Below are 281,516 nucleotides of genomic sequence, written 5' to 3'. Positions count from 1 at the left end.
GAATCTCTGAGGCAAGAAAATCCGCCAATAAGCACAGGACCCACCAAGATAGAGGAGGAACTTTGTCACACAACATATTTTTTCCTTTCACCTGCTGCTGTGTTAGCACAGAGGAGATTGATCATACAAGGGGAATGAAGACTACTGTCAAATTCACCAAGTAAACAAACTGAAACATAGGGAAGTATTTTTTCTCTAATCTTTTAGTTGTAGAAGACTTTGGAAATACTTGTAAATGTAGTAGGGGGAAATATTGCAGATGAAGCAAGATTTTTTTTAAAAAAAGTTGTCAATGTTCCTTTGGACAAGGCTGGAATACTTATTTTTGAAAAAAAGTGGTAATTTCTTGACGTTTGCCCTGAAACAAGTGGTAATGAAAATTGTTATCGCGGTGTGCAATTTTAATGTAATTCAAAATAAAAAGCTTAGATGTATTTTTCAGTTTTAAAAAGCTGAATTAATTTGATTGTATTTCTTTCCATAGTTAACTTGGGATAGATAGCTTGTGACCTTATGTTATGTCGCTGTGCAGGGAAGTAACACCTCCTCTAATCCTCTGCATGGCTGTGTAAAACCTATGTAGATCATAGGCTAGGGCGTGGCATGGACCACAATCCCAGCGTTCAAGATTCTGCCCCCTTGCTCCCATTTATGAGCAATTTGTTAGGGTGGGGATGGGAGTCTTGTCTCAGTCTCTCTCAGCAGATTAACTAACAGAGGTGGGCTGGTATAATGAGGGAAATAAACCGCACCCTATCAAGTATTGTTGCAACTTTCCTTCAGGAGCAGGGGAAGAATTTTGACTGAGCAACAATTTATTTTTGAGGCTCCTGTGGGGGTGGCACAGCTAAGTACCATTGTTTACTCAAGGCTGAGTTTTAAAAGCCTCTGAGCCTCAATCTAGCTCTGAATGAGACCAATGCATCCGAGGTGAAATCCTGGCCTTTCTGAAGTTAGTGGGGGTTCTGCCATTGACTTCACTGGAGCCAGGATTTCACCTCAGATGTTTTAGATGTGTATGGCAAAAGTTCTAATTTGAAAACTTTGTTCATTAGATCATCTGCATGTGGGGCAGGGAGGGATAGCTCAGTGGTTTGAGCATTGGCCTGCTAAACCCAGGGTTGAGAGTTCAATCCTTAAGGAGGCCATTTAGGGATCTGGGGCAAAAATCTGTCTGGGGATTGGTCCTGCTTTGAGCAGGGGGTTGGACTAGATGACCTACTGATGTCCCTTCCAACCCTGATATTCTATGATTCTATGTTGTTTTTTCCATTCATATTTACCACTCATATATCATTTTAATTTTTCAAGCAAAATAAAAAAAACCTTTAAAAATATTGATTTTTTGTTTTTTTTTCACCAACAATATTCTCTTTACAGCAAAGATTAAAAAATGAAGAGCTAATTCGATTAACTGAAGAAAGACGAAAAGAGGCTGAAAAACAGAGGAAAGAGGAGGAAGAAAAACAGAATGAACAACTTAGACAATATTATGAGCGAGAAAAAATAGCAAAGATGGAAGAAGAAAAAAAGGTGGTACACTTTAAGGACTTTCTAAAGTCTAAACATATTTTCCTATTTTATTTTTAGTAAGACAATTGCTAGAAAAATTGAATCATGGTAATAAACTGCAACTGTTTTCTAGCAGCTGCTGAAGGCCCTGTCTTCACTAGTCCTCCCTTTATATCTACCAACACCAGCAATGGTGGGAAATTTTGACAAAAAAGTCTAGTATATGCACAGAGAGACACGGTGGGTGAGGTAATGTGTTTTATTAGACCAACTTTTGTTGGTGAAAGAGACAAGCTTTCAAGCTTACACAGAGATCTTCACATCTGGGAAAGGTGCTTAGAGTCTCACAGCTAAATACAAGATGTAACAGATTGGTTATCATAAGAAATTAACACGTTGCAAGAGACGATTCCAGGTGAAGTGGGCAGTTAACACCTCTGCAGTCATAGGACAAAGGAGAGTTAGTGGGTTACAGATTATTGTAATGAGCCATAAATCCAGTGTTTTTACTGAGTCCATGATTTTTAGTGTCGAGCATAGTTATGAATTTAAGCTCTTCTGCACAATGTTTTCAAAAGATGAGCCTATTTCCTTTGAGTTTGAGAACTGACAGGTTAGATGTAGAATGATCATTTTGTGAAAAGTGTTTGCTCACAGGTAATATGGTGTTTTTGTCTTTTGTCATTTTTCTGCATGAGTTCATTTACGAGCATAGTGATTGTCTCGTTTCAGTCACATGGTTGTTATTGGGGCATTTTAGTGCACTGGATGAGGTACCCCACTGTGACAGGATCCCCAGGGTACAACCTGGAACTGGGGTACTGCTGTGCTCCCTTAACTCCCCAATCTGGGCTGTCTCTCACAATGCTTTGCTAGTGACAAGCAGCAAACCCTTCCGGGAGCTTTAATCACTCATCACAACAGCAGGTGGAGCCCCACACCCAGCTAAATTGCATGAAGGGATCCAAAGCCTCTCATGAATCACACAGAGAAAGGCACCAGCCACCTCCCCCCGCAGGTCCCCAGCCTAGGACCCCAGAGCTGTACCATCTTGCGTTGGTCAGAAGCCTGACCAGTATAAATTTATTACCCAGTCCGCCCCTCCCTCAATGTGAAGAGGACATGCACCAGCTTTTGTACAATAAGCAGAGGTTCCCCAGCACTTAAAGCAAAATATACGGTTTTTGGTAAAATATAAAACAGGTTTATTAGCTACAGAAAGATAGATTTTAAGTGATTGTAAGTGGTAGGCATAATATGATGTTACCAAAAAGAAAATAAAAATAAGTGCACAATCTAAACCTTAAACTTTATCACACTAGACAATATTTAGATCAAGCAATGTTCTCACCCCACTGGATGTTAAAGGCCTTAATGCACAGACTTCCCTCCTGAAGCCTGGACCAGTCTCCTCTGATATCTTCATGTTATCAGCATCCTAGTTGTTTCCAGCATAGGTGGGGGAGGAGAAAGACTCCCTCATGCTGCAACTGTTCCTTATTTTATACCCTTGGCCCATGTGCCTGGCAGACACTAGCCAGGCATGTCCTGGTTGGCTTTGCTAAGTCACAGTGAACAAGCAGCCCCTAAGTCATAGTGATCAAGCAGTTCCCATTGTGTGGTGCTTGGATAGTTGAGTCACACAGTTGATTAACGGGTGGTCAACACCAACGTGGGCAGGGATCTTCTGCATGCCACTAGCAAACTTACAGCATATTTCAGTAACAACCATAGAGCACAATCTCATAACTTTATATACACTAATGACATACATATTTGGACAGAACCACAGGTTTCAGCAGATCATCACCTTTTGTATGATACCTTACATGGCACGCTTTATATGAAATATTCCAACCAAATATGAATGATGAATATGGGGTTTACAGGGTGTCATTCTGAGGTACAGGTATTTTTGTCTTCTTATTTTTTTGCATGAGTTCATTTGAGAGCATAGTGATTATCTCGTTTTACCCACATAGTGGTTGTTGGGGCATTTATTGCACTGGATGAGGTACACTATGTGTGATAGGCATGTGTAGGATCCATGGATAATGAAAGGTGTGTTGTGGGGGTTGTTGATCTTTGTGGCAGTGAAGATAGATCTGTAGGTTTTTCATATGTTGTTCTGGCAGGGACTGCTATTGCTTTGAGTTGATGTGTCCTGGTCTGTGCGGAGCTTGTTTCTGAGGATGAGTTTGGAGATGTTAGGGGGGATTGTTTGAAGACCAGGAGAGGTAGGTTTTGAGAGAGATTTCTTTCAGGATGTGGTCCCCATTGAGTATGGGTTGTGTTACCCTATATGGATTCCAGTGTGGGATGGTAGGTAACAACTAAGGATGTGTGGTCAGAAGCTGGCGTTTTTTGTTTTGTTTTTGTTTTAATAATATATGGAAGCAGGTTCTTTTGGGGAATTTTGGTGGCCCATTCTATAATCAGAGCCGGCTCTAACTTTTTTGCCGCCCCAAGCAAAAAAAAAAAAAAAAAGCGCCGCTCCGCCGTAACAACCCCCCCAGCCCTGCCCCCCAAAACAACCCCTCGAGCGCCACGCCACTGTAACAACCCCCCCCGAGCGCCCCGCCGAAACAACCCCCCCTGAGCGCCCTGCCGCCCCGCCGAAACAACCCCCCCGAGCGCCGCACCGCCCCGCTGTAACAAACCCCCCCCGGAGCGCCACGCCGCCGAAACAAACAACCCCCGAGCGCTGCCCAGCCGAAACAAACAAACAAAAAAACCCGAGCGCCACCCGAAAATTGGCCAACCCTTACAAGATGCCGCCCCAAGCACGTGCTTGGTCGGCTGGTGCCTGGAGCCGGCCCTGTCTATAATGTAATCTATGTCTCTGGTGAAGTGTCCTTGTTTGGTGAAGGTGGTTTTAAGTGTGTTAAGGTGTATATCTCAGAACATATTCTGTGGCTGTAGATAAGATTTCTTGGTGTTTGGGGTGGTTACTGGACCTGTGAAGGTAGGTGTGGTGATCTGTGGGTTTCTTGTATATAGTTGTCGGTAGGGTTCCACTGTTGAAGCTGATCATGGTTTCCAGGAAGTTGATGCTAGTGTGGAAGTGAGCTAGACAGCGTTTGATGGATGGTTGGTGGTTGCTGAAGTGGTGGAAATCTATGAGTGAGTTTAGGTTGCCTGTTCAAGGGATGAAAATATCATCGATCTATCCCAGGCATATCATTGGTTTCGTGGTGCATATGTCCACATTTTTTCCTTCAATGTGACCCATGAAGAGTTGGTAAATTGGGGAGCTGTCCAAATACCCATGGCTGTTCCCATGGTTTGGACAAAATGTTTGTTGAATGTAAAATTATTATGGGTGAGGATGAAATGGATAAATTTGGTGATGTGTTTGGGGTGGATATCTGAGTGTTATCTATTCTCTTGTAGATATTTGAGGCAGGCAGCGATGCCATCATTGTGAGGGATGTTGACATATGGGGACTGACATCCATGGTGACAGGGATGGTGTTCTGAGGGAGACTGTTAGTATTGTGGAATTTCTGGAGGAAGTTGATTGTGTCTTTGAAGCAACTGGCAGTTTGCGTGCTGAGTGGTTAGAGGATGGTTTCTCTGAGTTCCAGTATTCCTTCAGCCAGAGTGTCATGACCAGATATGATGGGTTTGCCTGGGTTCCCTGGTTTGTGTGTCTTGGGAAGTGTGTAGAAGGTCCCTCAGGTGGGTTTGTGGGGGATGAAGTTGTAGAGTCTCTCTGAGTTTTTGGGGAAGGATTTGATGCTATTCTTAAATTCCTGGATGAATTGTGGTATTGGTTCTTCTTTGAGTTCTTTTTGGAAGGTTGAGTCAGAGAGTTGTCAGTTGGCCTTGTTGATATAGTCATCATGGTAACGGACTACTATACACATAGTATAACTGGTCAGAAAATGTCTCTCCTTATGAAAAATTTTGATTTTTTTTTTTTTTAGCAAAACAGTTGAAAACCAGAATAGCTTGATTCAGAAATATCTCCGTGGTACCTCCTGGCAGTTATAGATTGGATGTCTTGTGTCTCCAGTCTACTGTGTAGGCTAGGCTCCCTGGTTGGACTAAGTCTTTCATGGTGTACGTGGTCTACCCTTTTGGTGAGATACAGATGCAAGTAAGAACACAGTAGGATAAATTATGGGCCTAGGAACATCCTCTCAAATTTGAGATTTGATTGATTAGGGTCTAAAATTCTTACCCAGTTCCTTTCCTCTGCCCTGAATGATGTAAGAAATCCTCCACATTTAATAATAGTGGACGTTATCTAAGTGAAAGACAGTTGGCTTATGTCACAGATCCAGTCGGGTGCCTCCTGCCGGCCTCCCACCACATGCTGTGATGAGAATCCAAGCCTCTGGATTCCCAGGTGCTTTAAGCCTTCTGGAGTTTGAATGGAAATCCAGCCACTGCCCCAATCTTGGAGTCCATAGGGACGCTCTGAGGCACAGGCCTGCTATCTAGCAACATCTCCTGAGAGGCAGAACCCACTGTCTAATTGCCTAGCCCCTTTCGTGTGTATTGCTGCCCTTTCAGACTTCCTTGACTCACACCCTACCACAGAATCCCTCCCCAAAGTGTGAGCATTCTGGTTCATAGTTTAATTCTCTCTGAAAGCATGTGATTGTGTGTGTGATCTGCTTCACAACAGATGCTTTTCCCCAAATGTAGCACATTATTGCTCTTTTAATTAACAAAGAACAAGAGAGTACAGATCATATATAACACGACAAACATCCTAAACCCAATATCCCTTTCGAGCCATCTGTGTTCAGGAGGGTCTCATGCAGGCCCTGTGTACTGGATTGGTTCTCCCTTATCTTGAGCTGGAAAAAAATGGCCAAAGACTGCAAATAAATTAGCTCCTCGCTTTTTAAAAGCTTCCAGTCTTCTCTGTCAGGTAACTCCCTTGCCAGTCTTGCCAACTTCCCCAGGTGACTCCAAGGCATCCTCTCCTGTGACAAACCAGGTCTCCTGGTTAGGAGCTATCTTATTGTCTAAAGCAATCACATTTCAGTGGTTCAACATTTTAAGTCAATGACCCTCTTTTGTTGTTTGTTTGCCACCAGTCTTTGGAATGTCATCTGAACAGGGAGGCAAACAGAGGAGGCAGAAGCCTGTACATTCAAAATTGAGTTTGGATCTTGATAAAGATACATACAGAGAGTTCATGATCTCACACAGAATTCATAGATTACACAGACAGATTCTCAATTTGTCATAGATTAATTTCATTGTATGTGTGTGTGTTGGAGAAATATTTTACAAAAATGTGGTATTTGAATAGAGGGGAAAAAAGAGGATATGTGACTTAGTTAATTATAAGATTTAAAAATGATGACTAAATAATTATAACGCATAAATTTTATAAAGGTAATTTCTATAAGTACAACACAAAATGCATCTAAGAACTAATTACAAAAGGCTGAAATCTTTATCATGATTGTATGTAAACAAAAAAAGGCAACTATCTGTATAATATTTTTGTTAAAACAAATAGTTAAACATTGAAAGCAAAATATGTAAATGCTAAAAATAAAATAAAAGAAAGTCCAAGCAAATGAAATGATATTAAAATACAGCTGATGAATATATTAGAAGCATTTTATGAAGGGTTAAAAGCTTCAATAAGCTTTTATTTTAGCCAGCTCCTCCTTTTAATATAATTCATTAAGCATTAATAGGAAATTTGTTACAATTTTGTACATTTTCCTGATTTTCAGTTTTCAAGGCAACCTTCTCCTGTCATTCCTGCTCTTCAGAACAAGTCCTTACAGAAGGACGAGAGGCCTCCTTCTGTTGAAAGCCATATGTCTTATTACACGCAAGTATGATTCTTCTATTTCAAACTTAATAATTAGTGTACAAGTGGTAGAGTGTGAAAATATCAGTGACCAGTTGCAGTTTTGACAGAACAGTGCAAATAATTTGTGATGCACTTGCCATAGCCAGTGCTGTACCTTTGGTGTGCAAACTTTTTGAATATTAAAATATTTTTTTTAAATCATCTGCTCTGTCTAAATTCTTAAATGTATTCTGGATATATTCTTTCTGAAGGGGTCAATACCACCTTTCTATTTTATGTAAGATATATAGACAATAACTGAGATGATGGAATGCCTTTATTGCTAAGATAGTGCAGCCTACTTCTGAACTGACATTTGTTGTAAGTTCTCAAGTTCTCCCTTGCATCATAGAATCACAGAAATATAGGACTGGAAAGGACCTTGGGAGGTCATCTAGTCCCTGCACTGAGGCATGACCAAATAATCCTAGATCATCCCTGACAGGTGTTTGTCTAACCTGTTCTTAAAAACCTCCAATGATGAGGATTTCACAACCTCTGTCCCCCAATCTTCTTTTCTCAAGACTAACTATGCCGTTTTTTTTAACCTTTTCTCATAGGTCAGGTTTTTTTAAACCTTTTATCATTTTTGTTGCTCCCCTCTGGACTCTCTCCAATTTGTCCACATCTTTCTTAACGCCTGTGCCCAGAACTGCACTCAGTGCCCCAGCTGAGGCCTCTCCACTTCATTATCCAAATCATTAATGAAAATATTGAATAGTATTGGACCTAGGACAGATCCCTGCAACCCCACCTATGTCCTCTCCAGTTTTACAGCAAACCATTGATAGCTACTCTTTTTAAGTATGGTCTTTCAATCAGTTTTGCAGCCACCTTATAGTGATTTCATCTAGACCACATTTCTCTAGTGTGCTTATGGGACTGTCATGTGGAACTGTATAAAAAATCTTACTAAAATAAAAATATATCACATCTGCAGCTTTCCCCTCCCCCATCCAAGACCAATAACCGTGTCAAAGAAGGAAATTTAGGTTGGCTGGGCATGCTTTGTTCCTGACAAACCCATGTTGACTATTTCTTGTCATCCCACAATCCTCTAGATGCTTACAAATTGATTGTTTAATAATTTGTTCCAGTATCTTTCCAGGTATTGAAGTTAGGGTAACTGGTGCATAATCCCCTGGGTCCTCTTTGCTCCCATTCTTAAAGATAAGTTCTATGTTTGCCCTTCTCCAGTCTTTTGGGATCTTACCCGTCTTCCGTGCGTTCTCAAAGATAATCACTAATTGTTCTGAGATTGCTTCTGCTAGTTCCTTAAGTACCCTCGAGTGAAATTTCATCAGGTCCTGCTGACTTCAAGACATTTAATTTATCTAAATATTCTTCAACCTATAATTTCACTATTTTGGCTTGTGTTCATTATCCCTTGTTGTCAATATTAATTTATCTTTTTAGTCAAGACTGAAGCATAATAGGCATCACTCAGTCTTCTTGATGTTGTCTGTTGTTTTCTCTTCTTTCCTGCTAAATAGAGGTCCTACACTTTTCTTCATCTTTCTCTTGCTTTTATTTCTAGAACTTCTTCATATTGCTTTTTATAATCCTTGCTAGGTATAACTCATTTTGTACCTTAGGCATTCTGATTTTGTTCATGTTTGCTCATGCTGTTCTTTTGTACTCATCCTTAGCAATTTGTCGATGTTTCCTCTTTTTTGTAGGATTCTTTTTTGATTTTCAGGTCATTAAAGAGCTCCTGATGGAGTTATATTATCTGCTCTCTCAAAGAAGAACTTGACATTAGTTTTCATGGTTGAGGTAACACTTATCCATGGAGCGATGGTTGCTTTTGTACCCATGTGTCTCAAGGTATAAAGAGAATTGAAAGTCTTAAACTAATTCAGTGTTCAATAGAATATATTTTACATCAAGAGCTTGGATGCATATTTTCCTGTACAGATAAGTTATTTCTTAACAGGTAATATCACAGTTTCCTCCTTCACATCTGTCACGGATGCTCTTGCACAGATCTGGAACAGTCCCTGGGAGGACTCTTCCAATGTGCCAACCCCGTTAGGGTCACATTCTCACTAGGGCAATCCACTTGGCTTCACTGCCTCCTGGCACCAAACCTCAGAGCCTTCAGCATCACTACTTCACGCCATGAGTTCCCTTCAGTGAGTCCACCTGAGTGGGGCACCTGAGGGAGTTACACACCCAACGGGGTGCGGAGTGACTCTCAGCCAATGTTGTAAAAGCAGGAGGGTTTATTAGATGTCTGGAACACAGTGTAGAAAATCCTTAGTTAACATGGAGAACAGAAAGTTACAGCATAGTCCATGTGGGTCAGTTCCAGAGCCCTCAGCGCCTCTTGAGTCCCAATCCAGAAGCTTCTCTAACAAGCTCTCTGGGACAGGGTCTGATTTTATTCATAGGTTTGTGCAGCATCTAGCACAGTTGGGCCTTGGTAGTCCTTGACAGGGACTTCTAGATATTACCACAGTACAAATAACTGATGATGGTGATTTTAGTATGTATTTAAATAGCAGATTTTTTAAGTAATAGAGATGACTAGAGACTGTCAGATTCTCATTCTCTCTCCCTCATTCTGCCAGTAGTTTCAGTATGATCAGGCATCAGATATTTTTAGGTTCAGTACTTTTTAATTTCTCATCTGTCTGAAGTGCTTACTTACTGTTAAGTATGAAAATGACATATTTGTTATATTTGTTAGGATATTCCACAATCCAGAGTTCTGTCTCCTCCAGTCCCAGCTAGAAGAAACCAGATGCGTGCATATGGTTGGTATTCTCTTTATTCCATGATAGCATAACTAATATACACCTTTATATATGTTAATCTCCTCTTTCTCTGTTGTCTACTTTTCTGATATTGACTGTAATTATCTTGTGGAGAGAGAAACTCCGACACTTTTAGATCCCAAAGATACCAGCAAATACTTTTATTTGAATTTTTTCTAACAAACATTTTTTTCATATACCCTAGTGGAAAAATTATTGATCTTTTGTTTTCAGATATTGGCAATTTATTTTGAAAATCATCCTTAATTTAAAGAAGTCTCATGTAAGAAAATGCATTTGTTTGCATGGTATTAGCACATTAATATTAATCACGCTTCTGCTTTAGGGTAGAACATGATATGAGTATAACTAGGGCTACTGTTATGAAATAAAGAAAATAAATTTGTGCTGGTTATAAGGAAATTTTCTTGGTAGTGAGATTGGTTAGACCAGTGGTTCTCAACCTTTCCAGACGACTGTACCCCTTTCAGGAGTCTGATTTGTCTTGAGTACCCCCAGTTTCACCTCACTTAAAAACTACTTGCTTACAAAATCAGACCTAAAAATACAAAAGTGTCACAGCACATATTACTGAAAAACAGCTTACTTTCTCATTTTTACCATATAATTATAAAATAAATCAATTGGAATATAAACATTGTACTTACATTTCAGTGTGATACTTGGGCCTGTTTTTACTTGTGAGCCTTGTCTCACAAGTCCTGCCGCCCAGGGCTGAAGCATGTAACTTAGTTTTGTTGGGGGGGCCCTATGGTGTGGGGCCCTGGTCAGTTGCCCTACTTGCCACCTCCTGATGCCAGCCCTGCATTTGCAACCCCCCTAAACCCATCCCATGACCATTCCCGGGGCTGCAAGCCCCTAGTCGAGAAACACTGATCTAGATGAGTTGAGTACCCCCTGGAAGACCTTTGAGTACTCCCAGGGGTACATGTACCCCTGGTTGAGAACCACTGGGTTAGACAGTGGGATTGTCTTCCAGTAGAAGGTGCTAGAATCCTTATTTGGGACAGTTGTGACTACAGTGAGCATAGCACTCCAGAATTACTGTAGGGAACAGTCCTCCACTGGCAGAAGTAGACTAGACTATCTAATAGCGAGTAGGGCTTTTCATTTGTGATTTCTGTCGTTCTTGTTCCCAATACATTTTTCCATTTATAAACTGTATATTTTCTCTTCTTCTGAGTTCTATAGAATTTGGAGTCCCTGAGACAGAGTCTCTTGCCCTGCACCTTGTGCAATCATTTACACCAGCACAAAGTGGGTGTGAATTGATACTATTTAATTTGTTACTATTTTACAACTAATTTGCCCTGGTGTAAATGACTTACACAGATGTAACCCAGTAGAGAATTTGGCCCATTATATGTAAGATCACATAACTCTGCAGTTGGAAGGATTAAAAATAGTTTAAGGGCATGTCTAAAATCTCTCTCGAATCTGGTTTTCTATAAAATCTGAGGCATATGTAGAGTACAAGGTGGTCTGATAAGGTTCTTGTTTGAGATGAGCTGTGTAACTCACTGTGGTTTCACCACTTGAGTAATGTGGCTGTGCCAAACTCAAGCCAATAATCACTTTATAATCACATCATTCTTTGTACGTATGTACTGGGGGAATGTCTACACTACAAGTGCTACAGTGGCACAGCTGCAGCTACATTGCTGTAGTGTAGAGACTTAGTACAGTGACAGAAGGGTTTTTTCCATTGCTGTAGTAAATCCACCCCCTCAAGAGACGGTAGCTAGGTTGACATAAGAATTCTACTATTGACCTCACTGCATCTGTAGTGGGAGTTACGTCGACTTAATTATATCATACAGGGCATGAAATTTTTCATAGCCTTGAGTGATATAGCTAGACCAGGCCTCATTCAAGAGCTAGCTCTGAAGAGCTGTGTTTTTCTCTCCCTTTGTTTTGTCACTCCACCGTTCTCCTTTACAATTAGCTGTCCTTACTCATGTTATGTATATACATTCCGTTATAAGCTACTCGCTGCAAAGACACTTTTTCTTACTTTATATTAAGAACACAGGGCTGCATTTTAAAAGATATGTAGGTGCCTAGAGATGCAGATAGGTGCTTAGTGGGCTTTTCAGACACATGTGGGTGTAATGGGGATTAGGTGCCTCTCTGTATTTCTAGGTGCCTGAATGCCTTTAAAAATCTGATCCATAGTCTTTTAGAGCCTGCTGAAATTTTTACTTTGATCAGGTCGGATCAGGTAGGCAAATAAGACACAACATAAAGAGGAAGGCTTTAAGTACTGGTTTGCAACTTTTAGTAGCTAACCATAGTAACAGGGGTTTGACTGGGTACAGTGTAGAGGAACACCAAATGAGAGAGAATGCTATCCTTATCCTAGCCCTAACCAGAAGGTTCAGCCCAGCCCTCATGTGAGAAATGAGGATACATAGGAGCTAATGCTTGTGCTTGAGACCTCATGCTAATGCTTGAGACTTAATGACCATGCATCTTTGCTGCAAGCAATGTATGGTCTAGTTTTGCAGGCTTCTGGGCTCCATTCTCAGATCTATCCCAAGAGTTGGGCCCTGACACCTAGCATGCCATGAACTGAACACCTCTGCATGTGGCAAAATTCCTTCCTGACCAGAAAAAAAGAGTTTGGCCAGATCCACAGCAGACCAGTGTAATCACTAGACATTTGGGGGGAGGGGGGAATATGCTAATAATTGGGTGATGAAGACAGTGACCTTAGCTCTGAAGGAGTCTCATAAATCCCAGGGGGAGGCAGAATGAACAAAAATCTAATTTTGCCTGTTACCTGTCCAGTGGCAGTCCAAAAGATAGAGACGCAAGGTCCCAGCCCTCCTGGCACAGCTTCCAGGCCCTACCTTTCACTAACCAGACTCCACATGGAGCAGGGAGGGCATGTCACGGTTAAGAAAATAGTAGCTGTCCTTTCTCCTAACCCCAAAGTCAATCAGGATGCTGGGGGAGGAACTATTGCTTGCTGGTCTAATCAAATTGTATCTTCTCTCGCCCTTCCCCCCCCTTGCTTATACAAGATGGGACATTTCTGATTGTTAATCTTGGATGCCTCTTACAACTCTGTAATCGGTTCCTTGGGATGTCTCTAAATATAAAATCTATACTAATTTAAAATGTATAAAAGGCTGCATCTTGATCATGTTGATATAATCACTAGTACTGTAGCTGAAAGCCTGTGCTGTTGCATGGGGTTAATCATAAAGTCATATTTGTAAAAAAGCCAATAATGGCTGAGAACTTAAAAATTAGACCATGATAGACTGTGAATCCCAGTGATGGGATTGAATCTGGTGATATTCTAAATACAAAGAGCTCTCAGCAATGCTTGTAGCTGTTTCCCTCTCTTCACATGGACTCAACAGACATTCTAGTCTTCAGAGTGATGTTTGGGGTTATTGTATGTGCTGGTTATGTTGTGAGGGTGGTTGTGTTGATTTATGTTTTGGGGGGATTGTACTGGGACTTTTGTGTTGGCTTGTGTGCATGACAAATAAGGGGTGTGCTGCTTGAGGGTCTGTGTTTTGGGGTTATTGTGTGTGCTTGTTGTGTTGGCGGTTTTGAAGAACTGTGGCAATTGGGCCAGGCAATCCACCATCTGTGCAGTCTCCATCATATAACCAATGAAATTGTTGCATGCAAATTAGCTGTAGAGTAAGGGTGGTTGGTTGAATTACTTCTGGTATCACAGTGGTCTAGGACTCTTGGCATGGCATAGATACATGCCTTGCTGTGGCATGTGTGTAATTTGTACAGTCAGAATGACTGGGTACTTAAAAATTGGACAGTAACAGACTTCAAAACCCAGTGGTGATTGAACCTGGTAGTATTCTGAACAAGAAGGGCTCTTGACCATGCTTGTAGCTATTCCCATAGCTTTGCACTGACTCTACAGACATTTTAGGCTTCAAAGTGACACACAAACTGACATTCCTGCATTTTTATTATATATATTATCTTAGTATTAACAACAATCAACGTATTTTTACACTTTAGATTTCTGAAGTGGCCAAAACAAATAGTGTTCCTCTATCACTTTTTTTTTTTTTAATTATCTATGTTAAATTCCAGAGGAAAGAAAGAATGTGATAAATGAGCTGTCAGAGATGAGGAAACAGCTCCGAAGTGAAGAGCGGCGACTTCAGGAACAATTGCTCAGTGTAGCCAGTGATGATGATGTAGCCACTACAAGGTGAGATTTTTTAAATACACACTTCTAAAGCCAGTTCTTGCACTATGCCTAAAGCTATATTAACCTGCCAGAACACACTTGAGCAAAAGCAAAAATATGAAAACAGTTACGGGATTAAACTTGCATACAAAATGTTCAAACTCTTTTATAATACAGCATTACATTGTTGAGCATGACACCCTGCAAAATGCGTAATTTAGGGTGTTCTGTGGTCCATGCTTACAGGATAGGGAACTCTATCCTGGGAAGCAGTGAATCTAAAAGTCTCGTGGGTCAGAGTGAATAATCAGCTGAACATGAGTTCCCAGTGTGTTGTGGCCAAAAGGGCTAATGCAATCCTTGGACGTATAAATGGCAATATCTGGCAGGATAACAAGAGGTTCTATTACCCCTGTATTTGGCACTGGTGTGACCACTGGTGGAATACTGTGTCCAGTTCTGGTGACCAAAATTCAAGAAAGATGTTGTAAATTTCAGAGGGTTCAGAGAAGTGCCACAACAATTAAACAGTTGGAAAACATGAGCTATAGTGAAAGACTCAAGGAGCTTAATCAGTTGAGCTTGTCAAAGAGAAGGTTAAAGACTGACAGGATTGTAGTCTCTAAATACTTATGCGGGGAAAAGGAAGTTTGATAATGAAGAGCTTTTCAGTCTAGAAGGCAAAAGTATAAGAAGATACCATGGCTGGAAGGTGAAACAAGACAAATTCAGATTAGAAATAAGGAGCAAATTTTTAACAATAAGGGTAATTAACCATTGGAACAGTTCACCTAAGGTGGTTGTGGATTCTCCTTCACTGGAAATGTTCAAATATTACATGTTTTCTAAAAAGATATATGCTCTTGTTCAAACAGGAATTAATTCAGTGAAGTCCAATGGTCTGTATAATGCAGGAGATCAGACTAGATGATCATAGTGGTCCCTTTTGGCCTTATCTATGAATTTCATGTATATATGTTTTTTCAGAGGAATTATCCAGTTGGTTATTATGTATATCCATTGCTTTCTAAACCTAAGATTTTAAGGGGAAAATATAAGTCTCTGATGCCAGCTGGGCTCCAGTTTCCATTTCTTTCAGTAAAGCACGTGTTTGCACCTGGAAAATACAACTCCAACATTAGTTCTTACGTCTACTGTTGTACATTGCTGTTGCTAGTTATCATTTCATCTGAATTTAAATTGAAATAATAGATTTCTCCTTTTGTATGTCTTAAATATAGAAAATACTTGACCCAACAAATAGCTTCTTGTATTTTTTTTTTTATTTTTTTTGGTTTGAGTGTTTACATTCCTTCAGACATACACTAGAATCTTGGTAATTCACATTTCACTAGTCCTTTTTCCTCAGGCCATAATGTGTGTACAAAGCCAGCAGTGTCTGTATAATAGCCTACTGCTGTAGAGAGGTATGTTGTTATGAATACTTCATTACAAAAATATACCACAGAACATTTACTAGTGTACTATATAACTATACTAACACAAATGATTAGAACTGCACTGGTTAAATAAATGAATTTTGCATTATCCTTCTTTTATGTTTTGATTATTTGCAAATCTCATCACATAGTAATCATAGGACCATCCAGCTCATTTCCATGTCATCAGTGTGAACTTAGATACCACATTGCCTCCATTTGTAATGCACAAAGAAATTTAATTATTTTTAAAACTGTGTTCAAATTTCAAATAGTTTTATTCTTTGAGTGGCAGGATACAATATCCAAGTAATAGTCTTCACTTGGAGTAATACTGAGTGACATGTTCAAATAAGTTATGAATGAGGAACTGTTAGTGACACTGAATGTTTGGTTTACAAACTTTTCAAGCAGGAAAAGAGATAAAAATGTAATGGATGTATTTGAGATGGCCAGGCTTCGGATGCAAGCTCCAGTCAGGCGACCTTCATCAAAGGGTGCAGCTGACCCTGTCAATGTTCAGAATATCAGGGAGTTCAATGAACTTAAATACACAGGCAAGTGGATTTTATCCTTTCTAATTGGAGGTTTATTTGCATCTCTTAATCATTTCCTAGCATTTAAAAGAAAATTCAGTAATCCTTCTCACAGTTGCCCTTAACACAAACACTATGGACAGGGTCCTGGCCCTCACTGTATCTTCTTTTCTACTGGCATTCTGGTTTAACTAGTGAGCTGAGGAGTCCACTGCCTGCTACACCATGGCATAAGTAGTATGGCCAGGGAACCACTATATCCAGCTCATTCCTGGCTGCTAAAACAGCCCCTTGGAATGTTTTTAGTGGCATTGTATAACACATTCTGTGGTGGTTTTGTGGAGCATGTATATCAATTTGCAGTGCAAAATATTTTGGTTCCCCAAAATGATGATATACTTAATTTCCATTAAACAGGAAAGCATACGAATGTTTCAGCAGCTTTTTAATGCACTTGTGTGTGCAATGATCCATTCACATAAAGGTGCTGAGAGGTGTTTTTGAAAATCCCAAAGTGGCTTTGGAGCACAAGTCCCAGTGAAAGTCTACAGGATTTGTGCTCTTAAATAATTTAGGCACTTTTGAAATCCCACCCTCAGTGTCTGACAGCAGTTTACACCTGACATATCTGTGCTTTCTTATTAACCAAAAGAAGTATCACCACAATCAAAATTCACTGTGTCAACCCTTTAATTTAGTTGTTGTCATTACCATAGAATCATTGAAACTCCTAATCCAACCACTACTAACCATCCCAGGTATTTATACATTGTTACGGTCTTTGGGTTTGTTTGTTTTCTGGCAAATTGAAGTTGCTTAGTTATTTTTTTCATTTGATACACTTTACCGCCATCTATGAATATTTTTATGAAGTGGTATTTTAACATATTATTACAAGCCATCCACTTTTTTTGCCATTATTAGTTTTGATAGTCCTAGTGCTTTTAAATGCATGTAGTTCACATTTTTAAGGTAAATGTTTCTGAAATAGTGTTGTGATGAAATTTAAAATTCACAATCTATGCAACAGATTCAGAAACACGAGCAGACTTGAGATATATGTACCCCGATCCCCCAAAAGATGATCAAACCTTAGAGATTCAACAGCAAGCATTGCTAAGAGCGCAGCGGAAGAAACTCAACAGAATGAAAATGAGGAGGGATGCAGAAGGTAAGAAAAGAGTGACTTGAGAGAATATAATGTATTTTTATTGGCTTTGTTTTTGATATAATTGTAATAATCCTCAATTATAGTTTTAAATTTCCTTTAACTCATTGGCTTGCTCTGAAGAATGCATGCAGGTTCACAATAATTTGTTGGAAAACAGAAAGGTAAAACTACTGTTGAAGTTCTATATATTTTAATACTACATAATAAAGAAAAAGCCAGTCTATCTGTCTGCACTTCCATTGCTAGAGTGGATGCTTCCCCTTGGTTCTTTGGGAGTAATTTTATTGTGATTTCATGATTATTTTAAAAAATATAGCAGAAGTTTAGGGCAGTTCTTGTTTCTTAAAATCTAAAGAGTCGTAAATAGCTTCCCTTTCTGGAAGATGAGTTTGACAGAAGTGACTGAAGATGGTCTTCAGTCATTAGCAGATTAGTTCTGCAAGGCAACAATACTTCCACACTCATCACAGATAGTTTTGGAAACCAAGAATTATTTAGACTGAAGTTAGTATAGCTAATAATGTGTCTCTGACTTTTGAACAAGAAATATGCTGAGGATTAGTGAAGACAAAGTTCTGCTGTTTTCAGTCTCAAAACCAGCCATTGTCATAGAAGCCCCATGTCAGATGTAGCAACTAAGATAGCCTTACACTGCAGGTCCCCTTTTGGAGTATTGAAGACAGTGGGGCAGGTCCTTAGCTGGTGTTAATTGTCATAACTCCATTGAAATTCAATGGAGGATTTGTCTCTGTTTCTTGTTAGGTAAATTAACTTTTTCACCTTCATTCATTTTCTGTATGCAATAATACAAAACGTCTTTGAACCAATCGTCTGCCATTTCAGTACCTTGGGTCTTATCTTCAAAGCCATCAGTGGGTTAGGATGCAGCTTTACAAGTGACCACTTCTCCATTCCATGATGCCCTAAAACAGTTGACCTTCTCTGTAAAAATGCAGTTGACAAAGCACATGAGAATTGAAGTCAAATTGTACTCTGAGAAATTTTAGCTGTGGAATGAGCTTTCAGAGTCTGACCACTTTCAGGCAATGTTGCAAAATCCTCCTCAGCATAACTTGGTTAATTGGGAAAAAGAAAGAACGAGAGAAACAGATAAAAACAAAAGAGATCCCGATCAGACCTTCCTCTAACAGAGAAGGGAGAAGAGCAAAAGACCTATGAAGTACACCAGAAGCTTTGCTATACAGATCTAATTGACTTGGGAAGCAATTAAATATTACACTGAGGGGCACTATAGAATGCCCTAAGATCGCTAGATACATACAGCTAGAAAGACTAAATTAGTATAGACTTTATTTCCTGCATGGTGGTAGTTTTGAGGCTACAGCCTTCATGAAAGAGGGAAGAAGACCCTACCTGAAAAACAAGTAGTAATCTCACAAATTCTGCATCTACACCAAATCTCCACTCACTTGAAATGCCAGAATGAGTGCTGCCTGCAGTAGATTGGATACAGGTCGTCATAAAATAATCACTCTTTGTTTCATACTGTGGATTCAGTGACATCATCTAAATGTCATCTTTCTTTCTTACATATTTTAGTTAGTTAACATTATTGACATTCATTTCTGTCAGTAATGTTCAGAGAAAATGTCCATTCAGGTGAATGGAGCAGTTCTCACCTCTGCCAGAGCTGTCGTTTCAGGATCTCTGAAGACTCAAGTAGACATAATGGCATTTGCTTCACAATTTTGGAGGTTATTTTGCCACCATAAAAACTAGAGACTTTTTGTTGTAAAGAATGCTCAGATTCTGGAATGCAAGGCGCATTATCACAGGCAAGCTGTTACTTATCTGTCTGCCCAAACTTGTCCAGCTTAGCTCCTGGGGAGAAGCCCTTCTCCTAAAAATTGCAATTTGGAGTTTCTTGCTGACCTACAGTTCCAGTTGCTAAAAGTTTGGAATAAATGCTTGTAAAGGCTTTAGTATTCCTGCCACTTGTAGCTTTTGTTGGGGAAAATAGTTCTTTTGCAACTGTCCTAGGAGACCTGGATAGTATCTTACTCTACAAGTCATCCCAATATGACTAAGGGTGACCGAATTGATCCTGAAGGACAAAAGTTGTGTGTTTATTGCGTGATGAGCTAAAAATATGTTATGCATTAATGAGGAAGATGATGAATATTTCTTGGGTTTGTTCTTTCTGTGACAGGCTTTTCTGGTGTTCATGTACACTATAACTTTTATATACAGTATATAAAAAACAAATGTATATAAAAATACACTTCTTGTCTTAAATTGTGACCTTCTTGGGGCAGGGATCTTTTGAACTGTAATATTTTCCCAATCAGATTGTTTCTGATTAACAGGCCACATTGCCTTTGAGAAGGCTCTGATTTATCTGGAGGAGTGTGCTTTGCCAGCTATGAAAGACAATTTTGACTCATTCCATTAATTTGAGTACAGATTGTCAATTTCATCTCTTGCCAATTCGGAATGGATAATGTAGTTTTAAATAACATTAATCTGAAAAAAGCCAGATGTTCCCTTTTCCAGGGCAGTTTAGATTGGCAGACAAGTAACTGAACCCTGAGCACAATTCTGGGAAATCTCTTTATTTTTAAGCTGCTTCATGGTCCTTGTAGGGGACATTCTCCCCAGCCCACCAATTCTTTGTCCTCCTTTGTCTTGTGACTTTCATTGTCCATCTTCTATTTTACACTTACTTATAGTCTGTTACTGTCACTTCCTACTCTGTAGTTCTGGACAAGAGAAATATGTGTTCTTTGCCTTTTCTCTGTTAATTTTCCAATTAACCTTCCTCAGAGTCAAATTCAGCTCCTTTTTCTCCAGTGAAAATGGATCAGACGCTTTTCTTGTTGTCTCATTCAAGGGAAAAAGAAATGAGTGGGAAAAAGAAATATATATATATATATAGTATGAAAATTACACTGCTGTTGGCTCTAGAGGCAAAGACAGTAATTTTAGAGATTCTGCTAACAGTGTTGGGGGAGCAACAGATAAAAAAAAAATATGTGGCTGATGCAACTTTGCTTGAGCTATATGATTAGCATATTTTAATTTAATTTTTATATTTTATTTGCACTTGTTAATGGGAATGCTGCAGACACTGATTTTAATGAAAAGATTTGTGTAAGATGTAGTTTTAAGGCTTTAAACATCATTCTTCTTCTTATGTATATTATAGTAGTGCCCAGAGGAGCCCGGGTCAAGATCAGAGCCTTGTTGTGGTAGGTGGTATACAGACCCAGAGTTAGACAAGGTTCCTGCCCCAGAAACTTGTCTGTGAGAAGACAAACAATACAGCAAGAGCAGGGTAGAGGAAGAATATTAAATATTTACAATTTCTGTATACCTAAATACACTGTTCTTCTTTGAGTACCATTTCCTATGTGCATTCCACACATGGGGGTACTCATGCGCAATGTCTTTTGGCCTGCACATGTTCTGTAGCTCTTCTCGTGCTCCCGATTAAGAGTGTAAGAGACAGTGAGATTGTCTCTGAGTTCCATATCAATCAAACAAAATACCTGTATTTTTCCAAAACCTTGCTCTTCCTCTGAAGATAAGAGACTTCACTCCATCAATATTCAGCATGCCCTGGCATTCTACCTGCAAAGAACCAAACCCATTAGGAAATCACCAAGACTTTTTATTGCTACAGCAGAGAGATATCATGGGCAAGCCATATCCTCCCACTGCTTGCCAATCACCCACATGTGGAATACACATAGCGATCAGCACTCGAAGAAGTGGAGGTTACTTACTGTAACTGGAGATTCTTCAAGATGTGTGGTCCCTAGCTGTATTCCACTACCTGCCCTCTGTCACCTCTTCTTCTATTGGATTTGCGGTAAGAAGGGGAACTGGAGAGGCATCCACCCACACTGCCTCTTATACCCTCAGTTGGGACCACGAGAAGAGCTACTGCACATATGTGGACTAACAGACACTGCTTTGAAGAATTTCCAGCCTTGGTGTGCATGCATACCCATGTGTGGAATACAGATAGGGACCACACATCTGAAAGAGCCTTCAGTTACAGTTAAGTAACCTCTGTTATATGAAGGTTTGGGTTTTCTTTTCTTTTTTTTTTTAATTTTATAAATATCAACTTTTCCAACTGTCCTCAGCTTAGCCATCATGTTTCCTGAATAATTGTAGGCATCATGGTTACAAGTGATGTTTGAGAAGAGATTTGTAGGAGGAAGGGGTGAGTAGCCTTACAGATAAGTTCAGGGATGGTGTGCCATGTATTGTAATTAGAAAATAGTTAATAGCTTAATTGAATTGTTTTTGAACACCTGATATTGTCACAAGTTTCCATATGAAATTTAAAGCCACCAAACATCTCTTTATAGAGAAGAACTTGGCAGGGAGATGAGTTACTCCATGGCACCCAGGCAGCAAATAATACAGTTTTAAACAATGTTCTGCAGCAGGTTCTGTACTTATGGGCCTGTACAAAATTCCAAATTTTTGAGCTTAAAACCAAAAATATACCATATTATCTAAAACAAGCTGGCTAAGTAAAAAGTTAATTTATTATTTTATGAAAATTATATTAAATGGTGTATTCTCTCAATAACACTACTGTAATTGCATTAAATGAAGACAGTATGCAGTTCTTGTGGTAAAAAAACAGTACTTCTTACCAGCTACGTGATTAGTTGTTGTTTATTAAATGTATTACACTAATACCAAGAAGTCCCAACAAAGATCACTGCCCCTCTGTCAGGCGATGGACAAACATAGTGAAAGCCATTCCCTACTCTAAAGAACTTACTGTTTAAATAGACAAGTCAGGCAAAGGTTGGGAGGGATAACAGAGACATAAGGTATGTCTACACTACGGGATTAATCCGAATTTATATAATTCGAATTTAGGAAACCGATTTTATAAATTCGAATGTATTCGGCCACACTAGGCACATTAATTCGGTGGTGTGCGTCCAAGCTACCGTACTAGCATCGATTTCCAGAGCGTTGCATTATGGGTAGCTTTCCCATAGCTATCCCATAGTTCCCGCAGTCTCCACCCCCCTTGGAATTCTGGGTTGAGACCCCAGTGCATGATGGGGCAAAAAAACATTGTCGCAGGTGGTTCTGGGTACAGCCTCCCCCTCCCTCCCTGAAAGCAACGGCAGACAACCATTTCGCGCCTTTTTTCCTGAGTGAACTCTGCAGACTCCATACCGCAGCAAGCATGGATCCCGCTCAGCTCCAGAACGCAGTCATGAACATTGTAATCATGAATCTTGTCTTAAATTGTGACCTTCTTGGGGCAGGGATCTTTTGAACTGTAATATTTTCCCAATCAGATTGTTTCTGATTAACAGGCCACATTGCCTTTGAGAAGGCTCTGATTTATCTGGAGGAGTGTGCTTTGCCAGCTATGAAAGACAATTTTGACTCATTCCATTAATTTGAGTACAGATTGTCAATTTCATCTCTTGCCAATTCGGAATGGATAATGTAGTTTTAAATAACATTAATCTGAAAAAAGCCAGATGTTCCCTTTTCCAGGGCAGTTTAGATTGGCAGACAAGTAACTGAACCCTGAGCACAATTCTGGGAAATCTCTTTATTTTTAAGCTGCTTCATGGTCCTTGTAGGGGACATTCTCCCCAGCCCACCAATTCTTTGTCCTCCTTTGTCTTGTGACTTTCATTGTCCATCTTCTATTTTACACTTACTTATAGTCTGTTACTGTCACTTCCTACTCTGTAGTTCTGGACAAGAGAAATATGTGTTCTTTGCCTTTTCTCTGTTAATTTTCCAATTAACCTTCCTCAGAGTCAAATTCAGCTCCTTTTTCTCCAGTGAAAATGGATCAGACGCTTTTCTTGTTGTCTCATTCAAGGGAAAAAGAAATGAGTGGGAAAAAGAAATATATATATATATAGTATGAAAATTACACTGCTGTTGGCTCTAGAGGCAAAGACAGTAATTTTAGAGATTCTGCTAACAGTGTTGGGGGAGCAACAGATAAAAAAAAAATATGTGGCTGATGCAACTTTGCTTGAGCTATATGATTAGCATATTTTAATTTAATTTTTATATTTTATTTGCACTTGTTAATGGGAATGCTGCAGACACTGATTTTAATGAAAAGATTTGTGTAAGATGTAGTTTTAAGGCTTTAAACATCATTCTTCTTCTTATGTATATTATAGTAGTGCCCAGAGGAGCCCGGGTCAAGATCAGAGCCTTGTTGTGGTAGGTGGTATACAGACCCAGAGTTAGACAAGGTTCCTGCCCCAGAAACTTGTCTGTGAGAAGACAAACAATACAGCAAGAGCAGGGTAGAGGAAGAATATTAAATATTTACAATTTCTGTATACCTAAATACACTGTTCTTCTTTGAGTACCATTTCCTATGTGCATTCCACACATGGGGGTACTCATGCGCAATGTCTTTTGGCCTGCACATGTTCTGTAGCTCTTCTCGTGCTCCCGATTAAGAGTGTAAGAGACAGTGAGATTGTCTCTGAGTTCCATATCAATCAAACAAAATACCTGTATTTTTCCAAAACCTTGCTCTTCCTCTGAAGATAAGAGACTTCACTCCATCAATATTCAGCATGCCCTGGCATTCTACCTGCAAAGAACCAAACCCATTAGGAAATCACCAAGACTTTTTATTGCTACAGCAGAGAGATATCATGGGCAAGCCATATCCTCCCACTGCTTGCCAATCACCCACATGTGGAATACACATAGCGATCAGCACTCGAAGAAGTGGAGGTTACTTACTGTAACTGGAGATTCTTCAAGATGTGTGGTCCCTAGCTGTATTCCACTACCTGCCCTCTGTCACCTCTTCTTCTATTGGATTTGCGGTAAGAAGGGGAACTGGAGAGGCATCCACCCACACTGCCTCTTATACCCTCAGTTGGGACCACGAGAAGAGCTACTGCACATATGTGGACTAACAGACACTGCTTTGAAGAATTTCCAGCCTTGGTGTGCATGCATACCCATGTGTGGAATACAGATAGGGACCACACATCTGAAAGAGCCTTCAGTTACAGTTAAGTAACCTCTGTTATATGAAGGTTTGGGTTTTCTTTTCTTTTTTTTTTTAATTTTATAAATATCAACTTTTCCAACTGTCCTCAGCTTAGCCATCATGTTTCCTGAATAATTGTAGGCATCATGGTTACAAGTGATGTTTGAGAAGAGATTTGTAGGAGGAAGGGGTGAGTAGCCTTACAGATAAGTTCAGGGATGGTGTGCCATGTATTGTAATTAGAAAATAGTTAATAGCTTAATTGAATTGTTTTTGAACACCTGATATTGTCACAAGTTTCCATATGAAATTTAAAGCCACCAAACATCTCTTTATAGAGAAGAACTTGGCAGGGAGATGAGTTACTCCATGGCACCCAGGCAGCAAATAATACAGTTTTAAACAATGTTCTGCAGCAGGTTCTGTACTTATGGGCCTGTACAAAATTCCAAATTTTTGAGCTTAAAACCAAAAATATACCATATTATCTAAAACAAGCTGGCTAAGTAAAAAGTTAATTTATTATTTTATGAAAATTATATTAAATGGTGTATTCTCTCAATAACACTACTGTAATTGCATTAAATGAAGACAGTATGCAGTTCTTGTGGTAAAAAAACAGTACTTCTTACCAGCTACGTGATTAGTTGTTGTTTATTAAATGTATTACACTAATACCAAGAAGTCCCAACAAAGATCACTGCCCCTCTGTCAGGCGATGGACAAACATAGTGAAAGCCATTCCCTACTCTAAAGAACTTACTGTTTAAATAGACAAGTCAGGCAAAGGTTGGGAGGGATAACAGAGACATAAGGTATGTCTACACTACGGGATTAATCCGAATTTATATAATTCGAATTTAGGAAACCGATTTTATAAATTCGAATGTATTCGGCCACACTAGGCACATTAATTCGGTGGTGTGCGTCCAAGCTACCGTACTAGCATCGATTTCCAGAGCGTTGCATTATGGGTAGCTTTCCCATAGCTATCCCATAGTTCCCGCAGTCTCCACCCCCCTTGGAATTCTGGGTTGAGACCCCAGTGCATGATGGGGCAAAAAAACATTGTCGCAGGTGGTTCTGGGTACAGCCTCCCCCTCCCTCCCTGAAAGCAACGGCAGACAACCATTTCGCGCCTTTTTTCCTGAGTGAACTCTGCAGACTCCATACCGCAGCAAGCATGGATCCCGCTCAGCTCCAGAACGCAGTCATGAACATTGTAAACACCTCGCGCGTTCTCGTGGAGTTTATGCTTACCCAGGACCAGAAAAAAGAGGCGAGGAGGAGGAGGCGGCGACTGCAGCGCAGTGACAAGCGTGATGAGGACATGGACATGGACCGTGAACGCCGATTCTGGGCCCGGGAAACAAGCACAGACTGGTGGGACCGCATAGTGTTGCAGGTGTGGGACGATTCCCAGTGGCTGAGAAACTTTCGCATGCGTAAGGGCACTTTCATGGAACTTTGTGACTTGCTTTCCCCTGCCCTGAAGCGCCAGAATACCAAGATGAGAGCAGCCCTCACAGTTGAGAAGCGAGTGGCGATAGCCCTGTGGAAGCTTGCAACGCCAGACAGCTACCGGTCAGTCGGTAATCAGTTTGGAGTGGGCAAATCTACTGTGGGGGCTGCTGTGATGCAAGTAGCCAAAGCAATCACGGAGGTGCTGCTACGAAAGGTAGTGACTCTGGGAAATGTGCAGGTCATAGTGGATGGCTTTGCTGCAATGGGATTCCCTAACTGTGGTGGGGCGATAGATGGAACCCATATTCCTATCTTGACACCGGAGCACCAGGGTACCCACTACATAAACCGCAAGGGGTACTTTTCAATGGTGCTGCAAGCACTTGTGGATCACAAGGAACGTTTCACCAACATCCATGTGGGCTGGCCGGGAAGGGTTCATGACGCTCGCGTCTTCAGGAACACTAATCTGTTTAAACGGCTGCAGCAAGGGACTTACTTTCCGGACCAGAAAATAACCGTTGGGGATGTTGAAATGCCAATTGTTATTCTTGGGGACCCAGCCTACCCCTTAATGCCATGGCTCATGAAGCCATACACAGGCAGCCTGGACAGGAGTCAGGAGTTGTTCAACTACAGGCTGAGCAAGTGCAGAATGGTGGTAGAATGTGCATTTGGCCATTTAAAAGGTCGCTGGCGATCCTTACTGACTCGCTCAGACCTCAGCCAAACCAATATCCCCATTGTTATTACTGCTTGCTGTGTGCTCCACAATCTCTGTGAGAGCAAGGGGGAGACCTTTATGGCAGGGTGGGAGGCTGAGGCAAATCGCCTGGCTGCTGATTACGCGCAGCCAGACACCAGGGCGATTAGAAGAGCACACCAGGAAGCGCTGCGCATTAGGGAAGCTTTGAAAACCAGTTTCATGACTGGCCAGGCTACAGTGTGAAATTTGTTTGTTTATCCTTCATGAAAACCCGCCCCCTTTATTGACTCATTCTCTGTAAGGAACCCACCCTCCCCCTTCCCCCAGCTTGCTTTCAAAGGAAATAAAGTCACTATTGTTTAAAAATCATTTATTCTTTATTAATTGATTATAAAAAGAGGGAGAGAACCTGAGTGGGGTTTGGGAGGAGGATCAGCAGGAAGGAAAAGCCCACTAAAAAAAGGTTAAAAAAATGGCAGCCTTTTGCTTGGGCTGTCCACTGGGGTGGAATGGGAGGGTGTACGGAGCCTCCCCCCCCGTGTTCTTACACGTCTGGGTGAGGAGGCTATGGAACATGGTGAGGAGGTAGGGGGGTTATACAGGGGCTGTAGCGGCACTCTGTTCTCCAGCAGCCATTCCTGAAGCTCCACCAGACGCCGGAGCATGTCTGTTTGCTCACGCAGCAGCCCCAGCGTTGCATCCTGCCTCCTCTGATCTTCCTGACGCCACCTCTCATCTCGAGCATCTCTCCTCTCCTCACGTTGGTCCCTCATGTCCTCACGTTGGTCCCTCATGTCCTCACATTGGTCCCTCCTGTCCTCACGTTCACTGGCTTCTTTCCTATACTTGCAAACCGTGTCCTTCCACTCATTCAGATGAGCTCTTTCACTCCTGGTGGATTGCATGATTTCTGCAAACATCTCGTCTCGCGTCTTCTTTTTCCGACGCCTTATCTGGGATAGCCTTCGGGAAGGAGGAGGGAGGCTTGAAACATTTGCAGCTGCTGGAGGGAGTGAAAAAAGGAGAGAATTTTTTTAAAAGATACATTTTTCAGAACAATGCTTATACTCTTTCACGGTGACAAATACTATTCACATTACATAGCACATGTGATTTCTGTGCAAGGTCGCATTTTGCCTCTTAATATTGAGTGCCTGTGGCCTTGCTGCTAGAGATCACAGTCGCAGGTCCGGGCAACAGAATTCAGCTTGCATGCTGCCATGGTAAGCCACTGTCTTTAGGCTTCTGCGCCCTGCTTTCCCACATACCAAGCAAAGCCCGTTGTGCTGCAGTTTTCCTGTTAACCTTCAGCAGCAGAAAACAAGCTAACACCCCCCCACCATCCAATTCTCTGGGATGAGTGCTTTATCCCTCCCCCCACCGCGTGGCTGGTATCAGGGAAGATCCCTGCAGGAACCAAACTAACACCCCCCCCAACCCGCCATGAATTCTCTGGGATGAGTGCTTTATCCCTCCCCCCACTGCGTGGCTGGTATCAGGGAAGATCCCTGCAGGAACCAAACTAACACCCCCCCCTCCCAACCCGCCATGAATTCTCTGGGATGAGTGCTTTATCCCTCCCCCCACCGCGTGGCTGGTATCAGGGAAGATCCCTGCTAGCAAAACGCGAAAAGCTCTGGGCCAATCCTCCCCCCCCTTTGCACTTGGCTAAATGCAGGGAAGGATTTCTTTTCAGCCACAGGCAAACAGCCCAGTAGGAACGGCCACCTCTGTCCCCTTAATTAAATTCCCGTATTTCAACCAGGTTACCCTAAGCAATATCACTCTCCTGAGGATTACACAGCAAGATAAAGAACGGATGTTGCTTGAATGCCAGCAAACACCGGGACCATACGCTGCCAGGCTTTGTCATGCAATGATACCAGATTACTTGCTACTAGCATGGCGTGGTCAAGTGTCCTACCATGGAGGACGGAATAAGGCTGCACTGCCCAGAAACCTTGTGGCAAGGCTTTTGGAGTACCTCCAGGACAGCTTCATGGAGATGTCCCTGGAGGATTTCCGCTCCATCCCCAGACATGTTAACAGACTTTTCCAGTAGCTGTACTGGCTGCGAATGCATCCCAAGTGCTCAGGGCAAATTAATCATTAAAAATGCTTGCTTTTAAACCATGTTTTATATTTTAAAAGGTAAACTCACCTGAGGTCCCTTCCATGGGGTCATGGTCTTGGGTACTGGCTTGGGAGGGTACTTCAGTCAGGGTGAGAAACAGATCCTGGCTGTTGGGGAGAACGGAGAGCTGGGTGCTCTCTGCCAGCTCGTCCTCCTCCTCCTCCTCTTCCCCTTCCACGGAATCATCAGGTGTACCTGATGAGATTATCCCCATCTCGGAATCCACAGTCAGAGGTGGGGTAGTGGTGGCGGCCCCCCCTAGAAATGCATTTAGCTCGGCGTAGAAGCGGCATGTCCGCGGCTCTGACCCGGAGCGACCGTTTGCCTCCTTTGCTTTTTGATAGGCTTGTCTGAGCTCCTTGACTTTCACGCGGCACTGATCTGAGTCCCTATTGTGGCCTCTCTCCATCATGCCCTTGGAAATTTTTTCAAAAGTTTTGGCATTTCGTCTTTTCGAACGAAGTTCTGCTAGCACTGAATCCTCTCCCCATATAGCGATCAAATCCAGTACTTCCTGTACGGTCCATGCTGGTGCTCTTTTTCGATTATCAGCCTGCATGGTTACCTGTGCTGATGAGCTCTCTGTGGTCACCTGTGCTCTCCACGCTGTGCAAACAGGAAATGAAATTCAAATGTTCCCGGGGCTTTTCCTGTCCACCTGGCCAGCGCATCCGAGTTCAGATTGCTGTCCAGAGCGGTCACAATGGTGCACTGTGGGATAGCTCCTGGAGGCCAATAACATCGAATTGCGGCCACACTAACCTTAATTCGGATTGACAATACCGATTTTGACGCTACTCCGCTCGTCGAGGAGGAGTACAGAAATCGAATTAAAGGGCTCTTTAATTCGAATTAAATGGCTTCGTTGTGTGGACGGGTCCAGCGTTAATTCGATTTAAAGCAGCTAAATCCGAATTAAAGTCGTAGTGTAGACCAGGCCATAGAGAGGTGAAGTGACTTGTCTAAGACCAGAGAGCAGGTTTCTTGGTCCTGGTTCAGTTGCGCTATCCTCTAAACCAAGCTGCCTCCCCAAAGGTTAGTTACTTTCCATATTGTCCATTTTGATGCTCTATAATAGGAAGGTCACATTGATTGTTACTACCAGGGTTGTCAGAATCTGCTCTGAGGAACCCAGTGTAAATTTGCTCTTTAGTTACCAAATAAAGATTTCTGCAGCAGAAAGTAGGTGTGTTTCCAGAAGTTGATACAATATAACTTCTAATGCTAATATCATCAGATTAACCTTGAATACATTTAAAAATCTTGTTAGTAAGTACAAAAACTGGTTAGTCTGGACATTCCTATAATAATCCATAAGTGTATTTAAATTCAACAGATGTCTTGCACAAAGCCAAGAAATAAACAAGTTGGTATTAATTTGTTTTGCCACTTAGAAATATAGTTTTGATATGCAAATATATTACATTTTGTTCTTCATTGGGAGAGACTTGTGAATACACATTTGGGGGGAATGTTGTGTATTTGTAACAATATCAGATTTCCTTCAATAGCAGTTTGAATATTTACATTAGGTCCATCTAGTGACACTTAAATTTGCTTTAGCTGTCTTAATATTAATTTTGCATCAAAATATTCCCAGTTTATTTATTAATACAGTGAATATGACTGTAAACATAAGACTTTAATAAGGAGTGATTCATTGTGGTGTCCATATTTGTGTAACAATATTTTGCTAAAATGTTTAAATATGTTCTTGTATAATCAGTGTTTATGTCCATTACTTTTTTTTCCTCCCTGGGCTGTGATGGCTACTATAGACCATGATGATTCTGTTCCTGACTTTAACCCACGAAACATGGGACTGGTAAGAAGAAACTGAGCTCCCCTTCCCTCCTCTCCCCAATATGCTGTTTTCATTTTGTTCAAATGTGCAGAGTGTTGTGGCTTGTAGTTATGTTAATTTTGGACGGAGTGTACATTAGAGTACCATTGAAATAGAAAACTAAATTTAACTAAGCTTGCAATCTGTCTGGATAACTGGCAAGCTAGAGGAATAACAAATAGGATACTTTATTCAGGTCTCTTTGCTGAGGCAGGAAATAAGCTCCATGGCTGTATATCTTAATATATAAATATGGCTGGATTCTTCACTGCCTTTTACTCGGTATAGTCACGTACATCTGTGCAAAGTTAGTAGAATACTGTACCTAGTGTGAGTTAGTGGAGAATGCTAGTTTGGTAGAACTTTACACAGTTATATATGACTAAACAAGGTGCAAGGCAGTAAAAAATCAGGCACGGTTTCCAACGAGATATACAAGAACCGTAGAGCTTATTTCCTGGTTCAGTGAAAAGAACTGAATAAAGTGCTATCAAATTCCAATTCTCCACTAATTCACACTGGCCACAAGAAGTGCAATGAAGAATCAGGCACTTAGAATGTCACTTAAACTATTATCCTTGCATTGCCTCATGATGCATAGCTAATAGAGCAGTTATGTGTTCAGCATAATGTTAGTAAACTTTGGATGTAAATAGCTACCTGAAATTCTCCTTTGGAGGGTTGATTTGCAGTAAATTTTCAGTTTCCATTGTCTCTTTCCTCTTTTTGAACTCAAAATTGATAGACATTATAGTGATTCTCAACACAGAGAAATCCCTTTACAAAACCAATTCTGTAATAAATTGTTGCAGTTGCCGCCATGTTGTTTATTACAAGTTAAACCTTTAAAGTATGTAATAAGGATAGCATAATAACAAATACTAAGCTATGTTACAGTTGCATAGAAGTACATTTTTTGAACTCAGTACTATCAAGGACTTGATGTCACAGGGGATTAGTAAAGGATTTTGAATCTTTCTTGTCTAGATCATTACTTTGAATACAATCCAAAAGTCACGAAGGATATTCAGTATCTTACGTGAAGTAAATTGCCAGTCTGGGTTTAATTCCTAACGAACATGGGTTCATGTTACACAAAGAACAGTCACAACTGACACCCATGTAGACAGTTTTAGTAGAGAGGATTGTTGTGGAAAGTGTCCAAAGTATGAATTGTTAGGGAAAGTCTCAAATATCTTTAATCCTATTATTTTTGCCAATAGAACAGGACTGAAGCACATTTGAGAGCACTGCACTGTTTTGTAGGTATAAAGAAGACTGTAAATTTCCAGTACTGTGCAGTGTTGTTCTAGCCATGTCAGTCCCAGGATATTAGAGAGACAAGGTGAGTGAGGTAATATCTTTTATTGGACCAACTTTTGTTGGTGAGAGAGACAAGCTTTCAAGCTACACAGAGCTCTTCTTCACATCTGGGAAAGGTACTGAGAGTGTCACAGCTAAATACAAGATCAAACAGATAGTTTAGCATAAGTAGTTAGCATATATTCTAAGGGACCATTCAAGATGAAGTGGCCCGTTAACAATCCTGTACTGATAGGACAAAAAGGGGTGTTAGTAGGGTACAGATTGTTGTAATAAGCTGTAAATCCAATGTCTTTATTAAGACAATGATTTGTAGTGTCTAACAAAGTTAAGAATTTAAGCTCCCAGGCTCATCTTTTGAAAGTGTTGTGCAGGTTTCCAATGCACTAACAACTATGAGGGTGAAACCAGGAAATCACTATGCTCTCGAATGAACAGGAAAATGATAAAAGACAAAAACACCTGTGGGTGAACACTTTTCACAAAGCGATCCCTTTATATCTGACTAGTCCTCATCTTCAAAAGAAACCTGGACAACGCTTTCAAAAGTCGAGCCTGGGAGCTTAAATTCATAACTTTGCTAGATGCTACAAATCTTGGTCTTAGGCCAGGTCTATTCTACAGGCTTATATCGGTATAATTACTTCGCTCAGGGGGGTGATAAATCCACACCCCGGAGCGGCGACGTTATACCGACCTAAACCCTGTTGTAGATAGAGCTTCTGCAGTCAACATAGCTACTGCCTCTCAGGGAGGTGCATTAATTATTCCAACAGGTGTAGGATCTCTCCCATTGGTGTAGGAACGTCTTCATTTAAGTGCTATAATGGCACAGCTGCACCGATACAGTGTTTTAAGTGTAGACCTGCCCTTAATAAAGACACTGGATTTATTGCTTATTACAACAATCTGTAACTCACAAACCCCCCTTTTTGTCCTATGACTACAGCTATGTTAAGGGGCCACTTCACCGTGAGTGGTCCCTTAGAATATGTGCGTTAATAACTACTTAAGGTTTCTCAAATGGGGTCGTGACCCCTCAGGGGATCTTGAGGTTATTACATGGGGGTCGTGAGCTGTCAACCTCCACCCTCAAGCCCCGCTTTGCCTCCAGCATTTATAATAGTGTTTAATATAAAAAAATGTGTTTTTAATTTATAAGGTGAGGTTGTACTGAAAGGCTTGCTGTGAAAGGGGTCACCAGTACAAAAGTTTGAGAACCAAGCTATTTGTTCCATCTTGTATTTAGCTGTGACACTCTGAGTACCTTTCCCAGACCAGAAGAAGAGCTATAAGAGCATAAGAACGGCCATACTGGGTCAGCCCAGTATCCTGTCTTCTGACAGTGGCCAGTGCCAGGTGCCCCAGAGGGAATGAACAGAACAGGTAATCATCAAGTGATCCATCCCCCTGTCACCCATTCCCAGCTTCTGGAAAACTGAGGCTAGGGATGCCATCCCTGCCCATCCAGGCTAATAGCCATTGATGGACCTATCCTCCATGAATGTATCTAGTTCTTTTTTGAACCCTCTTATAGTCTTGGCCTTCATAACATCCTGTGTCAAGGAGTTCGACAGGTTGACTGTGCATTGTGTGAAAAAATACTTCCTTTTGTTTGTTTTAAACCTGCAGCCTATTAATTTCATTTGGTGACCCCTAGTTCTTCCTTATTTACTTTCTCCACACCAGTCATGATTTATAGATCTCTATCATATCCCCCCTTAGTCATCTTTTTTCCAAGATGAAAAGTCCCAGTCGTCTTAATCTCTCCTGATATGGCAGCCATTCCATACCTCTAGTCATTTTTGTTACCCTTTTCTGAACTTTTTCCAATTCCAAAATATCTTTTTTGAAATAGGGCGACCATATCTGCATGCAGTATTCAAATGTGGGCGTTCTATGGATTTATATAGAGGCAATATAATATTTTCTGTCTTATCATCTATCCCTTTCTTGATGATTCCCAACATTCTGTTCGCTTTTTTGACTGCCCCTGCACATTGAGTGAATGTTTTCAGAGAACTATCCACAATGACTCGAAGAGCTTTTTCTTGAGTGGTAACAGCTAATTTAGACCCCATCATTATATTTTCCAATGTGCATTACTTTGCATTTATCAACATTTAATTTCATGTGCCATTTTGTTGCCCAGTCTCCCAGTTTTGAGAGATCCTTTTGTAGCTCTTCGCAGTCTGCCTGGGACTTAACTACCTTGATTAATTTTGTATCATCTGCAAATTTTGCCACCTCACTATTTACCCCTTTTTCCAGATCATTTATGAATATGTCGAATGGGACTGGGCCCAGTACAGACCCCTGGGGGACAATACTATTTACCTCTCTTCATTCTGAAAACTGACCATTTATTCCTATTCTTTTAACCAGTTACTGATCCATGCGATGACCTTCACTCTTATCCCAGGACTGCTTCCTTTGCTTAATAGCCTTTGGTGAGAGGGACACTGTCAAAGGCTTTCTGAAAATCTAAGTACACTATATCCACTGGATCACTCTTATCCACATGCTTGTTGACCCCCTGAAAGAATTCTAGTAGATTGATGAGCGATGATTTCCCTTTACGAAAAACATGTTGACTATTCCCCAACAAATTATGTTAGTCTATGTCTCTGACCATTTTGTTCTTTACTATAGTTTCAACCAATTTGCCCGGTACTGAAGTCAGGCTTACCGGCCTGTAATTGCCAGGATCATCTCTGGAGCCCTTTTTAAAAATTGGTGTCACATTAGCTATCTTCCAGTCATCTGGTACAGAAGCTGATTTAAATGATAGATTACAGACGACAGTTAGTAGTCCTGCAATTTCAGATTTGAGTTCCTTCAGAATTCTTGGATGAATACCATCAGGTCCTGGTGACTTATTACTGTTTTGTTTATCAGTTTGTTTCAAAACCTCTAATGCCACCTCAATCTGGGACAGTTCCTCAGATTTGTCACCTAAAAGGAATGGCTTGAGTTTGGGAATCTCCCTCACATCCTCAACCTTGAAGACCGATGCAAAGAATTCATTCAGTTTCTCCTCAATGGCCTTATTGTCCTTGAGTGCTCCTTTAGCATCTTGATCATCCAGTGGCTCCACTGGTTGTTTAGCAGGCTTTCTGCTACTGATGTACTTAAAAAAATGTTGCTATTACTTTTTGAGTCTTTGGCTAGCTGTTCTTCAAATTCGTTTTTGGCCTTCCTAATTGTATTTTTACACTTCATTTGCCAGAGTTTATGCTCCTTTCTATTTTCCTCACTAGGATTTAACTTCCACTTTTTAAAGGATGCCTTTTTGCCTCTCACTGCTTCTTTTACTTTGTTGTTTAGCCACGGTGGCTCTTTTTTGGTTCTCTCACTATGTTTTTTTAATTTGGGGTATACATTTAAGTTGAGCCTCTATTATGGTGTCTTTTTAAAGTTACCATGCAGCTTGCAGGGATTTTACTTTTGGTGCTGTACCTTTTAATTTCTGTTTAACTTACCTACTCATTTCTGTGTAGTTCCCCTTTCTGAAATTAAATGCTACCATGTTGGGCCGCTGTGGTGTTTTCCCTGCCACGGGGATGTTAAATTTAATTATATTGTGGTCACTATTACCAAGTGGTCCAGCTATATTCAACTCTTGGACTTGATCCTGTGCTCCACTTAGGACTAAATCAAGAATCGCCTCTCCTCTTGTGGGTTCAAGGACTAGCTGCTTCAAGAAGCAGTCATTTAAGGCGTCAAGAAACTTTATCTCTCCATTCCGTCTTGAGGTGATATGTACCCAGGCAATATGGGGATAGTTCAAATCCCCCACTATTATTGATTTTTTTATTTTAATAGCCTGTCTAATCTCCCTGAGCATTTCACAGTCACTATCCCCATCCTGGTCAGGTGATCGGTAATATGTCCTACTGCTATATTATTATTCGAGAATGGAATTACTATCCATAGAGATTCTATGGTATAGTTTGGTTCATTTAAGATTTTTACTTCATTTGATTCTATGGTTTCTTTCACATATAGGGCCACTCCCCAACCAGCACGACCTGTTCTATCCTTCCGATATATTTTGTACACTGGTATTACTGTGTCCCATTGATTATCCTCATTCCATCAAGTTTCTGTGTTGCCTATTATATCTATATCCTCACATAATATGAGGCACTCTAGTTCACCCATCTTATTATTTAGACTTCTAGCATTGGTATAGAAGCACTTGAAAAGCTTGTCACTTTTTAGCTGTCTCCCATTACATGATGTCATTGAATGAGACTTTTTTTCATTTGACTGTTTCTCATCAGATCCTACCAGTATTTTATCATCTTCCATCCTCTTCTCCTTATTAGGACATAGGGAATCTCCATTAATAGATCCTCCTGTAAGGAATGTCTCTGTCCGAACCATGTCCTCCTCTGCATCTGTCGGCTTTCCCCCAGCCCTTAGTTTAAAAACTGCTCTACAGTCTTTTAAATTTTAAGTGCTAGAAATCTGGTTCCATTTTGGTTTGGGTGGAGCCCATCCTTCCTGTATAGGCTCCCCCTTTCCCAAAAGTTTCCCCAGTTCCTAATAAATCGAAACCCCTCCTCCCTACGCCATCGTCTCATCCACACATTGAGACCCTGCAGTTCTGCCTGTTTAACTGTCCCTGCGCATGGAACTGGGAGCATTTCAGAGAATGCTACCATGTAGGTCCTGGACTTCAATCTCTTACCTAGCAGCCTAAATTTGGCCTCCAGGACTTCTCTCCTATCCCTCCCTATGTCATTGGTACCTACATGTACCATGGCCACCGGCTCCTCTCCAGCACTACACATAAGTCTGTCTAGATGTCTCGAGAGATCCACAACCTTCTTATCAGGCAGGCAAGTCACCATGCGGTTCTTCCGAACATTGCAAACCCAGCTATCTATATTTCTAATGATCGAATTGCCCATTACTAATACTTGTCTTTTCCTAATAACTGGAGTTCCCTCCCCCGGAGAGGTATCCTCAGTGCGAGAGGATACCACAACATCGTCTGGAAGGAGGGTCCCAATTATGGGATCGTTTCCCTCTGCTCCAGTTGGATGCTCTCCTTCCCTGAGGTTTTCATCCTCCTCAACAGCACAGAGGCTGTCAGACGGGGTGGGACCATTCTACTGTGTCCCGGAAAGTCTCATCTATGTACCTCTCTGTCTCCCTTAGCTCCTCCAGCTCAGACACCCTGGCCTTCAAAGCCTTTACACGGTCTTTGAGGGCCAGGAGCTCCTTGCACTGAATGCACACATACGCCACCTGCCTATTGGGCAGGTAATCAGACATGCTGCATTGGGTGCAATAAACTGGGTAGCCCCCACTCTGTTGCTGGACTTCTGCCTACATTATCTTTTTACTCCTGAAGTTGCTTCCTTTGTTGAGGTTTTGTTTTTATCAGGGTTTTTTTGTGTGTGGATTACGTTTAAAGAAGTTTAAGGAAGGTTACGTGTATCTAGCCCCCCACTCTCCCACTCCCCTTCTCAACTCCCTCACAAAAGTCCCGTTAGCCGCTCCTGTTCTCTAGCTCCTCTGGTTGCTTAGGAGCGGGCTTTTTAAAGCCCTGGTCTTCCTGAGTAGCCCCGCCCCCTGGTTAAGGGCTGATGGATGCTGAAGGGCGTAGGGATCAAAGCCCTGTTAATAAGCTCTCAGCCTTGCCTATCAGGCTGCTTGGCTCAGCACCCACACGTTCAGCACACCGTCCCCAAACAAACAGACCACATGGTATATTTTAGTCCAGCAGCAAGCACACCACAACAAACCCACACACAACAGACATCAAACTTACCCCAAGGGTCACGTAATTGCTCCTCCCTCACCAGGAGAAGTCCGTTGCAAAACTCCCGTTAGCCGCTCTGTGTCGCTCAAAAGCTTGTATCTCTTACCAACAAAAGTTGGTCCAATAAAAGATATTACCTCACCCATTTTGTTTCTCTAATTTCCAGTACCGTCAATCTGGCACTTTTCAGAACCACTAGAATACTAATAAACAAACCAGCAAGCAAAAAGCAAAAAAAAAAAAAAAAAATCCCAACCAAACAAAACAAATAAAAAAACCTAGTACAGCTGAACTGAGTGTCTTCTGTTTTACTTTTTTAGTTCAGAAATGAATCCAGTGAATTCTTGAAAAATTCACTATTGGAATCTGAGAGTGCGTTCATTGGTGAGTTTACTCCTCTATATTTAGCAGTATTTATGTTTATGTTCAACATGACATTTGATATGGTGGTATTGTTGTTCTCAAACAAAGTGATTATGCTGCTATTTTAAAAGTCTCGAACCAGTAGACTTTTCCAGTGGAGTTGGTAATTGTCAGCACTAATTATATGTGTTGGGAAAGTCCTCTCTAACTTAAAAAGCGGATGTTAATGTAATCACCTACTCCTTTTTGTCCTCCTTTCTGTGCTTTGCTTTTCATCAGTGCTGTACTATATAGCTCTATTTTTACTGTAATGATTTTCAGACCTTACTGTGCCATAATAGTTTGCAGTTTTATTTTAGACATCGTATAAGAATTCTTACTTGTCCTTCAATCAAACAAGACTTTGGTAGTTGAAGTTGGAAATGGAAATGAAATGGAAACAGAACAAATAGCCTAAATCCATTCTCTGTTATATGTACTACTAATTAAGATTAACAAGGCATTCAGACTAAATGGATTCCCCCGACTGAAAGTTAGCATTGTCTTTTATAAGAGCCACATCTCTAGCTGGACCTAAATTCCATTACATTGTCTCCAGATTCTGCAGCATTGTGATGCCACTGAATGAGAATTCTCCATAAGCTTCATTTTTATAAAGAATTGAAGTTTTAAAATGAGTTAAATATTACGGCTTATTTTGTTATCAAATTCCATTTATTTTATGCTCTCCCCACATTTTAAACTTTCAATACATCAGATATTTGTATTGAAATTGTCCAGGTGAACCTGGATGTTTTGGCAAGTTGATAGTGGACAATGGGACTTTTGGCACCTGGGGAGCGATGGCAGGCAATTTGAGATTGTGGGATAAGCAAGTTATCTGGATGTTTCTGCTAAAATGATCAGCAGTGAAATACATAACAATATTGATAGATAAATATTCTTTTGTTAGATTTCATAGGGCTTGGTCTGCACTTAAAAAAAAATCAGGCCCTGCAGCTGTGCACCACTATAGTGCTTAAGTGAAGAACCTACCTACACTGTTAGGAGGGGCTCTTGAAGGTAATCTGCTTCCCCATCAAGCTAGTGCTATCTACCGGGGGTTAGGTTGGTTTAACTGCGTCGCTCACTGGGGTGAATTTTTCACACTCCTGAGCAACGTAGTTATAGTGACCTAATTTTTTAGGTAGACTAGACCATAGTAACCTCTTGAGGTGAATGAGGCTGTTCTGAGCTATTGTTTCATGAAGCTCCATTGGCTTGTGCTTGATTTATATTTGGAAGTTTGATCTTCAAAACTAGGATGATTAAAATGTGTATACACATATAAAATGTGTATATGTGTATATTGTAAATGAGCTTAGATTCTGTAGCACAGTTCTTTGGCAAGGGTAGGGCAAGATGACAATCCTTCAGCAAATGCTTTATAATCATAGATAGATAGAGGTCTCCACCATTATGCAAGATACAGAACAATTCATTCAGCAGATTCTGTTTAGAACTACAGGTCTTCCATTCTGAACTGATGTAGTACTCTGGGCCGCCCAGAGGATTCAGGGGGCCTGGGGCAAAGCGGGGGAGCGGACCGAAAAAAAGGCGCCACCCGCTGCGGCGCTTGTACTTACCAGGCGGCGCTCCGAGTCGGTGGCGGGTCCTTCAGTCACTCCGCGTCTTCGGTAGCACTGAAGGGCCCCCCGCCGACAAAATGCCGCTGATGACCCGGAGTGACTGAAGGGCCCCCTGCCGCTGAAGTCCCGGACCGCCACCGGGTGAAGCGCCTCTAGCCAGGAAAGGGATTCTCAGCCAGGGCTCGCGGGGCCCGGAGCCTGGGGCAAATTGCCCCGCTTCCCCCGCGACACACACCCCCCCGGGCGGCCCTGGTAGTACTTAAAAAGTCACAATCTTGAAATCAGCAGGTCAAGAGCTCCTTCCATCAGTGTTAATGTATTTTGCATAAATGCGAAACTTGGGGATTCTTGATTTCTGGCTCAAAAGGGTTAAATAATGATGCACATGCAATCACAATTTTAAGCTGCCTAGATTAGATACAAGCTTTTTCTACTCTTCATGCATCACTTATTACGGCAGATGACTTTCAGCGTTGTTCTTTAAAATGACATGCCTCCACTTGATATCTTAGAGGATTCTATATAGAGGAATATTTGTGAGGCACATTAGGGTTACAGTCTAGTATGTGCTTCTTTAAACTCTTGATATCTATGTGAAAAGTGAAATTATATTTTTCCTCTCTGTTTGTCATGTTCATTTATCACATCTTGTTTCAAATTAGACTGTAAGTGCTCAGGACAAAGGCCATGTCTTCCTGGAATTTGTATACAGAACTCAGTATAACAGAGGCCGTGATCTGTTTGGGCCTTTGGGTGCTGGCCAGTATAGCTGTCAGCAGGAATACTTTCTTGGGCATAAGGGTGCCACAAATTACCCTTTCCTATCACCAAAAGGTCAAAAAGCCTGCAACATTTATTCTTTATGACATAGAGGAAATATAGAAGTTTTATGCCTGTAGATTGTTTTATGAAGCTAAGAAACCCTATTTATTCTGTATTTCCCCCCACACCCAACCTATGGGTAATCACTGCCTTTGGCTCCAGGTAAGGGGGAAGAAGGGTGTCAAGTTTTTTGTCAAATGTGAATTTCACATTAGGAAACAGTCAAACTCATTGTGTTAATATATAAATATTGGAGAGCATGATATAATCTGACATGAGCAGGGGCATGCACAGGATCTAATCAGTCTTTTCCATCTCTTTGATTCTATGAGTAGCCTGCACCAATCTCTCTTCACTCTAGGAGATGTTATTTATTATTTACTTATTAAGTGATGAAAGCATGCTCAGTGCTGTACCAAATGTAAATATTGAGAGTACTTGTATAGAAGACAGACACAGAAAGACAGAGAACCCAGAAAATTCTGGAACAGCCATCCAAGAGGAGCAATGGGGGCAAAACCTTTAGCTGGCTTCAAGACTGAGCTTGGTAAATTTACAGAGGGGATGGTATGATGAGATTGCCTACAATGGCATGTAACCTGTCTGCGACAGCTAGCAGCAAATATCTCCAATGGCTGGTGATGGGACACTGGATGGGGAAGGCTCTGAGTTACTCCAGAAAATTGTTTCCCGAGTGTCTGGCTGGTGGGTCTTGTCCACATGCTCATGGTCTAACTGATTACCGTATTTGGGATCAGGAAGGAATTTCCCCCCGCGTCAGATTGGCAGAGACCATGGGGCATGGATCAATTGCAGGTTTAAACTATCATCACTGGTGAATTCTCTGTAAGTTGAAATCTTTAAATCATGATTTGAGGACTTCAGTAACTCAGCCAGCAGTTAGGGATCTATTACAAAACTGGATGGATGACGTGTTGTGGCCTGCGATGCGCGGGTGGTCAGACTAGATGATCACGATGGTCCCTTCTGACCTTAAAGTCTATGAGGATGCCCTGGGAAACTCAGAGGAAGTGGTCACACTTTTTAAAATCTAATAATGCTGATATGGAGATACTCCATCTAGAGACAAAAAACCAGAGTATGTTCCCAAGAAGAACTTGCAATCAATCTAAAAGTCCAGCTAAGAGCAGGGAATGTGTTTAACAGGAACAGTACACTAGATTTTTAGTTGTGGTGATATAGTTTCAAATATTAATCAATATGTGATATCTAGGCAGATGACTAGTGAGAGTGAATTTTGTGGTTTTGTTATAATCCCCATTTGTGCACATCCCAAAACCACTGTACAACAAGCAAAGGTCAGAACTAGTATGGAGGGCATGCAAGTCTTTTCTCCCATTCATCTGCACTTACCATGTCCTTATAATATTGGAGAACAAATGCCTGTCTTCTGCGTCAACAAGCAAGAGAGAGGAAGATCTGCCTCCCTGTGTGCAGAAGTGGTAAGCCTCAGGAAGCGGTGTATCAGCAATCACATCACCGTATCAGCAGCCTGCCTTCTGGGGAAGCAGAATATGCTCACAGACTTCAGCAGACACTTGCACTCACCCACGAATGGAAACGTCACAACATGGCGCTGCACACCCCAACCAGAGATCTATTCACTTCTCAAACAAACAGCAAATGCACCACGTATTGCTCCAGAGGAGCCCCCGGTCACCGCTGCCAGAGCGATGCGCTGCTTCTTACCTGGTCAGACCAGTTCAACTGTGCCTTTCTCCGATGCTGATCCTGCCACAAATTCTACACAAGATCTGACAAAACATAGCAAGGCCCCCTTCTGGCCCAGACAGTTCTGGTTCCCCAACCTCCTGTGTATATCATTTTGCCCATCTGTTATCCTCCCAATATTCCCTGGGTTCCTGACCCAATGCAATGGCAAGATCAAACACCCCAATCCATGACCACTCCACCTCAGGGCGTGATATTTGGGTGGGCGGGATCCCTAGAACATTCATGTTCCTCATCTGCATGAGACATCCTCTCTAATAGCAGAAAAGACTCAGCTAGGAAATGTTACCTATCTAAATGGAAATGCTTCTCATCTTGGACACAACAAAGAGGCGTCCTACCAGAGATTACAGATATTCCTCTCATCTCAGACTATATCCTATCTTCGAAGACCTCGGGTCTATCCATCAGCTCCTTATCAGTCCACTTAGCAGCGATTAGTGCATACCATTCACCTGCTCGAGGCTACTCTATTTTCACATACCTACTAAACTATGAATTCTGGAAAGACTTTCCTGCCTACTCAGAAGAATCCACCCCAATAGGACCTGAATCTCGTTCTCTCAGTGCTAACAAGACCCCCCCCCCTTTGATCCTTTAGCTACTTGCTCCATGTCCCTCCTGTCCATAAAGTTCACCTTTCTCGTAGCTATTACACCAGCAAGAAGGGTTGGTGAACTGGGAGCAATGATGGCAGACTCTCCATAAACTGTATTCTGTAAAGATAAAGTTTCTTTGCATCATATCCCAAATTTATCTCCAAAGTAATTTTGGAATTTCATCTTAACCAATACATTAACTCACTTGTGTTCTTCCCAAAACTGCATGCTTCCTCAGAAGAACAAAGACTCCATTCCCTTGGTGTTTAACAAGCCTTGGCCTTTTACCTGTACAGAACAATACCAATCAGGAAATCTTGGAGACTGATTGTCGCCATAGCAGAGAGCATCAGAAGGCTATTCTCCACCAGGAGAATCTCTACATGGGTGACTGGATGCATTCTACTCTTCTATCAGCTCTCAAACCTCCCTCAACCAAAGGCTTCTCTTCAAGATGTACCCCTCCTGGACATCTGCATAGTGGCCATGTGGAGTTCATAGATTCTAGGACTGGAAGGGACCTCGAGAGGTCATCGAGTCCAGTCCCCTGCCCTCATGGCAGGACCAAATACTGTCTAGACCATTCCTGATAGACATTTATCTAACCTACTCTTAAATATCTCCAGAGATGGAGATTTTACAACCTCCCTAGGCAATTTATTCCAGTGTTTAACCACCCTGACAGTTAGGAACTTTTTCCTAATGTCCAACCTAAACCTCCCTTGCTGCAGCTTAAGCCCATTGCTTCTTGTTCTATCCTTAGAGGCTAAGATGAACAAGTTGTCTCCCTCCTCCTTATGACACCCTTTTAGATACCTGAAAACTGCTATCATGTCCCCTCTGTCTTCTCTTTTCCAAACTAAACAAACCAAATTCTTTCAGCCTTCCTTCATAGGTCATGTTCTCTAGACCTTTAATCAATCATGTTGCTCTTCTCTGGACCCTCTCCAATTTCTCCACATCTTTCTTGAAATGCGGTGCCCAGAACTGGACACACTACTCCAGTTGAGGCCTAACCAGCGCAGAGTAGAGCAGAAGAATGACTTCTCGTGTCTTGCTCACAACACACCTGTTAATGCATCCCAGAATCATGTTTGCTTTTTTTGCAACAGCATCACACTGTTGACTTATATTTAGCATGTGGTCCACTATAACCCCTAGATCCCTTTCTGTTGTACTCCTTCCTAGACAGTCTCTTCCCATTCTGTATGTGTGAAACTGATTGTTCCTTCCTAAGTGGAGCACTTTGCATTTGTCTTTATTAAACTTCATCCTGTTTACCTCAGACTATTTCTCCAATTTGCCCAGATCATTTTGAATTATAACCCTATCCTCTAAAGCAGTTTCAATCCCTCCCAGTTTGGTATCATCCGCAAACTTAATAAGCGTACTTTCTATGCCAATATCTAAGTCGTTAATGAAGATATTGAACAGAGCTGGTCCCAAAACAGACCCCTGCGGAACCCCACTTGTTATGCCTTTCCATCAGGATTGGGAACCATTAATAACTACTCTCTGAGTACGGTTATCTAGCCAGTTATGCACCCACCTTATAGTAGCCCCATCCAAGTTATATTTGCCTAGTTTATTGATAAGAATATCATGCGAGACCATATCAAATGCCTTACTAAAGTCTAGGTATACCACATCCACCGCTTCTCCCTTATCCACAAGACTCATTATCCTATCAAAGAAAGCTATCAGATTGGTTTGACACGATTTGTTCTTTACAAATCCATGCTGGCTATTCCCTATCACCTTACCACCTTCCAAGTGTTTGCAGATGATTTCCTTAATTACTTGCTCCATTATCTTCCCTGGCACAGAAGTTAAATTAACTGGTCTGTAGTTTCCTGGGTTGTTTTTATTTCCCTTTTTATAGATGGGCACTATATTTGCCCTTTTCCAGTCTTCTGGAATCTCTCCGATCTCCCATGATTTTCCAAAAATAATAGCTGGAGGCTCAGATACCTCCTCTATTAGCTCCTTGAGTATTCTAGGATGCATTTCATCAGGCCCTGGTGACTTGCAGGCATCTAACTTTTCTAAGTGATTTTTAACTTGTTCTTTTTTTATTTTATCTTCTAAACCTACCCCCTTCCCATTAGCATTCACTATGTTAGGCATTCCTTCAGACTTCTCAGTGAAGACTGAAACAAAGAAGTCATTAAGCATCTCTGCCATTTCCAAGTTTCCTGTTACTGTTTCTCCCTCCTCCTGAGCAGTGGGCCTACCCTGTCCTTGGTCTTCCTCTTGCTTCTAATGTATTGATAAAAAGTCGTCTTGTTTCCCTTTATCCCTGTAGCTAGTTTGAGCTCATTTTGTGCCTTTGCCTTTCTAATCTTACCACTGCATTCCTGTGTTGTTGTTTGCCTATATTCATCCTTTGTAATTTTGTCCTAGTTTCCATTTTTTATATGACCTCTTTTTATTTTTTAGATCATGCAAGATCTCGTGGTTAAGCCAAGGTGGTCTTTTGCCACATTTTCTATCTTTCCTACCCAGCGGAATAGCTTGCTTTTGGGCCCTTTAATAGTGTCCCTTTGAAAAACTGCCAACTCTCCTCAGTCTTGATTCCAATGGGACCTTACCTATCAGCTCTCTGAGCTTACCAAAATCCGCCTTCCTGAAATCCATTGTCTCTATTTTGCTGTACTCCCTTCTACCCTTCCTTAGAATTGTGAACTCTGATTTCATGATCACTTTCACCCAAGCTGCCTTCTACTTTCAAATTCTCAACGCGTTCCTCCCTATTTGTTAAAATCAAATCTAGAACAGCTTCCCCCCAGTAGCTTTTTCAACCTTCTGAAATAAAAAGTTGTCTGCAATGCAGTCCAAGAACTTATTGGATAGTCTGTGCCCCGCTGTGTTACTCTCCCAACATATATCTGGATATGTTCTATTCACACGTTTGCGAGGCATTATGCCCTGAGACATGACTCTGCTGCTGATGCCTCCTTCAGGACAGCGGTTCTCTGCTCAACCCTATCGTCCATATCCTTGTACCCTCCTCCGACTTAGGTACTGCTTGTCAATCACCCATAGTGCAATACAATAGGGACCATCACTCGAAGAAGAAAAGGAGGTTGCTTACCTGTAACTGAAGGTTCTTCGAAATGTGTGGTCCCTATCTGTATTACACTAACTGCCCTCCTTCCCCTCTGCTTCGGATCTTCTCTGATTCCCGGTGGACAAGGAACTGGAGAGGCAGTCGATCTGCCCCACCCTTTATCACCTTGCTCAGAGGCACAAGGTGAGCCAGGGCGCACGCACAGACCAAAGGACACTACTTTCCATTTCTCTGGCTCCAGGCGTATGGTGTGCATGCATAATCTCACTGTGGAATACAGATAAGGACCATGCAGGTTAGTAACCTCCTCTTTCAGAGCCAAAGATGTTTAAAGTAACAGGTTGTGATAAGTAGCAGAGGTGAAATAAATGCTTCTATTCTCGGTTCTTCTGTTAAGCATGTGATTTTATCAATATACTGTGGAAATAGTTCAGAAACTAAGAACAATGGTATTGTTATGTATAGTCACCAAGAATACTGGTGTTTTTAAGGTTGACTTTTAAATGATATTTTTAGGTAGAGAGACAAGGTGTATGAGGTAATATCTTCTATTGGACTAACTTTTGTTGGTGAAAGAGACAAACATCAATCTTACACAGAGCTCTTGTGGCTTTTATTTAAGACTTAAGTTAGCTGGCTAAGTATTATGAAATCAAAAAGTAATGCAAAACATTCATAACTTATTTGTTCCAATTCTTCTTTCCATGTTGTTTGAAACTATGTTACAAAATGCTAAAAAAGGTTGTGAGAACTTCAGTTATGCCTGCAACAAGGTAGTGTCTCCCTTGACGTAGTGTCATCTCCTAGGCCAGGACAAAGATGCCCCTCCTATGACTTCTCCTTTTATACATTGTTACTGTCATAAACAGACAGTTAAGGGTTAATTCCTCTTTTACCTGTAAAGGGTTAAGAAGTTCACAATACCTAGCTAACACCTGACCAGAAGGACCAATAAGGGAACAAGATACTTTCAAAGTTGGGAGGGGGGAACACAGTCCTTTTGTCAGTTCTGTGGGTGCTTTTGCCAGATGGGGAGAAGGAACCATCCCACTCCTAACAGGGTAGTGAGTAATTAGAGAAGGAATGTATTAAATTACTTTTATTTCTATTTGTGATTTCTTTTTGCAAAATGGAGAATCAAATTAGGTTTTTGTGTAACTTCAAGGTTTTGCCCAGAGGGAAATCCTCTGTGTTTTGAATCTGTTGTCTGTGAGATCATCTTGCTTTCTAATCTCACAGAGGTATTCCTTTCACCCTTTTTCTTTAATTAAAAGTCTTCTTTTAATAACCTAATTGATTTTTCCTTGTTTTAAGATCCAAGGATTTTGGATCTGGGCTCACCAGGAATTGGTGGGGGGAATTTTCTTGAGTCTACCCAGGAAAAAGGGTATAGAGACTTGGGGGAGGGAAATTAGTCAAATCCTGCCAGGAAAGGGGGGATAAGGACTGGGGAAATATTTGGGGGAAGGCAGAGTTTCCAAATGGCTCTCCCTCAAACGTTTTTTTAAAACATTTGGTGGTGGCAGCGACTGTTTTGCCTAAGCTGGTAAAAATAAGCTTAGGGGTTATTCATGCAGGTCCCCACATCTGTACCCTAAAGTTCAGAGTGGGGGGGGGGAGAGACACCTTGACCGTTACAAACCAGTTGCATATTACATTCCAGATGTTGTTACCACCTTGTACCCTATAGTTTGAACAAAACATTTTCATCCTTATCTTTATGAGGAGTCTGTGTTCTTGTACCATCCTGTCTGGTCAGGAATGTGCTTACTTGGTTAGGTGATACTTAGATGTTACAGTTCTGACAAGGCCTATTTTGGTTCACCGCCTTTGGTTCGTACTGTTAGCCATGCGTAGCGCTCTAGCAAGGCCTACACCAGATACCAAACTTATGTTGTTGGGCATAAAAGGCGCAAACCAGGCAGTGGAGACAAGTTTCATACACTTTGTGTGTTTCACAGCAAAGGAGGGATTGAAAACTGTTGTTAAAGGAAGACAGGACCATCATGAGAAAGACATGAAGGACATAAACACCACTTGAGGGTACATCTATACTAGTCAGAGGATACACATTTGTAACTTGATCCTGTTAGAATAGTTTTGGGGGGCTTGTTAACGTAAGTGGGACTTAACATATTATTATGTAATCAGGCTAATAATTCAGATATGATCAAGAAGCCTGATTACAGAATGTTGTTAAGGAACACAATCACCCATAGATCTCCCTTATAAACAGAAATACCAAAAGCGCCAACTGGCAGAGGGCATAAGAGGTGTACAGGGGTTTACAGGGATCCCCTGGGTCTGATGTCTGCATAATAACATCCTCTGGCTCACTATGTGAAGTCTCTACTAACAGCCAGTAACACATTGGTCATCTTAATCATTGCAAGATGTCTGTATGGATGATATTTAAATAGTTATCTGTTGTGACAGACCCAGAACCAGTGGGGTACAGGAGTCTGGTAGAGGGCAAATATACTGGTCACTGGATGAGTAGTTTTCTGTTCCCTGAGTGACCAGAGCAGGGGCTGCACTAGTGTAATCAGGAACCTGCTAGAACCAGTTAAGACAGGCAGGATAATTAAGACACCTGGAGCCAATTAAGAAACTGCTAGAATCAATTAGGACAGGCTAGCTAATCAGGGCACCTGAGTTTAAAAAGGACCTCACTTCAGTTTGTGGTGTGCATGCGAGGAGCTGGGAGCAAGAGGCACAAGGAGCTGAGAGTGAGAAGACACATTGCTGGAAGACTGAGGAGCACAAGCATTATCAAACACCAGGAGAAAGGTCCTGTGGTGAGGATAAAGAAGGTGTTGGGAGGAGGCCCTGGGGAAGCCCAGGGAGTTTAGCTGTCATGCAGCTGTACCAGGAGGCACTCTAGACAGCTGCAGTCCACAGGGCCCTGGGCTGGAACCCGGAGTAGAGGGTGGGCCCGGGTTCCCCCCAAACCTCCCAACTCCTGATTAGACACAGGAGGAATTGACCTGGACTGTGGCTTCTACCAGAGGGGAAGGTTCTCTGAGCTGTTACCCGACCCACATGGTGAATCTGTGAGGCGAGCAAATCCGCCAATAAGCGCAGGACCCACCAAGGTAGAGGAGGAACTTTGTCACACTGTCTCTATTGAAAACTGTGTTCTTCAGGTATGTGAGTTAAGACAGGGCACCAGAAGATGATTTAAACAGGTTCTGTTTAGGCAGGGGGTAGTAGATGCTTATCTCTCTGGTTAGTCAAAGTGTATTTTGTGGCTTACAGTTTAAGACTTTTTACATTACTGAGCCTGATGCTAATGAGGAGATTGTGAATTCACATAAGAGAAGATCTGCAGGAAAAAACAAACACAGCAGGGGGCATCGTGTTTGATTAAAGACCATGGATTTTTGGGGTATAACTTGTGGGTACTGAGGTACACCCAGAATCCTTCACTGAGGAGAGGAACTGTCAGTGTGTTCTGTCTTGCAAAAGGAGGATCACAGCCAACCTGGCTGGAAAACACTGCTAAGACTTTAGGTGAGCTAAACTTCATTAGACAAGACAGCATGTTGTTAATTAAGTCTAGGCCCTAGAAGGCATGTTATGATTTTATTTTATGTGTAACCATTTGTTTCCAGTATTTCCACTTGCTATTATTTTAATGTCTAGTCTTTGTTAAATAAACATTTGCTTGATTTCAATGTAAATGTAAGTGTTGTGGGTTAAATGGAGCGGTGATCTGAAGGGAAACTGGTAAGCAGGTGTGTATTGTTCCTTTGGAAGCAACTCATTGCTCCAGGAGGATACTTGGAGAGCTCGAGGGTTGGAGTGTGCCTATCACTGACCTGTAGAGAGAGCGGAGGGCCTGCTTAAGCCTGGAAGGGAGTGCTTGTGTTGCCCGTGGCCAGCAGAATGGGGGAGCTTACCTCTGACAGGTACAGCAAGGCTTCCTCATGCTAAGGGCAGCTGGTAGCGAGGCACCTTGCTGGGTACTCTGAGAAGCATCACACATACCCATTACATACAAGTCATTGTTATGCAGTATCACTAAGCTTAGTGGTTCCCCATGGGATGTCCTAATGAAAGGTATTTCTTTGTTTAGTGTATCTGTGTCAAGTTGTGTGTGCTATATTAGCACTGCTTGTTTAACAACTAAATGTAATCAGACTTATCACAGTGGTGATTTGATTTTCTTGAGGGATTTGTTCACTTTCCCTTTTCCAGGCACTAATGGGGAAACCTTTCCAGCTTTCGAAGAAGTTAATTTATCTTCACAGCCACCACCATCTGCAAGGGAGAGGAGACGAATAAAGAAGAAAGCAATGGAATTTACTGTATGTATGAAATGTTTCTCTCCCCACCCCTGCACCTCTCTTCTGCATTTGATGAAGAAACCTCAGGGGTTTCTGAGAAGAGAGACTAATATGAGTAGTGGTATGGAAAAACTGTTGTATAGAGAGATTGAGAAGATTGGGGTAGTTTACTTTACAAAGGAGACTAATAAGAGGGGACATGATAAAAGTATATAAAATAATGATTAGTACAGGATAGAGAAGATAGATTGGGAGCTTCTGTTCTCTCTGTTCCTTTTTTTTTGTGTTATAAAAATCAATGAAATCAAAAGGTGACAACTGAAATTTGATGAAAGGAAATCCTTTTTTTTCTTTTTTCTTTTTTACATGATATGTAGTTAAACTGTGGAACTCATTACCACAGGATGTCATTGAGACCAAAAACTTAGCAAGATTCAAAAAGGAATTAGACATTTATATCTACAGTTACAGTAGCTAATGCTTGGAAGAGATATTTTCAGGGCAAATTAATTTCTAACTATTAGGAATTGGAAGGAGATTTGCCTATTGTGGAGTTTCTTGCATCTTACTCTGAAACATTGGTATTGGCCACAGTCAGAGAGAATACAGTAGACTAGATGACAATTACTGTGTTTCTTATTTCAATAGGTGACATATTATATGGCTGTAGATTATGTGTATATACATAATATAAATGGGTTGTATACCTAGTGGCCCTTCAGCAGGAGTGTCATATTTACTGCAATCTTCCCATGTTTTCTAAATCTGCAGGATGATGTCCCTTTTAGCAAGTCACCACCACCACAGCCTGACAGCTTCTCTTTGCACTCAAGCTCCAGTCTCAATGTTGATCTGCTGAAAGCCAGGAATGAAGAACGATTGCGAAGATTGAATGAGTTGCAGAAGAAATCTGTTAACCTAGGTATGACTTTGTTGGATGTTAAAGGTAAAGAAACAGATATTAACAGACAAACTACTTGTAGACTAAACAAGAAGAAATTGGCTAAAACAGTCAAATTAGATTATTTTGACATAATTTAATACTCTACATCATTGGTTTGCTGGAAAATCAGTTGATAAAAAAGGTTTGAATTGAAGTTTGTTGCAAGTTTTGAGAGGTCAGGGATATAATAAGGAAAATGAAAGGATATGTGATACCAACTCAAGACGTGTGTTGTGACTAGGATAGTGGTATACAACCTAATATCTGATGCGTCTGTGAAAAGAACTAAAACTCTTCAATAAAACCCATAATGCAGCTGGCCAATTGATCCATGAATATGGAAGCTGTATTCTTTTTTACCTCCTGTGGAGCTCAGCGCATGCTATGAAGCATAATGTTTCATTACTCCAGTCTTGGCACAAGTAGCTACAGATTATGTTGGTGATAAAATTCTCAAATTGCAGTATTGAACTCGGAGCTGCTGTCACAAAGAATTCCACAGGCTGACTTTATGGAGAAGCATTTCCTTTTTGTTCTGAAAGTGTCTGGTTTTAATTACATGTACTGATTTGTCCCCCAGTCAGTATGTTGGGACATACTCAGTTGCGCTGAAAATACTCTTTGGCATAAGTCTCAAATCCCATCTTCGAGTATAAACTAATCAACATCCTGTCTAAGCAGTTTTAAAACCAGTATTTTTTTTTATTTGACAGCCATTATTCAGAAGGCATCACAAAATGCTTTACAAACTGTATGTATTTGATTTTGTAGCAAATGGTACTCTTACAACCAGAGTTGTTCTTGTCATCACTGGCTCACTGTAATTTTCATCCAATAGAGCAACAGTGGTGAAAAACCCAGCATGCTTGACTTTCTTTGTGCTTTTACTCTGCCTTCTATTCATTTCTGTCTTCTTTGCAGCTAAACTCTTTCCAAACCCTCCTTACGCCATACAATTCAAATACATCTTCACCATATTCAATCCTCTCCTGTCTGTCTACCCAACTTCTTTTCTTGTTCAATCACACCCCTCATGGTTTCACTTAATATTGTGTGAACAAAGTTGCTATTAATTATATATAACTTGGTTGGTCTTTTTTTTTGAGCCAGTCTCCACCTTTTCTTCCTTTGCTACTTTGACTGCCGTGTCTCTGAATGAGGGTCTTGCTTCTTCTTATCCATTTATGTTAACTAGTAGTATTTTACTAGATTTAAAAAGTTGGATTTTACAATGGTATTTAGTGTAATCTAAGCACAGCCTGTCTGTCTTTTAGTGATTGTCCACGTGGATTCCATTCTTGGTGCCCATGAGACTTATGCATGCGAGATCAGATTCTTTTGGCCAGCATTGTCTTTGTGACCCCTCCCCACTCCAGGTCATAAAGGATGGAGACGGTCCAGCCATCCCTTGGCTCCTTCTTTCCCCCTATGGCAGCAAGATGGAATCCTTGCAGTGTCCACCTGCTTTCCTAGCGATAAACACTGTCCTGTTACTGAATTGTTAGTTACGAGTAAACTGGTGTTAGTTGATAATGTAGATAAGGGATTCCGAAATTGCAATATGCATACCCCTGAGGGTACGTGAGACATCTCTGGGGACTATGGGGGAGAAATTGCGTAATGGTGTTTTTTATTTATTTATTTATTTTATTGATTGTATTTTCATAATAGGCTACTCAAATGAAGCTTTAAAACTCTGTGGGAATTAGTTATCTAAAATACAGTAGTTAATTTACTTCAAGATGTACCAGTGAGAACAGATACCTAGAGACTCTCACATACAGAGCCCTCACCTCTAGTCACTGTACAGTGCTTGTTCAGTTGCCCAGCAACTGTCCAGTCTAGCTGAGCTCAGAATTAGTCCCTTCTAATGGATTTGAGTATTTCTGCTCTCACCCAGTGCCAGGATCTCTGGTTGTAGATGCTGTCCAGGAGAAGTCCAAACAACAAGGACATCTCAAGCCAACAACTAGTGAGAAGGACCCTGAAAAGTTGGTCTTATTTGGATGTAAAATCTACTTATCACCCAGCCTCCAAATGAGAGTAGCTAATAATGAGGTACTTCTCACAAAGTACAGTTACTTCCACTGGGACAAGCTGTTTCAATTTACAAGCAGGTTTCCTATGGAATATAAGGAAGAGTTAGAATCTATAATGAACAAAAGGCAGCTGGTAGTTTGCATGTCCCTACATGCAGCTCTAGATGCATCCGATACAGTGGCACACATTGTGGCCACATCTGTGGTGATGAGAAGATAGTCCTGACTACGAGCATTTGGGATACCCAGAGTGGTTTCAACCACTTGAAGCTCAGCCAAAGATATCAGTAAGAGCATGCCTCCGACTTCTGGGACACGTGGCCTCATGCACCTACTTAATGTGGTTTGCCAGACTTCACCTACTCTCCATTCCAGGGTGGTTGAAATCAGCGTATCTAGTCACGAGGCACCAAATGAACATGGTGGTCATGGTCCCTTAAAGCAGCCTCTCCTTGTTAAACTGGTGGAAAGACCCTCGTCATGTGTGCAATACAGTACCCTTTTCTGCATCTCAACCTACCAAAACTGGTGACAGATGCCTCCAAACAGGTTGGGAGAGCTCATTGACATAATCTTTAAACTCGGTATGTGTTTCCTTCAGGAATCTCACCTATACATAAATGTCTAGAGTGGAGAGCCATCCATCTGGAGATATAAAACATTTCTGCTTTTACTCCATGGTCCACAGTCCGGGTGCAGACAGACACACACCACAGTTACGCATTTTATCAGTAGACAGAGAGGAGCCAGGTCATCTCTGCTCTGTCAGGAAGCTGTTTGACTTTGGAATTGGTATATTCATCTGCAGATCATACAACTGGCCCTGCATCTGCCAGTCATTCAGAACTCTCTAGCCATTTACTTCAGTAGACAGTTCAGATAGCGATGAGGAGTTGATCAAGGATGCAGTGTTGCAGAACTTTTTTCTCAGGTGGGGTTATCCATCAGTAGAGCTTCTTGCCACAGACCAGAACAAGAAATGTCAAGTGTTCTGCTCCAGAGGGGGCTCCAGTCCTGGCTCCCTGTCAGATGCCTTTCTCATCCCCTGGATACCAGGACTGATACATGCCTTTCCCCTGATTCCCATGCTACTGAGGAAACTGAAAGATTTGCAGCATTGGCCAGACAGTTTGGAATTCAGATCTGGTGACCCTCTCAACGTAAGCCCCAAACACTGTGGCTGCTCTGTCTGACATAGTCTTGCAGACCAATGGTCAGATCCTGCACCTGGACCCCAATCTGTTACATCTGGCAGCCTGGATGCCAGCTGGGTGACATCCACCAAAAGCTGTGCCAAAATTCTACTCCAAAGCAGGAAAGCCTTAAACTAGACTTAAAAAAGCTAAGGAGAAGTTTTTTGTTTGGGCATCTCAGAATCAGCTCTCTCCTTTGACATCACCCATTTCAACATCTACTAGCCCTTAAGCAATCTGGAGTTTGTCAGCTCCATAAGGGTACATCTACCAGCAATATATGCATATTACCCTCTGTAGCGAGGCGGTGGGATACCCCACAGCCCCGCTGAGGGCCGAACCTCCCCTAACACCAACGTGGGCGGAGCCACCGGGTCCAGCGCCCGCCCCTCAGAGGTCACGGCGCCGACCCGGAAGTATAAAAGCCCGCCTGCAGAGCTCAGTGGAGAACAAGCTGGCGGAGAGAGCAGACGTCTGTGGCCGAGCTCCCACTTGGGAGACAGCAGTAGGCCGCGACCTGCCTGCTGACTCACCAGGCCAGCCGAGCCTATCCCTCGCCCGTTACCCTGAGGAGGACTGGCCGAGCCTGCCCCTTTCCCGCTATCCCGAGGAGGAGCCGAGCCTGCCCCTTTCCCGCTATCCCGAGGAGGAGCCGAACCTACCCTTCGCTACCTACCCGGAGGAACTGATGCTCGTGGAGACCACCGAGGACACTAGTATGGCCCAGGTACCCTACGAGGGGGAGTGTGGAAGTAGCCCGGGGGCAGCCGACCCCAGTCTGGCTGCAACACTGCCAGAGCCTATGTCAGTGTGTTGCGGCCAGGATCCTCACTGACAGCAGCGAGTTTCTGCTGCTGCTAGGGCCCCGGGCTGGGACGCAGTGGAGTGGGAGGGCCTGCGTCCCCCCTGCCACCCACCCCTTGGGTGGCAGACTCCCCCTTTTTCCTGGCCTAGCGAGGCTGGGACCTCTCACTCATAGACTCAGCCCCTGCTTAAGGGCCTGAGTTCCTGACTATTTGATTGCTGCCGCGCCCTGACCTAGGGCCTGGGCCGCTACAAACACTGACTCAGCCCCTGCCTAAGGGCCTGGGTTCTTGACTATTTGATTGCTGCCCCGCCCTGACCTAGGGCTGGGGCTGCTACAACCACTGACTCAGCCCCTGCTTGAGGGCCTGAGCTCCAGACTGTGTGGTTGCTGCCCCACCCTAATTGAGGGCCCGGGGCTTTTTCTGACCTATTGGCTCAGCCCCTGCTTAAGGGCCTGAGCCCCTAACCGTGTGTTTGCTATCCCACACTACCGCTGGACCAGGACTGACGGCGGACCAGAGCGAGGTGGTGGGATACTCCACAGCCCCGCTGAGGGCCGAACCTCGGCCGAGACTTCTACATCCTCCTATACAGGGTCATTCTGTATTTTCCAACCCTATAGTGACAGGGTTCCCTAGGGTACATAATAGGTTTTTCCCTCTGTTTAGGAGCCCCTTTCCTCTTGAGACCTCAATATAATATTAGCAAGGTTGATTGGCCCCCTCCCTGTTTTGAGCCGTTAGTATCCTGTTCCCTATATCACTTTCCATTAAGATTGCTGTTTTAGTAGTTATTACATCAGCTCAGAGGGTAGAGGATATTCGCACATTCACGATGGGTACCCCTTATACAGTGTCTCATAAGGATAGGGTTACTCTCATGTCTCATCCCAAGTTCTGGAGTTGTTTGAGTTCCAAATTAACCAATGTATTCATCATCTGGTTTTCTTCCTCAAGTCTCACTCAACCCTGGGGAAAGGAAAATTTCATACACTTGAGGTAATAACTATCTTAACAAGATTAAATTGTTCAGGAACACACCTAGACTGTTTATTGCCTTTGCTGAAAGGATTAAGGGTGAGGTATTTTCCTCAGAGCGATTATGAAAAAGGATCTCCAACTGTGTAAGAGCAGGATATGAGTTACCGGTATTTGTTAGAACCACCTGCCCACTTTAGAGCTCATACCACTAGAGAGCTAAGACAGCTTCTGCCACCTGTTTTGAAGAATGTCTCTATTTCTGAAATCTGTAGGGCAGCTGCGTGGAGCTTGGTCCACACCTTTTCAAGATACAACTTTTTGGTAGAGGCTTCCAGCTTGGATGCCCACTTTGGTAGAGATGTCCTGCAGTCATTGTTTAAGTAGGACTCCTACTACCCACTTCCAAGCAAACAGGTAACCACACTTACAGTAAGGTAAGTTTATCATTCCTTTTGCAGTTAGCACATCAGTTCTTCCCTTGTTAGGGAGATATAATGGATCACTTCATTTCCCCGGAGATGCAGCCAAGTCTAGGGTGGGTAGTAACAATGTTTTCTTCAAAGTAAAACTTTTTGATTCCATGTAACAGTTAGAAATAACAGCTACAAGAAGAAAATTTGCTAAAGAAGGGCTATCAATTGCTATTTGTTATTAATTAACAAAAATGAGTAACTGTATAAGCTTTACTGCTGGAGTGTTTTTCCTGGGAATTTAATATAGAGTAATCAGATATCAAAATCCTTTTTCCAAACTTCTGTATTTTTTCTTAATAGGTTAGTTTTTTCATCACCAGTTTCTGGACTCAATTATTTTGACCATCACTTTTATAAAGTGATGGTCAGGGTGAGTAAGTGACCAGACTTGGTCTTTTTTCCCCCCAAAATATATTTATCTATAGAAACAGATATCTGTGGAGCCTCCAGGGAGCCCTGATTTTTTTTTAAGTGAGAAACTTTGTTTCCCCTCCTGAGATTTTCTTAGATCCTCAGTACAGGATGGCCACTCTGAAAGAGAGGCGCAACGCCTGTGCTGCCTCTCCCACTCGATGCCATCATCACTTCCTCTGGCTTTGGATTAGGTGGAGCCTGTGTGACGTACCAAGAGGGTCCTTTCTGAGAAGTCTAGGCCTGATGAGTCAGAGGTCTGTGCTCTCCCCTCCTTTCAGAAGTAGGAGGGAGTTTCAAGATCAAAGGTGGAAGGCTTAATTGTAGCCAGATTACTGAGGTGCCCTGCAGCACACAACCCCTCTCTCTCTCTCTCTTTGTAGGCCTGGATATAAGTAACTTGCCTCATTTCTTAGTGGGCATGACTGAGAAGATAAATGGATCAGTAGGCTAGAGACAGGATGTCTTTACTGGCTAAGATACAGGGGAACACTCTGGTACCATTTAGAACAGACAAGATATGCCTGTAATGTAAGATGAGGTAAAGAGTACGTGTGCCTGCGCAGTGTGTGGTCGGAGCATGCTGTACAGGGATTGGTTCCTGCAAAGCAACCAAGCCAATCCAGAAGCATATGATGCGCAGTGTATAGTTAAGGATGTATATGTTGTTAGTCTTGGTAAAGATGTTATATAAGGTAAAGTGCTTCTGTGTAACTTTATAGTGTGGTATGCTCTATACCCACCCCGTACACTTGAGTCTGATCAACTCAATGTAGCTTTGCTCTATACCAAATAAAGGAACCTGAGTGATAAGACTGGAGTCGAAATGAGTTCTTTGGGAACCGAGTGGAAAAGGTCTCGGGGAAACCCCAACACTGTTCACTGTCACTTAGGGGCATGGGGAAATCTGTTTTTCCCTACATGATTCTTTGGAGTTGTCCCTTACTTATGGTGGTCCTATTTCCTACTCTTGCCGGGTGAACCTGAAGCAGGGAGAGAGACTAAAAGAGGTGAGTGACTTAATAGATTCTTGTTAAACATGACAAGAATTGAACAGAATCTTTGGTTTAGAGCCTGTTTTGCTTCAGGGATTTTAGTGAGAAACGAACCCTAATAATCTATAAATGTTAGATTGTATGGTGTCTTTCCTGCTCCCCTTGCCCCTTTGTTTTATGCAGTGTTGTTGTAGCCATGTTGGTCCTAGTATATTAGAGAGACAAGGTGGGTGAGGTAATATCTTTCATTGGACCACCCTCTGTTGGTAAGTGAGACAAGCTTTCAAGCTTCACAGAGATTTTCTTCAGGTCTGGGAAATGTATGCAGAGTGTTAAAGCTAAATACAAGATGGAACAGATTGCTTCGCATTAGTAGTTAAGACATATTTCAAGGGACCATTCAAGGTGAAGTGGCCCCTCCAGTCATAGGGAGGACAGGAAGGGAGGGGGAGGGAATAAGAGCAGATGGAGGGGGGGATTGTTAGTGTGCTATAGATTATTGTAATAAACCATAAATCAGTATCTCTATTCAGTCCATGATTTTTACTGTCTAGCAAAGTTATGAATTTAATCTCCCAGGCTCATCTTTTGAAAGTGTTGTGTAGGTTTCCTTTGAGGAAGAGAACTGATAGGTCAGATATAGAATGATAGCTTTGTGAAAAGTGTTCACCTACAGGTGATGTGGTGTTTTTCGTCTGTTATCATTTTCCTGTGTGAGTTCCAGAACTTCACTCCTCTGATGGTTAGAAACCTTCGCCTAATTTCAAGCCTGAACTTGTTGATGGCCAGTTTATATCCATTTGTTCTTGTGTTCACATTGGCGCTTAACTTAAATAACCTCTCTCTCTCCCTGGTATTTATCCCTCTACTGTATTTATAGAGGGCAATCATATTTCCCATCTGTCTTCTTTTGGTTAGGCTAAACAAGCCAAGATCTTTGAGTCTCCTCTCAGAAGGTAGGTTTTCCATTCATCGGATCACCTAGTAGCCCTTCTCTGCACCTGTTCCAGTTCGATTCATCTTTTTTAAACATGGGAGACCTCATTTGGAATACCATGTGCAATTCTGGTCTCACCAGTGCCTTGTTTAGTGGTACTAACACTTCCCTGTCTCTACTGGAAATACTTTGCCTGATGCATCCTAGGACTGCATTAGTTTTTTTTCATGGCCATATCATATTGATGGCTCATACTCATCCTGTGATCAACCAATATACCCAGGTCTTTCTCCTCTGTCACTTCCAACTGATAAATCCCCATCTTACAGCAAAAATACTGTAGTCCCTAAATGCATGACTTTGCACTATTAAATTTCATCCCATTTCTATTACTTCAGTTTACAAACTCATCCAGATCTTCTTGTATGGTATTCCAATCCCCTCCCAACTTTGTGTCATCCACAAATATTAGGACACTTGTGCCAAGGTCAGTAATAAATATGTTAAATAAAATTGGTCCCAACACTGATTCCTGAGGAACTCCACTAGTAACTTCCCTCCAGCCTGACAATTCACCTTTCAGTATGACCTGTTGTAATCTCCCCTTTAACCAGTTCCTTATCCACCTTTCAGTTCTTATATTAATCCCCATCTTCTCCAATTTAACTAATTATTTCCCATGTGGAACTGTATCAGATGCCTAACTGAAATCCAGGTAGATTAGATCTACTGCATTTCCTTTGTCTTAAAAAATCCATTATTTGATCAAAAAAGGAGATCAGGTTGGTCTGGCACAATCTACCTTTTTTAAAACCATGTTGTATTTTATCCCAATTACTGTTCAACTCTATGTCCGTAACTGCTTTCTCTTTCAAAATTTGTTCCAAGACCTTGCATATAATTAAGGTCAAACTAACAGGCCTGTAGTTTCCCGGATCGCTTTTCCCTTTCTTAAAAATAGGAACTATATTAGCAGTTCTCCAGTCATAGAGTACCACCCTCGAGTTTACAGATTCATTAAAAATTCTTGCTATTGGACTTGCAATTTCATGTGCCAGTTCCTTTAATATTCTTGAATGGAGATTATCTGGGCCCCCCAATTTAGTCCAAAGAAGCTGTTTGAGTATGACTTCCACCTCAGATGTGGAAATTTCTACCTCTATATCCTTGTTGCCATTAGTCACCCTGCCACTACCCCTAAACTCTTCAATAACTTCATTAAAAACTAAGGCAAAGTGTTTAGGTGTTGGGCTATGCCTAGATAATCTTTAATCTCCACCCCATCATCAGTGCTTAGCGGTCCCACTTCTTTCCTTGTTTTCTTCTTATTTATATGGCTATAGAACCTTTTACTATTGGTTTTAATTTCCTTTGCAAGGTGCAACTCTGCTTGGCTTTTGGTAGTTCTCACGTTATCCCTACACTTTCTGACCTCCAAGAGGTAGCTTTCCTTGCTGATCCCTCCCATCTTCCATTAATTGTAGGCTTTCCGCTTTCTCTTAATCACCTGTTTGAGGATGCTTGCTCATCCAGCTTGTGCTGCAACCCTTCCCTACAAATTTTTTCTCCTTGCTTGGAATGCAGGCTTCAGATAGCTTCTGCAACTTTGACTGAAAGTAATTCCAACCTTCCTCCACATTTGGATACTTGAAATCTTCAGTCCAGTCCACTTCCCTGAATAATTCTCTTAATTTTTTTAAGTTCGTTCTTTTGAAATCAAGGATCCTTGTTGCAGAGCTATTTTTGTTTATCCTTCCACTTAGTTTAAATTGAATTAGCTCATGATCACTCAAACCAAGATAGCCCTCTACAACCAATTCTTTTATGAGGCCCTCCATGATAGACACGCAGCCTTAGTCTTAACTAGTTATGCCAAACAATCTGTTCCATCTTGTATTTAGCTGTGACACTCTGAGTAAGTTTCAAAGACCTGTGTAAGCTTGAAAGCTTCTCTCTCACCAACAGAAGTTGGTCCAATAAAAGATATTACCTTACCCACCTTCTTTCCCTCTCCCTTTTGTCATTCATTATCCACTTTACAAGAAAAGCTATTGACTAGTTATTTCTATAACACCTGAAGGGTGGTAAGAACTTCCTAGAACTTAGATGTAATATCCTCACAAGTGAATTGGGAGGAACAAGGAGTAATGGAAGAATTGGAGTGGGAATAGAGGAGAGAAGACAATTTGAATAAGGAGCTAGTAATCAGTTGAAAGTCCCTTCCTATAACTGCCTCTTCTTCTTTGATGGTTCCTATTGTATTCCACCGAGGGCTATACACGTGTGCCATGCATCTGGAGCTGGAACTTTTGAAAGTAGTAGTGTGTGTTGGTCCATGCATGCACTCTTGATCTGTCTCATGGTTACATCCAAGGTGATAAAGGGTGGGGTCAACTGACTGTGCCCTCGGTTCCTTCTCATCACAGCATTGTCCAAGTTGGAGCCTCTTCTGAGGAGAGGTCTCCACGCCCTTGTATTATGTCGTCTCCTCAGAGGGTGTTTCTCCCCACGCTAGACTTGCCTGCTTTGGGCCATGTTCCCGCCCGGTCCCCTGAGGCTCCTGTTGTTCCAACATTCCGACAGCATTGCATTTGAACCAACCTCTGATTTCTCAGGGTCGGAGGACTCGGACGGCGCTCAGGATCCGCCCTTCCTGTACTGCTGGTATGACTACTCCAAGGCCCCGCCAGCTCAATGGCAATATCTTCTCTTTACACAGCACTAGGGTCATTGGTACCCTACTCGTGGGGCCCATATCAGCATCCGTTGGAACTGCTGGGATGGCTGTACTGGGGATCGTGGCTGCAGTATCCACCATTGGCACCTTCCCGCTCTGCTCATGAAGAGTCTCCCGTCTCCCCCCTTCAGCCATCATTGAGCAGGCATTCCAAACTGCTGTTAGAAGATGTGTTGCTTTAGTCTGACTCTGACGGTACCACCGGAACCTGAGTGCTTCCCTTTGTCTTCCCTGGATACTACGGTGTCCTTGACTCCCTCCTCGCCCCTGGATGACTATCAACAATTCCAGGATCTGCTCCATAGGGTGGCTAGTGCCCTCAACATCCCACTGGAGGAGGTGCAAGATAAGCAGCATCAACTAGTTGATATCTTGCATACCTCGGTACTGGCCCAAGTGGCCCTACCAATCAACGAGACCATCCTTCAACTGGCCCAGACTGTCCGGCACACTCCAGCCACTTGCACACCCACCCCCAAAGGGCCAGAGAAGAGGTACTACATGCCTCCAAAGGTGTGTGTTTCTTTTTCACCCACTACCCAACTCCCTCATCATTCAGGCAGGGATGGAATGGGCCCGTCAGCAGCACCTGCATTCCACCCCAGCAGATAAAGAGGGCAAACGCCTGGACCTTCTGGGCTGCAATGTTTTTTTCCTCTGCCAGTCTCCAGTTTCGTATTTCAAATTAGTTGGCTCTGTTTGTGAAATATGACTTCCTTACCTACAGCAAGCTAATGGATTTCACAGACAAACTGCCCCAGCAGGATCAAACCCGATTCCAGACTACCCTAGAGGAAGGGAAGCTGGTTGCGAGGACAATGCTGCAGGCTACAGTGGATGCAGCAGACACTTCTTCGCGCACAATGGCTATGGGGATTGTCATCTGAAGAGAGTCCTGGATACATTTGTCCAGTTTCCTGAGGGAGTTCCAGATCACCATTGAGGGCCTTCCTTTGGATGAGTCTCATCTCTTCAATCAAGAAGACTGTTGACTCCCTTCACTCCCCCAAAGACTCTAGAGCCACTCTCTGATTGCTGGGGATTGACACACTGGTGCCCAAGTGCAAGTTCTACTGACTACCCCCGACTCAGCGATTCAGAACTCCCAAATTCTTCCAACAGCAGTCCTGTGAGCCTCCTTGCAAATGGTAGAGGACCCAGTGACCCCATCCCTCAGGTTCATCATCGTCACAACCTTCTGCATCTCGTGACCAATCTTCACAGAATTGTTATTTCTGAGTACACTTTGAGAGCCGCTAACCATCATGCTTTATACCATGCACCTGAACCACCCCCTTTGGAGGGTGCCTAGCGCTCTTCTTAGCAACTTGGAGTGTGATAACAACAGACAAGTAGGTCCTGGATGTTATACGACATGGTTATGTGATCGAGTTCAAAACACTACCTCACCCACATCCCCGCCCCGACCCCACTTCGGGGATCACTCTCACGACAGTATCCTTGCCCTAGAAGTGTACTCCTTGGTGCAAAGGGGGGCGATAGAACCTGTTCCCTCAACCTGTCAGGGAGCGAGGTTCTGTTCCACCTACTTCCTAGTCCCCAAGGAGAAGGGTGGGTGGCGACAGATCCTCTACCTCTGCTGTCTCAACTGCTTTATACGAAAGCCAACATTTTTTGTATGGTCACCCTGGCAGCTGTCATTCCTTCCTTAGAAAGAGGCATGTGGTTTACAGCTCTCGATATGCAGGGTGCTTACTTTCATGTGGATATCCATCCTATCCACAGATACTTCCTGAGATTCATGGCAGTTTGTCGTCACTTCCAGTACAGACTCACCACTGCTCCACGAGTCTTCCCTAAAGTCGTCTCGGTAGTGGCAGCCCACCTCTGGTGTCAAGGTGTCCTTATATTCCCTTATCTTGACGACTGGCTGCTGGTGGCCCGATCAAGAAAGGAAGCTCGAGCATCAACCTCTATGCTGCTCACACTCCTCTCCTCACTGGGGGTCAGCATAAATGTCGAAAAATTTACTTTGGATCCCACTAAATCCCTAGAATTCATTGGGGGCACGCATCAACACGATCTCAGCTCATGCCTACCTCCAGAGGACAGGTTCCAGACCCTGCAGGAGCTAATTTACAGGGTGCTATCCAGTCCTTCTGTCCCAGTCAGGACCTGCTTTTCTCTTCTTGACCACGTGGCGGCTTGCATTTACATGACTGCCTTCGCTTTTTGCTGCCTACAACTGTGGCTCCATAGGGTCTGCTTTCCCACGCAACACTCTATGGACTTTCTACTCACTGTTTCCCATGAGGTTCTTTCCTCTCCTCCCTCCACTGGTGTATGGATCTGAGTCAGGTTTGTATTGGGATACCATTCCTTCTGTCTTCCCCTCCCACCACAATTATCACAGACGCATCATCTGCTACAGATGCCTTGTTCGGAGTGGCCCACATGGATGAGCATATGACTCAGGAGACATGGACTGCTCGAGAGGCTCTGATGCACATCAACATCCTGGAACTTCATGGTTTTCCAGAGAGAGAGAGTGTTTCTCCCAGCCATTCCTGTCACATCCTCAACATGTCAGACAACACCACCATCTGCTACATCAACAAGCAAGGGGGCTTGGGATTGGTGCATTGCCCACAAGATCCTGTTGTCGGCAGCATACCTTCCCAGCACTCAAAACATGATTGTGGACTCTCTCAGCAGGAAATTTGTGACCGACCATGAGTGGGAGCTTCATGGTGCTGTGGTCACCAGCATTTTCAACTGCTGGGTGACTCCTACCAGGGACCTCTTCGCCTCCCAAACCAACAGCAAACGCACCCAGTACTGCTTCAGGGGAGGGCTTGGTGCCCTTTTCCAGGGTGATACCCTAGTCCTCTGCTGGTTGGATCAGTTCAATTACTCCTTTCCCCCTCTGTCGCTTCTGCTATGAGTCCTGCACGAGGTCAAGTGGGAGAGTGAGATGTTCTTTTCCGATAGCCCCATTCTGGCCTCGCCAGTTCTGGTTTTCCCCTTCTCTGAATGTCAGCGCACTCCCCACTTTCACTGCCACCTCTCCCAGATGATGGAACCATGGAACAGAGAACAGCCACACTGAACAAGGCATCCGTAGCAGTCTTGCACAAAGGCGTAATGGGAAGAGAAGGTATGTACTGAGCTCCATGTGACTGCCTTACATATGTCTGTAAGAGCACGTCGTGAAGCACAGCTGTAGTTGGTTTGTGCTCTCATGGAGCAGGCCCATATCCCACAGGGCAGAGACATCCCTGATAACTGGTAGCAGAGCATAATGCACCCTGACACCTACTTCGAAATCCTCTGAGTGGAAATCACTTGCCCCTTAATGTGTTCAGCGACAGTTTGGGGGACTTCCTGAAGGGTTTCATCCACTGCAGGTAGAAGGCCAGGGCCCTGCGGATGTCAAGGGAGTAAAGGCGCCTTTCCTCCACTGAGGTGTGAGGCTTTTGAAAGAAAGAAGCTAAGTGTATAGGTTGGTTGAGATGAAAACTAGAGAACCTTAGGAAGACACTTGGGGTGCAAGTGTAGGGAAACTTTGTCTTTATGAAATGTACTAAATGGGTGGGGTGTCAGCCATCATGGCCCCCAGTTCGCTAAGCCATCTCACGAATGTGATACCAACCAGGAAGGCGACCTTCATGGAGAGGAGAGAAAGGAGCACAAGGCCACAGGTTCAAAGGGTGACTTCGTCAGCGTCTTCAGGACAAGGCTGAAGTCTGCTTGGGGAGCGATGGGCTGAATAGGAGGGAAGCTTCAAAGGAGGCCCTTCCAAAACCTGGAAGTCAATGGGTGAGTAAAGAAAAAATGCCCCTCCAGCAGAGGGTGGAAGGCACTGAGAGCAGCCATGTGGACCTTGACGGAGTTGAGAGGCGAGGCCAGACATCTTTAGGGAGAGGAGGAAGTCTAGAAGAGGAATGTCCACTTCCTCAGGGACAAGACCCTTCTGCTGGACCCAAGAGATGAAATGCTTCCATTTAGTCTCATAGGATCGCTTTGTGGACTCCTTTCTGCTACTCGAGAGGATGTTCTGCACTGCTAACAAACATTCCCACTCTAATGAAGATGCCCATCCAAAATCCAAGCCCAGAGGTGAAGAGTCTGGGGATCAGGGATGCCGAATCGTTCCACCTTATTGTGTGAGTAGCTCTGGGAGAGGTGGCATTGAAAGTGGGGAGCGCGCTGACATGCAGAGAAGAAGGGGAAACCAGAACTGGCGAGGCCAGAATGGGGCTATCAGAAATGACCGTTGCTCTCTCCCACTTGACCTCGTGCAGGACTCATAGCAGAAGTGACAGAGGGGGAAACCTATGAACTGATCCAACCAGCGGAGGACTAGGGTATCACCCTGGAAAAGGGCACCAAGCCCTCCCCTGAAGCAGTACTAGGTGCATTTGCTGTTGGTTTGGGAGGTGAAGAGGTCCCTGGTAGGAGTCCCCCAGCCGACAACAGGATCTTGTGAGCAATGCACCAATCCCAGTGGTGAATTGCTTCTGTGCAGAGTGCAGGAGACCTCATGCCCCCTTGCTTGTTGATGTAGCAGATGGTGGTGATTTTAACATTTTGAATTATTTTTAGCCAATGTCCTTTAGAATGCTGGATTTTCCATAAGTTAACTTAGCAGTTATAATAAACTGTTAAGACTGACTATATAGAAAGCGTCTCTGTAGATTGTTTGTTTGTTTGTTTGTTTTAGAACATTGTGGATTTTCAGTTTGGGATATTTCAGTTTATTAAAATAAAGCTTCTTCACATTAATACCACCTGTTGTAATTCCTTATACTTACATGAAGTATGCTTTTTTTTTTTTTTTTTTTTTCCCCCATGTACCAATAGCAATGAGTTCCTTGTACCAGATTGTAAGAGCAAATCTTTGTGGGAGAGGGGAGCATGTGATTTAAACTAATAAAATGTTGTGAGACCAGTTTAAAATATATAAAACATTGGGGTAGCCAGTTAGGAAGGTGACGTATAGACATATCTTCTGCATGCAGGGAAGTTAAACCCACTCTGCATCAGGCCTGAAGTATTTTATTCACCCTCGGGCTGAAAAGAGATATGTGTATATAGGCAAAAGAAGATAGTGTTTGGCAACACGTTTGGTTTTTTTATAACCTTGGAATGCTCCTTTTTTATATCAGACTCATTGACTGACTTTTCAGTGGGGTGTTTGACCCCAGTCCACAAAAGCAGGCTCACTATCCGAGAGCAAGAACAGTCCTCAAGGTCAACCATCAGGTATGGAGGAGGGCTTGTGTATTTGCAACCCAGTTCTGTCCAGTGACAGTGAGCATTTTATGAGGCAGCAACTGTTCAAAAAATCCATGGGACATTGGAGAGCATTATGACCAAAAAAAGACTTTCAGTATCTTCATATCTACTGAACCTTTAATTTAATACAGATATGGCCTGTTCCTATACAGACTTGCTGCATTTGAGGCATGTCATTGATAAGTATTTGGGTGATAACAGGTCTCTCATCCTTTATATCATTAAATAAGTAGAAGGAATAAACATTAAATGTAACAAGAAGGTTGCATTGTGGTGATGGGATTATTTTAAAGAGGAAACTATAAGCCTGTTTCTCCTCCTCCACAGGTGATGATATTTCCCTGGGAGATGCTGATGACATTTTGAAGCAGTTTCCATATAAAGGTGGCAGAAGGCCCACCTCTGTTGACACAGTAGCAACAGACCCCTGGCTGCGACCTGGAACATCAGAGACCCTGAAAAGATTTATGGCTGGGCAGTCAAACCAGGCTAAACTTTCTTCTGAAAACACATTACCCTTTGGTTGGCAGGGACTGTCAACTGCACATGGTTAAATAAATCTATATTGAAACCAGCTGTGCCTTTAATCATAGAAGGAATGTTAATCACAACTGCACTTTTAACATGTTCATTTTATGTTCTCTTGTAAGAATAGTTTTGTATGTAAATATTGTGAGCTATATGTATAGGTTTTTTTTAATGAAATGTTAAAGAAGCAGAAGCTGTAATGTAAATGATTTCTTTAAAAGGGAAAACAGACTGTGTACAGGATGTTTATTATACCAAGGTAGGGAAGTGGAGGTTTTTTGCACTCTTTCTATAAGTTACACTGGTCAGTATGGTACTGATATTTCCAGTCTTAGGTTTGAAGCTTGTGTGAATGTAGTATTAGATAAAAGAGAACTTTTAACATAAAAACTAAGAATCTAGAATGATTCTGCCAACATCATAGCATAAACGACAAAGCTTATATTCCTTTTACTCAAGTACTTCATGTGATTTTTTTTTTTTTACCTCAATGCAGCAGTAGCTATTTAAAAACAGTGATAAGGGGTTGTTGTTATAGCCTGTATTTGTCCAGTATTCAAGAGTTACTGAATCACTATTATGGGATCTACATGGACAAAAGATTTATGTAAACAATTGGCCATTGCTGTTTCACTTACTAACATTTTGCTTTCTTTTCCCAATCAATTGTGTGCTAAAATTCTAATTATACATTTCTGCTTCTTACTGTTTGTGTTGATAATGCAGATATTGTTGAGTGAGAATTGTTAATATTTAATTTATGGTCATGATTTAAAACAATTGATGAAAATAAATTATATTTTATTACCAAAATTTAAAGTTTTCTCCACCTTTTTTAGAAATGAGGGTGAGAAGTCTTAAAGAAAGGCTTAGCTTCTATAGGTACACTAGCTTCTGCCTATGGCATAAAGGGGGGTCCAAGGACTAGAAAAAAGGTTACTAACCTTTTTGTAACTGTTGTTCTTCAAGATGTGTTGCTCATGTCCATTCCACATTAAGTGTGCGTGCATTGCATACACATCCGCCGCAGATTTTTCCCTGAGCAGTATCCGTCGGGCTGGCTCTAGCACCCTCTGGAGATACGCAGTCATGCACTGAGGGGCCCAGCCAGTTCCATACCCTCTCGGTTCCTTCTTTCTGGCTAACTCCAACAGAGGGGCAGAAGGGTGGGTCATGGAATGGACATGAGCAGCACATCTCGAAGAACATCAGTTACAGAAGCTTTTTCTTCTTTGAGTGCTTGTCCATTCCACATTAGGTGATGCACAAGCAATACCTTAGGAGGCGGGCTCAGTTCATGGACATGCGGATTGCAACACTGCTCTACCAACCCCCTCATCGTCTCTAGCCTGCTGAGCGATGGTGTAGTGGGATGAAAAAGTATATACTGACAACCAGGTTGCTGCTCTGCAAATATCCTGGATTGGGACTTGGGCCAGAAATGCTGCTGAGAAAATTTGAGCTCTTGTCAAGTGGGCGGTCAAGAGGGCAGGAGGTGGGGCAGCTGCCTGCTCATAGCACATGCGAATGTAGGAAGTGATCCAGCATGAAATCCTTTGGGCTGAAACTGGCACACCTTTTATTCTGTCTGCTATTACCACAAAGCGCTGCATGGACTTGCGGAACAGTTTGGCCCTTTCTATATAGACGGGGCATGCCTAACGTACAACATGTGGAGACGCTGCTCCTCCATATTCTTGTGTTGTTTCAGAAAGAATATTAGCAGGAAGATGGCCTGATTACTATGAAACTGTAAAATCACCTTCAGGAGGATCATGGGGCAGGCGCGAAGTTGAACCTTATCCTTCAAGAACATGGTATACTGGATTTCTGACATAAGGGACCTGATATGAGATCCTCCTGGCTGAGGTAATCGCTACCAGGAAAGCAACCTTCCAGGAGAAGTACGACAAGGGGCACAATGCCAGCGGCTCAAAGGGAGGGCCTGTAAGTCTTGAAAGGACCAGGTTTAGATTTCACAAGGGAATTGGTTCACAAATCTGTGGGTATAGTCTCTCTAAGCCCCTGAGGAAGCGAATGGACATTGCGTGAGGGGAAAAAACTACCTACCATCCACTGGAGGGTGGAATGCTGAGATGGCCACTAGGTGTACCTTAATAGACAAATTGGGTACACCCCAATGTTTCAGATGAAGCAGATACTCCAGCACAGACTGGAGAGGTGTCCTAGCAGGTGAGAGGCCTCGTTGGGATGACCACACAGAGAAACACTTCGACTTTGCAAGGTAAGTCACTCTAGTAGATGGTTTCCTACTACCTGTAATACCTGGAGGACTTGCTCCGAATAGGCCAGCTCTGCTGGGTTTAACAATGAAACTTCCACGCGGTCAGGTGGAGGGCCTTGAGGTTTGGGTGGAGCAGTTGGCCGTGATCTTGTGAGATCAGGTCTGGGAGAGGTGGGGAGGGAGTGGCATCGGGGTCATTACTGACAGGTCCCCATAATGTGTTGAACCAGTGCTGGCATGGCTATGTTGGGGCTATAAGAATAACCTTTGCTCTGTTCCGCTTGACTTGGAGTAAGATTTTGTGCATGAAAGGAATGGAGGGAAATGCATAGAACAGGTGCTTTGTCCAAGGGAGCAGGACAGCATGTGTGAGCGAGCCTGAGCTGTGCCCACATTGAGAGCAAAACTACTGATGCTTTCTATTTTGCTTGGTTGCAAACAGGTCTACAAGGGGAGTCCCCCACCACTGGAAGATGGCCTTGGCTATATCGGGGTGAAGGGACCACTCGTGGTGAGAGGAGAAAGATCTGCTGAGGTGATCTGCCAGATTGTTCTGGGCTCCCAGAAGGTGAGAAGTTTCAAGGTGGATCAAGTGCTTCACACAGAATTCCCACAAGCAAATGGCCTCTTGACATGTGGAAAGAGCGTGCCCCTCTCTGCCTGTTGATGTAAAACATGGCTGCCATGTTGTCCATTAGGACTCTCATAACCTTGCCTGCAATCTGGGGTAAAACACCTGGCATGCTGGGCAGACCACTCTGAGCTCTCTGACATTTATATGTAAGGAGAGTTCCTCCTGGGAACACAGACCTTGGGTCCTGAGGTGCTCAAAGTGAGCCCCGCAACCTACTTGGATGCATCGAAGATTAGTCATACTGAGGGTTCTGGAATGAAGGGAACGCCAAAGCCTACCAACTGGGAGTCCCTCTACCAATCTAGAGAGATGAGGACCTGGGTGGGAACTGTAAGCCCAGAGTCCAAATGGTGACCTATTGATGAGTATGCTGAGGCCAGTCATGCTTGAAGGGCTCTGAGGCATAGTCTCGTGTGCTGTACTGCTTATGTGCACATGGCCATACGACCCAATCGTCTGAGGCAGAAACGGGCTGTCATGATGGGGCGGGCCTTGACCTGTGATATCAGGGATGACATTGTCTGGAAGTGGGCCGCTGGGAGGAAGGCTCTGGCCTGGGTGGAATTGAGCACTGCACCAATAAACTATCCTCTGAATGGGGATGAGCGTTGACTTATGCTCGTTTATCAGCAGGCCCAGTGCTCGGAGGGTAGCTTGAACCAGGTGGATTCTGGCTCTCACATGGGCCTCGGACCAACCCTTGATCAGCCAGTCGGTCAAGGTAAGGGTAGACTTGCACCCCTCGCCTCCTGAGGTAGGCCGGCATTACCATCATGCATTTCATGAAAACTGAGGGGCTGCTGACAGGCCAAAGGGGAGGATGGTGAACTGGTAGTGGGTCTGGTTCGCGATGAACCTGAGAAACCTTCTGTGGCTCCAAAATATGGAGGTGTGAAAATAGGCATCTTTTAAGTCGAGGGAGATGTACCAGTCCCCTGGATCCAGGGAGGGAATAATGGAGGCCAGGGAGACCATGTGGAACTTCAGTTCCTTGAGACAATGGTTGAGGAAACGCAGGTCTAGGTTGGGTCTGAGATCCTCTTTGGCCTTCAGGATTAGGAAATAACGGGAGTAAAACCCTTTCCCTCTCAAGCTCTGAGGTACCTCCTCCATGGCTACTGCCCGGAGGAGGGCTTGTACCTCCTAGGCTAAAAGTTGCTTGTGAGAAGGGTCCCCTGATGGGAATGGGGAGTGAGAGGGAAAGGTGGAAATAAACTGTAGAGTGTAACCTTCCTCCACCATAGTCAGCACCCAACCGTCCGAAGTGATGAGGGCCCACGCTGGGCTGAAGTAGGAGAGACTGTCTGAAAACAGAACAGGAACAGGATCCAGTAAAGGAATATAATGCGCTTGGGCACCAATAGCCATGGGAACATATGGCTGGCTGGGTGCACGACTCCAACTTAGACGAGTCATCCTGCGGGGACCATGGAGGAGCGGTACCTGTCAATTCCACTGGCCCGTGCCACGGGGGTCGGGGAAATGGTGCCGGAGCACGGAAGTCTTAGCTGACATCAGCAAGGTCGGTTTCCCTCTGAATGGTACTGGAGGACCCATTATCGAATAGGAACTTGTGGCAACATGCTCCCTTCTGCTCGTCTTCACTGCCGGTGCCGGCTCTTGTTCTGCTGGCGATGGTGGTACCGAGAGCACCTGTAAGTCCCTGTCCACAACGAACACCTCCAGGATGGATGGCACCGTGATCCTGCTGGCGCCACAATGTCCCCCCTGCACCAGACTCAACGGTGCCTGCGAGTAGGGCAGAGTTGACTGTGCAATTTATGGAGGGGGACAGAGGAGTGGCCCAACGCAGAGCACCCCATGCTTTTTCCTCAGATCAGGGAATGTCCCCTCATGAACTGCTGCTTTGTGTGCCAAGAGTCCCGTGCCACAGGAGGAGCACTCTGTATTGACACTGAGGTACTCGGTGCCACGTCCGACCAGCTTGTCTCCAACACCGGTCTAGGTGCAGCTTCCATCGGGATTGACTTTAACCTAGCCTCCTTGTCCTCTTCCTTCGTACGAGGCTTGAACTCGTGGAAGATTTGACAATGCTCTTGACACTTCAGTAGCTGGAGTGTGGGTCACTCACTGGCATGGGCTTGCTGCAGGCAGCACGGGGTTTGAAGCCCAGAGACTGAGGCATGCCCAGCTCCAGGAGCGGAGGATGCTCCGTTAGACAGATGCAAGAGTCCAGCTAACTATTTACACTGACTACCAAGAAGACAAACTGAAGATACAGCAAGAACTGCTGAGAATTGCCTTACTGTCCTGTTCCAGCGACCGTCGTGGGTGGTAAGAAGGAACTGAGGGGGGGTGGAGCTGGCCTGACCCCATATTACCAGTGCATGAGCACGTGGCAGAGGTGCTAGAGCCGGCCTGACGGATACCACAGAGGGTAAAATCTGCAGTGACTGGGCATGCAGCCTGCACACACCTAACAGAGAATGGACATGAGCAAGCACTTGAAGAACCAACACATACTAAGTACCAGCAGAGAGAATGGTAGAGAGAGGTATGGTCAGGTGGGATGGCATGGATTGAGGTAGGACGTCTCAGATGGTGTCAGTTTTGCCTTTGAAGAAATCAGCAAGAGCTTCTCTTGCTGTGCACCCCCATGCTCCCTGTCAGAGCATTGGGAGGGGACAGGGCTTAGCTGCCAGTTCTAAGCCAGCTACACCCTTGACACCAATTCCAAGCCAAACTGTGGTGTTGTTTATTCTTGGTGTTCTAGGAGTGCTTAAAGTCCCCAACCAGTCTTAGGTAATTTATGAAGTTTCTACCCTGAAGAGCTTCCAATCTAAGGCTATGTCTACACTATGAGCTAGAGTGTGAATCCCCAGCTCCCATACACCTATTAGCTGAATGAAAGCTAGTGCGAGTATAAAGAGTAGTGTAGCCATGCAAGTATGGACAGCGGCAGCAAGGCTGTGTATGTACCCACTGGTTTCAGGGAGGTTTGTACTTAGCATGGCTAAGCCGTGCCACCGCTAGTACTGCAGCTACACTACTATTTATACTTGCACTAGCTCTCATCAAGCTACCATGAGTAGTATATGTGTGTGAGCTGGGAATCGCACCCCTAGGTCATAGCACAGAAGTAGCCCTAGGTAGGTCTATGCTATGGAGCAACAGCATGTTTCATTTTGAACTGTTCTACCCAACAACTTTGCAGCATGGAGACTGCTAAAGCTTTTGTTCTGAGCTTGCTGTGATAGTCCTCCAACAATTCCTTTTCATCCCATCTCTACCGGAAGCTACTTGGTTGGTGTTTAACACTTCAGTTCCGCACAGCTCTGCAAAACACCATTAGAAGATGTCCAGCACCTGGTGTGCTGCTAGCCAGTTGGAGGCGCATGCCAAGGCTCTCGCTAACTTGTGGCGTAAGTACAGCAAGCAGCATGATTTTGGGAGAAGCGTTGGAAATATGCAGGTGGGGATAAACTGAACTGGTGTGCAGTGCAGGGAGCACCTCAAACACTTAAAGACCCTCTAATGCAAAGCTAAAGGATGCCAACAACAGTTCCTGGAATTCCCCTGCTATCTGGCCTTAAGAGGAGTTTGAGCAGTTGCTCATGATTGCCCTGAGCCCAGAGGCCTGCATGACATACTTTTGAATGTAGATGATCTTGATGATGAGACCAGAGGGAGAGGGATTGCACCAGAAGAGAAGGTGGATTCTGAGGAACAGACCAGTGCTGATAGCTCAGGAGCAGCCCCTGTGGCCAGATGGGCTTGTGTGCATCCTGGGTCAGTTTTGCTAGGACTCGTTCAGGGATGGGCCCAGAAAACAACCTGGAGTGAGAGCGAGGGGAGCAGCAGCAGGACCTGCATCCACAGCTAGGCAAAGTGGCATCTGCCATCTTCATTATTACCATAGGGGAAATTGTAGCAGAGGTGGGGGAGGGATTTCTGCATTATGACTTATGAAGATTACATGCAGTGTGATAGGTTTTGCTTCAGTTGAGGGTGGAAGTCGCAACATTTTCCTGGTGCCACTGCTGCACCTCCCAATGTGACCCTGAATGAAAGCCAGCCAGGGGAGAAAAATGTAAACACAAAACAGATTGTTACTACCTTGGCATTTTTTAAAAAGATGCAGGATTACAGACTGGACTAGCACATATACTGCTGTCTTTGTAACTGGCATAGCAGAGGAATGGTAGGTAGATCTTTACTAGCATTACAATATTATCTCAGACTGCATGATTTAAGACCCAGTGGCTGAATTAAGTAGAAAAGTCCCTTGTAGACTGTCAGTAGCATGCTGTCCAGATTGGGGCACAGGGAAGGGGAGGAAGTCAGTTGTGCTTATTTGCAACCTTCTGCATTCTCGTTCAGCATCCTGTTAGTGTTTGCTTAAATCTTCCCTCACTCCTAGCCGGTGCTGTTTGAGAATTTTTCATGCAGAAGAAACTCAAGACAGATAGTTTCTATGTAGGGCAGACTTCCAACTACTCCAGTGGTAGCTTGCCAGTCCTCTTGATTCCTTAAGACTGTGTTTAGTTCCCACTTGATGAAAAGCTCCTTTGCATAGACGGGATTCCAATAGTAGCCTGGAAAATTTAGTCCTTGCAGTCTGAATTCCAGACCAGTAATATCCCAAAGCCTTCTCCAGCCTGAACTAATGTTGAAACCAGTACTGATACCAGGCCCCTGATCTGATTGGGACATGTTTTTTGGAGGAGGGGTGTAGGGCAAAATTTTAAAAACTAATTAAATCTGAAATTCTTACCATGGGGTATCTTTGGTCAGGATACATTGCAAGAAGGAGCGTGTGAATAAGCAGTGTATACAGATAGTAGAAAAGCATACCATATTGATAACAGTATCAAACTGTGGCGCTGCCTGATTACAGCATGTAAAAGGGGGAGGGGAGTTATTGGGGTCTAGGACCCATAGTCATAGCCCAGAAACCTATTGTGCTAGGTGCTGTACAAATCTTTCAATTTTTACCCCATCACCCAATGAAAAATTGTGCAGGTTCATTTTCTTGGCCAGGCACTTCCATAGGATCCTCAACCAGGATGGGAAAAGGAAGAGGGTCACAGATGACCTGGAGTGGCCAAAAGTGAAGGAAGATAATGATAGTGGTTTTCCTCAAACTGAACAGAGGACTAGGCCTCAGGCCCAGATCCCCCCTAGGCTGCAGCCTTCAGTACCATCACCCATGCAGCTACTGGAAAGTTCAGGAGCTAGGTGGGCTGGGAACAAGTCCACAAACTAAAAGAGATAGATGTATCCTGTGCACTACACCCCCCAACAACCAGAGGTGGAAAGAGACCAGGAGGCATTCTGTTCCACAGCCAGCGAGACTGGAGCGTGGCCTTCAGTTATTTATATTATTTTACACACTTGTAAGTAGTTATTGATGGACAGAATACACCAGGTATGTCTTCAGGGGCTATATTAATTAGTTGATTTGACTGTACAGTACCTTTGTGGGTGAGTGCTTGGCACCTGTCTGACTCTTCATTCTTTCCCAAAAGTGTCACATTCTTGTAATCATATAAAACCAATAGCAGTGGTAACCAAATAAATGAACATGTATACAGCAGAACACATATCACCTCATTCCCCTCACCCTGTGCTGCAAGTATGTGGGCACACAAGGCATCCCTCCTTTCTCATGCTGACTTGGACTCCAATCCGACTGATGAGATGCACTTGGCCCTCTGATAGTTTGTAGGCCTGCTACAGAAAATACATGAGCTCATACCATGTGAAAATTCTTGCCTTTATCTTTAGATGTGCAGAGTGCAGCATCCCCCAACAGTACAGATAGCACTGACTACAAAACCCTTTTCATCATCCTGCAACTGCTAAGTATGCAATTAACCCTTTTTGCCAGGTGCTCTGTGGTCAAGGCAGAGTTTCATGAGCCATGGCAGCAGATGTGAGGAGGGGAGGTAGGCTCTCATCCCCTAACAGTGGGCCCAGACCCATTGATGATCATATCAATGAGGGGGAGGAAAGGTAACCACAAGCTTTCAGCACCCTGGCATCGTGCACTTTTCCAGTACATCCCAGGTTGGTGTTCATGAACCTGCCTCTATGGCTGACCAAGCTCTGCAGAACACTGTTGTAGTAATCCTTTGGGTCGATATTCACTTGATCCTTATGGTTAGCACTCCATTCTCTGCAAGCTATTTATTTATACCTACAACCCATGGGTAAAGCACAGTATTAATTGCCTCAAACCTCCATAACCCCCACAGCTTAGCTATGTACCTGTAACAGACTGGGGTGGGGAGTTTGTAGATGGCAACAGCAACCTGCTTCTGGAACAGCATTGCCTGCCTCATTTCACTGCTCCATGAAAGTATTTCCTACTGTAGAACTTCTGGCCTCACTGTTGGTCATCCCATCCTGGTGTGCTAGTTGTCCTGCACCAGAAGCGTTGATCTACATAAACTGCAGCAATTGAGGGGATTCTGAGTCCTGCCCCTGAAATGTCATCCACAATCTTGCAGAACATCAGTCCTGCTGCATAAGCAGGTCAGGCACAAGCAACAACAGCTTATCCAAGGATCATGCTGGATCCATGACTTGGCCCCACATAGAATGAACAGATGAGAAACATGTAGAGCAGGAAGTTTAGAAGTGTTGATGGGCTAAAACCACTTCCATAATAAACTAAGTCCTAGAGCATCTTCAGTTAATGAGATAATCTGGGATATACCCCAAAAACCTAGAGCCTACTCTCTGTAACTGTTTCACCAGTGTGGATACATGTACAATTAGGTATGGGTCATGTGGTGCTGCACCATGGATGCTGGGAGAAGAGCTTAGCTAGTACTTGTCTGCTTGCACATGAGTTAGGACACAGCTACATACTGTAATATGGATGTGATGGCGCACCCCCAATGCTTTATGGAAATATGCTTATGAATGTATATATGACATAACTGGAATATGTTTTATGCTACATATGCCATGTAACATATCTCTGTAAAGGTTATGATCTACGGAATCTATTCCTCCTATTTGTATGCATGTATCATTTTTGTGTTTGAAGTTATGAATATTGGCTGTGTAGTTGCTTGATTTCTAAGTAACCTTAGTAAAGCATTTGGTCAGCTTCTTGAGAAAGGAATGTGCAAAGTGAGTGTCCACTTAAGGACAATGAATCTTGGAAGGCTCCAATCCACATAAGAAGTCTACCTGAGGACCTTCAGGGTAGCATGTAAACAATGGCTGCTGCCTATAAAAAAACCCAGAGTATGTATTAATACCTGGGGGGGAGAGGCAACCCCATTGGGAGTGGAGCATCTGAGTGTTAAAGACAGGAACACTTCTTAAGTTGCTTTCAGTTAAGTCTGCAGCTTTGGGACACGTGTTTCAGACCCTGGGTCTGTGTTGCAGCAGACTGGCGTGTCTGGCTCAACAAGACAGGGTGCTGTAGTCCCAAGCTGGCAGGGAAAGCAGGGGCAGAAGTAGTCTTGGCACAACAGTTGGCAGCCCCCAGGGGGTTTCTGTGATCCAACCTGTCACAATGGACATATCCTCAGAGGCAAGAAAGACAGACAACCATAATGTGTATTTCTCTTTATCCAACTACCAAACACATGCCCTTGTTCATTTTGAGTGCCTCCTTCCACTCTAACCCATCCCCACAGGGAAAAAAGCCAGCCTTATACCAGAGGGAAACAAGCCATTAAAACCCCCAAAGGCTGAAGCTATGCTCCTGGCTGCATCCCCACTCCCACTCAGAGTGATCATATTATTTCTTAGAAGTTCAGTATATTTAGCTTCATTTGTTAAAAACAGAATGAAGAGCATGAAATGTCAAGGAAACAGTGAAACAAGTAGGTGCAGATTACACTGGTTTGATTGCACTGATGAAAGAATTCAAAAACTTTATTGACCTATAACCTGATTAGAATATGCCAGATGAGAACCAATATTGTACAGAAAGTTGTACAGAATTTTTACATAGAAAACTTTACATATCTGTACCATATACATTTTGTCCATCTGAAAAAATTTTCTACATCCACTGTAATACAGAATGCTTGACAATCTTGTCTTAACCATCAGGGCACAATTCACAGTATGAATACATTTCCAATAAATTTAACCATCCCCAAACCATGCCAGATTTGTTACTTTAATATATTCAACATTAAATTCTGTACATAGAGTGAAATCTACATCAAACAAACAAAAAGTGACAGCAGACACAACCTAGACTGTTTGCAGTGATTCAAGTTCCAGTCCTTGAAGGATCATCATATTTCAATGGCTCTTTATATTTAAAAGCCCTAAAACAAGTATATTACAGGTAGTTATGTCAGTCGTGAGATTTTCTACCTCTGTTCTTGACAAAATTCAGCAACACTAACTTTTGGGCTACAACAAAACAAAAATCGTAACTCAAAAAAATAAACCCAAACTTCTAGTGCATTTGGTAAACCATAAAATGTTATGGGTTTTTAGCAAATCAATAAGAAAATACAGAAACAAAACAATGCAGGAAGAACTGTATAGTGTTTAATAATTTATATTACAGACCTGCATCTCTGTACATTTTTCACAGAAGGATGATTACCAATATCTCAGACCGCCTGAGTGTGCAAAAAATTTTAAGAGTAAGAATATCAGACACAGTTGCTAAATACCTTTTACCATGAACAATAATTTTCCATTCTTTTTTCACTATAAACATTTTATCCTTCAAAATCCAGCTCTCCTGAGTTGTACTTCTGACAGAAGTTCAAACCTTTACATATATAGTTCTTTGGGTACGTTTTAATTTCACACCCGCCATAAACATCTGTTGCTATACTGCTATCTAGGACAGTAAAGGATATCGTAGCCCATGCTGACAACAGGACCGTGCTAAAAACTGGCTCTATGCTCAACATGAGCCAGGAAAGAGAACCAATAGAGATAATCCATCAGAAAACTGAAAGGAACTGGAGTGTTACAAGCCTGAATTACAGCTGTAAGTATCTGTACCATTAACCCTTAGATACATGTTGCCATACAAAGAAACCGTTTTTATGGCTATCCAGACAAAGCCTCAGCTACCAGGTCCTTTTAAATAGCCAAGGGATGTAATCTCGTAACAGAGCAATATTCAGTCAGCGCTTGCTACTGCTTGTTTGTTCCAGGCTCCTGCTCTGGTGGTTGGGATATCTGAAAAACTAAACCAATCCGCAGGAAAAACCTTCGCAGAACAGCTCGAAGTTCAGGAATTAGGTCAAACTGCATAATTTCACACAAGAGAGGGTAGTAGAATGAGGCATGAGCTTTGAACTGAGGGGAAAAAAAATAAAGTTATTCTATTATACATCAACCTTCATAAGCCTGTTCTTTAGAGTGTAGGATTTCAATACTATGCATCAAGGTGAGACACAGACACAAAATGATGACAAATGTTAATGGAGTTCAAGTACAAACAATTTTATAATCAGGCTGCTGGACGAAGGCTCATTGTATGTGACGTATTTTGAGGTATCCTGCAGTGGCTATATACTGTATCTACACTTTTTGTTAAACTATTGCTCATTCTGAGAAAGAAGGGGTTTTTCCTTTTCCACTTAAGATTTGTGCACCTTGTCAGCTAACATCTGCCGCATGGCATCAAATTTTACTAAACCAAAGGAAGTTTAGTGGGGTGTGGGGGCCGCGGAGGTCTCAGATGAAAGTACAATAATTACTTGCTGTACAATTGCTGAAACATTCTAATTTGTCCAGAAGATTCATTCCAAAATTCATTATTACACATAGCATAGGAGTATACAGGGACTGGGCGTTATGGGAAGAATTAGAAAAAGAACGTATTTATTAACCACTAATCCTTCCCTCATAGTAGCTGTTTGTGGGAAGCAACTTTTAAAGACAGTCCTCAAGGCAGACGTATCATGTCTTCATGTTATTTCATCACAGTATGCTCGTCCTCCCTGCCATCCTCATCCTCCTCTCTAGTGTCTGTCATCATCCCTCATGTACTGTCTCAAATTAGACAGCAAGTTCCTAAGGGCAGGACATTTTCTCAATTGTCTGTAAAGCAGCACGAACATTTAAAGGTCTATAACTACAAAGCCAATATATCATCTTAGTACTTTTTTGGCTTCATGTTTTCAAAGTTTTTTGAGCATACCAGTGTTCACATAATAAAATTTGGAACCAGTTCTTATTTGCAGTACTGCTTATTTTATTTTAAAGTATCTTTTATGCAAATACTTACCCTTTCATCACTTATCTTGAGGACCTTAGTCAAGAATAAGAGTAGTAGATTAGTCCAGGCTTCCCGGTGACTTTCTGATGTAAGAGTAAGGAAGTAACTTAGAGCTTCACTGCAGACACTATAGAGAACATAAAATTACAGAAGGTAACAAAGTGTTTGCAAATGCTATTGTAACCATAATCAATACTGAACGAGCCCCTGGCCAGAATAGCACCCATTTTGGGAAAGGGAGTGTAAGCCTCATTAGCCAAAATAAAGGAGAAGTGCCCTAAAAAATGTAAGTAGGGGAGAGAATCTCAACCCCCATCCCTGTTGTAGTTTTGCACAACTGGTACTTTTACCAGTCCTAGGACTGTAATATCAGGGATGCTGCCAATCAGGATTGAACTGGCCTGGCAAAGTGAGGTGCCTGCCCCAGCCAGTGCTAACATGCTCAGGCCTATCAAATTTTCTTCAAATATATTACACAAAACAGTAGTAGCAGGCTCTCTCAGAGGTGTTAGAAAATTATAGAAGTAGAAAGATACTTAAAGTACTTCTATATTTCATATAATTTCTGGATGTGATAACAAACCTCACACAGATTTATCAGTCTTTCAGAGTCACTGTATAGTCTGTAAATCTGAGTGCTATCACCACTGTATTTAAGTCCTATATTGTTCAGTCACTTGAAAGGGTTTTGTAGACTAAAATTTTTCTTCCAACAAATATGAGAGTTCAGAATAATTAATAACCAATACCCCCAAGAGGCACTGTGTGTGTCAGTAGGTTCCTGAAGCTCAGTGGCACCTGGGTCATTTCCTACAAGTGAGAGTAGGTAGTGAATTCTCAAAGAAAAATGGTGTCTATTCTCAGATTCATGTGAAAAGTTGACCTCCTGTCCCTCTTTAACAAACAGCAACAAAAACTTTAGGAGCAAAGGAAATTCCCCGCCCCACCCCCACATGGAACACACCAGAGGTAAGGCTGACACCACCCTATGTTCTGCCACTTTTGCAAGGTTTTATGGACAGGGCAGGGAGAGAGCGGAGAAGATCAGAAGAATTGCACTCTTCTACACCACATCAGGCGTTTTAGCTGTAACTTTCATTGTACTATTTCCTTTAACACTATATAAACGTTAACAACTGTACGTATAGCAAATCAGAGAGCACATTAATGTGTTTCATGTTTAAATATATATTTTAATGTTACAGCTATTGCAATGATCTTACTTCAGTAGTCTTTGCTGGACTTCATCCCATGCACCGGTGCGGCTTTCATCCATGTACATGCGGAAAAGAATGCGCAACCCACACGCCAGGCTACTAGTCTCCTGTTTCAAAAGATTGGGCTTTGATTTGCCTTTAAAACCTGGAGAAATGTAAGGAATACATTTAAATTTGTTACTTACTTTCATCTTGAACTTTCCCTTTGTACTTTTATCTTTTAAAAATGCTTGTTTGCCAGTAAGTGGCCACTACAAATTACCCATTTATTTAGATCTTGCAGCAGGTAGCGCCATAGGGCAGTGCTGCTATTTGGGGTCTCTGTCTACTACCATAATCATTTGCCAGCTGTTCGCGGCAGGCAGGAGGTGCGGGGAGGGAGTGGGAGGAGTTGATTTGCGGGGCCCACCAGCAGGCAGGAGACGCTGGGGGGGAAACTGATTGGGGGGCTGCTGCTGGGTGCTCAGCACCCACCATTTTTTCTCCATGGGTGCTCCAACCCTGGAGCACCCACGGAGTCGGCGCCTATGTTGCTAATGTTATAAACCAAAACTAAACTATCACACATTTTTATTTTATCTTTTTCCTTTTCTGAAAGGAAAGTTTATTTTAAAGGAAAAGAAATGTCAGATATTTAAGTAACCAACCAGAAAAGAATCTCCATTGAGCTCTATGACTAATATACCTATAGCTAAGGCTAATTCACTATGCGGGTGGCTCCCTAAGGTGATATAGCAAGGGAATCAGCTCAAAACACGCAACTGATTCGGTTCAAAACACAGTAACATTGTTTTCTCAAATATTTTTCTAAATGGAGGTGACCCACCTGCTTTCCAGAGAGCAGTTCTTTGTTCATTGTTTGAATTAAAAGCTTTAGCAAATCTGTGAGATTCCAGCAAACAGTCCAGCAGTTTGAAAAGCTGTTGCGATGTTAGAAAACGATACATTCCTTGATCTTGTGTGTCCACATGAACATCGAAGTCTACTGCATCTCTCTTTAAAAAACAGACTTAGAACAGTCAGACTCAGAACAGTACTGACTACTGATTGTTGGTCATGGCAGTGAAGCTTTGTGATATCAGTCATTAACAACCAATTATGCCAACTCACGGGCAAAAGGCTGTTGAAATTTTATTGTTCTATAATTTCTCTTTTAAAGACAGACACTATGAATTATGCCCCTTACCTTATTTCTAGCCATACACACACTTAAACTTAGATCTGGATAGAACAAACAAACAAGTAACAACACATACGAGGTAAGGAAATTTCATCACACACTAGTAATATCTAAATTTAAGCCTCCACAAAGTGGTCTGCCTCTGTGGGGGGAAGGCTGAATTAATGTAAGGTTTAACAGACACTTTGGTTGCTTTGTTGGAAATTATGTAATTGTTCTAAGAAACTATTAGTTGACTGAAGTCGCAAGAGCTTATGGAACTTAATCTACCAGTGAAAATCTTCCCAAAAGGCTAACACCAACCACTCAAACTTACTTGTGCTGCTGCTAGATTCTCTGCATCTTCTTTTTTGCTGGTTGCTGGGAAGAACACAATGTTGTCGATAGTCTGAATAAGCTCCAGTTGTACAACACATTTGATTAACAGAGCAGCAAACAACTTCTGTTCTGGAAATTCTTAAAAAAAATAAAAAATAAAAATCAGCAAAATTACTTATTCTAGCAACTTTAAGAGTTACTCAGGCAAAAAAGTAAAGTACAATTTAAATTTGTAAGTAAGTTATTTTAGTGAAGACTTTCAGGACAGACCTATACTTAAAAGAATGTAATTGCATGGATAGTTAAAAACCAAGCCTGAAATGTAAAAATTCATCCATTGATTTATCACCACACACACAAAAGTTTGTCAATATATTTTATAATGGGGAAGGGTCTGGCAGTATTGGCAGAATAGCCAGAACTCAACAGGCAAAGTGATTGTCACTTATAAAAATGGACCCTTTCAGACTAGCATTAAGATACATTTGCCTTCTCTATACTGGAAAATACTCGCAAGTTAAATAGAGTGATTAGTCACTAATACGTCAAGCATCTACACATACATTTGCAACCAAGGTTCTAGAGGCATGCCTTGTAACATTTGTTAGCTCTCCTCTGGACAGGAATGAAAATGTTTTGTTCTCAGCTACTGTTAGCTTATGTTACATCTCCCACAAAAAATTAAATTCAAGGAAAGAAAGATTAAGTTACTAATTTATAATCATTTTATAAGGAGTCAAATACTGTGTTTAAGAAATCTTGCTTTAAGTTACAAATTTACTAGCAACCTAAAGCAAGATTTTTAAACACAGGGTGAAATCCTGGCCCCATGGAAGCCAATGCGAGTTTTGCCATTGACTTCCAAGGAGCCAAAATTTCACCCAAGGTGTTTTTCTCCTTATAAAACTGTTGAATTCTTGCCCTCACCACAGAGAACTAAAAATCATATATCCATTAAATAATATCTTCAACACAGCGTATCTCAATCTTTTTGTGCTGGCGACCCCCTTTGGACTTAAAAAAAAATTGTGACCCCCCCATGCTAAAACTTCAAAAAATTGTGACCCCTTACCTTAAATATCAATAAGTAAATTATGAATAATAAACTAATATTTCAAACCTATGCAAATATATAGTGATTAAAAATTAATCATGATTAATCGCACTGTTAAACAATAGAATACCATTTAAATATTGTGAATGTTTTCTACATTTTCAAATATATTGATTTCAATTACAACACAGAATACAAAGTGTACAGTGCTCACTTTATATTTATTTTTATTACAAATATTTGCAATGTAAAAAACAAAAGAAATAGTATATTTCAATTCACCTAATACAAGTACTGTAGTGCAATCTCTTTATAATGAAAGTTGAACTTACAAATGTAGTATTATGTAAAAAAAATAACTGCATTCAAAAATAAAACAATGCAAAATTTTAGAACCTATGAGTCCACTGTGTCCTATTTCAGCCAATCGGTCAGACAAACAAGTATGATTACAATTTGCAGGTGATAATGCTGCCTATGTCTTGTTTACAATGCCACCTGAAAGTGAGAACAGGCATTCGCATGGCACTGTTGTAGCCAGCATCGCAAGATATTTATGGGCCCGATGCGCTAAAAATTCATATGTCCCTTCATGCTTCAACCACCATTCCAGAGCACATGCGTCCATGATGATGACGGGTTCTGTTTGATAACGATCCAAAGCAGAGCGGACCAATGCATGTTCATTTTCATCATCTCAGTCAGATGCCACCAGCAGAAGGCTGATTTTCTTTTTTGGTGGTTCAGGTTCTGTAGTTTCCGCATCGGAGTGCTCTTTTAAGACATCTGAAAGCGTGCTGTTCGCCCCGTCCCTCTCAGATTTTGGAAGGCACTTCAGATTCTTAAACCTTGGGTCGAGTGCTGTAGCTATCCTTAGAAATCTCACATTAGTACCTTCTTTGTGTTTTGTCAAATCTGCTGTGAAAGTGTTCTTAAAACAAACACGTACTGGGTCATCATCCGAGACTGCTATAACATGAAATATATGGCAGAATGTGGGTAAAACAGAACAGGCGACATACAATTCTCCCCCAAGGAGTTCAGTCACAAATTTAATTAATGCTTTTTTTCTTTAATGCGCATCATCAGCATGGAAGCACGTCCTCTGGAATGGTGGCCAAAGCATGGAGGGGCATATGAATGTTTAGCATATCTGGCATGTAAATACCTTGCAACACCGGCTACAAAAGTGCCATGCGAATGCCTGTTCTCACTTTCAGGTGACATTGTAAATAAGAAGCAGGCAGCAGTATCTCCCGTAAATGTAAACAAACTTGTTTGTCTTAGCAATTGGCTGAACAAGAAGTAGGACTGAGTGGACTTATAGGCTGTAAAGTTTTACAGTTTTCTTGTTGAGTGCAGTTATGTAACAAAACAAAACAAAAAAAATCTACATTTTTAAGTTACACTTTCTCAATAAAGAGATTGCCCTAGAGTACTTGTATGAGGTGAATTGGAAAATACTGTTTCTTTTGTTTATCCTTTTTACAGTGCAAATATTTGTAATAAAAATAATAATATAAAGTGAGCACTGTACTTTTCATTCTGTGTTGTAATAGAAATCAATATATTTGAAAATGTAGAAAAACATCCAAAAATATTTAATAAATTTCTCGTATTCTATTGTTTAACAGTGCGATTAATCGCAATAATGTTTTTTAATCACAGTTAATTTTTTTTTATTTAATTGCATGAGTTACCTGCAATTAACCGACAGCCCTAATATAGAGTAATTTGTTATTGTTATTCTTTGCAGCTAGCAAATATGTATGTGTGCTTTTCAGCAAGATCTTCTTGTGCAATGGATAAATGTTTAAAGAGAGCTCAAGTAAGTACTTTGCAGAATGAAGGCATGAAGAAGGCAAAGTGCAGAAAATATGATTGCAGCTATTTAATGTGCAGTTTTACAGCAATCAAAAAATAAACCTCATTGTGTTGTGTATAGTGAAGTGCTAAGTGCTGAAAGCAGGAAACCTTTGAAATTAAGTCAGCATTTGGAAAGTAAACATCTACAGTTAAAGAACAAGCCTCCTGAGTTCGTTAAAGAGAAAATGGAACAGCTTGAACAGCCAGCAACCACTGATGCCAAACACAAGGAATGTCAGTAAGAATGCTCTTGAAGCTTCATATCTCATGTCACTTTGTATTGCCCAAACATGTAAGGAACATACAATAGCTGAGAATCTCATACTTCCTGTGGCATTAGACATGGTTACAAGCATGCTCGGCCAAGAAGAGGCAAATAAACAAAGCTATTCCTTTATGAAATGATACAGTTTCGAGGCATATTAATGAAATGGCTGATGACATTCATGAGCAGTTGAAAGAAAAGTTAAAATGGAGTGAATTCCTAGCTGCTCAGTTTCATGAATCAACAGATGTTCCAGGATCAGCACAGTTCTTAGCTTTCCTTCGATACAATTCAGATGCTACTGTTGAGGAAAACATACTCTTCTGTAACGTGCTGCCTAGCCACATGACTGGTGAATATCTATTTAACATTTTTGCTGAAGCTACCAAATTATTTTGAAATCGACTGGAAAAAATGTATTGTTATATGCAGTGACAGTACCAAAGCAATGACTAGCAAGAACAGTGGGCTTGTTGCAAGATTAAGAACAATTATGCTGCGTGCAATTTGGACCCATTGCTTCTTGCATCGGCAAGCACTTGCTGCGAATGGAAAGCCTTCTGAGTTGCATTACTTGATGAGTCTGTAAAAGTTGTGAATTTCATAAAAAAGCCTATTTCTATCAGCTCGCCTGTTTGTGATGAAATGGGTGCACTTCATAAAAGTCTTCTCTTGCACAATGAAGTGAGGTAGCTCTTAGGGGGAAAGCGTTAAGCAGACTTTCTGAATTGCGAGCTGAAGTACTTATGATCCCACAGGATCAAGGGTCTCCTTTTGCTAAATCGTTCTGGGATCATTCATGGTTTCTTCAATTGGCTTACTCAGACATCTTCAATCATCTCAATGAGTTAAACATGAGTTTTCAAGGACAGCACAAAACCATAATTGTGTTGGGAGACAAAGCAAGAGCCTTTGAAAAGAAGCTTGGAGCCTGGTCTGCTCGGCTTCAGAGTGGAAATTTCGAGTCATTTCCTCTGTGTTGCAAGTTCATTAAATCAATTGCTGATGAAAAGAGTGTGGACATAAAACAATTAAAAAACATTATGATTGAACATATACTTGAACTTAAAAAGCAGCTCCAGGATTACTTCCCACCTGATGAAGAAGAACATGGCAAGAGGTGGATAATTAATTTGTTCAACAAAAGAGAAGTCGAGTCTGCCGAACTTGCAGGAAGCCTGCAAGATAAACTGATCAAGTTTTCATCTGACAAAAAGCTTCAGTGTTCATTTCTTTCAGAAGATGTTTGCATGTTTTGAATGGCTTAGAAGCATGAGTATCCCAAACTTGTAACTGAAACTTTGAAAGTTTTAATCCCGTATACAACACCACACTTATGTACATTGGGATTCTCATCAATGGTTTCTTCAATTCAACGCAACATAAAAAAATTACTTTTACTTGTGACCCTCCTAAACCCATCCTGAGACGACCCCCCCCCCCCCCAGGTTGAGAAACACTACTTTAACAGATACAAAATCCTTGTGTTCTCAAGCATTCCTCTTTTTATTTAAAGAAAGACTTACTTGCTGTAGGTCTGGTTTTGCTGATCTCTTCACTTGCTGTGGACCCCACAATGGGCTGAATTTGGTGTCGATCTGAAGATCTTGGCTGGACAGTATCATGAATATCTACAGATTTCTGTGATATTGTATCCTGAAAATAAAATAAACAGTCGGTACATCAAATAAACTGAACAGAAGCTCACCAATGGGTCAACTTTCAATAAAATGTAACTGTAATTTACTGACAATAATTTTGAGGAGTTTTCTATTTCATTATTGTGATTATTTAAAAAATATAATATGCACTATAGCAGTTTTTTGGGAGAAGACCAATTCAAGTAATAAGGTTCTCCAAGACAAGGATTGACAACTTCTCAAATACGTGCATGTAGAGCAAAGTAATATAATCAAATAACTAAGATAAAATATGTAATTATATATTGAAATCAAGAGAATACTTTGCACTTACAATCATTTTTTACCATTTTCAAATACTTCATTGGACCATGTACTAGCATGTCAAGTAAAAGCTTAATTCACATTTCACTGGATTAACTAAAATATATTAAGTGTAGTATAATTCTGAAACCTGGCATTGCTCTATACCTTCCTTCCAAGTGCTTTATTTACAAATTCTTAGCCCCACCCAGCGAAGCATCATTCTCCAATATATAAATGGGTGAAAATGAGGCATAGAGATGTAAGTGGCAGATCTTGGAATGCTTCAAATAGCAAGAATAAGAGAGCAGTATAACTGAACTTTAATCTTTATTTGCTTCAAGTCCCCTGAAGTCATGAATGATCACCTCATGATGTGTGGTGGGTATAAATCACAGAAGTCTACTGCAGCAAGATGTTGGCTTGGCAGATGGAAATATCAGGTAAATGCCCTATTAAATATTATTATTATTATTATTTGATAGCTAGCTGCTTCAGCAGATTTCTGTGCTATGTATATCAGGAATACTAAAAAAACAGGGGAGTCACAAGACAAGAGCTGACAAGATATGATCTATGACTTGGGATGACCTGAAAGAGAAAAGCGGCTACATTATATGAATAGCTTCCTTATTCTTGCTGGGTTGAGTATTCTGCATACTAAATTGAAGAATTTTATTTTATTTTTTCACTATTTGTTGATCACCATTAAGACTACTCCCTGCCTTTCATTTTTAAGTACTCGTGGGAAGAGGTAGAAATATTAAATTATGTAATTTAATATAGAAATAAGAATATTCTATCATTAACTGCTGAAGTAGTTTATATAGATGTGTGATTATTATTCCTTTCAATAAGCAAATATTTCCAGTGTCTATTGTCCAGTAAATGCAATTTGAGACTATGATGATTTAAATCTAAGTATATGACACTTATAAACAATTACAGCATACCAATAATAGTAACCAGGGTTGGGTATTCATCAAACAGTAGACAACTCCTCTCCTCATTTTAGATGAATGCATGTTTGATTTTATACTGTTGTGTATAATACCCAGCACTGTTGCATTCAAAACACTTAAGGAACAATCTAAGACAAGAGGGCCATTCAGATGCAAAATAATGGGAGGCAAAGTACTCTACTGGTTATGGAGGAATGGGAGTCAGAACTTCTGGATTTCATTTCCAGTTTTTGCTGATGCCTCGCTCACTGCACGAAACTGGGCAAGTCACAACTACTGTCTCTCAGATTATGCATCTGAAAACGTGTATAATACTTCCTACCTACTTCACAGGAAAACTGTGAAACAGCTTTATTTTAAAAAGTTGAGTAAACTTAACTGCTGATTGATCATGAAAATCCACAAACCCCAGCAAACCATACCACAGGATCTAAGGCTACGTCCTCACTGAAAAAGGTACATTTTTTACATTGAGATAGCTAACTTGACATAAACACATATTTTTTTTGCAATGAAGACAAAGCCTGAGACTCTGGGCTTTTTATAAAACATCACTGTGATGCTACTTTAATTTAAAAGGACAACAGCAGCTTTTTAGTTTATTCAAATGATCAAGGACTATCCAGTGCAATATTCAATTATTTACATATTGTATAACTTTCAGCTTTATTTCTAATAATTTCAAATGGAAGTTCAAAAATACTGCCATCATCTACCATTTTATATAGTGCTTTTCACGTTCAAAGCACTTCACGCACATCAGGATGTGGCAAGTACATCTAACAACACTGAATGAGAGTATTGGCTAGAGGTCTAATACAACCAGAAATGAAACAGTTCACATTTGTGTTTTGCTATAACTAGACCCCTGAAGAGAAATGGAGGAAGTTCACATCTTAGTGTTACTGTTCTGGACCTTGATCCTGCAATGGCATCCAGATAGATGGACCTTTTCACCCATGCAGAGACTTAGGCCCCCCATGTCCTATGAAGATTTACCCAAGTGCTTAATTTAAAAAGCATGAGCTGTTCCATTGAAATCAATGGGACTCAATCTCTTAGTCACATAAGTATGCAAATCCAAAGAAACAACAGCATGTCAGTTTACACCATCAAGGCTTTGAGACTAGATGGGCTACAAACTTTATTTATTTTTAAATGAAAGTTTATATTCTTATTATGAAACACAATCTGTGAGAAACCCCCCAAAAAATCACTGAAGTGCAACGATTTTCTGTGATTATGCACTATGGATTTTATTGTGCTAGCCTAGCTAAAAAGATAAATGCACTCTTATTTAAATTAAATCAAAACAATGTTATCGTCCAAGGAGCCTGGCCACCACTATCTATGGGGGTTATCAGGAATGTGCACATGTACTGGAATATAGCTTACCTACTTCTGCACAACACAATGTATGAGCACTGCATAAACAGACTGAAAAACCACTATTTCTTGGCAACTGAATGGGTTTTTTTAAAGTACATTATCTAGAAAAGCGTTTCCAACCAAACCACATCAAAATTTGGATCTAAACGAAGCACATTTTACTTGTTCCAAACAACAATGTATATTCAAGGGAAACCCGTGAGAGCTTTAAAAAAAAAATTAAAACTCATTTTTATAAAACATACCAGCTGTTTCTCTCTCAAAGCAGATGGAGATACAGGGCCAGCCTCTCCACCTGTCGGTCGCCAAGTCAACAGCCTTGAAAAGACAAAGAGCACACACTCAGCAGTTTTGAAACACAAATCACACATTTAGATACTTACATACAAGACACACATTCGTATGCAATGGTTGCCCTGTGTCTAGTATTGTTAGAAATGAAATTGATAAAAGGCATGAAAAATGAATAAAAAATGGGAGGCAAAAATATACTCTGTTAATAGATGCTTCCAGAAATCTATAATTTAAATACTGTTTTTGAAATATAGTTTGTTTCAGTTATGAGCAAGAAATAAAAGTAAAAATGTTTACTTCACACTTTTCCAACTATAACTACTTTAGTTCTTAGCTTTAAAAACAAAACAAAAAAACCAACCTCTGGTGTTATTTGTAAACTTTATAACTGATACAGAGCAACAGTATCAGTAATACTTTGTACTTTGTACAGAGCAACAGTATCAGTAATACTTTGTACTTCCTTAACTTTCACCTTAAGATGTCAAATCACTTTGCAAACACTAAAGAATATCCTTGTGAGTTATTTGTATTACAGCAGTGCCTGGATTTCCTAACTGAGATCAGGGCCCCACTGTGCCAGGTGTTGTACATGCACATTGTAAGGTCTTCAGAGAGCATTACTACCTAACTAGACAAGACAGATAAAGGGTGGGAGAAGGGGATACTAACATTTCTTATTTAATAGAATTGGAACTGAAGTCCAGAGAGATTAAATGACTTGACAAGACAAGAACGGACAAGAATTCTATGGAAGAGCTTGGAATTGAACCCAGATCTCAAAAGTCCCAGTCACAAAAGTCTTCAGGCAACACAAAGCAGGCAGAAAGTTGTCACAAAGGGGTAGCTGGGAACTCTTCTGGAATAGAGGTGGCTAAAGCCAATGTAGTTGGTTTTATGCTACCCAGTCACCATCACTACCTGTGAAAGGAGGAGGTGGGAAAGAGTGGGCCCAGAGCATGCTGCACTCTAACAGTTCTCACTGGCATAATGGCCTTAGGGAGCTATTAAGTGCCTGCAGAAGTTAGACTGTTCTAATTTTTGCCAGGAGCCCGTTCCCAGCTCCTGGCCAGGACCAGGATAAGAGGAGGGTCAATTTTGCCTCTATCAATCTCAGCTATGCCAAACTCTGCTTTGGCACACCTGAGGGTATGGCTTCAGTTTAAATAAAATTATAAATTGTACAGATTATATTATTTCTTCTGATTTGTAACAAAGACGACTTCCATCCAGGGCTCCAGAATCTGATGCCTGTGACATACTCAAAAGTGTGTGCACAGGCCTGGTGGGGCTCATTGCAGGATTTTTCTACTGTCACCATGTTGCATAAGTACAGGAGCAAAGGTAGGGCAATGATTTCTGCAAAAGCAATTGAGATACTGAAGAATTAATAACCCAATGAATTTGAAAGCATGCCAGGACACCCATTTTACCTGGCTACCCACATGATTCTTCACAAAAGTGATAAGTAAAATAATTACTTAGCAAAGAGCTTCTCAAAGAAAGACAAGTAGTATCATTTCAGGATTGTTTAATCACTTTTGAAAACAAAGAGTACATCTACACTTGGAGCTAGCAGTGGGATTCCCCGCTGGAGTAAACCGTCTCTCACTAGCTCTCATTGAGCTAGCATACAAAAAGAGCAATGTAGCCACAGTAGCATTGGCACCGGCAAGCGGCAACAGGGGCTAGCCACCACACATCCATCTCCACAGAGTCTGGGTGGGTTTGTACTCAGATTGGCTAGCCTGTGCCACTGCTTGCAACTGCCCATGTTACAGTGGCTACATACTATTTTTAGCATAGTAGCTCGATGAGAGCTAGCGAGAGTATGTCTAGCCTAGCTGGGAATATCACGCCCAGCTCCAAATACAGACATAGACAAAGAGAGCCTGTCAAACATTGGCAGATTCCAGTACCATGTATGAAGACTCACCTATTAAATAACTTTTGAAGCAATCACAATGTTTCTCATACTTAGAGGGATATAAAATACAATACATAAAAACAGGTTTACTGAGTTGTCAATATTAAAAATAGTGTGAGGTAAAGTGCTGGCTGGTTCAAAGGTTACTAACAGAATACAGGGTCTTAGGGTACGTTTCCACTGAATCCAAGACATAACTGCAGCTTGGGTAGGCATACCCTCCCTAGCTCTAATCCAGCTAACATGGCTAAAACTAGCAGTGAAGTTACAGCAGCACAGCTTCAGTGCCGACTAGCAACATAACTATGTACCCAGAAGGCCTGGCTGGGCTTCTTCACTGCTAGTTTTAGCTGAGCTAGCAAGATTAAAGGTACCTATCTGAGTTGCAATCACACCTTCATTTGCATTTTAGTCATATCCTTATTTTTAAGGCATTGGGTCAAATGCAGTCAGTTTGTATGCTGGAAGGCACCTAGAGTTAATACTGAAGTCATTACACCTGGAATAAATGCTAATTTATTAACTAACCACTTCCACGCTATTAGCAATAAAGCCCTTGCCCTTGATGCAACCATATATACCTCTGTGCTCTTTGCTTCTGCCTGCACTTCAACAAACAGTGTCGGAACAAGGAGAAAGGAAGAAAGAGTATGTGAAGTTACTCAGAGCTGGGAGGGGCTGTTTTCCTCATCCCCAAGCACTGGAGCAACATCCAGAACAAGCTGTGTTGTCAGGGCTGCACTGTAGAATAGAAAGAGGAGAGAGCTGAGGCTCTTTGTACAGGCTCTTTGCTGTGAGGGCAGGAAAAGCCCCAGCCCAAAGAGGAGAGATAGGACAGAAAAATATGACCTGCATGAAGAGGAGACTGCAGGTCACAAGAGAGCTACAGCAAAAAGGCCCAGTTCCCATTGGAAGAGGAAGGAAGCCACAGGCATGGAGGGAGAAAAATAAGGTAACTTAAGGGCACAGAAACAGCAGAAAAACAGGATGAAAACAAGGAGCCTGCAAAGAAAAGTTCATTTTTGAGGGAAATGGAGTCAGTATTTCCACTAACCCTTCTAGAAAGTCTTAACTTTTGCTGAGAAGACATGGCTAAAATGAACAGGTCATTTTGAGCAGTTTCATGTTGCATCAGGGTTGTCAGTAACAGTGATGGGTACCAAGTAAATGTCCTCATATGCCCTGGAAGATGAGGCAGACGACATACTGATCAGAAGACTGTATGTAAAAACACTGATAAAACAGATGATGTTTCACTGGGAAGGCTGCGCATCTCCACAGAATATAAATGGGAACACAGGGATGCTTGTGATAATACAAAAATTTCAACCTATAAAGCTCAAGAAGAAACACAAAATGAAAACCTGAGGAAACTCTGACAGAAGACAGACAGGAAAAAGAGAATGGAAACATATGGAAAATGTGGTAGAAAATCACAACATTCGTGGAAAATGTGTCCAGCCAGAGAAGCAAAATATCATAAATGTCAGCAAAAGGGAAACTGAAGCATTATGCAGGTCTTAAAAGCAGATGCTTAGGCTAGGTCTACACTACGGGGGGGGGGGGGGGGGGGGGGGGTGTCGACCTAAGATACGCAACTTCAGCTACGCGAATAGCGTAGCTGAAGTTGCGTATTTTAGGTCAACTTACCTGGCTGTGAGGACAGCGGCGAGTCGACCGCTGCTGCTCCCCCGTCGACTCCGCTTCCGCCTCTCGCTGCGGTGGAGTTCCGGAGTCGACGGCAGAGCGATCGGGGATCAATTTTATTGCGTCTACACTAGACGCGATAAATCGATCCCCGATAAATAGATCGCTACCCGCCGATCCGGCGGGTAGTGAAGACATGCCCTGAGTAGACAATGCAAAAGAACCAGCATAAGAGGTCCACAACAGAAATTGTTACGGAGCAGCCAATGTCTGATTGTATGAATCCACAGAACAGTGAAGGAGCTTAGTACTTTGGTGAAAATGAAGACTTAACACATTCTGCTTGCACAAGTTCATATTAAAACTGTACATGGTAGCTGACACAATGGGTTAGTGTGTTTGACTTTTCAGATCTGGAGACAGGGGTTCAAATGTCACTCTCGGTCACACCAACAAAAGAAACAGTGGTGGTTTCATTCCAGCCACATCACTTCTCCACCACACAATCTGATGCTTTGATAGCATGTGAAATTTATTATTGGTTTAGCTCAAAGAGTTGTATTATTAAATTAAAACCTAAAACATCTGGGAACTGGCTACCTTTCTGTGGATTTTGTGTTGCTTTGGGTGGTGTGTTGAAGAGGTTTCTAGCCACTAAAGACAGGGCAGGGTGAGATATTTGTGAGGAGAAAGTCCCCCTTCACTGCAATTCCCTCTGCACTTCAGCCTGAATGCCTCATGCATCCCAGCTCCCCCACTATCAGTTACTGATCCCTCCACTGGGCCAGGTAACATCAGGAAGACAAACCTGGGAAAGGAGAAAATGGTATGGAGCCAGCAGTCATGTGCAGGCCCAGCAGTGTTGTTACATGAGTCAGGACAGAGACAGTGAGACTTCAGAATGGGTAGGGAGTTGCACACTCTGGCTTCATCTACACTACACCCCACTGGTGGTGGTGTGTAATGTATGTTTAGCGATGTGCTGGCATGAAAAGCTCACTATGTCCACATTGTGGTGTGTGGCTACAAGTGTCAGTGAAAGGCTCCGGAAGCAGGGAGGCTGTGGGGAAAGGGTTCAGCAGCTCCTCACTGCCGGGACCTTTTGTTGTGGTGAGGAAGGGCTCCAGCAGTGGGGAACTGGCAGAGTCTTTCCCCACTGTTGGCATCTTTCACTGAGGTAGGGAAGGCTCCAGCAGTGGGATACTACACTGCTTAAAGGTGGAGGCATGGCTTGGGCAAGTAGGGAGTCGTGCAGGGCATGTACTCAAGTACATACCCTTCAGGCATTTCTTTACTCTAGTCGCCTAAACTGTGCCTCACCATCTCCACTGCTATTTATACCTCTGCTGAGGGGTTACACAGCTATGGACACTACACACTGCCGAAAAAAGCCTACAGTATAGATGCACCTTCTGGGAGGGAGTTGGGGCCGGGGGGTGTTGGAGGATTTTAGTTTCAGACAACAGTGACAGCGATTTTCTATTTTTTCACACCCCATAAGCATGCATGGCATATTGTAGCTGAAGTGGCAAGACCCTTCCCCAAGAAGCTTACAGGCAGAGTTAAGATATAACACAGCAAGGAAAGAATTAAATGTATGAGGGTTGTGAAAGGTTAAAGGCCACAAAAGTGAATGACCAAGAGATTAATGCGTCACACTAAGAACATCTTGTTAATTCCTTTTGCCCCCCCCCCTTTATTATTATTATTATTTTGCTTTTTAAGTAAACAGATTAAAATTGGGCAAGTGTGAAGATGATGAACCAACTATTTGGCTTCCCTGACAAATTAAGAAGCTTACTCGAATACACTTCACTTAGCATATTTTATGGCAAAACTGCTGTTAGATTATTTCATGTGTACTTAAAAAATTGAAAGGCCTACTGTCCAATAAATAAGACTAAGAGAAGAAGCGAATAAAACCAGGAGATACAATTGTTCCTCAGTGAAGCTGTAATTTTAAAAATTTGATTAGACCTCAATAATTCCTGTTAAAAAACCTCCCTTGTTATATTTCAAAGGCGTTTTTTTTTTTTAAACACAATTGATTAACACTTACAATATACAGAAAAAGTACACTGAATCCCCTTGTTATTCTGAATCAATTTGCTGTTCTAAAAGACCATTTATTTTTAGTCTTCTGTTGACAAATAAGCAAAAAAAATATTAAAAACATCACAACTTTTTGGTCACCCATAGAAAATGAAATTGATTTCAAACCATGGAGCCCTCATCCAAATTATCTTCTAAAAAGAATAGCCAATACAAATTATACAATAAAGAGAGGAATTTTCTTACGCATGGGGGATTGTGGTTTTGAAGATATCCAGCATGCAGTTGCACGTTTTATCCCAGATTTCTAGGGTAAACTTTTCACCATTTAGAATGACGACATTCTCCAAACAGTTGGTACCAGATCGTGCTAGCTGTTCATTGTCTGGAATAGAAAACAGTGCATTTGTTTGTTTGTACCCAACAGGGTAAAATGTTAGCATTGTTTAATACAAACTTGGTACAGTCTTACCTTGCTGCACACACCAGTACAGCTGTGCAAATATATCATCCAAGAGGACATCACTAAGTACTTCTAAATACTGGGTGAATACATCACATATTGCATAAAGTGCATGATTGCAAGTAGTTGTCATCCATTCAGCTTTCTAGGAGAAAAAATAATAGCGAGGTGTGTACTACTATAAAGTTTCTAATGTATCTTATTAAGAATGCGTGAAAGTCTTACTTTAACTTGTAGGCAATTCCTGTTCATCTGTGGGGGAGCTATTGGGTACTTGTTCCATCTGCACCGCTTTCCTAATTTCTATCTTTAATCCCTACTGCTATCCCTAAACTAAATTGCAACTACTATCCACAACGACATGTAATGCTGCATGGATTTGGCAGATAGGGTGGTCTAAAATCAGTCTCTCCACTTTTACCCTGCTTATTGTGAGGTTAAGAACATCAGCTTCACTAACCCATTGATAGCATAAAGGAAGAAAGCATGAAAACCTGATCCCAAGGAGAAATTAAGTAATGTAAATGTAAAGAGTACCTGATATAAGAAATGTAGCATACAGTAACTCCCTTTCTTTTTGCTACTATTTGAAAACAATGTAAATCATTAATGGATGCTAATATTAAAGTTAGTCTCACTCACAATTAGCTAACTTTTCTACATCTTAATATTTGACAAAGAAAAAGAAAATCTGGCCTTTCACAAATCAACTCTACGTATTTTCCAAAAGTAGTTGATATCTTGACCATATTTATAACCTATTATATCTGTTACCTTAGGATAAAAAGTATATGGCACAGCTGAAATGTATGAAATAAGCAATTGCTAAATTACCAGAACCGAGATGATCTTTCTTTAATGCTTTTAAAAGCAAGTGGCACCCCCCACCACCTCAGAGGTGTGGGGGAGGGATATTGTCTGGGCCTCCAGGGAGAAGAGGGCTCTGTGGTTTCTTTCAGGATCTTTCCATTTTATCCTGCTCATGGGAGCTCAGCTTTCTCATGGATTTGAAAGGTGGGATTACTGCTGGGGGCAGCATCCTAGCTGACTGGCTGCTTTGAGGGTTGCACTGGAAGCCCACTGGTTCCCATGTTCCAAAGGAGAGGGCACCCCACACTCCCAGCACAGAACAACAGCTCCCACATCTGGGGTTTGGGGAGGACATCTTTGAAACTGCTGCGGATGTTGCACGAGTTGCCTTTTTAAATTGGGGAAGACATTTTATTCTCACTGCCAGAGTGGCCAGCATAGGAAGAGTTTTTTGCCTTCCCTACAGCAGCTCAGGGACCTAGTGGGTAGGTTAGAAGTTGCAACTTGGCAAGTGTCCAGTGCAGGTACTCATTCGATAGGGAGTCTGGTTCCCTGATAACAGGAATTGGGAGCTAGAGGAAGGTTTCCCCTGATGAAACTAGGAATGGGATAGGAGCTCCTGAAGTCTGGTACGGAGAGGTGTCAACCTCTTTTTCTTCAGCCCCTTATAACCTTCATATGCATGCCGTGCAGTGAGATCCCAGAAATGGGCTGGAAACATGCAACAGGTACCCTCCACCAGGTGAGCAGATTATGAAAGGAAGGATTACTTGCACTGAATGGGTTACTGACGGATAGTTCCCAGATGACATCAGTTAATAAATTTGCAGCCTAGTTCAACCATATCCCCTGTGTCTGATCTTTCTTCCTGCAATTACCAATTCCTAACCCATTCTTCCAACATGCAAAATAAGGATCTATTATAACCTAGTACATGGAATTATAATCCCTCACTATACAGATGTGGTTTACAATACAAATAAGAAGAAAGATCCTGAGTACGTTCAACAGAACAGTAATGCAATTAATTAAGGTAGTTCTAGCAACAAGTGAAACATTCTGATTCACAAGACATACGGGTGTGGCTTTATGCGTGAGGAACATTTTTTCCCCCTAGCTGTGAATCTTATGAAAATCTCTCCCCCTCAACCTCTGCCCCCCCGCTTTTTTTTTTACCTCTGTCTGCTGTTCTGGCAGTTTCATGTTGTCAAATATCCTGAAGACAATCCTAAACAAATCCTGCCACCAGTGTTTTTCATAAGTATGGCCATATGTTTTCATTATTTCAAACATTACTGTTAAGCCCCTGCAATTAAAAAACCACACAAGTATGAGGAACCATAAAAAGAAACACTATATGCCACAGATGTCACACTGCTACACTAATAATAATAATATTCAAAACCTGCATGAAACACATTCTATACATTGTTTTTATTTAAAAAAATGAGTGGTAAAGTCAACAGGTTAAAAAAATATATTTTTAGAAATTGAAGTGGCACCTGGAAAACAAAGCAAGCATTCATGAGCACTTCAAACTGAATAGGATTTTTAAGTTTAATTTCAAGGGATAGAAAACTGAGGGCACAAATTTCACCTGAATAAACTCTTTATAATTTTTTGTAACTTGTCAGAATTTACAGTAAAATATTATGAATGGAGGTACCCACAAGGTAAATCAGTGTATAATTTGTTTTAAAAAGTGAGCTTTTCCAAATGCTACCTGAAGCTAGGAAATATTCAAGGTGACTTGTAAAAGGAAAAAAATTGGGTTGTGCCCTTTTTGATTTTCTGTGAAGAACAGACAAGATTCTACTTATTTGTTTAATTGAGAAATTCAGGTCTCATCTTTTTTCCCACCCCAGGAAGACTAAGAGAACTGGGAATATTGTGACATGAGACACCATGCATCTGAAATCTAATTGAGAGAGAAAGTTGTTTTTATTAAGATTTTTTAAAAACTTTTCTAGTAACACATTTAATGTAAAAATATTCCAGAAACAGTTAAGAAGAAAGTATCTAGTAAAGATTCACCACCTCTCACCCTTTTAATTAAGGGCTGGGAATATTTCCAGTCAACGTCTTTGACCTCCAACAGGTCATACAGCACAAATAAGGAAAAGAAGCCTTCACATTTCTGATACTTTAAAATGTAAAAACAAGCATACTTTATTTTATACATTAGAAGGAGACAATACAAAGCATACAGTCCCATCTTCCTGTTCAGGTCATCTTTTAGCTACAAGCAGCAGCAACTCATTTACAAACCCTCTTCCTTTCATCTATTTACACTATGAACATTAAAATTAAATGCATCCCAATAATGAGCCCTTCAAGTAAACATACAAGCATCTCTTTCAACATTTCTTGATTTTTAGGGCTGTGCCTAAATTTGGCTTTACAGTTTTCTTTCCCAGTCTTTATCACAGGTATATAGAATTATAAATTGTCAAATACATTTGTATAAGTTATTTGTTACAGTTACTGGAATTCTAAACGTACTTTTTGTTACATTTGAATCTGAGTTGTTTCCTGTTAGTGACAGTGAAGAATTAACCTCAAAAATCTAAAATATAGTTTACTTTTCTATCACATTATTTGACACACTGTAAACACACTTCCTTTACGAAAAAGGAAATCCAAACATTTCATATACATCATTAAAAATTTCAATAAATATAAAAAACACATTACAAGGGCAGACTAGCATTCAATGAAAAACAATTAGATTTGTGTGGGAAAGTACTGTATAACTTTTCTCCCTTTCAATCTCTTTCTGCAATCAATTACCAATTTGCAGACTCCATTACAATATCTGCCCTGGCTTGAAAATAGTTAGCAAATACTCAAAGAAAATATGCAAATTCAAGTATTCAACAGAAACCAGAAAAGGTTCCTATAGGATTTTGTCATAATTTTCTATTACTATTAAACCTGGTTATTACACTATTTGTTCATAGTTGTTTAACAACAACAAAATAATGGGTAAAACTGCCAGGGGAAAAAACATATTAACCTAACTAATTTCCTATTTTAACAAGAGTTCAGGGCATACTGATTGTTTACACAGTTGGCCTACTGTGTCAAAATTAAAACGGAATGATTCTGACTAATTTACAACCTCTAACATATGGAGGGAAAGTTACTGTTTTACTTTTACTGAACAGGCACTAAAATCAGCACTGGGTTTGACTATCACAGACTTTAAGAGAGAAACAGACATACAATAGAAGCCCATTTCATAATGTCAAGTATTTCACCTATTGTATGATCATTCTAAAAGCATGTATCCATGTTAAATGGATCTTCATCAACTTAAGTAACAAAGCTAACTTAAGTCAAAAGTTTCTTCAGAGAAAAAACAAGATTTTTTTAAATTAATGTTTCAGCATGTTTAAAATGTATTTATAGCACTTGCCTATCCTCCCAAAGTGATAGCAATTAAATCAAATATACAAGTTTCTGATTTTAGTCAGATCAGTTATGTTTGCCAACAGACAATTACCTCCATCTGTTTTAAAAACGTTTTAAAGGCTCATAAACAAGAAAAACAAACCACTTGAAAATTTAAATCACAAATACGGATTGTTACCTGGTTCTTACATCTAATTTGCATCTATTGATGATACAGGATAACTCAAAGAGAATTGGGAACCATCCTCTCACCCACACCCTATCTTCAGGAGCTACATTCATATCATCACTTGTGTATTCCTTGAAAGCCTTGAGAAGCAAATACAGGATTAATGTAGCAGAAGCATTAGTATCATTTACAAGTTATAAACTTACTATTTTGGTGGAAGGTAGAAGTACTAAGATAATATTAGAGTAAATGTATTAACTAAAGCACAATTTAAGTACTGTTATGGATATTATATTAGAAAAATTGTATTCAATATTTTACAATCTGGTATTAAGGTTTATAAATGATACCACAAAATATGGCAATAAAATTTACCTTAGGAGCTATACTATGGTCAAGGTAATCTAAATGTTTTTTAAAATTATTCTTATAAAGGTATGAAAAACAGATTTTGCAAAAAACAACTGCCTACTCAGCCACCATTTGTAACTTTTAATTTAACCTCTCAGTCTCCTATTCTGTCCTACAGAGACATCCTTGAGGATAATAATATTTTTTTAAATTGACACCTATACCTATGCCACTATAGCAGGGGTCGGCAACCTTCGGCATGCAGCCCATCAGGGTAATCCGCTGGCAGGCCGCGAGACTTTATGTTGACCGTCCACAGGCACGGCCACTGCAGCTCCCAGTAGCTGCAGTTCGCTGTTCCCAGCCAATGGGAGCTGCGGGAAGTGGCAGTGAGCACATCCCTGTGGCCCACTGCTTCCCACAGCTTACTCTGATGGGCCACGTGCCGAAGGTTGCCGACCCCTGCACTATAGGTATGTTAGCAAAGGGTGCTCCCAGCATAGGAACAGATACTGAGAAGTTCCAAGCCCCAACAGCTCTCATTGAAGGTCCCAAGAAAATTAACCAACACGAAGTGCAACTTGTTCAAAGCCTACATCAAGATGTTTATAAACAAATGTGCAGCCCATGCCCTCTCCTGGACTTTAAAGTCCCTCGTAGAATTTAAAGCCAAATTTTTAAAGCTGATACAACTGCACATTTTTATGTTATGAAAGTATTATTAATTTAAACACTTATGATTTAACAAGTATGGTTTATACCTGAGGTCTGTCTGATACATATTTTGCACAATGGCGAATGAGGCGGATTGCTTCCATGCTTGTGTCTGGAAAAGCTGCATTGCATGCAAATTCAGACAAACATTTTACTGCATCCTGGAAAGAATCTATGGTAGCTGGGAAGTGTTTTTCAAATACAATTGCTGGAAAAAATACATATATATTAAAATTAACACATGGGTCCTTCAAACATTTTCAAACAAAATGTCAATTGTCCCCTAAAATAATTTTTAAAAGACCAAGATGTGAATCTAGCATAGGAAAAAGGGAAGACAAAAGTGAGAGAAATGGCTGAAGAGATTTGTGCCACTGCTTGATTCTGTTAAATGTGTAATTATTACAAAAACCAAAAATATTCTGTTAAGAATTCATACAGAGGGCACTGTATTCTTATAATACATTTTAATTTCACACCCATTCACTGATGTAGTCTTCTAAAGCAATGAAAGCCCACAATTAAATGAGTTAAGGCTTGATATTTAGCACTATCTGTATTTAAACACATTTTTACTAAGAGCTGAACAGCATCCCCCAGGACGAGCTACAGCATCAGGAATCAGTTGTAGGCCTTTCCCCCACCCCATATTTGTGGTTCAATTCTATTGGCTTTACATATTCACACTTGAGTTGTGAATCACAGAGCTTTGAGAACTTTCTTGAAAGACAGCCTGTTGCGGCTGCACAAGCGATCCCTTTTGGCATTGAAAGCTTGGAGCCAAGACAATAAAAGATCATACAGTCCCAACTGCTTCACTTCCTTCTTTTAAAACAGAGCCCTAGGCCAGAACTCAGAGAGCAAAGGGAAGGTGTGCAGGTAATGTGATTATGCAACATACTTGAAGAAATATCTGAAAACTTTAAATTCACAATCAAAAATGAAAAAGTATAACTTGTTTAAAAAATTCACTCTCTCTCAATAGTTGACTTTTCAGTCTAGAATAAATGTTTATAGCTATCATAAAACTTATGTGTAGAGTACAAAGACAAATGACAAACATGTTACTTTATTACTTTTTGAAGTATATATTCTCAGTAAACTACAAATTTTTTAAAAAGCAGTAAAAACAGAGAAATATTGTTTTAACATGTATTTAGGAGAGTTCTGCTAGGCAAATAATAAAATTAGAGCAAACTGAAAAGAACAATGAGCTGTTCATTTGCTTCCACATAACCCGTAGTGATATCTGTAAATTATGCATCAGTACTTACTGACAATGTGCCCTGTAGTTTGAAATGCAAGTTCCACTATACTTTCATCCTGATCTGATGCAGCCAGATGAAACACTGAAAATATATTCTTCCAACCTGAGCGAATGTTGGCAGCTTGAGAGTTTACCATCTGTGCTATGCACCGTACAACCATGTCTCGAATGGTAGGAGACCTAAATTATAAACAAAATGTTAATAAATAGTAACTGAAGCTACTGTACTGATTAAAAAACAGAACTTTTCTAAGGACCAATTTCATTTTACAGAAGCAATTCAAACAAAATAACTGATTCCAAAAGCTGGTGGTTATGTTCCCAAGTGATTCAGTTAACTGCACAATTACCTGTTTCTCTTCATTATGTGTTCAAACGGCCTTAAGAAATCCTTCTGGAATCGGAAATTAGCAAGTTCTCCTTTTTCTAAGAATTTCATTGATAACTGCCTTAAGGAATCTACTGCAAAAATAGCTACATCTTCATTCGGATTGCAGCCAACCTAGGAATGTAGAAGTAGAAACACATGTTGGCATTAAAACTGCATTTTAAGAAATTAGTCTGAATTGTCTTTACATTTGAAGATGGAAACGGAAGAGCAGAAATCACAAATTCAGAAGCGAAACTTAAGATACAAAGTTAAAAATACATTATTAATTTAATCAATTCCTACCAGCAGCATGGCTCAGTACTTTACCAAACAAGTTTCTCACTTCCTAACCTATCCAACTTGTATTTTGAAGAACACATCCCAACTTTTAGAGCTCTCTAAAGATAAACAAATGAGCTCATTAGAGCTACTTCACGAGTCAAAATGATAAAACAGCGGACCCTTGCTAGAACGCGTGTCTATATAATGCGAATTTGCTTATAGCGCGGGACCGCGCATAGATCCCAAATTTAATTACCTTCATTGGAATCCATGGTAACACAGTCCCCGCGTTAACACGGGACCGCGCATGGATCCAAAACCCCATGTTCTAGCGAAGGTCTGATGTATTAAAAAACACAGAAGACAAATAAGACATTTAATTTAGAACAACAGATTAACTCAATACTGCAAACAGCCAAAGCTGAGTTAAGAAACACAAAACACTTTTTACAACACCCAATGACGGCATATTACCTCCTACAGCAGCCATTTTTAGATCTATACCATAATTAGGGCCCTACCAAAGTCACGGTCCATTTTAGTCAATTTCACAGTCACAGGATTTTAAAAATCGTAAACTTCATGATTTCAGCTATTTAAATCTGAAATTTCACGGTGTTGTAATTGTAGGGGTTCTGACCCAAAAAGGACTTGTGGGGGGATCGCAAGGTTATTGGGGGAGCGTGGGGGGGGGGTGTCGCAAGGATATTGTAAGGGGGGTTGCAGTACTGCTACCCTTACTTCTGTGCTGCTGCTGGCAGTGGCGCTGCCTTCAGAGTGGGCAGCTGGAGAGCGGCAGCTGCTGGCCGGGAGCCCAGCTCTGAAGGCAGAGCCGCCACCAGCAGCAGCGCAGAATGAAGGATGGCATGGGTATGGTATTGCCACCCTTACTTCTAGGCTGATGCATGCAGAGCTGGGTCCTCAGTCAGCAGCCGCCACTCTCCGGCCACCCAGTTCTCAAGGCAGCAGTGCAGAAGTAAGGTTGGCAATACCATACCATGCCATCCTTACTTCTGCGCTGCTGCTGACGGTGGCTCTGTCTTCAGAGCTGGTATGGTATGGTTTTGCCACCCTTACTTTTGCGCTGCCTTCAGAGCTGGGTGGCCGGAGAGTGGCGTCTATTGGCCGGGCACCCAGCTCTGAAGGCAGCGCCCCGCCAGCAGCAGCACAGAAGTAAGGGTGGCAATACCACGACCCCCCTAAAATAACCGTGTGACCCCCCTGCAACTCCCTTTTGGGTCAGGACCTCCAATTTGAGAAAGATGATCTCCCCCATGAAATCTATTAAGTAGAGGGTAAAAGCACACAAGACCAGATTTCACATGGGAACACCAGATTTCATGGTCCGTGACGAGTTTTTCATGGCCGTGAATTTGGTAGGGCCCTAACCATGATTAACAAGTTGGCCAATTTATACCACTGCCTTTGCATTTAGTACAGAATATATCAGCCTTGTGAACAGAGAATAACTAGCCAGGTTCAAATATGGGTTCAACAGAGCAATATAGATGGCTTTAGCCCTTCTACCGTAGATTTTGTATTCTTTTTCCTTTTCTTCTTTAGTGCTCTATTTCGATCTATTCTAAAGGATAGTCAGTTAGAACTGAATTTAGGTGTAAAATTTTTCAAAATTTAGTTTTGAAAGGGTTTTAAATAGATAGGAATCATCATTTTCTGATTGTGTGAGCAATTCAAATGGTGTAATGATTAGCAAACATACCTTATTAAAATGATCTCCAATAACTTCCCAGATTCTAGACCACTGTAGTCTTATCCGACCCATGTTATAGTAAGAAATCTCTACTATCTTCTGCAGACTAAACATTCGAGGATGGGTAGCAGACAGCAGTTCATCCATAGATACGGCACAAAGCCAACGAACAAAATCCACTGTTAAACGATCAGAATTCATTTAGTATTCTTTCCAAGCTTTATCAGAAAGCTACTTTGTAGATTAAGATAAAAAGTGATAAAACTTACCAATAGCATTTCCATCCAGTCTTGTAGATCCTGTAAATATTCTGAAAAAATTCACAATTTATAAGACTTTATTTTTTTTAAAAGTGGCTTCTTTTACAAAAAATAATTTATACCACAAATATTTTGCTACTGTGTTATTGCCCAAAACAGATTTCTAGCTATGACAAAATCTAACTGCCTTAAATACAGCATTTAAGACTTGACAGGTAAATTCTCAAAATCTGGAACACTACCAAAAATGTGAATCATGATTTACTATACTTAGTAAGATTTTAGAACTGCTGTCCCTCAGCGAACTTCAAGAGAAGGTAAAGTACACCAAGAAAAGCAGCATTTTAAATATATAAATCAGAAAGTACTTTTCATTATGCCAGAAAGATTTGGGTCAATATTCAACATTTACAAATGACACCATATGATATAATGTTGACCAAAGTATCTGGTCATAGCAAATACCCCAACTGACAACAGTCTTTTGTATTATGCCTAAATCCTAGGGACTCTTGCAGTCCTTGAAAGGAATACCACTTTGAAATACAGCTATCAATTTTGACAACTATTTAGACACTGGGGGCCTCAGACGTCTCCATATAAAACAGCAAGATTTATGAAAGGTTCCTGTCTGATCCAGTTTTGAAAATAAAAACCAACATACTCCTGTAAGATTCCACTTTACTTTTAGGGAAAAACTAGAACGGTAGTAAATATCAAAGACAGCATTCTTATAGATGAGTACTAGTCAGGGGGGAAATGGAAGGATGCAGTAATTGGGTAGAGAACCAAAAGTGTTTAGTGTCAGTAGTTCTCTCTCTCTCTCTCTCTCTCTCTCTCTCTCTCCATAAAGGAGACAAAAATCTATACATTTTAACTGAAGTATTTATTCTTAAATTTATATAGAGAATCAAGATGGACCACACTTTGTACAGCAACAGCAGCTTCTTTTACACCCCTCAGTTTTCCCCCTGCAGTTATTACTAAATATTTGTAAACAGTTTCTGCTTCTCTTTTCCCTACCTTCCTTCTACCTTCTGCTATGATGAGCAACTCCTGCTGTGCAATAACACAAAAACAAAATAAAACAAAAACAAGCACCTTGTGACACTGCAATATGGTGATGCAGATATAGCATTTTTGTAATTACTGAGAAACCAAATAACCTACTTATTTTTTCTATCACTAATTGAATCTACTGTATTCGAATACTGTGAAAAGTTCATGAGGTATCCAACTGGAAGGAAGTTAAATACCGTACCTGTCTACAGCAACAACAACACTTTGGGAACTAGTTTCTCCAATGGATTCCTGAATACTCGCTATCTGCTTCCAGTCCACATTTCCTCCAACTATGGGGAACAATTAAAAAAAAAAAGGGAGGGGAGAGGAGGACAGAGAGGAAAGTATTTATGTCAGTATCAAAAGAATTGAATATATTTGTATTTACGATGAAGGCAAGTAGACCAATTTTTTCCTCACCTGTTAAATTGGACATCTCATGGAGTTGGGGTTGCTCCCCCAAACTTGCTTCAAGAAAATTCTCTCTCCAGATTCCACTTCTGTTGGAACCAAAACTCACAGAAAATACTTCCAAAGATGCAAAAAACATGAAGAGTCCTATGGGATTTTAAAGTTACCTTTTCTGGTTTTTGCATCTTTGGAAGTATTCTCTGGAAGTTTTGGTGCTGAAACTGGATAATTAGTAATAGTGTCTGGTGCCTGGAGAGAGAATTTGCATATTCTACCAGGAGCAAGTGAACAGAGCTATCAGGATTGGTTAAGGGCTACTCCATGTGAATGATGAAAAACTAATCCCTGAAGGCAATGTCCGTAACAAGTACACCATATCTACCACCATAAAATACAGAGGAAAAACAACTACAAATAAATGAAAATACTTATTTTGAGAGCTGGAAACTGTGGCCAAGATTTTTTAAAAATCAGCCCCTAAATTAAGGTTCCTAAATCCATATTTAGGGAAGTTTCTGAAAATCCTGGTCAAAACCAATAAAAACCAGAAACATTGAATTAATATTGCCAACTGAAGTATTTTCTCCAGATTACAGAGTAGCCTTTCAGGGTAGTCAGTTCTCTGGACGTTGCAAGTGTTTCAGCCACTTTGAGAACTTGATTTGGTCAGAACTTTCCGTTTCCAACATGGAGGCTGTCAGGTTTGATTAGCTTGGATTTGGGTGTTATAGAAGTCTCTTTGGCCTGGTCCACACTAACCCCCCACTTCGAACTAAGATACGCAAATTCAGCTACGTTAATAACGTAGCTGAATTCGAAGTACCTTAGTTCGAACTTACCGCGGGTCCAGACGCTGCAGGCAGGCTCCCCTGTCGATGCCGCGTACTCCTCTCGCTGAGCTAGAGTACCGGCGTTGACGGCAAGCACTTCCGGGATCGATCCGGGATCGATTTATTGCGTCTAGACAAGACGCGATAAATCGATCCCAGAAGATCCATCGCTTACATCCGGACCAGGAAGTAAGTATAGACGTACCCTTAGTGAGGAGATACAACCTATTAAGAAGCTCTGGATGAGGTAGCAGGAACATCTCTGTCAGGTCAGAGAACCCTGTCCTCCTCTGGCACTTTGTTGTTGGATTTCTCCTTTTTAATATGGAACCTGTGGCATAAATTGTTGGTGGAAAAGAGTATGGAATGTAGTTCCATGAACGAGGCACAGCATCAATTCCAAAAGTTATAAGGTCTCTTTTCCAACAGAAGTGCAGTCTCATCTTCGCAGTTCAACTTGATGGAAAGAGCTTACCTTCTGGGAGTCTCAATGTGCCCATTATCCAGAACAGAACTTTGTTTGCACAACCCCTTCACTTGATTTATTGCTTACCTGCTGAGCCAGTCACCTTCCCATTGTATATGTCTTTGTGAATACAAATTAAAAGGATAGAGGATGTTTGACCCAGGTGAAGGCTATGCAGTGCCTCCCTGTGAAGGGACAAGCTTCCCATTCCTGTTTATTAATGTACAGTATGTTACTGTTGCATTGTCTGACATGATCTGGACATGGATTTAAGGGAGGCTTTCTTGGAAAGGCTACCCCGGCTAATCTGGTAGCACTTCATTCTGGCAGATGGATGTTCCTTTTCAAATCCATGCCACACATTAAGTGACCCAAATGTAATGCCTGAATTGATCACTTTACTGCCTGGTAGGATGCGGATGTGGAGTCCCTATCATACGTAACCTTTGCCCTTTGATTCCACTAATGGAGAGAGGATAGTACAGATTGTGGAAACACAGTTCTCCATGTCTGCAGATGGAATCACTGCATGTGCCACTATGATCAGAGTGTGATCCCAATACAAGAGACCATGATCTTTGGAGTTATAGTAAGAAAAGGATTAACGAAAGGTTGGCCCTTTAAATCTAATATAAAATGTAGCTTTTGAACTGATCTTCTGTGAAAAAAACTATGGCCTATAATGAACCTGTCTGTATTCATGCAGAACTAGGACAGTGAAAACCTGCCCCTCAGAAGAAAAAGTGATTATGGCTCTACTGTATATTCTTCATAGTAAGGAAATGATCAGGAAGAGCCTGGGCTGTTCTAGACCTCAAGAGGCTGAACAGGTCCATGCAAAAAGAAATTTATTCAGAGCAGAACTCTCCTTACTCAGGAGGCCTTTTCAGACAGAAAACCCAGGAGGTGATCGGTTTACTCCATTTGACCTGGACTGCTGTGATGGGAGAAGAGGAACATGAAGAGAAAGCTCAGTGGATGGTCCCACTTGACAAACGAAGCACAAGAAATTCGCCACCTCTCTCTCCCCCCCCAAAGGGCAGAGGGGAAAAAAAAAAAAGAGAGAGAGAGAGAGAGAGAAAGGTTTTGCCTACTGTTGCCCCAAAATAAGCATTACAAATCATGACACTAATGGATAGGGCAGGAACACTTAACTGCCACTCTGTTTGCACAGCAGGATGCAGAGATTGTGTCACAAGAGCAAAAGGGGTGTTTGCCTCTGGTATTTGCAAGAATGAGGTTCAGTTCAAAACATGCTGGGCTGGAGGGAAGAGGTCAGCCTACAGAAAAATTCTTCTAGTTGATTCTTGTCAGAACCACCTGCCTTGGGAATGTTCTCCTTTCATAAAGGAAGTGTTGGGGGAAAAAAAACACAATTGTTAAACTTCTAGGATTTATTAATAAAAAAACCACACATGTCCATACTAGGGTTACCATATTCAAACATTTAAAAAAGAGGACACTCCACGGGGCCCCGGTCCCGCCCCCGGCCCTGCCCCAACTCCGCCCCTTCCCCCCCCAGCCCCGTCCCAACCCCGCCCCTTCTCTGCCCCCATTCCAACCACTTCCCCAAAGTCCCTGCCCCAACTCTGCCCCCTCCTCTGAGCACCCTGCATTCCCCCTCCTCCCTCCCGCTCTGATCTTGGTTGGGGATTGCTAAGTGCTTCCCTGCTCCCCACTCGCCCTGCAGCCTCTATGCCCCTGCCTGCCCTGCTCCTCCTTGCCCTGCAGCCTCTGCACCCCCCCACCCCTGCAGCGTCTGTGCCCCCTGCTCCCCACTCACCCTGCAGCCCCTGCACCCCCTCGCCCCTGCAGCCTCTGCGCCCCCTGCCTGCCCTGCCCCTGCAGCCTCTATGCCCCTGCCTGCCCTGCTCCTCCTCGCCCTGCAGCCTCTGCACCCCCCCGCCCCTGCAGCCTGTGCCCCCTGCTCCCCACTCGCCCTGCAGCCTCTGCGCCCCCTGCCTGCCCTGCCCCTGCAGCCTCTACACCCCCCCCCCCCCACCGCCTGCCCTGCTCCCCCTGCTCCCCAGGCAGAGGGAGAGCTGCAGGCTCCAGGTGGACTCAAACACTGCCGCGCTGCTCTGTGGGGGAGGTGGGAGCAGGGGAGGGGGAGGGACTCTGGCTGCTAGAGGCCCTAGTGGCTGCGAGCGGCTTTCAATCAGGCCAGGCGTCCAATCAGCCGCGCCGCACTCTGCATGAGGGGAAGGGGGAAATCCCGGACATTTCTACTTGATTAGAAATCTCCCCCCGGACGGCCATTTAAAGCATGTCCGGGGAAACCCGGACGGATGGTAACCCTAGTCCATACATGCATACTGTGGTGCAATTTTTAATTTTAGACTTTTTTGTGGGTTACCACGGTTCTCACCTAGAAGGGAGAAACTTTTCTTAGAGGAGAAACACATTACTCCAACTTGGGAATTCATTCTGCACTCATCCACAGATAAGGAAGATTGAGAGTCTCTACAGTATCTTATTTCTGAGTTCTGCATGGGATTAAGAGGACTCAGAACTCCCAACTTTTCTCCAAGGATATGGCAGAGTATTTTCAGTTTCTGTTTACTTTTAAACTTCTTTTCCTAAATCTAAATCTTTTATCACTTACTCCATTGGGGAGGCTGATGGAGGCGCCTGATGGAGATCGTTCCCCGCCCCCCGCCCTCCCCCAATGCAGCTGGTGCCGTGGGCTCCCTCCCGCCCCTAAGATTCAATCAGGGATATTTATGGTTTAAGTCATGGACAGGTCATGGGCTGTGAGTTTTTATTTCTTGCCCATGACCTGTCCATGACTTTTACTAAAAATACCTGTGATTGAATCGTAGCCTTAGACATGAGTATTTTTCCTTGGAAAAAAACTATGCCTGTATAGATGTGCATACATACTAGAATATTGAACAGGAAGAATACTGCTGGAAAGCAGTAATGTCAGAAGAGACCTTGAGTGACTGTGGGAAGCAAATTAAAATGCAAGTTTGCAGTGTAAGAGAATAAAACCAAAATAAAGGTAAATTGATTTGAACTTGAATGCTTCAAGAGAGGACTATCCTGGGCAGTGAAGCTGTAAACTCTTTTTTACAGGGACTAGAATACTGTGTACCTCAACAACAGCAAAACCCATAGCAGTGTGGGGAGAGTGGATGGAGGCAGATCACAAAGGGAGCCAGGGAAAAGGATTGGCTGAGGAGTCAGGGCTGATATTGGGCTATGGAATAGACTGGGACGACAGCCCTCAGACCCCTGGCTGGGGAGCAATGCCAGGGAGCTAGTAACAGAATCATAACTGCTCCAGGAAAAGTGTTGCATGACAGAGAAAACTTTAGCCAAGACTCAAGCTTTCACCAGACAGTGTGGAAAGCTGTTCTCATGAAGCAAGAGGGAGTCTGGCATCATATTAAAATCAGTTTTAGAAAAATCGAACATTTCTGTTTAATGGTCTGCCTGGGTGCGTGAGAAAGAAAACTGGGCATTGTAGTGAGTGCCAGAATTGTATCTACAACCTTCATTTGTTTCCATGGATTTACTGTTGCATTACTCCCCACTCTCAAACACATTTTTTGAACTGCAACCTTAATTTTAATTTAGATTTTTTTGTATATTTGTTTGGTTTTGGGTTTTTTTGTTTGTTTGTTATGGAATGGGTGTGAATTCAAGAAAGTTTTATTTTCAATTATATAAAAATGTTCCAACATGTTGCTTTTAACGGCTTTATTTATCTAACCTTGAAGATGGCACATCTTTTAAAAAATTACCAGTTTGTCTAATTAGTCAGAAATATAACATTCACTTTTTATCATAATGTAAAAATAAAATATCTCACTGATGGAATGAAGTTTGGCTCTCAAAACTTTACCTTTTCTATAACGAAGTAGCCACTTAAGTAGGTAACAGATTAAGATAAATAATTTAAATCAAGTTTTAAACTAATCATTTAAATCACTGTAATTTAAACCAATCCACCTTGCATATTTCTCACAAAAGTCCACAGGGTGCACCAATCAATCTACATTCATAAATCTACACCCCAATTTTATTTGTATGCAAGTTTGGCAAAACAGACATATATTTGGTACAGCGAATTAGCAATATTGCTCAATCTAGCAACACAATACCTTTAATAATGACAGGTTTCAGAGTAGCAGCCGTGTTAGTCTGTATCCTCAAAAATAACAGGAGTACTTGTGGCACCTTAGAGACTAACTAATTTATTAGAGCATAAGCTTTCGTGGGCTACAACCCACTTCTTCGGAGTGGGTTGTAGCCCACGAAAGCTTATGCTCTAATAAATTTGTTAGTCTCTAAGGTGCCACAAGTACTCCTGTTATTTTTGACAATACCTTTAGTATGAAGTACTTTTGTGATCAACTACATTTTAATTTCCTCTAAGAAATTACTATAATATTAATAGATATTGCATTGAAGCCATTTTATTCCATTTCCCACCCTGTATCCCCCACAAAGTGACAATAAATCAATAAAAAGTATTCTTAAAAATATTTGAGTAAATATCTCAATCACAGTCCTGCATTTGTATTAGCAACAGCAGAAATGTTTTTAATAAATAAGAATTAAAATGACTTTTTTCCATAATTATGCCTCACTTCAATAAAAAAGCCACTGGCAACCACAAGCTGAGAACTTTATTCAAATATTATATGTCCATACGAAGCTGGATAACTAAAATACTTGGAGCATTCATATTACTCACCTAATCCCAGGCCCACAAATTCATCAGGTGCCTGATCCTTTGTTCCAGTAAAAGAACCTTCCCTGCCTCTCACTGTCCCAGAGATGTAACGTGGTTTTACTCCAGTTCCTATTAATTGTGCCAGCTCAAGTTGACTAATACATTTCAGAATCTAAATTAACACAAAACACAGAAACCACTTAACAGTGAGAAGTGGATTTTAAAAATATTTAATATCCCTGTTCACTTTTATAAAATTCTTTATGAACGGGCAGATTTCAGGGTTTTCAAAAATAAAATTCTCATTTACACACATACATACTACACACCCAGACTATATGTGTACACAGAATATGAATGTGTACATATAAACACCCACTCTATATACATACATACATACATAGCACATACATACTCAAAACCCACTGTACTCCTGAGGGAATTGTGCACCGGGACATGGACTTGGCGGTGAGGCTGCACCCAACCCTGACACAGCGCAAGGGCTTGACCTTCCCCAGAAACAGCCTGGGGCCCTGGCACACCAGGTGTGGGCAGGCAGGCTCAGCCCAGCCCAGCAGGATCAAAGTGTGGAGGAGCTTTGTGTGGGGGGATCCAGATGTGGGGTGAGAGGGTTCTTTTTGAGGCAGTCTGGGTGCAGGTGGGTCCAGGGGAGAATCTGGATATACAGGGGCTTGTTGGTGGGGAAGGGAGAGGGGGAGTTCTGGTTGCAGGGGCAAAGGGACTCTGCAGAGGGGGCCCAAGTGAAGGTGGTTGGGGCTCAGTCGGGGGGTCTGGGTGTTGGGGGCTCGGCAGGAGGTCCTGGTGCTGATGGAGTGGGGCTTTGTGGGGTGGGGCTCCAGGTGAGGGGGGCTTCTAGGGATGGTCCCCATGCATAGGGGGTGGGGCTCATTGGGAGGGGGGATCCAGTGTGGTTGGCTCAGCATGGGGTGGTCTGGGTCCAGGGATGGAGGTTCGGATGCAGGGGGTGGTCTGGGAGCAGAGGGGGATCCAGGGGTGTGTGTGTGTGTGTGTGTGTGCGCTCGTGTGTGTGTGTGTGCGTGTGCGCTCAGCGGGGTGTGGTCTGGGTGCAAGGATGGGGGTCCGGACGCAGGCGGGTATGGCTCAGCCAGGGTTCTGGGGCGGGGGGGGGGGGGGGGGGGAAGGGGCTCAGCGGAGTTGTGTGTCTGGGTGTGGGAGCATCCAGATGCATGGGGGTTGGGTGGACAAGGGAGTAGCTTTCCACTGCGGCTAAGGAGTGATGGGGCAGGGTGCGGAGCCAAGGGAGATTTATGGGGGTGGGTCTGATCCAGTCCTCGCCACTCCATGCAGCGGAAGTGTGCTCCTCACCCACTCCCAGCCCAGCCAGGACTACCAGCTGCTGGGTGCAGGTAGGTGGCACTTGGAGTGCGTGCATGCGTCTCTGGGTGCAGGGGGTTGCGGATGAGGCTTGGTACAGTGGAGGTTCAGGGGCAAGGGAGTGAGGCTTGGTGGGGGGTCTGGGTATGGATACACTGAGGTTGAACAGATGGGGGGTGGGTGTGACCAAGCCCCCTCCCCCACCGCAGTGATTTACCTCTTCACTGGCTGCTCCATGCGACCTAAACAATGCACCTGCACTGCTGGGGAGGGGCATGTGGCTGCTCTTGCAGCTCCCATTTGCATCCCCATCAGAAAGTCATTTTTCTGCAGGGAAGCAAAGAAATCTGTGGAGGACATGAATTCTGCATGTGTGCAGTGGCACAAAATTCCCCCAGGAGTAACACTGTATACAAAATCAATGTATTTTCATGTTCATACTTTCTTATAGTTAAGAATGAACTACTCTTGTACCTCATGCCAGGAATTTCCTAAATAGTTTCCATCTGTATGAGCCACTGTGATGAGTGTTTTTATTGTGTCAATGTTCTTCTGTTTCATTTCAGTTATACCAGAACTCACTGTAAGCAAGGTAAATCTTGCTAGTGCTTGGACATAAGCATCTCTTTCAAGCTACAGAGGGAAACAAAAATGAGTTGTTTCTGTTAGTTTACATAACTTGTCAATGTCTAAATATCTTTTGGTTCCTTTATGGATTATGGAGGCATTTGGACATTAATTTTTATTTTGAAATCATATCTCTTATAATAATCCTATGTCCACATAGGAATGAACCAAATATATTAATACATTTGAAAAGTGAGTTAGGAATATAGCACCAGATGTTAGTTCTGTATGCCCACTCTTTGAATAATTGAATGCACCACCCATCTATGCAGTAATATGAGCTGTTTGGTTTATACGGCCCATATCCCTAGCTTACCCTACATTAACATAGATTTCAACCTCAAATAGCTGGTTGCAAGACCTCAATGGCAACTACACTGAAAAGTAGGGAGACATTACAGTCATGAAATTAAATACTGATTGTTGCTAAACTCATCTACAAAATCTCTTAGCTTACTGAAATTTAAAGACAGTGGAGTTTTCAATGAGGACCTATATGTTACTGAAAAAAATAAGGTAGGTTTCATACAGTTGAATTTCAAAGCATTATATTAACTTAAAGCATCCCTCTCTCTTTCTCTAATGAGCTATGGGATAAGGCTCTCCTTGTAAAATTGTAAACCTGGGAAGGTAAGGTGTCACATGTAGCAGTCTAAAGCATGTAGTTTTTAGTAATTTCTTCTGAAACCAGACACTACATTTTGTATTTCAAGTTAAGATAAACAAATATTCAAGACATCCCACCAGATTAGAGATGCACTCTCTGTAAAAAACTGTAAGGGAAAAAAAGATACGACTCCTCAGCAGCCTCTCCCCAGTTGAGAGATACTATTGCCCATGCCCAAGTGCTGCCTTGCCATGATCTGCTGACAGACTTTCACCAGAACAAGTCCTCAGAGAGAGGATCTAAGAGATATTTATTAATTGAAGGCAGAGACCTACATTATGTATCTGTGTGTTCAGAAAAAGAACTACACCGCTACCTTGATATAACGCTACCCGATATAACACGAATTCGGATATAATGCGGTAAGATTTTTTGGCTCCCGAGGACAGCGTTATATCGAGGTAGAGGTGTACTATAAAATGAACTTGTTATAACCCAATTCCTGAGCTCTAGAACATCTGAGTATAGGAGCAACTCTTCCTGGGTAGGTGAGTGACTGACCTACCTTACATGCGAACAGAGTAGAGCTACAAAGTACAAGAGAAGGGGTTTCTACATGTGTATAACTGATGTGTGTGGATGGCTTATTCATGTAGAGGCCAAAGGCCAGAAACTACATTCTTTGGAAAAGGAAATTCCATTTCTCATATGAACCTATTGTAGGAAATAACTATGAGGAGATTAGAATTGATTTCACAATGAGTATTTGTGGTTATAGCTCCTGGAAAGAGGGTGTCTTATAAATCTGATTTGGATAATACCGGAGGACATATCTTTTCCCTTTATCTTTTATATAAAACGTGGACCTAGCCTGCAGAATTCCATCCCTGCAAAGTCAAGAAATAGATATTAATTACAAAATGCAGCAAGCTGTTTGGGAATTTATAAGGCAGGTTTTTAAATAAAAGTTAAAGAGCTGGAATAAAATGAGCTACAAGCAGAACAGACATCCATTTTGTTGGGTATAATCTAGTATCTTTTCTGTATTTGTGAAAATCCTCAGATAAGAAGTCAGCAATGGCCAATTGGTAGCAAACAGAAATTCTGTGTGGGTTGCAAGGTTTATAAAAATTCCAGTGTATATGAAGTCTAAGGACTTACTGCTAAGTTATTTTATGTAGAAAATACTGGCAGCAGTATCAGACCCTTGTATAGCTAAATTTCCGATAAGCCTGTGGGATTACATAATTCAATGGGCCATATTCAATACTGACTGGCATTCTACTTTACTCTGGGCTTAGGCAGAGTGAGCACAGTTCAATCAGAGGAACACTCTCCCGTGATACAATCAGGTGAAGAGAGATTGCTGAACAAAAAGACTCAGCAGTCAGAGTCAGATCTCCCATGAAGAGAAAAGCAGTAACAGAGGAATTTAAGGCACTCTCTTCTCATGGCAGATGTTCTCTTTTCCCTCATGGAATGGGAAAGAAAAAGAGTGATGCCTTCTTCTTACTAACCACCACTACCATAGAAGGGGAGACAAACAACAAATGAGCCCACCCATCAACCAAAAAGGATAGGTGAGCTGAAATACGCAAATTAAGCACAGCCCTTGTGGACCCCAGTCTGGAAAAATCATGGAGCAGGGTTGAGATAACTGGCTCTGTGGATATGGAGAAAGCGGGGGATGTGATGTACCTTGACTTTAGCAAAGCTTTTGATATGGTCTCCCACAGTATTCTTGCCAGCAAGTTAAAGAAGTGTGGATTGGATGAACGGACTATAGGGTGAATAGAAAGCTGGCTAGATCGTTGGGCTCAATGGGTCGTGATCAATGGCTTGATATCTAGTTGGCAGCCGGTATCAAGCGGGGTGCCCCAGGGGTCGGTCCTGGGGCCGGTTTTGTTCAACATCTTCATTAATGATCTGGATGATGGGATGGATTGCACCCTCAGCATGTTCCCGGATGACACTAAGCTGGGGGGAAAGGTAGATAAGCTGGAGGGTATGGATAGGGTACAGAGTGACCTAGATGAATTGGAGGATTGGGCTAAAAGAAATCTGATGAGGTTCAACAAGGACAAGTGCAGAGTCCTGCACTTAGGAAGGACGAATCCCATGCACTGCTACAGGCTGGGGATTGACTGGCTAAGCAGCAGTTCTGCAGAAAAAGACCTGGTGATTACAGTGGATGAGAAGCTGGATGAGAGTCAACAGGTTGCCCTTGTTGCCAAGAAAGCTAACAGCATATTGGGCTGCATTAGTAGGAGCACTGCCAGCAGATCAAGGGAAGTGATTATTCCCCTTTATGCAGCACTGGTGAGGCCACATCCTGCGTAGAATTTTGGGCCCACCACTTCAGAAAGGATGTGGACAAATTGGAGAGAGTCCAGTGGAGGGCAACGAAAATGATTAGGGGGCTGGGGCACATGACTTATGAGGAGAGGCTGAGGGAACTGGGCTTTTTAGCCTGCAGAAAAGAAGAGTGAGAGGGGATTTGATAGCAGCCTTCAACTACCTGAAGGGGGGTTCCAAAGAGGAGGGAGCTAGGCTGTTCTCAGTGGTGGCAGATGACAGAACAAGGAGCAATGGTCTCAAGTTGCAGTGGGGGAGGTCTAGGTTGGATATTAGGAAAAACTATTTCACTAGGAGGGTGATGAAGAACTGGAATGGGTTACCTAGGGAGGTGTTTTTTTAAGGCCTTGCTTGACAAAGCCTTGGCTAGGATGATTTAGTTGGGGATTGGTCCTGCTTTGAGAAGGGGGTTGGACTAGATGACCTCCTGAGGTCTCTTCCAACCCTGATCTTTTATGATTCTATGATCTGGTATAAGATATGGAGTGAAAGCCCCAAGACAGACTTGTGTTACAGCATCAGATTCACTTTAAAACCACAATAATGAAAAAAAAAACAGATTTTAAAAATGAGATTTTATTGTGCTCAGAGGTGAGGCTGCATGGCTCACAGAACTGTACTGTGCTGTGCAGGAAAAATCCATAAAATCAGAGAGACCCTTCCAGCTATCAATGTTATGATTTTATCGTGATGCATAAAATACGGACTCTTCTTAGAAAGTGGTCTTGGGTAATAACCCATCTATAATTCTTCAACAAGACTGACACATAACATGAGAGCACCAGTAGGAAGGTGGGAGAAAAATTTAGCATGGAACAGACAACATATTTCTTCTCAAAAATTCTTATAAGGGAAATTTACCAACCATCCCTACATCCCCAAATAGTCTTGTGTCCAAAATGGGCAATACTTATCAGAATCTTGCACAACAGGAACTTCCTAGTCTAAACAAGAGAAATAAGCACAGTATCTTAGAGATCACTGAGTGGTAATTGTTGGCAAGCCATAATTATTTTAATGGCAACCAAGATACAGAACTCTCAAGAACCTGAAGGTAATATCATGGTCCTCACTTAAGAGGGAAAAGAAGCAAAAAGCAATAAATTTTCCTTTGAGACTGAGGATCAATCATCCAGAAAAATAAGCAGAAAGCCCTGAATGACAAGGAGCAACCTACAAAGTGAATGAGACAAATCCCTATGTTTTGACAGTGGCCGATTCCAAGGAGCTGTTCCTCAGTCTATATTGAAAATTCTGAGATGCTGCTTTCAGTAAATTATTCATGTGCCATTAGTCGCGTTTCACAATTTAAAGTTATTTATGCTGACCAGCTTGCCTTTCATGTTGCCAATACACTTGCTCAAAAGAAAATATGTTACACTATACGGAAGCTGCAGTGTTTTATTCTCTGATGGCAAGATAGATTCACTGCTGCCCATAATACTTTTGAAAATGGAAGACGTTGGTTTCTGCTGAGAGAGACTCCTACACACCTATTGCTAGTAGGAGAAGGCAATTATTAACTGGCAAAAAAGTTATACGGGGGAGATTACTATTTTCAGTAGGTGATAGTGTAAGTGTGTTTAGCTTAGGGATCACTTTTTTAATAATTAAAAGTTTATTTTCTATTTTCAGTGGACTCATTTAAAATTGTGATGTCAAACATAAAAGAATTCAGCCTTCATCCCAACCACCAACATATACTCTCAGATTATGGCAGATCAGTACATTTATTGGCCATTTCCCTATACTGGCAGAATATTATGTTCAACAGCTGAGAGTTTAAAGCCCCCAAAAGAAACTGATTCCCAAGTTTAATCAGTATTATCCACGAGAGCCAGTAACTCTGGAATTCTTGACATCCCATTTAATGCGAGATGCATTTGTGCATTATATTTGGAAAGACATTCCCAGTGCCAGAGAGTTAAAATGATATCCAATTACACAAGCCTCAGAATAGCTATGGTATCTCTCTAAAGTTGAGCATAATGTTTCCATCAAGGTTCAGTGAACTACAAATTTTCAACTACACAATATATTTGAAAAAGATTCATGTTAAGAAACAGAACCTTTTGTGGCAAGATTTAAGATGAAAATAAAAAAAGTTTGTCTGTTCATCTGAAAACTCTTCTTTGTAGTCCTATATATATATGGAAACATGTAAAGTTTTACAAATAACAGATGAAGCAATTTAGAATTTAAAATAAACTCAATGCATTCAAAACCAGGTACAGTAATAACTTCAGAACAAGGAAGTCACTGGGTATTGCAGTACTTACATCTTCAGGTAATGATGTAAAGAACTTAGTGAATGTACTACCATTCCATTAACAGCACCTAAACCAAAATATTCTCATATAATCTTAACATTACCTGAATGCTGAAAATGCATGCAATCCTGATTGCACATCTTATGCCTTCCAAGCAAAGAGAAGCAACTTCTGTATCATCACAGTCTTGCAGACCCACACTGAATGCAGCTAGGAATGGTGTCCATGCCAACTGGAACACAATAAAACCACACACCTTACATTAATTTTTAATATTCAATCTCAATAAGAGAAAACTTTATTCCAACAGAAAAAGAAGTATAAACATCACTGTATCTCGCAGAAAAATAATAAAAAACCAAAATGCTTAATCCACAACAACTTCAGAGTGGACTTTCTACTAAAAAGAAATGGGAAGTAGAAATAGGGAAAAGGAGTAATAGTACAGTTATAAGGCAAGGAGAAGATGATTTTGAACCAACTGCAGTATAATACGGTCACACAGTTTCTAGTGACAATGCAGTCTTGTCCAGAGCATTTTTTTAAATTGTAAATGTTTGTTATCTTAGGCAGTGCCATGGGTTCTAAAAGAGAGAAGCTGTGTGTCAGTTATATATAGTGGATATTGTTTTTATATTATCTAGATAACAGTTCTCCATATGCATACATAGTTCTTTGCATAATCAGAAACAAATATATATATTTGTATATAAAAGTTCTGACAACAGCCCCAAAACTTAATTGCACAGTGAAAGGTACAATTCAAATTTGCTGAAAGGTGCCATCCTGACACACACAATTTCAGAGAATTGCTCCCATATAAAGAGTCAGATTGACAAAAAGGTACCTGTAGAGTTCTTGAAAAACTGCTCATGACAATATTTATCCTAGTGCGTGCCTTACTTGTTAGGGGAAGTAAGATAGGCTGCTCCGCTCAGCATATTATTATAATGATTTTATATTAGTTAAACAGCATGGCTAACTAGCTATCGGGGGGGAGGGATAGCTCAGTGGTTTGAGCATTGGCCTGCTAAACCCAGGGTTGTGAGTTCAATCCTTGAGGGGGCCACTTGGGGATCTGGGGCAAAATCAGTACTTGGTCCTGCTAGTGAAGGCAGGGGGCTGGACTCAATGACCTTTCAAGGTCCCTTCCAGTTCTAGGAGATGGGATATCTCCATTAATTATATTATTATTATTATTTGGCCTTTTTCATACGATGAAAAAAACGCTAACAATACAATAATCATCCCTACCAAGGTGCAAGGGGTGGAGATAGAAGGAAAGACAGTTTTTCCCCTCTCCAGAGAAGGGGATCCAGACATTCCTTCAGTGACATAACTTTCAGTACTTCAGTTTGAATTTTGAATGGATAGAAGGGGAGATTAGATTTCTATTACTTTAGCACGTCTTTTTCCTTTTCTTTTCACACTGAGATTTTCCATAATGTTTATGTGGACAGCAGTACTATAAGTCGTTAAGAGTGTTTCTAATGGGACACTGTTTGCATACTACAATATTGCTTTTGGTGTGTTACACATACAGTTAGATTCACATTTTGGTAAATTTCTAGAATTTCTTTAAAATGTACCATTTGCTCATTTAGGATGAAAATCATCCCTTATGAAGCACAAGCCCTATTTTGAGGATTTAAGTGGTTCACAGGCCTTGTGGTGGCACACAAGCTGAATTTCACCTGTACTTACTTTTATCATGATATATAACATCACTAGGTTATAAGTTTCACTACTTCATTAACAGAAAAAGATATGCATACAGATTTGAGAACGTTTACAGAACCTAGATATAAGGAAAGTCAGGATGGAGTGAGCAAATATTTATTCTTTACTACTTTGTAATCACTACTTTGAGACGATAATTATAATTCCGATCGCTGGCTCTAAACATTAAGCTGTATTATTGGTTCTTACGATTAGTTAATGACTGGGAATGATAAAAGGATGAATGTCTTGGATCTGAGTCTAGTAATTAGAAACTCAAAGAGGAAGAGATGTATCCACTGGAAGCTCACATTACAGCTTTGGGTTTTTCTCCCTTTAAAAAGAGATGGGTTTTGCAGATATTCTTCTCTCCAAAGTAAAAAGAGGAAATTTTATAAAAATGGGAAGTTTGTTATTTTACATAAGCTATGTGACTGACTTCACATTCCTTAACTTAGATGGATCAATTTCATTTTAAAAAAAATCCTTACGAAACACACACATCCATAAATAATGTCTGTCACAGTTCAAGGCAACTGCACGTGTATTCCTACTCTGTGGTCCAGCAAGGGCACCGACTCAAGGCTCCTGGCTTCTCAGCCGTCACCGCTCTTGGGCAGAGACCCACATCTCCCTCCTGCCAGACATTTATACAGGCTGCACTGTTCCCTGCCTACACTATGTTATTCCCAGTAAGCCAGACTCCCTAGACAAACCAGCACCTGTGCTTTGCTTTTGCCTCAGAGGATATAAACAGTATAATTGCCCTCGGTTATAAGTTACCACACAGATCTTTCTAAGCAAGCCTATTTATATGCAAGGTGAAAGCATTACAGAGACTACCTATTAAAAACAGCAAAGGAACCTATATGCATCATGAAAAGCTTATCAGAGGTCACCTCAACTCTAAGGTCTTCCAGGTGTCAGTCTTTCCAACCCTTCCTTAAGGATTTCCCCCCACAACCCTGACAGAAGGTTCTGCCCGTTTGTATGATCACAAAAAAAAAAAAAAAAGGCCCTCATTCAGTTTAAGCTCAGGGTATTTATCGGTTACCTTTGAAGAATCCAATTTGAACCAATTTATGCAAGCCTGTCCAGATGATGGTACCGCTCTGGATGTGTTAAAATCTGAGTGAATTTGCCTAATCACACTAACTGTCCTTTGTTCCTGGAGAGCTGTGAAAGCACATTTACTTGTTAAGCTCCCCACTCCTGGAGCCCTTCCACCACTATAGGGAAACGGTCTAGCAGGAGAGAAAGACTCTGCCAGTTCCCCACTGCTGGAGCCCTTCCTCACCACAACAAAAGGTCCTGGCAGTGAGGAGCTGCTGAACCCTTTCCCCACAGCCTCCCTGCTTCCGGAGCCTTTCACTGACACTTGTAGCCACACACCAAAATGTGGACGTAATGAGCTTTTCATGCCAGCACATAGCTAAACATACATTACACACCGCCACCAGTGTGGTGTAGTGTAGATGAAGCCAGAGTGTGCAACTCCCTACCCATTCTGAAGTCTCACTGTCTCTGTCCTGACTCATGTAACAACACTGCTGGGCCTGCACATGACTTCTGGCTTCATACCATTTTCTCCTTTCCCAGGTTTGTCTTCCTGATGTTACCTGGCCCAGTGGAGGGATCAGGAACTGATAGTGGGGGAGCTGGGATGCATGAGGCATTCAGGCTGAAGTGCAGAGGGAATTGCAGTGAGGGGGGACTTTCACCTCACAAATATCTCACTCTGCCCTGTCTTTAGTGGCTAGAAACCTCTTCAACACACCACCCAAAGCAACACAAAATCCACAGAAAGGTAGCCAGTTCCCAGATGTTTCAGGTTTTAATTTAATAATACAACTCTTTGAGCTAAACCAATAATAAATTTCACACCCTATCAAAGCATCAGATTGTGTGTGGTGGTGAAGTGATGTGGATAACTGCTTGCTGAAGGCTGGAACGAAACCACCAGTTTCTTTGGTTGGTGTGACCGAGAGTGACATTTGAACCCGTCTCCAGATGTGAAAAGCCAAACACACTAACCCATTGTGTCAGCTACCATGTACATGTTTAATATGAACTTGTGCTATCAGAATGTGTTAAGTCTTCATTTTCACCAAAGTACTAAGCTCCTTCACTGTTCTGTGGATTCATACAATCAGACATTGGCTGCTCCGTAACAATTTCTGTTGTGGACCTCTTATGCTGGTTCTTTTGCATTGCATCTGCTTTTAAGACCTGCATAATGCTTCAGTTTCCCTTTTGCTGACATTTATGATATTTTGCTTCTCTGGCTGGACACATTTTCCACGAATGTTGTGATTTTCTACCACATTTTCCATATGTTTCCGTTCTCTTTTTCCTGTCTGTCTTCTGTCAGAGTTTCCTCAGGTTTTCATTTTGTGTTTCTTCTTGAGCTTTATAGGTTGAAATTTTTGTATTATCACAAGCATCCCTGTGTTCCCATTTATATTCTGTGGAGATGCGCAGCCTTCCCAGTGAAACATCATCTGTTTTATCAGTGTTTTTACATACAGTCTTCTGATCAGTATGTCGTCTGCCTCATCTTCCAGGGCATATGAGGACATTTACTTGGTACCCATCACTGTTACTGACAACCCTGATGCAACATGAAACTGCTCAAAATGACCTGTTCATTTTAGCCATGTCTTCTCAGCAAAAGTTAAGACTTTCTAGAAGGGTTAGTGGAAATACTGACTCCATTTCCCTCAAAAATGAACTTTTCTTTGCAGGCTCCTTGTTTTCATCCTGTTTTTCTGCTGTTTCTGTGCCCTTAAGTTACCTTATTTTTCTCCCTCCATGCCTGTGGCTTCCTTCCTCTTCCAATGGGAACTGGGCCTTTTTGCTGTAGCTCTCTTGTGGCCTGCAGTGCAGTTGCTCTGCAGAGTCTTCTCTTCATGGAGTTCATATTTTTCTGTCCTGTCTTTTTGTCTCTCTCCTCCTTGGGTTGGGACTTTTCCTGCCCTCACAGCCCTACAAGAGCCACAGCTCTCTCCTCTTTCTATTCTATAGTGCAGCCCTGACAACATAGATTGTTCTGGATGTTGCTCCAGTGGTTTGGGATGAGGAAAACAACCCCTCCTTGCTCTGAGTAACTTCACATACTCTTTCTTCCTTTCTCCTTGTTCCGACACTATGTTTCTTGAAGTGCAGGCAGAAGCAAAGAGCACAGAGGTATATATGGTTGCATCAAGGGCAAGGGTTTTATTACTAATAGCGTGGAAGTGGTTGAATAATTAGCATTTATTCCAGGTGTAATGAGACCTATAGTATTAACTCGAAGTACTTCCTACTTCAGCAGGAGTTTGAACTGATGATCCCACTCCAGGTTGGTTCAGGAGAAACCCACCTTCTCAGGGAGTACTCTTCTCTGTTACCAAAGACATCTGGTGATCTGCTCTGCATTTGACAGTGTTACTATGATAGACAGAGACACATTTCAATATATATTCTTAATCTGGGAGCTGTTAATCTGAAAATCAGTTTTTAAGTAGGGCAAATAGAAGATTGCTTAGATCTACACCAAGGTAAGGACAAGCAATTCAGAACCACACATTAGCAAAGATGCATCTTAAACACTAACCTACTCTCCCCATTGCAAACACTAAAAAGCAAGGAAATATTTTAAGTTATGGCACACCTCTTCACTATACCCAAGAGCCCACAAATTCACAATTCCACTAAAAGCAACAGACTATTTTGTCAGAATGAACTTCCTTTGGCCAACACACTACATACAACAAATTAAATCTCCCTCAGAATGAAGAGGAATTCTTAACCAGAGAGCTGGGCTGTGTAACAGTTACTGATTGTCATTTGTCATTACATTGTCATTTCCCTCCTATGCAAATCCCTTCACTCTGTTGCCTTCTCTCAACAAATATTTACAGTTTCTCATCCATTCCTCATCCTTTACCCTGCACACTCTCCTCAATTTCTCTTCTACCTTTTTCCTTCCTTGTTTGAGGATGTCCCCCCTGCCACCTTTTTGAGCAATTCCTTTTTAAAGTAAAAAACACTTACTTTAAAAATACACCCCCTTTCTTCAGCTTTAGCTGTAGTAGATAAAGGGCTTCAGTTCCTCCTTTGAAATTAGGCCTTACTGGTGGGCAAAATAATGAGAGGATGAACTATTTCACCCATCACTCCCTTTTGAGGGTCCTTAAAAGAAAAGAAATGTTAAGGGGGAAACTGTCTGCAGAGGCTGTCTGACATTTGATGGCTGGGAAGCAGGTGGACTGGAAAAAGTACGCTTCACTGTCATGGCTGCCACCCCAAGAGTCTCCTGGGACCACAGGATTCAATGCAAGATCACTGGGCCTTTGTTGTCCTCATCCTGAAAGATGTTCTGACTAAATCAGGCCAAAGACCAGTCGACACTGCCACCTCCACTGGTTTTGGCTAAATCCCAAACACCACCTGGGATGTGAGATTTTGGTTCCTGCTGTCACCCCTACCCCCCATCATGTATCCTTTTCCTTCTCTTTCCTACACCTCTCCTTTTGCCTTCTGTGTCTGACTTAGCCAGCCATGACTGTATATTTTGCAATACTCCAGTAAGACCAAAAAGGCAGCTAAAAACAATGCCCTACACAGCTCAATGCTAGTACAAGTTTGCCAGCTCTCAGAGTGGCTACTAAGACTGTGTGCCATGCCTGTGTTTTTCTAGCAGCGAGGCTGAAAAAAAATTAGCATCAAAGACAGAAACTGCGTTTTCTATCTTTGCTGTTCTTTTCTCTCCCTAGTTGTGTCTGTGTCTTGATTTGTCTTCTAGGAAACAGAATCAAATTTTTAAGAGCAGCAACAAGAGCTCTGGCCCATCTCAACTAACTTCTTCTCTTTTTCCCAGAAAGGACAATTACCACCATATTTAAAACCATCTAAGGACTGTCAAACAGGGTTGTGTTTTTCCCCCTCCTAAAACCTTTATCCAGCTAAAGGGAAAAGAGACAAGGGATGCTGTTAAAACAAAAGCTTTATTTAATACTTTACATTTCTAATCCTTTAACTGCCTTTCCTTTAGTTTTTATATCTTTATGAAAAAGTTGAAATGATTTTTAATGGTGCGCACCATGGTATAAAGCAGACCGAGGGCTCTGTATTCAGAACCCTGAACCTTGTTTAAAATTATTGTTGTATAGTAACAGACCCTTGTTAATATCTTTGACTCTCTGGGCCCATTTATTCCATCAAAATTAATATAACAGAACACACAAGGATGGAAAAGGAGGGGGCGCAGAGAGAAAGGAGGAGAAAGGGAGAGGACAGGTAGGAAGCTTTTAAAATAGATATTAAAAAGTTACTTATGCAAATGAAGACTAATCGTTCCTAAGCAGCATGACGTTGACAGGCACAACATCTTTCAGTAAAACAAACTAAATGGTGCTTCTTATTGGTTTGGTAATATCAACCTGGGCTCTATTTCTAAAACTGTGGCATTTAGCCCAGGATAAGGTTAAGGTTATAAACTCATGCAGGTAGCACCCCCTCAAGTTATTTAAACACCTCTACACTTCCAGGATAGATTAAGTAATGTGATTTTTTTTTTTTTTTTTAACAATTCTGATTGTTTCACTTTGTAAAAGAATTAAAGTCCAATAAGATTTAGATTACTCTTCTAGAAGTTTTGAAAGACCAAACATTACCACTGAAATAATGTGGAATCCCACAGTATTTCTAACAATGCCTTGCAATCACAGTATTCCAAGTTAACATTATATACCCATCTAGAATTTCAATACAGAACATGAGAATCTCACCTTGAACATTGGTCTCACATGCTCCAAATGGGTTGCACTAGTAAAAGGTGCCTGAACATGGCTCACTGCTTCCATGAGGGCTTTTGCTGTTTTAGCCATCTGTTCCATTTCCAAGTTATATAGAAGTCGTCTCTGCTTTTCGCTAGCAACATCTATAAACACATTTTTCCTTTTACATTTGTGTTTCAGTCAAGGCTTTCTCACAGAAAGTAGTAAAATAGTAATTTTGTTACATTAATCATTTAAATGCTGTATTCTGATATATTTAGAAACTAATGACATCTAAAAGTTAATGCAAATTTATCTTGTTTGTTTACACTGTAATATAAAATCAAATTACATCAATACACTAATAACAAAAGTATGTGAGTAGTGAAATGTTTGTTTTTTAAATGATAGTTTACCTTAATTTTAGTCTATATAGAAACAATCTATATAATAAATCAAAGAAATCTTGTGACCGAACTGAAGCAATCTATTTTAAGAAGAAATATTAAGCAAGGTATATGGGCTGGATTAATTTCACAAAGTGGACAGAGATTTTATATCAAACTATCACCACAGCGAGGAAGGATTAAGTGTGGAAAGATAAATATTTCTCTCTTTCTCAAATGTATGTGGCAAAGTGCCTTAACACCTTTTCATGCTGGTATTGAAGCCTCTATCTCAAAGTGAGGGACAACCCAGAGAGAGTACAATAAAAAGAAATAAACACTTAAATTTTCAGGGAACATTTAATTCAGAGTTTAACGGCTTTAACGTAAAATAAACTGCTAGACAGAAACAAGCTGAAGAGCAGGGAAAAAAAAGAGGTAGCTACAGATGGAGACTTGTGACGTTGTAAAGGAGTTATGAGCAGAGTGTTCTTGGGGGCTAGTTTTAGAATAATTCATTAACTATATACAGAAAAAATTTGGGTAGCTTTATAAAAACAAAGAAGTGAGGTTTTTACCCACGAAAGCTTATGCCCAAATAAATCTGTTAGTCTTTAAGGTGCCACCAGACTCCTTGTTGTTTTTATAAAAACAGGATCTTCACATTTGCAGACAATATGAAAACTGAGTGCACACAGTGAGGAACCATCAGATTCAAGAACATTTGGATCATTAAAATGATGGTCCAGAAGACAAACAGTTAAATGTTTTTTAAAATTATTTAAGGAAGGAACCAATTTAGGGAATGTGTGCTAAACGAGCAATCTTAAACCACAATGAAAACAAGATTTTGAGGCGTTATTGTGGGGAAAACTCCATTACTGCATTAAAACAAGATATTGCTATAGATAATGAACAGGATACAAAACAAAAAGTGATACTGTTACTTTATTATAAAGATCTCATGTGGAATACTGTATACAGTATTCATCACTGTACAACAGCAAAAACTATGCTGCCAAGAAAGTGCTGTGTAGAGCAACAAAGATGACAACTGGACTAAACAATATCAATTCTGAGGCAAGATAAAGTCAGAATAAACCCAGTTTAATTTAACAGGTAAGACTTCAAGGGAGCATAACAGACTTTCAAAATTAAAGGGACTGGCAGAAGGTAATAAATATAGTCATTCAATTACTGCAGAAGATGACATAACTGAAGCCAAAAAGAAGATGACCTGAAGAAGAGCTCTGTGTAGCTTGAAAACTTTTCTCTCTCACCAACAGAAATTGGTCCAATAAAAGATATTACCTCACCCACGTTGTCTTGACAAAAAGAAAGGAATTGATGGGTATGGGCAGAGTAAGAAAGCGAGAATAAAATTAAATTTAAAGAGGGCAGGAATTTTGGGAGCCAGAGTTCTTAAATATTAAGTTCACAGAAAGAATGATTTAGTACTACATGTAAGAACCTGTAAAATTATTTATCATAGGTTCACTTTTTATATGATGCAAAAGAAAGGGAAAAAAAGAGAGAGAAAAAGCAAATTTAACCCCATTTCAGATTTCCTAGTGCATCCTTTCCTGTGTGTTTCTCTTAATATGTATGTTTTTCAGGGTAGGTTCTCGTGTATAGTATGACAGAGATTACTATTGGTGCTAAACAAATAACTATGCATAGCGACATTAAACAAGAGGTTGTTAGTTTAGTACACCACATTCCTAACACTAGGAGACCACATTATGAAATAAAAGAGCCAACATTTATTCTGTGATGACTGACACACTGCAGGTACTTACTTTGTTTACTGGATTTTGTGGGTATTACTAGTTCTTTTGTTTCCTTCATAGATATCTTCTTCCCTGCTATTTCATTATAGATAGCTGACAGATACTCCTCAGGAAGGTCTTTACTGTCATTGATACCTCTGTTCATCTTAATATACTGCTCCTTGGTCATTTTGTTCTTTACCTGGAAACCAAAAAGAAGCAAATAGTATGAATGAGAGAGCAAAGGGGAAGATTTTTAAATGGATTTAGGCACCTAAACAGGCAGATAGGTGCCTAAGCCCACCAGATAATCACCACTGACATTTTCAAAGCCACATCTCAGGTGTTACCTAATCCCCCAAAGTGGCTAAGTTCCCGCCAGTCAGCATTTCAAAACGGTCTACGTGCTGCTGCCACCCCACAGACGGTAACAAGGTGCTAGGACGGTTAGCTCAAGCCAAAGCCCTGGAGGCTCCAAAGCAGAATTTTCAAACTAGGCAGGGGAATGCTTATCTTGCCAATGGGGCCTGATTAAGGTGACCAGATGTCCCGTTTTTAAAGGGTCAGTCCCATATTTAAGCTCTTCTGCAAGTGTCCCAGGTTTCTTTTTAAAAACGGGCAAATTGTCCTGTATTTTCTATCTCTCCTCCCCATCAGTACTGGTGGGTCCTGCTGCTGGCCCGATACCAGCGGTAAGTGGGGGGTCCAGTGGCCAACGATGGGGGTGGATGTGCAAGGCTGGTGGCAGGGCCGGACGCTCCCCTCGCTGGTCTGTCAGTGCAGCACTCACTGCGTGCTGGCTCTCGGCCAGCAGGGCCCCGCCCCGTCCCGTTTCCGGCCAGCACTGGCTGTGCGCTGCGGTGGCTGTTGAATGCGGGCAGGCACTAGGTGGCAGCCAGTTACGTGCCTCCTCTGCTGCCCACCCATCAGCCCTTTATGTGCTCCCCCTCTCGCTGTCCTCTCCTTGCTTTGTCCCTTCACACATCCCAGCCCTACTGCTCCTCCATATCCTCCCCGGCAGGGTGTGTTCCACTCCCAGTGCAGTGCAGAGAACCAGTCCCTGGTTGGAGTGCTCAGCTCACCAACAGCCTCGCCGGAAGACTCCTTCCTTCTCCCACTGCTGCTGGCTGGGCCGGCGCCCCAGGAAAGCCCAAGAACCTCCAGCCCGGGGCGCTGGCTAGGAGGAGCCAAGCCCTGCACAGCACTGTCACGGGGAAGCCTCTCTGCCCCTCAGGTAAGCTCTGGAGTGGCGGGTGGAAGTGATTTCCAGCCTGTTCGCACCCCGACCCTGTAAGCTCCACAGCAGCGACCTGGGCAGGGGCTTAGCACCCTCTTCACCCGCCCCTCCCCTGCCTGGTTATGCCCCTAAGGACCGCAGGGCTGCTCCATCCCCTAGGCATCCTCCCACACTGACCCACCTCTCTGGCCGGTTAGCTGAAGCCCCTGCAGTCAGGTTCCCTTGGCCCTAGTGCACAATCCATCCTTAAGGCTTAACCCTTCCTGCTCGTGCTGAAGCAGGGGGACAGGAGGTGGCTGGGTTATGTCAGTGACCAGACTGGAGGTGTTAGCTGCCTTTCAACACTGTGTGGGCAGGAAGGGACAAGGTGCTTCCAGCCCCAGGGGAGTGGGGGGTGCGGAAAAGATGAATTCTGCCAAGACACTGGCCAGGTCATCTCTCCCCCCTGCCCCTCCTCCCCTGGAAGCAGCTCCCGTCCCTTCCCTCCCACACAGTGCTGAACGGCTGCTGCTGGCCACATTCTGGTGTGAACCCTGGCAGAAATCTGGGGAGTGCGGACATGTGACCCTGAGTGCCCCCCCCCCCCCCGTGTTGTCTCAGGAAGACGCGGCACCAGGTATAGGAGAGGCAGGTCTGTCCTGGGGGTCCAGCCAGGCATAGAGGGCGGAGAGGGCTGGGAAGGGAAGGTCAAGTCAGTCGGTCGCCCCCCCCCCCATTTGAGAGAGGTATAGGTGTGTGTGTGTGTGTGTGTGTGTGTGTGTGTGTTTGTTTGTGATCTCTTCCCGAGTGTGTTGGGGGTAGGGGTGTGTGTGTCACCTCTCCTCATATGAACCCTAACGCCTTAAGATAAGAAGGTAAATAAAAAGAATCCAACTACGCAGTATTTCTTTCTAACAGGGGCTCAGTCAACTTGATGTTAATTTGAACACTGGTACTGCATAGTTCTGATTGCCATTGAACTTGCTTGAATACGAGTAATTTTACCAGGTGTCCCATATTCAGCATAGGGAACTATGGTCACCCTAGGCCTGACCCTTTATAAAACCTTTAGGTGTATACTGAGCATGTCTAAGACCTGATACCCATCAGACTCCACAGCAAGAGAGCCAGATGCAGGCTACTGACAGGCAGAGGACACAGCACATGCACAAAAGACAGGAAAATGTAGGATGAGCATGAGCAGGACAGAGAGAGACTTTCAGCTGCTGGTGGACTACCTAAGCAGCTGACTTGCAATAGGTGCCTAATTCCAGAAGAGGGTTCACCGCTGGTGGATCCCAAGCAGAGAGAGGTGCTTATCTCTGGGCCATCAGGCAGGTACACCAGGCTAGCCACTGAGGGTATGCCTACACTGCAATTAAAAACACACAGCTGGCCTGTGCCAGCTAATTCTGGCTTGCAGGTCCCAGGCTTAGGGGCTGTTTAACTGAAGTGTAGATGCTGGGCTAAAGGTGGAACTCGGGCTCTGGGACCCTCCCACCTTGCAAGGTCTTAGAGCCCAAACTCCAGCCTGAGCCCAAATGTGTACACTGCAGTTAAACAGCCCCACAGCCCAAGTCAGCTGGCCCAGGTCAGCTGCGGGTGTCTAACTGCAGTATAGATATATCCTTTAGGCCAGTGGTTTTAATCCTTTTTTCATTGGCAGACTCCTAAAAAATTTCAAATGGAGGTGTGGACCCCTTTGGAAATTTTAGACAGTCTGCAGCCCCCCAAGAGTCTGCGGGCCACAGGCTGAAAACCACTGCTTTCGGCACCTTAGGATCCTTTCCTTTCCCCACCCCTTTCCCTGCATTTCATTCCTGGATAGCTTAGGCAGCTCCCCACACAGCTGGCTGGCTTCTGGAAATCCCTTTCTTAAGCAATTAACTATCCCTAGGCACTTTACAGGGAACCTATTCAGCCTGGAGCCACCTAACTCAAAGCTGAAAATACCATCACATAGGGGGCTGCCCAGGGGCTAGACATTGCTTCACTCAGCTGAGCAGCAAAGCCTAAATCTGTTTAAAAATCTGGCCTAAAGTTCATAGAAATCATGCTAGGATTCATGAACTCTAATGAAATCTACCCATTTTCCCAACAAACTGATAACTTTTCCCATTTGTTGGTGAATTGAAGAAAGTTTGTCCTCTCAAAAAAGCAATTCTCAAAACGGTACACAGGCAAGTGCAGACTCTTCCTTATTCATGCTCTGTTAATGTACCATAATCCTGTTTTATCCTGAAACATCCTTGTGGTAACAATTCTATTCTTAGTCATCTCTTAGATATACAGCATGTGTTGAAACTAGAGAAAATTTACTGAAGAATCCCACCAGTTCAGATGAACCAGTGTTACCACCAGTAGGAGCCCTACAGCAGATAAGACTCCCACAGCTGGACCTGTTTTACCACCAATTTAGTTAAGCCTGTTTAAAGCAAGCATAATTGAAACAATGGTCAAATGGGTCCTGCAGCAGGAGTCTACACTAAGACTCCAACAGGGCTAAAACTTTTTTTTTTTTTAAACATTTCCCCAGCGTAGACAAGACTTCCCTCTCAGTTATATGAAATGGTGAAATTATGTGGGCATTACATGATACTGATGAACGTATGCTAGAGATTAAGCCAAGATCCAAATTAGTCAATAAGCATAAAAACAAAACTATTTTGGCACACAAGCTAAACAATCTAACCTACGTTTATTACTTTTTCAAGGTTAAATCAGAGGTGGTACCAAATACTCTAATAATTTCAAATATGGTGAGTACTGCCTTTATAAAGGAGCTGCACTGACTGGGGTCTTTAAGCATAATTTTCCCAAATGGTGAAGTTACACGAATCTCTTTCAGTTTTCCAACTGGATGGAACCAGGGCAGATTTATGATAAAACAGTAGTTAGTATCTGCAAGAATTCTGGCTTTGATTGTAAAACTAGTCACTAAGGAGAGTAGTACAATATAAAAACCAGTGGATATAACTCAATTCAATTAAAGCTAAGAAAGAAAGTGACATCTCACTGCAGGAATGGCCTAACTGACTTGAACTGAAAACTTCAGAAGCAAAAGAAACAAAGATTGTGTGTGTTATTTATTAATGTTAGACTTCAGGTAGTACATTAGTATAGAGTAGAGCACAAAAATATTACAAATACATTGCCGTAAAAGTTGAATGTTCTTATGTTAGAAATTCTGTGACATGCACCTAGTCATTTAAAGTACAAGAAATGTTGTTTACAAGAAACCTGACATATGAGAAAGTTCTTTATAGCAACATACCTGTGGGCTATGAAGATCTGTCGTTAACATGATAATTGAGTAAGCTAAGACATATGCAGTGTCTGCACTAGCAAAAAGGGTTTGCCTGAAAAAACAACGAAGCCACATATTACTAATTCTTACTCATTACTCAGTTTCACAAAAACATTAAAAGAAGAAAGTACTGCTTACCCTTGGTTGCATTCTAAATATCTAGCAGCAAATTTCTCCATTAGCCGATCAATTTTCTGAGCCTCTCCTGGAAGACGGAATCCCTCTAAAAACATGCGCAGAGCGGATACGAAATCCTTTCCTGAAAAGTCATGTTGGTCCACATATGCATACATGACTTCTTTGTTAAATTTATCATTGTCTCCCAGGAACTCTCCAACCTGAGTCTAAAATAAGAATGATGAGAAAGGTGGAATACCAAAACAACATGATGCATTTATGTACAGTACGCAAACTGCCACAGCGTATTTAAAATCTCCTATTTATAGCATTAGGAATCTTTTCCTGCACCTAACAGGTAATGTCAATGTTTAAAATACTGTTATTTTTCCTGGCTTCTGATTGACTAAGTCAACCCAGCACAACGATCTGCACAGATACTAATTAGATCACATCCAATGAAAGCCCTTCATATTTAACGCTGCAGAACTTCCGAAGACAGGGAAGGAAAAGGTGGGCTAGCAGCAGATGAGAACTGGAAAGAGTGGCACACTGCACTACATTCCTTCACAATCAATATTTTGTTCACGTGCAAACAAAAGCATTTCTTTAAAAAAATATTTGTAATGTTTCTCCACCGGTCTGTAAATAGCATATTTTTATTTTAGCCACACACACCAGAACAGTGTCCCCCTGGTGCGTGCTCTTCTGTCTACCTTTTTTCTCCTCGCCATTCTGTTCATTCACCATTTTGCTCCACTCCATGTGTTACATGCATGCATGCATGCAAAAGATAGCAACAGCTTATCAAAAACCCCCTTGTGACAGGTCAGCTGCACTGGCCATTTCCTGTTCTTCCCCACCCAGTCTCTTTAGGGGAGGGTGTAGTAAGTGGGCATGCAATGCCCTCTTATCCCGGATCCAAGGTCCAGTAGGCCACACAAGATCCAAAGTGAGGATTCCTTCTTCCCTTTACTCCTTTGTATAGGCATAGTACACTCTAGAGCATTCTAACCCTATGCGATTTATAATTAGTGTAAGCAGATAGCAACGTAAGCACAAATATCAAACAAACTGAAGTTAGCAGAACAGTTTCCTTACCGAGTCTAATCTTTCCTCTTGATGCAAGAACTGGGCAATATCTTCAGGAGTAGTGCCAAGCATTCCTTGCTCTTGCAGGTACTGTATTCCTCTCTTTGGTTTCTTATTAAATCTGCATAAGCAATGTCAATATGGTATTAATTAGAGTAAACATCTCTCTCTCACACACACACACACGCACACACAGTCTTAGGCTAGGTCTACACTACCCGCCTGAATCGGTGGGTAGAAATCGACCTCTCGGGGATCGAATTATCACGTCTCGTCGGGACGCGACAATCGATCCCCGAATCGACGCTCTTACTCCACCAGCGGAGGTGGGAGTAAGCGCCGTCGACGGGAAGCCGCGGAGGTCGATTTTGCCACCGTCCTTACAGCGGGGTAAGTCGGCTGCGATACGTCGAATTCAGCTACGCTATTCGCGTAGCTGAATTTGCGTATCTTAAATCGACCCCCCCCTGTAGTGAAGACGTAGCCTTACTCAGATAAATAAGACAGTCAACTTACTGATATCATAGGTAACATAAAAATACATTTTTTTATTTGCTAATCAAAGTTATTTTAGTTTTCTTCCTCTGCTAAATTGGCCAAAAATGTAAACAAAGTAGGGACAGGCCACTCCCTTGTCTTTTCTACAAAGATTGAAGAGGTTAGTCTTCAGTAAGGATTTAATATCTGCCCTCAACCATTCATCATGGGATGCCTTTTAGTCTTTTAAAACCACTTTCTCTTGCTAATGATTGCCAGTATTGAGGTACTGAACTGAGCAACTCCCTCTAAAGATGGTCTAAATGCATCTAAGTCCTCAAATCACTGAGCAATACAAATATTCTTCCTTCTCTTCAACCAATGGACTGTTAATGTGGTGTAATATTGTCCACACAAGTCCAGCATGCTGGACATTCAAACTGTCTGGAACAGGAACTTCTGTTCCACATAAATTCCAGGATAAAAAAAAATTCTGAAATGAAATGCAACAATGAAATTTCCCACAGAATGGAAATTTCAAAAATTAGTTAAAAAGATCAAAACACTTCATTTTGATCTTTTCTAAATGCTTGAAGCTCCTTGAGTTACCTGGAGGCCAAAGAACCTGCCAGGTAGGCTGTCATGGGGTGGTAGAGCCTCAGAACAATTTTCTTGTGAAAATTGAAATTTTCCTGTGGAAAATTTTAATTTTACCAAAAAGGATTTTTCTGTCAGAAAACCATTCTACCATACAATTCCTAACCATTTCTAGTGAATGTCTTAACTATTCTCCAGTTCACATGAGAACAGGACCATGAAATAACATTCAGAGAATTTCCTTCAAAGGAACTAATATGTAGACTTTTGTCAAATAAGGCATTACAAAAAGTCAATTCTTTTGACTGGTCTATTTATTGTATGAATCTAATATACGTTTTTATCCAAGTCTGGATCCCCTTCTTTTATGCCAGGAGTGTGGCAGAGGCAGAATGCTCATCCTCTCTAACCGTGAGGAAACAGGCTAACACACAGAGCATTGTTGGCAGCCTCCAAATGGAGCAGTATCTAGAGCTCTACCATGAGAGGAACATCTGCTACATCCAGAGGTTTTTGGATGATGGAAGGAGTAACTGAGGGAAGAGGGGAAAAAACAGGGGAGTCCTCAGAGTTCCAAGAGAGCCTGAGAATCCACCATTCCACGGGTGACAAAGTACACTTACAAATCTATTCCTTGTTCTATTATTTCCTTCTGTTGCTTTAGGACCTCAAACTGCTCTGGGTTGTCAGTGCCAGACATCTGTGTGCTGTAACTGCCAATTCCTGATGAGGCCGTAGAGTCCAGGGAATTTAAGCTTCCATATCTGTTAATTGTCTCTGTGTGTTTGGTTTCATTACTCTCCTGCTCTGTAGGTTTTTCTTGGCCTACAAAGTGCAAACAAAGGAAACCAAGTCTTGCTTTCAAAAAGTTAAACATATTGTAAAATCTACAAAATCCCAGTTCAGAAAAAATCTGAAAAATAAATTAAGGTTTATAAAGTTACTTTACTGTTATTTAATAGAAACCCGTGCCTAGCGTATATCAAAGGACTCTCTCACAGTATAAAATGTATTTGAAAATGAAGTTTTACATTAGAAGTGGTGTTTCTCATTATAATATTGATGGCAGTTATCTTGCCAAAAGCAGTGACATGGATGTGGGATAACGGTCTTTGTAAAAGAACTCCTGAACTCTAATCGTAAGTATTTCCCCTCTGATTTCCAGGTTTGATTCCCCTCTTTGGTCTGGAACAAGCCACACTGGACAAAATTTTCAAAACTTTGCGCTTAAACTGCTTGGTTTTCAGAAGTGCCAAGCAACTGGTATTCCCATGGACTTCAATGGGAGCCCTGGATGCTCAGCATCTCTGATAATCAGTAAAAAGCAACAGAGGGTCCTGTGGCACCTTTAAGACTAACAGAAGTATTGGGAGCATAAGCTTTCGTGGGTAAGAACCTCACTTCTTCAGATGCAAGACTTGCATCTGAAGAAGTGAGGTTCTTACCCACGAAAGCTTATGCTCCCAATACTTCTGTTAGTCTTAAAGGTGCCACAGGACCCTCTGTTGCTTTTTACAGATTCAGACTAACACGGCTACCCCTCTGATATCTGATAATCAGACCACTTTAGGTGCCAGTGTTTAGATACTCAGTTTGAACATTCTGGCCTTCACCTCTCAGTGCCTCTGTTATCCCATATATCACATGGAAATAAGAAATAGTAATAAAAATAACAAGCATTGTTTACGGCTATTATTATTTCATCATCTGTGGCTCTGGCAATTATTACTAGGCTTTACCTTAGAAAACATAAAAAGCAGTCTCTATCCTGATTTAGTATTAATCAAAATAACATGAAGTTCAGTATTTAAAAATTAGGGGAGATTGAAAGTCTCAACTCAGAGTTTTATATAAAACAGCCGCACGGAACTGTTTTTCTAATTAGAAGTGTATTGAAATACAATAGAATTAAGTAGCTTCTGATGTTTTACTAATTCAGGAATTGAAATAACTCAAGATCAGCGAGGTTTAAAACAAATTTTTGCACTGAAAGTTCCATAAGGAATTTAACAAATGGGACATATTGCTCACTTGTTTGTGCAGCTTCTTGTATTAATGCAACAAATAGTGTTTAAGTGCTGCAAGCTTACTAAACCATTGTGGCTAAGTAGGACGTGTTACACTTAGCTTTCTTAAGTGCTTATACAACTGGAAACATTTTCAAAAAGCCTGTATTAGAAACTCAAGAGCTTGTGCATTTTTGTGAATATTAGGTATGACTGCCAAACACCTGAACAGCACCATTCAAATAACCTGATGGATCAGGTTACCTAGTTACTTGAGCAACTATGGTGGTGCTCCTGAGCAACACATCTCCACTCAGTAAATGCTAAAGCATAAAGATTCCAAAACATCTTACCAAGGGTTGTCTGAGAATTGGGATTAACATATTGATCCTTACTCCATTCTACCATGCACTTCAAGATTGATACTAAACATTCCAATCCTTTCTTTCTCAAACTTAACTCCTGGAAGAGATTTCAAAAGTCGGAGAACATTTTAATGTAATGAAAAGATTATTTAAAATATTTTATATGCATCATTCCTACAAACTTGTAACTTTATAAAACTTGCCAGAATACCAACCTGAATATTAGTCATGCCAAGTTCTTGGCTACCCCTTCCTTGAGCAATTTTTGATAGGTCATTAACCAGTCTTTCAAATATGTTTGCTGCATTTAAGTCACAGTCATAGTTTACATAAATATCCACTACACTCTGGGCATCTGTAATAATGAAATAAAATGAAATGTTGATAAAACTTAGGTAGCAATAGAAATAGGTATAAAAAAATCAAAAATTAAAAGATATTTGCACCTGCAACTTGTCTAGCACACAAACATAAAAATCAGAACCAAGGGATTGTTAGTACCTGCACATATCCTTGTCAGTGTTTGTATAACCATCCATTTATGATCAAATGAGCTAGTAGAGGTTTCCAAGATATATAGGAAAATTTCTTTGAAGAAAACCTAGGAATTATTTCAGGAAGAGAAAAAAAGCCATCTATTAAATTTCAACCACATGCAGTTCTTATAAACACATTTTTTTCAATTACAGCTTTTGACTCTGAAGGCTAACATTCTGATCCATGCAATACTGAATGCATATAGATAATATATGAGGCAGTCTCTTGGGGTGGAATATGTTTTCACTCATGATTAGTAGGTTTTACAGTCTGCAGGACCTTAAAAAGGCACTACTCATATAAATGTAGGGCTCTTTCCAGAAGTAGTTATAGATTCATCAAATCTAATTCCAGAAGGGACCACTGTGATCATCTAGTCTGACCTTCTATGTAGCACACGACATGGAACTTCCCCAAAATAATTCTTAGATCATATCTTTTATAAAAACATCTATTCAGATCCAAGAAGACCAGATGCTGGCTGTATTGTGGGACAGCTTAATCCAAGAGAAAATACTCTTGCACAGTGCAACTGCTTAATGTTTTCTAAAATATCCATTTTCTGTAATAGACTTGCAGATCTGTTTGGGCTTGAGTGGGGGGGCATTAATTCATAAAAAAGGTCCCCACTTCTTAGGAGAGAGATGGCACAAGGTAGAGGAGAAGGATGAGTCCACATGATAGTTTAAAAGTAACAACTCTGACAACCTTCAGTTGAAGGGGGTTGTAGGTGTGTATTCTACAATCCCAGATTACAGATGTTGGACACTTGGCCAGAGAGCACTATCTTTGCCTCTGACTTCTGGGGCTGGTGGCATGGACCCTCGCATCTCTATTCCATGAATCTGGCTCTTTTTCCTCAGAACCACACTTTCAGCTTCCTTCATCCAAACTGTTGAGGAGGGAGACCTTTGGCTTCCTAGCTCCTTTCTCTTCCTTTCACAGAGATCCATAATGGAGTAATCAACTAGAGTAGTGGGATTGTGGTACCGAGCATGCTTGGCAACTAGATTGGGCAGAGTGTGAGAGAGAGGACAGCCCTGAGCTGTCGTATGAAGGACATACTGATGGTGAAATATGCCCACTGAATAAGAAACAGTCACAAAGACTCACAGAACACTAGCACAAGCAGCTGCTCAAGTTACCTGGGTGTGGACAGAACCGTTAGTTTGATGCAGTAGTTCGTATTTTATGAGATGGCGCAAACTATCTTGCTATTGTCCATTTCTGAAATTTCATCTCTCCCCCTACTGGTAGCTATTAAGATAAGTCTATTTTTGCTTTAGGGTAGAAACATCCACTTATTTGGGGAAAAACAGCAACAGTGTTCTCTAAATAACTTTGACAGTAAGCATTTTTTTTAAAGCGAGACTTGACCAGATATGTAGCACAGATCACCACCACACAGAGCTCTTTAGATTGTATATATAAAAAACCCAGATCAGCAGAGCTCTCTAGTTACTACTCACAGTAAAGAAAGGCCACTGGGAAGTATGGAGAGATCAACAAACATTAAGAACCAGATCAAGGACTACATCCTTTTTGAAGTTGATTTTATTTGATAAAAGCATTATTCAGGGCCACAATACCAAGAGTTTAAAATAAAATAAATAAATAATCACTACCACACTGAACATATCCCTTCCAACTAAGACAACTTGTTTTAACGTTTACAGAATCTTTCAAATGCAATACCCACAGTGGTTCCATATTTTGCAGAATCTAAACAAAGCAGCATATATAAGATTAATTTTTTCTCAGACTGCATCCTTATTTGTTATGTATTAGCACATATCCATTGCTCCTGGGGGAATTCTGCACCACTGTGCATACATAGAATTTACGTCCCCCGCAGATTTCTTTGCTTCCCCGCAGAAAAATGACTTTCTGATGGGGAAGCAAAAGGAAGCAACAAGCGCAGTCATGCACCCTCGCCAGCAGTATGTTTCGGGTGCCCAGGGCAGCCGGCAGAGAGGTAAATCACTGTGGGACAGAGGGCAGGACTGGGGAAGACCCAGCTGGTGGCTCCTAGCCTACGCCGGGCTCAGCTGCTAGTCCAAGCTGGGCTGAGGAGGACGGGACTTCCTCTTCCCCTGCATAGCATCCCACCCCCAAATTTCTTCCCGGGCTGTAGAAAGCTCTGAAAACTCCTCCTGCACCTGGACCACCCGGACGAGACACCCACACCTGGACCCCACTGTAGCAAGCCCCAACCAGCTGCACTTGGATCCCCAGCCTACTGAGCCCCACTCCCCCAGCACCTGGACCCGACCACTGAGCCCCCCCACACCCAGACCCCCCTGTGGGGCTCCATCCCCCCCATACCTAGACACCCCTCCTGCTGAGCCCCAATAACCTCCACCTGGACTCCCTCTGCAGAGTCCCGTTGCACCCAGAACCCTCCCCAACAATCCCCTGTGCATCTAGATCCCCCCTGCACCTGGATCCCCCACTGAGACACCCGCAACCAGATTGCTCCACACAGAACCCTCTCAACCCACACCTGGATCCTCCACACTAAGCCCCTCCACACTTGGATCCTGCCTTGCTGAGCCTTCCTGCCCACACCTGGTGCACCTGGCACAGAGGGGCAGAGCCCTGAGGTGTTTCTGGGGCAGGCCCAATCCTTGCACTGCGTCAGGGTTGGTTGCAGCCTCACTGCTGAGTCCATGTCCCTGGTGGGGAGCTGCACAGAGATCTCCCAACTTTGTGCAGCCAGTTGCCTGTGCTCCCCAGTGCCATGCTGGAGTTTCCATATTTATTTGACAAATAGAATTTGCAGAATTTTAAAATATTGTGCGCAGAATTTTTATTTTTTTGGCGCAGAATTTTTAATTTTTTGGCACAGAATGCCCTCAGGAGTAATCCATGCTGCTAGACAAAGAGTCTGGAAACAAGTAAATGACCAGTTTCTGAGATAGAATCAGTGGAGGTTCCAGTACTAAATGTAGGAGTCCTAAGTATCAGAATTATGGGCCCCAGGCCTGAGCTATGAGGATAACATGAACTTTGTCCTTTTCCACCCTCCAGACGACTCTCAGAGGAAAAGTCATACACTAAATTCAGTCAGTAAGAAATAAATCTATAATGCCCAGATCTCTGTGCATCCATGAGAACAGACTTCTGGCTTTTGGATGGTCTTTGGACAAATACGACGGGGGAGAAATTAATTTTCTGAAAATTGTGGTGACTATTTGTTTCTTTAAGCAACCCTCAGACTGATTTTAATGTCTATTACTTGGATAGCTGAGAGGGTGGGGTTTTTTGTTGTTGTTGGGTTTTTTTTAAAACCACCATATGAGAAGACCTAATGACAAGAAAGTTTAAATACTTATCTTTGTTCATCACAGGGAAAACCTGATGGCTCTTCACAGGTGGGGGGACACTGGTAATAAATCATCAGGGCCTAAACCCCATTAAGTCTCCAAGTTATTATAGCCATGCTATTTGCACAGACTGACAAAGATTCAGATGCTTTTCTCCCACCCCCAATGACCTTTTTTAATATGATCAAATTACCATTACAATGATGATTCATGCATCAGTGGAAATACATGGAATATATGGACCCTTTTAGAAAGATCGTTACAGTAAGATGAGTGAAGACAGAGAGAGCTCCCATATGTGGGTGGAAAGAAAGATGAGATTGCAACCAGACAGATTCTGATTGAGCCCAGAGGCCATTCTGGCTGTTTAAGTGCAATAAAATAGTTCAAAATGAAAAAGGATGGATGACAATCTGTGGTCTTCTTTTTAAATAGCCCAAGTGGAGAGCATCTTCCTCTTAAACAAACAGGTTTCCAACCTTCCAACAGAATATAGTGCTCAATCTCAAAATCAAGCGGTCAGTCTGAGGAATTTCACATCTACGTGGAGAATCCTACCCCTGATCCTGAGACAAGAGATTCAGTGTAATAGAAAGCACAGCTTGTGGGTCTTCTTAGCTCCAGGAGCTCACCACAACTGCCAAGCCCAGTCTGGGGCTAATAATTACAATCTGTCCATGCCGTTTGGACAACCATTCCAAAGGATCAGTGGTATCGAGAGTACACATAAAGGAACTCCTAGCTGAAGTCCAGGAAAAAATACATCTGTCAAAAATGCTGGCTCCTGTGTTTCCTTGAAACAGAACCAGAAACATCTCTCATTTTTCTTGGTGGCAAAAGAATGCAGTGACGATCTGCCTTATTTGTGGAAAAGGGAATACAGGCTTGACTCCTTGAGATATCATGCATGGTTGTACTTGCTTGAGGAGTCTTCTAAAATGATGTATTTTTCAGGTAAACACAAAGCCATTAAAGTGATCTGATGATGGATTAATCACTCTCAGAACATGACAGCTTTCTGAAATGGAACTGACAAGACTGGCTTCTTTCCTCACAGCTGCTATGGCACAGCACTACAGTATTATCCCTCTCATTTGAACAGTTTTAGATTTGATTACAGGGAAGAACTTATCTATATTGTGCACTTATGGGGTCCCCATTATTATTGTTAATATCTTTATACTCACAACAACCCTGAGAGGTAGCCCTGAAGGATTCAGCACCTGAACTGACTCCTGAGGTATCGGATTATCAGTACAGATGGTAAGGGAGATAGGGAGGGGACTCCAACATGATGTTCCTCCTGAATGTCTTGGAGAACAAACAGCAGCATATCCATGGTGGTTAAATGTACAGAGCACTTCCATAACTAGCACTGCAGAGGCTTCAGACAGTATTATGAATGGCACGGAATAGTTACCCAATGCCATAAAGCCTAAAAGTCACCAGAACCACCATATACTTTCACTGAGACTAAGGCCTTATAGAGATTACTGCTTTCTGTTTGTCTTAGAATCTGCTCTTTGGTAAGAAAGCTTTAATAGCTGTGGTGTCTGTATGGGCTTTGATAAATTCCACCCTTGCTGCTGAGATGAAGATGGATTTCTGTATTTATACCCCAGGGAGCGAAACAGCACGCACATCCTTTGAGAACGGAGGACACGGATGAAATGGGATCTTATTCAATCATCAAAATACAAGCAGATTTGTGCCTTGATGCTTGAGGAGAGTAGCCACAGCAGTCAAATGTTTTGGCTTTTTCTAGAAAAGGAAAACAGCTGACATGTTTTCAGATAAAACCAAATAAACCTAAGTACCATTTAAGCCACATTTTTTATTCTAAAATTTCTTGCATAAAATACAATTATATTATATTGTACACAGTTTTTAAAATATTATATTTTGTTTTATGCCCTATACTAGAACTAAAACTTCTGTTTGCATCACTGAACTTTGCTTGACAGCAGAGTTTATTTGCAGATTTTGCCACTTCAGAATCTCATCATTATCCTTCATCAATACTGTACACAGCCAATTAGAAGATTATATAATTCCCAGTTTAGAGATCTATTCCCAGATTGTATACATTTTGTATATAATTTTGCACAATGTATAACATATGCATTATTTACATATAATATATAATGCATTATTACAAGGTTATGAACAGCTTTCCTTTCCTTGAAAGCTAAGATTCTACAGTTCTGTAAATATCCATTTTGATCACAAAATTATCATGTGTACTATACTGTGGGTATATGGATTTCCTATCTTTTATTAAAATCTGTTCATGTATAAAAGAGGTGAAAGTATGCCTTCCCAGAGAATTAACACACATTAACAGTCAAATACGATGGAGTTGGTGGTGTTTTTTTTTAAGCAAATTTGACCGTTGACCAATAACCTGAGCTCAGGTGATCAGGTAAATAATCATTTGTCTCTTAGAAAGAATTAAGATGATTACTAAATTAGTGCAAATGAAACTAAAGCTATAATGCAAATAAGAGTAGGCAAAGAAACTTAAAGGTTATTTACATAAAAGGAGCCTGAAGCCTAGTACTTAGATTGAGGCTTATTGGTAGCAATAGTTAAAAAGGCCATGTTAGGCCTAATAAGAGATAGCATTAGTAGGTAGCCTTGGGTCAGAAGATTAGCAATCTATCTATATCTATATCTATATCTATCTTGTGATAAACTGTCTAGGCTGAAAAGGCTTTATTTAGCCAGCCATCCTTAACTGCATTATATTGAGAATCTTCTATGTGCACAAATGCTTATGACAATTGTCAGAACCCCAAAAATGGGTAGCAGGTATGACAAATATGACAAGAGTCCAAGATTTAATCAAATATGGTCTTGAAAATAGGTGGGTATAAGAAATAGGTGCTTAAAAAGGGAATCAACTTGACCCTCAGTGGGACCTCCGTATACCAGGATGGTGACAAACTGTAACACTTAATCTCTCCTTAAGGGGAACCCACAGCCCCATGGATTCATGAGTATATGTGACATGGATTCCGATTTTATTCTTATTTTGTTTTCTATATCTGTGATTTTGCTTATATTGATCATGATAGTAAAACTCATAATGACTATGTGGGTGTTTCACCAATCAACTTCTTCATAATATCTAAGTGCCACCAAAGAACAAATCTTTTATCAGTGACAAATGCATTTTTCACTCCAAATTAATCATGCCACTACCAAAAGGATTTCCTAATAATTTCTGTGTGGTAAGTTAACGAGTCAGAGTACTAAGATTTGAACATTACATTATTTAAAACACATACATTAGAACTGCAAATTCAATCTATATTTTCTACAAATATTCCAGAAGACTTTCCATACAGAATGTTGGCCTTTCTGCTCTACCTGAATGATGTTTCAAGTGCATTATCAGTAACAGCTAAGATACTATCAGTGATAGCTCCCTTTGTCCTTGGGGGAGAAGGGCTTTGGAGGAGTGGGGGAGAGTGCAGCGGTGGGAAGGTTCAGACCTTCTCATATTGGGGAGCTCAGACTCAGTAGAGAGAAACTTAGTGAACAGTATTTTAGAAAAATTCAGTGTTTCCAAAGTAGAAAAAACATTGAGCTACATGAATATGGTACAGTTAAAAAGCAAACGAAGTCACTGAAAATTCTATAAACATACCTCGATCTGCATCTTTAGGTGTGTCTTGAAGTTTGAGAGAAGTGTGAGGAATATGGAAAGTGAAAGCTCAAAAACTTCTGGAACAGATGAAACTCCATTCTTGGATAATGCAACACAAAGATACTGCTTAATAGCATTTATAAACATCTCATTTGTCCTGAAGACAGGTCCTGCATTCTGCAGAATGGACAGAAGCAACTGCAATGAAAGAATCTTTGATCGCAGCTCATGAGACCTGGAATGAAATAATATATACCAGGTATGAACAAGTTTGTAGTCACAAGTGCAAAACATGCTTCAGGAAAGTTTTTATGAGCCACACTATTATTTTATGTTTCAAGTACTTGAAATAACATGCTACTGTTTAAAAACACTTTGTTAAAGAAAGTAGCAAAAAAGGTGATCTTAGTTACAAACAACATCAATTTGGCACATTTCAATCAGGCAAAAGTGTGTTTAAGCCCACAGTAGCCTTTTGCAGACCCGCCCCTCCCTCTGCCACCTACACCTACCCACACAATCCCCTCCCCTCCTGAATAGCTGTTTGGGACTGGACATGGGATGGTTCTCCCCACTTCCTAATCATGAGAGAAAGAGAAAGAATTCTCTTCTGAGTGGTTTGGGAGGATGGGCTTTTTCTCCCAGAAATGGGGACACGGGGGAGAAGACTGACAGTTACAGAATTCCACAAATTCTTCTTTTCTCCATATGCTCCTCCAGCATGGAAAAATGAATAAGGGATCCTGTGCAGCTAATATACTGCCTGATGTATTTAGGCTTTTTTCTCACCACTTAGCACTTGACACCTCACTTTTCTTTATACACGTACATGATACACGTATAGTCAGAGGTCCTGTCATCAGTCTGCCACTTGCTCTACTTAAGAGCAGTCAAACTAAATGGCACACTAATCCGAAGTGCTGCAATGGCAAAGCAGGGTTTGTGAACAGTATACTTGCATTACAGACTAAAACTGAAGAACAATTTTGGAAACAACTACAACAACACCCACCCACTGCCAAAAAAACCCCAAACTAACAAACAATGAAAAGTGAAGCAGCAACCATAAGATCTCCATGAAAGCTATCCACCTTTTCAAAGAAATTTGAAAAGGTTATATTATATACCTTCTTCTGGAAAGTAGAGATGAGAGGCATAAGAGAAAAACAAATGTAGTTGCTGAAATACTGTGTGCATTATCTGGCATAGCTTCTTAGGACCATTTCTATCAGGTGCATAACACAGATCCAGAGAGCATGGAAAGTAATGGGGTCCACCATGGACCACCGATGCAATCACAGGAAAATCAATTTGAGAATGATACCCTCAGATAGAGCTAACAAAATAACCTTTGTTCACTGCTAAAGAGAAAAGAGATAACATACCATCACTGCCATAATAACCTGAGAAAAAACTGTTCCATGATCACAAGTTTGGCTGTCAGTTTAAACCTCTGCACATTAGCAAGAATCACTGCAGGGAAGCCTCTGATCCCAGTATACCCAATGACATTTAACTGTTTTTAAAGTAGTATTTTCTTAGGAGCGAAGAACAGCACATTCTCACTTCTCAGGTAAACACATATGACTACTAGAAAGACAAAATTTGGGCCCTGACCAACAGTATATAATAATGGAGATGCAGCTGCAGTTTAGGGAGTTAAAGGACAAATTGCAATGAGTCTGAATAAATCAAAACCACTCCCATTTGGATTTTGCACTAGCCAAATAAAAGTGACTTCCTCCAATAGTCACTATAAAAGTCCTGACTGATGTGGTAATTACATTCTGGTAATTGTCTTGGGAACTAATGCTATACACAGAGGAAGCATGCTGTCTTAAAACTAGAGGTATGAATGTCAGAAAAGTTTGATTAACAATAGACTTTTTTTTTGTGTTTGTGGGGGGAGGGGAGGAACAAGAGAGAGTATTTGCATCCGTAAGGGTGATGGAATCCATGAAGTGTCCTGGATTGTAGCATGCCTTTCTCTTAGGCATATGAGATTTATCCTTATTTCTGGATGTCTGAGAGAAAAAATGAGCAGGTGGCTTTTATGGAGAGCAAGAACATGAACTTGTGAAAGTATGGCTTATATTAAAGAAACATTTGTTGCTAGTTGCCATTTGTCAGATATAAAGAATACTGGAAAGAGATCCCCAGATAATACTGATCTAGGAGGTACACAAGATATGGTACAGTAACTCCTCACTTAACGTTGTAGTTATGTTCCTGAAAAACGCGACTTTAAATGAAATGTGCTAAGCGAATCCAATTTCCCCATAAGAATGAATGTAAATGGGGGGTTAGGTTCCAGGGGATTTTTTTTTTTTTTTGGCCACACAGTACAGTACTATAGTTGGGAGGTGCCCCGGCCTTACCCCACACAGGCACAGCCCACTGGCACTGGAGACAATGAAGCAGGCAAGGAGGCTGAAGATGCTGTAGGCTAGGAGAAGCACGTTGTGCAGCAGCAGCGGCAGCTTCCCCTACTCTGCAAGCACCAGGGGCGGGGGGCTCAACCCTTGGCCCGCCCACGCCACCCCTTCCCCCAAGCCCCCACTTAACCCGCCTCTTCTTCCCTCCCCCTTTACTCCACATGCCGCGTCCTCGCTCCTCCTACCTTCCTCCCCTGCCTCCTGCCCGCGGCAATCAGCTGGCTTGCAGCGTTCAGGAGGCAGGAGGGAGGGGGGAGGAGCGAGACACGGCGCGCAGGCTCCCCCTCCCTCCTGAACACCGCAAGCTAGTTGATTGCCTTGGACAGGAGGCAGGGGAGGGAGCGGGGAGGTGCGCTGCATCCTCGCTCCTCCCCCCTCCCTCCTACCCACGGCAATCAGCTGGCTTGCGGCGTTCAGGAGGCAGGGGAGGAAGGGGGAGCCTGCGCACCGAGTCCTCCCTCCTCCGCCCTCCCTCCTGAAAGCTGCAAGCCAGCTGATTGCTGCGGGCAGGAGGGGGAAGGTGCTGATCCGCATGGTGTGCTGGCAGGCGGGAGGCGCTGTGGGGGGGGGGGGGGGCGCGTAGGGGAACTGATAGGGGGGCTGCCAGCTGTGGACAAAGCAGGCAGCCAAATGACGTTATAGAGAAGCATTCCACAACTTTAAATGGAGCATGTTCTGTAATTGAGCAGGGACATAAGATCGAAACAATGTTAAGTGAGAGGACGTTAAGTGGGGAGTTACTGTACAGGGTTCTATCAGTCAAACATCTGAGATCCATAACACCTCTAATTTTGTTATATTCTGCAAAGAGAGAGACTAATTTTGTTATATTCACTTTGAGAGAGACTGGTGTTACAACGTGGCCCGGTACCACTCTACGGTCACCAGTCTGTTGCAAATGGATCCAATCACTGGTTCCCAGGTGCTTCCAAGCCAACTGGAGCTGAGTAAAGTCTAGTCACTGTTTCTAGCTCTGGCACCCAAATAATTAAACTTTAGAACATCCCTGTGACAAAAGGAGGTATCTCCATTTCATTCTACAGGGAAAGAGGAGTTAGAGGTGTCAAATGACTTGTCTACGGTCATACAGGAAATCTGTGGCAGAGCCAGGAATAGAATCCAGATCTTGACTCCCAGTCTTGTGTGCTTTTAACAACAAGGCTTCCTCTCCAACAACTATGTTAATGTTCATGAAGACTTATTTTTCAGTAAACATGTTTTCAGTTTATTTTAGTTATTTTTTCCTCTGTTTCTCTTTGTTTTAAACATTACTGGAATTTTCTCTTGAGATATTTGCATGTCTGTTCTCAGTCTTGCTTTTTCACTACCTGATTTTCCAAAACCATTTTTTTTTTTTTTTTTTTTTTTTTTACTTTAGAATGCTCTAAAGTGAGTTTTAGGTACACTGCTAATCATTTATTTTTAAAATGTTGCAATTATCTTATCCACTACTCCCCCCACTAAAAACATGTTTGAAATGGCTGACAAGCCTTCAACGCTTTAGAACCGGAGATCAATTCCAGGCATTACTCCAAATGTAGGACATCTTTGAATGCCTTGGCAGCTGTTTCTTTTTGTCCCAAATGTCATTTCCTTCAATTTACCCTATGCAGAGTGCTTAATTGGTCCTAATTTGCATGTCAAGGACTCTATGGATTAAAAGGATGGATTCCAAGTGCCTCAGCAGCTACTGCTGCCCTCCAGGAGTAGGTTAACCCATTACTGCCTTTGGTAAACTGATATCCTCATTTCTTAATCTCAGACAGACAGTTTAACAAAAATCTTATATCAGAATTTAAGTTTTCTTTCTGGCATCTATGCAGACCAATTCCCAAGGAGAGCGAAAACCAAACACCGTTCTCAACTGATATTCATTCCTTTACTCTACACTTCTGTAGTCCAAAGTCATGGATTATTTAATTCTTTTGAATGCTTCTAGTGGAGTGTCTTCACCTTTAGAAATGGGAAAACTGTTGGATTAGAGCAAATGAAGAGCTTCTTCTGGTCAGGCACCAATAAAGCAAGTGGCTTTACAATGAAGTTGGAAACTGCTGCTTTACTTCAACTTATTGCTTTGACAGTCTGAAAAAAAATCATTTAGTTCAGAAATGAGCACCTATAAGTGGCAAGGTTGTTTTTGTTTTTAGAAAATAGATTCCTTTATTTTCCCGAAAAGAAATGTTCCTTCAAGGTTCTGTCAAGATCTTCAAACTTCTATGGCATGAATATACAAAGGCTCATATTCTGGATTAAGGAAGACAGACTTTGCAAGCATTCTTCAATTCAGGACCAAACAACTTCACATCTGAGAGCAACAGGTAATTTAGCAGGCCTCATTTCCTTATTGTCCGCTTCAGAAGCTTTGAGTATTCTTCAGCTTTGAGGAACATATCCAAAAAGTGAACATTCAGCTAACAGTGCAAGATCTTCTAGACACGTGAAACTAAAATACATTTCTAAGTTTTAGATCCCCAAAGGGGAAGCTATATTATCTATGAAGTTCTGAACAGAGAGACTATTTGCTCAGTAAAACATCCCTGAACTGAGTATTTATTCTCTGCACACACCTATAGACAGATAATCACAAAAAAGAGATACATTTGTTGTATAACAGGTATTTCCAATAGGTATCAAAGCCTTTCAGTTGCACATACACTTCAACTAATATCATGGTGTTAGGAAGTATTTAAAATATTTTCATTCATCTGTGTAGCTGTGCTATAAAAACAAGAAACACACCAACTTATCTCTTCCAAGAGAAGCATGCAGTTTTCTAGGGGACACTCAAATGCCCAGAAGATACAAAATGTATATCCAAAGCTACAAAACTGAAGTTCTGTACTAACTCAGGTCTGATGAACTCAAATATCAACACGTGGCTTCCTTTAAGATTAAAGAAAACAGTTCTCTATGACAACTGGCCCTCTGAGCCAGTCTGAAAACATGGTCTTTTCAATCACTTGTGTTCATCATTGATTCCAAGTTTTCAAGACAAGACTACCAGTAATGTATTCCCTTGCCAACTAAGGTATGGTGGTCAAAGTGCCCAAACTGAACAGCAGGGCACTAAGAACACAGTATCACTGACTTGTTGCTACCAATGCCAGTTCTTCAATGTGAAGAACTTGCTTTTAGATCAAGTAAAATGAGTAATTTCTTGCTTCAACTTGAGTGTACATTTTCTCTCACTTTTTGGTTTTAGATGCAACTGAAGTAGAAACAGCATCTCCTTTTGGGCAAAACCACACTGGCCACATAACTGAATCTAGATATTACTAAGAGCAAAGTAATGACAATTGAAACCATAGATATCCTGCATTCTAGCTCTTTAGGAACACTCCTAGAGAGATGAAGTGTTAACACAGTGGACTAGACTAGTTTAGATGGGAGACTGAATACATCCCTAGGGTGCTAATAATCCAGTGTCAAGTTTTACAGCAGAAACAGTGACCATGCAGTCTGGGGGATAACCAGAATCTTATCATAGAACTTTGGATGAGATAATATTACAACCTTTTTTCTGATCCTACAAACTATTGTTCTACTTGTTGAAATCACTAGTATCCTGGATTATTCCAAGGTTATGATATCAGTGGTAGCAGCATTTCCTGACTCTGTTCAAAGGCATCTTCTCTCCCTAAAGAGCTGTATTTAGAATTCATCATCACAGGCAATCCACTTCTTTTGTACAACTTCCCTTTAAACTGAATTGGATGGTCAATACTTATTCACACTAAAGAGACATTTAAATGAGTCAATAGTTTTAGCTTTATTCAAAACTTCAAAATCCTCTCTCTCAATATATTAGAAAGGATACTATTTTCAAAGAATCTTGCATGCTCACATAGTGGAGTAGCCACACACTTTTCTCAGTATGGTGTCCCATCTTCAAAGATTTATGGGTTGGCCATTATAATTAAACTATGAGAAAGCAAGGTCTGGATACACCGAAAGCCCTAGAATTTTGAAAGAGGGCTTCTGGGGTCATCCAGGGTGCACTGTCCACTCCCTCCCAGTTCTACCCTCTCTCTGCTCAGAGTGGTCCACAACTTTTGTGGCTATTTGCAAAATAAACTGAAATGGGATTAGGGCAACCCATGATGTGGGGTCAAATGGATGCCAGGAGAATATTAATGAATACCCAAGCACCAGGCATGTGTTTCAGGTTTTGGAAAGCCTGAGAGATAAAAGTGACTGGGTGGTCCAGATTATTTAATATATTTCCCCCCTCATTTTTTATATTTTCCTATGGGTGAAGACCCTAATCTCCCAATATAGTTAAAAAGTCTGCTCTAACAAAACTAAGTTTCTCTGAAACTGAGGGTTCACCCTACTAGACCTGTAGAAACTTAATAGGTAGAGGCTTTAACTCGGGTATCTTTGTGTATATGCCCCAACCATTAACTTATGGATTGGTTAGTTTTGTCTGAAGTAGCCTTTGGCAGCTGGTTCTCTATTAATTCCTTCCCTGTGCTATCCCCAAAGGACCATGATAATCTAGCAGGAATAAAAAGAATGAAATTTCCTCACTAGTATATATGCAGTTTACAGTTTATTAGATACCCCGCCCTAGCCAAAATCAAAAAGGGGAGATGATTATTCTTTGGGTGGAACCAGATTGAATTCAATTGTCTCGGTTTCTGCTGGTTAGAAATTTGTTTCCGACCTCTAAAGGGAGAGGTTACTTACCTTGTACAGTAACTGGAGTTCTTCGAGATGCATGTCCCTATGGGTGCTCCATGTCAGGATGTGGTGCACAGCCGTGCACTCTTGATCAGAGATTTTTGTCAGCAGTGCCTGCGGATGCATGCCTATGACCAAGACACCCTCATGCTCCACTATGAGGGTATATAGGGAGGAGATAGTCCCACCACTACTCTGGTTCCTTCTGAACCAGGAAAGTCCTGCGGAAGACTCCAAGGCAGAGGGGAAGGAGAGCAGGCATTGGAGCACCCATAGAAGCACACATCTCGAAGAACTCCAGTTACTGTACAAGGCAACCTCCTTCTTCAAGTGATGTCCCTATGGGTGCTCCACATCAGGAGATTGCTGAGAAGCACCTCAATTACAGAGGAGGAGGATTTAGTAAAGTCCATAGAACAGCATCACCGAAAGCCATGTCCAGCTCTGGAAGCAGGCACAAGAGCATAATGCTGGGAAAATGAGCGCACCAAAGACCAGGTGGCTGCCCTGCAGAATCTGAGCAGTATGTTTTTAAATAGGGCTACATAGGTAGATTGACCTCTGGTGGAATAAGCAATCACCCTTAGAGGGGGGCACTCCCCTGAGGCGTCTTAACAGGTTAAGATGCATTCTAGAACCCATTTGGACAATCTTTGGGTGGAAAGTGGATGTCATTTCATTTGTTCTGCAATCAAGATGAAATGCCTGGATGAAGCCCTAACAGGGCCTAGTGCTGTCTAGCTATGAGGATGGCTACTAAATTTTCTTGTTTTATTTTGTTTAGCACTTTGAGCAGTAAAGGCCTTGGGGATAAGAATACAGCCATACACACGGCCAAGGAATGACTACAGCATCTCCCATCAAGTTACAACTGTGCCCTCCTCTCAAGCAGAATCGCCTGCACTTCAAATTGGATGAAGTCACAAAGAGCTCTATCTGTAGATGGTAAGATATAGCTCTCTGAATACCTTGTTTAGCTCCCATTCGTGGTCGATGCAGATATGCCTGCTGAGGAAGTGTGCCACTGTCTTCTGTAGTCCTGGTAGATAAACAGCTAAGATCTGTATGTGGTGTGATATGCACCAGTTCCATCGTTGTACAGAGTCAGCACATAAGGACTGGGATCTGTAAGATGGTGGGAGTGGCATGACCACCTCAGCTGGTGAGGAGGAGGATTTGTGGAAGGTGGTGTTTCTTCTTCCTCAGCTGGCTCTAGCTCATGTGTAAGATCCTTCTGTGGAGCAGGACCAAAGGGTAGTGGGCTGTTACTCCTGATGTGCTCTCTTATGAGATGTGACCCTGTAGAACTGGTTACTATAAGGGGCCCACAGGTTCCAATAAGCTGACTGTGGTGGGGCAGAAGGGAAGTGTCAGGACCCCAAGGTTGCCTTGCCAAGGTTGCCGGGTGTACTCAGAGCATACTTCAAGGAAGGGAGGTTGAAAGATGGAGGAACCATGTATAGACACCTTAGAATTGGATGACATGTCATCCTGGGGTCTACTGGAGGGGCAAGTGGTGCCATTACCAGTGGTCAAGTCGGCCTCAGATTCTGAAAGATCCTGTAATTTCACTGGTACCATAGCTTGATAGCTGATGGGACGGTACAAGAGAATGATACCAGCTGGAAATGTCTCTCTGTACCCTCAAAGAATCTGTGTGGGGCGGGGGTCTGTATTGGCATCAGAGGATGAGTCACCATTGAAGATGGTAGGATCAGAGGGTACCTATGCTCTGGGAGGTGAGTTGGCACTGGTGGAGAGTGTCTCTCAATAATTCTTTGTAATGGTGATTCAGGCTCTTCCAGGATTCCAAGGTCCTCATGGAATAGGAGCTTGGACTGTGGTGGGGACTCTAGGTGGGTCCCTCAGGAGTCATTATGCCAGGTGGTACTGGAGACAGCACCGAAGTGCAATCGGTGTGCTTTTCATATCTTGCTACAGAAGATGGTGCTGATGACTATTCCAGCTCAGCTCTGGAGTCCTTGTGTTTCACAGACATGGTGTTCAGTGTTGATGCCACAGTCAATCTAGGTTGTTTACCTGACAGCTTCTCAGTACATGGCATGGTCTTCTTAGCTGATGCTGGAGTCTTGGTACCGGAGGGGATGGGAGTCTCACTGCTACCCACATTGGAATGCAAGGTCTCCTAAGACCCAGACCAAAGGGGGGACTTTCCCCTTCTCTTTTCCCATTCTGGAGAAAGGGGTCTTTTCTTCTTTCAGGGTCTAGATAGTTGTGAAGGGCCCCAAGCACCTACTGTCATACCAAAGACAGTCACCTGGGTTCTGTGAGCAACCAGATCCAAAGTATGGGGGGTGAATCAGACCCATTGGTCTCAGAGAGCACTCCATCACCAAGTGCTCCAGTCTGTCTTCCCTCAATTTCTTACATCTGCTTTTAAGCTTGAGCAGATCTTACATTAGGAGTAGACATGAGTCTCCCCCAGGCAGCGAAGGCCACTTGAATGACTGTCGCTGTGAAGGGAAGACCTATAGCAGGTCTGGCAGGGTTTGACACCCAGGGTCTTGGGCATATTCTGTCCTTGAGGCCATGGACTAAGGTCAGAGTTTAAAAAAAAAGAAGAAGAATGACAATGGATCCATCCCCTCCCTACACACCTTTGTACCACAGAATGAGGATGTCTACGGCACAGGTGCAGCCCTGCAGACACTACTGATGAAAATCTCCAACCAAGAGTACATGGGTTTGTGCACAAAAGGACACTATTTGAAGAAGAACTGTAGTGAAAGTACTCCTTAGAGAATCTTATGCCCTCATTCCCAGACAACAATCTGAATTTTGATTAGTTTATTTTCCTTTCTACTGTCTGGGGAAAGCAATACTGTTCACAAGTTGCAACAATCTAGAAAGAGTAACAGAAAATAAACTTACAAGTAAAATATTTGTCTTTCAGTCATCACACATTAAAAAGTTATCAAATATTTAAAAGCCTTTAATCAAACACTGGACTTTATAGTTTGGAAGTGGTTTGTAATTAAAAAGTGATGACTTAGTTTACTGATAAAATAATGACTAGATAGAAAAGCACAGGCTTATAAGCCATGTAAAGTGGTTAAAACTTACCAGAGAACAGAGCAGAAAGAGAGATGCTGCCATTTAACATATAAAAAATACATTAAAAATAAAGTACAGCTCAGTGGAAACTTTCAGATTATGTGGCTTTTCTGTCAAAATTGCTAACTATTTGTTTCTCAACAGCAGAAGACCCTTATCATTTGTGTCCATTTTTATTTTTTTAGCGTCTAAGTATTTTCATAAAAAAAAATCATGCTGACTTACTTTGGATCTGGTGGCCCATCTGACAGCGGCTTCATAGAGAGTTTACACAGTGACCTGAATACTAGGAAGGCATCCTTTTGTAAAATGTGGGAAAACTTAGCACCAGGCGTAGGTCCTGAAGAATTTCCAGATTCCTAAAGAAGTTAACATATTTCAGAATTCCATTTTGCATTAGCAGTGTGTAGGGAAATCCCCACCTCCTAGCAATGATAAGTTATGATATCGTACAAATACAACCACATTTTAAATGTAATTTAAGGTCTCCAGACTAAGTTTTAAAAATGTAGTTTGGCAATTCAGTTAAAACGGACCTGAAGAAAACATTAATAAAACTGCCAACGCAGTAAAGTTAAGTGTCATCAAATGAAGATGTAAAGTCAGAGCCAATAAGTAAAGTGTGGACAGGTCAAATTTATAGAAGACAACTGAGACTATACTGCCCTCACTCAGGGCTCCTAGAAAATAACTTTTAGAAAGAAAAGAAATGGTAACCTCAACTATAATTGTACCAGTGGGTTACATGAGAATACTTACACAGCCATAATGCCAAGGCATAATTTATAATGTATTGTTATAGTCTTTGTATATGGTGGATGGCAAAAACTTTTAGAATAAAATAGTCACTTTTTTTCTATTTACCAACTTCTGGTGATGCTATAAATGCCATTATCGCTTCTGTAGAGGATATGATGAGTCTTATCAGAGACATATGCTGTGCAACTAAAAGATAACAGCATCTCTTTAAACATTAAAGCATAATTAGGGTTGGAAAGACTATATTTTAAACTGGTACACATTGGTAGTAAACTGCCAATACAGACCTCTGTGCCCAAGCAGCGTGTTTTTTGAAGCCAACGGGATTCTACACATGTGCAGGGATCCGTGCTGCCAGATCTCAATGCAAGATAGGGAGAGTTCTTTTATTTCTTGCTATTACAAAAGCTTAATATTAAAAAATGAGGAGTGTATGGCATAGCTCAAATCATTACCATTAGGGCACACTGTAAGGTGCAGGGTTTTTGTTTGTTTGTTTTGGTTTTTTAAATGGACATTTGAAAACAAGGGAGAATTGTACAGGGAGAGCTGGCAATGGGTTATATACATTGGTACTAATAACTCTCCAACATTTCTGAAGTTATTTTTACATTATGGAAGAAGCACCCAGAACATACAGATAGGTGTCCTTTTAGGCATTTATATAAATCCAAAGGAAGTTAAATTCTGTGTTATAATTTGAACATCTACCTTGTGTAGTGAAAATGTTTGCTGCCCTGCATATAACTTGCTTGCAAAAGTCTTAAATAGCAGTCAAAGAGGAATACAGTAAATTAAAAAAAAAATTAATGTCTGAGATTCCTTTAATGGCAATTTATTTTATACAATTATATTAAAACATGGTGTCTACACAAATGTAAGAGAAACAGATTATTATTATTATTATTATTAATAAAAAGAAACAGATTATCATTTTCTTTACACGCTTCAACATTTATTTCCTTTAGTACCTGAGTGTCATTGGAAGAGACAGATAACCTGTCATCAGGTAAAGATGGTGTATATGCAACAGAGATTGGAGTCCCTGGAATTCCATTTGCCTGAATATTTTCACTGTCACTGCCATCTTCTAAAGTTCCAATTGTGCCATCAGCACTTCCACTTTCAGCAGTCCCTTCTACATCTAATGGGGGGGGGAAAGGTAAAAAGCAAAATATCATGCAAAAATATACAATATTCAAATTTAAAATTAGAAGAATTTTTCTTAGAAGTTCAGTGCAATAAGATTAAAAGCGGCATAGGGCCCAATCCTACAAGGTATTGAATTTTATATTACTGTGAATTTTTTTTGGAAAATAGTAAGTTCACCAAATTCACCCAAAATTGCATTTTTCAGGGCATCAAAACCATTCAATTAATTTGAATAGAATTCAATAAAATTTCAGACAAAAAACCTCACCACAAAATTCAGAAATGTCAAGTCAAATCAACATTTCATTATGAAAATGTCACTCAAAATTTGAAATGGTTTCATTTTGACCCAAAATAAGTTCTTTGTTTCTGCAAGAAAAAAAATCAGTTTCAGTTCGAAACAAAACGATTTCAGCAGAAACAAAACATTTTTAACTGAGCTATAAATGGACATTTTGAATATTTAGTATTTCATTAATGGTCTGAAGAAGAGATGTAAAGAACTCAAGTGTAGAAACAAAATGGAAGTGGAGATATAAATGCAGTCAGAAATCTGAAAAACTGATTATAGCTGAAAATTAAGCAAACTATCACATCTAAAAAATTCCCCCTCAGTTAAGGTAAATAGTAAAAAGCCCCCCTCTAGTTCATTTTATCGTCAAGTGGTACAGTTTAAAGTGGGCCAGCTGAAAGACTACCTCAGAGAGTAAACATGAAATTAAAATGGTTTAGAATTGTATTTTATTTTAAACATACACAAATGGTTAAAGGACTCCTTAATGACTGCTTAGACAAAGGTGATTGCAGAACGAAGCTGGCAGTATATACATTTTAAAAGTGATTATGATACCTCCAACTATTATGTTCACCATTTCCTGCACAATACTCTGTACAATATCTTGTGCCTTTTCTTCACATTCATTGTTTTCTCCATCATATGTTCCCGCATCACTTTTAGACAGATCTTCCACACGCACACACACACACACAAAAAAAAAAGCAGGAAAAATATTATTGACAAGCACTGAAGTCAATCAAGAAGGTTTTAAACACAATATTATATATTAAAAAACCCAGAACAAGACAGAAGTACTGAATGGCTAAATGTACTTTTCTTATCACAGGTAAGAAGATCTGAATATGTTTTGGTAAGGGAAGGAGAGGGGAGTACATTAGTTATCCTTAGAGATAATTGAAGTTGTAATTGTGTAAATTTGTGAAAAATACTTAAATAATATATGTTAACATTTCAATGGGTTTAGGGTGAAAAAACAAGGTTGACACATGTACATTTTGCAATATGTGGCTGCACATTTGTGATTGCCTGGGTGCAAGCATGCATGTAGACTGCAATGACTAGAGCAGATGTAATTTATTTGTGACTGAAATATGTTGTAAAGATAAAATGTTAACAGTGGTAGCAAAGGAAACTGATATTTGTACACTATTCTTAACTGTATTTTACTAACTGAAAACAGAATAATCTTCCATTAAGTTGCTCAGCCCTTAAGTACTATAAAACTCCACATCCTCTTCCTCCTCACTAAGATCAAACCACACAGTGATTACTTTCTGCTGCTGCAGCCTGGTCAGCTTCTGTCTGTTCATTTTCTGCACTGTAAATATCAGAACCATTTTCTGCTTCTGTATCTTCTTGAAGGCTCTTGTCCACATCATTTGTGCTGTGGTCAAGTTCTCCTTCATGATCTTGGGGTAGCTGATTGACTGTCTGTGATGGAAGATGTCTCAGCTGAGGTGATTCAGGTTCATGATGGCTTAAGGGTGACTGCTGTAGATGGTGCTGTTGTCGGTGTCTTTCCTTTTCCATCTGTTTGGCTTCCTGGAGCTAGAAACAGATTAGGTATTAACCAATACACATTTTGTTAAAAATAAAATGCTGTTTGTGAATTGAAAACAAACAAAAAAAATCTAATATGAGCAGTATACCCTAATTTGTGCTGGATAATACATTTTATTATTAGTAAAATAGTCAACAATGTTCAAATATTCTCTTATTGTATCTATTTACATCCTGCCATGCTACATTAGTGAATGAATCTACTTTTATTGGTAGTACATTTGCTTATGTTGTATTTGTATACCTGCTGTGACCGGGTGAGCCCGCCCTTTAAGAGAGTTAAGGCTAAGCTACACCACCCGTGCCACACTGAGCTTGCCTCCCCAGGTGGTGGAGATGAGTGCTGAAGCTATATGACAGGTAGATCAGGTGACTAAACTAGGCCTACTGGAGGGATAAGAACAGCTTGTGGCAAGTCTTGGAGCAGAACTCTGGGGTAGGACCGAACAAAGAGGGACGTCCAAGGAGAGCAGCCATGGGAGTAAGTACTCTTATAAAAGAGCCGAAGGGCTGAAAGTATAGGAAGAGGTGTAGTACTAAAAATATTTGTTAATGGTTGTATTGTTGATATGGGGATAGAATCACCAAGGGAGTTCTAGCACTGGTACTAACCTCTGAATCTTAACATTACATTCACCAAGATTTTTAATACTACAGATTTTACACTAACTTACAAATACTATTTACAAACAGAACCATATAATGCACAATGAGCATGACCTACATTCTGCAGCAAGTGATCTCTATCCCAGACTCTTCTGGTTACAAGCAAAAAGTCTTCAGTTGCTAAAACACACATTCTGCCATAGAGAGGGTCTAAGTAATTATATCCCCTTTTTTTACTTACTGATTAAATAACTGCCTCTACCCTTTTTTTAAAGCAATCACTTTAAAAAATGGGTTTGAGATGTGTCTCAAGAGTCAGATGCGAAGTGGAAGATCAATTTAATTCAAATGAAGAGAACAAACAGGAATAGTTCGGAGAATTTAGAGAGACCCCTCATTTATGGGATGTTAATGTAGTCCTTTCCTGGCGTATGAAGTCTCCTTTTGAGCAACTTAATATGTGTGAAAGAGCAGGGAAGGAACATTTTCCCTATAAAGTGACAGCCATAGTTGGAAGACAACACTGCTGTTTCCTGATTACCACTGGTGAGTGAATTTAACAAGCAAAGAAGTATAGGCCTGGCCCTGAGCATTGGTCCTCCATTCTCTGAAATGGGAGTGGGGGAGTAAGACAATACAAACACCACACCTACTAGCAAAAATGAAAGATGAGAACCAGAAGTGTGCCTCTCTATCGTCAGCCTGGAAAAGGAGTAAGGAGTGATGTCCCCTCCCCACTCTCCCAGCAAGGGAAACAAAGGGAACAAAGCTCATCTACTGGCCAGTGTTGATGCAAGTAGTAAGGCCCCATTTCTCCCAACCCAATTCGAAACCCAGACCTTCACAATCCTAAACTCAACACTGGTACTGCCCCTAAATCCCAATGAAGAGGCCTCAGTCTTCAGTTTTAGCCTCTGAGAGCTTGTCTATACTTACGCGCTGGTTCGGCGGCAGGCAATCAAACTTCTGGGTTTGATTTATCGCGTCTTGTCTGGACGCGATAAATCGAACCCAGAAGTGCTCGCCGTCGACTCCGGTAATCCTGCTCAGCACGAGGAGTACGCGGAGTCGACGGGGGAGCCTGCCTGCCACGTCAGGACCGCGGTAAGTTCGAACTAAGGTACGTCGACTTCAGCTACGTTATTCACGTAGCTGAAGTTGCATACCTTAGTTCGAATTGGGGGGTTAGTGTAGACCAGGCCCGAGTAGCATGTTCCTAAAATGTCACTCCCTGCCTATAACTACAACTACACAATTGATACCTAAGAACAAGTTCACATAAGTGCTCAACAGCTCAGCTGTTTCTTGAACAATAATATCTGACAGCAGTCATACCATGTATTGATAAGCAGTTTCTTTTCAGAAACTAATGAGCAAACTAATGAATTTAGATCACTGGATGACTCAAACACTGTTCAATCTGAAAGGAAACCGCTTGCTAATATTCACAAACTAACAAAAAAAAATACCAGTCTCTTCAGGAAAAAGCAATGAAGTCAAGCACTTCTAGGATCTGACCGTCCTTCTGTTTCCTGTGGCAATTTGCTTTATTAACTCCTTTGCTATCAGTAGCACAGAGCATGGGGCACAAGAAGCAGTAGACTCAGCTCACCACTTTCACTGCAAACCATGGCAGTACTCTGTAGGCATCTGTTAAGTGACTATTACACACATTAAAAGAACATCAAGGGTGCAAAGTTAAGCATTCAGAAGTTAGGAAATGCCAGTATTACCGTTGTTTGTGCAACCTTAATTTGGCCCCCTTGCACTTATGCATTATGATAGTCATTAAATATGTGATCACACTTTTTTCCCCACAAGACCCCTGCCTAGTCAGTGCACACGATGGATGGTGCTCAATTAAAGAGCAGCTATTCAATATTTTGTTTTCTCCTTAATGCATGCTCAGTTCCTGGTGCTCTGTTATTTTCCTTGTTGGACCTGTCCTGTAGTAGGTGACTTCTGGGTACTCATCTCGCTTAGGGCAATTTCCACCCCACCATCCACAATTTCCACCCACCATCAACCTCAGCCTGGACCAGTCCACACAAGAGATCCATTACACTACAGTGCAAATAAGTGATGGTCACAAACACCACCCTATACCAGAAACCTACTGACCGCTATACCTACCTACATGCTTCCAGCTTCCATCCAAGACACATCACACGATCCATTGTCTACAACCAAGCCCTAAGATACAACCGAATTTGCTCCAATCCCTCAGACAGAGACAAAAAACCTACAAGATCTTTATCAAGCATTCTTAAAACTACAATACCCACCTGGGGAAGTGAGGAAACAGATTGACAGAGCGATACGGGTACCCAGAAGTCACCTACTACAGGACAGGCCCAACAAGGAAAACAACAGAACACCACTGGCCATCACATACACCCAGCTAAAATCTCTCCAGCACATCGTCAACGATCTACAACCTATCCTAGAAAATGATCCCTCACTCTCACAGACCTTGGGAGGCAGGCTAGTCCTCGCTTACAGACAGTCCCACAACCTGAAGCAAATACTCACCAGCAACTACACCACCACACCACAGAAACACTAACCTAGGAACCAATCCCTGTAACAAACCTCATTGCCTATTCTGTCCCCATATCTACTCTAGCGACATCATCTGAGGACCCAATCACATCAGCCACACCATCAGGGACTCATTCAGCCGGCACATCTACTAATGTTATATATGCCATCATGTGTCAGCAATGCCCCTCTGCCATGTACATTGGCCAAACCAGACAGTCTCTACGTAAAAGAATAAATGGACACAAATCGGACATCAGGAATGGTAACATACAAAAGCCAATAGGAGAACACTTCAATCTTCCTGGACATTCTCTAATGGATTTAAAAGTAGCCATACTTGAACAAAAAACTTCAGAAACAGACTTCAAAGAGAAACTGCAGAACTAAAATTCATTTGCAAATTTAACACCATTAATTTGGGCTTGAATAGGAACTGGGAGCCACTGGCTCACTACAAAAGCAACTTTGCCTCTCCTGGAATTGACACCTACTCATCAGTTATTGGGAGGGGACTACATCCACCCTGATTGAATTGGCCCTGCCAACACTGGTTCTCCACTTGTGAAGTAACTCCCTTCTCTTCATGTGTCAGTATAATGCATGCATCTGTAATTTTCACTCCATGCATCTGAAGTAGTGGGTTTTTTACCCACGAAAGCTTATGCCCAAATAAATGTTTGTCTTTAAGGTGCCACCAGATTCCTTGTTGTTTTTGTGGATACAGACTAACACGGCTCCCCTGATACTTTATGCTCTGGGTGAATGAATCAAGATTATGTACTCTACTCTGTGCACTGAATGAGGGAGGCTTTCTGTGGAAAAAAATACTATGTGACCATGTTATTAAGGACCATCACAGGGCATGTGCACAAGGCAGGGGGAGGGGGAGATTGGCATTTCAGAATCTCTGAAAGCTGGACTTTGCAACCATAACATTCTTTTTACATAGGTTTGTGTGTGTGTAATTACCTAGGATTTTAAAAAAGCAAATTGAAAACACAAATGCTATCATGTGGAATCACACTGACACCCACATGGCTCATAAGCAGGGCTGAACCTTTTGATCCACATAAACCTCTGCCACTTGAGCTAATGGAGTAACTGATAGCAGTAGAAAGTTGTCATCCTCTGTGTAGGCTGACAGCTAGAGGAGGACGTGACACACTTTGCCAGTTGGTTTCACAGCTATTTGCTGACACCAGAGGAATGTTGAGATTGAAGGAGTCTGATTCCATTCCAACTTCTGGAGGACAATGTGCTGTAGTATGTGCTTCATGGCCTGTGCTTCACTACATTGCAAAGTTCAAAATCCGTTTCCAGTTTACCGAAGAGATGAGCAAAGTTTCTGCTTCAATTCTTTTAATTCATCAGCTAGTTCATATACCAAAATATCAAAAGAACAATCTGAATGATCAATACCATAAAAAAAAATTAAGTAGTTATTTATTGAATGAAAAGTTACAAATACCATACAATCTTGTAGTATGAATAACTAAACAAGTCTATAATTAAAATGATCTTTTAGGAACTATTTTCTACATACAGAATATTAAGATACTCACTGCTTGGTTTTCCATACGTGCAAATATAACATTCAGCATTTGTGTGAGAGTGGCCTTGGCTGTGGTCTGATTTATGAGATTTTTGCTTGCAAGATAGATATTGTAACATGTTCTTACAGCCTGCAGCACGGTTCCTTCATGAATTTCTATGTGTTGAGATGTTACTGCAGTGAGTAAAGCCTAAAAAAGAACATATTAAGTTAGAACCCTTCTCCTTCTTAAATGAAGCATTGAACTAGTTTAAAATATTTTCTATGCACATTTCTATATACAAAACAACCGGTACATAGCTTCAGTTACATTTCTTGTTTACTGATAAGTTTTTCTATGGTACTCATCAAGTCATATCCAAGTACCTCACACACATTAATCAAATTATCTTCATAAATACCCCTGTGATATAAGGAAGTATCCTTGTAACCATTCTACAAATGAAAAACAGAGGGACACAGATTTGCTCTAGGTCAAAAAGAAAGTCTGTGGCAGAACTAGGAATAAAAGCCCTAGTTTTTGAGTCCAAGCCCACTGCACCAAACTACAACTATCATTCCACTCCACATGCACCTTATGGCTTTGCAAAACATATGTGATCTTTACTCAACAAGGGTAAGAGACTTTGGTGATGAATTCAACAAGGTTTCTCAACAAAGGCTCTTAAGGAAACTAAGTAGCCATGGGATAAGAGGGAAGGTCCTCTTATGGATCAGTAACTGGTTGAAAGATAGGAAACAAAGGGGACAAATAAATGGTCAGTTTTCACAGTGGAGGAAAGTGGGCAACAGGGTCCCCCAAGGATCTGTATTGGGCCCTGAGCTGTTCAACATATTCATTAATGATCTGGAAAAGGGGGTGGACAATGAAGTGGTAAAATTTGCAGAGAATACAAAATTATTCAAAAAAGGTAAGTCCAAAGCAAACTGTGAGACGTTACAGAGGGAATCTCACAAAACTGGGTGACTGGGCAACAAATGTAGAGGAGTGCCAAAGTAATAAGTGCAAAGTAATGTATATTGGAAAAATAATCTTAACTAAACATATACGATGATGGGTTCTAAATTCGCTGTTCCCACCCAAGAAAAAGCTCTTGGAGCCATGATGGATAGTTCCCTAGAAACTTTCACTCAGTGTGCAGTGACAGTCAAAAAGGCTAACAGTATGTTAGGAACTATTAGGAGAGGTACAGAAAATATAACGTCACTATATAAAACCATGGTGCGCCTACACCTCGAATACTGTGTTCCATTCTGGTCAACCAAGCTCAAAACGGATATAACAGAACCAGAAAAGATTCAGAGAAGGGCAACGAAGATGAACAAGGGTATGGAACAGTTTCCATGTGAGGAGATCTAAAAATATCAAGGCTGTTCAGCCTAGAAAAGAGATGATATGGGGGGGAGGGAGGGAGGATATGATAGAGGTCTATAAAATCATAAATGTTGTGCAAAATGTGAATAGAAGTGAATATTTACCCAGAGATTTAAACCAGAGATTACTCAATTAAATTAATAGGCAGGAGGTTTAAGACAAACAAGAGAGAGAACTTTTTCACACAATGCACAACTAACCTGTGGAATTCATTGCCATGGGATGTTGTGATGGCCAAAAGTATAACTGGGTTCAAAAAAAGAACTAGGCAAGTCCAAGGAGGATATGTTAATCAATGGCTATTAGTCAAGAGGTCAGGGATGCAACCTCATGCTTTGGGGTAACCCTACACCTCTGACTACCAGAAGGCGGTAGTGGAAGACAGAAGATGGATCCCTCCATAACTGCCCTGTTTTGTACACTCCCCCTGAAGCTCTGTTATGGGCCTCTGCCAGAAACAGAATACTGGGCAAGATGGACCATGGTCTGACCCATGGCAGCTCTAATATTATGCCCTTAACAGTGTATATCTACAAAATAATGTCCACCAAATAAAAAGCAAAGTAACTTGGGGGGGGGAGGGGCTTCACACAAAAACTCAAATTTATTACAACATAATTATCTGTAAACATATTACAAATATTCTCTTGTCTTCTTTGCGCCATTGACTATGCTCACCAAGCAGCTACACCAGACTTTCCCCAGATGCTTGTACAATTGTACCCTTATCTAAAAGTCTCAGGTAGAAATTGTAAGGAGAGTTCTGCATACATAAAATTATTTTCTATCATTCAACTTCAGGATAGGCAAATTTACATTTGGTGGCATCTTTTCTTAAGTATACTAAATCACATACAGTTGTTATACAAGTTAAAATTTTAGCAATTTACAAGTACCTAGAAAATACATTAAAATCTACAACAGAAAAACAATGAAAATAAAAAAATATACCTATTAGCAGCAACTTAAGAGAAAATATTAAAGAATAGAGTCTTATATGTGCATAGCCTTTCTCCACCATAGTGTGAGCAAGATTAAGTAGAATTCTTTTGAAGGATTATTCCACTGATGGGGGAACCAGCAAACTGAGAAAGATACAAACTTTATAAATGTAATATTTTTTATTTTATATATTAGATGTTATAAATAATTATTTTCTTTGGGTTTTCCACTGGATCCCTTTACAAAGCAGGATTCCTTTCATTAAATTACAACAGGATTCCTTTCATTATATCTCACAAAACTGGGTGACTGGGCAACAAAACAGCAGATGAAATTCAATGTTGATAAATGCAAAGTAATGCACATTGGAAAACATAATCCCAACTACACATAAAAAATGATGGAGTCTAAATTAGCTGTTACCACTCAAGAGAGAGATCTTGGAGTCATTGTGGATAGTGCTCTGAATACATCCACTCAATGTGCAGTGGCAGTCAAAAAGGCTAATAGAATATTGGGAATCATTAAGAAAGGGATAGATAAGACATGATAGAGGTCTATAAAATCATAACTGGTATAGAGAAAGTAAATAAGGAAGTGTTATTTACTCTCTCATAACACAAGAACTAGGGGTCACCAAATGAAATTAATAGGCAGCAGGTTTAAAACAAACAAAAAGGAAGTATTTCTTCATACAACGCACAGTCAACCTGTGCAACTCTTTGCCAGAGAATGTTGTGAAAACCAAGACTATAACAGAGTTCCAAGAAGAACTAGATAAGTTCATGGAGGATAGGTCCATCAATGGCTATTAGCCAGGATGGGCAGAGATGGTGTCCCTAGCCTCTGTTTGCCAGAAGCTGGGAATGGGCAACAAGGAATGGATCACTTGATTACTTGTCCTGTTCATTCCCTCTGGGGCACCTGGCATTGGCCACTGTAGGAAGACAGGATACTGGGCTAGATGGACCTTTGGTCTGACCCAATATGGCCGTTCTTATATACAACTATATAAACAATTCAAATAATCAAAGAAAAAAAACAAGGTTTTAAAGAGAAAGTTATTATAGAAGAACAATACACATTAAAACTATAATAACCAACTTTTTATCCCATCAGGATTCTTTTGCTCAAGACAACCTTTTAAGAGAAGAAAAAATTTAAAGCAAAAATGTGTCTCTGGCAAATATACAACAGTGACCATCAGACAGCAAGTGTTTTTAAGGTGACCATAAGAAGTAACTGAGGTCCAAAAACAGTAAGAGGTGTATGATATCATAAAGCTAATTTCTTAATATACAATGATAAAGGAAACCTTATATTAACTTACAGTACATTTTTAGTATACTAAAGAAGTGTAAAAGCTTTCAATACAGGTAATTTTGGATGCTGTAGGACACGTGATACACACAAATGATTAAGCCTTACATTGTGCAACTTTTTTTTTTTTAAGGTGCTTTTAAATGCGAAGGAATTCAGAGCTCTGAATGGGCATTCTTTGCTGTTTAGTTTTATATCTAAATAAACAAACATTAAATAAAACTATGTAGTGGCCTAATGTTGTTTGAATCAATTAAAACTTCTTTAAACTAGATAAAAATAACAGTTGCACTCTTGACTATCTCTCCTTTCTCATGAGAATCAGGATACTATACGGAGGCTAAATTCAAGTAGTCATCTAAAAACAAAACCTAGGGAAGGAGCGCCTGATTTGAGGATCTGCTCAGATGGTTCCATAAAGGCCTGTCCACTAGCTAAGGAAGGATTTCTCCCCCACTCAGAGGTCAAAGAGATGTTTTAAGGTAATTTCAGTCCTCTTCCTGAAGCCAGATATTTAACTAGTCTTTAAAAGGTGAAGCCTGAGACGCAGTTATGAACTCAGTTATTAGAGAACAACTTAGGCTATGATGAATGGTTCAAAAATTGAAATTCAATAAAATTTTCTAGACTGAAAAGCTATAGAAGTGTCGCCAAAGTGTAAAAAAAAAAAAAAACCTCTTCAGACATCTGTCAAAGAGAGGCTTCACAATGTATCTGGTTTTGATTTTGTCTCCATTCCTGGCAGATTTCTATAGAGTGAGGTGCCGTTTTCCCATCATTACTTTTTGATGAGAAGGAATTGTACTATTCTTGATCAAATGAGGAATTCTATCCCGCACTCCCTTATATTTTGGGCACTCAAGTTCAGTGTCTGTCTCGATCGATTCTCTACAACACTGGTCATACAACTGCACCTTTGTGTGTCAATTTCCATTTCTAGTTTGTCAGATCCAGGTAAGTGAACTATTGAATTTCTTATTTAAGTCTAGTATCAGAGGGGTAGCCGTGTTAGTCTAGATCTGTAAAAGCAGCAAAGAGTCCTGTGGCACCTTATAGACTAACAGACGTATTGGAGCATGAGCTTTCGTGGGTGAATACCCACTTCGTCGGATGCATGAAGTGGGTATTCACCCACGAAAGCTCATGCTCCAATACGTCTGTTAGTCTATAAGGTGCCACAGGACTCTTTGCTGCTTTTATTTAAGTCTGTTTTTTTTTTTTTTTATAGTTAAACCTGTATACATCAATTTTTCTTTATAAACTTCTGGTTTCAGATGCAGAACACACAACTCCTCTCAGCCTGTGAGAGGGATGATCAAACAGGTCCAGGTAGGCTATGTAGGTTTTAACCAGGATCACATCCGGAGTCTCAAAACTTTCTTCACTGGGCCCATCGCCTCAGAATACACACATTAGGTGGATACACCACGCTGCTCCTTAGCTTCAAATGTGAAAATCACCAGAGTAACAGGCCAGAGGAGAGGCAGTAAAACAGTCAGGTTGATTGACAGCAACTCTTACACTCAACTCTGCTGGGATCAGCAGGAGAGCATCTCTTATAGAGACTTCTTCAGATTTTCTGAGATATGTTGGAGACAGGTAGGGGAATCTTCAGGTATCAATTCTTATGTTTCAGATTCTCACATTCAGTTACGAACTCTATCGTTTTCCTTTACTTTTAGGCATTTCTTTATATATAATTACATAGTACCAAATGTAACAGTTCTACAAAATTCTTGGAGCGATTTTAGATTTAGCAAGTAAACTGCATGTTTACCACTGAACCAGTTTTAATCCAAGTGAAAAATTAACGTTCTAGAACTAAATATTTGGTTCTACGTTTGTAGAACTTGCATTCTCTTTTTATACTGAATGATCCACAAAAGGATATAATGCTTATGTTACAATGAAACAAACAGGGACAGGAAAAACAAGATACAAAAATGCACAAAGAAGTGTTACAATGGCAATTTCCAACCTTTAGTTTAAAAACATAAAAAGATCTGTTTGTGCTTAGTAGATTTGGCTTAATGGTCTTAAAAAAAAAAAAAAAAGACAGTTGAGGGTGGTTCAAAATCTTGGACTGAATCTTTACAGGGCGAGGCTTTCTTCTCAGTGAAGCCTGACTATACAAAACACCCCAACATTGTTGGGTTAATGCCAGATTTTGTAGTCTTCATTTGGCCAGCAGAAGAGGTCTTTTCCTCTTGAGAAGTGTTATATTCCCATTGTTTAATTGTTTGGGGGTATTTTCTGCCACAGAAAGGCAAGACATAAAACATAAGTAGTCCTAACCATTATTTCTGGCACACTGGTCTTGGGAACGCAATCTGGTTTACTGTGAGAACAACTAAGAGGTTATCTGTTTACAGCACAATGTAGAAAGCATAGAATGAATCTTGAGTAAAGATTCTGTTAGCTAATCAGCACATTTATCTTTAGAGAAGACAATTAGCTAGCCACAGACCAACTAGTGGAAGAAACTTAAGGTCACAAGAACAAGAATTTAACCCATACATAAAGAAGTGTATTGATAACATTTTGTTGATCATCAGATTGATGGCATATTTTACTTTATTATTGCATTATTATTGCTTACAATCATGTCTTCCAAGCCACATTATCCTTAGGGCAAATGGGAAAACAGAAAAATCTAGAAATGGTAAAAAGGAAGCTAACTGAAGTTAACAGGAGTACTTGTGGCACCTTAGAGACTAACAAATTTATTAGATACTCAGTTTTTGAAGAGCTCCACTTCTTTAAATGTAGAAGTACATTGCAATAATGAAACAAAGCATTTATCCTCAATGTTCTTTCTATTCAGAAAAAAGGATGTAATCACAGACACCATATCCTGGGTTCTGTCACCAGAATTCAGAATGAAGCATAATTAGTCATCTACAGAGCAGACCTCTTTCTTGATTCAATTCTGAATGTTACGTTTTTTTCTAATTTGAGTAACTTTTCAATAATCAGCAAGCTGTCCTATTGTCTTCACAAGTGAACCTAACCAGTTCATCAAGTTTCCTAGCCTCAGTCTCCCCTCATAGATGTGAAGGATTGTTCTTTTCAGATAACTGGCTGTAATGCCTCTGGGTATGTACCAGTTTCTTTTGTAAAATGGATTTAAAATCCTAGTTTGATTCTGATATCTAATTTTCAGTTGTGAAATTAAATTATATGTATTGTATTAAAGCCCTCAACATAACACACACAAAATACATCTACTTAGTTTTTAACAGGGGGCCTTCCACATCCCCAACTCTCAAAACTATACCCACTATGAAAAGTCATCTCCCCCTAAACTGTGATATCAGATACCAGAAACTAAGCAGTGTCAGCCAGTCACTAACTTGGAAGGAAAACCATATTCAAGGTTTTCAAAAAAGTATCTAATGCTAAGTTCCAGAGGCAATGTTTAGACCTTTAATTAAGTACTGTAATATTCAAAAGTACTGAGCACCCAGCAGTTTCTTTTCAAGTCAATTGAAGCTGCTGGGTGGCTCAATACTTTTGAAAATCAGGCCACTAATGGCTTGTCTACACAAACAGTTAGCTTGCAGCAAGCTAGCTAGAATGTAAACGTACCCTGCACTAGTCTGCTGTACATTAAGTGTATCTGTGCATTCTGCTGCCATGCACTAAAACTTCCATGTAGCACTTTGATCTACCCCATTTCAAAGAGGGATAGATCAAAGAGAATTATGGAACATTTAGTGTACAGCAGCAAGGTCCACACAGACGCGTAGTACGCAGTAGACTAGAGGTGGGTACATTTATACCCCACTTGTCACAAACTAAGTGTGCATATAGATAAGTCCTTAAGTGATGTGGCAAATGAGCAACTGAGTAGGTGGCACTCCACCCTCTCCTAGCACTGAATTCAATGTCTCAAACTGACAGTGAAAAGCGTTGTGCTGAAGTTTTATTGCTGTCCCTTCAGTTTTTCCCCAATCATTCCATCTTTTTTCTAGCTCTCAAAATTATTTTTCTATTAAAAACTAATATGAAAGGCTCTGTTTTATTTTCACTCTATTATGAATGAAACCATGAAGAGTATTTTACTTTGAATCAGTCTCAAAAATTAACATACATTGACAGTAAATATTTGCTTCTGCCTTTCTCCTTCTTCAGACACTAACCATGAAGACCACAGGCTTGCACAGAGGTCATTGCATATGTAGCAGATTTAGCAGTCTTATCACCCAATAGATGCTTAGATGCTTTATTCACTCAAACTAGGACGTTGTTTCATTTTAACCTTTCAGCTTATCACTGATAACAGAAAGGTCTCTTGAAAAGTCAAAGGAAATTCTCCTAGCCATGCACTAACAGATGAGGCTATGGGAATTTGTGGCTATGAAAGAGCCAAAGACACTCAGCACACAAATATCAGATCCACCCAAAAGAGAAAAGAGAAAAAGCAAAGACATCTGCTTATGGGGCCATCTTTCTTATCACTCCAATTTTCTTCTACAGACATTGATACAGTTCAACTTTTTTTGTTATGGATAATAGATATTACATATGGAAAATTACATAAAAGTGTGAATAGAACTTCAGATTTCAAAGATGAAAACATTACAGAGGCAAGCCATGAATGCTACCTTAGCCCTAGTAGAGTGAGGCTAAAGACAAGGCAACTGATACACACATGCCGAGGGAGCCAGAAGGAAAACAAATTCAGAGCAGAGGACTTTCACGCTACCATAAAAAGAAGGTCAACAGGTTCCAATTACTGGAAAATTAATTATTTGCACAGACAGGAAATTATCACACTCTAAGTGGTCAGTTAGAGAGAGCAGTAAACTTAAAACTGCTCTCTAGACAACAGCAGAGCAAACTCAAGTCAGATTGCAGTGCTGCAACAGTCTAATAGAGAAGTTTGAACTCAAAGAAGGAAGTTGGGAGATACAGAGAGTGAATGGGAAACAAGTGACCTTTGCGGCAAAATAAGCAGGTCTAACCCTGAGAGCAGTGTCTACACCAGTGGATGCCTATGTATGAGAAATATCTATTAGGTAGCTCACATATAATCCATTCATTATTCTTTAGAGTGCCCTTCACTACTTTTCTTCATCATTGACAGATTATTGTCATGGCAGCATAGATGCTCTCCTCCAGCATCACTGTCAATGGCGCTCCTTGGATGACTATTGAAGTGATGAGAAAAGCTCTTTGGCAACCCATTTTATGCGAAATACATGCAGAGTTTACAACAACATTGGGAATAAAACACTGGACTTCCTGAATGCACAAGTCAATGACATAATCACAAAGCTGGCACAGTGAAACACATCACTAACTCTAATGCTCCTACTTGATCTCTCCCTGATGGATGCTCCAGTTGTTTAACATAACCTTTCCCAAAGCTACAACCTTGCAGATACTTTGATTTATAGATTGCCTCTCCAGGAACACCTGATAGTTGAAGCACATAACACAGAGACTTTGCAAAGGGGATTATAAAATTACTCTTTGCTTTAGACCAGAGGTTCCCAAACTTCCCCCTTTGGAGATTCATGTCCCATGTGTGCCCCCCTCTTTTTAAGGGGTTGAAGGGAGGCGTTCCTTGTATCCATGGGGGCCAAGGGGAAGGGGTGCCCTGTATCCACAGGGACTGGGTACTCATCATATGGCAGTTCAGGAAGCCTTCCACTACCTGTAGTAGTCGGGCAGCTGCCAGGACCCAGCTCCCTGCCCATCTCACTCCTCTCTCATGCAGTAGAAGCAAATGGGGCTGCGCTGAAGGGCCAGAGAGTTAAAAGGGAAGCAGAAGGATGCACCCTGTGAGTATTGGCACCCCTTCAGGACAGAGCCCCCTCCTGACCATGTCCCTTCAGCACCACTCCATCTGCTTCCCCTGCGCAGGCTCTGTTTGGCAGGGGAAGCAGACAGGGCTCTGAGCCCCAAGGCTACACTGAGGAGGGAGCTCTGTCCAGCAGGGGTATGAGCATCCTGAGGTGCAGCCTTCCACTCCCTGCTCACAGACTTCCCACCAGTCTCCCCCTAGAGGAAGATAACTGCCAGTTGGTGACATTGTGGGGGAGCAAGGCAGGCAGGGAATCTGTTCCAGGCAGCTAAGACTGTCCACTGAGACCACCCACACAGACCCCTTGTGACCCCGGCCCTTCATTGTGACTGTCTTTGGACCCTTTGATAACCTTGTTGGGGAACACACCCCAAAGTTGGGGAACCTCTGCTTTTGACAGCACATGAAAAATACAGATCCAGACAAAACAATTAAACACCTACATGCCCTTCCCTGTCTCAATTTCCTCACCCCACTGGAAATGTTCTTTGGGCTTATGTCAAGTTCTCTGGGATGTCCAAGACCCTCCCATCTTCTCCTCCTGCATACCCTTCTTTTTGGCTTCCGGTCTCTTCTCCTTCTCTCTCTCTAAAATGGCTAGTGAGAATCCTCCTTTTAGAAAGTTGATGTCCGCTCAGTCATGTGGCCCACTGATCAACCTCATCAGCTGCTTAAAGTCCCCCACCTACAGCAATTCCTTCATCCAACTAGAGCTCTGTTGATGGACTGTGCATTAAATTCCATCCAGTCATCTGTAGACAAGGCTTCATGTCATAATCATGACTCCATATGCAGTGAGAGAGAAAAAGGATAACAGACATGTACTATCAGTATGCTAAGAATGGAAAGGAACACCTTATGAAACAGGGCTGGTGTGGGAGATGAAAAAAGCAATAAAATAAAAACTAATTGTGTTTCCAAATAAATACTATGCTTTGAATCCTCAAGGACATGCACATTTTCTTGCTGTCATTACTATAATCATTTGAAACCGCATTTGGTCAGCAATTACCTTTATTATTTGTAGCTGAACCCCTTCGTCTGTTTGAGGACCTTGAAAACAGCCACATATTGTCTCAATAATTCTATCGATTAATTTTTTGCCTGGAGCTGTACTGTCTGGAGCATTTCCAGTCAAGTGCCCATATGCTATAAGTTTCTGAAGGAAAAAGAAAGGGAAATGCTAAATAAATCCAACCTTGCAATCGAATATGTAGATTCACATTTGTGACACAAATGAAGTCAGGATAATTAGAACAGTGCAGTGTATCCCAAATCACAGTACATTTCAAGCATTTGTAGAAAATCCTTCAAGAGCATTCATGTTCTTATCCAACAACTGCAACATCACTCAGTATGAAGTTTATCAATTTAGCTTACCTAAAACACTACAATTTACAGTCTGTAAACATTTACTCAAAATAAAAACTGTCAACAATTTTAACTGGATTCTGAGACGGACTCAAAAATTATACAGATATTCACATTACATTTTTACCTATTACATCTGTACTATGCGATGTCATAATACACTTAACAGAAAGCAAGTTTACAGGATGACTTTCAAGGCTGGCAAATAAAATTGGAACCACTAGGTGTGTTTTGGTTTGCAAGTATTCACTTGTCTTTGCATGTGTGCTTCAAATCTTGTGAAAAGGAAGAGTATTCTAAAAAACCAGAATTCTGTTCTCTGAGCATTCCAGCCATGAGACTACTTGTAAGTCTCAATAACCTCCCTACTCACAATAGAGAGAGTAGACAGGCAGCATAGTGAGACTGTATGCCAGGTATGCATGTGCCTATGAATACAAATATATGCACTGGGTTCATTGTTCTAAGGCCACCTAGGGGAAGACGGACAGAATTTTTGGTAGACGTCTTAAGCTTTTTTTCAGAACAATATTACAGGACCAGGATGGAAAGATTAATCTGCTTTACATGGGAAACATGTCATGGGCTCAAACTAGAGTATTTGTAAACTTTGACTATTTTACTGCAATTATGAAGAATATAAAAAGTTTTACAGTAATATACCTGTTCTGGTAGCAGACGTTTAGCCTTTCAGAGAGTTGTTTTCTATACATGCACATTAATACAAAAGATTGAGGTTTGGGACAAGTTGCATTATATATAAATTAGTATACAATTAACTAGTTGTAGTTAATATAAAGTATATATATAGCTAGATACATTTTCTTCCTTTGCTCTTCAAAACTAGTCTACAGTTGTCTGAAAAAAATCATATACATTTTGGTTAGTATGTCCCATACAGTAGCTGAAAAAGACATTCTTCCTTAGTTACATTTACCCATCCCCTTCCCGTCAAACCAAACAAGACTTTCTTTCAGACAGTTAATAAAGCCCAATTGTATACAGACCTGTAAACAATCCAGGGATGTACTAACAATCCTGGGGCACTTAGACTGGCATGCCAATTCGAATGGTAAGAAGTACTTGTCGGCTTCAATAAAGCTTGTCTTTGATTTCACTGGTGGAAGTGTGCTTGAACCAGGCTTTGCTTCTTCATGAGGGGGACTAAACAGAATAGTCTTATCATTAGAATGTAACAAGTATCTACACTTAAGAAAGCCTTCCATCACAATACTAGTTTTTCCCTCAATTTTTTCACTTGTTCTTAACCTCAAGAAGGGAAATGATATATCGAAAACTGATTTTTATTAACTGAAACTATCAGAAAAAAATGCAAGAGGATTGTAACTTGCAATAAGCAAAGACAAATCTGTTATAACCCAATAAATATTCTCAGTATGAATATAAACTTTGGTTCTACCCGAAAGATTCCTTTTTTTAGATCAGACAGGTCCCATTGATTCCAACAGTGGATCTTCAGTTGCTCTTGCTGATTTGGAGGCAGGCAAACTTGTTTTCTCTGAATGCAGGTGTAACCCACACACCTCCTGGGTGTGGTGTTCAGTCCCCTCTAGTGGCACTGAGACCACTTAGAGATTAATGAGTCTGCTCTATAGCCTTAGCTAAGGGCCATATGGCTTTTAGCTCATGCAGTTAGCTCCAGTAGTGCCAGGTTCGATCCTGCCCGCTGACGACCGGGGTCTGTCGGTGTTACACAGGCATAGCCCCTCCCACTGAAAAGTCTGCACAACAGAACTTTCAGAGCTGTGAAATACTCCTTAGAATTATCTAGATCACAACTTGCTACTACAGAGTAAATCGTAACTCAGACAACACTGCTTCTTGCAAAGCATGGAGACTAATGACTAGAACATCATCCTATAAGATCCCTCATATCCTTTTAGCAATGTAAGCATTTGAAAGGTGAGCCAGATCTGTAGACTTTCTTTGTAGGGATATTAAAGAAGGTACTAACAGTGATTCCCCCAAGTGACAGTGACCCCCTCATAATTTGTCCCCCACACTTTAAAATCCAACAGTTTCACCAAGTACAAAAATCTCTTGGGTCTTCTGTTAAAACTTTTAAGCTACTGTCTGTAGAAACCATTGATTGTATCTATCCTGTGAAAGAAACTTTATTACTATGTAAAACTTACAAACAAGTTAATTGACTTTGTTCTTGAAGTAATTGATACAATGTAAACAAACACTATAAGCCGTTAAGTGACTTTCACTTCATTGTAATAGCAAGGGCTCCTAGGACAGACCCCCACCCTCTGTGATTAAAGGGCCGGGAGTCTCAAATGAATTAGCACACACCCTGAAAGTGGTGGAGACAGTAAATTAAAATATGGTTAAGATATGCAATGTATGCTGATGAATGCTTGATATACATGAATGGTTAGGGAGGTGCCAGCCTAGAAAGGGAGTATCCATCGGCCGAAGAATGTGTCAAGTGGATGACCAGACAACCCCCCCCACCCCCCGAGGGTAAACTGGGATCCACCCCATCACCTGGAAGGATGAGAAACACAAACTTTGGACAGTTTGGAGCCACCAGGAATGTGCCACCTGCTGATTGAGTCAGCAACAGCAGAATGAAACAGCTCCCACAGACTAACATAGGAATTAAATCCTATAAGAATGGACTCTCAAGACTGAGGACTTTGAGTCTCTGGTTCTGCTGCCAACCTCCAGGAGCATCAGGTGCATCTGACACAGACTCGGCTCCATCCTCATGACCAAGATACCTGGCCAGTAACTTGGCATGAGCAACTTCTAGGCTGGTAACTATAACACCTATACAGAACTTGAATGAATGATTGTGTGAATGAATCTCTCTCTCTCTCTCTCTCTCTCTCTATATATATATATATATGTGAGTGTGTGTGTATAAGAAATAAGTAGTCAAACAACGTTGTTTACTTTTTATCTTTTGCTTTATCAGTATATTTACAATAAATGTGGCATCTTTGCCTTATCCCTCTTAATAAGATCCTGCTAGTTTTTATTGGTATAACATCTTGATCTAACAAAATATGCAATGAGAACAAAAATGATTATATTCTCTTCCTCTGGCAGGTCCACAGACTATAAGAGTGTGATTCTTACAGTAGTATCCACTTGAAGGACCTTTGAACTGATTACAATAATTATATACAATTTCTTATAAAAACTGCAATTTTTGAACTATTATTTCATGTAGCACCTTCTTTTGAAGGAGCTGTCCACTAATACTTATATCTAATATTTAGTGAAAGTGGAACATTAAGACCAGCCAGTTCTGCTGCATATCTCTTCATAAAGAGTAAGAAATGTTTATGCCAATTCTGGTTTTTGATGGAGATGTTTTCACTTTAAACTTCTAGAAGACTTAGAGGTCTTGTTGTCTCTGACTGCTGGATGGCACAGGACAAGTAAGGAGGATTTTCTAAACCTTTTGGTGCGTGCATATCTCTCTGACAATTTGGACTACATCTTCTCCTTAAGGTGATTTGGTGAGGGGCAAAAAGGAAGTGATCACAACTTCCCAAGTTCTGTGAAAGACTATTCATTTTTGCAGATGAAAGCTGAATTTGTCCTCACAACTATCTTAGCCTGAAGAAAAGAGCAGAACTACAAGGAAACAGATACATTTCTTGAAATGGTTCGAATTGATATTTAGGAAGCACTTCCAAAACTAAATTAAAGTACCAGAGCAGGGCAGTACATATTTGTTGTGGAGTTGTTCAAGTAGCTGCTTTAAGGAATTCCTTAATATTCAGGCAAGAATATATTTTCTTTTTACTTTATGTTTCCAGGATAGAGAACAGAGCCAATACTTTGCTATCTTATTTTAAAACACAGCAGGGGCTCCAGTTATACAGGTTACCTCTGAATATATTTGACTCTTCACCAGTTTAAGAAGTGAACTGTATTAGTGGATATCTTTCTTGAACAAAGCATGGTTGACACCACCCCAAGTTTCCCTTAGTTCTTAGTCTCCACCATTTAAAAAAAAAAAAAAAAAAAAAAAAGAGGAGGGGAGGGGAGCTAGATTCAATCTTTTTCAATTCAGCATTTGGATTTTTATAAAATCTGCAAGAGATGCAGTTTTCCCTGATATTGTTTTCTTAGAGGCTACCTCCTCAGAGATTCCTCCACACTCTGAGCTCATTTGAAATTCCCATGCAGGCCGTTTCTCTTATGAGGAAGATGTCAGATCTCCATTGTCCACATCTGGTAGGGCTCTGAGGGCGGTACACACTATTCATGCTGTAGGGTGTTAGCACACTCTGTGGATCTAGCCCAGGAGATCCCAGGGATTCACTATCATGCCACTCTAAGGCCAAGTTCTGAAAAATTCGATGGATTGGGTAGCTTATGGGGGGGAGGGGGCGCGTTGAACAGTACAGGGAAACCCTGTTCAGTAGGAGTTCAATATGTAAGCCACATGGATGGGATCTCAAAGAAACATTAAGGACCTGCCCCAGCACAGTCTGATGGAAGAGGTCACTGCTATTGCTTGAAGCTTAGGAAGCCCCTTGAAAAGGAGCTACATAACCATAATGTTCCACTTGTCTCTGAACACAGAATCTTCAGGTAAGCTCAACTACTGCTGATGCTTGGAAAGAGCGGGCAGATCCCCTGCAAGGTAGAGCTGTTTACTCAAATGAACATCTGAGTCAGACCTAGCAGTCAGAAGGGTTTCACAGACCCAGGAGACCACCTCTGCTGAGTTCACAGTTAGCTTCATGAGCAGACGAAGCTGTCTGAAGCAACAAGAAAGCCTTGCTCCTGCTTTGGAGTCCACCATGAGGGTTGTGGTTACACACAAAAAACAGCTGAGGCAGACCTGGCAACCAGTTTAAAAAGGGGCCTAGGAAACGTTTGTTACGCACAATGTAGCTTGTCCTGGCTTGCGGCATTGATCCTGGGTAGTGTTTGGTACTTGTCCTCCATTTGTAGCAGGGTGGATAAAAACAATGGTTTTTTTGAAAACATTAAGTCTTTTTTTATTTAAACTGGATTTTTTTTTATTTTTCTATTTAAATTTTTTTTTTTTACTAAACCTGTTTAAAATTAAATCTGAATGTAATAGAAAGTGTTTTAAGGCCTAAACTTACTATAATCTCTTTAACTAAAAAATAAATATGCTGAATCCATGAGCCTCTATCAAAAGCTTTGAGTTAAAGGTTGCTTTTTTATATAAGAAAAGAATCAGGGGGAAACCATCTAATTTTTGAGGTCAAACTTTATAAATAATGGTACAATAGGTTATATGCTGTATTAAGGGCTCGATTCTATGGGAGACCCATGGGCTGTGCTACTGGATGCAAAGGACTGGCAAATTCATCATAGATGTTGGGACCCAGCCTCTGACTCCAGGAGACAACATTGTTCATCTCATCAGGATATCCACTGAACCCATCTGGGTATCTCATACTCCTATTTTATAGTTTCTTCCTGCTTGAGTTCTGATTGGCTCCATAATATTATGAATATTATGACTCCGCCAAGCATGGAAACTTGCACTCTAGCTCATGAAAAAACACTGATCTACCAGCCTTTATTTCTGGATGGTTTGGGGCATGTGAAATAATGGCCTTGCTGTCTCCTTGCATATGTCCAGAGAGAGAGAGAGATAAACAGAAATCCATTAGTTTCTCAACAGCCTCCCTCTCAGTCTCTAAACAAATAAAATATTGCAGTGCAGTCTAATGTGGGTTACACAAGCAGAAGTCTCGGATTGTTATTTGGTCTTTTGTTTTTCTGGGGGTAGAGGTGCGGCAGGGAATTGTGTAACAAGGGAGAAGGAGCAGAATGTGCAACCAGAGAGGAGCAACACTGGTGTCAAAGCAGGACACTGTGGGAAGAAGGGACAACATTTTCCAGAGTAAAGCCTCTAGTGTTGATTTCAACACCTAGAAACTGGAGAAAAAAATGTCATAGCTTCAAATCATAAAAAAAGACCCTATTTGGGAATATTTCAAGAAATTCCTGTACCTCTGGGTAAAAAAGGAACTCCTGCCAAATGTAAACAGTGCAACAAAGATACAAGGCCTGGTAGTCAGAATGAAACAACATTATGAAAAATGTTCCTCAGAAAGGAACGACTTAAGATGATGACGTGGACATGTTTGAACAATCTGCATCAAATGGTTAGTAAAGAATGCTGCAAAAATAAGTAATGGACTGCTTACCATGTCTTACTATGCTAGCAAATTATATAAGTAGTCAACACTGGACTAAAGAGAAATACAGAAAATATGCTGAATATAGGAAACCTATTTCCATAGCCTTGAACAAAGTGCAGAAAGATTGCCGCAATATTGCTGACGCTGTTGAAATTCATAAGGAACTTCCAGAGACACTGAAGAAAGAAATACCCAACAACGAAGTTAAATTGCAGGCAGTAAAGAAGTGGATGGATCAAACGCTTACTCCACCTCATTTTCTTGCCAATATTCTCAACCCAAAGTGCCAGGGTTGATCCTTAATGGATGAAGAAGATGCTTCTACTATGACTTGGGCATCTAATAATCACCTATCAGACATGTCAACCATAATAAATTTCAGGGCTGGAGGTGAACCATTCAAGCAGTACGTTTGCCAATGATGTTTTAAAGAGAGTCACACCACTGAAGTCACTAGCTAAGCACCTGGAACCAGAGTTTGTTGACGTATTAATCCAGCTTTTTGCAGCAGTAGCCTCTTAGAATATTTTCTTCATTTGGACTGATTCATTCAAAGTTGAGAAATCGATTGGGAGGTGAAAAGGTAGGAAAACATCTCTCTCTTCCAGGCTATGAATAAAAACAAGGAAGAAGAGGAAATCTACTAGTTTTAAAAGTTTGAAGGACAGCCTAAGTAACTTAGAAGACTGTTGTTTCATTTTCAAGAGAGTTAGATGAGTATGAACTTAAGCTCCAGTCACTTTCAATTAGGCATATTTGAAAATTTTCCCAGACTGACCTGAAATAGTAAGTTTAATTCACGGACTACAATTAATCCTTCTGTTCCTTTAATAAATCATGTGAAAGTGAAACATGCTTTGATAAGAGAAGTTTATATGTCCGAAACATTAAAGGTTTTGCTTAAGAAAACTAAATTTTATTTACAGTTGTGTGTTTAATTAAATTCCAGTTAATTTCCTAAAGCAGCTTGACACAAATCATGAGCAAAAAGTTAATTATCTAGTAAATAAGCAATGTAATTCACCATTTTCTAATATACTAAACATGTACCATTAAGAATCTGAAAATACGAATCTAATTAATTAAATAAATGTATAGCTATAGTATACCCTCCTAGATAGCAAAAAGATGTACCAAATCTACCATAAAGGCTGTATTTAGCTGTAAATCAACATGGTTTTAGTGGTTACATCTATCAATGAGAATTCACCTTTCTTTAGAAAATAACTGAAGTACAAATGGAAAAGTTGATTAAAATCGATAACTTCAATTGAGGCTTTCCACTTGGTGATTTAAATCATAGCTTACATTGTGGCTTTAAATCAATCCACCCTGACTAGTACCAATCTTAAATAAGGAGCATGACAGGCATTTCTTGCCCCTGAGTTCCCTGAATAGATTGGGGTCTGCCCCAACAGCAGATCAGAGCCATACAACACCTCAAAGAAAATTTTTCAAAAGGTTAATCAGAATGTGGAGTTAATTATTAACTACCTAGATATCCAATGTGAGATAAGAAAAGCAGTTTAAAATGAATTTTGGAGGGAAAAAAAAAAGTTTCTCTGTCCTAATGCTCTGCAAAGGAAGGTCTTCTACCTCCTCTGCAGACAAAGACAACTGATAGCTCTTTGGTAGGAGGGGTACATCCTACATCCATAGCTAACAAGTGTATGTGCCTCCAAAGCAACAAAGGAAACTGAAGAGCCACTATTAGAATCTTTAGACATGCCTGAAAAATATATAAACAAAATAAAAGTCTATTTACAAAATGTTTCATCATAGATAAGGATTATATGTACACTACACACACAAAAAACCTATATACACTCACAAAACAACTGTGTTAAAAACATTAAGGCTGCAAAGCCTAACACTCAAAACTATAAAATGTCAGAATTGAGGTTGCACATGCAATCTGGATGAGGCCCCTTTGTGCATATGCATTGTGATACAGTCTTTAATTACATGATCACATACTATTTTTCCACAGGATTCCTGCCTCATTCAATGCACAAGATGGATGATGCTCACTGTATAAAAAGCTATTCAATATTTTGTTCTATCCTCATTGTTCAATGTGTGGTTGCATATCTTAGTTACTGAACACTATTCAAATGTGCTATGAGAACAGAATTATTAATTTCCTCATGGACTTTTTTATGGTACTCATCTGAGTGCTTCAAAAACATTAATTTATTTTCACAACATTTCTGTGAGATGTGGGAAGGGACTCAGACAGAGAGAGATTAAGGTAAGAAGTGTCTACACATTTTAGATCCCAATTTGGGGAGCCTAGGGTCTAATTTTTCAGAGTACAAAGCAATATGCGATACTTCATATCTTCCAAAGCACAGTTCCCCTTGCCTTCAGTTGCAGCTATGAGTATTCAACATTGCTACAAATCAGACCCTGGGGTCTCAAGATGGACATCCAGAAAATGAGGAACGCACAATTACTGGCCTATGAAAAGTTTGGTTTAAGTGACTTGCATAGCATCGCATGGGAACTCTGTAGCAGAGGCCGGGATAGGATCCAAATCCCCTGGGTAGCATTCAACTGCTTTAACCATGAGAGCATTCTCTCTCTTCCCCTGCCTCATTCACAAAATACCATCCACTTTCTGCAGCAAATGAGGCGGGAATCCTACAGACAATAGCCTCCTTCACTACTCAGCTCTGATTCATCCCTAGAACACAGCTCATCCTGTGCACTGAATGAGGCAGGAGTCCTATGTATCATGTAATTAAAGACTATCATAACAAATGCCCAGTTTGCCAGGGTGTTTGCAGATTTGCTGACAGCAGAGAAACACACACTCTAGGAGCTTGGATTCTATTCCAACTTCTGGGGGGAGTGTTCGCTAATGGTCACAAATCTGTCTGCCTCTACATTCTGCATGTGTCCCATTCAGCCTGTCCTAGATCTGTCTCCCTACCCCTGACTCCTCAACCCAGTGCCAGTGTCTTCCCTTAGCCTACCCAGTCTCTACATCCCAGTCTCCTTGCTCAGCCAGTACTAGCCTCCATCTCTGGGCTCCCCATCTCAGTCTCCCTGGAGCTTCTCACCCAGCCAATCCCAGTCTCTCCTTTCCTTGGTTGCTCATCTAATCTCAATATCTGACCCTAGGGTCCCATCCCAGTTAACTGCCCACAACAGCCAATCCAAGTCTACCTCCCACATGGTCCCTACCCCAATCTATTCCATCCTCTCCCCACAACCCTCCAAATTTTTCTGCTCACTCTCAGTTAAACGACAGCTGCAACAGACGGGAGCAGCAGTTGCAGACAAGCTCCTGAGTATTATTCATCTCACAAGAGATGTTCAGCACCTTTCAGGATGAGTCGCCATATGGATAATGTTATAATCTTAAATTCATAATAAATACTATACGAGTGTCTATATGAATATTCTTCCTATTTTCACAAGACAAATTATTTTTGCTCAATAAGAGGAAGAGAATTATTACATACCTTTGTTTTTCTGTTTCAGCTTTTATTTCCTCTGAAAAAGGAAACAGCGAATTAGAATTCTTATCATAAAAGCATAGTTATGGAAATATTAATATGCACAGTCACTTCTAATTTTATATTTGTTAACAGGTGGAAAGTCAAACTTCTATTTGGACTAACACCAAGTTTTTTAACCAAATTTCAGTTTAAAACAGGAAGCACCATCATGAGCAGTTCAAGTGTTTCTATAACTCATTTCTGATGCAATTTGCAACTAATATAATTATTAATTCAGTATCAAAACCAAGATGAGTTAGATCTCTATTTTCCAAGTTATTTAATATTTAAAGTAGTGCCCTAAACAAAATCAGGGCCACCTTATGTTAGGCACTGTTTCAATACATAGCCTTTGTCCCAAACAGCTTAGACAAAGATATAAAAGGGCGGGGGAGAAGATTGCAATCAAAACAAGTATACATAAAATGTTTTTAATCCTTTGAAGACAAACAACTCTAACATTAGGCTATTTTATCAATCTATGCAATATATCCTGTCTTTGCAAGTCTGGGTTATGAATGAACAGGAAAACTACATTCATAACTTCTATCAGTTTTACCTATAAAAACTCTCACTTGTCCTCTTAAGAAACCAGTCATATATGCCTGGATGTTACAGACAATTTTTCCTTTATGAATATACAGCTAGCTGCAAACAGCTGCTCACATTGAAGCAATGACCTGGGACAAAAACATACTCCGGTAGCATTTCCACTTCAGACATGATATTAAATTTTTAAAATATTGCAACTTAGAAATCATGGATTTCTTATGAGACTTGAACCCTTTCCCCATCCTTCATATAATCAGGTCAATGATATACAAAAAATGCTTAATTTTGCCCACTATTTTAAATGTCTAGACTCTAGACATTGTGACAAAACATTAAACAATTGTGTAGCTAATTTTAAGAAATTTATATATCTTCAGATACCAGATTACTTACTACTCACAACAAAGCAAACTATAACATCTTTCATAGGAAACACATGGTGTTTACTAGGCATTAAGGAATCTGATTTCTACAGAATTTGCTCTGATTACAGATGGGAAAGACATTGACAGTCAAATAATAAAATTATATAGAATCAATATATAAAATCTTAATAATCATCACAGAAAAAGAAAGTGATACTGATGTATCATCAGAGCAAAGTTTTCTGTTCTAACCATAAGCATTGATCAAACATGCATAGAGTATTTGGGGGGAAAAAACAACCAAAACAAAAAACAAAAAAAACCCAACCCTTCATTCAGTTATGAAATTTTTCTTCACTTAGAAATGATAGAAAAATAAGATTGCATTACAATTTACCTTTGAACATGATCATTAACCAAGAAATGATGTAGTACTTTAGCCTCACATGCACTGAATTATTTCAATTAAGCAGCCACCCCCTTTCTCCATAAATGAAATTTATTATTCAGAAGTTGAATTTCTCAATTATGCACACACTAAATATATACAGTTCAAAGCAAAATTTAAAATGATCACTTCTTTACAAACAGAATCTAATGCACTGAAACTGCCCAAAATACAACAAACCGAAGTTGCTATCTTTATAGTTGAACAGTTCTGAGTATGTACAAATTGTATGAACTTATAGTTTTTTCCTTTTTAATTTCAAAACAGAAATTCTGATTAGCCACAAGACAGAGCTAGAGGTTTGACCTTTTCAATAATAGAAAGATATGTACTTCTTTCAAAGTCAACATTAAGATTTATTGACCAGAGGTTAATTATTGACCAAGGTAAACTTGAGGTTGATAAGCACCTAAAAAGACAATATATATTAGCATTCACTGAAATACAAATTGAAGTCAATCATAGAATCATAGAATATCAAGGTTGAAAGGGACATCAGGAGATCATCTAGTCCAACCCCCTGCTCAAAGCAGGACCAATCCCCAACTAAATCATCCCAGCCAGGGCTTTGTCAAGCCTGGCCTTAAAAACCTCTAAATAAGGAGATTCCACCACCTCCCTAGGTAACCCATTCCAGTGCTTCACCACCCTTCTAGTGAAAAAGTTTTTCCTAATATCCGACCTAAACCTCCCCCACTGCAACTTGAGACCATTACTCCTTGTTCTGTCATCTGCTACCACTGAGAACCGTCTGGATCCATCCTCTTTGGAACCCCCTTTCAGGTAGTTGAAAACAGCTATCAAATCCCCCCTCATTCTTCTCTTCTGCAGACTAAACAATCCCAGTTCCCTCAGCCTCTCCTTATATATCATGTGCTCCAGGCCCCTAATAATTTCTGTTGCCCTCCGCTGGACACTTTCCAATTTTGCCACATCCTTCTTGTAGTGTGGGGCCCAAAACTGGACACAGTACTCCAGATGAGGCCTCACCAATGTCGAATAGAGGGGAATGATCACGTCCCTCGATCTGCTGGCAATGCCCCTACTTATACAGCCCAAAATGTCGTTAGCCTTCTTGGCAACAAGGGCACACCGTCAACTCATATCCAGTTTCTCGTCCACTGTAACCCCTGGGTCCTCTTCTGCAGAACTGCTGCCTAGCCATTCGATCCCTAGTCTGTAGCAGTGCATGGGATTCTTCCATCCTAAGTGCAGGACTCTGCACTTGTCCTTGTTGAATCTCATCAGATTTCTTTTGGCCCAATCCTCTAATTTGTCTAGGTCCCTCTGTATCCTATCCCTAACCTCCAGCATATCTACCACTCCTCCCAGTTTAGTGTCATCTGCAAACTTGCTGAGGGTGCAGTCCACGCCATCCTCCAGATCATTAATGAAGATATTGAACAAAACCGGCCCCAGGAACGACCCTTGGGGCACTCCGCTTGATACCGGCTGCCAACTAGACATGGAGCCATTGATCACTACCCGTTGAGCCCAACGATCTAGCCAGCTTTCTATCCACCTTATAGTCCATTCATCCAATCCATTCTTCTTTAACTTGCTGGCAAGAATACTGTGGGAGACCGTATCAAAAGCTTTGCTAAAGTCAAGGAATAAAGTCAAGGATCCACTGCTTTCCCCTGATCCACAGAGCCAGTTACCTTGTCATAGAAGGCAATTAGGTTAGTTAGGCACGACTTGCCCTTGGTGAATCCATGCTGACTGTTCCTGATCACTTTCCTCTCCTCTAAGTGCTTCAGAATTGATTCCTTGAGCACTTGCTCCATGATTTTTCCAGGGACTGAGGTGAGGCTGACTGGCCTATAGTTCCCCAGATCCTCCTCCTTCCCTTTTTTAAAGATGGGCACGACATTAGCCTTTTTCCAGTCATTCGGGACCTCCCCCGATCGCCATGAGTCTTCAAAGATAATGGCCAATGGCTCCACAATGACATCCGCCAACTCCTTTAGCACCCTCAGATGCAGCAGATCCGGGCCCATGGACTTGTGCTCATCCAGCTTTTCTGAATAGTCTTAACCCACTTCTTTCTCCACAGAGGGCTGGTCACCTCCTCCCCATGCTGTGCTGCCCAGTGCAGTAGTCTGGGAGCTGACCTTGTTCGGTATAACTGGGTATCTCCATTATGCCTATGGATTTCATGGCATTTTTCACTTTTAAATTAACAGTCTAAAGGAGAGTAATTCAACAGTCCAGGGAAAAAAATATTCATGTCAGATGAGCCAAACAGGGAAATAGTATTTACAGATTCTTATTGATTAGGAAATTAATATTTCTCATTAAACACACTTATAGCAAAGCCATTTCATAACTCAGTGTTCCCTCTCTTTTAAACAAATATTAAATTCACTTATAAAAACTATTTTAAGTCAAAAGAATCCTTCCCAAGCTAGATAAAAATTTTGTTTTCCCAAGGATTCTATTTCATTTTGTAATAAAGATACAATCACAGTAACATTAAGCTACTCTTTGTTAATTTTTATGATAAAATTAAACTGAGTTGTATATGTTTAGGGAACAGAGAGAAGCCTGCCAAATGTTGAGGAAAACTTAAGGTAATGCTTCCAATAAACAGTGAATGCCAGTTTGAAATCTAATAGCACTACTTCTGTAGTGGCTGGCATTCCTTCTCTTCTCCCAATTAGAAAGCACAACTGGGTGGCTAGTTTCCATTAGTGAAAATCCCACCAGAAACCGATTTAACTCTTCAATTCTCAGGATTTGAAAAGAAATGTATGAAATACATACTGGCAAAGGTCTAAACCTACTAGCCAGAGGCCAAAAAAATAAAAAAGATATGGGGGCAGGCTTAGGGGTAACACCTAGGAAGATGCACTAATTATTGGAAAAGGGGGATTTCTACCAGGGTGCTTTGCCTAAAGTCAGCTCCATCTTCATATCAGTCTGGACCTACAAGACGTCTGATTATTTGAAATCTTTTTCTTTTGCTGGTGGACGGAGAAACAGCTCTTTTTTCCTCAGTCTTCTTTGGAACCTTCCATTTCTTTACCTCCACCCCCTTTTCTGGGTCCTCCTCTCTATGGCCTGGTCTACACTATGACTTTAAATCGGATTTAGCCGCATTAAATCGAATTAACCGTGCACCCGTCCACACAACGGAGCCATTTATTTCGAAATAAAGGGCTCTTAAAATAGATTTCTGTACTCCACCCCGACGAGCGGAGTAGCGCCAAAATCGATTTTGTCATTTCGAATTAGGGTTAGTGTGGCCGCAATTCGATGGTATTGGCCTCCGGGAGCTGTCCCAGAGTGCACCATTGTGACCGCTCTGGACAGCAATCTGAACTCGCATGCACTGGCCAGGTAGACAGGAAAAGCCCCAGGAAAATTTGAATTTCATTTCCTGTTTGGAGAGCACAGGTGACCACAGATAGCTCAGCTCATCAGCACAGGTAACCATGCAGGCTGATAATCGAAAAAGAGCACCAGCATGGACCGTACGGGAGGTACTGGATCTGATCGCTATATGGGGAGAGGATTCAGTGCTAGCAGAACTTCGTTCGAAAAGACGAAATGCCAAAACTTTTGAAAAAATCTCCAAGGGCATGATGGAGAGAGGCCACAATAGGGACTCAGATCAGTGCCGCGTGAAAGTCAAGGAGCTCAGACAAGCCTATCAAAAAACAAAGGAGGCAAACGGTCGCTCCGGGTCAGAGCCGCGGACATGCCGCTTCTACGCCGAGCTGCATGCAATTCTAGGGGGGGCCGCCACCACTACCCCACCTGTGACCGTGGATTCCGGGTCGGGGATAGTCTCATCAGCTACACCTGAGGATTCTGCGGATGGGGAAGAGGAGGAGGAGGAGGAGGAGGACGACGATCTTGCAGAGAGCACCCAGCACTCCGTTCTCCCCAACAGCCAGGATCTTTTTCTCAGCCTGACTGAAGTACCCTCCCAAGCCAGTACCCAAGACCATGACCCCATGGAAGAGACCTCAGGTGAGTTTACCTTTTAAAATATAAAACATGGTTTAAAAGCAAGCGTTTTTTAATGATTAATTTGCCCTGAGGACTTGGGATGCATTCGCGGCCAGTACAGCTACTGGAAAAGTCTGTTAACGTGTCTGGGGATGGAGCGGAAATCCTCCAGGGACATCTCCATGAAGCTCTCCTGGAGGTACTCCAAAAGCCTTGCCACAAGGTTTCTGGGCAGTGCAGCCTTATTCCGTCCTCCATGGTAGGACACTTGACCACGCCATGCTTGCAGCAAGTAATCTGGTATCATTGCCTGACAAAGCCTGGCAGCGTATGGTCCCGGTGTTTGCTGGCATTCAAGCAACATCCGTTCTTTATCTTGCTGTGTAATCCTCAGGAGAGTGATATCGCTCATGGTAACCTGGTTGAAATACGGGAACTTAATTAAGGGGACAGAGGTGGCCGTTCCTACTGGGCTGTTTGCCTGTGGCTGAAAATAAATCCTTCCCTGCAGTTAGCCAAGCACAGGGGGGGGAATTGGCCCTGAGCTTTTCGCGTTTGGCTAGCAGGGATCTTCCCTGTTACCAGCCATGCGGTCGGGGGAGGGGTACATTGATCATCCCAGGGAATTCATGGCGGGAGGGTTAGTTTGGTTTTTATCAGGTATCTTCCCTGATACCTGCCACGCGGTGGGGGGAGGGATAAAGCGATCATCCCAGATAATTGGATGGGGGGGGTGGTTAGTTTGTTTTCTGCTGCTGAAGGTTAACAGGAAAACCGCAGCAGTCAACAGGCTTTGCTTGGTATGTGGGAAAGGAGGGCGCAGAAGCCGAAAGACAATGGCTTACCATGGCTGCCTGCAAGCTGAATTCTGTTGCCCGGACCTGCGTCTGTGATCTCTAACACCAAAGCCACAGGCACTCAATATTGAGATGGAAAATGCGACCTTGTACTGAAATCACATGTGCTATGTAATGTGAATAGTGTTTTTCACCATGAAAGAGTATAAGCATTGTTCTGTAAAATGTATCATTTTAAAAACTTCTCTCCTTTCTTTCAACCCTCCCTCCAGCAGCTGCAAATTTTTCAAGCCTCCCTCCTCCGTCCCGAAGGCTATGTCAGATAAGGCGGCGTAGAAAGAGGACGCGAGACGACATGTTCACAGAAATAATGGAATCCACCCGCAATGGAAGAGCTCATTTGAATGAGTGGAAGGACACTGTATCTAAATTTAGGAAAGATGCCAGTGAACGTGAGGTCTTGAGGGACGCTCGAGATGAGAGGTGGCAGGCTGCGATGCTGGGGCTGCTGCGTGAGCAAACAGACATGGTCCGGCGTCTGGTGGAGCTTCAGGAACGGCAGCAGGATGACAGAGTGCCGCTGCATAACCTCCCTTCCGCCTCACCATGTTCCATATCCCCCTCACCCAGACGTGTAAGAACGCGGGGGGGGGGGGGGGAGGCTCCGTGCACCCTCCCACTCCACCCCAGTGGACAGCCCAACCAAAAGGCTGTCATTATATTGAATTTGTTCAGTGGCCTTTTACTTCCCTCCTATCCTCCTCCCAAACCTCACCCAGATTACCTTCTTGGTTCTCTCCCTATGTTTATAATCACTTAATAAAGAATACATGATTTTTAAACGATAGTGACTTTATTTCCTTTGAAAGAAAGCTGGGGGAACGGGGAGGGTGGGTTCCTTACAGAGAATGAATGAGTCAATAAAGGGGGCTGGTTTTCATAACAGAGTGCCGCTACAGCCCCTGTATAACCCTCCTCCCCCCTCACTATGTTCCATAGCTTCCTCACCCAGACGTGTAAGAACGCGGGGGGGAGGCTCCGTACACCTTCCCATTCCACCCCAGTGGACAGCCCAAGCAAAAGGCTGTCATTTTTTTAACCATTTTTTAATGGCCTTTTCCTTCCCTCCTCCCAAACCCCACCCGGGTTCCCTCCCTCTTTTTATAATCTATGAATAAAGAATAAATGATTTTTAAACGATAGTGACTTTATTTGGTTTGAAAGCAAGCTGGGGGAAGGGGGAGGGTGGGTTCCTTACAGAGAATGAGTCAATAAAGGGGGCGGGTTTTCATGAAGGAGAAACAAACAGAAATTTCACACTGTAGCTTGGCCAGTCATGAAACTGGTTTTCAAAGCTTCTCTGATGCACACTGCTTCCTGGTGTGCTTTTCTAATCGCCCTGGTGTCTGGCTGCGCGTAATCAGCAGCCAGGCGATTTGCCTCAGCCTCCCACCCTGCCATAAAGGTCTCCCCCTTACTTTCACAGAGATTGTGGAGCACACAGCAAGCAGAAATAACAATGGGGAGATTTCTTTGGCTGAGGTCAGAGCGAGTCAGTAGCGATCGCCAGCGACCTTTTAAACGGCCAAATACACATTCTACCACCATTCTGCACTTGCTCAGCCTGTAGTTAAACAGCTCCTGACTCCTGTCCAGGCTGCCTGTGTATGGCTTCATGAGCCATGGCATTAAGGGGTAGGCTGGGTCTCCAAGAATAACTATTGGCATTTCAACATCCCCAACTGTCATTTTCTGGTCCGGGAAGTAAGTCCCTTGCTGCAGCCCTTTAAACAGAGTAGTGTTCCTGAAGACGCGAGCATCATGAACCCTTCCAGGCCAGCCCGCATTGATGTTGGTGAAACGTCCCTTGTGATCCACAAGTGCTTGCAGCACCATTGAAAAGTACCCCTTGCGGTTTATGTACTGGGTACCCTGGTGCTCCGGTGCCAAGATAGGAATGTGGGTTCCATCTATCGCCCCACCACAGTTAGGGAATCCCATTGCAGCAAAGCCATCCACTATGACCTGCACATCTCCCAGAGTCACTAGCTTTTGTAGCAGCACCTCAGTGATTGCTTTGGCTACTTGCATCACAGCAGCCCCCACAGTAGATTTGCCCACTCCAAATTGATTCCCGACTGACCGGTAGCTGTCTGGCGTTGCAAGCTTCCACAGGGCTATTGCCACTCGCTTCTCAACTGTGAGGGCTGCTCTCATCTTGGTATTCTGGCGCTTCAGGGCAGGGGAAAGCAAGTCACAAAGTTCCATGAAAGTGCCCTTACGCATGCGAAAGTTCTGCAGCCACTGGGAATCGTCCCACACCTGCAACACTATGCGGTCCCACCAGTCTGTGCTTGTTTCCCGGGCCCAGAATCGGCGTTCCATGCCTATAACCTGCCCCATTAACAGCATGATCTCCAAAGCACCGGGTCCCGCGGTTCGATAGAATTCCATGTCTATATCCTCATCACTCTCGTCGCCGCGCTGCTGTAGCCTGCTCCTCGCCGCCTGGTTTTCCAGGTTCTTGTTCAGCATAAACTGCACGATAAGGCGCGAGGTATTTACAATGTTCATGACTGCTGTCTTGAGCTGAACGGGCTCCATGCTTGCCGTGGTATGGCGTCTGCACTGTTCACCCAGGAAAAAGGCGCGAAACGGTTGTCTGCCGTTGCTTCCTGGAGAGGGGGGAGGATATACCCAGAACCACCCGCGACAATGTTTTTGGCCCCATCAGGCATTGGGATCTCAACCCAGAATTCCAATGGGCGGAGGAGACTGCGGGAACTATGGGATAGCTACCCACAGTGCAACGCTCCAGAAATCGACACTAGCCCCGGTACATGGACGCACACCGCCGAATTAATGTGCTTAGTGTGGCCGCATACAATCGAATTTATACAATCTGTTTCCCAAATTCGAATTATATAAATTTGGATTAATCCCGTAGTGTAGACATACCCTATGAATAAATAATTCTAGAGCATTCCTTTCTGCTATTGATAACGTCACCAAGAAGCTGAAAACTAATATACCTGTTACTTTGACCTCCATCTGCTGGGTTTCCAACTGCAGCAGAGAAATCAACCAGTCTTGTCAGATATCCTAATTTTTAATATGAAGTGAAACTAACCTATTAGGACAAGGGAACTCAAAAAAGTCAAACAGCTTTGTCTAAGTGGGCATCTGAGTAACACTGGGAAGAAGTGTAGTTGTTATCCTGTGCAGTGAAATGACAGGATAGGGAGAGGTGGCATCCTGTTCAACTTGGCAGAGACAGAGACAAGATAAAATAGTTTATAAAGGCCTTTAAAAAGTTCTCTCTCTCTTCACAATTAATGTGTTTGGTTTCTAAATCTATATTTGTTTTTATGATTATGTTTAAGTCATGAAAAGAAGTTCTGACCGGTGAAGTTGTGCTAATTAACCACACTGTCATTTTATTGGTTTCAGAATTACAATCCAGAATTTTTAAACCAATTTTATAAATTACATTTCAAAAGCCAGCAGGAGGCATTTCAGTATTGGACCAAATGGCTTAAAAAAAAAAAGACCTAGTCCAGCTCTACAAAACTCTGTTTATTTACAGAAAACAAGCGACATGATTTGTGCAGTTTTGCCACTTTGAATTTTAAAAAATCTAATAGCAATTTATATTAATGCTTTATTTATCCTCCAGAAGTTCATTTCAGAAAGCCAACAAGCGTATTGTACAATACAATAACAATACATCAACTATAATGAACAGTTTGTCATAATCAGTGATATCTAACTCCTCTGATATTTTCATTAAAACATGCTTATGTCCAAACAGGGACACCATTTTCTATACTGCAGGGAATCAAGATATGGAATGAGCAGTGATCTCTCTCAATAAGTTGTCATCTCTCCTCCCTTCCTGCTACAGAACAAAGAAGTCAGAGTCTTCAACCAATATCCAAACAAAGGTACCAAAAAGTCCTCCAAAGTGAAGTGACCCAAACCAACAGATTACGAGGACGGGTGGATGGTAGAGGCATTGTGTCAAAAATCTAAAGAGCTTATCACTGAATACACTCTGCCTCTAGGCCCCTCCCATTAAAACCGGGGACTGTTAACTTCTTGTGCCACAGTATCCTGAGAAAATGGGAAGAAAAAATAAGTTGTGTAATGGAACTCAACAGGAACTTTCATAAACTCAGCAGCCTTTACTCTATAGTATTTAGGCACAGTGGGTCAAACATACTTCGTCGGTTATATATGAGTAAATACCCACCACGCTTCCCAGTCAGTTATTCTCCCACAACCTAAACGTACTTTGGATAGCTGAAAATGGTCTGAAGCAGTGTTATGCTCATACAAAGCACACGGGATCTTTATAGAGGAAGGTAAATACACACAGCGTTTATTGAGAATACCACAATTAGCATATGCTTTTTAGACACACACACACACACACACACACACACACACACACACACACACACACAGAGTCCTGCAGTGATGTTTATAGTTACCAGTCCAGAGTCTGGATCAATCTAGTGGCCAGCCAGATTGGTCGCAGAGGGGAGCGGGGTTCTATCGGTCGCGATCCGATGCTCCTGGAGTGTGGCAAGACGAACCCAAAGTCCTATGGCAAAGCACCCTGTTCTTATAGGTTTTCTTCTCTGTTGAAGCCTATGGATTTTGCTGTGTCACTTTGTGACTGGTTACTTCTTAATTGGTGTAAACATTCCAATACACCTCCGAGAGGGTCATCCTGTCCTTTGTTCTGATTTAATCAATTGTCTTTAGGGGTGCCAGCCTTTACCTCAGGGGCGTCAATCTGCCCTTCATTATGGATGCGTGTTGATGATTCTTTGATGTCCTTTAAATTTCTTCACTCCTTCTTCCTTGACTCTGGCTATAACAATGGCCTTCACACCTTATCTTTTTCTAACGCATACATTCCTCATTCACACAAACAGATTGAGAATACAAACAGTAGTATTTTATATTGAGCAAAAGGGCATTGCAAATTAAACCTTGCTAAGTTTTACAATCAATAACCAAGACAATTTACATTGAGACCCAGGCCTGCAATGTTCCTCTAATCTACTTAGCATAGACACAATAGAGAATCCTGTCTCTTACTTCCTAATTTGTAATACATATAGGAAACCATAGTAGCTTTATAACTTATTCTAAAACAAAAGGATGACCATAATTAGTCATAAGGATTGTTCTGGTCTGTCATTCCTTTCTGCTATTCAAAAAGGGTGGCTGACAAGATGAAATCAAATCATACATTAATTCTCATAGTACATTATAAAATCCAGCTCCTACAGCAGCACATAGAAAGCAAATTATGAACCCTCACTTTACACACAGCACAACTTGATCCAGATGAGTGCAGTTAGTTTCACCTCTGCATCTAATTTTACATGTTGAAGGGTTGCAGAGAGAAAGTGACATAGCCTGCTATTTTTCCTACTGAGACTGCCCATGCGTCAAGCACTCATGCTGGGCTTCTGCTTTAGTAGACACAAAAATACACAATCTGTATTAGACAAAAATAGGAAGAAACTTGTCAATAAAAGTACAAAGAAAAAAGGGGTAGGAGAAAACAAAAAACAAAAAAAACAGAAAAGAAAACTGGAGGAAGAGACCAAAAGGAAACGGGATGCAGGGGGACCCAAAAACAAAGCAAAACAAAAAAAAAAACAGGAGAGACACAATGTAAGAGGAGATGACAAAAAGTGTTGATTGTGGAAGCTGGTCTGTATACTTGAAACAGCTTTCTAATCATGGTTAGTCAGTCTCTTTTCCATTCCTTCCTAAAAAACCACACATGAATATCTCCACTTTATGTTCCAACTCTGACAGTCATTCTGTTCGTTCTTTCCATTATGTAGCCTCTGTGCTGTTAGACTGTGAGACCTTTGGGGAAGGAATTCTTCTTTAGCAAACTTCTCCAACTGTACAGCACTAATGTAAATAGATAAAAAGGACACAGGCAGATGGGGAAAGAAACAAAAAGAATTACAGTGAGGAAGGGAAAGAACAAATAGTAGTAGTCTCACTATGCATTGCCTCACATTTTATTCCTCAGTGAGAACAGTGTAGTGTAGCAAAGAAGTGAGCTGTCAGAACTGTGTGTTTTTGTATTGCTGCAGATAACCTGTAATAACTTTTTCTCCCCTATTTAACCTAAAATAGATCTTGTAGATAGAAGGAAAATTACAGTAAAATTTTGAGACCATACAGACTGTAGGTCTTTCCTTATGCTATTTGTCTTCTGACATTTATTGACACTTTCCTAAAATCTTCAGAGGAACTAGAAAAGTTACTATTTCATGGCTGTGATTCTACTCTCAAGCCATGATGGTAGATGAACCAGAATGGTGACCATGAGATATAGGACAGACATGCTAAGGTACAAGCTAATGAAATAAAGCTTTCCCCATGAATCCGAGTGAGATTTCCACAGTAAGAAAAAACACAGACTGATAACAGTGAAGGGCCAGATCACCCCTTCTCATGAGGGAAAACACACACACACACACACACACACACACACCCAGGGACTGGAAAATTCTGCTAAATTATCCCCAACATAATTATAGATTTGGGAGTGGAAGGAAGGGAGGAGAGAAAAAGCTGTGGTGGACTGGGCAGGGATTCAGTTTCTAGAAGCCACAGATGTGCTGGAGGCCTGTGGTATCAGAGTAGAGGCCCAGAGCTTCTGCATCAACTCTAGGATTCCCTGCCAGCACTGTTCAGGTGAAGCTACTGAATTATTTTGGAAAAACCTCTCAGAGGGTTATATTACATAGAGGGGCTCTGCAAAAAAGCCAATATATCCTCAGGTGGTATTAACTGAGCTGCACACTCTGCTGGGATGGGGATGATGGCAGAGAGGCAGAAAAATACATCCTCCTCCCCATGAGCCCCACAATACCCACAAATAAATCCTCTCCCCTATAGACGGCTCTAAGGCTATATCTACAGTTAGAGCTGGGGACGTCACTTTCAGCTTGCGCTGGATTTCCCTGTCTTCATTAAAACAAAAGAGAGCTAATACTACAGTTAATATCACAACAAAAAGTCACATATACTAAACAGAACAAAAATGGGTATACATATTATCTACTATATATATTTTAATGATTGAACAAGTCAATATGAAAATATATTTTTACTGGTAAAGATACAGAATGATTTATACTATAACATGGAAAATAATAGGTTAGTAAGTTCATCATCGCAGAGTATGATACTGGAAAAATGATAATGGCAAACATTTCCTTTATGACATTTCCTTCTAAAAATGTACATGCTTCATTTCTTCCCCATTAAATTTCAGCAGTTTATAGATGTGTCTAACTGTAGCCATGGTATTCTAGGACAGAAAGCTCCTACTTGGTTTAAAAGGAAAGTGTGAACTAAGTCCTTGATCCGGCAAGGAGTTGCACATAGGTGCAAAGTCTCTGCATAATATTACCCAGATAACTCAATATCTAGGCAAGGAAGGAATGAAAGTGAGAAGTAACAGTTTAAAAAATGCAACCTTCCTAAATATACAGAAGGGAGAACTGGACAAAGCACCTAGAAAATCTAATATGCAAACAAGAGAGCTACAACCCAAGATAAAAGAGGAGAGTTTGAAAGGACAAAGCAATTCTGAGTCAGTTCTTTTGAGTCACTGCAAGTGAATGGGTTTCCAGGCAACATGCAATGAAGAAGCATTTTATACAATATTAATAATGAAATAGTGTACATTCTGAAGTGTATACTTTAAAGCATTTGCTTGATTTAGTTGGCTTCTCTATATTTTCTCTGGTTAGTCTCTCCAATATCTGAAACTGCCAATATTGCTCAAGTTGGTATGCGACAACTGTGGGAAGGAGAAATCTTTCACAAGTCACCACAGGATTTTCAACATGGGGGGCAATTTCTATGTTGTTCTTTTCATGGTTATGTATACTTGAACACTCTTGACTTAGCAGTCTCTGTAAATCCCCTCTGATTTGAAAGCTCTAAATACTAGGTGCTAAGCACTGTACTACAGCTATTATTGCTGCACTTGTTTAAGAACCCTTTGAAATTCACATAGGTCATCAGCATTAACCAAGTCAAAAACCTTGAATTTTTCATTATGTATTTAGAGACAAACTTAAATTATGCTGTTATTAAACATTTCTACTGTGGTAGTTTGTAATGGGGCCCAACCTGATTGAGTCCTTTATGCTAGGCACTGTACAAATATGTTACAGTCTCGGCCCTCCACAGCTAACAATCTAAACAGATTATGCTAAACAGATTTTTAGTTTTTTTAGAATGGAAGTGAAAAGGTATCTAAACAGATACCAAACTTGCCCATTTTATCTCATCACTCTTTGCTGGTACTAAAGCTTAGCACTAGCAGAGAAGGATGCCAATATCAAAAGCCAGTCTCCCTGACTAAACAGCAGCAACAGAAGACATGTTAACGCTTTGAAAGGGATTCAGAGACTTCCAGGAAGAACTAAAATAATCATAGAAGATTAGGGTCGGAAGAGACCTCAGGATGTCATCTAGTCCAATCCCCTGCTCAAAGCAGGACCAATGCCAACTAAATCATCCCAGCCAAGGCTTTGTCAAGCCAGGCCTTAACCTCTAAGGATGGAGATTCCACCACCTCTCTAGGTAACCATTCCAGTGCTTCACCACCATCCTAGTGAAATAGTGTTTCCTAATATCCAACCTAGACCTCCCCCACTGCAACCTGAGACCATTGCTTCTTGTTCTGTCATCTGCCACTACTGAGAACAGCCGAGCTCCATCCTCTATGGAACCCCCCTTCAGGTAGTTAAAGGCTGCTATCAAATCCCCCCTCACTCTTCTCTTCTGCAGACTAAATAACCCGTTTCCTCAGCCTCTCCTCGAAAGTCATGTGCCCCAGCCCCCTAATCATTTTCGTTGCCCTCCGCTGGACTCTCTCCAATTTGTCCACATCCCTTCTGCAGTGGGGGGGACCAAAACTGGACACAATACTCCAGGTGTGGCCTCATCAGTGTCAAACAGAGGGGAATAATCACTTCCCTCGATCTGCTGGCAATGCTCCTACTAATACAGCCCAATATGTCATTGGCCTTCTTGGCAACGAGGGCACACTGCTGACTCATATGCAGCTTCTCATCCACCATAACCCCTAGGTCCTTTTCTGCAGAACTGCTGCTTAGCCAGTTGGTCCCCAGCCTGTAGCGGTGCATGGGATTCTTCCTTCCAAAGTGCAGGACTCTGCACTTGTCCTTGTTGAACCTCATCAGATTTCTTTTGGCCCAATCCTCCAATTTGTCTAGGTCACTCTGGACCCTATCCCTACCCTCCAGCGTATCTACCTCTCGCCTCAGCTAGTGTCATCTGCGAACTTGCTGAGGGTGCAACTCATCCCATCATCCAGATCATTAATAAAGATGTTGAACAAAACCGGCCCCAGGACCAAACTTTGGGGCACTCCGCTTGATACCAGCTGCCAACTAGACATTGAGCCGTTGATCACTACCCATTGAGCCCGACAATCTAGCCAGCTTTCTATCTACCATATAGTCCATTAATCCAATCCATACTTTTTTAACTTGCTGGTAAGAATACTGTGGGAGACCGTATCAAAAGCTTTGCTAAAATCAAGATATATCACATCCACTGCTTTCCCCATATCCACAGAGCCATCATAGAAGGCCATCAGGTTGGTCAGGCATGACTTGCCCTTAGTGAATCCATGTTGACTGTATTTAAGTAGCCCAAACAAAAGAGAAGCAGCAAGGGAAATCTGAGCCGAAAGCAGTGCCTGCATTTAAACTGCAAGTGTGGTAATCCAAAGATTCACCATTCCCAGTGTACAGTTCTTTAAGATAACCAAGGTACAGAGGACATATATATCACTGCAGTGATAGCCCATGTGCTAACCTAGGTGTTGCCCGAACCTCCCTGCCTTCCACACAGAAAAACCTCTCATCCAGGAATGAAGGTGCTTTAAGCCTAGGACTCAGCCCAGGTTGGCAACCTGCCTACTTCATAGAGAGAAGACAGGCTAATCAAGCCCAGGTGCCGACTGTCCTCCAATCCCTTCCCACAATTCCACCTGGGCCATATTTTCGTTCCACTGGACAGAAAAATAATATGCGGCTTCATTGCTTTTCAGAGATATCAATTCTAGCCCAGATAAGGTGCTCTCACTGACAGTCAGTGGCATCATGTCTGAGCAGTAAGAACTTATGGGGCAAAAAGAAAAGAGGCCAGATATGAGCTGCTATAGAGATACACAGGAACTTTGCCAATAGGTCAGACTGCTCCTTGAGCAGGACAAGAAGAGCCAGGCTGCTGCTGCGAGGATGCTGGAAAGAGAGGAGAAAATGGCAAGGGACTACAATGCCCATGACCATGCCACAAGGTAGGAAGAGCGACAGTTAGAGCTGGAAGAGGAACAGCAACATAAGGAGCTGATGGACTGACTACTTGGCCCAATGGCCACAAGAAAATGCAAGCCCCTGCACTGCATACAGAATGGGGAATTAACCAGTCAATACAGTTCATGAATGGTCAAGTACATGGGCAGATGTACTCATTGCATTCCACCTCCATGTGTCACAGGGGGAAGAACAAGTTCAACATATTCATAAATTATCTGGAAAAAGATGAACAGTGAGGTGGTAAAATTTGTAGATGATACAAAATTACTCAAGATAGTTAAGTCCAAAGCAGACTGTGAAGAGTTAAAAAAGCATCTCGCAAAACTGGGCAACAAAATAGCAGATGAAATTCAATGTTGATAAATGCAAGGTAATGCATATTGGAAAACATAATCCCAACTATACACACAAAATTATGGGGTCTAAATTAGCTGTTACCACTCAAGAAAAGATCTTGGTGTCACTGTGAATAGTTCTCTGAAAACATTCACTCAATGTTCAGTAGCAGTCAAAAAAGTTACAGAATGTTAGGAACCATTAGGAAAGGGATAGACAAAAAGACCATAAGTATCATAATACCACTATATAAATCCATGGTACGCCCACACCGTGAATGCTGCGCACAGTTCTGGTCACCCCATCTCAAGGCACATCTCAAAATAAATATATTAGAAATGGAAAAGGTAAAGAGATGGGCAACAAAAATGATTAACATTTTCATTCATGACCTTGGCACAAAAATGGGAGCATGCTAATAAAATCTGCAGATGAGACAAAGTTGGGAGGTATTGCAAATATGGAGGAAGACCAAAAAAGCATACACGAAGATCTGGACAATCTTGAAAACTGGAGTAATAGAAATGTGATTAAATTTAATAGTGCAAAGTGCAAGGTAACACTTAGGGACTAACAACAAAGAATTTTGGCTATAAGCTGTGAATGTATCAGTTGGAAGCAACAGAGGAGGAGAAAGACCTAAGTGTATTGGTTGATCACAAGATGACTATGAGCCACTAATGTAGAAGTGGGCAAACTACGGCCCGTGGGCCACATCCGGCCAGCGGGACCCTCCTGCCCGGCCCCTGAGCTCCTGGCCCAGGAGGCTAGCCCCTGGCCCCTCCCCAGCTGTTCCCCCTCCCCCGCACCCTCAGCTCACTGCGCCGCCCGCACAATGCTCTGGGCAGTGGGGCTGCAAGCTCTTGCCGGGCAGCGCAGCTGCAGAGCCGCGGCCTGACCCGGTGCGTTGTGCTGCGCGGTGGCATGGCTGCCTCCAGCCGGGTGGCGTGGCTGCCTGTCCTGATGCTCTGGACGGTACGGCTGTAGCACCGCCAGCCACCGGCGCTCCAGGCAGCACAGTAAAAGGGCAGGGAGCAGGGGGGTTGGGTAGAGGGCAGGGGAATTCAGGGGGGGCTGTGTGGATTGGGGGGGGCAGTCAGAGGGTGGGGAAGGGGGGGGGTCGAATGGGGGCAAGGGTCCCAGGGGGACTGTCAGGAAGGAGGGGGGGTTGGATGGGGCGGCAGGGGGCAGTCAGGGGCAGGGGTTCCGGGGGCAGTCAGGGAGAAGGGGTGGTTGGATGGAGCAGGGGTCCCGGGGGGGGCAGTCAGGAATGAGAGGGGGGGTTGAATGGGGCGGCGGGGGGCAGTCAGGGAACAGGGGGGGTGGATGGGGCAGGGGTTCCAGGGGGGCCGTCAGGGGGCGAGAAGCGGGGGGGGGGCGATAGGGGGCAGGGCCACACCTGGCTGTTTGGGGAGGCACAGCCTCCCCTAACCGGCCCTCCATACAATTTCGTAAACCCGATGTGGCACTCAGGACAAAAATTTTGCCCGCCCCTGCAGTAATGTGATGCAGCCGTGAAAAAAGGTAATGCAATCCCATGATGCATCGGGAGAGGTATTTCCAGTGGAGAGAAGGAAGTGTTATTGCTATTATACAAGGCACTGGTGAGATCTCATCTGGAATAGTACGTACAATTCTAGTCTTCCACGTTTAAGAAAGATGAATTAAAAATGGAAAGGTGCAGAAAAGGGCTACTAAGATGATCCGAGGAATGGAAAACCTACTTTATGAGAGGAGGCTCAAGGAGCTTGGCTTGTTTAGCCTAAGCTAAAGAAGGCTATGGGGAGATAAGATTGCTCTCTATAAATACACAGATAAATAAATAGCAGGGAGGAAGTGGAGTTAAGTTAAGCACTGATGCCAACAAGAGCAAAGAGATATACACTGACCATCAACAAGTTTAGGCTTGAAATTAGATTACGTTTTCTAACCATCAGAGGAGTGACGTTCTGGAATAGCCTTCCAAAGGGAGCAGTGGGGGGCAAAGGCAAAAAAACCTAACTGGCTTCAAGACTGAGCTTGATTTTATGGTGGGGATTCATAGATTCATAGATTCTAGGACTGGAAGGGACCTCGAGAGGTCATCGAGTCCAGTCCCCTGCCCGCATGGCAGGACCAAATACTGTCTAGACCATCCCTGATAGACATTTATGGATGGTATGATGAGACTGCCTACGATGGCATGTGGCCGATCTACGACTGCTAGTAAGAAAAATTCCCAACAGCTAGAGAAGGGGCAATAATTGGGAAGGGTTCTGAGTTACTACAGAAAATTCTCTCTCAGGTGTCTGGCTGGTGAGTTTTGACAACATGCTCAGGGTTCAACTGATCTCCATATCTGGGGTTGGGAAGGAATTTTCCCCCAGGTCAGATTGGCACAGACCCTGGAGGGGGTTTTTTGCCTTCCTCTACAGCATGGAGCACAGGTCACTTGCTGGTTTAAACTAGAATAAATGGTGGATTCTCTGGGACTTGAAGTCTTTAAATTAGGTCTGTCAATTAATCGCAGTTAACTCACGCGATTAACTCAAAAAAATTAATCGTGATTAAAACAATTAATCCCGATTAATCGCACTTATAACAATAGAATACCAATTGAAATTTATTAAATATTTTTGGACATTTGATTTCAATTACAACACAGAATACAAAGTGCACAGTGCTCACTTTATATTATTTTTATTACAAATATATACACTGTAAAAATGATAAAAGAAATAGTATTTTTCAATTCACCTCATACAAGTACTGAAGTGCAATCTCTATCATGAAAGTGTAACTTACAAATGCAGATTTTTTTTTGGTTACATAACTGCACTCAAAAACAAAACAGTGTAAAACTTTAGAGCCTACAAGTCCACTCAGACCTACTTCTTATTCTGCCAATCGCTAAGACAAACAAGTTTGTTTACATTGATGGGAGATACTGCTGCCTGCTTCTTATTTAAAATGTCACCTGAAAGTGAGAACAGGTGTTCGCATGACACTTTTGTAGCCTGCGTTGCAAGGTATTTACTTGCCAGATATGCTAAACATTTGTATGCCCCTTCATGCTTCGGCCATTCCAGAGGAGATGCTTCGGCCATTCCAGAGAAGATGCTTCCATGCTGATAATGCTCATTAAAAAAATAATGTGTCAATTAATTTTGTGACTGTGTTCTGGGGGGGGGGGGGGAGAAGAACTATGTCCCCTGCTCTGTTTTACCCGCATTCTGCATATATTTCATGATATAGCAGTCTCAGATGATGACCCAGCACATGTTCGTTTTAAGAACACTTTCACAGCAGATTTGACAAAACGCAAAGAAGGTACTGATGTGAGATTTCAAAAAATTGCTATAGCACTCGACCCAAGGTTTAAGAATCTGAAGTGCCATCCAAAATCTGAGAGGGATGAGGTGTGGAGCATCCTTTTAGAGGTCTTAAATGAGCAACAATCTGATGCGGAAATTACAGAATACAAATTACCAAAAAAGAAAATCAACCTTCTGCTGGTGGCCTCTGACTCAGATGATGAAAATGAACATGCATCAGTCCACACTGCTTTGGATCGTTATCAAGCAGAACCGATCATCAGCATGGAAGCAAGTCCTCTGGAATGGTGGTTGAAGCATGAAGAGACATATGAATCTTTAGTGCATCTGGCACGTAAATATCTTGCAACGCCAGTTACAACAGTGCCATGAGAACGTCTGTTCTCACTTTCAGGTGACATTGTAAACAAGAAGCAGGCAGCATTATCTCCCGCAAATTGTAACCAACCTTGTTTGTCTGAGTGACTGTCTGACCAAGAAGTAGGACTGAGTGGACTTGTAGGCTCTAAAGTTTTACATTGTTTTATTTTTGAATGCAGTTTTTTGTACATAATTCTACATTTGTATGTTCAACTTTCATGATAAAGAGATTGCACTACAGTACTTGTATTAGGTGAACTGAAAAATACATTTTTGTTTTTTTACAGTGCAAATATTTGTAATCAAAAATAAATATAAAGTGAGCTCTGTACACTTTGTATTCTGTGTTGTAATTGAAATGAATATATTTGAAAATGTAGTAAACATCCAAAATATTTAAAATAAATGGTATTCTATTGTTAACAGCGTGATTAATTTGTTTAATCACACAATTCATTGCGAGTAATTTTTTTAATCACTTGACAGCCCTACTTTAAATCATGATTTGAGGACTTCAGTAACTCAGCGATAGATTATGGGTCTATCACACGAGGGGATGGGTGAGGTTCTGTAGGCTGCAATGTGCAGGAGGTTGGACTAGATGATCATGATGGTCCTTTTTGACCTTAAAGTCTATGAGTCTATATTAACTGAATCAAGATAGAAGAGCTGCTGTAGCAACAGATTTCAGCAAATGGAAAAGTGTGTTTATTTCTGAAATCTAGTTTAGTAGGTGTAAACACCATTTGAAAAATGAAATACTCATCATAAACCATTGCTGTTACTTATTGTCCTAGAAGTTTTCCAAGACAACTGGTGTAGCCAGCAATGTAGGATTATGGTGAGAATGTCAAAATCAGTCTTTTATTGACATAACCCATGGAATCTGCTGCAGTTGATGACTGGTATCATGGTAAGACATTTAATAGTTCAGCAGTAAAAAAAAAAGTAAGGTGCAATGTTAGATTTCACTGAGTAATGATTACTAAAATTTGATAGTGCACATTAAAAAAAACCTTGTATTTCACCAATGCAAAACTATTCAAACACAGTCTTTAGATGGCAATGGTTACTGCTTCTGCACTCAAATTTCAAAAACCTAAATCAGCTGTCTTCCGCGAAGCAGCAGTAACTTCCTTTGGGCAATTCAGGATAAGACATTTAATTACAAAGCTAACAACTGATAATTTAGATGGTCTAGAAGTTCCAGTAACTTATTACTTAATGTCTAGTATGTTGATTAAATATAGTTTATTGTGCACTTTCTATGTAAATGACTTACACAGACTATCATACAGAGAGCAAAACATGGCATTACAAGAGGACAGAGAAGTCTAAAGTTGTAAAAAACCAAGATGTAATTGTATTACATTTGAAAAACAGTGTATTTGTATAATTAAAAAACCTATCAAAATACATACATGCAAAAAGAGTTCAGGTTGCATATGGAACCTTAATGTGGCATTTTGTGCTTGAGTTCTTAACTGTGACTCCTTAGAATTCTTTTCTTGTGTTTATGGAAATTCCCAGGGTATTTTTTTAAATTGGCAATATTACATGCATATCCTGTCAGTAGGAACTATTAAGATAGACAGCACTGGAATGACCCGAGCAAGCATTTTAGGTAGTCTGTGGAAGAGAGAGACCACTTTTTGTGAAAGTTAGAACGTTTGCACCTTCCAAGACACAACTGGGCAAGGTCTCTTCCTGCAAAAAACAAACAAAGAAAGCATTCTTCTCCAATACACTTCTCACCTTGCAAGATCCACAGAAACTGTGATTCATTCATTTATAACCCTTACCTAAACATATTAAAGCCACATCTACACAAGGAAATGTTACCAAAATAATTCCTATTGGAGGAAGCCCAGACAGTAGTTACTGGCAGTGTTAGTTAAACCTGCTGAAAAGCAGGGCTGATATAGTAACAATAGATCCAACTACAGTAGAAGGCAGACATGACAGCAAATGCATAAGTTAAGTAGAGTTGTATTGGGACTTTAGCCTTATCTATCCTAGGTCTCCTCCCTATGGGATCAGCAGCAGTATTCTTTTGCAAAATCCCCTAGTTTTGCCAAAGCCTCCATACAGCTCTAGTTCACTTATGTATCTGCTCTCCTGTCTGCCGACTTTCCCTGTTAGGTCCTCATTGTGCCTTCTTTCATGCCCAACCTTTAGCCTTCGAACAACCTTTCACTTTTTGTGAGCCATTCAGCCACTTTTTCTTAAATTCCTCCTTAAACAGCCACCCACCTCTATCAACACTTTCAGAGATGATTCACACACATGCAAAAACAAAAACAAAAAAATCTATTCAAATAGAAACAGAAAATTCTAAATCTGCTCAATCTGCTCTCTGATCTACATTCCCACCCCATCATTTTCTTTCCACAATTCTTCTCCCTACTCTTTACCTTCTGTTGCCTTTCATCTCTGTCAGTTATAATGCTACAATACATGCATTAACACACCCTTCTTGAACACCTCCTGCCAGCCTACAACCTACCTCAGGTTCTGGTGAAACAGTCCCCACTTCATGTGTTTTCATTTCCCAAGTCTGCAGTTGGCCATGCTACTTGAATGGGGGCTCATTTTCCTAACCCAATGTTCACATACTCAATGTGGGGTGGGGAAACAGAGAATTCACTCTGCTGTGGCTCAGAAGCACTGTAGCCTGACAGGATCACAGAAGGGGAAGACGGGAAGATACAATGGCTGAAATGTGTGTATTTTGGTTAAATGGCACATGGCAAAGTGAGGTCCTATGCAAATGCACAGACCTAAAGACACCACTGATCATGACCACTATACAGCATTCAAAGAACCAAACAAGTGATTGTGATGAGTTTAAGAAATATTAATATAAGCAATGTATAGTTTTGTATGCACATACAAATATATATTATATACACACACACACACACACACTTATATACATATTCCAAAAGATTTAAATTCTTAATTTTATACTAGGATACAAGATATTCAAAATTAAGAACATACCTTTAAAGAATTTTTAAAAATTTACTGCATGCTACTCAAGTTTCAAATCTGAAGCATTAGATATATCCTGCTCCTTGTCAATTTCATGCTTGGAGGCATTACAGGACTAAATGCCAAGGGAACGCAGATTGAGAACACCATACCGAGATAGGTGCCCAGATTTGTTCTGCAATTAAATGTCAAAACCTGAGATCCTTAATGATAAGTGTTCAGCACAAACATTAATTACATTTCATGGCCTGATTCCCCCCAATGAGCATAGAAAGTTGCTATAGGTCTTTTGCTTTAAAAATGCTCATCAATTTAAGTTCTAAATCATGGCTTGATATTTAGAAAAAATAAAAAAGTGAGGCAGTTGAGGAAGAGAAAATACATCTTTGAAGAGATACATAAATATTGCAAAATCGCAATCTAAAATCCAACTTCTGCAGGAAGCAGAGGCATCTTACAACAGTTTCAAATAACTTATTCAAGTTAACGGAAGTGGCACTGACAGGATGCAGGAGAGCTGTGTCCAGCATTTGTTGGCTAGAGGAAGCAACAAAGATCCTTTGAGGATGGCAACATAAGTAAAGAATGATGATAATGATGGAGCACATAGTCCGTTCTAGAAACAGGGGAATAGAATATCCTAATCTCTGCAAAAAAGAAAATTTAAGATAAAGGAGAACCCCATCGGATGATTTTTTCCCCTCACTTTCTGATTTGTTATAGTGCAGAAGCAAATCCATTAAAATATATTTCATCACTTGTGCAACCCCACTTAAAATGCAAAGAAACAACGCATTTCATAATTATGCACAGGAGTGTAACACTTGTTTGGGATATATAGAGATATAGATATAATATCTTTCAACAATAGGTAATACTTACTTTGTTTTAGTAATAAATGTTGGGCTCACATCACAGAAAGTGCTCCTGAATTCTATACTAGAATAATACAAATTTATAATCTTAGTTTAAAATTAGAAACACTAATATTTATTTTAAAGAACTTTGACAACTGTTTTTTTAACCATATCATGCAAAATCATACTAGATTTCTCATAAATCTCTCTCCATTGTTCCATAAACCTTAAAGGATTTAGGCAGCTTCTAGACATGAGAAAATCCGAATAATCTTTACAGTAGAAAGCACAAATAAGGAGGAAGTGATGCACTATAAAACTATTCTAAAAATATTATGGAACAGAACCAACACATTTCATTTGAGATGGTTTACAGACACATCATCCTATTTTATTTCAGTTTTACTGTGTTACATACAGGCTACGAAAAGCCAGTGATTAAACAAAATACCTTCTGCCTTCTGTATACTCTTATTTCTTAAAGAACCAATTCCTATAGAATAGTCCATTTCTACAGGATACTAATGAAATATGAATGCTTCATTATATATTAAACAGCAAACATGATAATCAAGTAGATGCAAATAATTCATTTCTATGTTACTGTCACGACTACAGAGCAAATTGCCCCTTACATCCCTGTTAGGCCTGGCTCTCTGCACCTCACTCTGGGTGGAAACACAACATGATCCAACTACTCTTAACCCTGGTCTACACTGGAGGGAGGGATTGTTCTAAGTTACACAACTTCAGCTACGCTGCCGCTCCCCCATCGACTCTGCCTGCACCTCTCGCAGCACTGGAGTACAGGAGTCAACGGGAGAGTGCTCGGGGATCAATTTATCATGTCTAGACTAGACATGATAATCGATCCCCACTGGATTGATCGCTGCCCACCGATCCGGCAGGTAGTGTAAACATACCCTTAGATTGGATCTCTTAGCTGCAGGCATCTGGTTCCTAATAGCATTAACAACATAGTCTAACTCAGTTTGGGCACCCCTAAGGGTTTCTTTCCTCAAAAGGTACAAAGCACAGAGCAAAAGGTAAAAGACCTACATACATGGGTATTATTTTGTAAGTTCCCCACAGCCCAGCTAACTCCAACTCAGGCATGCATAAACTGACTGCCTCAACTGCAATTTCTACCTCTCTCCCTCTACGCGCGTTTGCCAGGTTGTCAGCTTTTCACCCACGCCCTGGATAGCCTCCTCTCCCAATTGACACAAATCCCCTCCCCTTTGTACGGTTTTGGAGGGTTAGCATCCCCTCTGATCCCAGTCTTTAGTCTCGAGAAGAGCAAACCACTCCAGCTGGAATGAACCAGACAGGTAGTTTCTTCCCCATTGATGGCTCGGCCATTGTTTCCCCCAGGAGCCTTCTCTTTGCCATTCTTTCATTTCCTGTGGGGTTTCCTCCTTTAACCCCTGGCATTTAGGCAGGTTAATATCACCCAGATAATAATATTGCATGCCCCCTCAATTTAACAAATACAGATATTTTCCAGTTCTCCAGAGTTACGTAATCACATACTCATTAGGTCTTCAGGCTGCAGTTTGTTTTATACACGTCCATTCCCTGAAGAGATCACTGAAAAAGTTTAAAGTTATTTCAGGTTCTACACCTGCCCACATTCCATGTTAATTTTGGTGGCCTTAAAATAAAATTATCTTTTTTCAAAAGGTGTGTCTCGCTCCCAAATCGCCCTATGAAAGACCGATAGAAATCATAGAATATCAGGGTTGGAAGGGACCTCAGGAGGTCATCTAGTCCAATCCCCATAAAGTTATGGAACTTATTACCTATTTGCATACAAAACCCCCATCTACCTTAAAAGAAGAAGATTAAGGTTGCAAAGTCAAGCACTCAAAAAATAGGGAATGCTATCATCCCTCTTATGTGTATGCATTATGATATAGTCTTTAATTATATGATCAGATATTATTTTTCCACAGGATCCTTTCCTCATTCAATGCACAAGGATGACACATTGCTCAAGGAATGAGGCAGCTGGGTCTTTTTTTTTTTTTAATCCCCATCTGTGTACTTAAGTGACTTCAAAGCACAAGTTCTACTGAGTTCAAACTCTGAGGGAGGATAGCCTGGTCAAAATATTTCTACTCTCTTGACTTCAATATGACAGATGGTGGTTACAAATATGGTACAGGCTATTAGCTCATGAGTTCTGTTAGACTTGGTGTTCTCCCAGTGAAGAAGTTAATGGATTTTACACATGAAACTTTTTAGTAGAAAAATGTACGTAAAATCTGAAATTCTACTGACAATTATGAAATTAAAGAAACAAGTACAGAACATCCACGTTAGCAGTTTAGATACTATAAAATAAGATGTAAAGAACTAGCAACAAGTAAAAATAATTTAAGAAAACACAAAATAAGTTATTTTTGTAAAAATTTTCTCCACCTTGATGAAAGTTACTTTTGCTGACAATGGGTGCAACTAAACAATGCAAAACAAAATTTAACTGTAAATGCAGCCAAAGACAAATCAAGTGCAGCACCACTTCAAAAACTGGGATTAAAAACTTATTTTAAACAAGGTTTTATTTTTCTGCATTCTGTAGCCTCTTTGCCTGCCCAATCACATTTACACTACCCCCACCTTCTGTTTCCCGGGTCCCCACTTCAGTCTCATTTTCTGCATCTCCACATTCCTTTTGTAGTCTGCCTGAGCCCACACAAGGTGAATATAGGGCTAAGACCCTCCCTAAGGGCCAGCTAGCTTCAGCCTCATTATAAACAATGTGAGGTGGTACCCATCTTCACCAGGGACAGCCTCACTTTCACCTGCTAATGTCATGGGAAAATGGTAGCCATCTTGCTTGAGGCTCCAGTCCCACTAAGGAAAGTAAGGGAAAATATGAATTTGAAGTCAAGTATCAGGAAGTAATGAGAAGCCTTAAAATCTCCCAAGTATTAGAAGACTTGTCTTAAGTCACGTGATTTGGCAACTCTGGGGAGGGCAGCTGCTACTGCTGTATCTGCTGCTCCCCATTCCCACCTCACCCCCAGCCTGGAGCTCTAGCTCTGTGCCTACCATGTAGGGAGCCATGTGCAACTTGGACCATATTCAGTGCAGATAAAAGTCAGTGAGGCTGTATCATGCTCAGTGTGATCTGCGGGAATAGGGCATGCTCAATGCAGTTGCCACCAAACTCAGTGGGGATATAGAATGCTCAATGCAAAAGGAATGTCCAGCGATTCCAGCACCCAACCGCTAAAAAAAAAAAACAAAAAAAAACCACACTTTAAAAAAATCATTGCAAATAGTGATCAGAGGCTTAACACACAGGCTTGGTCTACGTTTAAAAGTTTTATGACCATAACTCTATCAATTAGGGATGTGATTTTTTGCCAACCCATTTATACTGGTAAAAACTCTAGTGCAGACACTATTATACCCAAATAAAGGTACCTTATACTGCTACAGCTTATTTTAGTTCTCAAACCAGAATAAAGTATTCCAGTATAAGCGCTTCTATATCAGTATAACTATGACCACTCTAGGGAGGTTTTGCCACTATAATTTTACCGGTATAGTTAAGGCAGTAACATGTTTAATGTAGACGAGCCCTCATCCAAACAGTGATGGATTTTCATAGGAAAAACAAAAGATACTTCCCTAAGTCAAGAGCTACATGCCTGCCAAATTCCAAGCCCTTACTCCAAAGCATGGAGACACTAGCGCTTCTCAAAGACATTCCTATAAGAATTTAACATTGGTAAAACAATGTATTACTCCACTAACTTCATTCTGAGAAATGGCTGTACTGTTAAAAAATTCAGCCTGAGGCAAAGACCTAATATGTAAACTGAGCCTTGAAAAAGTTTGACAAAAAAAGAGTTCTAAGCAACTGAAAACAGGGGCTTATAGTTGAAAGTGTTAATCAACCTTAACTATAGGAGCCTCTGCCAGTTACATCTGTAATGTTTTAAAGATACATATCCATAAATGTATTACTGTAAAGAAAACATCAATACTAAAATAGCGTGCAAACAGAGAGAAAATAGTCTGTTCAATTTAAACATATGACGTGCCTATAACTGTAATATCTAGGTATACGCATAAAGAGGCAATGAAAAACAATTATAATGTGTTTGAATAACAGAGACCTAGCTATGGCCCTATACCAGTGCAATAGCCTAAAAAATTAATGGTTAGCATAAAATGTTGTAAGAGGTTGGGTGTTTTTCATGATCCAAGCATGCAAAAGCACAAGAAATACACAAATAAGGATATTCTTATATCTTGAATTTTTTAATAGAACCTCTAGCTACCATAAGCTATAACCCACACATGCATGTCTAATCATAATTCAGTTATATGTACAAAGGTATTTATTTTTATGTGAGCATGTTTTTTCTTTCACTGAGCAATTCCAACCATATGAAAGCAAAGAAATAACACCAAGGGTGATATATATCATAATACATTTAAATTCATTTACTAAAATAATCTTAGGGCAAATTAATCAATGACATTGGCAAGAAAATCCACCATGAAGATTGTGTTTTAAAAATATTTTTTAAAAAACAAACAACATTCTATCACATGACAATTACTGAACCTTGTGTTTTGTCATTTTTCATTTGTTGAATATACTCAGCTTTATAGCATGTCTTCAAAGGTTCTTGAGACATGTTAGATCACAGTAACACATTTGCTAAATCTAATTTCCAGCTATTACACTTCTTTAGCCAAAACACCCAGAGTAATCTGTATATGGTATACAGGAATCCTACAGTTGTCCATCAACACATCAAATCAGGGAGGCTCTTTATCATCATCTTGCTAATAACACTTCTAAGGAGAAGGAAATAAATATTTGGTGGATTAACAAGACACCTGTCACTTAGCATCTCTGAAGATGTGAGGGGAAACATTTTTTCCCCTCACACTTTTTTTTGTTTGGGGAACAAAACAAAAACAAAAAGACAAAAATAACTTTTTGAATACAGATATCCGGTCAAGAGCAGACTATCTATAAAGAGATAAAAGAATTTAATAGGTACAGTTTTTATTATCAGCATGACCAACTGTTGAGCTTTCACCCTCTCCATGGGGTCAATTAAGAACTCTCAATCTTAGACTCTGAAATGTAGGAGGTGGAACATCCTCATTCCCACATGAATGAGTGCTTCAAAAATCAGTATAATGAATCTATAACCATTACATAATTAGCCAACTCAAAATAGAAAAAGAAGTCACTGAACAACTTCCAAACAACAGATAAAAGACCGTCCCATTGTTACGGTGCTAATCTGGCACTCTGGAGACACAAGTTCAATTCCCTTCTTTGCCACCGACATCCTATCTGGGCCATGAACAAGTCATTTAGTCTTTCTGTACCTCAGCTCTCCATCCATAAAATAAGAATATAATCTCCCAACCTCTCAGGGGTTTTGAGAGGACAAATTTGAGATTGTGAGGCTCTTAGGTACTATGATAACACTGCTCTACAGCCAAAATGCTTCTGAAATAAATGTAGTCAAACTTTACTAATTCTGGGTCACTGAGAACGAAAATGATGCTTAAAATTGTTGACTGGCTCTAGTTTTCAAGATATGCTATTGGGTCAGTATATACGACCCTTGACTTGGGAATGGCAGAGGATAAGTGAGTTATAAAGGGAAGGGATCTCAATTTAAACCAGAAATGACTAAAATACATCTTTGACTGGATCTATGAATAAATCTATGACTGGGTTTGGACAGTACTTGCTTTTTAGGCAAAACAATGAATGATGCAATCTGAAGCTGGTATTGCGTCATACATGATAGGAATTGCATCATGTTATTCCTAGAAGTCATGGATTATGCAATCATAACGAAGCTTACATCACTCTGCTGAACAAATTGTCCTATATCAGCTCTAGAAATCATAGTGTTGTGCTCTCTTATTTGTCAGTGTTTGATTTTGCAAAGGGACACATTTCTGTTTAGCCAAAGTGAGCAGAGATGCCTCGTACTTGTGTGAACAGTGCAGATAACTTCTGCTATGTTTGTGGTGAAGTGACTTTTGCATCAAAAAAGCGCAGTATAACCACTATGGTTAAGAAAGCCTATCACCTTTATTTTGGCTGCAAAATTGGAGATCAGGACAAGAGGTGGGCCCCACACATGTGCTGCAACACTTGTGCAACAAATCTTCGCCAGTGGTTGAACAGGAAAAGGAAATCTATGCCTTTTGCAGTGCCAATGATTTGGAGAGAGCCAACAGATCATACCAGCAATTGTTACTTCTGCATGGTGCCGCCAGTTGGGAAAGGTGTGTCAAAGAAGAAAAAGTGGACTGTGCATTATCCAAACATTCCATCAGCTATACGCCCAATACCCCACAGAGAAGGACTGCCGGTTCCTGATGCACCAGAATCATTCTCACTTGAGTCAGACGAGGAAGAGGAAGAGGATGAAACTTCTGGTCCTGAACCATCAATGTCACAGGACCCACATTTTCTCCCATCCTCCTTCTCTGAACCACACCTCATAACACAAGGTGAACTGAATGACCTTGTCAGGGATTTGGAACTACCCAAGAGTAAGGCAGAGCTGTTGGGCTCCAGACTACAACAGTGGAATCTCCTGGCAGGTGATGTTAGGGTTTCCATGTTCCGTGACCGTCAAAAGGATCTTGTCCCATTCTTCTTCATGGAAGGTGATCTTGTAGCCTGCAACAACATCGATGGTGTGATGGCAGCCCTCAACATCGTTCACGATCCAGATGAGTGGAGACTGTTCATTGATTCATCGAAGACGAGTCTTAAAGCTGTTTTACTGCATAATGGCAATGTTTTGCCATCAATTCCACTTGGTCATGCAGTCCAGATGAAGGAAACCTAGGACAACATGAAACAACTTTTGAGGTGCATAAACTAGGACCAACATCAGTGGCAGCTTTGTGGCGATTTGAAGTTTGTTGCTCTCTTGCTTGGTCTGCAGACTGGATACACAAAGTACTGCTGTTTTCTCTGCGAATGGGATAGTCGTGCAAGAGATTCCCACTACATCAAGAAAGATTGGCCACTCCGACAGTCATTGGAGCCTGGGAGGAAAAGTGTTCAGCATCCACCACTTGTTGAATCAAGGAAGATTTTGTTACCACCCTTACACATCAAGCTGGGTCTGATGAAGAACTTTGTCAAGGCCATTGACAAAACACAAGCAGCTTTCAAGTACCTCCGTGGAAAATTTCCAAGGTTAAGTGAAGCTAAGATAAAGGAAGGTGTCTTTGTTGGTCCTCAGATTCGTGAACTTCTTCGAGATGATGCATTTGACCATGCACTGCGTGGCAAGGAAAAGACGGCATGGAAAGCCTTCCAGTTAGTGGCAATACATTTTCTCGGAAACAACAAGGCAGACAACTACAGGTTGTTGGTGGAAAACCTCCTCAAGGCATACAAAAGCCTTGCTTGCAACATGTCACTAAAGATACATTTTTTGCACTCTCATCTAGATTTTTTTCCACCGAACTGCGGAGCAGTGAGCGACGAGCACGGCGAGCGATTTCACCAGGACATTGCAACAATAGAGAAACGCTATCAGGGCAAATGGAGCCCATCAATGCTTGCAGACTATTGCTGGACAGTGACAAGAGATGCTCCATTTAATGAATACAAGAGACAAGCCAAGAAGCGCCGAGTAGACACTGAATAGGACTAAACTATGTACATAATAGTTTTTTGCCTTTTGTTTCATAATAAATTTTATTTATATAATCCTTTTGCTGATTTTTAAAGTGTTACATAAACAGGACAGGTGAAATATTATCATGTAAAGCAACCATAAACACATGAAAAGACCTAGGTTTACAATTTATGATTAAAACTCTACTATCTACACAATATACATAGACATAAAATGTAAAAACTTAAATATCTTAGAAACAGTAGCCAATCAGTTGTTTTAATTGTCATATTTGAATTCAGCACATCAAAATACATAATAAATAGCACATTTTATCTCTGAAGCAGACGACTTCTCAAAAATTGTAGACCAGTGTAATGGGGACCATATACGGAACTAAGATAGAATCATAGTCACAAATACCATCTATTCTATCTATCACAAGAATTGAAAAACTGACTAAAAGTTTGCAACAAGAACACTCATATAGCTTGACAATTAACAAAGAACGATACATGGGGAAGTATTGAATTTGAGGTGAAGAGAGAATATCTAATGTGGTACGTCAGTGATTTGAGTTAGTCCCAGTCTTATTAAGTATTTCATTAGTATGTCTAAAAGGAATACACAGAAAGTTAATGAAACTAACAAATGATAATGAAGGAGCTGAATACTAGGTAGGGCAAAGAAAAACCATGAAGAGGTCTTAGACTGGAAACAAGGGAAGAACACAAAATGAAACTGAACTTGGGAAAAATCAGAGCATATGAAAATAAACATGGGAGAAACAATCCAAAGCAGCTGATATTCAAGTCTGGAACACAGTCATGCCAGAGACACAAAGTAATAGGCTTCAGAGTAGCAGCCGTGTTAGTCTGTATCCGCAAAAATAACAGGAGTACTTGTGGCACCTTAGAGACTAACAAATTTATTAGAGCATAAGCTTTCGTGGGCTACAACCCACTTCTTCGGATGCATATAGAGTGAACCATATATTGAGGAGATATATATACACACACATACAGAGAGCATGAACAGGTGGGAGTTGTCTTACCAACTCTGAGAGGCCAATTAAGTAAGAGAAAAAAAACTTTTGAAGTGATAATCAAGATGGCTCAGTACAGACAGTTTGATAAGAAGCAAGTGTGAAAATACTTACAAGGGGAGATAGATTCAATGTTTGTAATGGCTCAGCCATTCCCAATCCCTATTTAGCCCTGAGTTGATTGTGTCTAGTTTGCATATCAATTCCAGCTCAGCAGTCTCTCGTTGGAGTCTGTTTTTGAAGTTTTTCTGTTTTAAGATAGCCACCCGCAGGTCTGTCAAAGAATGGCCAGACAGGTTAAAGTGTTCTCCCACTGGTTTTTGAGTATTATGATTCCTGATGTCAGATTTGTGATAATAGGCGTGACAGTAGACAGCAAGTTTGATTTGAATTTGTAAAGGGATGTGGCAGTAAAAGAAGCTAATGCAGCTTTTACCCTGCAGTATATCAACCATGGCTCTATGCCACTCGAAGAGATGATGTTACTATATCAGGATAACGGGATGCTTACATCAGTAGGAGACAAACTTAAGTGTAGACACACGCACAACTAGGTTGACGTAAATTGACTTGCGTTGATCTAACTTGGCAGTGTAGACCAGCCTTTATCACGGTGTCAGATTTTTCTATTCACTAGGCTATGAAATAGTTTCCCAAAGGACATGAAAGAAGTCCTGTCACTTGGTAAATTTAAAACTGAATGCAACACGGGGGGGGGGGGGGGGGGAATATGTAGGGAATAAACCCGAACTAGCAGGATCAGATAGCATTTTAGTGATGGAAAAGAGGTTATGTCCCAAATACTCATTATAAAAAGCATTTTAAAAAAATTGTAAAGCTAGCTCTGTAAGGATGGATACGCAAATCAGAGAAAATATGGGATTGGTAGAAAACCGCATGTGCCCAGCTATCTCATTTGATTGTTGTGGGGCATGCTTTGTTCCTTCCCATTACATACAAGAAAGGGATAAACCGAGAGTGAAAGGAATCTGAACAAGTACTCCCTACCCAGAATTTTTTTATGAAATGCTGACAAGCCTTCGGAGAGTCTCTCTCCCAACACTACTAAATTTTAGCTTCTATTGCATGTTAAAATGCATCGTAAGACCAGACACCTGCTTCTGAAGTCCTGAGTTTGAGTCCCTTTCAAGCGACAAACAGGAACTGTCCTCATAGCAGGAGCTTTAAGTGTCTGAGGCCTTGGCTACACTTGCAGCTGTACAGCGCTGTGAGGTAAACCTGTCTTCGTACAGCTGAGTAGAGAAAAGAGCTGCAGTCTGTCCACACTGACAGCTGCCAGCGCAGTGGTGTGGCCACACTTGCAACATTTGCAGCTGTGTTGCGAGTGGTGCATTATGGGCAGCTATCCCAGCATTCATGTGGCTGCAACGTGCTTTTCAAAACGGGGGTGGGGGGTGGGGGTAGGGTGGATTGTGACAGGGAGTGTGGGGGGAGAGAGAGTGCTTTTTGGAGCATGTCAGCTCTCTATTTTGCAAGTTCCGAACTCCCGGCCCCCTGATCATTCATTTACTCACTCAAAGCAAGCTGCAAACTGTTTGCTTTTCTCTGTGGTACGAGCTTTGAAACCAGCACTTCCGCATTCCTGCAGCCAGTCACAACAATGGAGAGGATTGGCCACTTGACAAGGTGATTAGTACAGCGCTGCAAGCGTTTACACTCACACCCGTGAGTCGTAGCCACTCCGCTGCAGCTGTTATTCCTCTCGGAGATGTGGAGTACCTGCAGCGGTGTACCCAGGGAGATACAGCGCTGTAAGTGCCCTGCCAGTGTGGACGGGGAGTGAGTTACAGTGCTGGGGAGGCTTTACAGCGCTGTAACTTGCAAGTGTAGCCAAGGCCTCAGAAACATGTTTACCTCGTTCTGAAAATGTTGCATCAACAATACCTTTAAGCTGTCAGAAAACAGTTGGACACTTTTTGTCCTCTACTGTTTACAAAGTTAAAAGCAGTGTTTGTAGAAAATGCCTTAATTTTTACTTTTGCTATTCTGACTGGAACATCTTCTCACATGTGGGTGATGATATTTTTTCTTCTGTGATGGATTTTTGAACACTGGATTATTTCTTGCTACTACCAGAAAAAGGAATCAGCTTCTGATATAAACAAAGGACATTTTAAATAACTTTGTACAAAATGTGTAGCTTTGGTCTGCAGGGTAACTCTCCCAGTTATGACGTGCTCCTTGCAGATGTAATTGCCCATTTAATAGCATTCGTAGTTGTAAAACTAGGATACACAAGATAGAGGCTGAAACAGGTTCTTGGTCAAGCACAAAGAACATAATTTAAGGTCTGGTCAGCAAAAGTGCATCTTTACAGAGGTCTTTTCATATCAGATATTATAATAAACCTTGTGTCACAGGTATGCAGGGAGAGCCAAAAGGGTTCTTATCTTAGAATACATGACAGATTTACAATTTGAACTTACAATCACAGCTGAATCAACACTAAGTTACATACAGTACTTCTGGTGGCAACTGTGTCTTGGAAACCAGGGTTTCACTGGCTTATTCAACCTGCCCTACAAAGAAGGGAAGGAGGAAGTCGTGCCAATGTTTGTTTTGTTTCTTTGTGATCCATAAAGGCAGCAAGTAATTTTTTGAATGGGGAGGTTGGCATTTCCCTCCCACCCCCACCAGAAATTCAGGTTCTCTCTATCCTGCTTTACTCAAAAGGGCATGGATTTCTGGAGACCAAACAGAGGTACTTAAAAAGTGAAACCTGAGTGACAGAGTGGAAAGGGATTTTTCATCAGCCTATGTAAAAACCTGTTTATCTGAAAAACCTGAAAAGAAATACAGGAGAACCTCAGAGTTACGAACAACACAGTTACAAACAGACCGTGTCAACCACACACCTCATTTGGAACCGGAAGTACACATACAAGAATCACATCAGTTTATGCCCTCAAGGAGTCAAAATCCCACAGAAGAGGGTCAACAGAAAGACAACATATTAAAAAGTTAAGCCAATGCACCATCTTGTTGGCCAGCTACATTGCTGTAAATACACATTACTATCTTAAATGCAGTATGTATTATTTAAATATCTGTTATGCATCTGAAGAAGTGGGTTGTAGCCCACGAAAGCTTATGCTCTAATAAATTTGTTAGTCTCTAAGGTGCCACAAGTACTCCTGTTATTTTTTTTTAAAATATCTGTATTTGTCATGACCAACTATTCACCGATTTATGTTTAATATTTACTTTCTATACATATTTTAATACCTATTTATAACCAAATATAAATATGAATTATCCATTTTAATTATATTATCTGTTTTGCATAAGAATTCAAATTCTTCTCATGTAGTGTACAACTTCTGTTCTTTATACATCACACACAGTAACACCTGTTCATACATGATGGATTTTGAATTCAAAATTAGTAGTTTCAAATTCATAACATCATCCATAAAACAACAGCATTTTCATTGCTACCAAGATGTTATAAAAATGTTGCATCCGAAGAAGTGAGGTTTTTACCCACGAAAGCTTATGCCCAAATAAATCTGTTAGTCTTTAAGGTGCCACCAGACTCCTTGTTGTTTTTATAAAAATGATGGGCTAATGGGTTTTAGCAAGCAATAGCCTGAAGCCAACATAAAAATACTTTTTAGTAAAAAGCTAATGTAAGAAATTTTATTAAAGAAAAGTTAAAATAAAATATTAACATACTACATTGTATATTACTTATTAAGGATCAGGTTAATATTCAAAGAACCTGGCGACAGATTCTGGCTTCCTGGCTAGGGAACCCTCCTCCCCTGAGTACACTAAAAAGAGTGACCAAATTTCTAAATATCCATCCTCTTTCTAGCACTTCTCTTGTGTACATACTTGGTGTGAAAGCCCTTCCTTTACAAGGACAGCCCATATTTTCTATACCACAATTCCTTAGGAAGAGGAGTCACAATTTTCCAACAATGTGCAATACAAAGTCTGGGAACCAACAAGAAATTAATTTGCTGTTTTGTTTAAAATGTAAATCCCCTTTACTGGAGCAATATGCAAGTAGGTCAGGGGAGCTCCATAAAGAAAGTATTTTGTCATAACATGAATCTCTTTAATAATTTCCTCCTGAAACTACCTAATTGCTGGACACAACCACCACATATGCAAGTATGTTCCTTCCCCACAACCCCTTCCTTAGACTGTCACCCTACCAACAAAAATACGATGGATCTTACTTGGAGTCAAATACCATCTATACTGCAATTTATATTTTTTCCTTTATGAGTTACACAAATTAAAGATGTATATCCCCTTTCCCATGTATCAATTTCTTTGTCCAAACACCTCTCCCATCTTTTCATCTGGGTCGTCTTCTTATCAAGATCTTTTTCAATCAAAATTGTATATATCTTAGAAATTAAACCTTTTGTTCCAGCTTGCTCCTATGTCAACTCCTCAGAGTGGTTAAAGGTCTTATTTGAGTTTTGTGGGATAGTCTATTGTTAACCCAACTAATTACATCTTTTAATTGTGATGGATAATAAGAAGTCAAATTAGGGAAAGCTATTCCACCAGACTCTGTAGGTTTATAAAGTACTTTAGAACAAACCCTTTGTCTTTTATGTTTCCATATGAATTTTAATAGCACATCCTGCCATGTTTGTAATGTCATGTTAGGGGTACCAACTGGGATACACTGAAACTGAAGTAACCATTTTGGGAGTATGTAGTGGTGTTGTAGTTTTCTTAGTCCCAGGATATTAGAGTGACAAGGTGAGTGAGGTAATTTCTTTTACTGGATCAACTTCTGTTGGTGAGTGTTATGCTTTCGAGCTTACACAGAGCTCTTCTTCAGGTCTAGACATTCCTCTTTACTGAGGCTACGCTGCCTAGCCAAGAAATTTCATGATTTGGTCCATTCCTTCAAATCTTATTATTTTATTCCACATTGGAGAATAATTTGCCTGAAAATATTTTTGTTTCTCTAAAATATGTATTCCTATATTTTAAAAAAATTCCTTTACCCATTTCAATTTATGTAGCTGACAACAATTTGTTTTGACCCTTTGGGGAATATTAAATTCCTAAAAATTCAGATTTATTGTAGTTTATTTTGAAGACTGCTATCTGCTCAAATTCCAAACTCAACTGTTCTATAAAATTTTTAACAAGATGTTGCCAACATACAAAGCTATTTTGTGTTCAAAACTAAGAGCGCTTTTGATGCCCTATATAAGGGACTGTTTCTCACATTTATTGCAAATGGTTCCATTGCCCAAGCAAACAATATGGGGAGGACGGGGGGGGGGGGGATATTAGTCAAACCTGTTTTGTACCACTCAACATATTAAAAGGAGAGGATTTATGATCATGAACCAAAGCAGATGCTTGAGAATGATATACAGGGCCAATACGTCCCTATAAAACTGATTTTCAAAACTAAACCTTACCAAAATCCACCTGTCTCTCTCAGCATCCAAAAAAAGCAACACAAGGGAAGAACTGCTAGAATTAATGTTATATATCAAATGCAGAGTTCTTCAGCTAATATCAGATAGATGCCTGCCAGTAACAAACCCAGATTGGTCAGAGTGAATATATTTGGGCAAGATTGACACTCAATCTGTCTGCGAACATGGTATAAATTTTAGCATCCACATTAAAGGAATAAATCTGTATGATGCACAGTTAGTAAGCTCTTTCCTTCTTTAGGAATGACCACAATTTTTGCCTCTTTCCATGAATCTGGAATCTCATTTCCCTGCACTACACAATAAACAACTCAGTTAAAATAGGGACCAATGCTTGCTTTAGAACTCTGTAATGCTTCCCAGAAAACCCATTGAAGCTTTACTGGATTTTAAATTCTTAATTACAACTTCAACATCCTCTGTAGCAATTTAGCTATCAAGATGTGATGCTATATGTTTGAATATGACCATTTATATAATTGATATTGCCACTGTTATACAATTGCAACAAATTTCCAGACCCATGGCAAAGGATATAAAAGACACTGAGATATCTCCATTTTGCCTCTTTTCTGCCCTAATTCTCTGGATTGTGGATTTACAACTAAATGGAGCATTTTGAACTATGGACTGAGATCTTCCAATCTTTTGGAAGTTACCAGAGAGACTTGACAAGCCAGCAGCCTATTCCATCACTGCTACAAACCTGATATAAGAACTTTGCAATTATGTGTATGTATATGATCTATTAACCATTATTAACTCTTTTCTTTTATTATTAAATCTTTAGTTTTAGTTACTAAAGGATTGGCATCAGCATGATTATTGGGTAAGATCCGAGTTATATATTGACCTGGCTAAGTGGCTGATCTCTTGGGATTAGAAGGACCCCATATTTTATTAAATTGATTTTCAGTAACCATTCATCAGAAAGTCCAGAGTGTGGTGGTGTGCCAAAGGCTGGAATGCCTAAGGAGGCTGTATTTTTGGCTTCTTGTTAACCAGTGTGGTAAGAAGAAGTTCCTTTTTGTTACTGGCCTGGTATAATCTAATGGTAAAATAACCACCAGTTTGGGGTGAGTCTGCCCTATTTCTCAGCAGTTTGCCAAATTCAGGACATTCTCAGCAGTGACCCACTGAGGCAAGGTGACACAAGACCTTACATATCCTCTTCTGAGAGCTGAGGGAGTCTCATATTTCTCAAATATCTATTTGTAATTCCAGGATTTGAACATTGTGAAGCATATAGAGTATGGAAAAAGTTAGCAAACATTTCAGAGATCTGTTTGATGCCAGCTACTAAGTCTGCCTTTTTAATTCTGATCAGAATGATGTATTCTGTTTCTTTTTTAACTTAATAAAGCCTATCACCTTTATTGCTCTCTTAAATATATTAAATAAAAGTATTATGAAGTGTTTGTTTATTGTTACCTGTTTCGAACAGGTTAATCTTCCCTCTTATCTCATTTATTTTCTTATATATTCCTTTAGATCCTGTAGATTTATGTCACTTCCCAAAACAAAGTTATTTAACCACACTTTTTTCAAGAGCTCTTATCTTTTTGAGGTATGATGATTTATAAGTTTCCCCCTTAAATACTGCTTTTCCAGCAACCCAGAGAACACTTTTATTGATCCCTCCCTTATCTCCTTTTTCCCCCTATATATTTCTGGAAACTGTCTTCCAGCTCTTGAAGTCCAAACAGGTCATACAACCAAGCTCTATTAATATATGCAACAAATAGGCACTTGCTCCTCCCGAATGCCCTGTGTACAATCGATTAAAAGTTGGATTAACTATCTTGTTAAAATCCTCATCTAGAATAATACCCCCTTCCCTAAAACTTCCTAAAATCCCTTAAAAAATTAGTAAAAAAAATATGCTTTCCCTTGATTGGGAGAATATACATTGGCTAACATGAAAAGTTTACCTTTTAAGGACCCCTTAAAAATATTTCTGCCCTCTGTAACTAACTGAGTTGTGCTGAAACAATAAATGGGAAGCTTTAGCAATGGTATTGCCACCCCTCTTCTATTAGATTGCCCTGCAGAGACGTATGGTAGCTTTGTCCAAGTAGCATTCAGGTATTTATCATGTTTCTTAAAGAGTATTTCATCCTTTTCCCATGAGCAGAGTAACCTTTTCCTTTTGTTGGACTGTTCAAGTCCCTTAATTTTAACAGTCATGAGATTAATAAATTCACCGGTGAGTACCAAGTCTGATCTCACCCAGCATATTACCCCTTTCTAAAAGCAGAGAGACAAACCTAGTGGCTGAACTTTGTCCTCACCCACAACTATTTCACATTTGGGGACAACGTATACCTTCCAGTTAGCGGCACTGCTATGGGTACCCGCATGCGTTATACCAATAGAATAAAAACCAGCAGGATCTTATTAAGAGGGATAAGGCAAAGATGCCACATTTATTGTAAATATAAAGATAAAGCAAAAGATAAAAGTAAACAACGTTGTTTGACTACTTATTCCTATCACTACTTATTCCTTATACACACACACATTTTATATATGATTCATTTACACAATTATTTATTCAAGTTCTGTATAGGTGTTATAGTTACCAGCCTAGAAGTTGCTCATGCCAAGTTACTGGCCAGGTATCTTGGTCATGAGGATGGAGCCGAGTCTGTGTCAGATGCACCTGATGCTCCTGGAGGTTGGCAGCAGAACCAGAGACTCAAAGTCATCAGTCTTGAGAGTCCATTCTTATAGGAATTAATTCCTATGTTAGTCTATGGGAGCTGTTTCATCCTGCTGTTGCTGACTCAATCAGCAGATGGCACATTCCTGGACACATTCTTGGTGGCTCCAAACTGTCCAAAGTTTGTGTTTCTCATCCTTCCAGGTGATGGGGTGGATCCCAGTTTACCCTCCGGGGGTTTTCTGGTCATCCACTTGACACACTCTTCGGCTGATGGATACTCCCTTTCTAGGCTGGCACTTCCCTAACCATTCATGTATATCAAGCATTCATCAGCATACATTCCATATCTTAACCATATTTTAATTTACTGTCTCCACCACTTTCAGGGTGTGTGCTAATTCATTTGAGACTCCCGGCCCTTTAATCACAGAGGGTGGGGGTCTGTCCTAGGAGCCTGTTGAATGAAGTGAAAGTCACTTAACGGCTTATAGTGTTTGTTTACATTGTATCAATTACTTCAAAAACAAAGTCAATTAACTTGTTTGTAAATTTTACATAGTAATAAAGTATCTTTCACAGGATAGATATAATCAATGGTTTCTACAGACAGTAGCTTACAAGTTTTAACAGAAGACCCAAGAGATTTTTGTACTTGGTGAAACTGTTGGATTTTAAAGTGTGGGGGACAAATTATGAGGGGGTCACTGTCACTTGGGGGAATCACTGTTAGTACCTTCTTTAATATCCCTACACATGGCCCCACAGTATGCCAACATTTTTATGGCCGACTCAGAACAACGCTTCCTCAGCTCTTGTCCACTAACGCCCCTACTCTACTTGCGCTACATTGATGACATCTTCATCATCTGGACCCATAGAAAAGAAGCCCTTGAGGAATTCCACCATGATTTCAACAATTTCCATCCCACCATCAACCTCAGCCTGGACCAGTCCACACAAGAGATCCACTTCCTGGACACTACAGTGCTAATAAGCAATGGTCACATAAACACCACCCTATACCGGAAACCTACTGACCGCTACACTTACCTACATGCCTCCAGTTTTCATCCAGACCACATCACACGATCCATTGTCTACAGCCAAGCTCTACGATACACCTGCATTTGCTCCAATCCCTCAGACAGAGACAAACACCTACAAGATCTCTATCAAGCGTTCTTAAAACTACAATACCCAGCTGCTGAAGTGAAGAAACAGATTGACAGAGCCTGAAGAATACCCAGAAGTCACCTACTCTAGGACAGACCCAACAAAGAAGGTAACAGAATGCCACTAGTTGTCACCCCAAACAAAACCTCTCCAGCGCATCATCAAGGATCTACAACCTATCCTGAAGGACGATCCCTCACTCTCACAGATCTTGGGAGACAGGCCAGTCGTAGCTTACAGACAGCCCCCCAACCTGAAGCAAATACTCACCAGCAACCACACACCACACAACAAAAACACTAACCCAAGAACCTATCCTTGCAACAAAGCCCGTTGCCAACTCTGTCCACATATCTATTCAAGGGACACCATCATGGGACCTAATCACATCAGCCACACCATCAGAGGCTCGTTCACCTGCACATCTACCAATGTGATATATGCCATCATGTGACAGCAATGCCCCTCTGCCATGTACACTGGCCAAACCGGACAGTCTCTATGCAAAAGAATAAATGGACACAAATCAGACGTCAAGAATAACATTCAAAAACCAGTCTGAGAACACTTCAACCTCCCTGATCACTTAATTACAGACCTAAAAGTCACAATACTCCAACAAAAAAACTTCAAAAACAGACTCCAATGAGAAACTGCTGAATTGGAATTTATTTGCAAACTGGACACCAGTAAATTAGGCTTGAATAAAGACTGGGAGTGGATGGGTCATTACACAAAGTAAAACTATTTCCCCATGCTAATTTTTTTCCCCTACTGTTACTCATACCTTCTTGACACCAGTTTGAAATGGGCCATCCTGATTATCACTACAAAAGTTTTTTTTCTCCTGCGGATAATAGCCCACCTTAATTGATTAGTCTCGTTATAGTTGGTATGGCAACACCCTTTTTTCATGTTCTCTGTGTATATATATCTTCCTACAGTATTTTCCACTGCATGCATCCAAGGAAGTGGGTTTTAGCCCACGAAAGCTTATGCCCAAATAAATTTGTTAGTCTCTAAGGTGCCACAAGTACTCCTCGTTCTTTTCTCTGAGTTAACTTATTCTTAAATTTTTCTACCAGAGGTGTCCCTTGTCCAATTAATATAAATTCTGGAATGTTTCTGATAATTCTAGAGTCAAACTTACTTCATTATTAACATAAATCACAACATTAACTATATTTTTATACATTAGATATACTGTATCCACATTGAGTAAAATATCCTGGATGCTATATAGTCCAGCTTCCATTTAACTACATCCCTTTTCATTATAATCACATGGGTATAACCACCATAACTTATTGTAATGTCTTAGCTATATACTAATCTTGTTCTTCTGTATCTTGACTTTCTTCTGTTATGTTGCCTTGATGATCTTTTGGAACTATTCTGGTTCTCTTATCACACTGATTCCCACTGATTTCTTGGTGACAGGTAGGACTGATGCCTTTGATCCCATTCACATAGGAATAGGTGTATCAGCCCAAGAACAATATCCATTCAGTACCTATTTCCCTTCTTTTGGATCTGAGATAGACTGTGCTTTAAATGGAAGGATGGAGGTATGTCTAAATGGGAATGCCGTTTGTATTTTACATTATTCTTTATAAGAATTGTGGTCACCTGGTACAGTTCTCTTCACTTTCTAAGGGTTGAGGTTGCCCAATCTGGGGAAAAAATTATGGGCTGGTTAAGAATCATGAGTGGTTCAGCTCTCTTCCTTATTGCCATCAGCATTTGATCCTTGTCTTGACAGTAGTGTAGTCAGACAAGCACATCTCTTGCTTTGAAGCCTGCCGAGGCCCTGGGGAAAAGGAATTTGTGACCCTTCTGAATGTGATCTTTTCTGTCCAGTTTTAATGAGACATGGAAAATACCAGACAATGTGTCCAGCAGATTTCTCCCTTCAGTCTCCTCTAGAATACCTTTAATTAATACATCATTCCTGCATTCTCTATTTTCCATGCCCTGCAGTTTAAATTCTATTTCTTTTTCTCTTTTTTCAATTTTTTGGACTATTTCATCTAGATTAGTAATGCAATCTGATTGCTAGTTTAATCCTGTTTCCACATCTGATATTTTCCCATTAATCTCATGAATTTCATTTTTTATATTGTTAATTTAAGGCTGGAACTCTTTCCTCATTTTCTTATTCATCTTTTCAATTTCTCACAACAGGTCCTTCAGGTCAGCCCCAATGACCGGTGCTTCTCCGCCCACCTCCATAGTTTGTTGCTGGAAGGAGAAGCTACTCTCTTTTGTAACCATATCTGTGTTTTTGGTTGAACAATTCTTTGTACTGGAGCATTTTTTCCCCCTTCCCAGACATCTAGATCTTCTTGTCTTTCCTCCTTGCTTGTTACACCTCTCAAGATGCTTGCTACTATACTTCCCCTTCGTTTGACCTTTCCAAAATGGCCACTGCCACACTCCTCCCCTCAGCCAAAATAGCTCAATTTTAATTCGGAATGTCAATTAATCGCAGTTAACTCATGTGATTAACTCAAAAAAATTAATCGCGATTAATCAGTTTTAAATCGCACTGTTAAACAATAGAATACCAATTGAAAAATATTAAATATTTTGGATATTTTTCTACATTTTCATATATATTGTATTCTGTGTTGTAACTGAAATCAAAGTGTATATTATTTTTTATTATAAATATTTGCACTGTGAAAATGATAAACAAAAGAAATAGTATTTTTCAATTCGCCTCATACAAGTACTGTAGTGCAATCTCTTTGTCATGGAAGTTTAACTTACAAATGTAGAGTGCAGTTATGTAACATCAAAAAATTCAAAAACAAAAGAATGTAAAACGTCACAGGCTACAAGTCCACTTAGTCCTACTTCTTCTTGTTCAGCCAATCGCTAAAACAAACAAGTTTGTTTACATTTATAGGAGATAATGCTGCCCTCTTCTTATTTACAATGTCACCTGAAAGTGAGAACAGGCATTTGCATGGCACTTCTGTAGCCAGCATTACAAGGTATTTACATGCCAGATATGCTAAACATTTGTATGCCCCTTCATTCTTTGGTCACCATTCCAGAGGACATGTTTCTATGCTGATGACGTTTGCTAAAAAAATTGCGTTAATTAAATTAGTGACTGAACTGTATGTCGCCTGCTCTGTTTTATCCACATTCTGCCATATATTTCATGTTATTGCAGTCTCAGATGATGACCCCGCACATGTTGTTCATTTTAAGAACACTTTCACTACAGATTTGACAAAACGCAAAGAAGGCAGCAATATGAGATTTCTAAAGATAGCTACAGCACTCGACCCAAGGTTTAAGAATCTGAAGTGCCTTCCAAAATCTGAGAGGACGAGGTGTGGAGCATGCTTTCAGAAGTCTTAAAAGAGCAACACTCCAATGTGGAAACTACAGAACCCGAACCACCAAAAAAATAAAATAAATAAAAATAAAATAAAATCAGCCTTCTGCGGGTGGCACCTGACTCAGATAATGAAAATGAACATGCGTCAGTCTGCACTGCTTTGGATTGTTTTCGAGTAGAACCTGTCATCAGCATGGATGCATGTTCCCCTGGAATGGTGGTTGAAACATGAAGGGACATATGAATCTTTAGCACATTTGGCACATAAATATCTTGTGATACCAGCAGTGCCATGAGAACGCCTGTTCTCACTTTCAGGTGACATTGTAAACAAGAAGCGGGCAGCATTATCTCCTACAAGACAAACAAGTTTGTTTACACTAAGCGATTGGCTGAACAAGAAGTAGGGCTCAGTGGACTTGCAGGCTCTAAAATTTTACATTGTTTTATTTTTGAGTGCAGGTTTTTTTTTACATAATTCTACATTTGTAAGTTCAACTTTCATGATAAAGAGATTGCACTACAGTACTTGTATTAGGTGAACTGAAAAATACTATTCCTTTTGTTTTTACAGTACAAATACTTGTAATCAAAAATAAATATAAAGTGAGCACTGTACACTTTGTATTCTGTGTTGTAACTGAAATCAATATATTTCAAAATATAGAAAACATCCAAAAATATGTAAATGATATTCTATTATTGTCTAATTAATCACAATTAATCGATTAATTTTTTTAATCGCTTGACAGCCCTAATTTTAATTAATTTTAAAAAAAAATCTCATTGCACTCAACCACTGCCTCTTTACAGCATGAGTGTCCAATTTAACATCTTCAAGCTTCAAGAGCAATTTTAAATATGTTCTGCAAGCTGATGGCACTGGCTTCTGTTGCTTGATTTTCTCCCCTCCGAGGCTGTCCTGGGACTAGGATCTGCCAGCTCTCTTTAGCCTTCTTTCTTCTTTTCTTTCTTCTCTGGCTCCACAGGTGATTTTTCATATTTAAGGAACAGATCTGTGGATTCAGGTTGGCTTGGTTCTTTTTATCTTCTTAAATCGCTTTAATTTATTCCCCCTCTATCATAGAGTGCTGGATTCAGTCACCATATTCTTTACTGATTTAGCCATACCCCCTTAGTACAAAGAGTATTACAGGGGGCAATAAAATGATGGAGAGCACTTTTAACCATTTGATGAGTTTTTCTCTGTAGTTAAAAGCATACATTTATCTCCATAATATCAAAATGCACAGACTGTTCAATATCCAGGTTTTGCAACATTCAGACTTTATCCTCAAAAGACTTCTATTTCATTACACACCATAAGTTCCATAGAACAGTTATATCAAAATACATTTTCAAACAAGCGGCATGACAGCAACTAATTAGGTTTGGTAGATAAATTTAAGTTTAAAGACAAATTTAAGCTGTTGATGTCAAGGTTGCAAATAAAAATAAGTATCAGATCACCACTTTGGACATGAGACCCAAATTTTCAGAATTCCACATGACAAAGTCCATGCACAAAAATCTAACACTCATGTACAACTTCAAAGACTTCAAAAAGTGGGCACAGGGTTACCCAAAGCTATGTTCTAACTGGCCATATGGTGGTCACAGAATCATAGAAGCATAAAACCATAGGGTTAGAAGGGACTGCAAGAGTCATCTAGTCTACTCTAGTCTCATCTAGTCTAGCCCCCAAAGTCATACCTGTAAACCAGCTCCTGATAGTCCACAACTAGTACATTAACATGAAAGATCTGTAAGCAAACAATTTTGCTATGCTCCTGTATTAATTCCAGCAAGAACAGAGTTCTGCAGTAGCAGAGCGAGTCCATGTTATGTCTCAGAGCCATTTTAGGATTATTTTGCAATAGGAAGACAACAGTCCATCTGGAATCTAGTCAACCACTTCGTTAATACTTTGATGTCACCTAATGTATTGCAAATGATTTCTCAAATATTTCCAATTTAATTTCTCTAGGAATTATTTTTCAGGTCTAGTAAGACAAAAGACTATTCTCCACTAAGACAAATGTTCTCCAAACTCCCTTTTACACTTAAAACTATACTTTAACAGAAATAACCTATAGCAGGATAAGTAATACTGGTATACTTCTCAAGTGATTCATGGCACTCATACTTCAAAATACACTGAACATAAACACGAAAAACATATAAGCACACATTGTAGTTTATTACTTAAATGAATTTAATTTATACATACATGAGAAAGTACCACTTGCAGCTCTGCAACAATGCCATGCTGAAAATAACCACAAGAACTTTAGAAAAATGTTTCACTGTTTGTGTGTTCAAGAACTGATTCACACAAACATATCCAAGCAAAAATATAAGTTAGGAAATAATTGCAATCACAACGTTAAAGGCTAGGTTTTAAGCAAAACAGTGACAAATCTTATCTGATTCGACAAACATCACTTAATTTATTTAAAAACATTTACCTAAATCACACTTATAATTAAAAGTGAAGCATAAAATTTACTTATTTCACGTTTATCTACAGATTGTCATTCCATGTTTAAACTATTAACGGTAACCGCAAGTGTAATATCACAGCAATGCCTACAACATGGATACCACACAGATGAATGCAATATAGATGTTTAGATTACATTTCACCTTAATGGTGATCTATGTGTATACTAAAACAAATTTAGTTGTAGAATTTACAACAAGAGTATGTCTAACACTGGAATAAAAGACCTGCAGCACAGCTGTTGCTGGCCCAAGTCACCTGACTCGGGCTCATGGGGCTTGGGCTGTGGAGCTAAAAACTGCTATATAAGATGTTTGGACTTGGGATGGAGCCCGGGAGCTCTAGGACCCTCCTCCCTCACGGAGTCCCAGAGCCTAGGCTCCAGTCCAACCCCAAACATCTATACAGCAATTTTACAGCCCCGCAGCCCAAGCCTGCTGACCCTGTCCAGAAGCGGCTGTTTTATTACTGTATAGACATACCCTGAACGTCTCAAATCTAGAGAGATGAGAGATTAAGTATGCAGTAGAGGCTGCTTAACTGGGATGGCCTAGGCCAGTACAAATGTTGCCAACTCCTGTGGGGACACTCTTCAGTTTAAGGTCTTGTCTATACTCATAATGGAACCGAAGTAACTAAATCAGTTTTAACTCATATCTGTAGCTATTTCAGTACAAGTCTGTGTTGGACTCTTATTTTGGACTAGGTGTTCTATTTTGATTTAACTAGTCAATTTTTTATCTTAATTATTTTATCAAGCCTTAAAATTAAACTGGGTCAACTCTGCACACTCACAACCACCTCGTATACTAATTTAACAGCTGGTGGGGGCTAGGAAGAAACGTTGTCTATAGATAGGTTCTACTGCAAGATTTCTTGCACCATTCTCTGGAGCAGCTGGTTCTGTGTACCATCTAGTGCAGGATCCTCTCATCTGATGAAGTATGGCAATTCTTATATTTTATAGTCCCGGAAGGCAGGCCTTTCTTTCTGAGATCCACAGGGACTACAGTCAAAGATCTTTAAAGTGACATGAAAAGGGGAAAGAAAGAGAGACAGTGTGTGTGTGTGTGTGTGTGTGTGTGTGTGCGCGCGCATGTTTATACACCTCTACCCTGATATAATGCGGATCTTGGGAGCCAAAAAATCTTACCGCGTTATAGGTGAAACCGCATTATATCGAACTTGCTTTGATCCGCCGGAGTGCGCAGCCCCGCCCCCCTGGAGCACTGCTTTACCGCGTTATATCTGAATTCGTGTTATATCAGGTCGCATTATATAGGGGTAGAGGTGTACCTCATAAAGAAGCAATAAAATAAAGGCCTGGATTGGGGGGAGGACTTTTTTGAAGGGGTGGGTGTTAAGTTTTTGCGGGGGGGAGGTTAACCTCAGAAATGCCAGGAAAATTAAGTCCAGTCTTCTCTGGTTTTGCTGAAAAACCTCTTTAAAGGAGCTCTTTCAACTGAAGGGCAAGGGTATTGTAATCTTTAACAAAGCTTCCTCTCCCCTTCCCCCCAACTGTTTAACTAAAAAAGATTTTTTAAAGTTTTAAACTGTGACCAAGTCATTTCCCCGCAACTGGAAAGAATATCGTTCCTTGGGAAATGGCCAAAATAAGCATTTTCCCCTTAAGTGGAGTGTACTCTACTTGTGAAACACATTTCAAGATTCTATAGAGATGCAAAAGACAGACAATACTTTATCTAACCCAAGCAACATCTTAGGGCTCCACTTCACCTGAAACACTAAAGAAAACTTTCAACATCACATACAACTGTAAACATGAATATGGTATTGTGTTAAAATTCTAATTAAAAAGCATCATCCCCTACCCCATGTCCAAGTTCAGACTCACAGGAAACTGAATAAATCCGTTCAGCTAATAATGCCTTTTAAGAAATATTGAGGATGATCGACAGATGAGAATTTAGCAACAATTTGTAGTCTCTCACATTTGTCAAACAAAATTTTTATACAGAGTCACTGAGTGACAAAACAATAGTAAAAGGAGGCCCAGTCCCAAACACTTTGTCTACACTAGGATTTCTACTAGATTTAATTCCACTTCAGTTGAATATGTATTAGGAGTAACAGGAATTTTGGGGTCAGTGCAGACAAACCTGAAATGTGAATCAGAAAAGAGAGGTCCTGAAGAAAGATTCTCCAACCAAACTTGCAGAACAGAAATAGAAAAGTACGTTAATCCTAGGAACCTTTTGACTTCTTCCGTAGAAATTGATATAGGAAGTAATTCAGCCAAAGACCGTTGAATGGAAATGAGGGGAAAAAAAAGACAGGATATGAATTTTACAATATTTTGAATCCTTCACAGCTAGCCTATCTTACTACAGCACATACTTATTAGATGACTAATATTACTGATACTCCTGGGGAAATTCTGTATCACTCCACATGTGCAGAATTTATGTCCCTTGCAGATTTTTTTTGTTTCCCCACAGGATAATAGACTCTGACAGGGAAGCCATGAGAGGGGTCACATGCCCCCAGGAGTGGTCCCGATCGAGAACATCAGTTTGGGTGTTGGGAGCAGCCAAGAGAGAGGTAAATCATCACCCGGGGGGGAGAGGCGGGGGTGTTCATGACTCTGTCCCTCTGGCTTGTGATCACGGTGCACCCAGAGTAGAGGGACAGAGCCCCGGGGTGTTTCTGGGGCAGGGGTGGGGCAGGCCTGGCCCCTGCGCTGTGTCAGGTTTGGAGGCAGCCTCGCCACTGAGTCCATGTCCTGGGGGGAACGGCTGTAGGGTGATTCCCCACTTCCATGCAGCCAGTGGCCTGCACTCTCCACTGGAAGGCAGCCCCAGTGTGTGCACTCTGACCCCACCACTGGGCCTGCTCTGCAGGGGCATGGGGCTGACACAAGTAGCTATGGGGAAGCTACAGGGAGCCTTGTCCAGGGGCACCATTTAGGGAGAGCGGGGGGGGGCACCTGCCCTGCACCCCCCTGAGTTTCACACTGGAGGTCTGCTCGCTGGGCATATCCCAGGTAGAGCTCTTACCTGCAGCACTGCACAGGTAGGCCCCTCCTGCAGCTCCCATGGTCAGTTTCTTTCACTGCACTAGGGCCTCTGGGGGTGGGGCAGGCAAGGAAGGGGGTCAGGTAGGGTGGGAGCACAGGGTCTCCAGTGGTGGTTGAAGCATAGGTTACCCTGTGGTAGGGGTGGATGGGAGGAGCACAGAGGCCCCGGTGGTGATGGGGGGAGAAGAAGAGGGGCCCCAGTGGTGGTGGGGAGGAGCAGAGGGAGCACAGGGCCCCTGGTCGTACTGGGGTGGAAAAGGGGAGTGAATCTCCTGGGGAAGGGAGAAGTAAGGGCATAGGGCTGTGCCCTGAGGGAAGGGGCAGTGAGTGTGGGAGGAGCAGCTATAGGGAAACAGTCCCTGGGGCAAGGATCCTGAGGGACAGGGAGCTGAAGAAAGGTGGAGGGCTAGGAGCACTAAGTAGGTCTTGGGTCAGTTCACCCTCAGAGAAGCAGGGAGCTTCTCCCTGGAAGAGACTGGGGACAGACCCCACTAAGTTAATGCATTCTTCTCAACTGAGTAATCTGCTCTCTGCCTTCCTCTCCATCTCTCCTACTTTAGGGCAACTTATACTTTGATACTGCAGGGAGGATTCATGTGGGCGCAGGAGTTTCTTTAACTCTACTTCTGACAGAATCTTTTTTATTATCTGTATTGTTACAGACATACTTGCGGACACGTATTTTGAAATAAATTACCAAAATAATTGAAACTTGTGTGATTATATTGTGTTATTTTGGATAAATAAAATGTGCAGAATTTTGCAGAATTTAAAATATTGTATGAAGAATTTTTGATTTTTTGGCACAGAATTCTCCCAGAAGTATATTGAGCTAACCTTTACTCTCCCACTCCTTCTCATCTTTTACATTAAGATTTCAGAGAGAATGAGTGGTTTCTACCAGACAATCAGAATAATTATGCACATCAGTTTTAAATTAAGTCTAGCCATGAAACAGGTTTTCTTTGATTACTTGGTTTACTCACTTAATTTGAAAGCAAGCTGTAAATGCATTATAAAAGGATGACCACTCCACCTCTCGAGAGATTTTACATTTCCTGTGTAATGAAAAAGTGTTTTCCCCCCACCACTTCTCACCACAGAGCAGGAGAAGAACAAGATAACCTGGGCATGGATTGAGAAATTTACACCTTTGTCAGCATATTTTCCACAACCAGTGTGGATAGAACTTTTAAAAATATCCTAACTGCATTACTAACTTGTGCTTTAGACCAGGGGTCGGCAACCTTTGGCATGCGGCTCGCCAGGGTAAGTACCCTGGCGGGCCGGGCCCGTTTGTTTACCTGCCACGTCCGCAGGTTCGGCCGATCATGGCTCCCACTGGCTGCGGTTCGCCGCTCCAGGCCAATGGGGGTGGCGGGAAGCAGCGCGGGCCGAGGGATGTGCTGGCCGCCGCATCCTGCCGCCCCCATTGGCCCAGGACGGCGGACAGCGGGAACCGCGATCGGCCGAACCTGCAGACGCGGCAGGTAAACTAACCAGCCCGGCCCGCCAGGGAGCCGCATGCCAAAGGTTGCCGACCCCTGCTTTAGACTATCCCCTTTCCGGCTTTTAAACAGCCTAGGGTTTAAAGAAATGTTGTTGAACCTAATTACCATTATGTGACTGCATTTGAAACAACCAAAATTACTTCAAAGTAGTTTTCTTTTTTAATGAAAGATTGTTGCCTTATCTACATAATTAAAAACTAAAATGTCACCTGACTCAGGCATAAGTATTTTTCACAGTTTACTACCTGTTCATACCAAAATACTGGAAGTTATTCTTTGGAAACCACAGAAGATTGATTTAAATTACCGAGTGGAAAGCCTTGATTAAATCGATTTTAATCAACTTTTCCATTTGTACTTCAGTTATTTGCTAACGAAAGGCTAACTTGTTGGTTGATATAGCCAACAAAACATGTTGATTTACAACTAAATACAATAGAACCTCAGCGTTATGAAAACCAGAGTTACGAACTAACCAGTCAATCACACTCCTCATTTGGAACCAGAAGTACACAATCAGGCAGCAGCAGAGACCAAAAAAACCCCAAATACAGTACAGTGTTGTTAAATGTAAACTATTAACAAAAAAGGGAAAGAAGCATTTTTCTTCTGCACAGTAGAGTTTCAAAGCTGTATTAAGTTAATGTTAAGCTGTAAACTTTTGAAAGAACAATTGTAACATTTTGTTCAGAGTTACGAACATTTCAGAGTTACAAACAACTTCCATTCCCAAGGTGTTCGTAACTCTGAGGTTCTACTGTAGAGTCTTTGCACTAGATTTTGTACATCTTTTTGCTAGCTAGGAGGGTACACTAAAACTACATATACACATTTATTTAAGCAATTATATGGCTTAATATTTTCAGATTCTTATTAACTCTACTTTTTTTGTAGGTTAGAAAATGGTGACTGATATATTGCTTATTTACTAGATAATTAACTTTTAGCCCATGATTTGTGTCAAGCTGTATTAGGATGGTAACTGGAATTTAATTAAACATTGAAAACAGCATCTAATTTCTTTTATTAAATAAAACAACCTTAAACACTTTGGATACTTTAAACCTCTTTTATCAAAACATTTTTGATATTAACTATAATGATTTATTAAACAGAAGGATTAACTGTAGTCAGCGAATTAAACTGTAGTCAGCCTGGGAAAAGTTTCAAATATGCTTAAGTGAAAGTGATTGGAATTTAAACTCCTAGTCTTGCCTAAGTCTCTTGAAAATGAGATGGTCTTCTAAGAAACAGATGACCTACTGTGCTATATTATAAGGCCTCACCTCAAAAGTTAGAAGAATCAGGGTGGGGGGGGGGGGTAGGGAGGAAAATCTTTCTTTAAATAGAAAAGCAGCCTGTAACTCAAAGATTTTTTTATAGAGACTCATGGATTCAGCATATTTAAAGTGTTTTAAGAGATTATAATAAGTTTACACAAACATTTTGTATTAAATTCAGATTTCATTTTAAACAGGTGTATTTTTAAAAAGAAAAAATGTTAATTTAAACAATAAAAACCCGATTTAAAAATATATATATATAAAAAAATCTATTTTTTTATCCACCTTGTTGGAAACTGTTCAGAATATTACTCCTCAGAAATTCTTTAAAAGAAAAAAAAAGAGCAAACAACTTATGCTAAACTCTCTTAAAGAGAAACTGAACAACACTACAATTTGAAGTGGCATACAAACTAGAAACATTCCTTAAATCATGCTCTAGATCTATACAGTCGAGTTTTTCTTTAGCCATGGTTATGTATGATTATTTTGGCCTAATTCTAGCTGTAGAAATAAAAATAAAGAAAAATATGACACAGCACTATTAAGAGTAAGTTACAGATTACTGAGAATCAACAACCTGTCACTAGAATGCAGTACTAGAATGATCAGTTTACGCAGCAAAGAGGAAAGTGGCCAACTTTCTACACAAAATTAGTTCTGATACATAAGTTCCTATAATGAGTAAATTTCCTAATGTTTAAAGAAATTGGTAGCAAATCACGAAAGTGGCCCTGAATTTGCATTTCAAAGACAACATTACCACAATTCTTATGCGCCAATTATTTCTCCAATCAGGACTTGAAAAACCCTCTCAACCTAGGGTGACCAGATGTCCTGATTTTATAGGGACAGTCCCGATATTTGGGGATTTTTCTTATATAGACACCTATTACCCCCCCACACCCCCATCCCGATTTTTCATACTTGCTGTCTGGCCAGCCTATCTCAACCAGACAAGTGGGTTGAGTTAAGCTGGAAAACCACTGGAGATGAAAGATTACAGAGTGGTCAAAGGAACAGTGGCACTTGGAAAGGGAAAGAAAAGGTAGAAAATACACTTTTTCCAGGAAGGGAGTGAGGAGCTACACAAGCAGAGTGTCAAAAAGCCTCTGCTCTATTACAAAAGGAGCAGGAAACAGAATGGCATAGATGCCACTTTTTCTTTAAGTTAAAGGGGTGAGTAAAAAAGGAGGAACAGAGAAGTGGAGCAACTGAATGCAGAATTTTTGATTTGAACTTAAGAAAGCAACATAAAACTCAGGAGATCCAGTACAATCTTGGCACCTCCTGTTCTTCTCCAATACATCCAACAGACTGGAAGACAAAGCTTCTCCAGATCCATCTGATTGCTGACTCTCTATACATGCTCATGTGTCTCTAAATCCATTTTCCCATTGTTATGGTAAAAAACCCGATATCAACAAAATAAAAGCTTTTAATTCCTATTGCTGGGGTAATCTCACTGCATACATCTAAATTTGTTTTTACATATCTACTTATAAGGACAGTAGTGCACTCAAGTATCACATCTTAAATGAAAAGAAGAAAACAACAATAAAATAAACACAGTCAAGTGTCCCAGAAGTTCAACTAAAATTGTCCTTATTATAATAAAGTTACAGGCAGGTGGTCCTCTCTGCCCTAACATGAAATTCTGCCCATCTTTCAAACTTATACACCTCTACCCTGATATAACACGAATTCAGATATAACGCAGTAAAGCAGCGCTCCGGGGGGGCGGGACTGCACACTCCGGTGGATCAAAGCAAGTTTGATATAACCGTGTTATAGGTGAAACCACGTAAGATTTTTTGGCTCCCGAGGACAGCGTTATATTGGGGTAGAGGTGTACCTATATAGTGTTCTACTCTGAGGGTATGTCTTCACTGCACAGTTAGCCCAGGCTATGGCCCTGGCATTGCCCCTAACTCTCCTTCCACCCACACAGAAAAACCTCTAACCTGAACTTGAGGATGCTTTAAGCCCAGCCTAACAGGCATGGTTGAAGATACTGTCTTGAGCACAGATTTTCCTTCACCCCAGGCTAACAACCTGACTACTTTGCAGAAGAACACATGCTAATCATGCATGGGTGCTGTTAGTCCTCCAATCCTATTCCATAATAGCACCTGGGCTATACTTTTTGTCTAAGTTCTCCTTTCTTTCAGACTTGCTTTTAACCGCATGTTTGCCTGCTCCATTTCTGTTGTACTTCCACAGCAACTGGACAGAGAAATGCCTCTCCTGTGTTGCTGGCTGGCCAGAAGCGGACACTAGCCTCCTAGTAAAATTGTGATGTGATGTCAGTAAGACCTATAAGAGCATTTCCACACAGAAGCCCAGGAAGGACAGACAAGTTCAACAATACACTGCAAATAAATTCATAGAATGGTCCAGTTTAATATACCAGTAAGAACCACAAGATATCCTACTAGAAATCCAGCCCAGCACACAGGCTATTATTGCACCATTGAGGATGCAGCCATGTCGGTCTGGCACAGGTAGGGCTCTGCAGTGAGGATGCTCCCCCAGACTAGACTAGCCTGGGTTAACTCTGCAGTGAAGACATACCTTAAGTGCTTGCTGCTGTCTGTTATAAAGCTTCATTTTCACCAGTCTGCAATTCAGCCATAGAAAGTTTAGTTTACTGCTATCCACCACTTTCCCAGTGTGCACATATAGCATTCCTTTCAAAACCTTGACTTATTAACCAAATGAGGAAAACTGAAAAAAAAATGATAATTTTCTTGTTTTTGTGAATAAGTTGTAATCGTATTTCTACCACCTATTCACCTTCTATTGTCATCTGAATGTACAGTGCCATACCCAGGAGTGTCCTACAGAACGTGTAGCAACAACTGTATTAATTTTACAAAACTTGCAACAGAACTACCACATCTTTGAGAGGCATAAAAAACAAAGAATTAAGTCACCTTTGTTTAAAAGACACTGCAGTTAATGTATTTTCAGTACATGCAGTAAATACCGCATCTTAGCAAAAATGGAATAGTCATATTCAAACTGTAGAAGTGGTTTCCATCTACCTCTCAACTAAAAATACAAAATAAGGACCAAAACTTTATCACCTTGCTCATGCAGGTAGCCCCACTGATTTATATGTTTTACTTGTGATTAAATTCACTGTACAAGATTAAATTTAAAAACACTAGTATTAAAAATAGTTGCACAACTTGCCCATGACATTATAAAATAGAACCTATTAAACAGTTATAGTAAATGGGACCACAGCCATTTAGAAAAGGCACAACTGCGAATGCGATAAGGTGAGTGCTTCCTTCAACTCAAAGTGGAGTTCCAGCTAGAAGCTGCAGCAGGCCTATACCAACCATCTTGATCTTCGTCTTGCCATTGGAGTTCTATAGTCGTTGCCGAGAGAGAAGGTGCAGGGCCTATGGCAACCCCTTCATTCTGTGTTTTACCTAGGCGTACACAGCATAGGTCCGAGCTCCATGGTGGCTTGTCCTGGTGGGGAAGGACCCATGCTTTCAGCAGCAGCTCAGTCCAAGCAGCCCTATTTAGGGGTGGCCTGCATGCCCCAACTCGGCAAAGGCCCTAGAAAAGGTGGGCTAATAAAAGCTCCCTTCCAACTTCTTCTTTCCTGGCTCTAAACTAATCATTGCTTGTTGGAATTTTCGCACTATGTTAACCGGATTTGAACTAAAAGACCATGAACTTCGGAAAACAGCCATAATTGATAGAGAACTAGATCAACTGGGCGTCGATATTGCACTCATCAGTGAGATGAGACTTTCAGAAACTAGATCATTAAATGACGTAAACTACCATTTCTCCTGGTATTAGAAACCTGAAAATGAACCAAAAATATACGTGTTGGATTAGCTGTCAAGAAGTCTGTCCTCAGTGCAAGTACCGCTCCAGTATTTATCAATGACAGGCTCACGCGGCTGGATGTGAATATGAACTCAGGAACCCTGACTCTTCTGTTCATCTACGGACCAACACTTGACTACTCCAAACAGCAAAAAGCTGAATTCTATTCTCAACTGGAACAAATCATAAAGAATGTCCCCATAAGGAACGGACTCGCTGTTCTCGGTGATTTCAGTACCCAGGTGGATAAGAGCAATGGGACACATTATTGGCCAACATAGCACAGGTAGCCTCAACAAAAATGTCCAGCGTGTCCTTGAGCTTTGCACTCTTGTGAGCTATAGTCTCAAATATTTATTTTGCTGGCAGCAGCGGCAGCAAGGTCACATGGAGGCACGCCCGCTCAGGACACTGGCATCAGCTTGATCTCATCCTGATCCGTTGAAGAAACATTCACAATGTACTGCATGCTCGATCAATGCATAGCGCTGACCATGCCCTTCTCAGCACCAAGCACCTTTAAAAGATTCATCATGGAAAGCCAAATGGCAAACCTTGCCTCCACATTACTAATATGAAGGACTGACACTTGTGCAAATTTTTAATTTGCGCTTGAGCGTGTTTCTAAAAATGATCAACTTGATTCCCCTGATTCTGAAGCTTTGTGGAAAAATTTCAAGAATAAGATAGTGGTTACTGCCAAAGATGTCTATGGAACAACAACAAAAAACCAACCTGATTGGTTTGCAGCATCTGAACATCTGCTGCTCCCACTCATAGAAAAGAAAAAGCAAGGTCACCTAACTTTACTTCAACAACCAACTAAGTAGAAAACTCTTAAGTTCAAAGAGGCTAAAACTGCAGTCCAGAAAACCACCAGAGAATGTGCCCAAAAGTATTGGCAAGAACTGTGCAAAAAGATTCAGACCTGCTTTGAAAAGAGGGGACCTTTGTGGTACCAACGATGGAATCAAATAGTCACTTGATTCAATTTGTAAAAAGAATGCAAACCTGAAAGCAAAAGAGGGTGCCATCCTGAATGGCAGGCAACAACAACTTGACCAATGGACTGAGCATTATAAAGAACTCTACTCAAAGGATGCCATTATCTGTGATACTGCCTTAGCCGCCATCCCCCAGCTTCTAACAATGCAGGAGCTGGACCAAACACCAACTCTTGAAGATGTAGAGAAAGCTATCAAAGAGATTGCACCTGGGAAAGCAGCAGGCAACGATCAGATACCTTTGGAGCTCCTAAAAGCAGGGGGAGAAAGCTTGCGAGGGATATCCACTCACTTCTCTGCACCTGCTGGGAAGAAATCCTTGAAGTCACTTGGGACTAGCAGATCAATAACAACAAGATCCTTGAGAGAACTAACCTACAGTCTATGCTAGAGGCTCATGGGTTTCGTTAGCTGGGGCAGATGACGCATATGCCTCAAGATAGTCTGATGAAGACTGTGCTTTATGGCCAACTCCAAGAACTGCCCACAAAGTAGAGGAACTGTCAAAATTTCGATACAGCGACAAGGTCAAGCAAGATCTCAAGAAATTCAGCGCTCCCACTGACAACTGGGAGAACCGTGTCCACAATCGCTCAGTCTGGAGAAGCTAGGTTAAGGCTAGTGCAGTCATTGGGAGAGCTATCAGGGAGCCCAGGCTGAGGCCCACAGGTGAGCCAGGAAGCAGAGTGTGCTCCAAGCTCCCTCTGGCAGGCAGACCTGTGGGGAGGTCTGCCACTCGCGCATTTGGCTCTTCTCCCGCACTACTGTCAAGCGCCACTGACTGACTGACTGACTTTGTCGTGTTTCTTTTCATCTGCCAAGATGTTGCATGGCCATATTAAACAGCTAGAGTAACAAAGACCATTATTTCAATAACACCTAATTAACTTTTCTTAAATGTGTCTGGAAAGCCTATGAAACTGTTTACATCAGTGATTCTCAAACTTTCTGCAGAGCTGCTTCTGTCACAGCGATGAAGCATCCGTCAGTCTTCGAACGGTACTCCTGTCAGTTGCAGACAAAACCAACACTCATGGTTCCCAGAGGCTGTTTAGATCAACTAAATAAATAATAATAATAATAATAATAATAAAAAAAAAAAAACCCACCACCAAACCACACACTCCAAGCTGCAGCAAAATCTTTCTGCATCCTGCATGATTATTTCATGTCAGATGCTTCTTCTGTTTCTAGATAAACACGTGACCAAATCTGAGAATGACACCAAAACTGGATGAGTAACAAATGTTACAGAAACAAACTGCAAAGAGATTAGAACAGTGAAGACTGAAAGCAATGATTTATTATTAATAATAAAAATATTAATAAATGAAAGATTTCTATACCAAGAGGAAATAAGCACAGATAAAAGACAGTGGATGTGACCAAGAAGCTATACTCATCTCAGTATTGTAAGGTTATTTTCATTCTCTCACTGTAATGTTATCTTAATATCTTTTCCTATAACCAAGTGCAATAGCTGACACAGTGAAAATGTGAGATCAGAAAGGATCTTTAAGTAAGCCACAAGATGAAAAGTTATCTAAACCAGTGACTCTTAAGCTTTTTCAACTCAAATGATTATTACCGGTATTTAAAGTACATGAATGCCAGTAACTGAGCACTCATAAGAAATCTTTTATCATATCAGTGTGTACATGCTATACAGAGTGGGAGGAAAAATCCAAAAAAGAAAACCATTTTTATTTGAAGACAGTTGTAAACAGTAATAAAGTTTTTAAAGTATACGCTTTAATACAATATTGGTTAAGTTTTAGAAGTGTATTTAGTAATACTACATTTGACGCAAAACTGCAAGAATGTTTTCACAAGTCCCTCAAATTAAAAAACTGGGATAGAAGACTTTTTTGGTTAAAAAAAAGTTACAAATATTACAAAAAGTAAGATGGACATTATAGTCAATACTGTTAGAACAATGATCTCCATTTAGCAGCAAAATTCAATAATAAAAAATAAGAACAGAGCAAGGACTATGTGCTGTTTCACTGCAAGTAATTTCAATGCTAGCTACATAAAACTTGCTATGGGCAGAGCGTGACCCTATTTTACAACCGTACCACTTCTCCACACAAGAGAGATGGTATTGCAAAAGTGTGTGTGTTGTTATAGCTAAAGTAAAATATATAAAGGAACTAAATAAACAGAGAAAAGAAGAATGAGAAGAAATGGTAGTTAAGAAGAATGTTATGGAAGTCTGATCAGTGCTACTGCTGCTGCATGAGGATTCTTTCCATGCCCCCACCAGTGCTTAACCACCCTGACAGTTAGGAAGTTTTTCCTAATGGTTTTCCTAAACCTCCTTTGCAGCAATGTAAGCCCATTGCTTCTTGTCCTATCCTCAGAGGTTAAGAAAAACAATTTTTCTTTTTTACATACTTGAAAACTATTATGTCCCCTCGGTTTTCTCTTTTCCAGACTAAACAAACCCAATTTTTTCAATCTTCCCTCATAGGTCATGTTTTCTAGACCTTTAATCATTTTTGTCTCTCTTCTCTGGACTCTCTCCAATTTGTCCACATCCTTCCTAAAATGTGGCACCCAGAACTGGACACAATACTCCAGTTGAGGCCTAATCAGCGCGGAGTAGAGTGGAAGAATTACTTCTCGTGTCTTGCTTACAACACTCCTGCTAATACACCCCAGAATGACATTCGCTTTTTTTGTGCAACTGATTGTTCCTTCCTAAATGGAGTACTTTGCATTTGTCCTTATTGAATTTACTTCAGACCATTTCTCCAGTTTGTCCAGATAATTTTGAATTTTAATCCTATCCTCCAGAGCACTTGTAACCCCTCCCAGCTTGGTATCATCCGCAAGCTTTATAAGTGTACTCTCTATGCCATTATCTAAATCATCGACGAAGATATTGAACAGAACCGGACCCAAAACTGATCTCTGCGGGACCCCACTCATTTTGCCCTTCCAGCATGACTGTGAACCACTGATGATTACTCTCTTGGAACATTTTTCCAACCAGTTTTGACCCACCTTATAGTAGCTCCATCTAGGTTGCATTTCCCTAGTTTGTTTATGAGAAGGTCATACGAGACAATATCAAAAGCTTTACTAAAGTTAAGATATGCCACGTCTACCACTTCCTTCCTATCCACAAGGCTTGTTACTCTGTCAAAGAAAGCTATCAGGTTGGTTTGACACAATTTGTTTTTGACAAAACCACGCTGACTTACATCTTCTAGATGTTTGCAAATTGATTGCTTAATTATTTGCTCCATTGTCTTTCTGGGTACAGACATTAAGCTGACTGGTCTGTAATTCCCTGGGTTGTCCTTATTTCCCTTTTTATAGATGGGCACTATATTTGCCCTTTTCCAGTCTTCTGGAATTTCTCCTGTCTTCCATGACTTTCCAAAGATAATCATTAATGGCTCAGATATCTCCTCAGTCAGCTCCTTGAGTATTCTAGGAGTATTCCATTCACTTGTGCAATGAAGCCACATGCTTGATGCAGTACAGTAAAACTTTACTTGTATTTTTAATATAGTAAAACCTCCCCCAAACTCCTCCCCCCACTACACATACTGAAGCTGCCATAAAGATAGTTTCCTCCCTCAACGAAAAAAAAATTGTCCCCACAACAGCAGTGAATATTTTTTACAGATTAATAGGTTATAAAAGCAGAAGGGACCATTGTGATTATCTAGTCTGACATGCATGATACAGGCCATAGCATGTCCCCGAATTAATTCCTGTTTGAACTAGAGCTGGTCTTTTAGAAAACATCCAATCTTGATTTTAAAAGTTTACATAATGGAAAAGCCACCACAACTCTGAGTAAATTGTTTCAATGGCTAATCATCCTCACTGAAAAAATTATGCATAGTTCTAGTTTGAATTTGTTTGCTTCAACTTCCAGCCTTTGGATCCTGTTATCCGTTTGTCTGATAGAGTGAAGAGTTCTCTCTCTATTATCAAATTTCTATTCTCCATGTAGAGTACTGTACTTATACACTGTGATCAAATCAACCTTAACCTTCACTTTGATAAACTAAACAGATTGAGCTCATTGGGTCTTTCACTATAGCGCATGTTGTCCAAACCTTTCATTATTTGCATGGCTCTTCTCTGAACCCCCTCCAATTAACATCCTTCTTCAACTGTGGACATAGTATCCCATTATCGGTCACACCAATACCAAATAGATGTTATATGACATGTGTCTTTTCCTACTCAATATTCCCCTAGTTATGCATCCAAGGATTGCCTCAGCCCCTTTGGCCAGAATCACACTGGGGGCTCATGTCCAGCTGATTATATACACCATGATCTTCAACTCCTTTTCAGAATCACTGCTTCCCAGGATAGAATCCCCCATCATGTATGTATATGGCTTATATTCTTTATTCTGGACGCATAACTTTACGTATGGCCATCCTAAAATAAACACGGATTATCTGCATTTAAGTTACCAAGCAATTGTGCTGTATCAGTGACTGTCCTCTTCATTATTTACCCCTCCCCCAATCTGTGTGCAGGGCCAGAAACCTGGGAAGTCACCCTGGGCGTCAACTTCCAGGGGAAAGAATGGGCAGGCACTTGGCCATTTTGGGGAGGGGTTTTGGCTGTTGCCCTAGGCATCAACATCTGGAGCGGGGAGCTGGCAGGTGCTTAGCTGCTCTTCCCCTTCTCATCCTGGGCCCCCAAAAGCTGCTATGCTTGGCCTTTTTTTCTTCTTTTTTTTTGTGCTCAGCTGTTTGGGGAGTGTCAAAAATATTTTCTACCATGGGCAGCAAAACAACTAGGGTCAGCTCTGTTTGCATGTCATCTGTTAAATTTATCAATAATGATTCTTGTTTTCTTCCACGTCACTTATATAAACATTAAATAGGGCAGGGCCAAGAACTGATGCCTGAAGGACCCCACTAGAAACACACCCACTTGATGATTTCCCATTAACAACTACATTTTGAGATCTATCAGTTAGCCAGTTTTTCATCCACTTAATAAGTGGCATGTTGATTTTGTATCGTTCTAGTTTCTTAATTAAAATGTCATGTGGTACTGAGTCAAATACCTTCCAGAAGTCTATTACATCACCACTTATTTTTATCAACCAAATTTATAATCTAAACAAAAATTTTAAAAAATTAAAAAAAAAAAAGATATCAAGTTAGTTTGACAACATTTATTTTTCATAAACCCATGCTGACTGGCATCAATTATATTACTTCCCTTTAATGAGTTCCATTCCAGCTATTCCATTATTTTGCTCAGGACTGAGTGAGGCTGACAGGCCTATAATTACTCAGTTACTCTTTTTAAATGCTGATAAAACATTAGCTTTCTTCCAGTTCTCTGGAACTTCCCCAGTGTTACAAGAGTTATTAAAAAAAAAAAATCAACATTAAATAGTGTAGAGCACTCTTTGACCAGCACTTTAAAAAAATATTGGATACAAGCCACCTGAACCCACTGATTTTAAAATGTCTAGCTTTAGTAGCTGCAGGGTAACATCCTCCTTAGTTGGAATGGAAAGTATTCCATCACCACATGCTATGACTACATCACCTGGCTTTGTCCCAAATACAGAACACTTATTGAGCACTTCTGTCTCTTTTGTATCATTATTGATAGCTACCATTTCCCTCTAGTAATGGACTAATACCAGTTAGGTTTCCTTCTGTTCCTAATACAATTTAAAAACTCTTCATTGTTCTTATCTCTGCTAGCCATAGATTTCTCCTTGTGTCCTTTTGCTTCCCTCATCAATTTTCTATAATTCCTAGCTTCCGATTTATATTCATTACTATGAACTTCCCCCTTCTTCTATTTGTTAAATATGTTTTTTGTTTGTTTTATAATCTAGTAAAGTGCTCTTAAACAATTATTCCCAGTTATTCACATTGTTCTGTTTAATTCTCTCTCAGAACTGATTTGGCTCATAATTGTTTTCAGCATTGTGAAACTAGCCCCTTTCAAGCAGATGGATATAGATCATTGTTTTGGACTTTATCAAAATGTATTACGTGCAAACAGAGCCATGTCATGATCACTTGTATCTAATCTACCACTAATTTTTAGTATGTGATCAACTCCTCATCATCCATCTAGATGATTTCTAATATAGAATTACCACATATTGGATGCAACACTTTTTGAGTTATGAAATCATCTTCTATAATTTTTAGAAATTGCAATAACAATTTAGTACTGGCAGCATGAGACTTCCAGTATACATCACTCAGACTGAAGTCCCCATGGTAACACAGCTTTTTTCCCCTTACACATTGTAGCTAGGTGTTTAAGGAGATGGTCATCCTGTTCTCTAATGTGATTTGGTGTCTGTAGCAGACACCACCTTGTACCCAACCTTGTGCTTTATCTGTTGGAAGCAAATGATCTTGAATACCTGCGGATCAATGTTCTAAGCGGTCAGTGACTAAAACTGGTAATGCCATTTTTGACAGAGTGCCCCCATTCCTATGCTATACTGGTTCTTATACTATAGAAGAACCAATATAGTATGTTCACTATAGTATGTAAGCACCTATCCCCTCCCTTTTGCCCACTTGCTCCTTCCTTAAAAAAAACCAATGCTTATAACCTATTTAACATTTCAATCATGTGAATCTTTCTCCCAGGAACTAGCTTGACTTTAGGTTCACAAATGAGCCAGTTAATCTTTATTACCCAGGCTCCTGGCATTGGTGTATGGACAATTAAAGAATTTATTTTCTTTGTGTCCTTTGGTGTCTTGATTAACTTTTTTCTCAACATCTTAGATGGTCTAAACAAGTGCCCATTTGTTTCCTCTTTTCACCTTCTCCTTTTCTTATTAGTTGAAATCCAGCCTGCTCCCTAGGGGGTCCATTCTCCTTCTACCAAGATGGAGGCCACCTACTTCCCCATAGAAGGTGGACCAACATTCCACAAAACCCACTTCATTATACCACTTGCCTAGCCAGCGCTTCACTTCTAGAATCTTCTGCCTTCTTCACTCACAGGACAGGACAGGACTTCAGAGAAGAATGTCCAACTGATTTTCTACTACGGCATCTTTTTGAGTTCTCTGAAGTCATAGAATCATAGGCCTGGAAGGGACCTTGAGAGGTCTTCTAGTCCAGCCCCGTGCACTCAAAACAGGACTAAATATTATCTTGAACGTCCCTGACAGGTGTTTATCTAACCTGCTCTTAAAAATCTCCAATGACGGAGATTTCACAACCTATCTATAATCTGCGAGACATCCTGTGAAGCAGCATTATTAGCGCTGACATGCATTATCACCAGTGGATCCTTGCCCACTGATTTAAGAAGCGATCCAGTCTTAGTATCAAGTACCAAGACTCACGGTTTGGCCCCAGGAAGAAAGAACACAATTCTGTTGTCCACCTGTCCCTTTCAGAATGTTATTTCCATTCTTAGTATAAAATTCCCATCAAAAATAGTATGTCTTACTCAGATGGCTGGAGCTTTTTGTGGCCATGCTTGATTTTCTTATGGTTTGGGCTGAGCAGCCTTCCACAAGTGTGTCCTGTATACCTTTCTGTTGCATTCGAGCAGTTAGATATTCAGAGATGTATTCTGTAGTTTGCATGCTGAAGACATGGTAACAAGTGGAAAATTTTAGCCATGTATAATTCCTCCTTGTCCTCTCCTCTCGGATAGTCAGAGACTGCCAACTCTCATCTGTCTCCAACTGTGTAGAATGCCACCTCATCCTCTTGCCTCTAGTGGTTACAAATTGCCAAGCTTCCTCTCCAAATGCCTTTTTTCCGGTTTCTTGGTAGCCAGTTACTTTTGTCCTTGCATCTGGAATAATGATGTTTCCTGAATCTGGCTGTTCAAGAACTCCACAGCCTCCCTGAGGTTCCACGGTGTCTGTACTTATCCTTCCAATCCACGAATCTTTTCTTCCAGGTCACCAATTTTCACTTCATATACTGGAAGTTCATTCTGGCTTCAGGCAGGAAAGTAAACATGGAACATCCATTACAGGTCTCAGATACCAATCCATAGCTAGTCACCATGGTATCAAACAGACCACCACCTAGAAAAAGAGCCTCTCACATGCCCTCTTGTAAACTCCTTGTGAAACTCCCCATTTGCCTCTTCAGGATTATGTCTGGCAACTGGTATACACTGAACCTTGCTGCTCATCTCCACACTCCCATTAACAAGGAGCAATTAACTATTCAAAGACTTCAAACACTGAAGCTGATCAAAGATCAAAGAGTCCCAGCCAAATAGCCCAAACTGATACACAAACAGACCAGTCTCTCCCTGACCTGTTCAAGATCCTACAGCCCAGCTAGACAACCCTCATGAACAACACAAAAAAGACATATCAAACAACAAGACTTCTACCTCCAAACACAAAGTCCACACCTATGCTATCTGAAACTACAATTTACCACTCCTGTTTGTCAATTTTCATTGGCCACTGAGCAGTAAGCCAGTCATTTTTAAATCAAGTGCTGTTACAGTATTACCTCCAGTGCCGTTTTTTTCTGAAGGACTCCAGGAAAACCCGGTTCATCGCACATCTGATTTCACCAGTCAGAGAGAGAGCAGAGTTTTTAAAATATTCCAATTTGGAATATCCCCATACATTAACAACATACCCAGAATCAGTGCCACTATAATTTTAAAAAATGAAAATGCAGGAGGAGGTAGAAGAAGTAGATAGTGAGACTGAAGAAGAAAAGGAGTAAAGATAAGAGCAAATAGGGGGAGAAAGACAGAAGAGAAAGGAATGAGGTAGTAAGATGAGGAAAAATGTGCTGGTAGGGAACACAGAAAAGAAGATTTCACATTTTCTTTTTCCTAGTCAAAGATGATTCATTGATAGAAACAGATGCAGTGTAGTCACAAGACAACTTTATCATTTAAGTTTAAACATTCCAATTAGCCCTACTTCCGTTTATTATACAGCAATAGCTTGAAAAGTTGAACTTTGTGTTACAAAGATGTTTTAAGACAAAGAAATTTAAAATTAGATTCAGAATGTATTGAAAGTCAAGATAAAGAAGGCTTAGAGATATTTTTATATCTTAAATTGAGGATATATTTTATTATATGCAGTGTGTTGTTATAGCCATGTCAATACAGGATATTAGACAAGGTGGGTGGGTAATATCTTTTATTGTACCAATTTCTATTGGTGATAGAGACAGTAAATATGATGTATTTTATTGTAAATACAGAGTTCCAGTTGAAAAACAAAGAGGGTGAAAGTTTCCATTGGCTTTTCATTTTACCAGGACAGCAAAAGATTTGACATGTCTTATCCATTAAATTCTTCACTACCCACATTTGATCCACACTAACTTCTTATAAAAAATAAACCTAATACAAGACACTGGCTGATCAGAGATTCACAGCCCTTAAGTAACTCTAGAGCAAAAGGAATTAGTATCCCTTTTTCCCTTCCAAGGATTAGCATTGGTCAGTGTTATCATTCCAAACAGTCAAGAAATTACTGAATATAGCGTTCAAGATTATGGAGCCTTGTTTTCTAACTACACTTGTTTTCCTCAGTCCTGTAAATCTGGCCAACTGGTGGCACTACATCAAGTCTCAGATGTGGTAGCAAACCTGGAAGATAGTTTACTGAGTCAGTGAAGTCTCAGTGTTATTGGTAAGTCTTCGGTCTTAGCAAAAGGGGAAGAGAAGAGAAATCGTAATTACACAGTGCCCCTGCTAGCAACAACATGAATATAGCAAGTTCCTTACTTGACATCTCAACTGGAAGAATATTACAACAATAAATGTTGAGGGGGAAGACAGTGACAATATTAACCAATGAGATTTTGTTGCTTCGTGCTATCTGAGACATAAGAAACAATATAAAAAACAGAAGAGTCTAACCCATTTTAATAATCTAGCATTAATATATTTTAAAAAGAACTCTGCTTGAATCAGAAGAAGCTATTGGGAAAATGTAACTGCAAGGTTTATTATTCTTTTCATAGCAACACAAGAGTACAAGAGAAAAGATACAATACTTAGAATTACTATCTTTCCGATCAAGCATATAAGCACTCTAAAAACCTGGCCTCAGTATCTAAAAATTAACGACTACGTTTAGTAACAAGGTACAAGGTGTCATTTAAGATAAGAAGCCTGCCAGTGTACACAGGAAAAATAACTAACAACTTTGCAAGAGAATTTATTCCAGAAAAGGCACATGATATAATTTAGAGATTTAATTTAACTGCACTAGCTTTGAAGCAGACTTATTAAATGCTCTACATATTCATGACATGGCCTTTGGTTTTTGTATCGGCCATTATACCTATTACTACATCTATCCAACTATACCTCCCACGCTAGAAGGTGACCACGTGAAAGAGTTCTACAGTGAAGAGGAGAGAAAGGAGAGCAGAGGAGACCCACCCAGCTCAGCTCTACATTCACAGCTTAAGGTGAAGGTGAGTCAAGTCTACCGAGAGGTAGGTTTACTCTAGCTTTTTGTCATTTTCAGAGAATTACACTCAAATCGTAATTCTATGCTGATATTTATCACTGCAACAATTGCATGATGTGGTATCTATACTAAATGATCACACAGTGTGTGCATGTGACATGGTACAAAGGTTGAACAGACCTCCCTGCAGGAGGTTCCACAGCCATGACACACCTCACCCAGTGGGGTCATAAATGGAGGCCTTGCCAACCCAGACAATAGCATGGATTTTTGTGGATTAAATTCCAGGCAGGGTTTTCAGTGTCACCAATTCAGCAGAGCATGGAACTTCAAGCAGACGAGTAGTTCTTGTTTTGTTTAATTCTATACTGTTTATTTGGAGTTTACAGATTTAAGATGGTTGTAGGGAATATGGCCAGAGGTAATTCTAATTTGTGATTACACAAGTACTGTATATAAACCACAAATGCCAGAAGGGAATCTTATTTTCTGTGAACTCTCTCTCCAGCTATTCAGGTTCACACACTAACTCAAAAAAAAAAAATGTTTAATACTAAACATTTTATTTCAATTAAAAAGTTAAAATCCTGTTAACATGCAACTGAAAAATAATGTAAGGATACCCAAGTAGATTAGGCACACATTTCAATTTACCTTAATAATGCAATAATCTGGCAATATAGTTGAAAAACTGAAAATTACAACCACAAAACGGAAGCAATCATTTGCCTGCTCCCCACTAAGAATAATGGGAGATCTAATTCTATTGTCTGCATTAGGCAGTAAATTAACAGACAATTCAAAAGATGAACACATTCCTGCTAACATTTTAAAAGATATTGGTGCACAAATAAGTAAACAATGTACAGTTCTTTTGTCGCCTGTGTTCCACGAGAAATAGTAAAGGAGTGTGGGAAAGAATATATGAAATGTTCAGGCTTCTTAGAAGCATTACAAACAATGGAATGTAAAAAAAAAGGGAAAATGTCAAGACTTAATTGACAGTGTTCTGTATGAAACCCCACACAACTTGGCACACCAGACCAGAATCCAGGTAAAAAGCTTTAATGGGGGGGAGGGAGAGTAAGATGGAATGTAAACACCAGACTTAATTCTGCTGGATTAAAAAACCTTAAGAAAACATAGCTATAATTCAAATCATTTTGTGTGCACGAAAAAAGGTTCAATTTACGTTTTAATAACTGGTAAATGAAGATGTTTACATTAAAAGAACCTCATCTTCACTCCTGGTTGGAAGAAAGAAAACTCAATCATAGTTAATACCCCAGAAAATAGTTTCCTTCATTCACGCTTTTAAAGCAACACACACTACAGAGCAAGATTCTAAGAAAAATGTAATAGTAAAGAATGCCAAGCAATATGTAGGGATTAAAAGTAAGGAGTGACAATATTCCTGTTTTAAAGGTTTTAACTTCCTTTTGTTCACAATAACCCCTTGAAATCTCAAAATGTTTTCTTAGTAATTTCTTTGCTTAGTACATGAGTATGCTAGAAGTTTTTTGTTTTTTTAACTTGTTATTTATACATGTTGGGCTCCTGACATTGACCGCATGATTTTAGAAAAACAGAACAAAAGGAACACCGAAAAATTGTTTTTAGAAACAAAGATGTAAAATTTACAGCCAGATCTAATATAAGGAACATTAAGTAGACCAAATATTGGACCCCAATTACCAAAAAAATAATAATTAATTATTGAAAAAAAGCAGAGAGGCTTGTCTAATGGTGGCCACATGTACCTGTATGAAGCAAACAGTGTAAACAGCAGCTGGTTATTATGTGCACTTCAAACTCTTTACAGATAGAGTCTATTATAATCTTACTGTTTAAGATTCACGGTGTCCCCCCACCCCTTCCTTATGCCTTTAGTTGTTCACTTTGATTGAGCAGTAAATGTAAACAGCTGAGTAGGGACCTTCATATTATATCAGTATTGTATATGTTACATATTTCTAAGGCATCTAAGCATTTAATATTTTTAGCACAGAGCACAGTTAAATAGAAAACATAAAGAGACCAAAAGGTATTCTCTGTCCACCTTCCTTTGGTTCCATGGCACACATGTATTTGTTGTTGTTATTAAAGGCTCTTGCCAAAAGGTGGGTCCAAAAACTCCTTGGCTAAAATATTTTTTAGCTTCTGTTTAATATGCAGATCTGTATTAACTACAATATATCCAGAAAAACAAGGACCCAGGCAGAACTAATATTTGGATCAGAGTCACAACTGATTTTAATTACAGTATTCTTCTAATCTACTGTCAGCAGGTAATATCCTATTATTATATCATTGGCACTGCTGTGCTTGGGAAGATCCCAAAATAGTAATGAAAAAGCTTTTTAAAAAATTCATGAAATAATTTAACCAGATCTTCGTGAATTAACTATTCAGACTGACAACAATATTTTAGCTAATTTAAATATATACAATGAATTTTAATAACATTAGGTAAAAGCTAAATCCCATTTAACTAAGAAAAACAAAATCAACTCCTCAGCAGATCACCTGCAGTAGCGTTAAATCATTATGTAAGGCCTCACTAAAGTTTCCTTAACAATTGGTTTTAGCACTCAACATCCAAAAATCCAAGATGGTAATGTTTTTGGTTTTAGAAGCAAGAAGTAAAAACCGAGATTTACATAATTACAATTAAAAGACTTCTATAATAATATGGAGAGGCAGTCCGAGCTGATAGGGGAATAGATCAGGAATCAGAACATTTCTAGGAATCAACCACATTCCTAGCTCTGCCACTGATGTGGTGTGGGTGAGACATCTCACTCCATACCTCAGTTTCCCATCTGTGAAATGGGAAAAATGATATTTCCCTTCCTTTGTAAAGCATTTAGATATCTATGGATGAAAACGGCTATTCAAGAGCTAAATATCACTGTTATAATTAGAAGATGGGGCCATAAAAATGTTGAGTCCCCAAACAATCACCCATTAAGGTTTTTATTGCATCAGTCTAAACATTTTTTACAGTAAAAACACTATAATTTATTAATATCATTTGTTCGATTATCCTATTCAAAAGACCCATGAAGTCTTCATATTTTATATATTAGATAAGGGCAATACAAGATTGTATATATTATCTAGCTCACTCTCCTGTCCTCTGCCGTCTTCACACCCATGTGTCATGTCTTGTCCCTATTTAGATGCCAATCTTGGAATTAGAACCACAGTTGAAGGTTTCAGTAAAGCTCAACACTGACACAGTAATCAATGGGGGTCATTGTGAGTACGGGTCTGCCAGCACAGATCAGTTTGCATGATCAGGATATTAGACTGCAAGATATTTAGGGCAAGAACTGTTTATATTTTTATAGCACCTAACACAATGGGACCAACATCCTGGTAGTAGAATCTGGATGCTCCAGGGATACAAATAAATAATTCAATTTCTGAAATAAAGTGTAATTTCATGAAGTTTCCTACTGTCCAATTAATTCCACATAAGATGGTCTGGATATAAACTCCGTTTTTTAAACTGCATGTTTTATATTTAGTTAATTGAATTTATTTAAGTTGTAAATAAAGAGTAAATGCGTAATCTATGTTGTAAGTCAAATGGACATTATCCCACTTTTGTCTTTTTAAACAAAAAACAAAAAAACTATAACTGAAAGATTAGAGATTAAATACTTTCTTCAATTTGTTTACTGTGTGTGTTTGACAGCAGTTTGTGAATAGCCAATTTCACTACGTCCAATTTCCTCTGTTGGTCAGGGTATATCACAAACAAAGGAGACAAATATTTTATTTTTAAAAAGGAAAATGTGATTTTAAAGTGACAAAAGTAGCAGAAAGACTCATGAGCTGGTATAGTACATGAAACTACTTGTAATTGATTTTTTTTTAAAGTAAATTTCAGGTTAATTATGTCCTTTTAGTTAAATCTACTTAAAATAAACATATTACCAAAAATTCATAAGATAAAATCATTTCAACAACACTGACAATATTGCCAATTTAAAGATAAAAAGACTACATCCAAACAAATCAAAGGTAGATTTTCTTCCAATTAAATGATACATTGATCTTTATGAATGTGCGGTCATTTCTCAGTCCAGAGATCAGTACCTGGGCCCGTGCTCATTACACCATGATATTTAAGCCAAAATGCATGTTTCATACATCCAACCCTTTTTTCTTCTCAGTATCTCCTCACCTAAACCCTATACAGTCAGCTGTGTCACACACCTAATACTTCGTTTCAGAGTAGCAGCCGTAGCCCACGAAAGCTTATGCTCTAATAAATTTGTTAGTCTCTAAGGTGCCACAAGTACTCCTGTTATTTTTACCTAATACTTCGCTCATCTTGAGCAACATAAACATCTCCACTATACACTCAGCTGTCAGACAACTAACACCTCGCTCATCTAGAGCAACATGAACATCCCCACAATGTATCTCCCTTCACTGTGGTTGCATTAACTCCGCAATACATGAAAGAAACCCCATTTCCTAGCAGCTATTTTTCTCTCCATACACACACTACAGAGGTTCCTTTTAGACAGCTATCGACTGAATCTCCTCCACCCTCATTCTTCCTCTCTATAGAACAGCTTCCTAATTCAAGAACAGACATCAATTTTAGACGTGGCCTCAGTGTCATTGTCTCTTGTTTTCCATCATCCCCTTTTCTTTCTTTCCCCTCCCTCTTTATCGCTGCCTGTCACCTGCTCCCTCCCCGGCGGCCTTGTTCTTCCAGGTCAGCTCAGAGCACACACACCTTCTTCTCTGCCTATTCATCCTGGGCGTGTGGGGCGGTGATACCCCGCCAGGCAACCGACTGCATCCCTTCTCCTCGCTGTCAACAAGGGGCAACCTCTCTCTCTCCGAGATCCAAACACACCAGTAGTTGCTTGCAGTGTAATAACCAAAAGCCTTTGGTTTCCCCCCACACACACATACCTCTTTTCTTCCCATCCCCAGCACCACAAACACCAGCACGGCCACATCTTCTGCTTGATCACAAAGGCCCTGTCTTATGCTGCCTTTCGATCACCAGCCCCCAGCTAACCCTCCTTCTCCCCCTCCAATCCCTCCATCAGCCCTCTCCGCTCCCCAATGCCTGTGCACCCCCAGATCACTCCCCCTTTCCCAGATCAACGAACGGCCCCCACCGCCGCCTTGTCTCCCCCATCACCCGGCTTAGGGAAAGGGGGGCCTGAGGGGAGGGGAGTCAGCCCAGGGGCACCGCCTGCCCCAGCCCCCGCTCCCACCCCGGCTCTCACCTAGGGCCACCTCACAGGCTTTGCGCAGCTGGGAGTGATGTGCCTTCTTCACCTCCTTGTCGGCCAGGATCTTCTCCAGAGCCCGGGTCAGGAACATGTTCTTCGTCTTCTTGCCTTCATACATGGGAGCGATCGGGGGGACCGGCCGCTCCCGCCGGGGGGAGGCAGCGGGGACCGGGCAAGGGGGGCACTCGGGCGGCTGCAAGTCCGGAACTGTGGCCGCCCGGCCGCTGGGGGCAGGGAGGGGGGAGCGGAGCAGGTCACCGCGCCGTGAGCGAGGCCCCCGGGGACGGGCCCGGCCTGGGCGCTGCAGCCCCGCTCGGCAAGTAGCTCTGACCGCGGCGCTCTCAGCCCCGGAGTCGCCCGCCCGCACCAGCCTCCATTAGCGGCGGCAACAACCTGCGCTCGCCATGTTGGAAGGAAACGACGTCAGGGCCGCGGCCGAAGGGCTGCAGAGGAGGAAGCGGCGGCGCGATACCCCAACCCGGCAGAAAGGCGGAGGGAGGGAGCGGGCAGAGCCGCGGCGCTACGGCGGCTCAACAGGGACTCGCCTCCTGCCTGCCCTGTGGGTGCGCTGCGCGCTACAGGTGCGGAGGGAGGGGAAAGGGCTGAGGAGAGCGGGGCGCTGCCACCTGGGAGCTACTTCAGCAAAGGGAGCGGCAGCACCGCCCCCCTCCGGGCGGCGAGCGAGCCTGCCTTAGGCAGCGCTACCCGTCACTGGGGGAGAGACTCCCTCAGGCTGCTCTGCTCCCTACCACCCCCCTCTTCCGGGGAGAGACTCCCTCGGACAGAGCTGCTCCTCCCCACCAGTGTTTCACCCTGGCTACAGCAAGAGAGTCCTTCAGGGAGACTGCCCCAGGTCTCTCCCTGCTTAGGGGATAAAACTCTTTCGGGCAGACCTGCTTGCCCGGCTCTCCCCAGCAGGAGGAAGTTGGGACTGTCTCGGGCAGGCCCTCTAATGATAGAGGTATTTATGTCAATGATATGATGTATCTTCTGCGTTCATACTGTCCCAGCCTCTCAGCCCTTCACTTTGATCTGAGATGTAACTCACAGGAGCAGGGGTAGGAAGTGTGTTTATATATTTGCAAATTGTGCATGATACTAATGAGGACTGAGGAAGACCACCAGGAGTTTTTCTTATTAATACTAAATAATATTAATGTGCACTTCTAAAGTGTTTTTTTGTGTGCGTGTGTCCAAAGACCTCGAAGCATTTTACAAACATTCAGTCTTTCTGAACAGTTGCTTTTTCTTTGCCATTGATACCAAGATTACCCTACCCCCTTAAAGTCCCATTTTAAATAAGTTATTTCACAAGGGCCATCAATGTTAACACCTCTCCTCTCTTTAGTGTGCAGTGAGATATGAAAAACAAAGCCTAAACTAAAAAGCATTGCTGTAATTTTTTGCACCACTATATGATTAAATGGTGTTTTTTGTGTTTTAATTGTTGTCTAAGTTTATTTTCTTAGACCTCATTCCCCTGGGGTAGGGATGGTATTTTCTTCATATTCTGTAGAGAACCAAGCATAAGGTCAGCTCTCAACAAATGCTAAGTAACAATAAATAACAGTAAGGCCCAAATTTTGCACTCAGAATTAGTACAAATGTATCTAATGGTAGGATTTGACCCTGACTAAGTCCAGGTCTACACTAGGAGAATTTTGCTGGCATTAGTATTCCCGTATGGTGCTCGTAGTGTGGATGCAGCTTATACCAACAAAACTGTACTTTTGCTGGCATAATTTATTCTTGCCCCCCATCCCCCCGAGCAAAATAAGATATACTGGCAAAAGCACACTTTGCTTTATAACTGTATATACTGTATAACTATGTCTATACTAGGGGCTTTTGCTGGCACAGCTACATCAGTCACAAATCACACCTATAACTGTCATGGCTATCCCAGCAACAGTTTGTAGTGTAGACCTTGTATAACCCCAATAACAGTCCCCTGGGGCAAGTAGAAGGTACATAGAGATGTCGCTCACAACTGAAATGTATCTAACTTTGGGACAGACCATAGCAGCTGTTTCAATAGCATACAGAAACATTACATTACAGTCCAGGGCAGGAAACAAATGAAAATACTGTATCTAATTGAAGGTGCAAGAGAAATATAGGCAAGTGGAATGTGATTTAATATATTGGAGAGTGAGCAAGATAATTAAAATGGTTAACACCCTTACTGTTCCAGAAGGCACCATGGGATCTTTAATGACCTCATGCAGTTAAGGCTGGGTTTACATCTCACCCAAAGGATTGTACCTCCAGCAGCACAGTGCCCCATAAAAGTATTTTGTGGAGTTTGTTAATTACACTCTTTTCTGACTCTGTGTTCACTGAAAAGCCTTTCTCATACTAAACCAATATGGATATTCCATATGCCAGTCACGGTTTCATACACTGCAGATGTCAAAGTGGCTTTGGCTTTTCAGACCTAACAATGGTGACCAACTGGCAGGACTAAGAAGTCCTGCAGATGCCTTACTGTTTGTTTTACAGAAATCGCCTCAGCACAAATCTCCTTAGCAAAGCCATAAATGGATGGCATACAAAGTGGTATTTAGAAAAGAGAGTTTTCTATTGATTTGTTCAGTCCATTTGGCAGAAACAGACTATATATTATTTTCATGAAATTACTATACTCTGAGACACCTTCCTTGCTCTTTTGTGTTGTCGATGTTAATGTGTGGGCAACAGCTTTGTTTGGTACAATGACATTTCTATAGTGAAAGCCTTATTTTGCAGCATACAAGCACATGGTCTATGTCACAGTCTGCACTCTGAAAACTGTAAGTACGGAGAACATCCAGTAGTTGTTTTCTACACGTGACAATTAAATCTAGTTGGTGCCAGTTTCCAGATCTGGGGTGTCTCCATGAGACCTTCCAGTGGTGACTTCCTTGGAAGTAGATGTTGGTAATGCACAGTCTTCGGTGAGTGCAGAGCTCCAGTAGTCTTTGCCGATTGTTGTTCATTTTTCCCACTCCATTGAGGCCAATGCATAGTGGCCATGTCTCATGATCTGAGCCAACTCTTGTGTTTAAATCTCCCAATAGATAGAGTCGCTCGTCTAGTGGTATCTTACTGATGACGCTGTTGACTTGCTGATAGAACAAGTTCTTCTCTTCAGAAATGGAGGAAAAAAGTGTTGGGTTATGTGTACTGATGATGTTGGCAAAGCCACCTGTGGTGTATATATTAGTGGTATGATACTTTCTGATGTTGCAATGAGACATTCAACCAGAGCAGAAAGCAGAGAGAGTGAAGAGAAAATTGCAGCAGACCTGACATACTAGTAGTGCACTGGCTTTATCCTCAGACCCTGTGCCTTATGTCTGAGGTGTCTCTGGCAATTTCGGCAAGGACTGTTTTTGATTGCAAATTGGACTTTTTAGCCACTTGCAATGCTGCAGCATGACACATAGTAACTGGACTGCTTTGACGCTTACATCATTGTCTTTCAAGATAGATGGTTTCCCTTATAGACTATGAAGAAAAAAAAAGGTAACTGCATGCAAATGGCACGTGTGCATGCAGTTATCCATTTTGCATGTGTAAATGTGTATTTCCATACACAAAGGATGTGTGTGCAAATGTCACAGGTGTAATTTAACTGGTCAGTTTTTGAAAATTTGTTCTCTAGAGTTGTTGCTGAGACTGGGGGGGGGGGGGGGGGAAGTCAGCAAAAAAACCTTATACTGTATTCCAGCTGTGTTTCATTCCAACTTCAATATAAATCCAATACACATTTTTTGTTAGGCTTGTTATATTTTGAATCTCTAGTTTCTGTCTTCAGGTTAGAGCAACTTCAGCTCAATTCATTGATTTCCAGAGCATCACCCAGTTGGTGTTATAGATCAACATGCTAGTCAAAAGAAAAACACTAAAAGTCTTTGGAAACTGGGCCTTCCACCCCCCCCCCACACACACACACACACCCAGAGAGTTTTTTGTTTTTTTTTATTACTTTTAAATGAATTACAGTTAACAGTTCTTTAAATAATAAGGGGAAAATAAAGCTGCAATTTATTTCCCTTTTATTCAACATACTGATCTGAGAAGTGTAAAGTAGGTATAACCTTTTGGTGTCCCAAGCACAAGATAGGGCCAGGGGCCACAGTGTGGTGATATAATGTTTTTAACTTCTTCAACTGAATTTTTGATTGACAAGTTTCCTCCAATTTTTGGCTTCCCTCTGGCCAACCATAGAGAGTATGGATCTGGGTTCATAAAAAGAGCAGAAGAAAAACAAAGATGTCAGTAAGTAAAGTTCCCACTTTTCTCTGAACAGAGTATACGCACAGTGAAAACTTACCCCCTGTCTTGGGTTTAGCTTTATTGGTAACTCAAATAATAACAACTCAATATAAACTTCAACATAAACTTTTTCCACAAGCTTGGCTATTTGTAGAATTTTCCCTGTCTCTGACCATTGTTGCCTCTACGAAAAGATTCAGCCCCTCTAGTATCCTGATCAGAGCTAATTGAATCCACTTGCTAGTAGGACTCATATTAGTAATTACACTGTACTTACATGCAGGATTCAAGTAAGTAATATACTCCTAGGGAAGTTCTGTGCCAAAATATTTAAAAATCTGTGCACAATATTTTAAAATTCTGCATATTTTATTTGTCAAAAGAACACAATATAATCACACCAGTTTCAGTTATTTTGGTAATTTATTTCAAAATACCTGTCAGCAAGTATGTCTGTAACAATACAGGCAACAACAAAAAAATCAGGAAATGTTTTTTGACAAATAGATTCCTTATTAGGCATATTAACACAGAACTTTGAGTAATTCATTTAAACTGTAATACAGAAACGTATTTACTGCACACCTCAGAAGCAGTGCAAAGGCTTGGGAGAGTCAGAGGTAATGGCGGAGCTGAGGGAGTGGGAAGAAATTGCTAGGAAGGAGCCTGGGAGTGAACCTGGAGGGTTGTTGGGTGTGGGTAGGAGAAGTATGGACATTTTTTTGGGGGGGGGAGGAATTGTTAGGGGGTTGGGGATCCCCCTCAAGCAGACCCTGGCTGACCCCTAGTCTCTCCCAATCAGTCAGGCACATGTGCCCCATCCCTTGTGTCCCTACACCGCCACTCAGCCACCCCATGCCCCCATCCCCATGTGGCCCTTGCACCTTCCCTTCCTCCATCCCCATGTGTCTTTCCATCCCCACTCAGCCCCTGCCCCAGTCTGTCCCACCTCACTAACCCTTCTGAATCCCAGTCTATGTGATCCCCCCAGCACCCCCATGTACCCTGCTCTATCTGTCTCCATATCCTATTCCAGGGTGCTGTAAGGAATGCCACCGGCTGCTGACTGCTATGGTGAGCCTGCTGAAATCTGTTCTGGTGCGACAGGCGTAACTACAGTGCCTCTCTGGCAGAATGTATTTTCTGTGGAGCAAAAATTCTGCGGGGGACATGAATTCTGCGTGTGTGCAGTGGAGTAGAATTCCCCCAGGAGTAGAAGATGCACTGCATCTCGTAGGAAACCCCAGCTGATGGACCCCTGTCTGGAGCCCCTGAGAGACGACAGTAATTGTACTGCCACCACCTTCTTTGGGGATGAATGCCTCTCTGTTGCATCTTCCCCTAGATAACATCCTGCTGTGCCCTGTAGGGATGAATCTGGCCCATTAACTAGTTAATTTTCAAAACACCTTTGTAAGGCAGTTTTAAAATGGTGCATGACTGCGCCAAGTTTTTAATATCTTTATATGAGTTATAAAGTAAGAATATTTTATTTTTAATGAAAAAAAATCAATATTTTATTTATCGGGAAAAAGGTACTTGCTTTACCCCCTATATGCTAGCACCAGGCTCCCGTAGGGTTCTGTAGCTGGTGTGACATGACCAGCATAATGCATGCTGGGGTGTCTCTCAGACTGGAAACTGAGTAGTCTGGATATTTTCAGCTGGAAGTGAAGAAAAAAACCTATACATTGTAACTTAATTTTTATGTGCTGAATGATTCTCTTCTCTTTGATATGTGGTGAATTTAGCACATCAATCTAAAACTGATGCATTTTTCAAAGTATTTGCAGGTCACATTTAAGAAGCTCATAATAACAAAAGAAAAGCTGAAAATATAGAGAACTGGAAAATGCTAAATAGGAATTTAGCAGAAAAAATCTCTTTTTAATCTGGAAATATAGTAAATCAGATTAATAACGAGGATGGTTTCAGCTGTTCTTCCCTTCTAGATATTTTAATATCCGTGTTGAAAGGCTCAGACAGAGAGTCAGAGAGTCATAAAAGTCATGTGAATTAAGGTGGGAAGCAATGAGACTGGAGCAATAACCATTTTTAACTGCCACAAGGTGATCTTTGAATCTTCCGGATTGTTTCCTTCAGCAAATGCAGCTGGTTATTTCCTGTCAAAACTGCAATAACTGTTATTTCAACATATACATTATAAACTGTGGGCTTCGTGGATGAAATGAAAGTGTTCAAATATGAATAACAGAAGAGAAAGTTGCAGGGGAGCCACTTCTATTCTTGCCTAGAAAAAGATATTAAAGGTCCAACTGTAGTGATTCATTCTAGTACCCTAGTTAAATATTTACTAAATGCATATTTATTAAAATCATTTTTAGAATAGTTTTTTTGGAAACACCTGTGACAGTTTTGATAAGCATAATTTTGTACTCTGCTGCTCTCTTTCAATAAAAGCTGTCATTTTAGGTCTCAGTCTTACTGAGGTAGAGATGAGGGTTGTGAGGGAGCAGTGCTGAGCTACTAGTGAGGCTACTGAGCACAATTCATTGTTATTCATGGTCCAATAAGATGAAGAAAGCTAAAGAAAGCAAGTGCTGTTGGCTGGCCAAAATATTACCTAGCATACATCAAGAGACATTGAACAGCAGCCTCTGTAGGATACTTATTTTTTCCAAACCCTCAGACGCATCTCTGCGTTAGACATTGGTTCTTGTGACTGCTCCTGTTCTCAGTGTTGACATTATGGCTTGGGCAGCAGCTCGAGCTAGCAACCCAAGCTCAGACCCAGGGAGTCAGGTGAGCTTGAGAGCCCTAGCTGCAGCCTGAGCCACAATGTCTACACTGCTATTTTTAGAGCACTATCTCAAGCTGAGTTAGTGGGTCTGTCTACCTGGGCTAGGAGGCTCACTCCCAGCTGCAATGTAGACATACCCTGTGAGGCCTGATCCTGCAACCCTTATACACAGGGGCACCCCCAGAATTTTTTGACATGGTGTGTACTGTCGCTTGCCCCAGTGTCTCTCCTGCCGAGTCTACACCATGCTGTGCCCCAAGAGCGGAGACACCCCTTTGGGGCCCCTGTGGGGTCAATGACAGAGTCCTGCACTGTTGACTTCCCCCTGCCACAGGAGGGAAGGGGAAGGGGATGCCCAGTCACCCTGGCAACCCTCATCTCTCGCAACCGATGAGAGGAGGGGCGACAGCATCAGTCCCAGTAGCCAATTAGAGGGCAGACTCTGTACAGAACCCGGGATGCCTGGGAAAGCAGGAGGGATGCCGCGAATAACTCAGCTTTCCCTCCATGTGGCAGAGACCAGCAGGCAGTGGAGGGGAGAGAAGGTCTACAACCTGCCAGCACAACACTTCCAGGCCTAGCAACTGGCTTGTCTGTAATCTCAGCCTGCAGAAAAACCTCAGGAAGCAGGGGCAGCTCCAGGCACCAGCGCAGCAAGTGCGTGCCTGGGGCGGCAAGCCACGGGGGGCGGAGTGCCGGTCTCCATGAGGGCAGCAGTCAGGCAGCCTTTGGCTGCAATTCGGCGGCGGGGTACACCGAAGGTGTGGGACAGGCAGATCGCTCGCAGAAACGCCGCCGAATCCGTGTGACCAGCGGACCGCCCGCAGGCGTGCCGCCGAAGGCCGCCTGACTGCCGTGCTTGGGGCGGCAAAAAACATAGAGCCGCGCATCAGGAAGGGACAATCTGCGCCCCTTGCCACCAGCTTGCCAGCAAAAGGAGGAGACAGCTCATCTCTACTGCCACTGCCTGAAGCCTGCTTGCCCTGCAGCCAACGCACACTGGATCTGGGATTTTGGATCCAGAGACCTGACCTGCGGGTTCCCAGCTTTAAAGACAGTCAGCGCAGTTCTGGAAGGGAGCGGGCAGTTAGTCCCTCTCCAGTGATCCCTAGGGAGGATCTGCTTGCCTGGATCAGTCTCCTGACCGCTTAGCCAGAAGAGGAACCTGAGTGAGTACCTGTATTATAGGTAGTTATGGTTTAATTTTCACCACATTGCATCTGTGAAAGGACTTTCATCTACCTGGATCATCAAGACCTGCACTGCCAATTCCGAGTATAATAAACTGTGATATTAACAGCATCTCTTTACAAGCCTGCAATGTGTCTCCAGGTACACCACCAAGGTACCTGAGATATGGGGGACAGAAAGAATTGAGTGGTGAGAAACACTTTTGTTTAGCAACATTGGGGAAGTGTGTGGTCATGTGACCTAGTGTGCTTGCCAGCATAGCCTTTAGTAATTCAAAAGCATTATTAGGGCTGTTGATTAATCGCAGTTAACTCACACGATTAACTCAAAAAAATTAACCATGATTAATTGCAGTTTTAATCACAATATTAAACAATAGAATACCAATTGAAATTTATTAAATATTTTTGATGTTTTTCTACATTTTCAAATATATTGATTTCAATTACAACACAGAATACAAAGTGTACAGTCCTCACTTTATATTTATTTTTATTACAAATATTTGCACTGTAAAATGATAAACAAAAGTGTGATATTCTATAACTTGCGGGGGGGCAATCCTGGAACCCCGATATTCTTCATTTTTATATAATCATGATCTTACATATAAAGCATGCCTGTGTATCTGCTGAAAGTCATTTCTCTATCCATATATGTGTATCATTAATGCATATAAAGTTATGAGAATTGTGTTGTATGGCTGTCACTAAAACATGCTGTAAGTTGGGGGATCAGCCAGATATTAGCTCCCCAGAAGCAACAGCAAGGAAAGTAACCAACAGCCTGGTAGGGCTTCAAACAACCCGTCAGCAACAATTGTCCAGCAAGGGAGCTACAATTCAATGATTCACCTCCATGAGGCCATACAAGGGGAATTGCTCAACCGTGCCTGGAGACTCAGCAATGCCCCCAGACATGCCTGGACTGGTGCTCCCCGAGCACATGGGATTGAGGTTATAAAACAGAACACAGTGGCTACATGCTGGGCCTTTCTCCTTCACCCACCTACACTGCAAGCAACAAGGACACTCTGAAGACTCCAACTGAGGGGACTCGCCCAGATTTCAAGGGGGAAATCTGTGTACTATGAACTGCAGTATCCAGTGGGGTGAGAAAAACTGCTTAGTCTAGTTGTTGCCCAGTCTAATTGTGCTGAGAGACTAGACTGCGTGCTTATATTTTATTTCTGTTGATAACTAACTCTGACTTTTTGCCTATCACTTAATATCACTTAAAATCTGTGTTTTGTAGTCAATACATTTGTTTTACTGTTTATCTTTACCAGTGAGTTTGTATGAAGTGTGTGGCAAAGCTGCTCAGGTTTTGCAAAGGCTGGTGTATATCCACTTTCCACTGATGAAGCGGTGAACCAATTAATAAATCTGCACTGCCCATCGTGAGAAGTGCAAGATGGTATTTTCCTGAAGTACAGTGCTGGGAGCTGAGGAGATTTTGCTCTGGTGCCTTTCTCTGTATGACTAATGAGTGGCTCTGGGAGCATTCATGCAATCTAGCTGGGTGTGGGGTCTCCACATGTGGTTGTGCTGAACATGTGTCAGTCTGCACTGCTTTGGATCGTCACTGAGCAGAACCCGTCATCAGTATGGACGCATGTCCTCTGGAATGGTGGTTGAAGCCTGAAGGGACATATGAATCTTTAGCGCATCTGGCATGTAAATATCTTGCAACGCTGGCTACAACAGTGCCATGCGAATGCCAGTTCTCACTTTCAGGTAACATTGTAAACAAGAAACGGGCAGCATTGTCTTCTGCATATGTAAACAAACTTGTTTGACTGAGCAAATGGCTGAACAGGAAGTAGGACTGAGTGGACTTGTAGGGTCTAAAGTTTTACATTGTTTTATTTTTGAATGCAGTTATTTTTTTGTGCATAACTCTACATTTGTAAGTTCAACTTTCATGATAAAGAGATTGCACTACAGTACTTATATTAAGTGAATTGAAAAATACTATTTATTTTATTTGTACAGTTCAAATATTTATAATGAAAATAAATATAAAGTGTGCACTGTACACTTTGTATTCTGTGATGAAATTGAAATCAATATATTTGAAAATGTGGAAAACATCCACAAATATTTAAATAAATGATATTCTATTATTGTTTATCAGGGTGATTAATCGTGCAATTAATCACGATTAATTTTTGAATTGTGCAATTAATCACGATTAATTTTTTTAATCGCTTGACAGCCCTAATAATTATTAATATCTCTAATCATTTTAATAATTTTATATTTTTACTGATTGTATGTTTCTCTTTAATCAAATGCTTGCATATAGTTTATAGTTATTTTTTGCTTGTGTGAGTTTGAATTATTTGAGAGTTCAAGTGTGGTAGCTACTGCCTTAGTGTGATTAACCCCTTGGAGGCACAGCCAAGTGGCTGTATTCTTTAGCGGACCAGGAGGAGGAAGAGTCGAGCACCTACCAGCAGCACTATGAAATGAGCCTAGGCAACAGAAACTTTGGAACTGTCCAAAGACTGTGAGGTACCCCTGTCCCAGTTGCACATTGTACAGGTACTAAGACAGTGCTGAAAGGGGAATTACATTTATATGGTGCACCTGGAGGGGAGCCAGGACCGATAAGGCCTAATTGCTGATGAAGCCTAGCTGGGGGAAGAGCTGGGATAGGATAATAAAGCCAGGAAGTGAAAACATGAGGAGGCTGCAGGAAAGGGTCATGCAGTCACTCTCTAGTGGGAAAGCAAGTTGATCAGGGACAAGGCCTTATTTAAGCCATGGATCCCCTCCAGGTGCAGCATAAAAGGTTAATTGGTACCTTCTGGCCTCTGTTAACCTGCTCTGGACTTGTATAAGGTGAACACTCCATCACACCAGGGTTTATATATCTGCTTGGAACCTAGGATTGTTTACCTGGCTGGGGATATAGGTTACAGCCTGGGTTTCACTTTAACACAGGCTCTAATCTGCCTTCTTTGCAGTTTGGGCTCAGGCTGAAACTCAGATTACAAAACTTGGGTTCTGATAGTACTCCAGGATCTTCCCACAATTCTCTGTGACCTGTATTTTCCTGCCTTTCTACATACTCACTACACCAGAAGTCACCTACCAGTGTATATATATATATATATATATATATATATATTTATATATACACACACGCACACACACACACACACACCTGGAAGGTGTTTAGACCCCATATGTCATGTGACTTGTTCCAATTCTACACAGCAGTTGAATAAAATTTGAACAGAGATGCTATCTGGGAGATCCTCATCTCAGTGTGCTGCTAGATGGCCAGGGGCTCATACTAAGGTTCTGCTTGTCCTCTGAAGTGGGGTTGGTAAGGTCCATGGTTTGGGGAGATGTACCCAAAATTGTCACCTCTAAGAGAGAGGCTGGCAAAGGGAGGCGGGGGATTAAGCAGATGGCAATTCAGTGCAGAGAAAGGATTAAAATCCTGAAGACCGCATACCACACAGCAAAAGACGTCAACAGCAAGTCTGAAAACTTGCCCCTTCTCTGAGGTGTGTGATGGGTTGCTTGGCATTACCCTGAGCACAGAGTTCAGTGATGTGCTGGGCAGGATTTTGAGACCAAAAGGGCTTATCTTTAAAACGGGCCCAGAGGGACTGGCGGAGCTGGAAGAGACCTTGGTCGCAAAGGGAGTAGGGGAGCTGGAACAGATTATGTGGAGAAAGGGAATGGAAGACATTCTTGACTAGATTCTATGTACCTGTTCAGGGAAGGGATTGGGGAAAGAACTGGAGAGGAAGTGGCCGCTGCCATCTTTGTTGTTGTTGCAGCGGCGGTGGGGAGGGGGGAATTACAGCTTAAGTGGGAGGGTTTTGCTGTTTATGAGTAATGCAGTTATTGTTATGGAAGACATTATGTGTTGTGTGGGGAGGTTGTTGTTAATGTTGAGAGCAGAAGCCACACCATTTCCCTGGGCCCCTTTTCTTCTCTCCATTCCTTCCCTCTGCTCTCCCCCTCACCAGATATGTGTGATCCAAGATGGATTCTAAACAGGGGGGGAAATTACATGCAACTACTGGTACACTGTAGCTAGAATTTCACTGATCTGTTCAGAGCTGGAAGTACAAGATAAGCAATGCCTGCAGATGCAGAGATGCATGTGGCACAAACATACATGCATTTGTATATATATATGCTGCAATCTACTTTTTCCTCATACTGTAAGGAATATTGAAACATGGTATGAGACAGCCTACTTTTTAAGTCCTACTTTATGACCTTTGGCTGTATTATGTGCCGAGTACTTTAAAAAGTGTCTTGGTACTGCTGGTACTTGGTACCTTGGTACTGCTGGTCCCTGTCGGGGAGGCAGGTTGAAAAGGCAGATATGTTGTAAGCAAGCTTCTGCATCCTAGTTCAGTGTCCACTCCTGGCTTACTATGCTTGAGAGCTTTTCTTACAGGAGAAACTCAAGATGGTCCAATGCCACCCCCTGAGTTTACTAGCCCTCTCCTGATTTGCTGACCAGTCACTAGGCAATGAAACATCTCTTGGCATAGATAGATGATCTTTTGTCAGAGTTCTGGAAAAGTTGTTCCCTCTTTCAGTCTGGTATCTCCAACAAATTAACAAGATTTTCCAATCTTGAAATCCTCTTCCTGAAATAATATCAGTGGTAAAAGTTCCCTGGTTTGTGGGTAGGGTTGCCAGGTGCCTGGTTTTCGACCAGAACACCCTGCAGGCTCCGGTCAGCAGTGCTGACTGGGCCGTTAAAAGTCCATTTAGTGCGGGGTTGGCAGGCTCCCTTCCTGGCTTCACGCGGTTCCTAGAAGCAGCAACCTTTCCCTCCGGCTCCTAGGCGTAGGGGCGGCCACTGGGGCTCCGCGCACTGCCGCTGCTCCAAGTGCCGGCTTTGCTGCAGCTCCCATTGGCCAGGAACCACGGCCAATGGAAGCTGAGGGGGCAGCACCTGCAACCGGGGGCAGCACACGGGGATGCTTGGCCACGCCTCCGCCTAGGAGCTGGAGGGGCAGGTCGCTGCTTCCTGGCAGCTGCCTGAGGTTCGTGCCACATGGAGCCTGCACCCCCTCCTGTGCCCCAACACCCTGCCCTAGCCCAGAGCCCCCTCCTGCACCCAAACTCCCTCCTGGATCCTGCAACCTCTCTCGCTGCACTCCTGACCCAGCCCGGAGCGGCCTCCTGCACCCAAAACCCCTCATCCCTGGCCCCACCCTAGAGCCCGCACCCTCATCCGGAGCCCTCACGCCCCTTCACCCCAACCCTCTGCTGCAGCCCTGAGCCCCCTCCCGCACCCAAACTCCCGCCCGCACCCTGCAACCCCTTCTGTGCCCCAGCCCTGAGCTCCCTCCTGCACTCTGAACCCCTCAGCTCCAGCCCAGATCCCACTCCTGCATCCCAAACCCCTCATCCCAGCCCCACCATAGAGCCCACACCCCCCACTGGAGCCTTCACCCCCTCCTGCATCCCAACCACCCTGCCCCAAGTCAGAGCCCCCTCCTGCACCCTGAACCCCTCGGCCCCACCCCCCAGTCCAGAGCCATCTCCTGCACCCCAAGTCCCTCATCCCCGGCCCCACCCCAGAGCTCGCACCCCCAGCAGGAGCTCTCGCCCCCTCCTGCATCCCAACCCCCCTGCCCTGGCCCGGAGCCCCCTCTCACACCCTGAACCCTTCATTTCTGGCCCCACCTCAGATCCCACACCCCCAGCCAGAGCCCTGACCCTCTCCCGCACCCCAATCACCTGCTTCAGACCAGTGAAAATGAGCGAGCAGGTGAGTGAGGGTGGGGGAGAGCGAGTGACAGAGGGAGACGGGATGGAGTGAGCAGGGGCGTGGCCTTGGATAAGGGGTGGGGCCTTGGGGCAAGAGGCTGGGCAAGGGTGTTCGGTTTTGTGCAATTAGAAAGTTGGCAACCCTATCTGTGGGCGCCACCAGAACCCCCAGGCCATTTTGATAGGTTTTAAAAATACAATTATGGACAATTTACCATTGTCTTGGTGGGCTGCTGACCTGAGATGCAGCTGCTTCTGAGTAGGCAAATATGGAGAGATGGAATAAAGGCATACCAAGGAGATAAAAATCGCAACTTGTGGCTTTATTGTGACTAAGAACGTCAAAGGGGAGAAACTTTTCTTTCTTTCCCTGGTCCAAAAAATAATATGCTTTTATTGCCTTTGCAGGGCCTTTTACCTCCACTGGACTTAAATACCCACCTGTGCTTCTTGGGGAGAGGACCCGGAACAAGCAGGGGAAAAGAAAAATGGTCAGGAACAACCTGCTTCAGAACATGCAGAAAGGTTTTGGATGCAAGTCAGACCTGCAGTTAGAATTCCAGAGGTAAATGATGGAGCAGGACAGGGAAGGAAAGGGAAGTGAGGGGCTGAAACAAGGAAGGAAGATTGCTGGTAGTGTACTTTGAACATGACAGGATGATGAGGGAGCAGGATTGACAGCAGCAGAGGGGCTGTTTGAGCAGTTGCTTAGCCTGCTGACCAGCGGGAAGCAGACCCCAGCACCCGTATCTGCCCCTACCTCTGTCCCTGCACAGGCCACTCTGGTGCTCCTATCGCCTACAGGTTCTCCTCCATGCTACCATGTCCTGCAGCCAATGCAGCCACTGGACAAGTTTGGCATGGAGTGAGGAATGAGCCAACTCATGCACTCCTGGAATGGAAATGTGCATTGACAGATGTACCCTGTTTGCCCTATTCACATCTAGTCATTAGGGAAGAAGTAGTACAGTGGTGATGTGCAATTCCATTACCAGTGATGTTGACTGCATGACATTATTGTAGGTTTTGTTTGCACTTTTCACTTTTATAAACATTTGCATTCTTTATTTAGTGGCAGATGTTGTGCCCGTGTTTGTTTTTAATAAAACATTTGTTTGCACAATGCATTGGAAGGTGAGTGCATGGGAAACAACAACAAAAAAGGCAGGAAGTGTAAACTAATGCTTTTAATAAAGTCTCATAACAACAACTGATAAATTGATATGTGTATATCACAGGCAAATCACATTATTCCACATCTTCACATTTCCCCAAGCAAAGCTAGGAGGTGGGCACACAAGGTATCCCTTACTTCTGTTGCTTTCCTGGATCTAGCACCAGTGATCACAAGTGCATTTTCTGGTTGCCTGTACTGGGCCCATAAACCAACACTGTCTTCGACTCACTCCTGGTGAAAACACTCCTCCTTCTTGCATGTGTTGTGCAGCATACAGTGCATCCTAATATCACAAATGGCACTGGCATCCAAATGGTTCTATAGTCAGTGCCATTTTGCCTTCAGTTGGTCAAATGCACATTTTACCACCATCCTGCAGCTTCTGAGTGTTTCAGCAAACCATCTCTCAGGTGCTCAGAAATCAAGGTATGGCTTCATGAGTCAGGGCAGTAGAGGATAGGATGGGTCTCCTAAAATAATAGTGGGCACAGACATCCTTTGATATCAATATTATTGGGAGGGAATAAAGTCCCTTCTTGTCCAAATAGATAAATGCCAGATCTCCTGAGGTCCCTGGCGTGATGGACCTTCCAGTGTAACCTACACTGTATTAATGAACCTCCCTCTATGGTCAACCAAGATCTGCATACTGAGCAAGTAGTATCCTTTCTGACTGATATATTCATGTGCACTATCAGGGGGACACACTGTGGGTCCATGTACTATTGATGGTCCAAGCTCAGTTTGGGAATCCCATTTTTTCCAAGCCTGCTATTATTTTAGGGACATTAGCAATGTTCACCACCCAAGAGTAAGCTACAGCAGTAACTGTCTCACAAGTCTCAATCACCACAGCACAGTTGACTTGCCAATTTCAAAATGATTAGCCACCTGGGGTAGCCAGTTTCTAGAAGGCAATAACAATCCACTTCTAGACTGGTGTGACTTCACTCATTTTCTTTGTCTGGCGCTGGAGGGCAGGAGCAAATTCTGCACAGCTCCATGAAGGTGTCCTTCCTCATGTGGAAGTTCTGGATCCACTGCCAGGTCTACATGACAATGTAGTCGCACTCAGTCTGTGCTTGTGGTCCTGCTCCAAAACTGTCAGGCAGCACAGGGGGATTCTGTAGCTATTAAAACCTGTATCAGCTGTCTCCACTACTCCATACATCCTGCTTGAACTACTCACCATAGCCTGCCATCTCCTCTTCAAGTTTACAAGCCACTGTGGAAAGGCTCTCCACCATGTCTCATGCCCTCTCTCTGTCTCTGGTTGTGGAAATGGTCATTGCATTACAAGTGCCAACAGATGGCACAAGTCATTGTCCTGAGCTGGATCCAGGTCTTGGCACCAGCTGGAACAGAGATTATGGACAGAAGTGAGGAGCATCCAGAGCTTGAAGTGCTTTAGTTTACTGAGTTGGTAGGCTAAGAACACTTCTGCACAGAGGTGCAGAAAGGACAAGCAAGTTCTCCCACAATACATGGCGAAAGAATTCACAGAGTGGTGCAGCTTAATGCAGTGTGTAGAACCATGGGATATACCCCACTTCACACACCATTTATAGTTGCCAGAATGTTCTTCTGTACCTATGCTTTTCTATACTTCCTTTTCTTCTACTCATCAGTGGTCATTTTAGTACTGGGGTAGAGCACCATTTCCTTTATCACAAACTATGGATTACTGACTTCACTGAGAACAGAACTGGATTCTGTAATAGCACACAGAACGGATGACAGCTTCTTATTCTGAATATTTATTATGTTTACTAATTTTCTAATTTAATTTTCCAATTTGCACATTTTTATAAATATATGAGGTTCTCAGACATTTTTTTTACAAAATGGTAGTTTTTCTTTTATGTTCAGAGGCTACCTTAGACTTACAAGCCTTTAGCAATAATATATTGGAAGTAGGAAAGAGAAAAGAAGAGGTGACTAAAAAAAGAAAACTGATCTAGGGTTGCCACAGTTGCAGTCAGCTGTGTCTCCTCAGCTGGCACACCACAAGTATAGGATATGGGCCAGCTGGTTTGGCATTCTCCTTGAGGGCTCTCCAGTTTTGGAACTCACTCCCCACAGGATGGATTTGGAGCTACCCTGTGGTAACCTATGAATACTGTATGTTGGCCTGGCTATTGACCTGTTTATTGTATGACAATATTCATTTAATTCAACAGGAGTTTGTCTGTAAAAACAGGCTGGAGGAAAAGAGATTGCCAGTTTTCAGCAAACGCTTATGATTTGTTAAAGGACAATGCCAGGGTTATTAGCTCTGATGATTTTGCCTGCAGCCAATCTATAAATTTGGTTTTGACCAGCACAGAAAAAGGCCTGTGAACACAGAAAAACAAAAGAACTCTGGCAGGATTAAAAAAGAGAGGGAAGTAGTTGTTTGGGGGCACCAGACTGTGACTCAGGACCCTACTGGGGGTGTTTGAAGAGGCTAGACCTGCCCACTGTCAGGGGATGGCAAGACTTTAGGTAAGATGGACATGTGTGTCGACTGTTTGTTTTAAAATTCTTTTTTTCTCTAATGCTTTGTTCCTACTGCTAGAGTAAACAATGCTTTTGTTTTAATAAGGCTGTTCGGTCATTATACACACCACTGGTTACAGATGCCAGAAGGGAAGAACTGCAGGTGCCTAAGCTCAGTGGGACCTGATGGGTAGAAAAAACTTGATACACTTGATACACAAGTCCTGGTCTAAGATGGGGAGAACTGTGAAATTTCCATCCTGGGAGAGGTAAAAGCATGAGGCCTAAAACCAGAAAGGGGACAGAGGTTCAGATAGACCTGTAACCACAACACCCCCATCTCTTCATAATAACCAAAGTTGATTGACCTTCACGATGCGATATAAGGACAGTTTGTTTTCCCCAGCTGGGAAGGAATGGGAAGGTTCAGGTAGGCAGTCTTAAAGATCTCAAGTATGTTCTTTATTGTTGGGTTATTGCTGGTTGCCATGGATATGCTGAATACTAGTTGGTGGCCTGTTACAGGATTGGTCTAATTTTTGGTTGTGCGTTTAAGAATCGTCAATGAATACCTAGATCACTAATTTTTAACTGGTGGGTGTATCAATCAAAATAAACAAATATCAAAGAAGTAATATCCTTTTTGTCTGACAATGAATTTCTCAGTGTTTAAAGAATATTATTTATTGAGTATCTTTTTAATAGAAAAAGCCATTTTTTATCATAGATTGGAGAAACAGTCTGGCTTCTAACTTGTTAAAAATGTCCCTCATACCTAATTGCAGGTAAGATGATTCCTAGCCAATTGTTTTCCATTTCATTTAATATATTTTAAATTTTCAGCCTTAACTTTTACACTGTAGTGGATGTGAGAATAGAGCAGTAAATTTAGTGTAAATGGACTTGCACAATCCTCGTTGTCATGCTTAAAAATTGACCTTCCTTTGAAGTGGTCCCACAGAAGTCTTATCTTGAGGATTCCAGTGCTGTATTTTAGTTGGAATTTATTGGGTGGACTTAATGTCACACTGCATTGCCTAATATTTATTGTATTCCTCATTGCAAATAAATCTATATATCTAGAGTATCAGCCCTATCCTGAAAAAGTGAACAAAGCCCAAGTAAAAGTTTGTACACAAGAAAATGCATTGCAATGCAGTGGGGCTGGGGAAAGGAATCATTGCATGGTTGTCTACTGCAGAATATAGGGAGAAATGCAGCCCACTGCTGCTTTTATATGTGTGTTTTTACCCATATGGATTTATTCTGACCACACCTTTATTTTGAACAGTATTTATGACAAGAAAGGTTTACTACAAAAAAAGCCAAGAGCACTGTTTTTCCTTACATGTGCTCCCAAAGTCTTCCACATTTCTACAGAAGAAGTGCATTACTTTACCCTCTTCCAAATTACCCTGTGGAGCGGCACTGCAGATGAAACAACTGTATTGCACAGGCAGCATAGACTAATCTTCTATGGATTCTCAGCTGCTTTGCTTTTCTTCCTCCCTGCCACATAGCAGATATTTACCAATTTCTGCCCTTTCAAAACTACATGCATGTAGCCTCAGGACATGACCTCAAAATAGGAGGTAGCGTAAGTGTACACATTTGTGTACAGTGGGACACACAGCAAGTGAGGTGTTAGGTGATACAGCATGATACTACACCCATAGCCCCCCTTTACACTAAATATGTAAAAAATAAATTATATCACAGGACTCCTCAAGACAAGAACATCTACATGGGGCCACTTCCAAGACATGTTAATTTTTAGGTATGAAAACCTTGATCATGAGATGTGAGATCCCTCATATTAAACAACAGATTCTTTTCTAGATTTTTTTGTTCCTTTAGTCTTCCTTCTTCAGAAATTAGAACTACAATAATTAATATCCATTTACTTTAAGTTCTTTAGGTTAGAGGTTGTTTTCTAAGTCTCATGCAATCCTTTTAAATCAAAAATTATTATTCTTTGTTTATTTGCCAAAGTTTGTTTTCTTACTTTTGATCTTTCAGTGGGCTTCTCTGACACTAATTCCTGTTTGTTCTCTCAGTAGGCAGTCTGACCCGTCTATCACCTAATTACCCCTCATTATTGTTTCCCTTTCATCTTCCCCTGTATCTATTGGGTTTTCAGTTATTTCATCTCCTGCTAAAATTGTTCTTTTTTCCAACAGCCAAAAGAATCTGACTAATTCCACTCCATTCAGTGCATAATATTACTCATATTTAATCCAGATCTTTTACACCACCACTAATTAGGCATTTTCTCTGTGCCTGTTCCTTAATCTTCTTAATAATGACTGAAAAGAGAAAACAAACCCCAAACATATTAGTTGGCACTTTCATTCTGCATATTCCCACTATGGAGTGTAATCTTTTTTTTTTTCTTTCAGTTTTTAATATCCGGATATACATATAATTATTTTACTTACTGACATTTTTTAAAAAGCTCTCAGCAGGTCACCATCCAAAGAGGATTTTCAAAGGGTACGTCTATACTTACCTCCGGGTCCGGCGGTAAGCAATCGATCTTCTGGGATCGATCCCGGAAGTGCTCGCCGTCGACGCCGGTACTCCTGCTCTGTGAGAGGAGTATGCGCAGTCGACGGGGGAGCCTGCCTGCCGCGTCTGGACCTGCGGTAA

At 41.3% G+C, this 281,516-nt stretch overlaps 2 protein-coding genes across 7 annotated transcripts in view; one reads left to right on the top strand and one right to left on the bottom strand.

The window, feature by feature from the left end:
• Positions 1–67,533, top strand: part of CSPP1 (centrosome and spindle pole associated protein 1) — a 153,052-nt gene extending 85,519 nt beyond the window's left edge. Inside the window, exons 21-31 of the mRNA XM_065398133.1 lie at positions 1,381–1,533; positions 7,221–7,325; positions 10,035–10,101; positions 14,200–14,320; positions 16,150–16,295; positions 17,305–17,445; positions 30,519–30,565; positions 38,003–38,066; positions 50,117–50,226; positions 50,977–51,127; positions 67,307–67,533. Coding sequence (XP_065254205.1) covers positions 1,381–1,533; positions 7,221–7,325; positions 10,035–10,101; positions 14,200–14,320; positions 16,150–16,295; positions 17,305–17,445; positions 30,519–30,565; positions 38,003–38,066; positions 50,117–50,226; positions 50,977–51,127; positions 67,307–67,533 — 1,332 coding nt within the window. The remainder of the gene's footprint in view (positions 1–1,380; positions 1,534–7,220; positions 7,326–10,034; positions 10,102–14,199; positions 14,321–16,149; positions 16,296–17,304; positions 17,446–30,518; positions 30,566–38,002; positions 38,067–50,116; positions 50,227–50,976; positions 51,128–67,306) is intronic.
• Positions 67,534–79,482: 11,949 nt separating this feature from the next.
• Positions 79,483–261,359, bottom strand: ARFGEF1 (ADP ribosylation factor guanine nucleotide exchange factor 1). 6 transcript variants are annotated; one of them, XM_065397696.1, is made up of 39 exons: positions 261,236–261,359; positions 186,621–186,651; positions 177,982–178,138; positions 176,616–176,762; positions 166,165–166,344; positions 161,164–161,440; positions 160,445–160,558; positions 159,414–159,586; positions 157,909–158,042; positions 147,491–147,725; positions 140,477–140,576; positions 140,191–140,330; positions 139,964–140,072; positions 138,228–138,429; positions 136,540–136,651; positions 135,460–135,665; positions 135,289–135,373; positions 130,825–131,000; positions 128,656–128,797; positions 121,269–121,397; positions 115,781–115,939; positions 113,972–114,122; positions 107,759–107,849; positions 106,507–106,547; positions 106,247–106,416; positions 104,225–104,376; positions 103,882–104,054; positions 102,655–102,815; positions 101,552–101,682; positions 99,136–99,265; positions 97,159–97,294; positions 96,933–97,071; positions 91,012–91,084; positions 87,999–88,128; positions 83,286–83,425; positions 82,616–82,784; positions 81,796–81,934; positions 80,582–80,699; positions 79,483–79,647 (listed from the first exon to the last, which is right to left on the bottom strand). In XM_065397696.1, the coding sequence occupies exons 1-39, from the start codon at positions 261,357–261,359 to the stop codon at positions 79,483–79,485; spliced, it is 5,541 nt and encodes a 1,846-aa protein (XP_065253768.1). The 6 variants fall into 6 exon arrangements, with proteins under 6 accessions (XP_065253768.1, XP_065253767.1, XP_065253770.1 ...); XM_065397695.1 differs by having other exon boundaries at positions 128,656–128,807; positions 130,829–131,000; XM_065397698.1 differs by having other exon boundaries at positions 83,286–83,329; positions 128,656–128,807; positions 130,829–131,000.
• Positions 261,360–281,516: the final 20,157 nt, after the last annotated feature.

This window comes from Emys orbicularis, chromosome 2 (assembly GCF_028017835.1).
Source record: "Emys orbicularis isolate rEmyOrb1 chromosome 2, rEmyOrb1.hap1, whole genome shotgun sequence".
Classification (NCBI taxonomy): Eukaryota; Metazoa; Chordata; order Testudines; family Emydidae; genus Emys; species Emys orbicularis.
This window is presented reverse-complemented; position numbering and strand designations above follow the sequence as displayed.

Bases quoted from the DNA above. Each gene is read 5' to 3' on its own strand.
- ARFGEF1 (XM_065397695.1), bottom strand. From the start codon at position 261,359: ATGTATGAAGGCAAGAAGACGAAGAACATGTTCCTGACCCGGGCTCTG. The intron at 166,345-176,615 runs GTAATTGCTGAC...GTTCTTTTTTAG, and splicing joins TTCAGCTACAAATAATAAAG to GCTTTACTCACTGCAGTAAC. The intron at 91,085-96,932 runs GTAAGAAAATTC...TGTCTTTTCAAG, and splicing joins AAAACCACAATCCCCCATGC to GCTGTTGACTTGGCGACCGA.